The sequence below is a fragment of the Cimex lectularius genome, unplaced genomic scaffold (assembly GCF_000648675.2).
Source record: "Cimex lectularius strain Harlan isolate CLEC.00 unplaced genomic scaffold, Clec_2.1 scaffold79, whole genome shotgun sequence".
Lineage (NCBI taxonomy): Eukaryota > Metazoa > Arthropoda > Insecta > Hemiptera > Cimicidae > Cimex > Cimex lectularius.
The window spans coordinates 1,187,490-1,455,481 of NW_019392727.1; the positions used below are offsets into that span (position 1 = coordinate 1,187,490).

At 36.2% G+C, this 267,992-nt stretch overlaps 9 protein-coding genes and 1 long non-coding RNA gene across 22 annotated transcripts; 5 read left to right on the forward strand and 5 right to left on the reverse strand.

Annotated features, from left to right (window-relative positions):
• Positions 1–10,688: 10,688 nt before the first annotated feature.
• Positions 10,689–90,563, forward strand: LOC106663327 (ets DNA-binding protein pokkuri). 5 transcript variants are annotated; one of them, XM_014388084.2, is made up of 9 exons: positions 10,704–11,069; positions 46,601–46,765; positions 59,916–59,942; positions 83,192–83,361; positions 83,429–83,536; positions 84,444–84,734; positions 84,803–84,976; positions 87,098–87,347; positions 87,506–90,563. In XM_014388084.2, the coding sequence occupies exons 2-9, from the start codon at positions 46,746–46,748 to the stop codon at positions 87,927–87,929; spliced, it is 1,464 nt and encodes a 487-aa protein (XP_014243570.1). In that variant the 5' UTR covers positions 10,704–11,069; positions 46,601–46,745; the 3' UTR covers positions 87,930–90,563. The 5 variants fall into 5 exon arrangements, with proteins under 5 accessions (XP_014243571.1, XP_014243570.1, XP_024082519.1 ...); XM_014388085.2 differs by lacking the exon at positions 46,601–46,765 and having other exon boundaries at positions 10,689–11,069; XM_024226751.1 differs by lacking the exon at positions 59,916–59,942.
• LOC112126863 lies at positions 72,448–76,679 on the reverse strand. The gene is made up of 2 exons (XR_002910267.1): positions 75,860–76,679; positions 72,448–72,643 (listed from the first exon to the last, which is right to left on the reverse strand). It is a non-coding gene; the product is annotated as an uncharacterized LOC112126863 (long non-coding RNA).
• A 2,758-nt stretch (positions 90,564–93,321) lies between the features above and the next one.
• Positions 93,322–101,533, forward strand: LOC106663366 (tetraspanin-11). Of its 2 annotated transcripts, none has more exons than XM_024226750.1 (5): positions 93,322–93,437; positions 98,324–98,533; positions 98,594–98,776; positions 100,854–101,057; positions 101,115–101,533. In XM_024226750.1, the coding sequence occupies exons 1-5, from the start codon at positions 93,411–93,413 to the stop codon at positions 101,259–101,261; spliced, it is 771 nt and encodes a 256-aa protein (XP_024082518.1). In that variant the 5' UTR covers positions 93,322–93,410; the 3' UTR covers positions 101,262–101,533. The 2 variants fall into 2 exon arrangements, with proteins under 2 accessions (XP_024082518.1, XP_014243664.1); XM_014388178.2 differs by lacking the exon at positions 93,322–93,437 and adding an exon at positions 95,307–95,370.
• A 499-nt stretch (positions 101,534–102,032) lies between these two features.
• Positions 102,033–136,256, forward strand: LOC106663365 (putative methyltransferase NSUN7). 5 transcript variants are annotated; one of them, XM_014388175.2, is made up of 12 exons: positions 102,033–102,108; positions 123,822–123,995; positions 129,549–129,796; positions 129,860–129,918; positions 130,073–130,368; positions 130,428–130,602; positions 130,869–131,044; positions 131,167–131,464; positions 134,941–135,150; positions 135,252–135,365; positions 135,673–135,828; positions 135,884–136,256. In XM_014388175.2, the coding sequence occupies exons 2-12, from the start codon at positions 123,841–123,843 to the stop codon at positions 136,193–136,195; spliced, it is 2,199 nt and encodes a 732-aa protein (XP_014243661.1). In that variant the 5' UTR covers positions 102,033–102,108; positions 123,822–123,840; the 3' UTR covers positions 136,196–136,256. The 5 variants fall into 5 exon arrangements, with proteins under 5 accessions (XP_014243661.1, XP_014243660.1, XP_024082516.1 ...); XM_014388174.2 differs by lacking the exon at positions 102,033–102,108 and adding an exon at positions 108,284–108,346; XM_024226748.1 differs by lacking the exons at positions 102,033–102,108; positions 135,884–136,256 and adding an exon at positions 108,287–108,346 and having other exon boundaries at positions 135,649–135,750.
• A 4,393-nt stretch (positions 136,257–140,649) lies between these two features.
• LOC106663341 (calnexin-like) lies at positions 140,650–155,662 on the reverse strand. Its single transcript, XM_024226741.1, has 11 exons — positions 155,562–155,662; positions 151,239–151,304; positions 146,887–147,046; positions 146,456–146,748; positions 146,229–146,396; positions 145,904–146,163; positions 143,515–143,749; positions 143,225–143,365; positions 142,259–142,381; positions 141,640–141,988; positions 140,650–141,040 (listed from the first exon to the last, which is right to left on the reverse strand). The coding sequence occupies exons 2-10, from the start codon at positions 151,302–151,304 to the stop codon at positions 141,650–141,652; spliced, it is 1,785 nt and encodes a 594-aa protein (XP_024082509.1). The 5' UTR covers positions 155,562–155,662; the 3' UTR covers positions 140,650–141,040; positions 141,640–141,649.
• Positions 155,663–159,913: 4,251 nt separating this feature from the next.
• LOC106663293 lies at positions 159,914–166,408 on the reverse strand. Its single transcript, XM_014388001.2, has 3 exons — positions 166,361–166,408; positions 163,316–163,477; positions 159,914–160,262 (listed from the first exon to the last, which is right to left on the reverse strand). The coding sequence occupies exons 2-3, from the start codon at positions 163,475–163,477 to the stop codon at positions 159,996–159,998; spliced, it is 429 nt and encodes a 142-aa protein (XP_014243487.1). The 5' UTR covers positions 166,361–166,408; the 3' UTR covers positions 159,914–159,995.
• A 5,821-nt stretch (positions 166,409–172,229) lies between these two features.
• LOC106663289 (histidine-rich glycoprotein-like) lies at positions 172,230–175,603 on the reverse strand. The gene is made up of 2 exons (XM_014387996.2): positions 175,234–175,603; positions 172,230–172,931 (listed from the first exon to the last, which is right to left on the reverse strand). The coding sequence occupies exons 1-2, from the start codon at positions 175,310–175,312 to the stop codon at positions 172,273–172,275; spliced, it is 738 nt and encodes a 245-aa protein (XP_014243482.1). The 5' UTR covers positions 175,313–175,603; the 3' UTR covers positions 172,230–172,272.
• Positions 175,604–184,834: 9,231 nt separating this feature from the next.
• Positions 184,835–198,751, forward strand: LOC106663353 (protein O-linked-mannose beta-1,2-N-acetylglucosaminyltransferase 1-like). Of its 4 annotated transcripts, none has more exons than XM_014388146.2 (14): positions 184,835–185,115; positions 186,205–186,301; positions 186,388–186,518; positions 186,577–186,756; positions 187,109–187,325; positions 190,139–190,266; positions 190,345–190,415; positions 193,159–193,419; positions 195,377–195,578; positions 195,741–195,931; positions 196,584–196,695; positions 196,784–196,864; positions 198,073–198,182; positions 198,256–198,751. In XM_014388146.2, the coding sequence occupies exons 1-14, from the start codon at positions 184,987–184,989 to the stop codon at positions 198,323–198,325; spliced, it is 1,980 nt and encodes a 659-aa protein (XP_014243632.1). In that variant the 5' UTR covers positions 184,835–184,986; the 3' UTR covers positions 198,326–198,751. The 4 variants fall into 4 exon arrangements, with proteins under 4 accessions (XP_014243632.1, XP_014243634.1, XP_014243633.1 ...); XM_014388148.2 differs by having other exon boundaries at positions 187,109–187,223; XM_014388147.2 differs by having other exon boundaries at positions 186,205–186,283.
• A 1,804-nt stretch (positions 198,752–200,555) lies between these two features.
• Positions 200,556–201,379, reverse strand: LOC106663277 (dnaJ homolog subfamily C member 30-like). Its single transcript, XM_014387980.2, has one exon. It carries the CDS (start codon positions 201,214–201,216, stop codon positions 200,638–200,640), a length of 579 nt encoding a protein of 192 aa, XP_014243466.1. The 5' UTR covers positions 201,217–201,379; the 3' UTR covers positions 200,556–200,637.
• Positions 201,380–205,649: 4,270 nt separating this feature from the next.
• LOC106663329 (protein kibra) lies at positions 205,650–265,727 on the forward strand. The gene is made up of 18 exons (XM_014388088.2): positions 205,650–205,997; positions 223,171–223,280; positions 245,227–245,321; positions 256,712–256,820; positions 256,893–257,052; positions 257,135–257,417; positions 257,503–257,651; positions 257,734–257,898; positions 257,980–258,246; positions 258,333–258,584; positions 258,665–258,751; positions 260,251–260,443; positions 260,561–260,762; positions 260,862–261,022; positions 261,133–261,285; positions 261,370–261,711; positions 261,928–262,049; positions 264,507–265,727. The coding sequence occupies exons 1-18, from the start codon at positions 205,870–205,872 to the stop codon at positions 264,625–264,627; spliced, it is 3,099 nt and encodes a 1,032-aa protein (XP_014243574.1). The 5' UTR covers positions 205,650–205,869; the 3' UTR covers positions 264,628–265,727.
• The last annotated feature ends 2,265 nt before the right edge of the window (positions 265,728–267,992 follow it).

Sequence of the window (267,992 nt, forward strand, 5' to 3'; positions counted from 1 at the left end):
AATGCTCCACAATGTCTGCAATACTACCCTCCACAACGACCTTAAAATCCCATTTATCAAAAACAAAATTCCTCAAAAATTTACCTAGTTCCACAATAATCTGTCCTATCGCCCCAATAGTCTCGCCCAAGCGTTGTCCAGTACAGAACCCATCCCTACAATTCCAAAAGACGTCTCAAGAGGTCCTTTGCGAAGAGTAGACAGTGAAGTTTATTCATTTTGGATTTGGATTTATATAGACCTAAATTCGCACAAGGACATACATACAAACACGTGCCGAGTTGGCCTTATTCGCTTCTCGTAGTCCGCCGGCAATTCCAGCTTTTCCTATTTTCAGTAAATTGCCGGTAGACTCGAAAATCACCCACCCGAGGTGTTGGCAGTCCGGGGGTAGACCTCAGCCTTATCCGTCCAGTCTCCGAGGTTGGGCTCCAGGAGCTGTCAACAGCTAGGTCAATTCAGCACACAGCGCATGCAGTTCCAAACCCATTCAAAGAAGTTTATTCCGTGAAGTGAAGTGAGAGAATAATATTGATTATTTGCACCCCACAGTGTAAACATGTAACTAAATCTATGTTCATCAAATTACAGATTGTAACCACGAATTGTAATAAAATATTGGAAAAAATTGAATGATAAAATTTGATTATTATTATATTATTGGACATTTTGTGGTATAAATGAAAATATTCTGTTTAATGAACGAAAGTAAACAGTTCAGAAACAGCGATATTTCCTATTTACAAAACTCAGTTGTAAAATGGAATGAAAAAAAAAAACTGAATAAGTGCATTGTAGAGCTTTATTAACAATCAGGTCCTAAATCAAAGCTAATCTTTGCGAGTCACGACTTTGGGATCCACCGAAAATAATAAATATCCACATCGACTTTCTTCATCGACAAACAGGTCTGGATTGCACATTCTTCGCAAAACCTAAACTTTAATGAGCTCTCACTAACAAGGAACAAACGAGTGATAGACACTAATGACAAATGCAAAAAATCCAATTCGTGTTGTGCGAACTCAAGAGTATAAATTGTGTTAAAGCTCTAATCGAAAAAGGCAAGTATGGGCTTTGCCAGGATTCGAATTCCGGACATCTAGCTTGGCACATATGGGGGATGCCATAACCATTCGTTCACCGCTGTCCCCTGATGATGTTAATATGCCCTAAAAAAATTACTTAACGTTCAACAACCAGTTGGGTATCACGAAAAATGGATCAGATCCACTTTACAGTACTTCTTTAAAACAAATTTTAATTAAAAAACTATGGGCGTTGGCTGGTTCGACCACAGGATTTCTAGCTTGGCAAATATGACTTGGCTGCCCTAACCATTCGTCCAGTGCAGTCCCTCGATGATGTTATCTGTCATAACTAAACGCTTAACGTTCGATAACCCGTTGGGTATCGCAGAAAATGGATGGAGTGAACAGTTTTGATCCTTAAGAAAAGCGAATCATGTAGATGACGTCGACATGACACTTTTCAGCAAAGAACTTTAAAATGAAGTTCTGGGAAAGAAAGTTTGTCGTTGTGGAAGCCGTGTGGTGCGAATAATTTGGAGATGGAAGATGGTATGGTGATGATTGGACTATCGTTTTCAATATTGGATTTGTCACCATTTTTTTAACGTTGTATGGTAGCTCTGTTTAGCGCGAGCGGTGAGCCATGAAAAAGAGCTGATTGAGTGAGATGTTTTGATCCGAAGTCCTTGGTTTTTCCCATCCCCTGCCCCGACCTCGCTCCTTCGGATTACTACTTGACAAGTCCATGGGTTACTTTTATCGGAGCCAAACATTCGACACGGAAGAAGCCAGGAAAGTAGTGTAAAGTTTCAAAACACGTTTCTCCTAATATATTTCTATTAGCCAGTCACAGTTGTTTTTAAATACATCATGAAATAATGTCTTATTGATTTGGATTTTGTATAAACAACAGAGGTTTATAAAGTTATATCCATAAGTATTGATCAGTAATATTGCTTGTGTTTGAACTGTAATGTAAAAAATATAATAATGTAATCTCCTGCTCCGAACTGCTCCTTCGGATTACTACTTCTTCAAGTCCATGGGTTACTTTCATCGGAGCCTAACTAAGTAGCTAAGAAAGTAGTAGATTTTATAGCATTAAAAACATTTTTTTTGTAGATTTGAATTAAAATGTGTTAGCAGTCCTTATTCTCCGTTCTGTAGATTAACGAATGGAAGGTTTGAAGGGCGAAAGGAGGAAGAGGAAGTTAAGCAAAAGGCTGTAAAGACTCGGGATTTGTGATAAAATGAAGTGGGAGTATCAATGCTTTTTTTCCTTCTGATCTTAGCGTAGGATTGCATGCAACAGAATCGGCCACATATTTCCCCCCTTTTCCAGTTTGTATTTTTTCCTTTTTGAATAGATAAACATCGATTACAAAAGGCATTTAAGCGACACAAGTTTGTTATGCCGAAGGTTTCACGAAAACAGCATTACTCGTAATTTTCTATTTGCATAGGTTAATTAGCGGTTTTTCTGCTAGTCTGCTACTTAGAATATTTCTTCCATCTTTTATCTTTAAAAGTTTGGACAGTTTAAATAGAAATTAAGATTTTGGTTTTCTATGCCCGGTGATAGTTTAAATTATGGGGCTCTGACATCACTGACCCTTAACTTTCCCTTTAAATGTTTTTTAATAACAAAAATATAAAAATTGTAAAACCGTAAATTTTATTACATTAACGTAATAAAAAGTACAAAAAATGAACATACAAAAGAAACAATAAAAATAGTGAGCATTACGTTGAATTTTTCTTTTTTTGTGTGTTTTTAATTGGGTCAGTGTTGGGTTTTACAACTTTTACAATATTCTGTATTGTTGTCTTTCTGCTTTCTTTTGTCTGTGCTTTGTGTAATTATTTTGTCCAAATTTTCTGCATTGATTGTTCACCATTTTTATTCTCCCTTTTTTATGTGTTTTATTCCAATTTTCTTTCTGTTTGTGCTTTTTTTAAATTAAATTAGAGTTGGGAAATAAATTTTGCACAGAACAAAAAGTGAAATAACTAGTGTGTGGTAATTGGTGACCGTTTGTCGATGATTATTCAGAAATCGTGAGATGCGGTCTGGTGTGATGTAGGTTTCAGAAAAAAATTTTCTTTATCGTGCCAACGTTTCGATCTTTATTGAGATCATCTTCAGGGCCTGGGATTTACAAACATTGTTTAAATTTAACAAAAACATGTAGGATGTGGAAAAAAGTGAATTTATACAATGCAAATAAATATTTTTTTTATATATTCAATCAAAGTATTTCTAATCACTCAAAGTGTTTTCTGCGTAATTGTCCCCTGAAGATGATCTCAATAAAGATCGAAACGTTGCACGATAAAGAAAATGTTTTTTTGAAACCTACATCACACCAGACCTCAGCTCACGATTTCTGAATAATTAAATAACTACATTAATGCTATTCTCCTTTTTCAAACGGTGACAACAATTAGCATAAAATTCCTCCATTCTGGTTCGATGTAAGTAAAAAAAAGGGTTCACCGCTAAGAAAGCTTATTAAACGAAGTTGAGAAACTTACTAAGCTCCACTGTGAATTTTTCCAATGAATTTAATTCTTTTACTAATGCGATATTTAGCAGTTGTGAAAGATTTAGTGTTTGTTATTTTAAGAAAAATTAAATGGAAAGTTCTAAAGCGGTTCTTAAGGGAAATAGAACACTCTTTTTAATGATTATTTTTGGATTTCTCCAAAACTGAATAGTTCAAGAACTATGAGTAGATTTATGACGAAAACGTGACATAATTCAGAAAAAACATATAATTTCGAATATATGCGGGCTGAAAATCGGACCATGGATCATAAGAACTTTTTTGTTGCATTTAAGGTGTAAAAGCACCTGACGAACTTTATCGTACGAATCACCTTTGTATACAAGGAAACATCTTAAATAGGTGAAACGGTTATAAAGAAACATTCTTATCAATATTAAAAATTATTGCAGTAACAACTTTGAGCTAACGGAAACGTCTACGGTAGATATAATAAGGCAAAAAAAAATATGCTCAATTATAAGTTGTTCATTCAGGTAGGAAATGTATACCGTTTTGAATGAGCGATTCCAAGGTTCTTCCTTTTGACTTTTCTGAAGCTTCCAGGTAACCTTTCCTCCACTTAGGATTCACTTATTTAAAACGTCCACCTACCTATCTATTATACTTTTCTGGTTTCAAATAGATTATGTCGAAAAATTATGGAGGGAAGAGTCAGGACTAGGACGGCGTGTGAAGGGCGAGCTGAGATTTATTTCAGCCGGAGAATTTGTCCTCCCCTCGGAGGATTTCTTTTTGTACTCTCCTCTCACCGTGATTTATCGCTTTTCGCTCGTGTTTATTTTTCTTTTGGACGTTTTTTCACTTTATTCTTTCCTCGGCTTGAAGGCGTTCGAACGATTTTGGATTTTCTGGACGGCCGACGAGGCTCGTAAAACCAACTCTTACGGGGTGGAAATTTAATCGGTATCATTCTTATTATGGCAGGACATGGTCAAACTTTCAAATTCTATACCATGAAAATCGCCAGCAAGCAATCAAATAGCAGAAACCTTTAGTTCAGTATGTGTTAATTCCCATACCAGTAACAAGAAAACAGGTAGTGACGATTTGGTAAAAAGTACGCATAAGGTGGTCAACGAAAACAATAAGCCTTTGAAAAGTATAACAAATGTGTTAAAATACTCGACTTATCGGAATTAGAAAAAGTCCGGGCTCCCTAAACATACCGACGGACAAATGAAGAATGAATGGCCAACAATAAAATGGTCCATCTTAGAAGAATTCGAGTTGATATTGATCGACCTCCGTAGTTTAAATTGATGTATTGGATCTTCTTGAGGTCATTTTAACCGATGGAATTTTCGGACGTAGGCAGAGGAAAATGTGAGAATTTCCTACTCTTCTAATCATCAGGTGGTTCACAGTATCAACGTTTGGTGTGGATTTCTCGGCAATAAATCAATTGGACCTCATTTATACCAAAATCATTAATCACGGTTTTGGTATAAATGAGGTCCAATTGATTTATTGCCGAGAAGTCCACACCAAACGTTGATACTGTGAACCACCTGATGATGAGAAGAGTAGGAAATTCTCGCATTTTCCTCTGCCTACGTCCGAAAATTCCATCGGTTTAGTATGCCATTAGAGGTGAACTTGATTCATTAGTCCATCGGTTGTATGATGAAGAACGTTTTCTTCAGCTTCCCAAATCAAAATTTGTTAAATGTAGGTTAGACGCCTGTCATAATCAGTCTCGAAGTCCCTGGAGAAGGTAAGAGCGATACGGCTTAAAATTCCAAGTCCGGAGTACATCTCTAATTTTTGTTTTTGAAAAACCTAAGACCCTTCCAACATTTCGGAGAGAGGAATTATAAAATTACAATTAATTAAGAGGAATTTGAACATACTGTAAAATTACAATTAATTAAGGTTTTTAGTTGAGATAAAAAAGTTAATGGCACGAGCGGGATTCGAACCCACGATCTTCGGCTTGATACGCCGCTGCTCTACCACTCGAGCTATCGTGACTTAGACTCGGACATTANATCATTGAATTATATTTTCAATATAAATAAAAATGGATAATATTTGTTGAAAAATGGCAAAAAGGAGGAAAAATTCGAAAGATGAGGTTGAGATGGGAAGTTAGTGCCCGAGCGGATCGAAGTCACGATAGCTCAAGTGGTTGAGTAGCGGCGTATTTAGCCGAAGGTCGTGGGTTCGAATCCCGCTCGTGACACTGACTCCTTTATCTCAACGAAAACCTTAATTAAAGAATAATTAATTGAAAAGAGTTTATTTGGTCAATCGGACCACGAAACCTAATTAGTTACGAAAATTGATCAACGCTAATTTATTGATAACGTGATAAACATGCCAAAAGGTCTATTTACCCTGGGTCAGTCCACTTTACAACACTTCCTCAATTATAATTATCATAGAAAATTCAAGGACAACGATAGGAAAAGGAAATCAGGCTCGCATTCAAGACTCGATTACCCTCAAGATCTCGTCCATTGTTGAACATGACAGGAGAAATTTCGCCCATCAATCTATATGCCTTTCTTTGTGATGTTCATGCTGTACTGCAAGCACTATTTGACCCCTTTGCTTATATAAACTATATAATATATGTACACCGACTGTGTTTACATTTAACTTCTAATAGAAATTGCAAAGCGAATGCCCGAAGAAAAAATCACCTTGATTTTCGAGAGGATAAAACCTACAACTCTATTCTAGGATCCTGCACTCAAAGAAAAATTTGTTCAAACCTGCCAAACGCATCCTGGCTGTATGAGATCGTTTGGTACTTTTGATAAACCTCAGGAGAAACGGCCTCTGAACCAGCTCGATTTTTTTTCTATTTTTCTCTATTTTCAGAGAGGGTGCAAAACCGGCATTGGCATAAAGCAGCATTGGTGAAAATATGCTCTTATGCTCAAGATATTGGGCGTCTTATGACCAAAACCACAGTAAATTTTGGCAGCTCGGGAGAGACTTGTTGTGATTTTGTTCTTTCTACGGATCTTTTCAACATGTGAACGAAGATAACGCCGAGGTACTTCAAACTAGACATGGGGAAAACCGCTCTTTTTAAGCATCGGGTCAAAACCGCTCACTGAGTGAAATGAATAAGCTCTTTTTCGTGGTTCAACCCTTAAGCTCACCAAATTTACCTTACGTACAATTCCAAGGGTAAACTTCGACGCGTTAGGGCAAGGGCCAATCCTAAAGATTGATTGTCTGAATTACAGGGTTGTTTTATAATAAAACAAAGAAGAATGAAGGATGAAAAGGATGAAATCAATAAAAATGAAGAATTAAACGAAGAAGGTTAAAACGTTCGTTATTTCGTTCACATAATAATTAAGAACTCTGGAATTGTATGACGTTTTCTTGTGAACGAGTGAATAAAACAAAAATTAAAAATGTTAACAATCACAGTGCTCATCTGTGGACATTGTAATTTCTTGTAACTGCGTGTACCTGTAAATAAATAAATAAAAGCTAGAGTAATGCTGAAGCTGGGAAATGGGATCGCGGAGCGTTGCAACATGAACGGGCGAGAAGGCCGCAGAAAGGTGAACTCCGGGCCACCTGGGGAGATGAATCAGGAGAACGAAGAGCGTTTGGAAGTGGTTGGAGGGGCAAAGGGAGGTTCACTTGTCAAATTACTGTGTGGTTGTAAATATTAAATTCAAAACTGTGTGGTTCATCACAGTTTGTGATCAGCACGTGAGCCATCTCTAGCTGGTACTCAAGATTGTTATAGGAGTTAGTGGGGAGGACGTGGGCAGTAGGGTTAGGATTGGAGTGAAACTTGGGATGGGAGGAACGGATTCTTTGGCGAAGGGAATGTTAAGGTCATTGTGGATACTGAGTTTGGATAATTCTTCTGAAGAATTTTGATTGGAATGCTTGGATTCGTTGGATGTTAGATTGGTGAATATCTTACAAACCCAGTATGTCCAAATAGGTAGATTTTGTACAGAATTTGTTCTTTAATGTCATGCCAGATTTCGATCCTGTAAGTCTATAACGTTGTCCAAATTTAGTTCCTGTAGCTCGATTCCTGTGCAAGGATTCGCACGTCTGTCTACTGTCTAAGTACAGCCTAACATTATTTGTGTGGATGACGGTAGTTCTTTACTGTGTACGTAAAGACGTCGGCAAGGCTTTTATTTAACGTGAATGTAAGTTCGGCGCATTTGTTCTCGTTTACTTTCATCTTCCACGATTTGCACCATTCTTCAAGGAGCTCAAGATGATCCTGGATATTAGCAGTGGCTTGGGTAGGAGTTAGGAGAGCCGTAGAATTTCCGTAGCTTGAAGAATGATTTTGGGATGTGCCTAATGTTCAATTCTATCCTTTTAAATGATGTATGGAAATTTCGGATGAGTCGTTTGTCTTGATGCAGCTCTAGGTAAAGGAGGTTCGAGTATCTAAAAAAATTCATTTTATTAGATATTAACACCCTAGTGTAGAGTTTACATTGGAAATAAATAAATATAGTTGTTTAAACTTGTTACACGTAAAACTTTTATAACAAGCAACCTAAGGGAAATAGACATAAATAGAAAACTCACAACTACATGATGCTATGATTCTAGCAGATTCTTCTCACCCATGGACCCAAAAAACTGCTCGATTCATTTGGCTCATGGACCATATGTTGAAACTACTATTAACATCTGCTAATGACAAAAAAGAACTACAAACCATTAAAACCTCAGCTAAAAAACTGGAAATAAAGAAATATTTATCGAAAGGTTGCTAGTAAAAAGAATTTTAAAACATTAACATAAATGGAGCAACTATCGGACTCAGCCACCCCACCAAAAATGAATCATTAGGTTTTCGTTTCCTGCTATGTACTGGTGAATTATCAGAAAAAGTAGGTAAAATTCGTAAAACGATAAGGTTTCAGAGTAGCTTTTATCTTTTTCCTTTTAGCTTTCCTTTTAGCTTTTCCAACTTAATTGTAACGATTGTGTAATTAAATATATAAGACATAGCGGCAGAGAAATTAAAACGAGAGTTAAAGGACACTTGCCTAAATCGAACAAATTTTCTGAATTGAAGGACCGTTTAATTAAAACAAAACACAATTTCAATTTCAATTTAAAAATAAATGTTCCAGCAAAGGGAGGGAGCTAGATTGACTTGAAAAACTCGAAATAAAAAATGTACAATTAAACATGGTGATAAATGCATAAATAATAAAGATTTTGATTTATTTTAAAAATGTACATAAATTATATTTGACATACAAATTAATCTCTAATTTAAAATTATTTTCTTACAGTATTTATTAGTGGTGATTAGTGACAGTCAATCGATAATTATTCAGAAATCGTGAGATGCGGTCTGGTGTGATGTAGGTTTCAGAAAAACATTTCTGAAACCTACATCACACCAGACCGCATCTCACGATTTCTGAATAAGAATTTATTAGGATAATATTTAATTGTATTATGTATTTCTGTAGTATAGTTGTTGTTTGTAATTCACATTTTTCTCATGTTCAAAATCAGCATTAAAAATCAGCTTCCTATTGGAACTTCACGGGTTCACTATTACAGTTCATGTCGAGAGATCTGTTTGTAACTCCTACAACCTGATGATGAGCTATAATGGCTGAAATCCGGATCATTTTATCTCTTTTTTTTTTTAAATCCCAAGGTACAGGGCATATTGCAGATCCTCCTCTGACCAGTTTGCCTTTTCATTACCCAAAATTTCTCTGTTCCCCGGTACTACAGATAACAAAAGGCTGTTTCCCCAGGTTTTGGAAATTTTGGATACGCTCACTGACTAATTTTGATTTGATTTTTTTACATGCTAATGCTTTAAGCTGCTTAGCTATCCGATCTTATGAGGATTTTTTTGTAAGTTTTGGCACAAGCGTTGAAGTATTTCTCCTTGAAAGACCGAGTTGTATTTTCCTAAAGTTTGATTGCTCATATTTTGAGCTTGCACTGAAAATTATCGTTGGTTCATTTTCCTATAGTGTACGTGACGTTGTATATCAGCATACATGGACATAAAATGGTGAGGATCATTAGCTATAAAATAATTAATGAAGATTTTGTTAGGGTCTCGGTTGAAGTAACACCAGCAATTTTCACATCTGACATCTGTTCGATAAGATTTTGTGTTATTTATTATGATTTTTACAACTGCTATTTTTAGACTCAACAAGCAAATGAGATTACAGACATAGCGACAATTTAGCATGTTACCCATTATTTTTTAAAAAGTCGCCCAGCAGTGACACTCCCTCACATTGAGTCAATCTCTCAAGAGATCTCTCGGCCACAAACGGTTCAATGATATGTGGGATTTCCAGGAATGTCGGAACAAAAATTATTAGAACAAGTGGATTGGGGTGAATGTTCGAATTTTTGTGGAACTTTTTAAATCTGGATTTATAATGCCAATTACAAATGGGATTGGATACGATAACTCTTAAAGGGCATAGTATATTACACCCCGACTAATACAAATGGGATTTGGAGGTCATTGTGGATTGTTGGTTTGAAGCGTAGAACGACAGTTTATTTTTTTTAATATGTTTGATTGGGTAGCTGTATCTTTTTGTTGTTCATGTATTGATAGTGGAGGGCAAGACCGTTTTTACAATGTGAACGTACAGTGAGTACTTTTTCTTCATTCAGTCGTGCCATCCACTTTTTGCACAGTCTTCGATAAGCTCAAGGTATTCTTGGATGTTGGAGGTAGCATGGATAGGATTCGAGTTAGAGAATGATTCCGCAATTTTGTCTGGGGTTTTTAAAATGGTTTTCTATAATATAAAAAGGCCTTTTCAAACAGATCTGTTTGTTATCCCGCTGAGATAAAAGGAAAACTGGGCATCGAGATAAAAAGGCCGAAGAGGAAAAGGAAAATGAGCAAACTAGGTAAACAAAATCGTGTGGGAAGGCAGAGGAATCCGAGTGGGGGCGGTGAAATAATAAAGACGAGAAAAGTAGATAAGAGGATGATAGGGTGTAATGGGGAGGAGGAGAGCGGTTTTTGACGTTACTGTACCGCATGTACAGTGTAGAGTACACCCTGATTCCTATTTGGTAGCTTCCTGGTTAGCGGGAGTCCGTAGTGGGGGTGTACATCCGCTATTAGGAGCCGGGTCGACGCTAGCGCTCCGCCGAGAGGACCGCCGACCAGCTTATCTCTTCCCATTCGGCTGTTCGACTCACTTCAGCTGTTCCGCCTCTCATTCCATTCGTCCGTACGCTCCATCCAACATCCCGTCTCTTGTGCTTCCTCCGCCGGACCGACAATGTCTCGTCTCTGTGCTACCTCTGTGATATTGGAAAAACATAGTGGAACCCGAGGCTAGTGTTTAAGTGCAAGTGAATCCTATTCAACGATTCAACCTTTCACTCCCGGACTGGAGGATTTTTGAATTTTTTTATTTTATTTTGTTTATTTTTCGATAAATACTTGGATTAAATCGCCGGATGTATTTTCACCTCTTCAGTCTTCCCATCAGGAAAGCCGGTATGTGTGACTTTTTTTTATATTTTTATTGATAAAAGTTTTTTTTTCCTATTTATAATGTAAAACTTGTGTGATTTTTTGTTAAGTTGTCATTTTTAAAAGGCCATGAGCGTTTAGTGTGATTGGGTAGTTTTTCTTCGTGCCGAGGGGTGTTTACACGGAAGGGGGCGAAGGGTGCAGGTGCGCCAGTGGGCCTTACCTGTTACCCTCTACCTGTTGATCCTCGCCCTCGCCCGGGACTCCCTCGTTATTGGGGTTTTTCAGGTTTTACAACTCTCGTAATCTCCTCCTCTTGGAATTCGGGCCTGCTTTGAAAGTACAAATAATTGCGACTCTTAAGAATCGAATGTACTTCCGTTTGAGGTCGTCAAATGCGTGCTTCCGCCCGAGATTGTCCGCCCATTGTTCTCGGGGGAATAATCGGCTCTCTGGGCGGAGAAAAAGCGCCCGCTCGTCAAAAAAAAAAAATCCTGAGGAAATCGGGTGTATTTTATTTGGAATTTGGCTTCGCACAGTCTCGCTTCCGTCCATCCGAAAATCCGGGATATCCAATTTTGTCGGGGTTTAACGCCTTGAGGGAACAGGGAAGTGATGGGATCGTGCGCGCGCACTCTGGATACCTGTTGCTACTTCTGGTATGGCACCGAGGAAGAAACCAAAAAGCTGACTTTTGTAAATAATGGTTCTTCCCACAGATTTGTGAGTAGAACGGTTTTATTTACAAAAAGTGAAACGATATACTCAGCCTACCTTTATTATCTCTTCCAAAAATCTCTTCTGTTCGGGACAAAAAAAAACTTTTCAACACATTATTCTCTTAGTTGGACTCGAGCCGAACTTGTTCCGACAACTCCAGTTCATGGAAATCCAGTTTTTCCCAGAGACGGATAAGCGGAAGAGAACTGACTCGTCATTCTTGGTCTTGCTTGCAAGGAGTCAAAACTATTGCCTTTATGACATAAAGAAATGAAAAATAAAATTTTAACGTCTTTTTTTCTTTCGTCTCGAGTTTTCCATAGCCACCTTAACTAGTGTTGCTGTTCTAATGGAAATTGCAAAAGCTCATTTTGGCCCGGTTCATTTGTAAAGCCAGATGCATTTTTGAAGAATTACAAACAGAAAAAATGAACGTGTATTTATAAATTCAAAATAGAAGTTTTCTAGGATAGATTCTAGGCAAGTTCTCGAAAGATTTTTTTTCCAGATAGAATCTTGTGCCGACCGACATCGAGATTGGGTTTCTATAGGACCGTACAACAATCTGAACTATAGCAGGAAATCTTGAGTTTAATAGGAAATATATTTCATTAGTACATATTTTTGAAATCAGAGTTGATATAATTTTTTCTTTCTTTCAAAAGGTAGAAGACACTCGGTCAATGGGCCGATCGTCCTCTCAAGAGATTCAATTAAACAATGGTTGCATAAATGCGGAAGTAGTGATCCGTTACATGAGCCCTTCCCTCATCGGGCGCCCCTACTTATTTATTTCGAGGCGAAATGACCCATTTATCGGATTGGTGGGAGGGAATCGGGGACATGTTACATCTGGGCATTATTCAACTGGGAATTGTTTTAGCCTGTTCTATAACGATTATGTCACTCAGAAGTTACGAGCCGAGGGCGGGAGAAAGGCAGCCCTGTTGACGTTATGTAACGTTTTAGTGTTAACTCCGTGGCACAGTTACCTACACCTCGGGAGCACGGAGATGCATGAAACACACCTTGGACATGTACCCGATGCTCCTTTTCCCTTGATTTCTTCCGTTTCTCGATACACTCAACATGATATAAAACCATTTGGACATGTTTTCCTTATTAACTATCCTTCCGTTTTTAATTATAAATAGCCCCGTTTATCACACTCTCGACAAGTACTGACGTCTTTGTTATGTTTGTTTTTGAGCGAAAGGATCGAGTGAGACAAGAGTGTCCGGGGGCTGCGAATAACGGTATCGAATGATAGGAAGCGACAAGTGACTTCCGGCTCGTTATACCCGATCCAACCTTGATTCTCCCCGCCACCAGACTATATACATCTCAAGTCGACCAGGAAGAACCTCTCCTAATATATTCCCTCGAATAATAGGGGCGTCTATTTCCGGTAATCTGGGGATGTGCCAGGGTGTGAGCCGGCAACGCCGCATTCCTCCACTTGGGTATGTCCGGTCCCTGGGCCGTCACGACCACCTTTGTCTTCTTCCAATCCTCGTTATCGCACATTCCATAGCTGCGGCGGAAGTCGTTCCACCTACCCGGGCATAATCGGATGCGAGCCCTGGCATTTCGAGTCATCTCGTAGGCATTTTAATACGATACCTAATGTTACATCCATAATATTTACCGCTCTTCTAAGACTACATCATTAAAAAAATTTACTTTCAACTTTAACGAAACTTTTAATGAATGTTTACTAAAAAAAAAAAAAAAAAGCATTTCTCGTTAAAAGTATCGTAGGAATGGAATCACGCTGTAAGCGAACATTAATTTCAACAGATTTCTGCAGATACATCGGAAATCGGTCATTCATTCTGCAGGCTAATGTATCATTCGAATCTTAAGAAGATACCCGAGAGTTCGAATCGTGAGTTCGAATCGTAACCTTTGAATCGACTTCAGTATTATGATTTGTAGCAATTCTCATCCAATACCTACTTTTCCACTATAAATTCTTCTGATGTTGCGTCTATCAAATCGATCACTTTCAATGACTATGTAAGACATAGCCAAATCGAAAGTTTTATTCTGGAAGAAAAAGTAAAAAGGTAAAAAAGTAACATTTTAAATTGAAAGTATCACGTATAGAATCGCACTTTCTGTAGCGGCCCCTTGAATCAACAGATTTCTGCAGGGGAAGAGTACCCTTCGAAATGCCAATCGGAAGAGTTGGGTGTTGAAGAAAACAACGAAAGCTAACAACATTTATAAAATTGGTTCCAATATATCAAGTAAATTCCTTAGATATAATCGTCTTCTCACTGCAGGAAACGTTTTGAAAGGTTCATTTTTTTCAATCCGAACAAATGGTCTCTGGAAATAATGTACATAACGTGAATCTGTCGATGATTGGTAAGATAGGCTACAGTCCAGTTTTACCTATACAGTTAGTAGCTTCGAAAATGTCAAGTCATGTCGAGATCACCAATACCGTTAGAGAACAAATTTAACATTCAGCGCCATGAACAACCCAAATACATTAAAAAGTATCATTTCTTCTCCTAGGGAACATAGCGTTCAAATAAATTTCAACGTAAAATCTTAGGTTTTGCGTTAACAGTTTCTGACCCTCAAGTTTTTGTTCAAGTCACTTCCGTGAAGTATTCTCGGCCGTCATCTATTTTCGGTATGATAAATTCTGCCGGTCGGGTTGGACATCCTCCTCCGCCCTGCGTTGATTCCGGCCAGACTGCTTTTATCCAATTTAAAAAAAGGGGGTGATTAAACGAAAAGCCCAGCCCGGTGTCTCGTTTCCTTCTGTTAACGCCCAAGGGTAGTAAAATTTAAGTACAGGACGTTTCTATTGAAACTTTATTCAATTCTTTGAAACTTAACGTCGGTTCTGTACTATGTGTTATTTTCTTTATTACAAACCATATTATTTCATGATTTTTTATGTTCGGTGATTAACATCATGCTTCAAAAAGCATAAGGAAACTGCCAACGATCCATCAGTTAGATCATATCAAAACACACATGCGTTTTGAGATGCATTTGAGATTAATATTAAATTTAAACAGTTTAATCTTTTCCGCGATGCTCAACGGGTTGTTGGATATTAAGCTCTCCTGTACAACAGGAATTCACTCACATTACTTTTACTAATTATGTCTCTTTTACAATATAACTCAAAACTCAAAATAATTCAAACAGTATGGACTCCGTACTACATCATCGTCACCACATGTGGGATGATTTATAATTTAAGCCTTTGTCTTCAACTCAGTTTGTATATAAACAATACATGTTTTTTATTTAATTATTATATAATTCTTAATTATGTGTGGTCGATAATTATTCAGAAATCGTGAGATGCCGTCTGATGTGATGTAGGTTTCAGAAAAACATTTTCTTTATCGTGCCAACGTTTCGATCTTTATTGAGATCATCTTCAGGGCTCAAAGTGTTTGTCCTCTGTGCAATTGTCCTTCATTCTTGCGTGTCGTGTTGAGAGTGCCCATTCTCTCTTGAGCTTGGGCTCTCAGAGCGAGAGCTCCAACTTTGAGCTCTGAAGATGATCTCAATAAAGATCGAAACGTTGGCACGATAAAGAAAATGTTTTTCTGAAACCTACATCATACCAGACCGCATCTCACGATCTCCGAATAATTATTCTTAATTATTATAAACATATTCAGGTCAAAAGCAAACTTTTATACCAATGCCAAAAAATAATAAAAAGTGTAGTTAATGGTTTGATATAATTTGATTATTATTTAATTAAGGCGAAATAAGGCTTAAATCACCCACTTTTTGGTGTAAGGTAAAACAAGTACAAAATTTCTGTATGAAGGTATTTTATGATAAAACGATCCCCTTAAATAATAATTAACCTTAGTTTGTATTCATTCACTATACGAATGCCAACAATAAGGCTGAAAAAAACATACGGCATATCACACACCCACAAGAAAAGTGACACAACTCAACAAAAGATAATTTTACAGGAGAAACAAATGGAAATTTACTTTTTTTTTTACTCGTGTATTGAGTACACGCCATTACAGTTGTCGGCAATAAAAACTGTCATAGTCCATCAATATTGTCTTTCGTTTCTCAAACACTTAAGCGAAAACACAAAACTTTAAAAATACACTTGTACTACCACTAAAAAATTACCTCTTTTTGAGTTACGATATTTTTCTTGTATATATTGGCTCTCAGTATTTAAGTTAGTTTGTTTCCTCTAACGATAATCGTGGCCATTGAATGACTAGGGTATTATTATTTTTTTTTATAGTAACAGACAACATACAAATCTAACAAACGAGCATAAATATCTATGTAGTAAGTTTTAATAAGATTATTTTTTACCCAAATGTGCTTTCCTCCTGGACTCAGGGCTAATTAGTCATTTAAAATATAAAATTAATTATTGAAATAAAGGTTTTATTGATTATTAAGTATATTGTAATTAAAACATTAAATTTTTTGAATCTAAAAAATTTTCTAGCATTGTATAAATTCATTTTTTTTACATCCTACTTGTATTTGTAAAATTTAAACAATGTTTACAAATCCCAGGCCCTGAACATGATCTCAATAAATATCGAAACGTTGGCATGATAAAGAAAATGTTTTTCTAAAATCTACGTCACACCAGAACACACCTCACGATCTCCAAATAATCATCAAAAAAACTGTTGAAACTATAAAATAGTGTAAAAGTATAAAACAACAGTGTTAAAAAAATGATGAAAAAACAATATTATAATTAATAGTGTTATTAAAATAAAAGAAATGAACCTAAAATAAATAATTCACGAACTCTCTAGATCAATGTGTGGTTTTGAAGAAAAAATCAAATTACTTGTTACGGCCAAGCTTTCGACCTATTTTAAGGTCATCATCAGGCCTATATTAATTTCATATTATGAAAAAGATAATTGTACAATGGATTTTGACAATTGTTTTCTGTAGAAATGTGACTCGTGTGCAGCATAAAAACTTTCACTAAACAAGAAAAAAAAGACGTAACTCGAAATGTGCCACTTTTTCTGATAAATACTCACACCGATGCTTTAAAGCACGTCAGAACTAAGACATGCCACTTTTCGTGAATGGTGACAGTACGTTTTCCCCCCAATTCAAAAATGACTCCTACAGTTCTGTCATTTTTCTTGTAGAATACCCCCGAATACTTGGGGAAAAAAATAATCTGGCTTTTATAATTTTTTGACTTGTGGGTGTGTGATGTGAGGAGCCCTATTAGGAGGGCAATTAAATATTATTTGTACGTACGTTATTTCTTATGTTTTACATATTAGCCAGAGGACGGTACTTGTGCTGGTTGATTTTTATAGGCGAAGGGGAGCGTGATAGAAAATTTCAAAGGCGACGGTGGGAATCGAACCCACGGCCACGCGATCTACCAGCCTATAGTCTTTCACGCTAAACGCTCGGCTACCGCGGACCCCAGTTCATTATTAATACGGTCTTCATTAATTGTTGGGTTGGGCATGACATAATCTTTTAGGTCAGCTTTGCCCGTCGTTTCTTCAAAACGTTTTGGCTTTACCAAACTCCTTTATTTGAAATTTCCCTCTTGAAACAATGATTTCAAACGATTCTCACTTAAAAGTTTTTTCTCCGTGTTCCGAACGTTGCGACAATTTTTGAGCTAGTACAATTTTTAAATGTCCCGATTCTGACTTTTATGTACCGGTCCAAATCTCCCAAGCCAGGCCACTTGAACGGTTTAATTGTGTGAATCGTCGTCATTTCATATCTGTTAGCAGAACCGCCTTCTTTCTGATAAGTGAAACACAAGGAAATGACACACTCCAGGAATTAATTTGGGACATGGCTGGCTCCTGTTCCGAAAATATAACTCATATCGTTGTCAATGGTAATAACCAATTATAGAAAACAGATTTTTGTATACTTCCGCATCTAATTTTTACTTGTTAGCTGACAAAGAAGATATTCGTGAATTTTTACTGTTTTTCAAAATTTATCGTTTCACCGTTAGCATCCACGTTTTGAGTTCAAGGCTGCTGGATTTATCTAGTTATATCATTTGCCACTCAAAGCATGTCGTTCAATAGTAATTTAATTTGGCGGCAAGTTTGACTTATTGACTGTTTCCGGCCTCTTCGGCCTGTCTTCTTCGATCTCCAGCCGTCCAGCATCTCCTCCACATAAAGTGGAAAATTGTTAAAACAACTTCGTTGACTCATCGAACGAGGTTCCTGTGTTTTAAACGCATTTGGTGCACAATAAAAATGACAACCATGAAATCGATTCAAAAATTTAGCACATTTCCTAGACCCTATGGGGCTATTGAGACGTGTCCTATCCCACGCAAGGGACGTCAAGCATTGTTTCCATAAAGATATAATTAGATTAGTCTTGGTATATCATTTTCTAATTGGAAATAATTGATTTGTTTTCTGTATCCTGAAAGTAAGCGTAGGTCACTCAAACGGCACACAAATATAAATCAGTTTTATCTTAAATAATGCATTTATTACTCTAGTACAAAGAAAATGCAAAATGTATAATCTCATAATTATTTGATAATAAAGCAATTACAATGATAATTACCTTATAAAGGCTCCCTTTTCAGCCAATGCGATTAAAAGTATAACAACTATATTCTCTGTTTTAATAAGCAAACTGTTTAAAAAACTCATCTCAAATATTGTAATTTTTTTTCAAAAATTTTGTCATATGTATGTTTTGGTTCTAGTAAATCGTTAGAGGTGTATGATATAGTTGATGGATCGTTGGCAGTTTCTTTATGCTTTCTGAATATGATGTAGATGGCCAAACTTCAAAATGGATTATTGTGAGCTAGAAAATATTTTTAAAAAAATTTCGTACTTGGTGTGTTTTATTTACATGAATCTTGATGAATTAGTGAATATTTTTATATGTCGAAAATATACAGCGTGCACCGACATAGGCGGACCTGGATGACCTAGTTCGATCCAAACTAAGGCAAAAGACGTAAAAGTAAAATAATAACTGTCATACGGTTGATGTCCAACAACCCGGGTTGGGTATCGCGGAGGGTCAAACGACTTTACAATACTATCTCCAGGTTATTCAAAATTAAAACTCCATGGGCTATGCCGGGATTCGAACCCAGGACCGCTAGCTTGGCAAGTAGAAGTCGGACGCCGTAACCATTCGGCCATCGCGGACTCAAATAAAACCCAGTGCGTATACAGCGGATAATATATGATTTAGCTATGAAATAAAGACGTTTAGTATTATTACACTCGTTGGTGCTTATGTATTATATAATTGGAATTACGTTGAAACTTGGTTTCACTTCCTACATTTATTTTAAAACAGGTCGTTCTATCATTTTCATTAAAGGGCCCGGATTTAATTTCCAAATGTTTTCTTTTTGTAATGAAATCGAACAGGTTAAAAACACCTTCACAACCAGAAATATGTTGATGGAAAGATGGTTCTTCAAAGCTCAACCGTTTACATAACAATTTTCGGCTTTTCTCTGATGATAATCGGAATCATGCCCGAAGGAAGAGGCGCTACTTTTGTAGAAATCGTTAAAAAATATCGACGGCTTTAGACGTCAGAAATAAGGAAGAAGTAAAGGTTAGTTGGATATCAGTGGGCAATTTTCCCACCTTTACGTAAAACTGACTTTATGTGTAAAACGAAGAAAGAAACACGAATGTTGTGATGATCATTTAGGTTTTTGACATGCATCTATTAATTCAGGCAATTGGATCTGTCTGTCCAGCATAGTACTCCAAAAATGATGTTTCTATATATTATTAAGTTCAGTTATTGTTGTTGACGAAAACAAATTGTACTGTTGTTGTGATGTAATTGACAATATTTGTAAATCTTGTGTAAAAGAGAGAGAGAAATTAAGGAAATGAAAAAACACTCGTAGGGTCAGTCGGAGAGTCTTAAACCTTTTGTCCTCGAGCCGGCAGTAAGGTCTTCTGGAACAATGAGTTTATTTACAGTTTGTCAGCAAGTAAAGGCTGCGGCGAAAATAAAAACCACGATTAGATGTTTCCTCTAATTATTTACTGTAAAGCTCATTAAACTAAGATAACGCCGAATGATTTGTAATGAAGGCTTGTGAGCTGATTTACAACATCTAGTTACTATCCAGGTCTGTTATGGGATAATTTAACTTTTAATTATGTCATTTGCATATTGAAAGTCAGTTGAAGGATTAATGAAATTCGGAAATACCCGATTGTTTACAATACCTGCGGAAATGTCTGGTCAGTTGAACCATTTCCAGTTTATATAAGCCATATTCCAGGTGTAGGCAAGATTATTTTAAAGAGAATTAGTCATTTTTTTCAACATCAGTTCCTTAACACTCGTGCGTTCACTTATTTAAAAGAAAGAAAAACTTGACAATACTTCTTTCAAACTATTCTCAATTAAAAAGTCATTGGCTGTGCCGGGATTCGAACCCAGGACCGCTAGCCACTCTGCCACCGCGGTCCCGTACCTTAGAGCGTACATTTATGTGGTTTCATCAAAACTTTCAACAAGTTAAACCACGTTGGTTAGGGATGGTTAGTTGTTACCTGCCCTTGATGATAATGATGATGAATACGATAGTAGGATGTGGGGTTTGTACGTTGTTCAAGTACTGTAGCCTTCTAGTGTACTTTTCCTAGTTCCTAGTTCAGTGCAATCTACTAATTCTATTAAGAAGTACTAGGTCATTGACTGTCGACGTTATAATTCCTTTCCCTGAGCTTTCTTTGTAACCCAGGTTATGTCTAACTGCATAACTAACGCATAACTTACAAATGAGGTCATCATTGAATATACCCATGTTGTGTAGATGTTTTCTCAGATGCCAGTGACCGGTTTATAGTCCTATTATGACTCCTCTGAGTTCAGCTCTCTGTGCATATTTATATATTTTTTGTTGTTAGTTCCTAATACAACATATGAAGCAGAAGATTGGCATGTACAAATCGCATTCTATCCAGGTACTTACAAAACATTTTTTTTACTCTTCCACTTGTGTTTTACGTCTTGATTAATTTACCGAATGCCAGATTAGGAAAAGACCCACGTGGCTTTCACGCGGCTTGTTAAATGGGTGCAAAAGGAATTAGTTGAGAAGCAGAAACCGAAGCTGTTTAGCCCAATTACAGGGGCCAGGCATCCGGCGGAAGTCGCCTTAGCTTATTTTAAACGAAAAACCTTTCTTTTACTTACGTTTAAATGTCAAACCTTCGTTTGCACAATCTTGTCCGTTAATTAACCAGTTTATTTTAATTGCACTTTTCCTTTTCATGATTCGGAGTGGGAGAAAAGCCGTAATTTCTATGGTCGACGTCACCATTAAATATCGGTATCAAGCACATGGTAACTGACTCATTCCATGAAAGTTCTTGTTTAATTACTTTAAAATTACGATCACCTCTGCTCTAGAGGATAAGGAGTATTGCTTGGCTTCGCTCCTAGGTGCAGCACAGGCTTTTGGTGTGGCATGGCACCCTTGCATGCTTTATAAATTTAAACACTTCCGACCCCCTCCTTATTACCGTATCCTGAAATCCTATCTAATTGACCGCTGCTTCAGAATGAGGCAACGAGTTCTCTAAAGTCAGACAGGCCAGCGTCCCACAAGGTAGCCTTCTTGGTCAAATACTTAATAGCATTTGTACTGCTGACCTAATACCATCATTACGATCTACTAACCTTATATAAGATTTTAGTGCGACCACTTTGGGCAACTGTGAGATTCTGTCAAGCCAACTAACATCTTTAGCCTTCTAATGAAAAGTCCTTAGACGAATCGTCAAAGCTGCTTACTTACTACGTCACTAACCTCACCATCTACAACGACCTCAATATACCTTTTGTCAACGAACTGATCCGTACCGATTCAAAAGTTTCCCACCAACCTCGTGATCCATCCTAATCCTATTGCGCGAGCCGTCTTTACAGATTCCCATTCCGAGAACAAGCCACGTCGCCTTTATCGAGGATGGCATTGAGACCTTCTTGTCGCACAATCCCTGTACACCCTAATACCATCAACACGATCTTCGCGGACGATACCGCAATGTTATCCTCTAACTCCAAGCTACCTCCAACATCTAATAACACCTTGAGCATGTTAAAGGCTGGTGCAAAAAGTGGAGGACGAGACAGAATGTGAAAACATACTCAGTGTACGTTCACATAAACAATCTGGAGCTCCACTGTCCCATTTCCATTCAAGTCATATACTTCGGTCTATACCTAGACAGTAGACTGATATGGAATCTCCACCCAAGACTTAAGAGACAACAACTTAGCATAAAGACTTGGAAAATTACGAAGACTTTTAGGACCGACATCCGTCTTGACCGTCAACTCTTAAAAGACTTTACTGCGACCACATTAGATAGGAGTGGAATGGAACTGTGGGGTCGTGTCGTCATTCAACATCCATTGCATCCAATCCTTCCAATCAAAAGTCTCAAACATACCGTGAAGCTCCTTTCTAAGCATTAACCTCGGTATTCACAACGAAATCGACATTCGTTTTGTCAACTTCCCGATTCGAAAATTTTCACACCAACCTCCATCCTAATCCTACTGCTCGAGCCCTGTCTACACATTCCCATCCCGAGAACCCGCCATATCGCCTTAATCGACGATGGCCTCGAGACCACCTCCTTCCTCCGCTTACACTGAGTGTCAAGCGTTGGCTGGTTTCTAATGGCATGTGTCCCCGGATGCAGCGCTGGCATTAGTGTCGGTGCTGTGACCCCGTTAAAAAAACGTTTTGCGTTCACATTTGTAATATGTACTTATATGTATATGGTACAAATAAAATAATTTAAAAAATATTCTTAAATGAAGAATTTGCCTCTACCTGGCGTACAAAGATTAACATTAACGGATTGATGTTTCAATTTGATTTCACGAGAGTCCATCATAAGTCCGAATGATGTTTACATCCATCGTAGGATGTAAATGCAAAAACGACAGCAGTGTAAGAACACCCGATTTCTGTGGATAAAACAGCTGTAGTTGTTTTTTCCCCGTAATAAAATCTCAAATTGGAGTTTACGAACAATCTCGAGGGGACCCATCCGTCTGTTCTTTTACATAAGACGCCATAACCCTAATCCCTAAGCAAACATTGAGCCTAAATACCGTCCTAACATTAAATCTGTGCACATTGTAAACAGTGATTACGTTCCAGAAGAAATCCCCTTCGTTGAACGTTGAACGTTAGAAAATCCCGGCATGACGTATGATGCAAGGAAAACAAACAATACTATCAATAAAGATTAAGCGATTTTGAATCCCCGCTGTACATACGTTCAAATTCTTCTTCTTGAAGTATTGCATTTTCATCTTATTATTGCATTGTTTAAAATTTTGAAAAATAGTGCCGTTTGAAATGCAGATAAGTCCAATTTTCTTCGCAGTTTCCTTGTTTTTAATGTTCATAATATATCTTTTTGGGATTTTGCCACTGGTACTAGTACACCGGTACATTATCTCTAAGCAAAGAATTGTGTATGCCAACATTACTTCTTATGTTGCCTTTAGTTTTTTCTTTTCCGCGACATCCGATGGTAAGTTGTCAAGTTCACCTTGAACATGATGTAATTATCCCTTTTAACTAAAAAAGTCTAGATTTTTAGCTCTCAACAATAATTAAAACGCAGAGAAAAGAAAACGAACATACATTAAAGTAAATTAAGTAATTCCTGTTATACAGTAGGGCTTAACGTCCCCTCTGCAACAACCAACGACAAAACAATACCAAAAACCTTTTGGGTGTCGCGGACGAGGTCATCACATATATCATATCACTTGACATACATTTTTGATACTATAATAAATTAAAAAGCCATGGCCTCTGCGGGAATTCGAACCCAGGACCCAGAGTGGCAAATATGAGTTGGATGCCCTAACCACGTTACCGTTCACCGCAGTCCCCTTATGATAATCTGTCATTAAAAAAACGCCCAACAACCCGTTGGGCATCTTGGAATAGGGATTAGATTCACTTAACAATACTTCCTTCAAACAATTTTCAATTAAAAAGCCATGGGCTATGTCGAGATTCGAACCCAGGACCGCTAGCGTGACAAATACGAGTCGGACGCCCGAACCACTCGGCCATCGCGGTCCCTCGAACTTGCATTACCCATGCATTAAAGAATTAGGGAGAATTCTTTCTCATGTTTTCTAACATCTTTTATTTAAACAAAAACACTTGATTTACTAGTCTCTGGTATTATAAAATTTACAAAATAATTATAAACAGTTGTGTTCCTTAGATAATTTATGTAATCCCCCTTTTAATAAACCTCGAAAATCTCTTTAATAATGTGTTGAACCCAGTAAATCTAATTCATCGCTTGATGGTGCTCATATTTGAAAATTAAATTCATAATTAACTTTGTCCTTTAGTAAACAAATCACGTTTTCCTAACATCGCGTCAAGAAAAGGTCCTCGATCTGTGAACGTTTTCAATTATTTGTACGCTTTTTTTAAAACTGATGTGTGGGTAGGTTTCATGGCTTCGATATAGTCATTACGCCCCCGGCGTACTTTCATGGCCATCCAGAAACTAGGAATAAAGTCGAAAATTGGAAACGGAATCGGCAGAAAAGAGAAACAATGTGCAGAATCCTTGAACCCCGATGCCGACGTATGGCCTCAGACTAAAAACTAACTGGTTTCTATCCGAAGACAATTAGCATGTCCCCATTTGACTGGAACCAAGTTCAAGTTCTATGCTGTGTTTGTATCAACCTTCGACCGTCACCGTTTCCCAATAACGATCTTTGCGAACCTGACGAGAAGTCAATGGCATTTACTGTTTATTGCTGTCTATTTGAAGAAAATTATTTTCCAGTTAGCTTCTGCCTATTTTCCAGGCTACCTTCTTAGCTCGTCAGTTTACTTAAGAAAGTTAATTTAAAAAACTTAAATTTTTTCCTGTTGTGACTAAACGCTCTTTTATATTAGTGCCACACGTCTGCTTTTTCTTTGGCATATGGCTTACAGCTGGTTGCAATAGTTAATTCTGTTATCCCTGAAGGATGAATGTTTTTTTGACATACAACCACTTGTTCCGCGGGATACAAATATGTATTATATTGCGTGTGTTGCCGCTTACAATCATTTTAACAGAGAGCATAAGGAAGGGCATGGGTGTCCTGTATTCCGCCTTCTGGATACAATAAGCAGGAAGAAACAAGCTTCGTCTGTTCGACCGTTGTGCGAGAAAGAAACGAAAAGTAGGACATGACGTAACTTCCCCCCTGCTCTCTTTTAAAACGAGTCATCTGCAGTTATGCCTCTTTCTTACGTATAGCTTCTTACGAACCGCCATCGCGTATCCCATGTCCCATTTTGCACTATTCTTTATGTAAAATTGTTAATTTGGCACTTCGGTTTCAATCCTAGTTTGCCAAAGTTATGACAATCTAGATAACTGATATATAACTAATCAATTTTCGTTGAGTTCGCCACATTCACAACAATCACCATCTCACGATTTTGTCTCAAGTCAATTAACATACGAATTCGCTCTGTATTGATCGTTATGTAAGTGCATTGCCTTAGCCGATAGCATATACCGTATTAACCCTACTTCCAGACCACAACGGCTTAGGTGTTGACTCGGCGCTCATAACTGTTCGGTAAAGGTCCCAGGTTCGAATCCAGAACCCGGCACCTGATAGTTAAAATGCCCTCGTTTAATAACTTATTTAAAAATTAGTTTTTTCTTGTTCATGTCATGGATAGATTAAGATTAAAAAGGTACATATTGTGTGAACGTTTTGCACATTCCCTAACATTTAGTTTGCAGTGTCACATCCAAAAACCGTTTTTATTTTAGTGATATTCCTATTTCGTTTGATGCACCTGTACCTCCTTTTCTGTCGATTTTGACAATAATTTCTTTGATTGCGTGTCCGGCGAGAGATTTCCATAACTTATCGTACCCTCATCAATTTGGATTATGGCTGTGAGCTGTATTATGTACTGACGAACCACATAAATTCTCAGTTGATATGATTTGTCTTGTACGATTCGCCCATTTCCGAAGTCGGCAGTCTGTCAGCTTGTGTCGAGATGTATGAAAATCGGATAATGGGGCGTTTACATAAACCTTTATAAGTGCTTATCTGAAGTAAACGTATCGAAGCGTAAAATATTTTTTCATCGTCGGACCAAATTGAGTGTGAAGTCTCTCCGTAACACCGGTTCGGTAAACCGAGCCTGACTTTTCGGACAGAACCAAAGACAATGGCCATTCTCGGCTCTACGAAATCGCGTCCCAACTGTAAATTTCTGCCCCTGTGGGAGAAGAGGGTGCCATTATTTCTTGCTGCGTTCATTTAATCTGCCGGAACCGTGGAGGAGAATCAGCGGGTAAAACGAGGTTATCGGCGAAGCACAACGACGTTAAGGAAGATGAAAAACCGCGGACGTGATATAATCTTGTTATGTACTATTTTCAGGCAATTTTCTTCAGCCTCAAGTACGTAACCCCTTCGTCGAAAAGGAACTGGCCGCGCATAACTGATCCTTCGCCCGGAGGTGAGAGAACGTTATGGCGTTTATTGTTTTTTGCCTCTCCGTTTCGTCCCGCCGTCATTATACAACGGATGTCACGCCAATGTTACTCGACAAAGTTGTGAAAACTAAAATTTTCTCAATGTGGACCAACAAAAAAACGAAAAAATGTTATTCTTAAAGTAGTTTAATGGTCGCAATAGAAAACTGATTGCGCGAAATCACGTATAGACAAATTGTTTACAACTGTAGAATGAAACAACGAGAGATAATTTTAATATTCAGCATTCAACATTACATATGCTTTGTAACAGTTTTGAATGGTGTCTATTTTGCTTTTGGCAATTACTTTTGTACATTACCCCCTTAGTCCATCCTTAGTATCATGTTCACATTGGACCTGGCTCAATCGATGTATTTTATTAATACGCCTTAAACATTTCTGATGACTGCTGTCAACAGAACTAGGCTGATTTCACACTGGAACCATCTACCCCCGACGGAAGTCGGCATGTTTCCGTCTCTGCTCTGCCCTTCTTCTTTAAATGATAATTAAGATGGCAGTGACCGGTATACATGCTTAAAAATTTTCTCAAATCCTGTCTGCTGATAAGATGGCAGTGACCGGTATACATGCTTAAAAATTTTCTCAAATCCTGTCTGCTGATAAGATGGCAGTGACCGGTATACATGCTTAAAAATTTTCTCAAATCCTGTCTGCTGAGAGAGAGGAGTTCCTCCGACTTTATTTTTGAGAGATTTCTAAATCTCTTACATTGCCTCATTCCTGGTGCTTTTGTCCAATGTTTTAGTTTTTCTTTCTCGAGCCATTTTTATAATTACAACTTAAGGCACTCATTCCAGTTGCGCCCAGTATTGGTTCTGGTCCCATGAACGAGAGGGTTGCCCCTTTTTTAACTAGTTGGTCAGCCTGTTCCTTTTTTTCTGTTCCTTTTCCATTTCCTTCTACGCCTTCATATCTCAGAACACACTTCGTCATCTTGCTTTGTTTACCCACAGCCAGTAGGCAATTTAGCCACTCACAGAAAAGTTTGGAATTTAAAGCGAAAGCATTTTGTGCCTGACTGCCTGACAGTACGTCTATGCTCCTTGCATGTTTTTCTTTATTAACTCCTATGCACAGTTATATTCCATGGACACCTCAGCTTGTAAAATTGTTGGGGTTAGTCCAAGGTGCTTTGCTAGGGTATACTTCGTCCCTTCTGTTCCATCTGTGTACCATAATAGTGCCCTTAACTTGGGGCCACCTTTCTGCCAAAAGTCTCTATTTTGTATTTCCATTTGGAAGGGTATGTCAGAGTTGAGCTTTTCTCTCATTTAGTGTAATTCTTCCTAGAATTTCTGGCTCTTCCTTAGATCTGGCTGTATTCTTTGTTTTCCAGGAGTCTGTTGGCACTTGTACATAAATATGTAAGGATGGAAGATCGAGCGCGATTTCCAATGCTGTTGTGGGGCAGGTATGCATTGCCCCTGCTATATTGAGATCCAAGTGTTTGTACATTTGGTAGCTTGGTCTGTCTCCTTATTCAGTGTTTTTGGCCACCATGCTAGAGCTCCATGTGTGACCGTTGGTGTATAGCAAGTACGCCATCGTGGAGTTTATTTCACAGTTTTTACTATGTAGTCTCTGGCCAATGCTTAGAAGAGCCCTGACTTAATGCAGAATGTTGCTTGTGTTTTCTCTGTTTGAGCCTTTGGTCAAGGGGTATACCTAGGTACTTCGTCTCTTTGGAGAAAGTTAAGGCTTCATCCTTTACAGTTGGGAGCTTTTATTTTTTCTTAGGTATTTAAATATAAACCATTTTTTCATACCATTTTCTTACTATAATCAGGGTTTTTTGCATCTGGTTTGACAGTGTCATCGAATTTCCCTTTTATGAGTTACCAGATCATCTGCGTAACCTATAGTATGCTATCCTAATCTGTTAAACTCTTTAATTATATTATCAACTACTAGCAACCGAAGAAGTGGCGATAGTACTCCTCCTTGGTGCAAGAGCCCGACAACACAACATGCCGTTTGTCCGTCAGTAGTGGTGCCGTTTTGCTTAACATGCATTTGGAATGATTTTTTTTAGAATTTTTAGGTTTCTTTAGATATTTTCAAAACAAGAAAAATCCTAACAACCTAACATCAAAAAATGTACTAAGCCACTTCATCCTATGGGACCAAAAAGGGCAAAAAGTGCGAATTCGCATGAAAAAGGGGGGACCATCAATTAACATGTCCATGTGCCTGTCTCGTTCGTTAAAAATATTGTTGGAAGCGACCAGATCCAAAATAGTATTGATTTTTACTGCAAATGGTGCGAACGGGCCCTCTTAGCCCGCTATGGAGGCACGGAATTTAAAAAATTCTCAATATTTATAGGACCGACGGGAAAATTTTTGGCCACTTTCTCAAAAATGAATACATAAAAAATATAAATAATTTATATTGAGTTCTGCAATATTGTGAAAAGGTTATGCAAGCGACTATACATGCCTAGGCTGCGAGGGGTCGTTCAAAAATTGGATTTAGTCGGTTCCAGTGGGAGAGAAATTTTCCATGTTCAGTGTTGAGAAAAAATATCAACGAGGTTTAATAAAAAATCACATTTATATTTTTAACCCGAGTAATCTCTGTGCATAGGGTCATATTTTGGAGCGGTTATCTCTGAGAGACGGCAACATCATTTCCGGGTTTGTTTAATTAATCCCGCGATGGAAAAAGAAATAACCTCGAATAATTCTTCCCTCTTCTTGACAAATGCTGGCAAATATGTGGAAAGTATTCATATTTTCTTGTTTTTCTCTTTTCTTGGTACTATTTAATTGTAAACTTTTCACATGTCTGAATCGAACCAGGTCTTATCTCTTGACCTAAGATTTAAACATAGCTAGAACGAAAATAATTAGAAAAAGTTAATAAGGATATCTGACTACAATAGTTCATTATTATCGCGATATAGTATTATCAAGTAGATATATGATTTTCATGGATGGTTCTCTGGTGGTGGGTAAAGGTGGGCTTGCTTTTTACGACACAGTACGAACGACAAATAAAGCATTTCTATCCTTGCAAATAGCTCCATATTCTTGGCCGAATCCTTAACTATTTTAAAGAAAATAGAGTATGTTCAAAAAAAATTTAAAAAAAAAATGGCTATCTTGACAAACTCAACAAGGGGCTCAAATAAAGAAAAAGTAAACATCAATTCGAAACATGATCATCGTACAGCAAATATTATGCTTAAGTTCAGGGAACGGGTTAACAGTGGAAAAAATATAACCTTACGCTGGATTAGAGGGCATCCAGGGATCCGTGAGAATGACCTGGTAGATTCAAAAGCAATAAAACTCTCGATAAAGGGGAATTTTGCGAATATCAATACATAAAAAAGCGAGTGTACCGGTGTACTCAATGCGATGTCTGATTGGCAGGAACGTCGGAATGGTTCTACAGATGGATCATTGTATCGGTCCTATTTCCCTGTGGTACACTGGGTTTGTGGTTTCAAGGATGCATGGCATCTCGCGATTTCTCTACCATAATTACGCGTACGTGAAGTAACCATGGGTTATGGAGGGGGTGCTCATAAACAAAGAATTGGTCTGAGGGAGTATCCCTATTGTGTTACTTGTGACTGCACTGAGGAAATGAGGCAAAATCTTTTCAGTGGTATCGTACCCTTGGTCGGAGTGGTCAGACGTTTTTCTTTAAAAACGTGGTTTACATCTGGTTGAAATGACATGTACTGTTTAATTTATTGTTTTATTCGGGAATGTGGAATTGAGGTATGATTGAAATGTACATATGTGCTGTTATTTTTGAAAGTTATAAGTTCATAAAAAAAAGAGTTAGTAGGTTTAGTAAGATATAGAGACCTTCTCTCCATATTTATAATCATACATTCTCTGGGGTACGATTGTTTTTAGATAAAGGATACAAAAATCTTTGGCGATAAAAGTAACGCAATTTTTTTTTTTTTTTTTTTGGAAGTGGAATAAGTACATTCCTAATAATTATAATTAAAGCAACTTCCTTATTGCAATGGTTGTTACATTGATTTCACTTACCTTTAAAAGAGAGGATAACATGTCCATTTCGTCTAATAGGGATGTTGGTAAATGAGAGTAATAAAATTTGCCGCGGAAATATTGGAGTTTTTTTATTGTAGAAATAAGACCCATGAATTGTTAGAAAAAAAAAACGATTTTTTTTAAATTTCCTCACGAATCGGGTGAGGAAAGCAGTTAGAGCAATATTAATTCAAGACTGTTACAAACTAAGAAGAGGATTGGAATTTTGGAATTAACTGATTCAAAGACTAAGACGACGTTACTAATTGTCGATTGCATTATGTAAATAACGAACAGAATATTAGGAAAATCAAAACAAATAAAGGTGAAAAATATTATACAAAAACTGGAAATATTATTCCTGCAAAGAAATTTTATATGAAGAGTTTACCCTTATATACCGCCTATTTTCCATGAATATGCTAACTGTAAAGAAAAAATACGTTCAAAATTTTAATTGTTTTATGTTTAATTATCTTAATGAAGTAATTTACATTTTACGCTTGTTTACTCATATCACCTTTTTATAATAACTGAAATTAATTAAAAAATTCCATTTCGGGGAAGCTAATGTTTATAAAAATATGGTCTTAAATTTCCTCTCGTTGTTATTTCTTATAATGTTATTTTTGAATGTGGTATAAGTCAAATTGGAGTAAAAAAAGCTTATATTTTTTAAATAGTTTTAATAATTATTATTCCATAATAAACTTTAAAAGGTGCATACTGTTTAAAATATCGCTCGAATTGATTATGTTTGCTAATATTGTTAAATTAATACAAATGCAAACACTTAAATTTCTCGATACATGAAAAAACGGACTTATAACACTTTCAAATATAATAGCTCATATATAGCAATTTCCAGTCAAATGACCTTTTTTTAAACTAATGAATCTTTTTTCCAACCAAATGAAACTTTTTTTTCAAACAGATAAAAACCTTTAGCAAATGAAACCTTTTTTCACCCATGAAACTTTTTTTCAAGCAAATGAAAACTTTTTCCAAGCAAATAAAACCATTTTTCAAGCAAATGAAACCATTTTTCAAGCAAATGAAACCTTTCTTCAAACAAATGACACTTTTTTTCAAACAAATGAAACTTTTTCCCAAACAAATAAAACCTGTTTTCAAGCAGAACCTTACTTCAAGCAAATGAAATCCGAAAATTAGGGTGTTTCATAAAAAGGCAAAAGTAATTAAAATGTTGGTAATTTATACATTTTTATTGCCACAAAAATATATTTAAATGGTATAATTTCAAGTATGAAGATTAATGTAGAAATCTTCTTGCAGCAGCAGCCGGTAGTTTTAACATTATTAAAAATTAAATCAAGTGGAAAAAAGATGCTAACCGATTAGATAATCAGCTGCCGTGTCAAGTCAGTTACAAGAACTGACTGCACCAATTACGTTTTGATGTTAATGTTAAAATTAATTAATTAATATTTATGTAAGGTATTGGTTGAAAAGAAAAAGTTAGTGTAACGAGCGGGATTCGAACCCACGACCTCGGCTAAATACGCCACTACTCTATTACTTGAGCTAGGTAGAGCAGTGGCGTATTTAGCCGAAGGTCGTGGGTTGGAATCCCGCTCGTTACGCTAACTTTTTCATTTCAACAATACCTTATTTAAAGATTAATTAATTGAAAGAAGTCATTTAATGAATCGGACCACGAAATATAATGGGGTTAAAATTAATCTTCATATTTGAATTATAACATTTAAATACATTTTTGTGGCAATGAAAATGTATAAATTACCAGCATTTCAATTACTTTTGCCTTTTTATAAAACACCCTAATTTTTGGTTTTCATTTGCTTGGGAAAAGTTTTGCTTTGATAAAAGTTTCATTTGACTGGAAAATGTATATCATACATGGACTGGAAATATATATCATCGTTAGTTCAGTACGGGGCTGCTGGGCATCTTCGGCTCGGGAGTCTTGTCCTCTTTGGATTAAAAAAAGGAAGGGTAAGATAATACCATAACCCCCCCCCCAAAAAAAAAAAAGTATATATATATATATATATATATATATATACATACCAAGTTGTTTACATAATGCAGTGGAAAATAAAAAAATGATTTGTAGTTTGGTAGGTTCCGATCATATGCCCAGCTTTTCTGTTTGGCTCTTTCTGGCGCGGTTTGGCCATTAAAAGATCTGTACGTTATTTTTTCCGTCTTTTATTATACGTTTTTAGCTCAACTGACAGGCTAAACAGCTCAAATAGGAGGACAAGGATGATCAGAAACGACGAACTGGTACATCGCCTTATTGGCTTGACGTAACTTCAGAAGCTACGAATTGACAAAAAAAACCTATTTATGCACTTAAATAATAAAAATGTGTGTACAGTTGTTCAAATGTTTGTTCTGTTATGTTCAAACTCCATGAACGTAATTTCATTTGTTAAATTGTATGGTTACGTGTCACTTCCGTTGTGTCCTCGCGTGGATGGATTAACACTCCTCAGCCTGTTATTTTACAATCCAAAGAGTGATTAATCGATTTTCTGACGACCGAGCTTTATCACTTTTCACAAATTCCTGGTTGACACCATTGTGTAACATGTCTTTCGAGCATGTTTAATATCAGTAATCTGTTTTCCACGTATGTTATCGAAAAGATATAGAGCCGTAATAAGAATCCCTCTCGAACCCCAGGGCCGTGACAGTTATTAAGAAATTCCGAATTGCGACGGAGCGTTTTCTTTTTGCGGCGACCTGGGCTGCCGAGTGTTAAAAATTAGAGTGGTCGCACTCAGCTCACGGTCAGCGGCTAGAATTGGGGCAACCGCAAAATATTTTTTTGCCTTTTTTTACACAAGGGTGATCATAGTTTACTTCCTCTTACGGTACTCCGCTGCAAACCTCTTCGTTGACCTCGGATGTCTCAAAGGTGAATTAAAATTTGGCAAAGCAATCGAGCCCTACCCTTTTCTCTTTTACCCTATTGATAACAATAAGGTGCAATTATTATTCTCTGGATACTTCCAGCCATTGTTCTAGATAAAGAGGTGATCGATCCATTCAGGCTCAAATTCACGGTTCAACAACGGGACAGTCGGGACGGCAAACTGAGTTGGGAAACGGTCTTACAAGCTAGTACATACTTCCATAATTTGTGTTCTAATTACAAAATGTACATCGTGTGGGTCCCTTGGCACTGTGGAGTACGTGGAAATGAAAAGCTGACCTGGCTGCCAAAGAAGCGTCTAGTTCTCGAACTAGGTGCTGACCTGGCTACCAAAGGAGCATTTAGTTCTCGAACTGCATTAAAAGAAATCCATATAAATGATTACATATCTCTCTTGAAGAAGAAGAATTTCCGTTTTTGGCAATGTAAATGGGAGTCAAAGATCGACAATAAATTACAGAAAATAAAAGATACAACTCGGATATGGCTATCTCGTACCGTATGAATAGGAGATACGAAACGGCTCTCTCCAAACTCAGAATCGGACAATTAACACATGGGTTTCTCATGGCCAGGGAATCACCTCTTATTGCTCGGTATGTAATGAGGGACTGTCGGTAAAATATACTCATCACATGTTACTATGTTATTGCTATACCACAGAAAGATCACAGTTCAGAATCCAGAATTCCTGCATGAGATGCTGTTCGATGGTGGTCACCTTGTTTCCCTCTTTTAATTCTTAGAATTAACGGAGCTTATGAAAGAAATATAGCCATGGGGAATTAGGTTCGACGTGGGAGGAGCATGGGGTACTTATGTATAGGAGTGCCACCTCGAGCGGGTGGTTAGGTCAGGGATGCTTGCAGGGTCGTACAGGTGAGCACTTCGGGCAGGTTTAGCCCCAGGTCTGTTAGGAGAGGAGGATGGACTGTTGAATAACGCAATACATGCGATAATGGTTTTTATCCACATCCCACAAAAAACGCCCGTAATCGTAAAAGAGTACGTATATCCTCAAATAGACGAGTGCTTATCCGTCCTGGGAGCGGCGCTGGCCGGCTGTATCTTGGGATGGTGTTCCCCTGGCAAGCTCTTCCTTTCCTTCTCCATATTCAACCTAATTTTTATTAAAAATAAAAAGGACATTAAACTAACAAAAGTCCAAACTGGAAGTCGTTTTTACACTAACTTCTAATATATTCATTTGAGACAAAGGCAGTTCTGTTTTCTAACGAAGGCATCGCACAGAATTGTTTAAAGAATTTTTTGGATTTAAAATTATTGCAGAGTTATTTAACTCTTCATCCACGACAAAACCGTTATGTAATTAGAATTAAACTCCTCCTGTACGCATGACATTTCTTAACTCAGTGTAAAAAAGTAAAAAAGAGTAGGAAAAAAAGAAATGTTGAAAAGTAACACGTTTTGTAAATAAACTGGTATTAAACTGCTAAAAACGAAATGAAAAGTGGGGTAATTGTCGACCCTTATTCACACAAGACTATGAGAGCTGAGTACAATGCCTATTCCAACCATGAGAAGTACCCAATCATTCATTGTTCCTGTACCTGAAAAGACTAAGTACCTGCCATTATAAGTTGTAACTTAGAAAAATTCTAGGAAACACTTTAAAGCAAGCTTTGTATATATGAATATTTGTATGGTGTGCTCAAACGACGACCAGTTGAATAATATAAACTAATCAAATTCACTAATTTGGTGGTCCGCTGGACCAATTATTACATTACGATTAATTAAGGTTTTTAGTTGAGATGAAAAAAAGTTAATGGCACGAGCGGGATTCGAACCCACGATCTTCGGCTTGAAAAATGGCAAAAAGGAGGGAAAACTCATAAGGTGGGGTTGAGATAGGAAGTTGATGTCCGAGTGGATCGAGGTCACGATAGCTCAAGTGGTAGAGCAGCGGCGTATCTAGCCGAAGATCGTGGGTTCGAATCCCACTCGTGCCATTAACTTTTTTTCATCTCAACTAAAAACCTTAATTAATTGTAATGTAAACTAAGTTTATTTTGTATTTTAAATAATTAGAATTAGATTGTTGGATCTGTTGTTGAAAAACACGAACAAAATAGTAAATTTTTTACCCGTTCTATTCGCTTGGAATATAATATAATGAAGGAGAGAGCAACTGCTAGAGAGTGAATCTATAGATGATATATTGTATATAATACATAGATTCGGAGAATGTCTAGTGTAAATTATACAAATCACTATTAATCATAGAACATTTAAATTTAAAAAATCTAAAGGACTTTCTTATCGAAAAAAAATAAAGCTAATTGGTCCCGTGATAGTGTGAAACTGTCATTTCATTTTTAAGGGGCGACAAGCTTTCTTGAATCTGTGAATTCTTTCACCCCTCACTATTTCCGCAACATAAGAGGCCAAACAAAAACGATCCACGGTTGAGTTTTGACCAGCGGGGATGATTTTTTCTATGATCACGTTAAAGGTTCGACAATTGGCAAAATCTTGTTCATGAAAACTGTCGAAACGCAACTGACCCCTAGCGGCCATAGTCTGACCGGATATGGTCTGCTCTGATCAAATTAAACTACCTTCTATTTTAAGATTACATGTCGAGGTTAGTGGTGTGCTGAAACCGTCGTTTGGTCATTTTCGGTCATCCAGTTCAGCCTAACCTAGGTCGTTCGGTTTATCTGACGTATTCGTATCATTTTAGTGGCCGTCGGTGGTCACAACGATTTAGTCGTTGACACGGCGCCAATCACTGTAAGATAAAGGTCCCGGGTTCGAATCCAGCGGCCCTTCAAAAACACCAACTCCCCGAGGGTTCATATAACTTTGTAGTTGAAATACCCTCGTAAAATCAACCATCTTAAGTTAGTTTTGTGTGTATTCAATGCTGAAAATAGTCTAAAATTTGAAATCTTATGTATACGTCATATTTGTTCACGACATACCGTCGAAATTAAATTATTGTTTAACAAACATTTCAAGATCGGACATGATCATCATCAATCTAAACGAATTTTCCTTTTTGAAGGTTCCTGAAGTGAGCTTAAGTTCGAAGTAACAATAAGATCGAGTTGCGAAACGCTTCAAAGGGCAATTGATATTGATCTGTGTAACCAGTGCGAGAATAATCGGCGATTTGGCTGTTTTTTCTTTGACACGTAGGGGAAATATCTGATGAGATATCCATGTCATTTCCCGTTTTGCATATTGGGTAACTCAAGTGGGCATTATTTAACGTTTCCTGTTTTGAGTTCGTCCGACCTTTCGTCTTTCGTCAGGATATCAACGGCGGGGGCCAATCCCTCCAAAATGGATAAAGAAAAAGATGTATGGAGATATGCCGAAACTGGCAAGGGCGTTTCTGTGGAAAAAACGTTCCCAGTTTTTCTGAGAGAGCTGAGGTGGGGATCCCGTGGGTCAACAACACGGAAACCTTTCATCACTCTCTCTGGATCAAGGTCCCTAGATTTTTATCTCCACTATTCCAGACTCACCTTCCGCAGTCTCGCTACCCGTTTCCTTTCTTTCCATCTGTCTCAAAGTGAACACTTGACCACTTAAATGCCACCGAGGAAACTACGAACATCATAATTACGATCTATTAATTAAATTTAATGTTCTTTACAAGTTAAGAACATTTTTTCCATAGGTACATAAGAGATGAGTTGAAGACTATTGCGTAAAAACGTGAATTGAAAAATTTCAAATAAAAAAATTGAAATTTCCTGTCGAGATAATGGGGAACCTGCAGTTTGGTCGTTTCCGATCACCCAGCCTTTCCGCTCTGGTTTGGTCCGTCAAACGCATTTCGTCACCTCGTCATCTTCAGCAGTGGGTTTCCGTCCTAACGTTTTTGTAGTGTACGTATAATAACTTCAAACGTTCGACTTTACCCTCTTGTAAAGTCAAGATGGTGTCCTATCACGTCACATCACATAAAGCGAAACAGCACATTTTCATCGTGCGACCATTGAGCATTTACAAAATTATCCTGGTTCCGCCAGGAAAGAGTCCTTCCTGTAAACAAGTGTTGAAAAGAAGGAAGGGAAAAGAGACAAGAGGTTACCGTTAATCCGACGATTGTGGCCTTTAATGGTAGACGGAGGTTTTTCTAGCGTCGATTTAAATAACTGAAAGTAAGGTCGCCCACACGTAAACATAGGAGAATTGGAATTCGGAATTTCCAGTGGCCGGTTTATTTCCTCTAAACAGCGTTTCAAAAATAGCTTAAACTTTTGTTAATGCTGACAATTCGTAATAAAATAGTTGATAGAACAATAAATCGGTGAAATTCAACTGAACGTTGTCGTTACGACTTGAAATTCGGCTATTCTCCAGAGGCCACACGTTGTATCGCGGTCGAATTAAAACAGGGCTGCGTTTGTTTTCCGGGTTCGAATAGGAATCGATGTATTGTCGTATGTGGCGGGCGGGGGGCTTATGTTTACCGACCTACTTCCAAATGTTAAATTTGTAATTCAATTTACAACCAGGAGCGTTTCTGAATCGATTACAAATGTCATCATCCTGCTTATTTCAATGATATACCAGAGTCCATATTTGGTTCGATACTGCTTTTATAGAGTTTAATGACATGTCTTAAACATTTTTCCTTCCTGAATATTACTTCCCGGAGTTTAAGTCTCTGAAATGATCGTCGGAAAAGAATTTCACTCAAAAATTTGTCCACTCGATTATATATTTTATTAAATCCATTAGAGTTCGTGGTCCAATTGACCAAATAACTTTTTTCAATTAATTAATCTTTACGAGGGATTGGTTGAGATAAAAAAAGTCAGTGTCACGAGCGGGATTCGAACCCAGGACCTTCGGCGAAATACTCCGCTGCTCTACATCTTGATCTAGCGTGACTTCGATCCACTCGGACACCAACTTCCCATCTCTTGAAAAATGGCAAAAAGGAGGGAAAATTCGAAAGATGGGTTGAGGTGGAGATACGATATCATGATAGCTCAAGTGGTAAAGCAGCGGCGTATTTAGCCGAAGGTCGTGGGTTCGAATCCCGCTCGTGACACTTGACTTTTTTATCTCAACCAATCCCTTACATAAAGATTATATATTTTATTTTGTATAGTTTATTTCGAATTGAGAGAAGTGTCGTATTAGAAAATAAACAGTTGAGCCATTGGATAAAACACCATTTTGTTCAGACTAACCCCAACGAATTGAGTCATTTTTTAAATATGCCAAGTTTCTTTTCTCTTGTGATTATATTTAATTTCAAATATTTTTCTACCATCATGGTTTGTCCAATCAGACGTGGTGTTGGTTTTGCCTGACAGATGCATTTTCTTCATGGTCTGTGTGTTTTTGCGTCATGTCCGTCTCATAGGTCATTTTTGCTGATTACTCTGCCCGTTGACTTAGTTTAAGGTAGAAACCAGCCTACTTTTTATTAGAAGTCGTTGAGCCGAAACGCATCTACCTACAAGACGACAGCGGTGCTTGGGCGGACGATGACGGATGGTTCAACTTTTGATTCTCCGATTTATTTAAATCTATGCCGTACAACTCTCATCGGCATTATTTATTTTGCATATTATGTTCGACATATGGTCGATTCGTTTAGAAATCAGTTTCGTCCGTTAGCAATCGAGCTCGGGCCATATTGCAACGATAACCATGAAATCACTTCTGCCCAGTATATTTAAAAGTATTAATGAGTAAAAATGAATTTAAATTTCGAAGATTAATTTTCAAAAACTCCGTATTAGTGCTGTATCAAAAAAGAGAGAAGAATATATTTTAAGAAGTCGTAGTCCCTCACTCTGTGAACTCGGATTGACGTTACCTTGATAGGGGGCCAGAAAACTAAATGCACGAAGCATAGTTCCTCTTCCTAGCTTGTTACACCGTCGTTGGTTTTTTTTATGTTGGACCATCCGATCGTCGTTTTTCACGCCAGGACCTCCGTCGTAAGAATCGGCCAAGCTTATCGGCCTCTCGTCCAATTTCTGCCTCTTCCCATGTGGATTAGCATTTTACTATTTGCTAATTTAACCTCAAATTCTATGTGATTATTAATATTTGAAGGAAAGGACGGCGACAAAACGGGGATTTCTGACGTCAAGGTTTAAAGGTCATAACTTGCAGGGTCTTTGGTGGCCGCAACGGTTTAGGCGTTGACACGGCGTTCATCACTGTAAGGTAAAGGTCCCGGGTTCGAATCCAGCGGCCCTGCATTCGAATCCGACATACTTACAAATGGTTTTTTTTTCACCGGCACTCTGAGGTTTGATATGATTTCTGCTGTTGCAAACCCTCGTTTAAAAAGTCATAACAATCTGTCGTTAACACCTAAACTACATAAAATGATAGTATTATCCAAATAATGTCCATTTCGCCATTGTTTATTATGTAATAGGTATAAAGTGTTAATCAAATTGAGGCTTATTAATATAAGATACAAACCTAATCTTGAAAGAATGATTCAAGAACGATTTACCTGTTTCCTCCGATTGAAGTCCAGTCGTTGGAGAACTTGATAGATTGTGTTGGCATTGAATGTTACTGCATAGGTCCAAATTTAATTAGATTGCCGTCCCATTATCCATTCGATTTTTCTTCATGATAAATGGCGAGTTTGTTAACTTTTGAGATAAAATCTGTCGAACCGCACGAATCTGAAACATAAGCAAAACAAAAAAAAATCAGAATTAATCTCAGGAAATTATAAACTTCGTTGTTTGTTTAATGTTTATCAGATGGAATAGAAAGAAAATTAATTTAATTTTTCGAAAGCCTGATTCTAAAATCTCTAAAGATGACTAATCGTAATGAATGTAATTTGGAATCAATAAGTGATGTAAACTTAGTAACCTAGGACTTGTATAAGGAAAAGTTATAAGACTTGAGTTTTAATTTGTTCTTCTTATTTTCTTGTGCCGGTGCAAAAAAGAAAAAAAATGGAAATATAAAAGGCCATCTCTCCTACAACGGGACCGGTCTGTTGCTTTTGGCATTTCCTAGAGAGGGGTGCCTTTGTTGCCCAAGGACCTTGCCAGGAAGCCTTCCTCATTTCACTCAAGTCTCCTACAGTCATCTACAGATTACATGCTTTTAACTATTATCTCCGATCGCGAGTAAAATATTTTAACGTGGTATTTCCTAAATGTTCAGCCAAACCGCTTGTTTTTTGTTGTTTAATATACCTGTGAGATAGCTTTTTCCAGATTAGTAACCCAGACGTGACTAATCTTAAGGAAAGTGTGATGACACAGTTCCTACTTCCTATTCCCTTGTCTGACTTATTTTATCTCTTTCATTTTTAAATTTGTATTTTTCTATGTTAAATTATTAAGTCTTGTATGTTGACAATCGAATCGAATCAAAATCCCTGTCTTGTTAATTATGTAAGTATTTTGTAACAAAATGAGGATGTGATTTTTCTATACCGATAGCCGATGGATAGGTCGACAGCGAACTTGGTGCATCTGAAATATGTAATTAGTAATCAATCACCCAAGTCGGATGTTTAAATCCGAGAGATTTGAAATAAGTTTATTATGTATTATTTTTATCTATGGTTCGTTATTGAGTTTTTTCTGTTTCTTTCAACGATCGAAAATAGTCGAATTGGTGAACCATAGTACATCTTCCGTTACGTATTACTGCACTCGATTATACAGGTGTCAGGCTACTCGTGTCATACTTTGCAAATGAATTTGGCCTCTTCGGGATGACAAGAAGTTCCCCCTCGACAATAGTGATATCATCAACCCTTTTGCAGTTATTCAACATTTTATGTTTGTTTGTTTTGTTTTTTCAACTATTTACAGTTTTCGTAATAAACCTACTCGTAGCTGTGGAACTATTTATTTTTAGGTAAATAACTAAAAAGCATTAAAAAGAGCAGGTAGCAGTGTAGGTTGAGATGGGGAGTTGTGTCCGAGTGGATCGAAGTAGAACAGCGCCGTATTTGCCGAAGATCGTGGGTTCGAATCCCGCTCGTGGCACTAACTTCATTTCAACCAAAACCTTACAAAAAAATAATAATTAATTGAAAGAAGTAATTTAAACAATAGACCACTAAATATAATGGAATTATAAAGAGCATTAAATTTCCTTTAAGAAGGCACCCTTTTAAAACTTTCAATTACCTTATTAGTAAAAAAAAAAAAACCACTAAATTGTTCAAAAACTGCTAAATTTAAAAAAAAACTAAATCTGCAACCTGATCGGAAAAATTCACGGTAGAGCTTGACAAATTTCATAACAACTTCTTCGTTTGATAAGCATTCTAGTGGTATACACCCGTTTCTTACCTTACATCGAACCAGAATGCAAAAATTTTATGCAAATTGGGGAAAAAAGTGGTCACGGTGTGAAAAAGGAAAATAGGGTTAATCTTAAGAATCTGACTTAATAAAAAAGAACAAAAAAAGAAAAATTCAACTTAAACCTCAAACAAAACGCATAAAAAAAAGATAATACACATAGCGAACAACCAAATCATGTTAATTTTTCTTTTTTTGTGCTTTTTTTTATTAGGTTAGAGTCGGGTTTTACAACTTACGTATTGTTTTTCTTTTTTTTCTTTTATTTGTGTTTAGAGTAGATATTTTGTCTAATTTTTCTGTTTTGATTTTTCATTATGTTTATTGTCTCTGTTTTATGGGTTTTGTTCCATCGTTCTTTCTTTTTGTGCTTTTTTATCATATTGGAATTGGGTAATAAATTTTGCACAGAACGAAAAGTTAAATTACTAGATTAACTCCATTTTCCTTTTCCACAAGGACGTTTTTACCCATTTAGCATAAAATTCTGCATTATGGTTCGATATAATTAAAGAAGCGGGTACACGCTAGAAAGCTTATTAAACGAAGAAGTTATCAAATTTGTCAAGCTCTACCGTGAATTTTTCTGATGAGGTGGCAAATTTAAGTTTTTTTACAAATTTTAAGTTTAGCAGCTTTTCAAAGATTTTGTGGGGTCTTTTAAAGAATAACCTAATTGAAAGTTCTAGAACGGTGCCTTCTTAATGGGAATTTAACGCTCGTTTCAATTTTTTAAAATATTTTTTATGATTTACTCAAATATGAATAGTTTAAGAGCTACGAGTAGATTAATGACAAAAACCATAGATAGTTGAAAAAAGCATAAAATGTTGAATATTTGCGAAAGGGCTGATGATACCATTTAGGGGAAACCTTTTGTCTCTCTGGAGGTGTGAAAATCCACTGGCAAAGTTTGTGACCCGAATAGCCTGACAACCCTGTACTGTCACACGATGTCGGTTTCGGAAATGAACGAGCTATGGCCGAAATGTATATTGACCAGGAGGAAAGGAGCTCAGTATTTCATTTGTTACGCAACCGATTCGCTGATGACCAAAATAGTGCCAAAGTCAAGTCTGAAGACGGCGGGTATTACGTCATACAGGAGGAACGGCTGGGATAATGTATCTCTCCGACGATTCGATCGGAAGGCGAGACGAAACCCGTTTTTCTAAAAGTAAGACTCCGACCCGTTTTCAATAATATTGGTTATTATCTTTTTAATGCGTCTCCTGTTATATCATCAACACGGCGAGATGTGAAATGCATTACGCGGGCCCATTTCTTCCTCGCGCTATATTCTACACAGCGTGTGTCCGACAATCGGCGTTGGGTGAACAAGATTATGGCATAGTGTATTGTTGTTCGAGTCGTTTGGCAACAGGAAATTCGAGACCTACGATTATGGTCACTGTGGGAACGAGACGCGCTCCTGGACGGGAAAAAATATGACTTCCTAACGTAATTATTCTTTGACTACTAATTAACCTAGTGGTATTCAACTAGTCTAAATTCTTAGATATTATTTGTTTGTTAACAAAATGTTTTGAAAAACTGAAATCTTCAAAGCTAGTTCTGAGGGTATTCGGCAACTCGGACCAATATTGAATTGATTGATGGTAAATCTTATTTCATTTTTAACAACTAAAATATGTGATGTCAAATTTTCAAGCCTATCATAGGAAATTGTACGTTTTCCAAGCATTTCCACCCTGGAAGCATTTGTAAGTCGTATATATATGGTAGTTAAAACTGTAACCACGTACGACTTTTCATCTGCCTTCAGCACATTTTACATAATTTAAAAAAATATTTATTCCATTATATTTAGTGGTCTACTGACCAAATTAGTTCTTTCAATTAATTTTTTTTGTAAGGTTTTGGTTGAAATGAAAAAGCTAGTGCCACGAGCGGGATTCGAACCCACGACTTTCGGCTAAATACGCCGCTGCTCTACCACTTGAGTTATCGTGACTTCCATCCATTCAGACACCAACTCTCCCCATCTCCACTTACAACCTTTCGAATTTTGCCTTTTTGCCATTTTTCAAAATTCCGCTCGTGGCACTAGCTTTTTCATTTCAACCAAAACCTTACATAAAAAGATTAATTAATTGAATAAAGTATTTATGCCTATTCTGTACATGAATTATAAATACTACAAATTGTTCTTAATGCTATAAAATCCCGGGCAAGATACCAACACTACGGTCAATACTGCAACCGGAGGACACTTACTATGAGAAGCCATCCTATGCTGGTACTCAGTTTGTTATCTGGTTAATGGCGATGAGGTCTCGATGCCTTCGTCGTTTAAAGGTACATGGACGGTCTTGGGATGGGATGTTGTGGATCCATTATCCATACGTTACATGAGCAGTAGGAATAGGATGGGTTGAAAGATTGGAGTGAAACTTGAGGAAGAGCGAACGGATTCTTTGATAAAGGAAATGTTAATGTCATTGTTGATAGTGAGATTTGAAACATAGTTTAGAGAATTTTTCTGAGGTCTTTTGTTTGGAATGTTTGGATTCGTTGGGGGAGATGGCTTGGTTCCGCTCCGTGTCCAATCGAAGTAATGTTTTGTACAGAGTTTGTTCTTCAAGTCATGTCTGATTTCGGTCCTTCATGGTTGTCCAAATCGTCTATTTAGTTCTTGTCGCTTGATTCCTAAGTATATTACTTGTGGAGTTGTCGTTAGTTCTTTACTGTTAACGTATAGACGTGGGCAAGGCGGTTTGTTTAACGTGAACGTAATTTGGGTGCATAGGTCCTCGTGCGGTTTCATTTTCCACGTTTTACATCATTCTTCAACGAATTCGTGATTCTCCTGGATATTGGCGGTGTCTTGGGTAGGTGTTAGGAGGTAAAATTGTGTTATCGCCCGCGTAAATATGGTGGGATGTATCGGCAGGTCAATTATAGTATATAGGATGGGCCCAATCAGGCTCCTTGTGTGTAAAAATGGTTTGTAAGACGAAATGGGGCACTATTGACAAAACAACGTAAAGGCTTCCAGCACTAAATATAGCGAAAAGCCGTAGTGCGTCTGACATACCAAATGATCAGGAATTACGTTTTGAATTTGTTCCCTTTTCTCAGACCAATATTGATATTTCTTCAATTCCTTAGTTGAATATCAGGGGGCCAATTGATACATGATTTCATTGTTCATTCTAAATATTTTTACTACAATATATGGTTTAGTATCGTTACACAAGTAGGAGAATTTGTTCCTGTCCTGTTTTTTTCTGCAATCAGCCGTTCCATAATTGGCTGGTACCCAGGTCTCGTACATTTCCAGTTCGCCCTCTGCTTGAATAATGAGATTTTGATCGGATAAAAAGAAGGGAAAAAATGGTGGGAGATAGAAACAAAAGGTTCGGGTTTCGTCATGTAAGGTAGTCCCCGGTGATATCGAGGACTGCTGAACGGTCACTTCTTCAAAGGATCGACTCAGCTTTATTGACAATGCACAATTTCAGTACAACACCTAAAACTTCTGCGAATTCGCGGACCCTGCAATTTCTCGGTTTGTGTGATTATTGGGAATGTCTTGTTTTTCTTCTCACTCTCCCCTTCAGTGTTGGTCAAGATTCTCTCTTTTCAATCGATTTATCACATTTAAATGTCGTTTTTAACGACGTAAAACGTACAATCGTTTTATATACTCTTCTAATTATTATATAAGAACTAATCAATCTCTTTTAGCAAAGGATCATACATTGAGTTAGTGATAATGTTTTTTTAACACAGGCTATCCCACTCTTCGGTCGCTTAATTAACCTGATAAGACAACTACCGCCTTCTATACTACAATAATTCATTAAAATAAATTAATCGCGCATTAACAAGAGAAAACCGTCACAGACAAAATTGTCCCAACGTTTTTAGTAGTAAGGAACAGAGTTTTTTTATCCACTTTTAACTAGATCTACAAATATTTTCATCAAAATGGTGCCTAAACCGTCGTTTATTGTCTTGTTTAAAACCCTTAGAAATCCGAAACGGTTCACTTCTATTTATATGACAGTCATGTGCACCCTTCTCCAATCTCACCACTTTTAGAATGGTCATTATCCCTACATCATACCAGTTCTAAACTATATTCCTTCGTTAATAATTCACATTTCGAGTTTCGTTAATGTCAGCTAGAAATTGGTTTGATCTGGGAAGCAAGGGAAATAAGAACTCATACGCTTTTCTTTTTTTTACCCACATTGTTTTATTAATGTAATCCTGTATGTAAAAACGTTTTGTACAGGTTTATACCAATGAAAACATGTGGCAGTTGATTTTGTTTCATGCGGTAAAGGGGGGTTGGTCTAGACGAAAGAATCCGGCTTCTCTGTTGCACCTGGGACACCTGAACATCCCGAATTAATTTTTTTTCTACAAGGCTTTAATCTTTTCCAAACTCCGGTTTACTTCCGTGGCGTCTAAATAAAAAAAGGATTAGAAAACGTGAATAAAAACAAAAACGTTTTATTTAATTATAATGTCGGTTCTGTGTGTATACTCTCTTCCGTGGTACTCTAATGCAAAGAGTTATCGATTTGTATTATCCAATGAAATGAAAGCATAAAAATCAAGAAGAAGAATAAGTAGGAAACCGAACTAAATAGGTAACGAAGAAGAAAAATGGCGAAACATGGTTGGAGGATATCGCTGTGTCCTGTCTAGCTCTGCATAATGGGCAAACAGGTACGATTTTAGGATTAGGTATTGTAGTAGGTGTTGGGTAGGATGTCCTTCAGCTTCCACAGGATGCTAGGGTGCCAAAACCTGTCAATAGCTTCAGCAATGCCGAGGAACACGCGGACACTTCTGCTCTAGGGAGGATGAAATCACATTTTAAAAAAATATTTTCTCTGTAATCTTTTACGGGTGATACGGGTTGAAAAATGTGTGGATTGTTGCAAAACTGGATAAGAATGATAGACGTACGACCATTGTCTTTTATTCTTTTTCTCTTATTTTTTCTTTATTTTCTGTTTTCCAGTTGTCCTGCCAAACGCTCTGCACTAGAGGAACAGAAATCGAAAGAGTAAAATGATTGTCCCGTGAGAGAAAAATAGACAAATTCTTCTGAAGTTGACGCTGAAAGAGATGTTAAATTAATAGAAACCCTCGGCAGAGATAGAGTCATGATCACAGACAGCAAAAGGTCAGCCGTAGAAGTAGAAACATAGTTAGAATTTTAGAAAACAACAAACCGACGCCTCTTGGGGGGGCGTTAAACTCCTCCAATGTCGGGAGGTAGCGTTGTAAAAATGGAAAACCGAGAAAAGAATGGGCCTATTTAAAATTTTGAACCTGAGGTTATTCGACAAAAGGACTTATAAATTATTTAAGGGTCGGGACGAATTTTCGACGTTCTGATTTCAATTACAAATTCACCACATTGAGAAGGGTCCCAAGCGAAGAAAGAACCTAATGTCCCTTTTGTGATGGGTTATTGATATTCAATTTTACATTCAATGTGAATTTTTTTGTTTTCATTTTACTACTGCTATAATATTGGCTCAGAATTAACTAACACTTGGCAACATGTTGAATATACTCGCATTACCATATGGGGATTTTTAACAACACGTGTTTTCCATGTGCTCCTTTCCCCTATCCCAAAGCGTTCGTTTCTTTTGGACCACATTGTCTCTACACCAGCCCAGATTATAATTTCCTTTTGAAAACAGACAGTTCAACCCAGCCCTTGAATCGATCAGCGGTCTACGTTTTCCTTTAGTTTAGCCAATTGGCTTTCGACAATTTTTTTTATGAACTAAAGCACGTTGCTAAGTACAATCTTGTCTATAAAATCAGTGAGATTTTTAAAATATAAGCGATTTTTAATAAAAGTTTGTACTGTTGTACTCGTTTTGCCACCGAAAACCACATTTGATATATTTAACAAAACGTTCGCCAGGGATTTTATAGGTTAAAAACTTCACCTTTCAGCAGCCAGAGTTAAACAATAATGCCTAATTTTTGGTCAACTACAAAGTCTTTTAGGACCGAAATCCGTCTTGGCCGTTAAAACTGAACTAACCTTATACACGACTTTATGCGACTAATTTGGACATACAGAGCCGAATGTGGGGTTCTGCCAAGCCAGGCAACATCCGGCGTATCCAATCCTTCCAATCAAAAGTACTCAGACAAATCGTCAGTAACCTCACCATCCGCAACGATCTCCGTGCCCGATTCCAAAATTTTCACACCGAGACCTCCTTGTCCCTTAATTCCTTACACTGACCGCCAGCATTGGCTGGGTATGTGTCCTCAGAGGTCAACGCTGGATCACATTTGTAATATGTACTAACCAGTATGTATCGGGTACATATAAAATAATGTTAATTAACTGAAAACGTGATTTTCCAGAAAGACTGCGAGAAAGTTTCGTAAACACCATCGCGTAAATCAAATTTATCAGGCACAAACTGATTACAACAGTTCATTAATAATTGTATATTCAACTATAATTCATTGTGAAATTTTATTGTTTGGCCTGCTAGTTGATAATCGGATTGATCATTACAACCAACACTTTTTTTTATCATTTATCATTGGACAGTCTTTAAGTAGAAAAAAACAGCGAGGATATTATGGATTTTTGGGATTTTTTAATCTAGTCCGCCAAATGAGTCAAATTTTTAAATATTAGCAAATTTAAGAAATATTTGTATAGCTTTAATTGTTTTCCCGCTGATAATAATGTTCTCTAATATAGTGACGTAGTCCACATAATATTTCTTTTCTAATTGAGGTTTTTAGATTCCCGTTTTTCAGGTTGTCTTATTTTGAAAATCGTGCATAAAATAGTGCTTGAACTGTTACAAAATCTTTGCTTTTTTAACTCTGGTCTGTGTTGTATTTCGTAATAATCCGGAAGGGTTGAGTAGTATTTGTCGGCTATATGTGAGGTTTTTTCGCTTTCCGATTTATGATGTTATAAGTGATGTCCAATTTTGTATCAATTAGCTTAACCAGGTAACAAGAAAAGTTAGTGTGGTTTTTCAATTTACTGTAAATTTTTAAAAAATACTTGCATTTTCTTTCTCATGCTTTCAAAACCAATAATTCGTGTGCTTATTGTATGAATTTATGTTCGGTCCTAGGGTGGCCGAGGCAGTTCGTAAAATTTGTCACTGTGTTACGTGATGAAACAATAAATGAGCGCACTGCCTAAAAGTGGTTCAAACAGTTTGCGTCTGGGAATGAGAGGATTGAAGATGAATCTGATACACCTTACGTATTGAATGATGATGGATTGATGGAAGTTGTCGAACTCGATTAGTGCCAAACATGTCAAGAACATGCCAGAGTGTTCAACATAGGCGATGAAACCACTCGCTCCAGCTTTACATCGACTTGAGAAGAAGTGGAAGTTGATTAAAGGCTTCCTCATAAATAGACCGACGGTAACAAGCGTCTAAGCATTTACTTTCACGGCACAAAGTAGAGATGATTTTTGACTGGATTGTCACATGCGACGAAAATTGGATCCTATATAGTATCTTGAGGATGTTATATCATTCAGGATGTTATATACTGTATGTCATCAAATGATCCTATTCCAAACGTTTACCAAGAAAAGGTAATGTTTTGTGTTTGGTAGAGTACGGCAGGCATTGTGCACTACGATCTTCTCCCACGTGGACAGATTTTAGACAAATCTACTAAAGCAACTGCAACGGCTGGTATCTCTTGCCCTGGCCCAGAGACAAACTGCCCTCGTGTACAGAATAGTAATTTTTCACCAGAACAAAGCGAAACCCCATCCAGAACGACAAAGAGGCTGAATATGAAGTTTGGTTCGGAAGTACCACACATTCCATACTCTCCAAACCTGGCCCCATCTGACTTTCACCATTTCTTAGCAATGCAATATCATATGCTCAATCGGGCGGTTGATAATCGCCAACAGCTGGAAGATTAGTTTATTTTGTAAGTCCCGTGACCCAAATTTTATAAGAAGGGAATCGTTGGGAAAAGGTTATAGGCGTCAATGGAGACCATCCCCACCCAAAAAAATTCTAAACTAACTTTAATTGCAACAGTTTTTTTTTTACTCCTTTTTAAGGTTACCTGGTACTTTGACTCCGATGAATAATCAAAATTAGAAAAATGAAGAGGGCGCGAGAAGAGGTACGTTAAGTCACAAATGATCGGACGAGCCACTTCCTTATCGGTTTTTCCCAACAAGTTTCCTCTACAGTATTAATCACCCACAGGAATTGTGTACAGATAAAACATTGTTTATAGGACGACTATGCCCTTTCAGGAGGTTAAGTCGAAATAAGTTTTTGTTCTAGGAGAGACAAACAATCCAGTCACAATTGAGCTGGAGAGGCGGAAGTCACCTTTCCGCCACCCTTCCTTCCGCGAGGACAAATTGTTCAAGGAGTCCTCTTAATTTATTACGTTTCCACCGATTTATAAAATATCCTACTAAGACATTTTCCCTTTCATTTCCTTCTGGTTATTGAGCGATTCGTTCCGCTTCCATGATAAGTAGAAATAATACGAGTGTTCCGATTCAGGGTCATTGGTTGTGCGTTTCGTTGGAAGTATGTTATTGAAAATATTTCCATTCGAGGTTTTTTTTGGTGGTAGTTGTTTGCATCAAATTCTTTACTGAAGATGGGTGAAGCTGAAGCGCGTTTGAGTGAAATCCAAACCCGCCAGAGTGAGTAGATGGACCAATAAAATGATCAAGTGTCGATCAGTTTAACGAAATTTGTATAGCATTGTTGTTTCAGGCGGAATTCACAGTAAAATGGGATCCTTCTAACAAAACACCTACACATGTATAAATTTTTCATTTTTTTAAATTCTGTCGTCCTTCAAGCTATGTCCTTGTTTCCATATTTTTAAACTGTATATATCTTATAGTGTGCATTTCCTAAACGGTGGCTACATACATATACATGTCTTCGTAGCCAAAATAGCCTAACCCCTCTAGACATTTTATAAAACATACGCTGTATTATTTACAAAACTACAGTTGGGTAGCCGGCAGTGTGTTCAAACCTCAACGACCCCCATCATTTACACTAATAAATACATTCATACAAGCCATATGTACAAATAAAAGTTGGGTAGCCGCCGTGAATTTAATATCACTCGGTGACTCACCTGCCTCACACTGCATTCATTTGTACATAATACTAACCTACCTAATTCGACTGGTAAACTGGGTACTCTATATTCCGCCACAAACACGTCTAAACCCGCACACACACTCACCCTCACCCTCATTTGCGCCTATAAATACATTCACACATAGGCGTTGTCATCGGGGGGTTTTGTATTACTGCAGTGTTTTCATCCTGCAAACATATAACCTACACTACTTTGGCGGGTCTGTAAGGTCCGTCGCAGCCCCCCCCCCCACACACACACAACACTTAACCATTTGCGTCAATGAATAGTCACATACCAACGAAAGCCACGTATGAAGGGGTTCTTCTATGCAATGATAACCTTCTATTAACATCAGGTATGTAAATAATTTACCCCTGCAGACACTGTTAGGGCCTTGTTTTTCTGTCGTCTGATGATTTATTCCACTTTTTCCAGTATTTGCAGGATTTCACAGTCAGATATTATTTGTTTTGTGGAGACTCTTTCCCCACTAAGGGGCACCGCTTCGGTCTTTTGCCGATGAGGAGATGCCCATGGATAACCGGCTACGGCCAATCCTCATGCAGGTCGACTACTATTCTGTCTTTTTTTAATTCTCCGTGGCTCTCGGTTTTACTGTGCTTGATCATATAATGAACTATTGAATGGAAAATCGGCTTCCACATAAAATAATTATCCGTAAGAAAGTTAAAGTTCTTAAATAAACTTTAACGACATAACGTTGGAGAATTTGTTCAAGAGCCTATATTGGACGTTAAAGGTTCTATGAAATAGACCAACGGTACCATCAGGGACGATCAGTTTTCATGAATGGAAATTTGATGGTTCTGAGAACTCGTCAATAATGTTTTGCATACCTGTAGATATAATATTTGTTAGTTAGCTCGTCTACGATCGACCTAGCTCGTTTCTCCTCGCCGGTTGGCAGACCAGAGCAGAATTATTGATACCATCTACTTACAGTTTCAGCACCTCGTCTAAATCTTGTACTGTTTTGTTGACTGCTCGTACTAGTTGGCAAATCAATTGTTTATGTCTCGAACGTGAATCATACGCAGTAAACCAACCGAATTCTATACTGGAATAAATCATGTCGCGGATGACAAATGTGTGCTAAGGATTTCATTGGCGTATTGTATTAAGATATAGTTACTGATGTCCTGTAATTGGACCGCTAATTTACGAGCATCAGCGATTGTTTGAAACGAAATAGAAGTGGTAGAAAATGCTGTCAGATGACACGAATTAATTGTTGTGTTATTGACAGGCGACGTTTATCAATTAATAGCCCTCCGGGTCGGGTTCCGTCCGATAAAAATTCATCCCGGTACCATACTAGTTTAGGGTCAATGTAGGAAGAACGCGAAATTCATTCGTTTTACACGCATAGAAACAAGATATTACGAAGAAGGGATACAAGGAAATTCGTTTTCGCCTAGAGCTGATCCAAACAGACTTGATTGCCATTATTTGCGTTTGGATGTTTTTGGAGGGTATTTAGAGGTCTAAGGCTTGGCGAAGGATCAAGAACGGTTCGAAACTTCGGATAAAAGAATAACCAACGCCGTATTCGACCGAGGATTTGTCAGGGGAATTCGACCTTCTGAGCCCGAATGCGGAAGAGGCGCTCGTTTATGTTAATAGTAATTGCTTTCCGCCGTTTTTTTTCCGCATGTATTCGCCGTTCCCCGTTATATTATCGAAACATTCATTAACAAGCTGGAGCTACACCAATTTCGACTGGGACCCGGTATCGCCCCCTGACGTAACCCCGGACACGCGGAAGCGACTGGAAGATCTGTTTTTGAAAAACCGTCATGACCGCCTTGTTAAATCGGTAGTGAAACGCTTTTCACCATTGTTCCCACGAGGAACGAACTACTAATTGAATATGGAATCATTGGATGCTGTTGCGTAAATATACAGAAACAAAAGGGGATCCAGAGAGGAAAAGGTGACAAGATAGGAAATACCAGGAAATCGATGAGTCGTCATTGGAGCAGAACGGGTCAGGTAAATTTGTATGACCTTTGAAAGAAACAGAAAGCCATTTCCTTTCCAGCGCCTCTCCTACTGTTCGTATTCTCAGATACCGTTCTCTTGATTTCTTCCGTGTAATTACATAATAAATAATTCACGATAATTGTGCTGATCGTGTTTAGTTGAGAAGTTTTCTTATGCAAGTATGCTATTTCGTAAAGTATCTTAAGGTCGGGCATGACGGTTTGTCTTCACTGTTAGTTTCTTATCACAAATTGGTCTATCAGAAAGGAAGAAACAAGAAGATTGAGAAAAAGGTGGTCAAAGCGGGATAAAATTTAGGGATGGGCATCGATAAAAAAACATCGATGGTCACCATCGATTAAACATCGGAACCTCACCTTCGATGGTGGTACGACCATCGACTCTATAGTCTACACATCGATGGTTTTTTGAGTACTTATTACTCAAACCAAAAATTATTTTCATATACAAACATTATTTTTATGTGCCATTCAGAAACATAAGCTTATTTATCAAACTTCGCCATTTCTGAAACATTATTAGGAACTTGATTAATAAATTATGTTTATTTTTTAATAACATTTATTAGGAATTATTTTTGCCTTTGGTTTCATTTATAGTTGTACATAAATCTCTCAGTCCCTTTTAAATTGTTGAAGTATTTTGTGCCTGTGAATTTTATTCAAAATACCTCGCTGTTTTTCTTCGATACTTTGGAAAACATCCATAATCCACCCAATCCCAATTCCTGCCCCATGCTCAAAAAAAAGTTAAAGGTTTAACACGTACTTAACTAAAATCAACCATATATTAATTGCAGATCGTGAGATGGAGTCTGGTGTGACGTAGGTTTTCGAAAAACATTTTCTTTATCGTGCCAACGTTTCGATCTTTATTGAGATCATCTTCAGGGCTCGAAGTGTCATTCTTGTGTGTCGTGTTCAGAGTGCCATATCCTTAGTTTATTAGAATAAATGTGTCCAAATTTTACAATGGAACACTACCACCTCTTTTCCGGAACGCAATTTAAAAAAACGTAGCTTTAAAGGCAATTTATCCTCTAAGCGATTTCTGGTTTTCCAAATAATCTGTCCACGAAGGCAACAAATTGAACAACTCTTGACAGGTTCTGATAAGTCACTTTCATATCAGAAGAATACGGGTAATTCCCTATTCACAAAAGTAGAAATTAGGAAAACCTGTCAAAGTTAATAAAACATTGGCATCCCACCATAGAGGGTCAAAAAATATCGCACAGTAACATTGATGTTGAAAACATCGAACAGCGGTCGCCTACCATCGATGTTTTCTAAACATCGACCATCGATGCTCATCTCTAATAAAATTTCAATTCATTCCTACAATTTCCATTAAACATTTCAGAGATACTTAACTACCATCTTGGTTTGCTTGTTCTCGCTGATTTTTGTCGGTCAGTCGCTCGGGAGTTATCCATCTACAGTACCGAGTTAGAAATTCCGATACGTGTCTGACGTCTGAAAAATCAGCGAGGCAGGCCAAGATGATAGATAGATTTTTAATCAAACTAAAGGTTTGTCACCCCGCAGGCCTCAGGACGACATCTCACAACTTACCTATTTATCTTTGACACTTAAAAAAATCAATTAATCGTTAGTAATCACAACTGCAAATTATGGCTGAGTCGACAAGTTAGTGCCAAAACTGGGACTCGAACCCACGACACCCGGATCAGTATCCGTGATCCGGAGGTCGTAGGTTCGAGTCCCACTCGTGGCATTAATTTTTCAACAGCAATTACTTTTGTTAATAGGATCACATTATCAGATGAGAGAACACAGTACTCATTAATATCGACACTTTCATTAAATTTTTTTCGCTGTTCAGTTAGCCAAAAAAGCTCAGTCGACTTTTCGACTGCCTTCACCACATTTAATATCAATCTTAAAATAATGTACATCAATTGAAAATAAATGTTAAACACAGACGGTAAATATAATAACTGAAAAAGAGAAGAATGGTAAGAATGTGATAATGAGTTTTCTTCTTGAAGTGCGCCACTGGACCACCACTGCCGGTGCGTTATTGGTCTACTGAGGAAGGCGAAATACCGAAAAACGTCTGACAGACCAATACAGCGAGGTTGATCGAAAACGGCCCAACTAAAACTAACCTAAAACTATAACAAGACCTCGGAAATTATACGATCACAATAGGAATATGTGGAAAGTTAACAATTTGACTATCAGTACAAATTTTAACACGCAACGGTGGAAGATGAAATCCTTCCGAGACGAAAGATAATTAATTCCTCGTATATGTTTACATTGTGCGCGCATTTGACCAATTATAATGTCTTCGTATGTTAAATATTAACTTTTTGCCAAGCTCATCACCTTCATGGGCGTAAAATAATAAAAAGAAAAATAAGCGAATATTCATAAGCGATGATTGAAGTTGTTCGTCTTGGATTTTTAAAAAAATATATTTAATTAAAGGAAAATTTCTAGTTTCTAAGGGAAGCACCTACAAAGTGAATTAATTTTTAATTGGTTTTTAAAATCGAATCAAATATATTAGCGTTTGTCCTTGTTGAAGAAGCCACCCACACGTTGAGGTCAACACGTGTAAGTTTTCATGATTTTTTTTCCACCATGGAGCTATGATGTATAGAAGAATTCCAACAGATGACAGGAGGGGAGAAAAGGTCCGATAGGACGAAGGGGCTCCGAAACAACGAAACCGGCCACCCAGGTTCCGTCTCCCTTCCGCAGCAAGTAAATACTAAACGAAGAAGTGCTTAGTAAATACTACTCGAAAGAAAACGTTATTAATGATTATGGCGAGGAACAGCACAACGAGGGCGTCACTCGGTTTAGGCGTTGACATGTCGCTCATCACTGTAAGGTAAAGGTCCCGGGTTCGAATCCAGCGGCCTTACATTCGAACGTGACATATTTACAACGAACATTTTTTCCACACCGGCATCCCACGGAGAGTTGATATGACCTCATCTATTGCAAACCCTCGTAAAAAGCAAAAAACCGAAACATTTATTTAATATATTATAATCGTACCTAAAAACGCTTTTGTGTATCCGTTCTAAATGACTTTTCTCCAAAGAGGAATTCGAAATGCGTCGCAGATCCTCGAGTTATATCTTATCTTACATTTTTTGCACATTTTATTAGGATAAAAACACTCATTATATTGCAGTATTTCTCGATTGTAAAATATTGTTCAGAATACCGGAAAGGAAATATAATCACAGCGGAAGATAGTTGCTGAAAAACGGAGACAAACAAATTTAATACAGCAATAAGATAACCGGCTGATATGTAATCGCCATTCTAAATAATTGAAGCTGTTTATATTGTCGTAATAGATTTGTCGGCGGTGATATTGCGCAACTGAAACTTAAACATGTCGGAAGGAATGCTTTTATACTGGATGTATTGACGGTGAATACATTTTTATTTGCTTTTAAGCGAAGTGTCCACTAGAAATAAATCTTTCACAAGTTGACTTCCCAACCGACTTTTGACATGTAAACACACGCGCAAGTCAACTTGACTTCAGTGACTTTCCGCACTTCAACTTACTGCAAGTCGCACGTACACGCTTTGATTTCGACCTTGCAGCAAGCACTCGCTTGTTTATTATGCGAAATCAATAAACTTGGAAGTTTTTGCTGCAAGTTTTCGCTGTTTTCGATTTGAGTGAGAAAAAATTGTGGTGTAAAGAAATAATTAAGCTCATTTCGTTCTATGAACATTATCCTGAATTATGGGATACAAAATGAAAATATTTTAAAAGCAAAATTAAGAAAAACACTACATTGCAGACTCTAGCTGCTGAATTCCATTCAACAGTCATTCGTAAAAAGTTTTTAGTTCCAATGGGTCTTCAGTTATCAGATCACTTAATAACCAATTATGAAGACCAAGGTTTTCACGCCTTAAAATCCAGGCTAGTACCCACACTTTTCGATTTTTCATTTTTTCTATTAATGCTGAATAATGTACGTACTGCTTGTATTTTGCGACAACTCGGCATCTTGAACTGCAGAATATTGCAGCCAATATAATATTCGTGGAAACGGATCGTCCAGAAGTTTACTTGCGGAAGCGACTTCCTCTAGAAAAAATAGAAACAGTGTAAACATTAATGGAAGGTACTTGCGCAAGAAATATTGCTAGTGTACTGAGCTTAAACGGTGCAGAGAAAAACAAAATAAATGAACAGCGGCAATAGGGGTATTCACGATCTTTGTGTTCACCCTGTTAACTCTGACGTAGATTTGTAAGAATCGGCTAGTTCGATCTAACAGGTCAGGGCCAATGATAGATGTTAGGTCGAAAATTTAGTCACATTGCTATCCGTTAGGGCGTAGGTAACCAACATGGCAGCCATGATTTGTAAAGCTGTTTTTTTGTGTTTATACGTATTTTTATTATTAAATACACATTAATTAAATCAGACCAATACATTTCTTTTGTTAATTTCTGACCTGTCCTTATATTCTCATTCATAATAGTCACATCCCCTACCTATAAAGTTGTAGGCAGTTAGACGTTAGGATAGAAGTTAGGTATGCCGGCAAGAATTGAAGCGGATCTTTGTTAGTACTTTACGAGTACATAGATAGCAAGAGGTATTCACGATCTTTGTGTTAGCCCTGTTAAGTCTGTTAGGTCCTGTTAGATCGAGAAAAATGGTGACGTAGACTTGTAAGAATCGGCTAGTTAACATTGCTCGATTTAGCAGGCCAGGGCCATGTTAGATGTTAGGTCGAAAATTTAGTCACATTGCTATCCGTTAGGGCATAAGTAACCAACATGGCAGCCAAGAATTTAACAGCTGTTTTTTGTTTACACGTATTTTTATTCTTAAATATGCGTTAATTAAATCAGACCAATGCATTTCTTTTGTTAAATTCTGACCTGACGTTATACTCTTATTCATAGTAGACATTCCCTACCCTATGAAATTGTAGGCTGTTGTGCATAGATAGCATTTTGAATGAAAGAGTTGATTAATTTTCCTTTTTTATTAACTTCTGGCATTTTACAATTTAACACAAAAGAAAACCAAAACGCCACGCGCAGCATTGCGGAAAAATTAACATGCTAAGAAAAGAAGGAAGCCTTCATGATCTCAGTGTAACATTTTTCAATTCGAGTTAACATCTTACAAACATCGTGAATACCCTTAATATTGTCATATACGAAACGTTCGTGAAAAAAATTTCCCTTTGTTGTTATTACTAATGGACAAAGCGTTATCTTCCAAATCAACTGGAGAACGTGATGTTCTGAAGAAAAAGCTCGTGGAATTAGACCATCGAATTCATCTGCGATCCTTTTTAAATATCATCCACTCCCGACACTCAGATATTGCCCAACGGTACGATAACCGTTCTCCATAGATTTCTATGAGCTGTTAAAAATTGTAGGAGGGCGGTTAATGCAGGACGAACGGCAAAAAAAGAAAAGACCTTACCTGCCCCTTTTGTCCTAGAGTTCCGTTCACTACAGACAGAAGAGGGCCCTGAAAAGGAGTTGACCTGCAACCACTTCTTTCCATGTCACAAAATGAGATTATTTCCTTGGAAAAACCGCTCACCTGAGATGTGTTTTGATCAGATCGGTGGGAGAGGCCGAGTGCAGTCAGTCAAGCAAAAAGTCCTCCGTTAAAAGGTTTCGGGGCCTAAGAAAGAGCCTCGATTCGTTACCTATCACTGACCACTGTTGAACACCTTTTCAGGATGTGCGCCCTTTCTTTTTCTTCCGTTTACGATTTTTGGAAAGCATGCCGATTTATTATTATTATAATTCTCCATACGGACAAATCCATTATGCTGGTCTACGAGTTAATGAACCTTTATCGGATATTTTGAATCATATCCTTTCGGTCCGCATGTTCTCGCTGTTAGTATTCCGCTAGACGGCACTGCGCCATCTCCACTGGTGAATGTTACCGTTTTATGCAAATTATCATAAAAAGTTGGCCCTTTGTCGCTTGTAGTATTTAAACAGTCGACGAGAGTGTTAAATTAATTAACAACTATTTAACCTTGATTTTTGAAAAAAATCTTTTCCGATATCCTGGACTTAAATTGGTTTTGTAATTGAATACAAGCTATTTAACTTCACGACTGAATGTGGTTAATCAAAATTCATAAAAGGTATAAAGTTTAGTTTTTGTTACTTAGAGATAAAACACAAATTTAAAAAAATGTTTTAACCAAATATATTTTGTAATTCTTGTTGCATTCACGTGCTAATATTGTAGTTTCCGTTGAGATTTATATCAGTGTGAAACTAATTAGCATACCTAAACTTACTCCATACCGAACAAAGACGCCGTCATTTGTAATATTTAAAGCTTTTGGTTGGTAATAATTGTACCATTCTTTCCCTCAGCTTTTGCCGTATTTCTTTCGGTTATTCTAGGAGGAGTGAATAGACTAACGTCCTGTTTATTTATAGTCCGAATCTTTTTTAATAGAACTTGATACGTTCACAATTGCCACGTGCGATCTTTGCGGGAACTCGATTTACCATTTGGTCCAAAATAGAATTTCTCAAACTGCATCTTGTTTATTCTGGTTTTCGACAGATTTTTCATCCGAGAAATAAATCTTCCCGCCCTGGACAATCTTTCATCGCACAGTCATCCGAATAAAAGTGCAACTCGTGACAGGAAGCAGAAGAGTTTTTATCGTGCCAGTAAAGGACTGGTCCGAGTCCTCATTTGCTTCCATATGGCGACCAACAGTTAGCTGTACAAGACGGGTTGAAAGAACGGAAAATCTCCAAGCTATCGGTTGAAGGATTTAGTGGCACTTACAATCCAAATTGAATTTTATCGCTTCCTATTCACTTTTATCTTTCTTTCCTGGCCGCTTTATCCGAAATACGGAAGACGTTTTGACTATTCGCGTGGATGACTTATTTGTAATCTTTTCAACTACTATAATACCGGTTTTTTTGTCAAATAATCTTGCGAATAAACCGAATCGGCGATTTGTACGTCCTGTTCGTCCCATTCATAATGAAGTCCTTGTCGGATATACTTCTTTTAGGCTTACACTTACGCAATTTGCCCACCCCAAGCTGGTAGACATTGTTTTTTTTACTTGATGTTTCACCATTTTAATTGTTTGTTTTTTCTTTTTGTTACAGTCGTTCAAACGGATCCAGAAGCAAACAGTGAGTTGTTCTCTTCATTTTCCATGTTTGGTAGATATGAATTTGTCAAATTCGAAAGTGCACATACAGCAAAATGACACAACGCGACATACAGCCATTCGACACATTAACAGAACATCCATTTTTTCTTCATTTAAAAATCGCTTTCAAAATTTCTGGTTCTAATACAGTAAAAGTTCCTTTTGTTTGATCTGTTATTCAATAAAATTCTACCAGACATACATACTATATTACTTTGGAAAGCAATTTTGTTGATTATAATTCTGGATGTTGTTTTACAAACAAGCGAGACAAACAATCACTAGATACCAATTAATAACAGTTAGTAGAGTTGATTCCTGGTTCCTTATTTTGAAATAAAAATCAGGAAATGATGGATTTCTTCGTACGGTGTCAATTATTTATACTTGTTCTCTCCCCCGGAAGACAACAGTTCTGTGTTGACTGTATTGGGCACGTTTCTCACCTTCTGGAAAATCAGGTCATGATAGGAAAAACAGAAAATTGTACATGCAGGAACCGCCACTGTTTGGGAAAAAGATTAACTAACTAAACTACTAACTTGTCACGGTTTATGACGACGATTAACTGGTTACTACTCCTAAAATTAGGATTCCTTATTTCATCGGATTACGTGTTTTTAAAAAAACGAAATTAACAAGTTAAACGGGAAATAAAAAGAGAGGAATTCATCTTCTTCCTGTCATCAGAGGGCCAAATTTTCAACTACCCGTTGGGTATCGCGGACGAGGGTTCAAACCACGTTACAATACTTTATCGATATTATGCACAATTAAATATCCATGATGCCAGGATTCGAACCCAGGACCGCTAGTGTGGCAAATACTAGTCGGACGCCGTAAACGCTCGGCCGCCCCGGTCCCCTAAATCAATCAAACTACACTAGAGTTAATGATAAAAAATTATTTTTAAATTTACACAATTCAAACTCAAACAATTTCGTTCGGTTTAAATACGATTCTAGGTTTATATATTATTTCCCATAGGGCGAAAAATATAAGATATTTACGCAGGCTGTAGGAAGGAATTTACATTACTTTATACAGTTTTAATAATAATTTATAAAATATGGATTCCTGTTTTTATCCCTAACAATTTTAAAAGTCTACTTAAATTTTGTTCGGTAGCTAAACAAATCGAAGGGAAACAGTTAGTTCGAGGGCAAATATAGCAAAAAGAAATATTGTACAATAGATATTATTTATTTATTCGTTGTTTATTTTATTTTATTTTTTACTTTAAGGGGCATACAGCTTGGTAATTTCAGCCCCGGGCGCATGCGAAATATAACAACACACATTCAACACGCATTCACACAAATAAATACTTTCACACATTGCATTTATTCAATTTAGTAGATGGTGTACTCAATTCTCCTCCATCGACTGCATACAATAACAAACTAACCTAATTGGGAGTCGATGGAGTACTTTTATAAATATTCCTCCTTCTAGCCAAGTCACGTACACAGCTCGAGGAGGAATGAGGATGCTATTTCAGCATCAGGCCTTCTCCATTCACTCTAATAAATACACTCTAGTGGCAACAACACATCTACACAGAAAACAAACACTTTGAAGGATCCCCCCTTTTGAAACGTTGGCACGATAAAGAAAATGTTTTTCTAAAGCCTTCGTCACACCAGACCGCATCCCACGATCTCCAAATAATCTAATAATTACACTCACTCATACAAAACACAGAAACATAAAACACATATTTTGACGGGTATATACAATAGAAAATTTCCAATTCCCCTAAAACGCGGAACAGGGGACCCTGAAACTCGTTACCTTGTCCGAGAACCATTCTTAAATCCGGTGGCATGCCTACACACACTCTGTATGGAACCAAGGCGTTGGCACGCCTCTCTTATGTGGGTCACATCGAGCAACCATCCTCTGCATAAGGGGCTTTGGCTCAATGTTTTGTTATTATAACATCCATTTGCGGATTTTTTGGTATTTCGTTCGTTAGTTATTGATTTATTTATTTACTTCAATAATCATTCCTTTAAATAATTAATCAAACCATTTGAAATGAACATTGTAAAATGGATCTTTTTTTTTCTCCTCCAGACTGTAGTATAGAAGAAATATTCTCTCTTACACAGCCAATGTAATAAAAATATATGGCACAAGCTAATACTGTAAAATAATGTTCATATAATATTTTTTTGTTTAAACCAACTCCTATCTCCGTCGGTAATATCTCGTACGTGCAGTTTTCTTTTATTTAAGATTTTCCCTTATATAGGCATAAAAAATGATTTTAAAATCAATCTGACACGAAGGACCTCATTACGAGGTTGAATAACAGTTGGTTTTGACCCGAGTTTTTCTTTAATAGCTTCGTTATCGGCGGAACCAGGAACGAGCGAAGCATTGAGACGAGTTGGGCTTTCAAGAAACGTTTGTTATCCGTGTAGTATCGATGACAGGGAGATAAGTTTTGACCTCAATTATATCCAGTCCGAAGCTATCAGTTTTGAAATAAAAATGTGATCAAAAGGGGTTGGCAGGTCCATATATAAATGAAGTGTTGCCTAGCGATCTCTCTCTTTTCTCCTACATTTTTTTAAACAATTTATACATACGATACTGACAATTTCAATATATAAATAAATATAATTTAATCTGACAAACAAACCAAATCGTAAATCCCAATATAACTGGTAGTTTCAGAACAAACGTACAGCTTTTTTTATTGGTGCATCTTTGAAAATTGTATAATGGCCGAACTATATTAAATTCTAATCAGTATTTTAAATATAAGTTTAAATCTACAAAAATAAAGCTTGTCGTAGTAATTGACGGCCCAGACGTTTGTAACATATTACCGTGATGGGCCGTGGTCCTCAATAGAAATGGAAACAAATTTAGTCTAATAAATATTCTAAAGGATCTGTCCACGTAATGTTTTTATTTATTTTATTTGTACCATATACATATTAGTATCAAAAATGTGATGGCGTTTTTATACAGCGTCACAACACTAACGCCAGCGCTGCTCCCGGAGGACATGCCATGAGAACCAGCCAAAGCTGGTACTCAGTGTGAGGGATTAAGGGACAAGGAGGTCTCGAGGCCATCGTCGATTAGGACGAAGTGGCGGGTTCTCTGGATGGGTGTGTGTAGAAAGGGCTCGTGTAGGTAGGATTGATCGCGAGGTTGGTGTGAAACTTTTGGAATCTGGAACGGATCAGTTTGTTGACAAAAGAATGCTGAGGTCGTTGTGGATGGTGAGGTAATGACGTAGTAAGGAGCTTTGACGTTTCGTCTGAGGACTTTTGATTAGAAGGCTGAAGAATTTGGTTGGCTTGGCAGAACCACACGGTTCCGCTCTGGACGCCCAACGTGGTCGCAGTAAAGTCATGAATAAAGTTAGTTCAGTTTTCGGCCTTATAAAATCTCGTTGTTGTCTCTTAAGTCTTGTGTGAGGTTACACGTCAGTCTCCTGTCTAGTTATAGAGTTGGTATCTCTTTGTCCTTGTTGGACACGGGTGGGCAAGACAATTTTTTTCAATATGAACGTATAGTGAGTACAGTTTTCTTAATTCCGTCTTGTCCTCCACTTTTTGCACCAGTCTTCGATAAGCTAAAGGTATTCTTGAGAGTTGGAGGTAGTTTGGTGTTAAGAAACTGCGGTATCGTCCGCGTAGGTCGTGATATTGGTATTAAGGTATAGGTAGGTTAATAGAACAAAGCGTAACTATGAGAGAGTACAAAAACCTTCCTGAACCCTGGCAAAAAAAAAATTGCAAAACGCTAAAGGATGAGACAAAGAATGCTCCCTTGTGGGACGCCGGCCTGTCTGACTTCCGAGTTCCGAGAACCCGTTGTTGTGCCTCACTTTGAAGCAGCGGTCGGTCAGATAGGATTTCAAGATACTGTAATAATAAAAAGAGAGCAAGAAGCGTTAAAGTTTACAAAGCATACTTGGGTGACAGACCCTACCAATAGCGTGTTTTATATCTAGGATCGCACTGAAGCAATACTCTGTTTTCTCTACAGCAGAGGTGTCGACAACTCTGAAACCTTGTTGGATCGTGGAATGATGTTAACGGTAGCCGAAATGGTGAGAAGTAATGGCATGAGTATTAAGCTCTTCAGAAGGAGTCTTTCAAGGATTTGCACAACAATTCAATTCTTAAAATAGATTTACATGTATAGTTTCGTAAATTATGTACTCCAGAGTAAATCTTTCTGTTTATTGAATATTCCTTAGTGCAAGAATTTACAAAAAATCAGTATATCAGTAAATTGTTATACCCAAACCTGAGATGGTAAGGCAGACCAAGATGCTAAGAACTAGCGTAACTATGAGAGAGTACAAAAACCTTCCTGAACCCTGGCAAAAAAAATTGCAAAACGCTAATTTTTTATTTGCGTACAATCTTTGAACAGCCAGCTCATTCGTGTATAAACTAGATTTTGATTGACATTAAATGAGGATTGATGTTGAGAAAGTCGTAAAATGGAAGCTGTTACAACAAAAAATCTTGTTGATAGAACGCTTAACCTATGCTAACTGTAATTGCACTAATTTACAAGGTCTTATTCCATAGATACTTTATTACTTGTCGACTTTTTACATATTTTAATATAAGTAGAAGGTGAGAACGCCAACGTTTCCCCGTTTCTAATAACTCGTTATTTTCTTGATTAATTACAGATATGTTTGTACTAAGTATTCTCTTCCCTTTAAATTGTGCTTTTACTCTTAAAACACCTCTAGTTTTTGTTTTTTGAAAATGTTAAATCTTATGATACAAGTGCTGGTAGAGTAATGGTGCTACCAGTGGCGAAATGCTGGGGAACCCCTTCCTAGGGTCCCATTACCAAATGGCATTCAGTTGATATCTGATTTCTTTCAAATGTCTTTGGGTCAACGAACGTGAAATATAAAAACGTGGCAGAGCGTCGGCTTTCACTGTTGTAAATTAACTGACTTTGAACAGTATGGCCGTTAAATAATAGAAAACAAAACGTGCAAGTGACACCTTGTTTTAATAAAAAGTAAATCATGTATTCCGTCGGTTTAAGTAGAAAATATATTTATTGTTGCGTATTCAGGGATGCCAATAAAACAAATAGCCTTTTGAGAATTTTGACACGTGATTCTTTTGACCGTGTATACCACCCGAATCATCCTCCTCGTTCCACCTTCTCATGGAATGTGTGGGCAATTTATAGGCCGGAAAAAGATCCCAGCCTCCAGGAATGTTGTAGTCGGACAAAAAAAAAAGGTCTTTATCCCGCAGTTGGTCCTCACCTCCCCGATCATCCTGGCCCCATTCATTCTCCTTGCGGGCATCGTATAGTGAATTCGCGCATTTTTCAAGCCTGCTCTTTCCTTTACTGCATACTGGAGAAAGTGAAATACGGAAACCCAAAGAGAGAACGGGGAGGTGGACCAAAATGATAAGAAATTACGAGAGTTTTAACAATTCTCAGGCTAACCGACAAAAATTAATGGATTTACAAGAGAGCGCAATACTCAAAATAGGTTTAAAAGGTTCAAAACAGCGTTGTTGGTGAAGATTCGGTGTATATGGGACATGGCCTTTTGGTGACAACCAATGGGTACGACCTCCTGTACAGGATTTTTCGTCGCAAGTGCCAATCCGGCAAAAAAAGTCTCTACTTTATGCAGACAAAGCAACGAAAGACCAATGTTCAGAGTTTCTTACCATCGATCAGTTTATGAGATACCCATTTGCCCAGCTTCTTCCAAGTCTTCCATGATAGCTAGAGCGAATAGTTTCAACTTTAGACATTTTGGCGAGCTCCTGACACGTGTGACTCGAATCAAGTTCAACAGCTTCCTTCAATTCATCACTCAAGACCGAAGGTCTATCAGACCGTGGTTCGATCTTTAATTATCTCATTGCTAGAAGCTCACTTGTGGGTGTTGCGCTCACTTTTTGTTTTTGTGTCGGTTTTTGTAAACGCAGTGCCTTGGCCGCCAAAGTATCGAGCTAAAAAATTCATAAAATGCACGAATTATTATTATTAAATCCATTAGAAAGATAATATTTCTAAAATATAATGAAACTGCCCAAGATCTGAACTGACGCATTATCCTCTTGATATTACGTGATGTAAACAGCTAATCCTCCTGCGGATTATAGAAATGTTGATTAACGTATTAAAGCAATATCAAATGAAATAGCGCATGAACTTTTCTCGTTTCCTGGTATTTCGCTTATCCGACAAAATTTTCTATGCATTACATGCATACCGACCAAAAAACCATGTTACATTTTAAGGAACGACATTTTGACTTGAATCTTAAGACTCTAGGTTAATACTAATATCAAAGACATGTGAAGTTTTAATGACTGAAAGCAGTGTCACTTTAACGGGTTTCTTGGGCTTTAACAGTTTATTTCCGGCCGTGTTATATTTTTATATTCCAAACTCCAAAAGTATATTTAGATTGCTTCTCCACAATTTCCGAAAGGATTAGGCCGACCTAACCTGCGGGAGTTAAAATCTTAAGCCCTTTTTATAAAAAACTATATAAACTTGCAATTGTTTCGTAGGTGATTTCCTTCACCCTTCCTAGCCAGCGCAGACAGACAGTCAAAAACATTCTAATGATTGAATTGTCGCATAAACCATAAATTCTATAATTTTCTTCTTCTTTCTAAACTCAGTTCCCTTTCCTTCTCCTACAATATTCTTCGATGATTTCATTTCTTCTTTTCAGCCCGTTCGCAAATAGTCCTCATCCCAGCCAAGCCCCTTCCTCTCTCCCGTCCTTCACTTCTGGTGTTCCTTAAGGCTACAGTATATCTGTCTCGCTCTTTGGTTGTTATATTTAATAATCTTCCGAATATCCTAAAATATTGCTCTTATCACCTCTAAGCGGATGACCTCCAAATCTATAATTCCAAGAGGACCTAAACTCCATCAGCTCCTGGGCCGTTGAAAATGTACTCTCAATGTCAATAAGTCCCAGGTTATAGCGTTTGGTTCCCATCCCCGACTCCAATCCTAACCTCCTATTCCTCTTCTCTCTATGAACAACCAAGCGATCTCCATCTGTCAAAAACCTAGAGATCGTCCTTGTTCAAACCCTATCCTGGAACCCATTTCCCAAATTTCTCACCACTATTGCTAACCGCAAACTCCTGGTCTCTTTCCTAGTGCTTCTCCATTTCGATTATGGATGTTTGGTCTACGGTGGATTCACCTGCGAGCTTGTTAACAGACTCAAGAGAATCATGCTGCTTTCCTCGGTTCATATTTTGCCCCCCAAAGAGATTTATGTGTGTTTAATATGTATCTTGGTTTGAAATGGTACCCATTCTATCGCAGGCTATACTTTCTTGGCTCCTTCCTCTATCAAACAATTTCTTCCCATCCCCCATCGTTCCCACCCTTCTGATCTCAACCTCCAAATCCATCCTTTGAGCTCCTTCCTTATCCGTTCCTACAACCTCTGTCATTCCCTACCTAACCTCATTCGCTGAGCCTCTACCATTTTTACCTTAAGTCCCGTTTTTTGGCCACCTTCAGTCCCTACAATTTAACACCGAGGATGGTTAATGTTCTGTTAATTTGGAACGTATCATTTATTTTTACACTATTACATTTAAATGTTTATATATATATTCAATTTGGCACGAATTGTGCCAAAATTTTGTACTTTTTTATTATAACAGAGTGCCCATTGCCCCACAATAAAAAAATATTTACTTCTTCTTCTCACCTTTGCAAACTATAAGAAGTCAGTAATGAAAATATTTCTAAATATTATTACCAAATTTTACCGTTGGTTCTAAATTGCTAGATTGCTTCTTTCTAATGGATATTAATAAAGAACAGTTGAAGGCAGCCGTTTTTCTATGTGTTGTGCAATCGAACTTTTAAGTAACGTGACTCTGAATATCAAAAAGATCACGGATGTGTGCGGAGAATACATTTTTATTTGCCGATTACCTCAAACATTCATAGTTTTTCCTTTTTCTGAAGAAAATATTCGCCCAAAAACAAGAAACAAATCACACTTTCTAGTTACTCTCATCTTGTCACTTTTCAACTTTTAACCACGGATATGTTAACATAAACTTAGACAATGTTAATAAAAGTAAGCATTCTTTTGTGAAGTTCCCTCGTCTTTAATATCTAAATCGGAAGTCTTGTTTGCGTTCTAGAAACGTGGTCGCCCAATGAAGAAGACGTCGCTGGTAATGATCATAAGTGGGAAATCATTGATTATAATCGACACGACTGAAGTCTAATTGGGACTCTGGGCATGTAAACGGCTAGCTCCGGTCACGATGGTTTACACAAAAACTTTCCGTTTAACTGCCCATAAATTTTGTTTTAATTTATTTATTTACACAGCCGCCATTTGTTGCGCATAGGTAAATTAGATAACATCGTAGAACACAAAATAAAACAAAATGAACACGAAAATTATACATAAAGAAGAGAAAAGAGGAACCATGCCCACCCAAGTTACTGCATGACATAGTGAGGTATTCAAGGGCACAAAACATGAAACGAGTCATGCAAATGCTCACCTTATTACGTATACAAACATCACCACCCGAGGTGAGTCTTTATCAGATTACCTAACTGGTGAAGGGTTAAATATTGCGAACACTGAACCCACTTTCATCACCCGATGTAGGCAAGAAGTCTTAACCTGATATTATGTCCCAAGGGGCCGATGATACCATTTTAAAATGGAAGTATCCACAGGACCATCAAACTCTGATCATAGGCATATCAGATTTGATTTATATACTCCCTCTCCAATGGAAAAAACGATTAGAAACCCAGGAACACCAGTAGGACAGGGGGCGAAAGAACCTTCCAATAATCCTTACAGGTGGTGAACTAGGAGTAAAGAGATAGGGAGAGCTTAAAAATTTCTGTGCAGGAGGTGACCAGTGCCATAATGAACACCTACACCTAAAACTGCAGAAAAGAAAAGGCAAAATAAATACAAAACAGTCTGGTGAACCAAACGCCCAGAAAGACTGAGAGCTCGAGGACTCTATTCAACCGAGCCAAGGCCCCACAATGAGTGGGATACATACAAAGATGCCCTGAACCAGTACAACAAAGAAATCCGAAAAGCTAAACGAGATTCTGCGAGGAAAATACTGGGAGGCAGGTAGGCTTACACAAAGAAGCTTTACACAAACAGAAGGAGAAACACTCTCTTTATTGATCAAAAACTACTTCTCAGGATCGGAAATAATCCACGAAAGACTCCTCGAACACTCAAAACCAAAAAGGATTTCAGAAGTTACTAGTTACTTGAGAAGAATCAATGATCTGACCCTGGCATGGGTCTCTGGGCATTACGGACATAGAGGCAATGAGAGGGTGGACAAGGTGCCCAATAAAGGAACCAATATGAACATCGTGCCACAAAGAAAGATGCATCTAAAAATGTATCCTTAATGAGTGCAAAACCTGGTTGAGCAATACCCCAGGTATGAGGCGAGGCACGCGACGAGATCCATAGAAGGGGCCATCCGTAAGACTTACAAAATAATGGAGGGCAACAGCAACAGAACGAGGATTCTGGTTGGGCTCCTAACAGGGCGCAGCCGCCTAAGAAGGCACATGCACCGGATAGGAGGACAGACGGAAGGTACATACTGACAGGAAGAAGAGAGTGACCGCAGAACACGTTTTATGTTTTGGTGAAGGTCTATGCAGATGCAGATGCTTACAACTACAAGAGGAAAAGCCAGTGAGCTATAAAAATAGAGGAGCAAATAGATCTAGTTTGGTCAAGTTGCAAAAGGTCCTGCAGTTTCCTATCCCTATCCCCTATAAAAAAAATTTAATATAATTTATTTATTGTTATTTACACTTAAAACTTTCATTTAATAAGTAAATTCGATAATTCATTGTCTAACGTGATAATTAAACATGTGTGAGAAGACTGGTGACACACCTTCACACTGCACACACATACACATCATTGAAGCAATTCCCTAGGCCATCCCTCTTCAGTCGACGTGGAGGGTTTTCAGGTAGGGTTAGTGTGGAAAGTGGTTGGAAGAGGAGATTTGGGTGCATAGAAAGGGTATTGTGGAATTATGTGTTCTTGCAAGGTATTGAACAATTGGACTAGGAGATCAGTGTGAATGGTTTTACTGGAGATGTAGACAGAAGGATTTTGGATTGGAGAGATTGGATACAGGAGCCCCAAACTTCCATTCAGTAGGTACATATTTTATAAATAAATAAGAAAAGAAGAGGAACTATTTGTAGTCACTTCTATGTATTAGCGTTAATCACTTTCATTGTCACTTAAGAGGTCACTGTGACTAACGCTTCAGTCGTCGGGGAGGATTACTTGGAAGGGGTGCGGGATGAAAGGTTTCTGACATGAGGGTTTGTGTGACTGGATAATTGTTTGTGAAACTTTCGGTAGCGGTTCTTCGCTACTTCAAGGATATATTGGATTTTAAGTCATTGTGAATGGTAAGATTGTACGGATAAAAAGGAGCATTGACGATGGTTCGTATGATCTTGGATTGTAGGGATTGGATACATAAGAGGTTGGAACGTTTTGTTGAACCCTACAGTTTATGGAGCCGTATGTTCGTTTGGGTCTCAAAATAGAAATAGATATGAGTCGTTTGTTTTGAAGAGTCATTCGTTTGTCCAGCAATCTGTTAAGAAGTCTGTTTAGTTCTTGTCTTTTGAGTCGTGTGTGGCTTCCTTGTGAGTTGTTAGTCAATGAATAGCTCAACATAGCGGGGACTGCATAGCTGGCGGGAGAGGGATGCTATTGTCATCTTTCACCGGTTGAACCACTGCTCAAGGGTCGTAACATGGGTTTGCAAGTTTCTGGTTGAGATGACAGGATCTTCATGACAGCAAACGCGGTATCATCCCCATAGGTAAGGATAGTTTCAGAAAAGGTAGGAATGTCTCGTATACTGTGTAGAGGATGTGTTCTTCTGATACTCCTGCATCTGTGCGATAGCCGGCTGGTAGAGGGGCCACTGTCAGTGATTTCTTGAAACCCTCTTATCGTTTCAGGTAAAATGCTGAGCCATTAAGGAAAACAGGAAACCTCTAATAGCTAATTTGTAGGTACTAATAGTTTCCTGTTTTGTCTCGTTTGCGACTTAAAAATTGCGTCTCTTGCATTCGTGTTTCCAACAAATTCAATCAAATGAGATCCATTTTATAATTATTATTTATATGGTTGTTGCATTGATTTATTTTATTTGAGAATGTGAAACCTTTTTTAAATGTATGTAACAACAGTTTTAACTTTGGAGTTGGGTATTCCTTCGTGTTTTTTTTCTATTGATTAAGTGTGGTCCAAGAGAAAATAAATAAAAATAATAACTGTATTTATGATGATTAGATCTCTGATTCGGGTTAGGGACGCTTCATCGACAGATTAGAGTTGTATTTTTGGCGTTTTTTCTACAATGTACTTACTTATAGTATCCGTATTCAAATCTTTGAGAACACGTCGATTTATTTGCCTCATAACTTTGTTCTGGAAGATTATAAACTTTTTTGGGTTTAAGTGCTGATGCTTACCCCCTCGCTCACGCACCATAAGGTCAACAGTTGTACGATTGACTTTTGTATAGGATGAAAAACCTTATCTTTTTTTATTTGACCTCATTGAATCGCTGCTTAAGATTTTTTGGATCCTCATACAAACCGCGAACAAGGACTTTCAAAACGCAAAATCATTTTTTTAAAAGAACTGTTTCTTCATTGGTAGGATTTCGAAATTTTTTCTCACGACTAGGTCCGGATGTAATACAAAATTCTTTTTTCGTGAAGAAGGAATGAGTCATCCCAGATTGATTTCTTCCGTTTTTGGAAAGAACCTGGAACCGTGGCCTATTCCCTTTCGTAAACTTGAATTTTTCATGCATACGCACACGCAATTTTGAACCGGAGGCCAAAGTTCATACGTAAAACTTCGCTATAACGATTTCCTGGCTGTAACGCTCTTTTCCCTCGGTCAAAATCCCATAACGATTTTTCAACGACAATTTTATTCGTTTTAACGCTTACTAGCTATAACGCTCCAATTTGAGGTTTTAAAAAAATTGTTAAAAACGCACAAAATAGGCAAAAAAGGAATTTTTTTTTAAATCAATCATGTGGATGACGAGATCAGTTTTCACAATTGCTACACGAGTGGGCCCGTAGACAACTGTGCTGCACATCCAAAAAATGTTGAACTGCAGAACAAGCTCATTTTCTTGCCGTCAAACACTGCCAGTGAGTTATAACCTCTCGAGGAATAATAAAAGAACTGAAGCAAGGCTACAGAAGAAGGATCGAGTAAAAATACCTATTAATGATGGAAGACTTAGCCAAAAATTTCTATTTTAGACGCCATCCACTTTTTGCACGCTCCATGGATGGACGCAAAGAAAGAAACAATTCTGAATGAAAGAAAGCAGGATTGGGAATTCAGAACGCAAAAGAAATCGCAGAGTTGATGGTTTTCCTATTATAATTTTATTTTATTTTTTGTATTTTCATCAATGATTCATCGATGAATGACGAAACTTGGGAAGACCTTATAACTGCCTGTTGGTAGGTTTTGATGTTTTTATCGTAATCTTGTTTCCATCGAAACTTCAAGCCTGGTGACCATAATTGTAGATCATCTCAATTCATCGAAAAATGATGAAGAAGAGGATGATGATACACCTGTAACAAGCACACCGAATACAACCGACGTTTTAGATGCGATGAAAACGCTTCGCAGATTTTTTTCCTGTAATAAACCGCCGTAAATGAAGAAACCTTCAACAAAATGAACGAATTGGAAAATCGCATGTTGAAAAAAAGGTTTTTTTTATTTTTACGTTATGATCTATGCATATTAGCCATGGTGACAATTCTTATATGTGTGTTCAAATTGGGTGGGGGGGTTATCGTGAAAAAAGGGCCAGAGGCGACGTGGGAATCGAACCCACGACCGCGGCGTGAGAGTCTCTCATGCTAACCACTCGGCTACCGCGGTCCCCCATGTTAAATGTTACTGTTTTTACATCAGCCATATAATATTCACTAAAAACCTTCAAATATGCCATTTAATAAAATGACTAAAACTCGTCAAATGTATATTATTTGCACTACAAAACTTTCAAACATGCCATATAAAATGCTCTTAAAACTTTCAAATATGCAATATTACACGCATTACAAAACCCTCAAATATGCCATATAATATGCACTACAAAACTTACAAAATGCAGTATAACATGCACTACAAAACCTTCAAATATGCTATACAATAAGCACTAAAACATTACATTACATATCTTAGGCCAGGTCTAATACATAATGGACTAAGTACATAATGTGTTCAATTTTATTTTATGTAACCGCATACACATTTTTATACAATTTTTGTTTTAAAACAAATTTTAATAAATTAATTTTGATTTCCCGGTAATAGTGCTTTACAGGTTATAGCGCTGTTTTTCCTTGGATCTCAGAAGAGCGTTATAACGAAGTTTTATTATTTATCCTCTTTATACTCTTGCGAATGAATATCTTAACGGTCAACCGCGTCGTGGACTGACTTTTGTGTTGTTTTAATTTGGAAAACTGAAAACTTCGGCGTTTTCGAAAGGGTTTAATTAAAAAAAAAATGTCAGAAACGCCCGTACTATGATAAATTTTGAATGCGAAAAACCCCACCGCTATGTGGGTAAAGTAACTCCTAGGACTTGTCAAGCATCCGGAATTTCGACCGGATACGATATTCTATCTCGGAGCCGACACGTTATCAGTGATATTTACTTTCCGCTGCCGGAACCCGGACCTTCCAGGTTTGCTTTATCGCTTTACGCCGGTGTTATCTCGCGGTTTATGTTCCCGACACGACAAAATTTTTCCGTCGGCCTTAGAGGTTTGTAGTCCACCAGACGAAAAGTGGTATTCATTTTATTTGGAAAGAACAGCACCGAAACAAACATTAACATTCATATTTTTTATAAATAGAGCCCATATTTATGTGCAATAAAAAACCCATCCAATAGCCGTATAATGTGGACTAAAAACCCTTAAACATGCCATATAATATTCACTAAAAACCTTCAAATATGCCATTTAATAAAATGACTAAAACTCGTCAAATGTATAATATTATTTGCACTACAAAACTTTCAAACATGCCATATAAAATGCTCTTAAAACTTTCAAATATGCAATATTACACGCATTACAAAACCCTCAAACATGCCATGTAATATACACACGACAAAACCTTCAAATATGCCATACAATATGCACTACAAAACCTTCAAATATGCTATACAATAAGCACTAAAAACCCCTCAAATGTCTAATGTTATTTCACTATCTTCAAAAAATACTCAAATCTCCGATATAATATGCACTATAAACCTTTCAAATATGCAGTATAACATGCACTACAAAACCTTCAAATATGCTATACAATAAGCACTAAAAACCCCTCAAATGTCTAATATTATTTCACTACAAAATCTTCAAAAAATACTCATATGTCCGATATAATATGCACTACAAAACTTACAAAATGCAGTATAACATGCACTACAAAACCGTCAAATATGCTATACAACAAGCACTAAAAAACCCTCAAATATCTAATATTATTTCACTACAAAATCCTCAAAAAATACCCAAATCTCCGATATAATATGCACTACAAAACTTACAAAATGCAGTATAACATGCACTACAAAACCTTCAAATATGTTATACAATAAGCACTAAAAAACCCTCAAATATCTAATATTATTTCACTACAAAATCTTCAAAAAATACTCATATGTCCGATATAATATGCACCACAAAATTTTCAAATATTTCGTATAACATGCACTAAATGCCCGCAAATATGTCATATAAAATACACTCAAACCCTCACAAATATGCCATATAATATGCACTAAAAAAACCCTCAACTATACCGTAATATAAGCACTACAAAACCTTCAAATAGGCCATATATGATAACAATAGTAATAATAAATACATACACTAAAAAAACTCTCGTTTATGCAATAATATAATTTGTATTAAAAATACTAAAATACGCAGGATATGTTGGAGACATCACCGACTAATGATTGAATCATTTTATTTTAACCCAGTCTTTTATACATTTTTTTATATACATAATACACGTTCATTTTGACTGGAAAAATTTGAGTCACACGAAAAATCATAAAATTTAAAATATACAAAATAATTAAGTTTATGATCTGTATTAATGACGATGATACGCATTTCAAAGTTAGTTTTTGTAAAACTCCAGCGCATATCGCTTTAAAAAAATTTCTTTCAGCTTTTCAGCGTCAACAGAGGTGATGAAGTATGCACCAGTTGGAACTTTAAATAACTGGATCGTCGATTCTCTGTATAACAACATAATTTTTCCATTTAAGATTTCATTAATTTTCTCCATTGCAGCCATTTGGTATTTTTACAAGGATACTTTTTAATTTCATTTCTAATTTATCATTCCTGCATCGATGGTGATTTAACTCATTTCTGTATAACATTGAAAGGAAAACTCCAGGCTGCTACTTTAGCAGAAAAGGTCAGACTACCGTTCGGCATTTTTTTTTTTAGGTTTACTAGGTTGAAAATACGAAAGAGGACTGAAACTGACTATTTTTGTGTTTCAAATGGCGCCTATATATTTTATAACTACTACCTAAAATTAATTTTTCAGGAAAGGCAAAAAAAAAAACTACACCCACAAATTTTGGATATGGGAATGGAATGACATATTATTTCAAGAGAGTTCAGGTTTTGTCCTTTCATGCTCTTAGTTGCCTAGTTTATTATTAGTTTTCTAATCAAAATATTTCAAATTTGCAATATTCTTCAAATAGGTAAAAATATAAATTTGAAACACCTTACCAGATTAATATCTGATGACCATCTTCCGTGAGTGTTACTAAAAAGAATATGGAATTGCCTACAAATCCCTGCTGTACTTTTAAGTTATGAGCTTCATAACTTGTTACATGCCGAATTTTCACTAAGCCCCCGAAGTTTTATTGTTGTTTAAGTTTATTGTTTGTCCCACGTAAAGAGTTGTGAAATTTCTTTTGAGGCCTGCGAAACGCTGAAAGGCATCCGATGACAGGAACGCCTAGGAGTTAATAATTTCTGGTTTTACACTCCTTGACCTTCTTTCACTCAAATGCACTGAAATTTGTAAGTTATATTAATTGTTAAATGATCATCTTGAGAATCTGCGGATCTTATCTCATTTTCCCATCCCCCATGGCATTAGTCATACATCACGTGCAGCTTTATGGATTGCGTCTTTTTGTTTTTACGAGTTGTTATTCGCTCATTCGATAATCAGCCGACACATGTTAGCGTATTCATTGATTTTTTTTCATTGTTTTTTCCACCAGCCACTTCTGGTGCGATTACGAACCGATAACTATCCGAAGTGTTTGAGTGGGGTCGGCCATTTCCCAATCGAGATTTCGTGTGAGCCGAAATATGTTGATTTTTTCAAAACACCTCTGTGAAGATGGATCACGTTTTTTTCGCAATGGATTGTGGCATTTTCTTTTTTTTGTGTCTGGAATCAAGTTACAGTATGGTTTTCTTATCTGCAGTCCATATGAATCGATTTCCAGTCATTTCCATATCCAACTGTTTGCGCTTCACTTTGTGTGTGTGTGTGTGTGTGTGTGTGTGTGTGTGTGTGTGTGTGCGTGCGTGCGTGTGTGCGTGTGTGTNTTAAATATATCGCATACCCACAAGAAAAGTGGCATAATTAAAAAAAAAATTACAGGAGGGACAAGTAGAAGTTTTTTTGTTTTTTTTGAGTTATGTATTAAGTACACGCCATTACGGTTGTCGTCAATAAAAACTGTCCGTCCTGGTCTATCAATATTGTCTTTCGTTTTTCCAACACTTAAGCAAAAACAAAACTTTATAAATCCAACTATACTACCCCTAAAAAAACCACCACAGTTTTGACACATTACTTGCATATATTGGTCTCTCAGTATTTAAGTTAGCTTCTTTGTTGATAGTGGTGATCAATGAACGACTGTAAGGGAATTAATTTTTTTGTGATAGTAACAGACAACATACAAACCTAACATACGAATTTCCATGTACTATATAAAATGGGAAGTTTATGGGCCGACAAACAGCTGAGGTCATCGCCGGCCCTCTGCGTTTTTCCTTCCTTCGCTCATATTTTGTTTTAAACTGTAGCCATTTGAGCGTCTCGATCTGGTTACTGACTCTCTGATTTCAAATATATACTACGTTGATATCATAGAATGCTAGACTATCGATTTGTAAAACAGACTTCAGGTTGTCAAATACAGAATAGAAACAAAACATACAATACATCACCACAAACATAGATGTCTGGTCACATTCACTCCCCAAGAGTACTCTATATTCCTAGGGGTCGGGGTTACACGCAACCCCTTCCTTTCACGCTAATAAATTACTTTTACGCTCCAGACGTCATACACTCACCCCAGAGTATTCGATATTCCTCGGCCGGGGTTATAAGCAACCCCTTCCTTTCACGCTAATAAATTACTTTTACGCTCCAGACGTCATACACTCACCCCAGAGTATTCGATATTCCTCGGCCGGGGTTATAAGCAACCCCTTCCTTTCACGCTAATAAATTACTTTTACTCTCCAGACGTCATATACTCACCCCAGAGTACTCGATATTCCTCGGGGCGGGGTTTTTAAGCAACCCCTTCATTTCACGCTAATAAATTACATCCATTTCAATAAATTAACACAAACACAACACTCGATAGAAACATAGAAGTCTGATCACATTCACTCCCTCAGAATACTCGATATTCCTCGGGGCGGTTCCATGTAGTAAGTTTTAATAAGATTATGTTTGAACCAAATGTGCTTTTCTACTGGATTCAGGGCTAATTAGGTATTTAAAATACAAATTTAATTATTGAAATAAAGGTTTTATTGATTATTAAAAATAGTGTAATTAAAACATTTAAAAAAATCGTTGAAACTATGAAATAATTTAAAAGTTAAAAGACAACATTGTTAAGAAAATTATGAAAAACAACAATATTATAATTAAAAATGTTATTAAAATAAAAGAAATAAACCTACAACAATTTATGAACATTAGATCAAGGTATGGTTTTGAACAAAAAAGCAAATTCTCTTGTTACTGCCAAGCTTTCGACCTATTTTAAGGTCACCACCAGGCCTATATTAATTTCACATTATGAAAAAGATACTTGAAAAAGATTTAACATTAGTTTTTCATAACGTGAAAATGTTACCCCGGTACAGCATAAAATCCTTCACTAAACAAGAAAAAAATGACGTAACTCGAAATGTGCCACTTTTCCTGATAAATGCTCACACCGATGCTTTAAAGCTCGACACGGAACTAAGTTATGCCACTTTTCGTGAATGGTGACAGTGCGATTCTACCAATTCAAAAGGATATATAGTGTTGCCTAGCAGCTAAGGGTCCACGTACAGTTGTGCCGAACGATGTGCTTAACCCTCCAGTGTTTGCAGAGCATATCCATGTTGTAGGCACCTGTTGACCTGCATAGCGCATTCCTGCTGGCAGCACTTCTTCTGAAGAAGCTAGGCGTTCTGTGTTTCACCCCCAAGGCAATAGACTTCATGGTGTTCACTTCGTGGAAGGTCTCTATTCTTGTCCATTTTGGGCAAGACGTGACAAACCTCAACCTTATTTTGGCAGGCTTGCTGAGGTTTGTTCAACAGGTGGAACTCAATGAAGGACAAGCATAGAGGAGCATGGGCTTGACAACGCTGTTATATAGGAACTGTTTCTTGATGAGTTCATCGTGAAGGTCCGAGAAAACAGTGGGAACAGCAGACTTATTGCAGTTTTGCCACGATCAACTCTGACACTCACGTGTCTGGTGAACGTCAAACCCCGTCAAAAGCCGAGGAATTTAACAATAGGAGACGCGGGGAAATATCTCGTTTTTTTTTTTTTGTTTTTTTAAGAGGGTTGGCAACAGCAGAGGTCATATCAACCCTCAGGGTGCCGGTGTTTTTGAAAAAAAAGCCCATTTGTAAGTATGTCGGGTTCGAATGCAGGGCCGCTGGATTCGAACCCGGGACCTTTACCTTACAGTGATGCCGTGTCAAAGACTAAACCTTGCGGCCACCGACGCCCCTCTTGTTATTATAACATGCCAGTCACCTCGGGTCTTCTTCTCATGAAGAAGGCTTCTGTTTTAGATGTTTTAGATTAAATTGTACGATTCCATTGCAGAAACGGGCAATTCTGTCTATATCGGAGCTCAGCCTCTTGATTATGAGCACTTCTTGGATAGGGGTAAGGCATTGAAGAACAGATTAAACAAAATGGGGCTCAGGATTGATCCTTGGGAAGACTCCAGCCATGATTTTGTAAGGGGTAGAGAGAGCGATACACGAAATTTTCTCTTTTTCAGGTACGACTGTGCGAATGAATAACTTTTATTTGATAAGTAGAAAAGTTATATTTTATTATCCAGTATTTGGCTCCGTCGTGCCAAACAATGTCATTAGCCTTTTCAAGTTCTAATAGAGCCATCCCAGTGTGCATATTTTTTTTTTTTTTTTTTTTTTTAAATCCTCCGATATTCAATCCACTACAGGTCGCCATCTGTTATTATACCGCCTTCATCAGAACTTTACATTACGATAATTACATTAAATTTATCATTTCCTTCTAATTGGAAAATAAATTGGAGCCAATTAATCTTCTGTTCGGTTTTACATCAATTATCACCAAGACAACGAAAAATCCTTAAGACATTTATTTGCCTCCATTTTAGAAAGGAACATCGTCTAATTCTTTTAATGGTAACTTTAATGTATTGACGTTTGTAAAGTCTTGATTATTATTGTGATAATACCACGGAAAAAAGCTAGGCGATAAAAAGATTTTCTTTCTGTTAGGCAGACCACTCACTTGTAAACTATATTTCTTAGGACTTCCCATAGGTTTTTTTTTTCAAATTTTGTAAAGTATTTAGTATTGAAAAAAAAATTAAATTGTAATAATTCAAAATATAAATGAAACGTTTTTGTGGATGTATAGAGGATATAAGAGGGGTGAGGTCATTCTTTTAACGTACAAGCGTTTTTGCCAATTAACTCGTACGCTCTTTCTCATACGTTGAATATTATATTCCCTTTTAGAATTTATAACTTGTCAACCGATCACATATTAAATGTTAAATGAAGTGCTATTGATTTGTTAGTTTTGAGGCCGAACAACCAGGTATGCGTTGTAGAAGTCGCATCCAGGTCATTCCCTTTTGATTGTGCAAAAGAAGAACGCTGACAATAAGATCCAACACCTCGGCGAGGCTATGAGGATGAGGATTTTCGTGTTTCGAGACCCCTTTTGTCCCTGGCGAGGAATTTCTCAGGCGGCCGGTTGTCGGTGGGTCGCCCGACGGAAGAAAAAAAATCGGGTTTCAGTTCCTCTCTCCATCCTCTCGGGATCCCCCTACACAAGTCTTGGGTTAATCTATAACGATATTCGCCCGATGGCATTTTTCACGACGAGGCATCTTACGATAACCGGAAACGAAACTTACAAAATTGCCCAATTTCCTTTTAGAAAACGAACAGCCGGAAAATAATCTCTCTTGATTAAGTCATCATAAGCATCCAGATAACGACGAAAAGTAAGAAAGGAACGGTCAAACTGATTGAAGGGGGATTTACTCTTTTTCAACATAACAATGCAGTTTATTGAACATTCAGTACATTTAATAAATAAATAAATAAATAAAATAAACGATATGCCATGGAAATTCTTTCTGCTGGAAGATGGGCATTTACTAATGCCACAGTACGGTTTTGTCAAGGGGCACTACTTCAATCAACTTGCTTTTTTACAACGATATTATTAATAAAAATCTCGAATTGGGGCACAGAGTTCATGCTATTTACTGGCATGTCCAAAGCTTTAAATGGGGTTAACTTTGGGATTCTCCTCAGGAAGCTTAAGCCGTATTGTATAGGTGATCTTTCTTGGCTCGACTCCTTTTTGATTAGAAGTTCTTACAGGCTTTTGTATAATGGGTCCTTCACATTTTCTTCTCAAACTCTGTCCGGGGTCTCTCAGGGCTTACACCTTGGGCCAATACTTTTTTTAAAATTATTTTTCAACGGTGTTTCATCGATTATTAATTTTTCTTCGTACACTCTTTTAGCTGATGTCTTAAAATTATTTTTGCTTCAGATTTCTGTAACCCCTTTGCTATTAAAATGTCATATCAGTCATTGGTTTGCAGTCATCTTGAGTATGCTAGTGCAGCCTGGGATCTATTTCTTAAAACTGAGATTCACCTGGTTGAAAATGTCCAGCTTAGGGCTACTGGATATTTGTCTTTTAAATTTGGCACACTTAATTACTGTGCCTGCATTGATAGGCTTCTTTGTACTGGGCTTCAATCTTGGTCAGACAGTCTTACCTTCATACAGAAAGAACTCAAATCTCAGATCTCCATTCCACCGGAGATTCTCTCAAGTCTTGGCCTGAGAGTTCTTCAACATCTTTTGAGAGAGGTTAAACTTTTTTTGTAGAGCACCATGGTTACGCAAGACATTACACGCTTAGCCGTCTCGCTTCTTTGGGAAACTCAATTCCTGCAGACTGTGATTTTTTTCTCAGACACTTTATATACTTTTAAAAACTTCTGTCTTTAATGCTTAATTTTCTTCTTATCTGTTGTTTCTATAGATGAACTTTTAACATTCCAGCCTTTTGTTTTTATCATATTAATTTTTATTATATATCTTGTTACTTTTATGTTATTTATTCTAGCTTATTCTTTTGATTATGTTTTGTATGCTTATGATTGCCCCTTTTTTTGCCTGTAGAGCTTATATTATAAATGAATAACATATAATAGAACAAAAAAAAATTAAAATAGAAACAGATAAATGAATTAAGGTATACAATGAAGATTCAAAGAAAAAGTGTAAAAAATCCTTCTTTGCTTTTCTTAAAAATTAAATTCATGAAGCAGAGCTTTTCTGTAAATCCAATTTTTACTCCACCAATGCACCACAATTAGATCCATCCAGCAAATTACATCACAATATGTTCGCCTTCCAGTATGCTATCGACAATATTGACTCTGGGATTTGTTAAGAGAATTATTGCTGGATTTATTGATTCGGTCAGTTTTATTTCAATTGTTAGTTCAATTGCATTTGGAATATGCAGGGATTATATGGGCACCCTCTAATAAGGTGACATTAGAAGTCAGGAAAGGATTCAGGACCGAGCGAGCTCTTAAATTTTCCCCTAGGAGTATTGGTCATGAATCAGATGATGATTATTCTTTCCTCTGCACAAACTTCAAAGAAGACTTAATCGAGCTTCTGAGGTTAAATTAGTTTCCAATCCTTTTATCGGAAGGTGCTCAATAACTCGATCAACCACCTTTCCATGTTCTGGTTAAAGATCCCTCAGCCACCCTGAAGAATGTCCCACTTTTCCATATAAATTTTCACCAGACCTAAAGGCTTAGCAGTACAGGGCCCAAAATTGCTCGCCTTTTGAATGACACTACCACATTGACTGACTTTTCCACGATTGCCTCAGGTCGTTCATCAGGAAATGCAAATCAGTGCTCCTAGAACTACATTTTATTTTAACTTTTTCCTTTATATCTATTCGTTATATTTATTTATGTTTTTGACAGTTCTGACCTGGGTGCCTATGTCCTGTTTGAGCTGTAAGGAAAAAATAAAATTATATTTCTAAAGTCCTGCCTTGACAACACACAGAAGGCTAACCTTATGTAATTGGAAAGGATAGGGCAAATCGCAATTAAGTGACAAGTGTCTTCTTTTAGATTATAGAAAGAACACTCTTCCCATTCTGAAACCTAGTAGGGTTTAAAGTTCAGGGTTAGTAGTTCTTCCCCACTTTGCTTTACTAACCATCCAATAGAACTTGTTTTCAAACTTATTTTTACCTGCCTTGCACATTTCACATTTGGGTAGAGTTCTTTGTCTCTCGAGTGCATATAATGGTGGAAGTTTGCAACCCTGGGCAGTAAATCCTTTCTTATGGAATCGTTTACAGCTGCTATCAAGGAATCAATACTGACTTTGACTTTTTTCGGGTCATTAAAATCTAAACTAAAGTCACAATAGCGTTACCAGCATTGATGTATTTGTTTGCTAATTTATAATTTTTATTGTTTTTTTCCTCAGGGAGGCTATGAAGCTGGTGCTCCTAAGTGGCAACCGTGGTGGGTCAAATATGGAAAGAGTACCCATTTTTAATCATCCTGAGCTATTTTGGAGATACCCATTGGGATTCCAACCTTCAACTCATTCTTATCCCCAGTTTGATTTTAAAACACAACTTCCAACGTCTTTAGGTAATTTTATTTCAATTTTTTTTTTAATTTTGTTTCTTTTTAATATTAATGACAAAACATTTTACAGCGAGTGATCCAAGGCTGTGGTCAAGAGAAGATGTCGTCGCATTCCTACGTTGGTGTGAATATGAGTTTGATCTTCCTAGATTCGATATGGACTTCTTCCAAATGAATGGTAAATAATGTATGATAGTAACTGATATTTCCAAAGCCCATTCTGTTAACCCACAACATTATTTTCGGGTAAATTTATTTAGGAGAAGGATTTTACCATAAACTTATATGAAAGAACAAGTTTTCAAGATTTATATATGCTCAAATCCGCATACACTTGTAAATACATACACACGTGTACAGAGTTGAGCTGAACACTTCTCAAAGTCTACCGGCAACTCCAGCTTTTGTAATTTACAATAAATTACCAGTAGGCCTTGAGAAACACCCACCCCAGGTGTGGAAGTCCAGGGTTGGACCTCAGTCTTATCCATCCAGCCTCTACGGTTTGGCAGTCAACAGCTGTCAGTTCAGCTCCCAATGCAGTTGCTGTTCCTAAAGCCAAACCATTCACTCTCTCACTCTCTTAATACATTCTTTCTTATTACATACCATTCACTCAGTTAAGGTAGTGGAGAACTTGATATACCTCCATCACCCTTTACATCTATTATAACTTAGCCTTCGGCCCTCTTGACATTTACTATCAACATACGCTAGGTATACAAAACTGCCAGTCTATATACAATAAAAACAACCGTGTTTCCTCCAAAAATCGGAATAGGCAACCCAGATAGTCGCTGCCATCTCAAGCATGATTTTCATATCAGGTGGCATTCATACACCCTCTCGGGTTCCAAGGAATTTCACCCTTCAACTAGGTGTACACAAAGACTGTCAACCTTGCATGGCCTTTCCTTAATGGGGTGGGGATGACTTCTCTTCTATCAGTCATATCCTCTGAAGGCCACCTATTGCAGTGCTCTCGATACGTGAGAGCTTCTCTGCTGGCTAAATATTTGTTCATTCAATATCAATTTAGATGTTCTTAATTTCCCATTATATTAAGTCAAAAATGTTTATTTCAGGAAAAGCTCTCTGCTTGCTGACGAAGTCAGATTTGAACGAGAGGAGTCCTGGCTGTGGGGATGTTCTTCATAATGTTTTGCACTTGCTTATGAGAGAGAGGCTCCCTTCTTCCCCTATAACACCACATTTCCCCCTAACGCCTACATGGGCTATGCCACCTGCGATAGAATTCCCAGCTTCTCAGAATTCCGTCACACTTAGCCCAGCACCATCTTTGGATAGTCAGGGGTCGCCTAGACAGCCTGATCAGAACCCCAACTTGAACCTTGCATCATATCCTTCCGTAATAAGTGAGTATATCTTGAACTGGTCCTATTTATAAAAATATTTTATTATGTTTATATTTTTTTTTCTTTAGATTACCAGTCAGGTCATAGCGGTAGTTCAGGAAGTGCACCTTCCGATTCTGAAGGAGAAGAACCAAATAGTCCAAATGCTCAAGCAGCTGTTTCAAGCCCTCAGCCTCAGTCACCGTTGAATGTGAAACCACAAATTTTCTTCCCTTCTGATAATATATCAGAACCAAATACAAGTATATTTTCATTAATTTCATAAGTAGTATTAAAATAAAAGCTAGATAATAAAAAACATGTTTAGATATAATTTTAACAATAAATAGACTATTTTGCATATAAAAATAAAACCACATTCTAATACAATCAATTAGCCAAAAATATTAATTACATTCAATAATCAAGACAATCTTAAGCTGATGAATATATTTTAATTTTTAATCTAAAAAAAAAACTTTTTTTGTACCAGGTAACCTTTAATCAACATTTCTGTTTACATAGGAGGATTAAGTGTTTTACATCACTTAATAGAAGAAAAAGTGTATTGAATAATTCATTGTAAATTTTAATTTTTTTTTCTTATAGCTTCAAAAGTCATAATTTTTTGTGGTTCTTGTACGAATTTTAGCTCAGTGCTGAGGCAGCCAAGGCTGCTCATAAAATTTTCTTTGCATTCGATGATGAAACAATAAGTGAGCATACTGCCCAAAATTGGTTCTAAAAGTTTTTTCTGAGAACAAGGGAACTGAAAATGAACCACTGATGGAATTGTCGAATAATAATGAAGTGAGGGAAGCTACCGAACTTGATTCGAGTCAAAATGTCAGGAACTCACCAGAGTGTTCAATGTAAAAACAATGAAACCATTAGCTCTAGCTTACATCAACTTGGAAAGACATAGCAAATGGGTTCCTCATAAAGCGTCAAAACATTTATCTTTTATTGCTTTAAAGTAGTGACTTCTTTTGGTGGATTGTCAAAAAACGAAAAATGGGTTGTCAAAAAACGAAAAATGGGTCCTGTAAAAATAACACCAGGAGGTCATATGATTGGCTGTCTGGGAATATATTCTATTGCCCACTGCCATAGCTCAAGCCTGTATTTCGGTTTTGCCTGTTGCTGGTTGGCTTTGTTAGCCGTTGTTTCCGTCTCCTCCTCCTTCCACCGCCTGTGCCACCTAGGTCGCTTTCGCTACAGCCAAGGTCGAAGCGGTGAACAAGGTGGATTTCACCTGTCACACTGGTCTAGACAAGGGCTATATCAGACCACTCGCAGGCACTGTGCTCGACAAGGATAGCGCGCTTTACCTGCTCGATCCATGCCAACAATTTATTCACAGAGTAAGAAGCAGGCCTGTTAAATCCAGTCATTCTGTTTGGATCACCATTCTAATTTTGTTGAAAACCTCTGCTGAAGTTCCAACTGCCATAACTATCCAAAGCTCCTTGATTGCCACCACCACCTCCATTCCATCAACTTTGGTTGGAGCTTACCCAGGGCTGCCGGAACCACCCCAACTAAGAAGCAGGCCTGTTAAATCCAGTCATTCTGTTTGGATCACCATTCTAATTTTGTTGAAAACCTCTGCTGAAGTTCCAACTGCCATAACTATCCAAAGCTCCTTGATTGCCACCACCACCTCCATTCCATCCGCTTTGGTTGGAGCTTACCCAGGGCTGCCGGAACCACCCCAACTAAGAAGCAGGCCTGTTAAATCCAGTCATTCTGTTTGGATCACCATTCTAATTTTGTTGAAAACCTCTGCTGAAGTTCCAACTGCCATAACTATCCAAAGCTCCTTGATTGCCACCACCACCTCCATTCCATCAACTTTGGTTGGAGCTTACCCAGGGCTGCCGGAACCACCCCAAGGTTGGTTTCCATTAGCCCAGAGCCTCTGAATCCTCTTCTTGTCCTTTCAAAACCCCTGTCACCACAATCTCCTGAGCCCTTCCATATTGTCTTTTTCACATAATTCAATGATTAATGATTCTCCCATTGACATGAAAACTAATATTCATCAACAAAAAGTGATGCTAGAGTACGTCTTTAAACTTTTTGAACCACTTTTGGGCAGAGCAGTCAATTATTGTTTCATCATAGAACGCAATGCAAATTTTACGAGCTTCCCCCCTTTTTACCAAGTTAAAGTTCATGCAGTACACAATTTATGGGTTCTGAAGTCATAAAAAAGAAATTATTCACATAAAATCTCCCTCCTCAGCAACAGCAGCCCCTTTAGTAGTTCTTACATTAAATAATCTTACATTAAAACAAAAGATAGTCAACTTAAATTTTAATTTAGACACTTTTAAATTAGGTTATCAATTACTATTACCGTTAATTCTTTCTTATTGCAGATGGTAGATTGCTGTGGGACTTTTTGCAACAGTTGCTAAATGACTCATTACAACGGTACACGTCGTACATCGCCTGGAAAAATCGAGAAGCAGGTGTATTCAAAATTGTCGACCCTCCTGGACTAGCCAAGTTATGGGGCATACAGAAAAACCATTTGTCAATGAATTATGACAAGATGTCCAGAGCTCTGCGGTATTATTATAGAGTGAACATTCTGAGAAAAGTGCAAGGAGAGAGGCACTGTTATCAGTAAGTTAATTATATAGCTATTAGTTAATTGCATTTTTATTTAAAACAAATAATTTAATTGTGATTTTTTCAATTAAAAATAAGATCCACCACCATTGTTGGTTTATGATAATTTTTTTACTGAGATTATAATTATACATTATATCTTTTTTTTCTAGATTCCTAAGAAATCCAAGTGAGTTAAAGAGCATCAAGCACATTTCATTATTGAGAAATCAGATGAACAATCAGCAACCGCATCAACCAGTGCCTGTCCATCAGCTGCAGGCACCTCAAACACAACTTCTTCCTCCTCCTCAGCAACAACAGCAGCCCCAGCAACCTCCGCCTCCTCCACCCCAGCCTCCACAGACTCAGCCTCAGTCACAACAACAACAACAACCAGCGACGGGACAACCCAACAATGTCCACTTCAAGTCTGAATTTGAAGACGAACCTACAGATTTGAGCACGCATGCCCATAGCAATGGTAATATGAGTGCAGAATTACAGCTTAGCCTTCTCAGGGACAACTATCACTTGGCACAAGCCGAAGATCTAAGCCTCTCTCACACTCAAACTGTTAAAACTGAAGCATCATAATTGTTTCAAGACATAATTTGTTGTTGCATAAAAAAATTTAAAAAATATAAAAAAATTTAAAAAATTCTAGGAAGGAAGGATGCTTGTTTCATACATTGTCTTTTCTTTTTAAATATTACTTTAATTTCTTTTCAATTAATTATGTGGTGTTTCAGAATATTTTTCATACATTTATATATGTCATGCATTAAACGCATGCATATGTTTTGAATAAATGCTGTTTTGGCTTATTTAAAAACAAAAAAAAGACTAAAACTGTTTCCTTAAGCCCAAATATAGTCAGAACAATTGACAATATTACAATCTAGTTGCTTAGATATACGGTTTCGTTTTTCAAATGATTTGACCAAGAAAGGAAGAGTATTTTTATGGTTCATTATTATGCTCTTATTAATATTTTCATTAAGTTTATAAAAAGTTAGTTTAGTTTGTACATTAGTACATTGAATAATATAGCTGTATGTTGCTAATAGCGAGAAAAAAAAGTAAGTGATTGTCAAATTTGCAATTTAAGGCTTTGCGAGTTGTTTAGCCTTAAAAGTTACCACACTTTAAACGAGTAAGCTTTAAAAGATATTTTTCTTTCATACAGATTGTTTTAGTAGCTTTGTATGTTTAAAATTATCTAATCCCTAGTAGATATCATTATAAAACTTTTATCGAGTAAGGCATAAGAAAAATTTTGTTTTTAAGTTTATCTCTTTTAGTTATAAGTTAAAAGTTCCTTTTGATGAGAATTTACATTTAAAAAAAAGTGAAACTGGCGAATTTCTTACATATCATTATATGTTGTGTTTGTTGTAAGTTTGCAAAAGAAAAAAACTTACAATTAAGCACGTTATTTTGACATTGAACTGTGTTGTCAAAATAAAAGAAATTTAGTAATTGTAATTTTGAACTGCTTTACAACCATTTGACATGGTAAGGACCAAAACAAGTATTCAGTGTTAATTTGCTAATCTTGAATATATTTTACAACGAAAAAAAAAAAAAAAAAAAGATTTGTTGGATTCCGATCCTCAAATTAAGTTAATACGAATTTTATAGGTTTATTCAAGGCTAGAAGTTGTAAATAAATGTTGAAAATGATATTAAAAAAAAAAAAAAAGATGTTATATTATAGTTTATTGAGTGGGAACGTTTGTCATATTAAAAGTGAATTTGTGGACTATTTTAAAAAATGTGACATTGAATGAGACGGACTTTAAAATACAGGTTATAAATTATTACATTTGTATGAGATTATTAAACAAAGTATGTCATGCATATGTTTTTGAGCTGAACAACGAATCGAATGGGTGATCTCCTTTTATCTCATTCGAAGAGAGAAAATTATCTAAAGTATCAATAAGAAAAAAATTATTTAATTTTTGCCTCTCAATAAAAAAATTAATAAATTAAAAAATATATATAGCTGTTACCTCTTTACTCTTTGTTAGATTTATTTTAATAAAAATGGGAACATTGATGTACAGGGTGTTTTTTGTTCCGTTTGCCAAATTGTCAGGATGGTAAATAGCTTTATAATCATCATGATCGGTATCGCAAAATGATGAAGAAACGATGGCCGTTAAACTATCTACATTCTTGTACAATTTTGGAACTCGATTCATATATTGTTTAAAACATTCTCAATATATATTGTATATAAATATTTTTTAGAAAATCTGACAAGTGAGAATTTTGTAATACAATTTGTTTTCTGTTTTATGAATGTTATTTTAGTTTATTGATTAAAGTTTACTGTTTATCTTAGCGGAAAATATAAACATATATGTTTGAAGAACCATGATTTATGTTTCTTTATCCACCAGAAAAGTAAAATGGTAAAATAATATATCAGAATTAGATGCAATAGTAAAAAATTAATTGGAACGAAATTCATTAAAAATTTCTAAAGAATAGGTGCTACACAACAAATACGAAAGGTCTTTCAATTGACTAAAAGATTTATATTATTTTGTTATCTTATTTTCCCCGTCTATGGTGATTTTTTTTTTCAATTTTAAACCATATTCTGTGCCAATTAATTGTATGCTTTATGCAGCTTTGAACAAGCAGTGTGTTCATTATTTAGAGTAGTAAATAACTTTATTAACAATAATGCATTTTATTGTTTTTATTATAATAGTTCTTCAGTGGCCTTCACATACATAATTTGTGATTTGGTGTGGCCTTTTAAACATTTGTCTAATACCGTTAATAAGGAAAGTACGAAGACGTACCTTTCATAAAAGTGGCTTATTATTTACTTCTATAACAATACTATTTGAACAATAAATTTTGTGATAGATTCCACGTATGTTTTTTAGTCCATGTAATTTGTATATGTTATTGTTAGGCATTCTAAACATCTAGAGTGCATACTAGTTATTAAATAAAATTATATGTAAATTGCTGTACATTCCATGAGGAACATTTGCACCAAACATATTCTGGTTTTTGTTTTTCTTTTTATTTCAAAAAAAAAAGTTTCATGTAAGTTGCATTTTATTTCTGTTGTGATCTCTAATGAGTGGTAAATTAAGTTAAGGCCATGGTATATCTGGAAAACTGTCGGCTCATAAAATTACATATATTTTGAACTTTTGTAGATATACATATAAGCTTTAATAATAAATTTTTGTCTACCAATGAATGTGTTATTATGTACCATTCATTCCCAAATTTGCTTTATTTTTATTTTTTTTTTTTTTAAATTTTTAATTGTGACTTGATGTGTAGAATGATTATTTAACCAGTCAAGTTCTCAGTAATGGTTTCAAGATTCTATTAAACTTTTTTTTTCAACGAGAGTTTGCAACAGCAGAGGTTATATCAACCCTCGGGGTGCCGGTGTTTTTGAAAAAAAGCTAATTTGTAAGAATAACCCCTAAACCGTTGCGGCCACCGACGCCCCTATTAAACTGTTAAGATTGGGTTCATTTTTGTTGTTAAATCAGGCAATTTTAAAGTATGAAAATGTCAAAAACTGATCACAGAAATAGTTGCAGAAAAATCAAAAAGATTTAAAATAAAAGGTAGCAAGAGGAATATCTTTCACTATGCCAAGGGTATATACATGGAACAAGTGATAGTTTAGGGACTTGACTATTGTATATTTTAATAAAAGTTAAAATATGCAATAATTAAATTAAATTTGTTCCTTTATAATATTTTATATTGAATATAAACTGTCAATTTATTATTTACAGACAGGTTAATTTAGGTGAAATGTTTTTGTTTTTTAAAGCTAGTTTTGTTTTTGTCTCTCTTTCTTAGCTTTCCTTTTCTTGTCTTTCTCACGTTTTAAACCTAATTTCTTTTCCTGTGTCTCCAGCCAAATGATGTTATATCTATATAATAAAACGGTAACTCTTTTCTTTACCCTCCTACTAGCCTTTCTGTACATCAAGTGCCATCACAAAACATGGTAGCATTCACTCTACCCCAGAGTACTCAATATTCCTAGGAGTTGTTGGGGAGAAACCACTTTATTCGCGCTAATAAATTGCATTCAAACATTCATTCACACTATCCCAGAGTACTTGATATACCATGGAGTAATTGGGGATAAGCCCCATCATTCATGATAATAAATTTCATTCAAACATTCATTCACACTATCCCAGAGTACTTGATATACCATGCAGTAATTGGGGATAAGCCCCATCATTCATGATAATAAATTGCATTCATTCACTCTATCCGAGTACTCGGCATTCCACGAGATAATTAAAGATAAGCCCCTCTCTATTCACGCTAATAAATTAGATTCACACATTCATTCACTCTTCCCCAGAAAACTGGATATTCCTCGCAATAATATGGGGTAAACGTTTTCATTCAAGCTAATAAATTTCATTTATTCACACTAACCCAGAATACTCGGTATTCCTCGGAATAATATGGGATAAATGCTTTCTTTCGAGCTAATAAATTACATTGATTCATTCTATCCCAGATTAATCGATATTACGCGGAATAATATGGGATTAATGCTTTCTTTCCCGCTAATAAATTACATTAATTCACTCTATCCCAAAGTACTTGATATTCCTCGAGGTAATTAGGGATAACCCTCCATTCTCGCTAATGAATTTCATTCACTCTGACTCGATATTCCTCGACGTAATTGGGGAAAAGCCCCCCAATTCACCCAAATACTTACTTTCAATCACGTTCATTTACTCTACCTCAGAGTACCTGGAAATTCCTCGGAATAATATAGGTTAAGCCCTTTCATTCGCGCTAATAAGTTACATTCAATCACTCTATCTCAGAGTATTCGATATTACACGAGGTAATGTTTCTATCGAGTGTTGTGTTTGTGTTAATTTATCGGAATGAATGTAATTTATTAGCGTGAAAGGAAGGGGTTGTTTATAACCCCGCCCCGAGGAATATCAAGTACTCTGGGGTGAGTATATGACGTCTGGAGAGTAAAAGTAATTTATTAGCGTGAAAGGAAGGGGTTGCTAATAACCCCGCCCCGAGGAATATCGAGTACTCTGGGGGAATGAGTGTGACCAGACATCTATGTTTGTGGTGATGTATATATATGTATTGTATGTTTTGTTTTTATTCTGTATTTGACAACCTGAGGTACAAACGAGAGACTAGCATTCTAGAATATCAACGTAGTATATATCTGAAATCAGAGAGTCAGTAACCAGATCGAGATGCTCAAATGGCTGCAGTTTAAAACAAAATATGCGCGAAAGAAAAGAAAAAGATGGAAAACACGTAGAGGGCCGGCGATGACCTCAGCTGTTTGTTGGCCCATAAACTTCCCACTTATTATTTTACACGAGGTAATTGAATATAAGGCCCTCTCTATTCACGCTAATAAATTAGATTCACACACTCATTCACTCTATTCCAGTACTCGGAATAATATTGGATAAACGCTTTCACTCACGGTAATGAATTACACTCAATCTGAATTGATATTCCTCGGGGTAATTGGGGAAAAGCCCCTTTATTCACCCAGATAAATTACTTTCACACGTTCATTTACTCTGTCTCAGATAACCTGGATGTTCCTCGGAATAATGTAGGATAAGCCCTTTCATTCGCGCTAATAAGTTACATTCATTCACTCTATCCCAGAGTAATCGATGTTACACGAGGTAATTGAATATAAGGCCCTCTCTATTCACGCTAATAAATTAGACAATTGGGGACAAGTCCTTTTATTCACGTTAATAATTCACACTGAGGTAGTGTGATCCATTTTTGTTGATCTATTGGCCAAGGAAGGAAAATGACCAGTTTTTTATATTTGTCAAATTTTATATATTATCTTTTCTGGGTTTTTCGACCAACAATCATCAAAAATATTTTATAGCTATGTCGTTTAAAATTTTATAATTTGCTGCTAGCATTGGCAGGGTACAGATCGGCTCTGTTATTTACTTCTATTTTTGTGGTTTATAAGTTGCCGCTTACTTTGATTTTTTGAAGTTTTTTAATCTGAGTGTCAGCTTCCGGGTACAGTTGATGCATTCTTCGCTACGAGACTTTTTCGTAAGTTTCATTGAACTTTTTCAAAGCTAATTTGTACTCGGTAAGGGCAAGGTTCAGGCCCCTTTGTTGTGGCCCAACGGACGAGATATTCGGTGTTTTCGTTGAGGTCTCCGACTGCATTCTTGTTTGATAAACAGACCCAGTTTTTTTTTTCCGGACGTCTGATGTCCGGTTCCCATAAAAGAGATCGCACATCCCCTCAAAGCGACTCAGAGCGAATCATTAAAAAATCGTATCCGATTATGGATTCACAAACATCTTCGCCACATCTTCTGCCTGCAATAAAAGATGCTGTCGCTGATCTCCTGGACTCCAAACTTTCATCTCTTGCATCCAAAGATGGCATATCCGATATCAAAAATGATCTGAAGTCTCTCAAGGAGGGGAACGCCCGTTTACGCACTGAAAACAAAGCTTTGCGGGAAAAACTACGCGACTTGGATTCACGCCTCGAAGATCTGGAAGTAAAATCCCGACAAAATAATCTGATTTTTAAAGGATTGAAACACTCCACAGAGGATAACAAGTAATATCTTCCTTTTGTAAGTAAGTGTTCAATGTCGACATCTCTCCGGAAAAACTCCAGGTGCGTCATTTAGGAGCTAATGGATCGACAAATTCTCCGTTACTAGTTACGGTTTACAACCAAAAGATAAATTCAACATTATAAAATCTTCTCATATGCTCAAGGGCTCAGGCTTCGTCGTCTTTCAGGATCTTCCAGTCTCCGCAAGAAAGAAAAAAATGAAACTTCTTTTATTAAGGAAAGAAATTCAGAGACTGAACCCCCGTTTAAAAGTTAAAATTCGTCCAAACCATATACTAGTGGACGGAAAAAAATTCTTCTGGTCGTTGGATGACGGACTACGCTTCGGACATGAAGATGGTATCTCCCAGCTGAATTTACTCGTCGGATGCAACCTTTCGGACTTCCTGAAAGCCGTTCACACGGACTCACTCGCCAGCGATTACTTCAAAGTTCAACATAAACCATCGAACTCAGTCTCCCAACAAGAACAGACTTCTAAACATTCTAAATGAGATTTCGCAGCCGTCTGTTTGAATAATAGTTGTAACTCTTCATATATTTCTGTGTTAAGCTATAATATAGCAGGTTTAAATTCTAAAGTGAATGATTTTTCTTTCCTAGATTTTGTTAGAGGTTTTGATGTATTTGTTCTTATCAAAACTTTTGTTGTGTCAGGTGGCAATAATTAATGTTCACGGTTTAACAAAGTTTTTCCTGATCACAAGTTGCATTGGATTTCTGCGGCTAAGGTCTCACTTTTCGGGCATGCGAGAGGGGGTATTTTGCTTGGAATAAAATATTCTTTTTGCAACCTTTCTTATTCTGATGTTGGAGGCTACCTTTTTTGGGGTTCTTATTTTCTTTTTGTTTTCTTTTTTTTCTCATATTTCCATCTATTATGATTCTGCTATATGTTAATTTTCTCTTCGAATTTTTTTTGTTTTATTATTTCTGTATTTGTAAGCTTTTAAGCAGTAAAATCAGCAGACGGCTATTAGCCATGCTTATTATACTTGTAGTTTAAAATTTTAAAATAGACCTAAATACACTATCCTTTTTGGTAAAAAACGTTATTAATGCGTGGTACTTATTAAAAATTTTTATTGTAATTTCGTCCAACTGTTCAGCTTTAGTCGTCGTTCATCTAAAGCTTTCTTTCCTAACAGGTTGTTCAAAACGTAAGACTTTTTGCACAGCCTGCTTCTTGAAATTGCACTATACAGTTAGTTGGAACGACACCACAAAGCGACAATGGTCAACCGGATTGAAAAAGTTGAATAAGGAAGTGGATTCACTGATCCGTGGTTCCTAACTTCCTCACTTGCGTTCAACTTCCAGTCCGCTTCCTATTTCCAAATGTTACCCATCAAAATAGTTCTTTACTGTGCAAATTTTATTTTTCTCGTAAGTAGAACGGTTTTTTTATTTAGTTATATATATATTTTTTATTGATCTGTTAAAATGTGAGGTAAATGAAAACCCTGTGATTATCTTTCGTCACTAACAGCAAAACGTTCGTTGAACCTATTCACTCATCAAGAACTCTTCCTAGTCTTCGTTTTAAACTTCGTATGTTGCCATCTTAGATTTTTTTCAACGACGAAATATGTTTTATTTATGGTAGCCACAGAAGCGTGAAAATGATAACGACTGAAAGTAACAATTAAATTTCTTTAGTTTTTCTTGACATAAACAGGTTTGTGATTTTACATGTTCTATACAGCCCCAATAAACAGAATTCGCATAAAGTGTCAGGTAAAAGTCAAAAATTATTAAGAAAAAACTCAAAAGTTACACCGCAACGCCAGGCGTCTCAAGGCACTCAGCCCAGATAAAACTAAAAATTAAATAACAATGGTATCTAAAGACATACATAAATAAATAGGTTTAACTTAATAAAGTACAAGAAGACAATTAATTAATTTACAATATTAGAAAATGACTAAATGCTACCTCTGAGAAGAATTCTACCCAAAGACAGAACATATTCTATGCAACCGAAATGCAATAGCTAGGAAAAGGCTATGCTATATTAGAAAACCGTCCTTGAACTACCATAAAGGAAACGATTATCTTCCAGGAAATCCATTAGCAGAGATCGGTACACGAAACGAAAGTAGTGCTAAACGAACAAATACTTACGACTCCATATGGAAATGAAAAAAGGACAAAAACTTTTAGTTCTGTAGTTCAACGTAATTTGGTTTTGGGAGAAAAACGCTCTTTTTAAGGATCGGACCAAAACCGTTTACTCAATGAAATGAATTAGCTCTTTATCTCAGCTCACTAAATTTATTTTACCCATAATTCCATGCGTAAACTGAGGTGGGTTTTTCGAATTTTGATGTGCCTATAAAACTCTGCAAAGTTTTATTTTTTGCCAGAGTTCCCTTCAGGATAAGATGCTGAATGAACCTCGCTCTTACATCCTCCAGCACTGGGCGGTAGATCAAGAGATGATCTACATCCTGAACGGTACTACCGCATACGCAAGTCCATATCTGTGCATGTGTTTCATGTTAGGTCCATGTCCGGTGCGTGTTTCGGCTAGCTGCGGTGTGATCCTCGTACAGGTCAGACCGACGTTGTCTTCAACAGCTGGGAAAAATTCTTGTTTCTTCCACTTTCGTTGAACTACTTCATATAAGAGACCATTTTTTAACAGACTCCTCAAAGAGGTGTTTTCCAGGTCAAAAAGGTATTCGGGAGGGAGGAAGGGAGGAAGAGAGAGAGAGAGATTAATCAATCGCTCAGTAAAGTGAGTTAACTCTTTTAAGGCTCCTGACTTTGACCTCATCATGTCCCGAATCCTCAATGAATTCCTCACAAAGCCTCCTACTCGCATATATATTCCGCACCCCTCACTTCCCTTTGCTATGAAAATACTTCAATATCCTTTTCCCAAAACCCGGAAAACCCATCCATAAAGCATCTTCCTACCACCAGATCAGCTTACTTCCATCTTCTCAAAAACATTTGATAAGCTCGTTGTCTAAACTGCCCCAACCGTTTCCCAAACCACCAGTTCGGCTTTCGTCCTCAACTTCCCACAACCCAGCAGGTGCGTTGCGGACCACATATCCTCATCCATTGAGTGTGAACAATACAGCACGGGGGCCTTTCTTGACATGACACAAGCGTTTCATCGCGTGTGGCATGAAGGTCTCCTTTACAAATTAACTCGTGTACTTGCAGATACCTTGTGTCAAATCGTTCGCTCCTAGCTAATAGAACGATAATGGACGTCCTGCTGTTAATTGTTTGTAAAAGTGATGCTACACATTTGCATACACTCAGCCCGGGCTGGGAAGTCTGAAAGCACGTCGAGACTATACTCTCCACTCACCCAGCTTCTTTTGCTAACACAGCTGTGCGGCTGGTTCTGATGCTAATTGCTTTGGAGGGGCTACAGGCACACGTGTCGCAATAGCCGAATGGAGCAAATTCTGGCGTCTTAAGATAAATGAAAGCAAATGTATTCATATTGCCTTTACGAATTAATTATTCTCGTTATTTAAGGTTTTTGGTTGAGGTGAAAAATTAGTGGCACGAGCGGACCTCGAACCCAAAGCCTTGGACAAAAATAATAATTAATTGGAATAATTAATATGGTCAAATATGACAATTTACCCTTCGAAAATTACCTGAACAAAACACATCATACAATATTCCTCAAAATCTTATCCCAAAACTGACGTGTACGCTACCTTGGGTTCCACCTCGACTCATGTCTAACCTGGAACCATCATACACGAACTCAAAGTCAACAATTAAACAGGCGCTTCGAAGTACTTAACAAATATTATCAAGATCATCTACAAGTATTAACAAAAACAAAGTAACAGTTGATAAGACACTACCGAACGGATTTGGACATCCGACTTCCAAAGAATATAGTCCTTCCAATCCAAAGTCCTCAGAACCATGTCGACGCTTCCAACTACGTTTCCAACACTACCTTTCATAATGCCTTTCGTTAAAACCTAATCTCCAAGAAATTTTCCATATTCCACGAAAAACTATCCTCCCATCCTGATCATTAGCTCAATCCATGTCCGCTATTCCTACAAACCATAAAGGCGACTGAAGCGGAGATGGCCCCGGGGCCTCCTAACAAATATACGTAACGTGCTTCCCTCAGAATACATAAGCTAAATAAAATTGTATTGTGTCTCATTACATAATGAACATAATTTGTACCGATGGTAATTAATAAAAAAAGATGCCCTTGAGCTCCCCAGTCTCTATGCCCCTTCAAGTTAAGAATGCTTTACCAGACATATCCGTCAGATATTGCATCTGAAATGCAAACACTTCTCTTTTCTTAACCAATATAATTTTTCGTTCTATTGTTTAGGTCGGTGGAGGATGCCTCGTCGTGTTTGGCTTGAGCGTCACATTGAACGACCAGCTGGATAACATGCTACGGCTTGTACCTACGATCCTGCCGAACTCGCTCACCTATTATTTTTCAATCAGCAGCGCAATCATCGGACTGACTGTTGCCGGGCTGGCCCTTATTGCCTTCTTCGCACTTGCCACAGTCAACAAATACCTCCTGGCGGGAGTATGCCCTTCGAACGTTTATTTACGACAGAATTTCCTTCAGTAGTTTTTCTGTTGACAGTACATTTTCGGAATAGTCGTCATGCTGATTGTAGAATGCACCGCTGTCATTTTCCTCGCTGTCACGCCAAAATACATCGGCATCCACGTAGATTCAGAAACGCTCGTTGACAACTGGCAACGCAACTATGGAGTTCCGGGCAGGGAGCATTACACCGCTTCAGTGGATATGATTCAGACGATGGTAAGAGGCTCTATTTTAATATTTTCATTAATTTACCCAGACTGGTCCATACCCCGCACTGCACTGTAACATCGTGTTACTTTGCCGAAATATTGTAATGCACAATATACATTATGATTTTGATTGAGTTGTACGAAAGCATGTCTCTTTATTTAAGTCGTAACCGTTGGAATGAAATTCGGCAAAAGACAAATATTCGCATGTGAAAGGATTTTGAATAATCGATTGATATCAACTGTCTGCGATGGTTTGATCATGTTATTTCAGCTAATTAATTAATTTAAATGACGTTTCTATTATTTTCAGGAAATTTTAATACTAATCCTAAACGGTCAAAAACATTGCGCAATTCGTAATATTGTGCAATATAATTGATCGTCAAGGGCCCGTCTAGTGGACATTTATACACTGATAGGCAAATAATTCCGATTGATTTTTTTTTTTTTCATTTTCTCGATAAGAGAAAATTTTGCCCTTAATTTGTCTCATTGTTTTTATCAATAAATATTTGTTTGAGCGATGTTTTAAATTGGGAATATCAATTTGACGTAAACACACGTAATCCTTAATCCAAAACAAAGATAAAGGATTTTTCACTGTTTAATTTTTACGGAATTTAAAATGTTTATTCAGTCTCATTTAAATTCTGAAGCAAAAACTGTTTAGTTTTCATCTTAGTTTTCTTAATTTCAATTTTTAAACATAAAATGCCATTTAGTGCTGAGGATGTTGCGCGTGGTTTGGCTCTTATTGATGATGGACGTTTCATCAGGTTGCTGCTATTTCCATCGGAGTTACCTATGAAACACTGCGAGACGTCTTTAGACGTTTTTGAGAAACCGGGTCCTACCATAGAAGACCGGTTATGGACGCCCTAGGGTACAGAACCATAGAATGATCGTTTTTTGACTTAGAGAATTTTACGAAACCGACAGTTTATTGTTGTTCAAGCGATTCGAGGTGTCCAAATTTCTTAACGCGCTGCTCGATGAAGATTAAATCAGTATGGACTGATGGCCCTGTAAGAGGACCAGAATTGACCTGAACAGACAGAATTGCACGGCTCGCATTTGCTCGAGAACACAGCCATTGGTCTTTAGACGATTGGTCTGCTGCACATTTTACAGATGAGTGTAGATTTGTTCTACCATTTCCAGATGGGCTTGAAAGAGTGTGGAGAACGCGAAGTGAAAGGTACGAAGACTTTAATTTTTCCCAGAGTCAACCTTTTCAAGCAGCTCAGCGATTGTTTGGGCGGGAATTTCAATGGAGAGTCAGACAGATTTGGTAGTTGTTCGTGGAGGGTCTTTCACGGCCACTGGCTATGTGGACGAAATTTTGGAACATCATGCCCGTCCACATGTCGGTCGCACAGTACAAACGAACCTTTAATTAACATCAGGACATCAGGGTTTTAGCCTGGCCAGCCCGTTCTCCAGACTTGAACGAAGAGCAAATCCATCATTTCCTGATTCACTCCACGATATTAAAAGACTCTTCGTGCAGAATGGGCTAACCTCCAACAAAGAGACATTTCCATCCCTAGACAAAGACTCAATTCTTAAACGTTAAAAAAGGTGAAAATTTTATTAATATATGCGGACGCTTAGCTAATGCCCCTGTGAGCGAAGAAATGAAGCATCCAATACTACTGCCCAAGAAAACCCACCTCTCCACGCTGTTGATCGACCATCTCCATAGGGTCTACTCTCACGCTGGGCCTCAACTATTACTAGCGTTACTGCGGCAAAGATTCTGGGTTCCCAACGCGCGACGGCTTGTAAGAATTCGTGTTCACCGCTGCATTCGCTGCACCGTCTGAGAATTGAACCCAGTGCGCCTCTCATGGGGAATTTGCCCATCTCACGTTTTGAACAAGGTAGAGCATTTCTGAATACGGGAGTAGATTTCGCCGGTCCATTCCAGATACGGGAATCTCTACGACGCAAGGCTGATCTGGGCNAAAAAAAAAAAAAAAAAAAAAAAAAAAAAAAAAAAAAAAAAAAAAAAAAAAAAAAAAAAAAAAACAGGCCAGTATTGGGAGAAAATCTATTTTAAGTGTACATATTTATTCCAGTGGGACTGCTGTGGTGTAGAAAATGGCTTGGAATACAGCACGTCTTGGTGGTCCCTGAGGGAGTTGGCGTCGCCGGGGCTCGTCGTGCCTTTGTCCTGTTGCATTCAACATTCGAGCAAGTCCTATCTCGATCCTCAGCCAGTCAACGTGACCCTGTGTCAAGACAAAAACCCGGAGGCGCACACCTTCGGCCGGCACACCGAGGTATGCTGAAACAAAACGCGTTTCAAGGATGTAATGTTAAAGCGTATTTCTTTCCAGGGGTGTTTTATGCCTCTGAAGACTTGGCTTTCGCAAGAGGTGATGTTGATCCTGTACGCGGTGGCGATCATCATACTCTACCAGCTGTTGTTGCTCTTCCTTTCCATCATCGGTTGCTTAAAATTAAACAAAAAACTGTCAAAATGATTTGTCCCGAGACACAATATGAACAAAATTATGAAAATGCTCGTGCTTGAAAAATAACAAGTGTACTAAGTTTTCCTACGTTGATTTAAATAGTGATCTCATTTTAAATCTAGTTTACACAGTTTTTATGATCTCCGAATTTAATTTATATATTTATTTAATTAAACAATACAGTGAAAATGGTACCATGCAGAACAAAAAATACTGGACTGCCAAGTTGTATTGTGTCTGAAAAATATAGGAAATTAAGAAAACATTATAGGCTGTCTCTGGGTCATCTGTTTTGAATAAATTTCTTATTTACCCAAAATTAAAAGTTTAATTCTTTCACCATTTAAATCGAATATTTAAGCAAAGACTCAGTAATCCAAAAATAAGCCAATTTATTAATATAGCGAACTGCCCCACTGGTGCAAAGAAAACTCACTTGCTTTGGAACGAACGAAAGATGGCCACATACCGATAAAGATAGTCTGCACAACTTTCGGCTCCGGGATGGTTGACGTTCGCACGTCAATCAAAAATAAATGTATTCCGTGTTTTCAATAAAGTTTTATTTAGGTTCGTGGGAACTAGGTTGGGTATCGCGGAACCCTTATTGAACCCAGTGATTGTTTCTGAGGTATATTCAGCCCTGTGTGCGTGCTCTCCAACTTGTGCCGTCAGGCTCAGCTCACATCCTAGTTTTTGCTACACTCACCCCCTTTCTACCCTATTCTCTTCTGGCAACCCTCCCTCTTCTACGGACGAGCCGAGCCCCTAGACATGTATGCCCGACTAGGACGTCTCACTCTCTTGCGAACTAACTCGAGAAACGCCTCACACGACAAAGCGATAACGACAACAAGTGAGTACCAGTCGATGTTAATGATAATTTTCAAAATCGAGAAAGAATATCTAAATAAAAACTTTTTTCCTTAATTTCTGATAGATTTTTTCTTCTATTCTTCCACTTTGGCCTCTTATTTCTTTCATAAAGTAATCACAAAAGTTCAACAATTCATCTCAACTAATTAATAACAAATTAACTTAATTCGTTTTTAACATAAAAACAAAATTGAAAATATTTTCAATAAAAGCTCAAAATTTACAAATTGAAAGTGTGAAACATATTCCAAAAAGTACAGAAGAAAAATATGGGCATAGCCAGAAGCCTTCTCAATCCTTAACTTGAACCACAAAGTAAAAAAATTTTAAGGTACTTTAACATGAATTGAAATTAAAACATGTAATTTCTGTCTTATCTGTGATATAACTATTTAACGTATGCCCTTGAAGAATGTCCCGTTTTTCTCTCATATACGATTAAAGGATTTTTTCAGTCTGAAACCACTGTAAAGAAAGAGCTCATCGAGGCGGTTAAGGATTAAATTGATTGCCCTTACGGCCGAAAAGTGTCCAGTAATCCGACTGATTACGTTTTTCTGTATCATTATTTTACACGAAATTGTTTAACAATATATTTTTAATTTTATTAATATATAATTTCCTCTAATCTGTTATTGTTCTCCTGTTAATAGTAATAGCTATAAACAAAGAAACGTGTAACAATTGCTTTCAAAACTATTACTTTTTTGTATTTGAATTGAGTTGAAAAAAATTATTAATAACTTAAAGTAATAGCACTGAAGAAATAATTACAGAGAAAAGAATTTGCCGATAAAATACTGTTCCGAAATGCTGTAAATCCGTCAAACGCAATTTCACGTTTTTTGTTTATTTTAATTGTTAATATTTTTATAGATTAATTTCAAAATGAAAAGAACAACGCTTCAGTCTATAAATGCTGATCAGCTAAAAATAATTTATTAAAACATTTTATTTCTATTTTTCATTTATAATAACAAATTGTTACCCATTATTAATGCTTTAGTCCAGAGCTTCCAAAACTTTTTAGCTCCTCGTATTCAAATATTTAAAATTAGATACTTATAGTTATGTAGAAAATTAAAGTTTGATAAATTAGCCAGTCCAATCCGAATTAGGTGATGGAGACGGTTATCACTATCAAAAGCAAACATTAAATTGAATACTTAATTAACATTTACATTCATTAGATTTCGTGATGTGATTGATGAAATAACATCTTACAATTAATTAATCTTTATGTAAGGTATTGGTTGAGATAAAAACGTCAGTGTCATGAGCGGGATTCGAACCCACGACCTTCGGCTTGATACGCCGCTGCTCTACCACTTGAGCTATCTGACTTCGATACACTCGGACCCCAACTTCCCATCTCAGCCCAACCTTTTGAATTTTCCCTCGTTTTTGCCATTTTGCAAAAATTCGAAAATTTGAAAAATTCGAAAGGTTGGGTTGAGATGGGAAGTTGGTGTCCGAGTGTATCGAAGTCAGATAGCTCAAGTAGTAGAGCAGCGGCGTTGGAAACTACTTGAGGAAACTTTAGTAAAAACAATCAGTGAGCAAACGTGGTACAGATTATATTATATTTCGTAATATTACGAGAGATAGAGAGAAAGGGAGAGAGACCGAGAGACAGACGGAGTGAGAGGGAAAGAGGGAGAGTGACCTACAGACAGGCAGAGACAGAGTGAGAGAGTGCGAGGAGGGTGTATGTGTGATCATAGAGGTTGGGCGATATAGTACTTTATGCTTAATATATATTTTTGTTGGGGTCAGCGTGAGGTAACTATGAATATGAAATGAAATATGATTGGCTAAAAATGAACATAATCTTACGAATACATTTTGGAGAATTGTGTTGAATAAAAGATTATTTGTCATAAGATATTTTTATTTTTTATGTGCATAAAAATATAAAAATTAATGATAGATTGTTCATTTATTACCGAATATTGGTTTCTAGACGGGTTTTTCGTCATAATTGTCTTCGGTTCGTTTCAATGATACGAAACTTCCGTGTCAAGTTAACATTCGTTCCAAAGGTTTGGCTGTTATTGCGCCTGTTTTTGCGGGCGTGAATCTTATCTTCTATTGCAAATGTGGGTGAAAATATTTCCAACATCGTTCTTTCACGTAACACAGGGAAACGGAGAATAGGTCGAAAAATCACAAAAATTAACCTGTCTTAACGACACACGCAGGATTCTCAAGATCAAGACAGATCTGGGTGCGTTACAATTGCGGACTTTCGAGCTGATGGTGCGATTTATTTCGATATCATCTGCATGCCGAGAAAGCTGATGGCCTAGCCAGCGATAGCACTTAACATTAACACCACAGGTTACATATATATAATATGGTGGGTACGAAAATTGTAGTTTTGAGAATTAGAATTGAGCCTATTTTATATTGTACACAAATTTTATAATTATATAATATTGAGGCACAATTACCTCGTGGTAACCTTGGATTTTGACTGAAACAGCTCCGTTAGTTTATACTTATTCTTCTATGACACTACTGTGGAAGTGGGCCATTGGTCGTAGGGGCGGTAGTCTCAATGAACAAGGTCACGGTTCGCGTGGGTGCAGCTCGATTCCTTCCAGTTCGAAATGTTTTTCTTCCGTATGACATGAATTATGTGTGCGAGCGGGTCTCAAAAAAGCTCGCGTAAAATTTCCATTGTTAAGAATAAATTCACTAATTTCGTGGTCCGCTTGACCAATTAATTTATTACAATTAATTAAGGTTTTTAGTTGAGATAAAAAATTCAATGGCACGAGCGGGATTCGAACCCTCGACCTTCGGCTTGATACGCCGCTGCTCTACCACTTGAGCTATCGTGACCTCGATCCACTCGGACACCAACTTCCCATCTCAACCCCACCTTTTNCGGCGTATCAAGCTGAAGATCGTGGGTTCGAATCCCGCTCGTGCCATTGACTTTTTTATCTCAACTAAAAACCTTAATTAATTGTAATAAATTAATTGGTCAATCGGACCACGAAATTAGTGAATTTAATGAATTAAAAGGAAATATACTTCACTAGCCCCTGGAGCCCAACCTCGCTGGGTGGAAGATCTGATCCAGTACTTCCAAAACTAGCGTGATTGATTCTCGAGACCTGCGGTAATTGTAATTTTGTAAATTACAAAAGCTGGAATCGCCGATGGACTACGGAAAGTTGCAGGCTCAACTCTGTACACGTGTGTGTGTGTATTTTCGTGCATGTGCAGATGTGAGATTATAGAAATCAGTAATCAGTTTTATACTGTATGTTCTTTAATTATACTATAATTGTTTAATTTCAAACCAAGTGTTTTCGCAACTTTTTCTTAGACACAAAATTGGGTTTATGTATTTATACATAATTATCCTAAGGGGGTACATACCAATTTCTATAAGTTTTTAAATACGTTGTCTTTCACTTCTAGTCTTTCACTTCAAAACAATATCGGGGATGATTAAGTAATCATCAATCATCAATAATTTACATGTTGATCGATTCTTTAAAAACCTTCAGATCTTTTATGACAACTTCATATTTCTGCATAAAATTCAATAGAATAAGATAACCAATATTTGCCGTAAGATTGTAACTGCTACAAATGGTAGTTATGATCCTCTTATTTTAAAGAATCTTTGTTCTAAGTCAAAAGTCTATTTATTGAAAAAATATAAAAGAACGAAGTGAATGACAGTTTCTCTAGATGTAGATGTAGATGTAATTTTAGGGTATAGTATACTGCGCCCTTTAAGAGCTATTGTATCCCCTGTACTCTGCCTAAAGCACATCGGTGAGTCCTATTTCATTAAACAACTTGATTAATAGGCCCGGTTTCAGCGGTTGAAGCTCTTCTATGGTCACATAATACATCCCAAAACATTTCCTCCTGCGGGCTAGTGTAGCTCCGCAGTTTGTTAGTAGATGTGTTGGTGTCTCTTCTGCCTCTTTGCAGAATCTGTATGTGCCATCTTGGATTATTCCAATCTTCTTTAAGTGTCCACTTAACTTGCAGTCTCGTGTTAGGAATCCTATAAGGATTTGCAGTTTATTCCTGCTTCCCTTGACACATTCTGTAATTTCTTTCATTCCAAAATTGGTTAGAAGATTCTTGGATTGTCTGTGTCCAATGAATTCCATAGTTCCCTCATTTTCTTTTTGTCCTTCTGTCTGAGATACTCGTTAATAGTGTGGGTTCCTATGCCACAGGAGGGTTCATGTCCTGTCAGCGGGTAGGAAATCCTTGTCTTGCAAGGGTGTCTGCTTTCTCATTGCCTTCTACTCCCATGTGTCCTGGGACCCAGCGGAGGCTGACTTTGTTCTGCGTACCTAACATATTGAGTTTGGTTTTGCAGTTCAGCGCCATCCTTGAACTAATGATATCTGACATGATAGCTGTATTCTTGTTTTTGTACCCTTTACTTAGGTTGAGTTGGGTACATTTTTCGATTGCATGAATCTCAGCTTAGAAGATACTGGTGTATTTTCCCAAGGGTTCTGAGTATTTGGTTCCAGGCGCCTGTACCTTCTTGTGTTCTAGATCCAGCTGTGTACCAAAGGATGGTGCCATTCTTGAAAGAGGTGTTTCCCTCTCGTTCCCATTCTTTTTTGGTACCTACGTTTATTCGGAAGTTTTGATTTCTCTAAGTCAAAGGAAAACTCACGCCTCATTGTACGCTTCTAGAGTTTCAAGTACAAAACAAATTTACATTCTTGGACACCTACCAACACATCCTGACACTATTATCACCACCTACGCGGACGACACCGCAATCCTATCCTGTAACTCGAATTCTGTCCAAGCTACCTCCAACATCCAGGAACACCTTGAGCTTATCGAAGACTGGTGTAAAAAATGGAGGACAAGACTGAACGAAGAAAAATGCACTCAGTGTACTTTTACGCTGAAAAAGCAGTCTTGCCCTCCATTGTACATCAACAACAAAGAGATACCAGTTTCCACTCAAGTCAAATACCTGGGACTATATCTCGACAGCAGACTGACGTGGAATCCCCACACAAGACTTAAAAAACAGCAACTTAATACAAGATTCGGACTACTACGAAGACTTTTAAGCCGAAATCGACTTTGACAATTAAGACAAAACTAACACTATACAAGACTTTACTAAGACCAATATGGAGTAGAATTGTGGGGCACTGCCAAGCCTTCCAATATCCAGCGCATCCAGTCCTTCCAATCGAAAGTCCTTAGACAAATTGTTAAAGCACCCTTGTTGTTGTAGCATGTCACTAACCTCACTATCCACAAAGACCTCAACATTCCTTTTGCCAACGAACTAATCCAGTCCAGATTCCAAACCTTCCATACCAACCTTTCAAACCATCCTAACCATACGGCTCGAGCCCTATCCACTCATTCCCACCCTGACAACCCACCACGACGCCTCAACCGACGATGGCCTCGGGACCTCCTTGATCCCTAATCATATAAACTGAGTGCCAGCAATGGCCGGCTCCTCAAAGCATGTGTCCAACCGGTGCAGTGCTGGCATTAGTGCTAGTGTTGTGCTGTGTGATATTTCATGCATGTGTACATATTTGTATAGTATACAATTCTGTATAGGTAACAAATAAATAAAAAAATTAAAAAAAACATTCTTAGATTGACTACTCCCTGCTCCGATCTCATGGCAAGAAGTACGATATTTTTGTTTTGATTACTACTAACAGAAAGAACTGCAAATCTAGAATTAAGGAAAATAAAACTAAATTGTAAATGATTAGGAAGGGAAAACGTAAGGGTAGAGAACAATCATTCCCCCTCGCCATGGGGAAGAACGATTGTACGTCACCTCCATTACTTTCAGATGTCGATATTGACTAGGCCGTACTCTTTTTAGAATTAAAGATAAAAACGAATCTGGGCCGATCCCATTCCGAAAGCCCTGTTTGCCATTCGTATCATGCACAAGAGGTGGTGACAGTTTTTCTACGGACGGTGAATCGGTTAATCTTTATTTACTACTCCAATAAGACCCAATCAAAGGGGAAATTTTCTATAGGGAAATGGAAACGGAGATTTCGTGCGGGTCCTTGCATATTTTACTTTTCATACTATAAAAGATGAGTCACGCACAGTCGAGGGTAACCTTCGTTTGGTTTTAGTGGCACATTGATATACCCTTCTGACCTCATTATTACAACAGCAATAGGCGTTACTGCATCAACGAAGATGTTTTCCACACTGATGTAAGTAAAATTTTATTTCCTTTCTGTACAAAAAAATCGAGTTTGTCAGTTAAAATCCTACAAAAAAACACAGAGAAAAGTAAATACCCGTTCGACTAGACCTGCATACCTAGAAAAATATATTAAAAATACTTAAAATTTTCCCAAGGCACCTTTCATTAAAACAATCTCAATTTTTATATACATATCTGATCTCTGGGGGTTTGTAGGAATATTTAAAAAAATATCAATTCACTTTTATAAATAATAATATAAATTATAATGATATGTTTTTATTATAGCCAAAATCCATTTCATATATATTTTATTTATTCGGATCCATGGTATATAGATTTTGTTTTTGTTGCAATTAATATTTAATTAGTCGGATTGCCCTTCAAAATCTTAAGCCTTCATCCAAAAATTGTGTAAACAGTAAGCCAGAATGTTCGTGTATAATTCTACTTCTATACTAGAAATTTTCAAAGTAATTATACGATTTTTTTCAGCAGACCAACTAAATGTTCGTACTGTATTTTTCCTATTATCGTAAAGAGATTACTGATTACTGATTTATATAAAATAAAATAACGGTCGAACACCTTTCAATTGTAGAAGACTTGACAATGTTTTATTCTTTTTTATTGATTTTTACATCTGTAAAACAAGATCAACCGTAAAAATGTTATAAGAATAAAATTGACATGGAAACATGTAAGGAGAAATCACCCAGGGGTGAGCCTCCTTTAGTAAAAATAAATATGACCACTTTTCAATTTTGGCAAATCGTCAGTCACGGCGGTAGGCACAGACCGCTGTTCCAGTACCTCAGGGCTATAGAGATTTTCTGTTGAGTACAGTGTTTCTATTGAGTTAATTTATTAAAATGAATGTAATTTATTAGCGTGATAGGAAGGGGTTGTTCAACCCCGCCCCGAGGAATATCGAGTATTCTGGGGTGACTGTGTCACGTCTGGAGAGTCAAAGTAAGTTATTAGCGAGAATGGAGGGGGTACGACCACGCTCCGAAGAATACACTGGGCGAAAGAATATGACCAGACTTGTATGTTTATATGTGCGGTGATGATATGTATTGCATTGTTGCATGATAGTGTCAAACTCATATGGCCTATCCTTCATGGGGTGAGGATGACCTTTCTTCTACTAGATAGATCCTCCGAAGGACACCTAACAGATCCGAGTCCCTAACTTACAAAAATAATCAGTGACCAACAATGACATATACCATCCCAAAGACGGTCAAGGGATCTAAGGATAGGGAACGCAACAACATCCGCATTCTTGCAGAGGTGTTTCTCCAAAACGTTGAAGGGGACCACTTCCCAAAAATAATGACTGAGAACGGAATACTCCATCTATTTAGATACGTCGACGACATACTTGCTATAACACAGAAAACATACTGAAGGACCTTAACGCATTACACAAAATTATTACATTCACCACAGAAACTGAAAAAAAAAATATATATATATCAACTTCTTAGAATTAACACTCACCAGAACCAACAAGAAAATGGAATTCAAAATATACAGAAAACCCACTGCAATTGACAACATCATAAACGCACAATCCAACCACCCACACCAACGTAAAATTGCAGCACTATGACACATAATCCACAGGCTAAAATAATCCCGCTCAACTCCGAAAATTACAACAAAGAACTACGAATAACAACACTAGCAATAACAAACGGACACAAAACAAGCACCGTTCAGAAACTATAAAAAAGAACCGAAACAACAACAAATAGGCAATATTCACGTAAACAGAAAAAGAAACCTACAGAGTAATCCATTACGGTTCGTGGTCCGATTAACCAATTAACTTTTTTTCAATTAAATAATCTTTAAGAAAGGTATTGGTTGAGATAAAAAACCAGTGTGACGAGCGGATACAGGCTAATTTTGAAACTGGGAGGCTTACGGTGATGGGACAATTGATCGGGGTTGCAGTCTCGATTTAGAAATACACAGCCACTAGCCAAATTATTTAAGGCAATTTGGAATAATTTGATACCTTTTTTGCACATTTAAAATAATTCATTCCTAAAGAGACCAAGTGCACCAAGGTGAGGTCCTAGAAACGACAGTGTAAGAACATTAAGGAACCTCGTATTGTCTTTGAGTAACACAAGGTGGCTTCTGGATCGTGGTGTACGATCACCCCGGTCACTCGCCGAGTCAATTTGTTTAGGCGCGTTTCAAAACAAATCCATCAAAGACCAACTGGTGGCGAAATGACAGGACTTCATATACAAAACCGACGAGACTAGGCAGACCAGGAGCTAAAAACTACGTAGAAAATGATGAAAATAGGCAGATCAGAATGATTAAGGTTTAAGTCCATCACCTCGCGAAAATTATGATTAAATTATATTTTCTGATTTTCCTGAAAATGTGTATTCAGGGGGTTTTTCGGTGTGCGACAAACGAACATCAATTTTGTTTCTTGCACAAATAATATTTTAACATTTATTGCTACGTCGTTTGGTCACAGATTCTTATTTCAATATTTACCACATCCATGGTTAACTGCCAAATGAGATTACTGTTGGTTGATTTTAATAAAACTCACATCAATCACATTTACTTGGAATGTACTAAAAAAAACTAAAATGAGCGTTTTGAGGTTACAAGTTAACTTTCCAAACAATTGCCTCATAAATACAATAACAACGTAGTCTAAAGAAATGATAGTGAATAAATCATTCTTTACGATCAATTTTTCTCAATGGAAAAGTGGTCCTACTTATTCGCTAACGACCCTGAGTTGTTTGCACAATAAAAATCGATTTTTCTGACATCTTTTCTTCTGACTAATGTTCAATACTACATAACGTTACATTAGAGACATACTTTATTTGATAAATAGACGGGTATGTACGAATCGTTGGATATCGCATACACACAATTTAATTGCCCAAGAAATATTTATATTCTAACAAGAATCTATTTTTCTCATAGACTGGGAACTCTCTACGAATGTACGATCTCCGAAACGAGAAAATTCTCAAAAGTGCATAAGATTTATAGGTATTAGAAAGAGCCAAAGCTACTTTATAATTAGAGTCAGAAACTGGATCAATAAGAAATGATGTGCAGAACTGGGCTAGTGTAAATAAAAAAACATTTAATCCTTGAAAATCCAAGGTTTCGGTGATATGTAGAAGACTTAGAGAAGGGGGGGAATAAAGGGAATAATAACAAGTTAAGGTCATTTCAAAGACTAGGCTGTTTGATGATGACGGGAGCATTTTCCACTACACCCACCCTACCACTTGAGATTATAACCAACACTACACCTCTACACATAGAGGTTAAGGTTAGAGCACTAACCAGCTGCTATAGATTAATTAGTGAAGGCAGTTGGAACCATAAGGGAAACAACATAGGTCACTCGAAAATTCTACAATTATTGAGTAAGGTCAACAGCCAACTATTAAGCGTTAGCGATAAAAAGGTTAAAACCCCTTCGGGGAAAAAGTACTTTCAGGTAGTTACTCCATATGAATATAACTATAGTGCGGAAGATGACCATCGAAGCCTGAACTGTTTTACCGATGGCTCGCTCATTAAAGGCAAGGGAAGCGGTGCTGGAATACATATACCTAAATTAGGGATCAGCATCTCCTCCCCTCTTGGTAATAACACCTCCGTTTTTCAGGCGGAAATATGGGCCATTAATGTTTGCTGGAGAACACTTATGGATAACAAGATCAAGAGAAAAAACATTAGAATTTTTTCCGACAGTCAGGCCAGTCTTAAGTCATTACAAAAAGAGCTATCAACATCTAGGCTGTGGAGGAAACTGTTGAACTTATTAATGGGATTACTACCAGGTACGAGAATAGTGTAACCCTCATATCGATACCTCAAAAGGGACACTATAGCAATGAAGAGGCGGATAGCCTGGCCAAAGAAGGCTCAAATACTGCGTTTGTCGGGCCAGAACCGGTATTACCCCACTCTATAAGCACAGCGAAAGAGAGTATTAATTGCTGGGGCATGAAACAATTCCTTAAAGAATGGAATCTGTCCCCCGGACATAGGCAATCGAAGGAGTTTCTGAAGGAAATCAAACCAAAAGAATCGAAAGGGCTATTCTCTAACTCAAAGAGGGGAATTAGGAGATTGCCCCTTGAGAAGACACCTCTTCATAATGGGTATTCTACCAGATCCCTTTTGCCGCTTCTGTGAAATAAAAGAAGAAACGGCACGGCACTACCTCGCAGAATGTGATAGGTATGCCAGGCATAGATTTGAAACTTTTGAAGGAGAGGACATTGCCAAATCACTCCCCAAGATAAAATGGTCCAAAATCTTGGGATTTGTGAACAAGTCCAAGAGATTAATGCAGGACACGTGAGCCGACAAAGTCCCAGACCTTTTAGGGACGGAGTACGAGTCTACCCAGGCATTTAACCCCTCGGGTCTTGGTCGCCCACCCTGCGTAATATATATAGAGAAGGGGTCACGTTGGTGGTATTCATTGCCGTGCTCAAGCACAATTGTCATATCGGGTAGCATTGCCACGCGCTCTCTATGTGGAGCCAAGGAATTGCACCTTTCAATTAGGAGGGGCACATCGAGCAACCACCTTTCTCTGTATCCCTGACCCGTGCTATCGTCCGATCGTTTCTCAAATCACATACATAATTACTAAATATTAAAAGAAGTTTAAATAATAAATAAAAGTACATTACTAAGTAATTAGTAAATGAATTCGAAATAGGAATACAAGATATTGAATTTTGACGAAGAATGTATTACGTTTGGTTTGAAGTGTTACATCAACGTGGTTCCTGTAGTAAATTAGCGACTATCGTAGAAGAGTTTTTTGATTTCAATACTGCACAGATTTGTCATATAAACTGCTCAAAAATGGATATATTTATCGAGGAGCTTCGTAATTGGTTTGGGACCACAAACCTCCACACAAACCCACTGAGGCAGTCCGGCAGCGGGCATCCCGATCCCACTCTTCGCAACTTATTTGGATTAAGCGTTATAAACTTATATTATATGTATAATATAAGCATCCCAAGAAAAATGACCCGCCTAGTGCCAATGACACTAGAGCAGACGAAGTGTCGAGTAAAAGTGGAAAATGGGCTCTCGAGAGATTTCGAAGTAAGTCAGGGAATGCGCTGTCCACCACCCTCTGATTTGGCTCTCGAGACAGTGATGAACAACGTGGATCAGTGTAACCCAGGAGAGACTTTGATGAACCTAACCACTCAACACTGGCATATGCAGATGATACTGACATGGTTGCAATTTGAGAACCCTGAGGAGGGTATGTCAAGGTTCCAAAAGAGGTCAAGGGTAAGGCAATTACGCAACTTTTTTGAATTAGGGATGTATAATATAAGCATCCCCAGAAAAATGATCCACGTGGTGCGAATGACTCTAGGACAGACGAGGTGCCGAGTAAAAGTGGAAAAAGGACCCTCGAGAGACTTCGAAGTAAGTCAGGGTCTCAGGCAAGGTATACGCTGTCCACTACCTACTTGAAGTTTGAAGATGAACCGAACCACACAAAACCCGGCATATGCAGATTATATTGACATGGTTGTAAGGTCTTTGAGAGAGTTGAGGAAGGTTTGTCGAGGTTGAAGCAGGAACCAAGATGGTTTGGTCATTAACCGCACCAATACGATGTATGCCTTCCACAAGAGGTCAAGGCCAATGCAATTCCGCTTCCATTGCACTGAACGTCAATGGCTTATGAACGCTTTAAGACCTTTAAATATATTGGAGCCCTGCTTACGAGTATAACAGTGTGAAATAAAAAATACGAATTGCCGCAGGAAACAAGTGCTACTTTGCCTTGGGGAGGATTTTCAGTTCCCGATCTCTCTGCCGCAATTTGAGAGCCGATCGAACGATAGTAAGGCCATGGGTACTTCATGTCTCTGAAACGCGCTCTCCAAAGGCACCTTTTGTACATAAATATGTAAGGGTGGAATGTCGAGTGCTGTTTCCAGTACTGTAGTAGGGCAGGGATGCATTGGTACCCAGCTTTGGTAAACAGAAAAAATATGCCTGCTTCATGACGGCTCAAATTGCACCGTTCAATTTGGAGTGGTGCTTTGGTAAACAGCAAAAATTTTCCAGCGTCATGACTGTTCAAATTGCACCCTTCAATTAGGAGGGACACATCGAGCAACCATTTCTCTATATCCCGGACCTGTGCTATCGCCGGATCAGCTCTCAAATCACAGACATGGTTACTAAATATGAAAAGAAGTTTAAAATAATAAGTAAATGAATTCGAAATAGGATTACGAGATATTGGATGTTGACGAAGAAATTTCCACTTAATCGTATTTTGTAAAAGAGTCAAAATAATTTTAAGAAATAGAATTAGTTTATAAATTCACTTGCAAGAAAAGGAAAATGGATCAAATTCATGTTGTTTTAAAAACTAACATGGTGACGACTAGGTTGATGGGTCACGGATTTGTAGGAAACTTTTTTTACACTCCAAAATATCGGACACGTATACGCAACTTCTTGTGAATAGGTCCTGGTTTCGCCAAAAAATAGAAAGTTGAAATTTTCCGTTTTTTAATATTTTTATTTCGCCTTTCTAAACTAAAAGGTATGCTACCAAAGCAGTATGTCGATATTATCGGTTCCTACCTAACTGACAGACTGAGTCAAACAAGAAGATCAATATTCAAAATTAAAAACAATAAATGCAGGAGTGCCACAAGGTAGCATATTAGGTCCACTGCTTTACTTGTTATACACCAGTGATTATCCGAAAATACATGGAGTAAAAATTGCAACGTTTGCGATGATACAGCGGTGATATCACTAGGACCGACTATCACCCATTCAACCAAAATCCTCCAAAATGCATGTAATAAGATAAACGAATGGACAAAAAAAATGGAAAATCAAGCTAAATCAACATAAATCAGTTCATCTAATCTTTACAAACAAAAAGGTGGACCATGTTCCGTCGCTCACAATCGATGGAACTACTACTATACCATACAGCAATACAGCTAAATATCTGGGAATGACCTTAGATGCCAAGCTGAGATGGATAGAACACGTGAATAAAAAAAGGACAGAAATAGGTTTAAGGTATAGACAACTATACTGGTTGATAGGACGTGGCTCCAATCTTGCTATACAAAATAAACTATTATTATATAAACAAGTCATAAAGCCTATGTGGACATATGATATTCAACTATGGGGTTGTACCAAACTCTGCAATATCAAAATCATACAAACTCTCCAAAATAAAATCTTACGTAACATGATCAATGCACCTTGGTACATAAGGAATAAGGACTTACATAGGGATCTTAAAATCCCTGAAGTCACGGCGGAAATACAAAGATTTGCCGCCAAACACCAGGCTCGCCTCAGCCAGCACGAGAATGTGGAAGCGTCCAAACTCTTGCATAACCGAAACATGGTCAGAAGATTAAAAGAACAAAGCCATATGAACATGTGTAGTTAAAAGTGAATAGTGAATAGTGAAATGTAAATCTTATTGTACCAATGGGTTTATAAGAATGTAAACATTTATTTATTCCATAATATTATTGTAAAATTAACGGTTGGTCTAATAAGACCAGTTTTAATAAATAAATTTAATTTTAAAAAAAAATTCGCCTTTCTACTTGCTCAAATCAACTATGTTAATATATCATTTTACAGCATTTTTTTATGTAGATTGCAATAAAAATATATTAAAAGCTATCAAGTTTATCAATGACCAAAAAATTTCAAAAAGCCAACGTTTTTAAGTAAACTAGGTCTTAATTTTTTTCCGCTAAACTAATATGAAATTTCATTTTAACATCTACAGAGACCCCTAAATATAAATTTTTGTTTGAATTCAAGTTTATCGATTTTTTTGACCCCGGCGATTTTTTCGATTTTTGAGAAGTCATCTGATTAACTGATTGAAACGGCTATAATTCAAAAACGGCAAGAAGGATTTCAACGTCAAACAGACTATTTGAAAGAAGAGGAACGTAGCTTTTTAACGACATGTGTACCATAAAAATATATAAAATATTTATATTAGAAAATACCCAAAATAGCAAAATTATTTGTCAGAAATTAACCTCGTTTTTTTAATGGAAATAATAGTCCGATTTTAATGTTTAATACAGTTGTAAAATACATTTGACAATTTCTTTAAAACGAATAATCAACCATGATAATCGGTAGACTAGCTTTTGAAAAAAATTATGTTAGTTCATAGAATGTTTGTTAAAATATGCAAAAAAGCATTATTTTGTTCATTTGTCTTTTTAAGCCATACAAATTAAAATATTCCGCGTCATAGAATATTTTTGTTTTTATGCTGGCCAACAATGAAATCAATACACCAAAAATAATATTTTTTTAACATCTAAATAACGATTTATGTTCATTTAATTGTGACTAAAATTAGATTTAAAAAAAGCTTCATTTACCCGATTAAGTCGATTTATTAAAATTCCCTTAAGTCTATTTATAATGAAGATTTTGATATTGGAAAAATAGAGGTATTTATGGAATCACTTATTCTCATTTGTCAATCCTTAGGTTTGTTAGCAAGGAAAGACCAGAAGTTATGTTGACATTGCAGCTCAGTCATACATCCAAAAGTTAAAAAATATTCATGCGGAATTCTAGCCAGAGAAGAAAATTCAGTGAAGTAACCATATATTTTCATTGCATTTTTCATTTAAATATCTTCTCCTAATTAATCTACTGCTATCTATTCTTTTACTAGAGTTGACTTGATTAGTTATTTCTTTACCTTTAATTTTAATTTTTAATCTAAATTGTCAGACGGCCATGGACCTGAAACAAGCCTGCGAGGAATCAAAACGTACTTACTTCCCGAGGAAGCAAATTCCACTTGACCCTGCTATTCCGAAGTATAAGGTTAAAGATTTAGAGCCGAAGGTCGTGGGTTCGAATCCAGCTCTTGACGCTAACTTTTTCATTTCAACCAAGACCTTACGTAAAAAGATCAGTTAATTGAAAGAAGTAATTTGGTCAATCAGACCACTAAATGTAATGGATTTAGAAGAGTGTTGAAGGCTTGGGTTATGATTTGAGCGTTTGGAAATGGAATATGGGGAAAAATTGATATATATTGAGAACTATTTGATTTAATTTTAAATATGTACAATAAAACTCGAAGTTGGTAAATGGTTAGAATATTAAGATTGCTGAAGACGTTAATGTAGGAAGAAATATGATATTTTGGTTTAAGAACGTAACAGTGTCTAATGCAGGAATGATAATATGATGATAATAACGATGATGCAGGGCGATGAGCAGATTGAGAGTCTAAGGGGAGTGAAAAAATAACTCTACACTAAGAGAATAAAGAAATGCTTGTGGGATTTGATAACGAGAACTGTAGTTTTCTATAGACTGAAAAAGCTAAATCGTTGAAGAGAAAGGAGACTTGAATAGACCTTATTAATAATATTGGAGTTAAAAATAATCCATTAGGTTTCGTAGTCCGATTGACCATATAAATTCTTTTCAATTAATTACTCTTTAAGTAAGGTATTTGTTGAGATAAAAAAAAGTCAGTGTAGAGCAGCGGCGTATTTAGCCGAAGGTCGGGGTTCGAATCCCGCTCGCGACACTGGCTTTTTTATCTCAACCAATACCTTACTTAAAGATTAATTAGTTAAAAATAATGCCGAGATTTTTAACTTTAGGACAAAAATAAGGAAGGGATAGGCAATCTGTATCAATGGGTTTATTGGAAATGAATAAGGCAGGGTTTATTAGGATTTAAAAGAATGCCTCCCCCCCCCAATTGAGAAATGAAGATCACGCTTGAGCAAATAGATAGTTTCAGAAATGTTGCTTGTAGAACATTGAATGTGAGCGTCATCAGCATAAGATGAAATTGGGAAAAATTAAGAACGTTAAAGTCATTTAGAAACACGGAAAAGAGTAAAGGTCCAAGAATAGAGCCTTGGGGTACACAAGCTGAAATTGAGAATGAACAGGGGATATAATTTACAGTATATGAAAATCCAAAAACAAGTGCTCCTACAATAGTTGCTAATTTGCTACAAGAACAACGTTGACGTGTTAACCTCCAACCGTACTTAATACATTAAAAAATAATAATCTCAAATCGCGATCTGACCGCAAAAAGTCGCATATTAGCTATGTAAACATTGCTAATATGTTCCTGTTGTTAATATATATTTAACATTTAACAACATTTATGTTGACGGTCCGAGGTTATAACGAGGTCTTAAGCTTTTGGGTTTAGGTGATGGAGTAGCCTGCCAATAGACAAACTATCCGTTGAGGCACTTTTCACGGACCGAATAAAAACTAATTAAATAAAAACAAGTGAAATAATAAACAGAGAGACTGAGACTTGCCAGGAGTACTAAAGCCCCCACACCTTCTTCGGCAGCGCAAGAGACTCGTAGATGAGTCGCGCAGTACTTTCGGGCTCAAAATCCAAATAGATAAATAGATTCGGCGTTGCACATGACATTAGCATTACCCAATGGAAAAGATTTACACATTCAGCTGTTTCTGCTCACAAATATATCGTGTTGCCTCTACATACTCGCTCCCTAGGAAGAGCCATGGCATCCCCATTTCCATTATGTGGAACACAAACACGTCAACCTTGTTTTGCAAATTGTTTTACTTCATTAATGTAATATGCAACCACGCAATGACAGAAACATAAGGTAATTCTTTAGTTAACTATTATTTTTAAATCGTTCTTCCTTATTAAAGTACAGACATTTTAGAGTTTTCAGTATTTCATGTAATTGGTGTAAATAAGCGTTCGAGATCATGATAATAATGATGAATATGGATACTAGGATGTCGGGTTTTTTTGTTTCCTAACCACTGCAACCTTCTGGTTTATAATTTTCTAGTTCCTTAGTTTAGTACAATCGACTCGATCCTTCTCCTAAGGAGTATTAAATCATTGATTGTCGTTGCTGCAATTCCTTTCCCTAGATTTTCTTTGTATCCCAGGTTATGTTTTCATTGAGTGGTTGCTTCGGATTCGAATATTACTTAGGTGGCTGTTTTGCCCTCCTCATTGCATAACCTACAGATGGTAGTCATTATTGAATATATCCATATTAGGTAGATGTTTTTTCAAATGCCAGTGACTGTCCTTTTGTCTTTTTTGAATGCATTCTGTGATGGATGATTCCATGTTTGTTTTTTGTTAACGCAGGAATAGGTTCAGGGCCTATATGGTCTTGCAGATCCTCCTATGACCAGTGTGTCTGCCTTTTCGTTGCCCATAATTCCTTTGCTCCTTGTACCCAAGATATCAAGTTGTTTTCGCTAGGTTTTGTTGGTTGGCCTTTTCTAAGACACAAGCATTGATGGCATGATTTCAGCATGAAAGACCGAGGTGTACTTACACAACAAACCCGCTAACACGCACTCACTCACTGAACAAATCACGCTAATAAATACATTCATACAGGACGATAAAATAACTAATCTAGTTTGGTGGATTCCTCCACAAACACTCTCGCTAAAATATACATATTCATTCTATATAGGTCTTCCACATCCCACTCTGGCCAATGTATCTGCCTTTTCCTTACCCAAAATTCCTTTGTGTCCTGGTACCCGAGATATTATCAGGCTGTGTTTCCCCAGGTTTTGGAGATTTTGGATGAATTCATTGACTAATTTTGATGTGATTTTGTTACATGCTAATGCTTTATTATTAATAGCTGCTTCGCTATCCTTTCTTATGTGGATTTTTTGACAGTGTAACCTTCAGTATCACCGGTAATAGTCCTTACCGGTGTTTGACAGAGAGATTGTGTGCCTCGCGATAAGATAAAAACATACCTTTTACTACCTGAAACTCGATGCATACACGTAACGCCAGTTTAACTGTAAGAAGAGTCGCTGATTTGTCAAGAGGCTGTCGAGAGCTTTTGAAAAGGAATCGACGAAAGCGGCGCTGACACGAAAAAAATTGTAAGACAAACTTAGTTTGCAAGTGTCAAAAGCTCTCCGCTTAGACCAATTTCTTTGACACGCAACAAGGAAAACAATCACGTTTTTTCGTGTTTTTTTTTCTTTTTTAACAACGGCTAATTAGGTTTTGTGCCGTTTAGCAAAACTTCATCCTCATCCTTAATGAATGAATGAAAAAAGTACTTTATTAAGTAAAGAAATGAAAATAATCTTTTAGAACATAACTATGTTTAATATTTTATTTTTATATTTGTATAACCATGTATAATACAAAGCACATAACGCCAATGGATTTACGTATTTTTTGGCTTACGTAAATGGATGAACAGTCTGCCGGAGGTCGGACTATAAGTTTTAAAAGCTAACAGAACATAAAATTTGTTATTAAAAAATAATTTAAAAAAATATNCCAATTAGCAGCTGATTTTTTTAATGGCGCTCAATTTGAACGTGCGAAACGCGGAAATTGTAACACAAATAAATATTATACTAGTAAATACTTAATATTTTTAAATTACTATAAAGATAATAACAATTACAATAATTAGTTTAATTATTTGGATGTTTGATATTATTTATGTACATATTTAAAATGGGAGGTAGATTAAAATCTGTTATATTATTAATGGATTAAATTCACTAATTTCGTGGTCCGCTTGACCAACTAATACATTACAATTAATTAAGGTTTTTAGTTGAGATGAAAAAAAGTGAATGGCACGAGCGGGATTCGAACCCATGATCTTCGGCTAGATACGCCGCTGCTCTACCACTTGAGGGAAAACTCATAAGGTGGGGTGGAGATAGGAAGATGATGTCCGAGTGGTTCGAGGTCACCATAGCTCAAGTGGTAGAGCAGCGGCGTATCTAGCCGAAGATCGTGGGTTCGAATCCCGCTCGTGCCATTCACTTTTTTTCATCTCAACTAAAAACCTTAATTAATTGTAAATTATTAATGCATTTATCACCATGTTCAATTTTACATTTTTTAATTTCAAATTTCTCAAACCAATCTAATTCTTTCCCTTTGTTGAAACTATGTAACACTCTTGTATTTAGATTTGAATTGAAATTATGTTTTGTTTCTTTTAGATGGTCCTTAAATTCCGAAAATTTGCTCGATTTAGGCAAGTGTTCTTTTACTCTTGTTTTTATTTCTCTACCGCTTTGTCCTATATATTTAATGTCACAATCATTATAATTGAGTTGGTAAACCCCGCTTTTTGCCAAGTTGTCTACTTTATCTTTAAATTTTGAGAGGATGTTTTTAAGTGAACCCGTACTTCTAAAAACTATTCTAAAACCTTCTTGTTTAAAAATTTTACTAATTTTTTCCAATAAAATATGATACGATTGAAAAATATGCTCCTGGAATATTTTTTTTCTATTTTTTTGTGGTAAGGCAGCATATAAGTGTAGTAATTCCTATACAAGATAGCAAAATATTAGATCCTCCCTGAAGAGTTTTGTCTAGGGTTTATTCACCAGTTTTTGCTGCTTAATCTGCGCATAATGCTTAATAGAGCCTTGAATTTATGCAGAATTACTTATCTGTTTTCTCCATTTGAGCCATTTGGTCAAGGGTTATACTTAAGTACCTTATTCTTTGGAGAAAGTTAAGGTTTCATCTTTTATAGTGAGTGCTTTTAGAAGTAGCATCATTCTTCTAAAAAGTATTAGATATGTTTTCTTAGGGTTTATGTTTTAACCAATTTTCTCACACCATCTTCCTACAATATTTAGGGCGTTTTGCACCTGATTTGACATTGTCATCGAATTTCCCTTTTATAATTACTACCAGGTCATCTGCTTAACGTACGATAGGGTATCCTAACCTTTTCAATTAGATCAACTACTACTAGCAAGCCAAAAGTTGGCGATAGTACTTCTCCTTGTGGGCATCCTTGGGTAGGTGCTATTTGTATAGTCTGATGACCAAGTTCAGCGCTTATTAACCGACTTCTTGGAATTGGTAAGTTGGTAGTCGGAGGGTCGTTTCCTTTTCACAGCGGTTCCAATGGTTTATACGGAAGACAAAGACAACATCCTGCAAGAAACAATACAAATTGGACTACCTAGCTGGTGCTCGAACAACCAAGCTAAACTCGTTGCTATCCTGAAGGCTCTTCAATGGCTCGCACAGCAAGATGTTGAAGAAGTGAACAAAAACGCGATAGTGATGACAGACAGCCGCATATCCATTGATAAGTTTAAAAATTACAAAACACGAAGCCTGATGGTATCCGACATCAGACAAATTATAAAATCATTGCGTGATAATGGCTGGAAGATCAGTAGTGAAAAAGTACCGGCGGATCCAAAGTAATGAGGAAGCCGACTCAGCAACAAAGGAAGCCACAGAAACCGCTAAACTCGAAACAAGTCACAGTAGTGCCGAAAAGCTCTCCATGGCCTCGAAAATGACATTGGCCCAATGGGAAGGAAGAACGTTGGAGGCGTACTACTAAAGATCTTCAAACTAAAATGTTCTTCCCAACTAGATCGAGAATGCCAGTAGAACAGAAATACCACCATATGCTTACCGAACTTATAAGCGGCCATGGACGAACTCGAGAATATCTCTGTAGATTTCACATAACACAGGAATGCGGAATGCGACTGTCCAGGGAGTCCTCAACAAACATGGGACCACATCTTATTCGACTGCCCCATTCAAGAACCACGTCGAAAAGCTCTAATAGGGACGTGGTATGTAAAGATGGACAATGGCCACCAGACCATAACATTTTGATTAAAGACCACATTGAAGCCTTAATTAATTTTGTTAGTAAAATTGTATTAAACTAATTGTATATGGATAATACCTGAAATCACTATAGCATCAGGTACTAAATAAATTTTCGAACCTTAGGGGTCTAAGGTTAGAAAAAATGGTTTATACGAAGTGTTATTAAAAGCTCCCTCTACATTTCTAGGTTGAATTCGCCTATTAGTACATATTACTCGAATATGTATCATACCGTGTCCGTAATACTTACCTCATTTGAACCTAATGACAATATTACAATTAATTAAGGTTTTTAATTGAGATAAAAAAGTCAATGGAACGAACGGGATTCGAACCCACGACCTTCGGCTTGATACGCCGCTGCTCTACCACTTGAGCTATCGTGACCTCGATCCACTCGGACACCAGCTTCCCATGTTAACCGCACCTTTTGAATTTGAGATGATTTGAGGACCACGAAATTAGTGAATCTAATGACAATAATTAACTTGTAAATAGATGAGTGTTGCGTCAACTGAGTTTAATTTATTCCATTATTTTGAGAAAATAAATTTACTATATTTATATGTTTACACGCAGTGTGCAAATTTCTAACAGACAAGTCGCACGATATGGCCGACGAATTAAATGTAAATTTTCTATTTGACTTGTTTGCTTCATGGGCGATGAAAATTGTCCCAAACAGAATCGAGTGTTATTTACAAATATGTTTATCCGTTTTAATAAAACTTTGTGTGTTTAGGTGTAGGAGGTCGTTAGCGATGGAGAAGGAGGAGGTGTCGTTAACGGATCCGGGGGGGCTGACGGCCCATTTGGCCCACCTCGGTATCGTGCTACCCAGCAATTCAACTTGGCGAAATGACAACTACTTTCGATTAGTGGAGCTTCATCGTCGGGGTGGAATCAACTTACCCACGTAATTCTTACTCCATTTATACCTAGGCCCTCCTGGGGAAATGTCCGGGCCCGCGCCACATTTTAAGTTTGATTTACGACTCCCCAGTAGCAACAACTGGAAGTCGCTTGTTTACAGCACGGAGTTAGTTAGGTACAAACAGTTTCTCTACAAAAACGAGCGTTCAGCTTTTATACACACGTGAGTCTATTTACTTTTGTGTATAGTGACCGCTTCTAACCGCAGAGAAAACATCAACCCTGAGGATGTCTGCTAACATTTAAAACACAATTTTGTATAAGATTTGACACACTTTCATTGAAATTTTTCTTCTTTCTTTATTTTCAGCTCGTTCTATAAACATCGCATTCTTTAAAATATTTTATGAAAAAGGTTTTACAACTTAAAAATTCTAAATATACCAAGTAACTTAAGACTTAATCCATGAAACAATAAAGTATGTAAACATAAATTTTTCGCAAGTGCTATAAAAGTGTATAAAATATTTTGTTAATTTGTGTGGTGGTTAGTGACCGTTAGACAATGATTATTCGGAGATTGTGAGATGCGGTCTGGTGTGACGTAGGCTTTAGAAAAACATTTTTTTTATCGTGACAACGTTTCGATCTTTATTGAGATCATCTTCAGGGCTCAAAGTGTTTGTTTTTCGTGTATATGTATCATTCTTGTGTGTCGCACTCTCAACACGACACACAAGTATGACACACGGAAAACAAAAACTTTGAGCCCTGAAGACGATCTCAATAAAGATCGAAACGTTGGCACGATAAAGAAAATGTTTCTCTAAAACCTTCGACACACCAGACCGAATCTAGCTATCTCCGAATAATCATTTTGTTAATTGTTTCAGAAAATAATATTCATACTAATGTGCAAGAGAACTTACTGAAAACGATCAGCTTTAATCCAAATAAATTTTAAAAGAACGAAAGTCTTTAACATTACGATCATGAAATCACATCTGTATGTATATATAATTTTCATGAATAACCTAGGTAGATGTGTAGATGAATCATTCTTGGTGTAATTTACTGCGCCTTTTAAGAGTTATATCCCCCGTTCTGTGCTTATAGCACACCGGTGAGCCCAAGTTTATCAAGCAACTTGTTTAGTAGGCCAGATCCCAGTAGTAAAATTTCTTCTACAGTTAAGTTGTACATCCCACAACACTTCCTTTTACGGGGAAATGTGGTGCCACAGTTTGTGAGTATGTGTGTTCGTGTTTCCTCTGCTACTCTGCAGAACCCGCACTTGCCGTGTTGGATCACCGATCTACTTCGGATGCCCATTCAGTCTGCAGTGTCCTGTTAGAATCCTGTTAGGATTCGAAGCGTTTTCCTGTTTCTTTTGATTCATTCTGTTGTTTCTTTTCTTCCAAAACTTGTCGAAAGTTTCTTGGATAGTATATGTTCGATGACCCTTAAGGGCGTCTGCTTTCTCTTTGCCATCTACTCCTACACGTCCTGGGACCCAGCGGTGATCTTTTTTTGCATGCTTAATCTGTTTAGTTTAATTCTGCAATTAAGCACCATCTTTGAGCTAATGATGTTTGAACTTAGTGCTGTGATAGTTGCTTGGCTATATGGCACGATGTTTTTCTACCCTTTGTTCAAATTGAACTGGGCATATCGCTCATATCTATAATCTTGATAGAATGATGGTAATTTGAAGATTTTATCAGCCTAGCAATATTATTGTTGGAACTTGCACCTATTGCCCACAGAAAAACTGGGGGGATTCAAGAAAATTCTCTCCATGTTAGCTGAAAGAGAACAAGATCGATTAGCTGGCAATTTTCAATCAATATTGAACATTTTCGGCTTTGCTTTTGTAAAATGGCATCTCCCAAAGCGATATGTGCAGATAAAAACCGAGTATTTGTTCTCTCCTCAAAATAGGAGGAAAGGGTAAATCAAAAAACATAAATCCTTTTTAAAAAGATAGTTCCTATTCACAGTAAGTTGTTTTCCAACGATCGGATTTCGGGCTTTTACCTCATCATCAGATTGAAGGAGTTCTACAACCACGTCTCTCGACAATCCTTCAACCTGATGATGAGCTAAAATCCCGAAATCCGGATCGTTGGAAAACAACTTATTGTGAGTAGGAACTATCTTTTTAAAAAAGACTGAACACCCCACTCACTCCACCATTCATTTCTATAAAGATAAATCTGTCCTACGTATTTACCCAAGTTTCCCAGTCGCTCGCATTAAAATATATGTATAAATCCTACACTAATTTTCTTAATTTTTAAAAGAAACAATAGTCAAGTCGTTTTAACTCGATGCTCGCCGACTACCCGAGCCTGCACGATCTATATTGTTTACAACCTGAGACTCAAATGTGAATGTTATAGAGTTTGAATAATACTTTTTCCACTTGGCTTTTGCCTCAACCATGTATCGTGCATTTTTAAGGTAAAATCCTTTAATTTCATTAAGACAAACAATATAAATAAAACAAGCATTTTGTCTTAAGTGAATGCAATCGTTAAACCGTGATGTCTTACAGTTAGATTGATAGGAAAATATCCAGGCACTTTTCCCAACGTTCAACACCAATAAGCTCACCATTTTAATTAATCGACAATCATTATGTACTTGTTGATAATGATACCCAGTATTCGTTCAAATTCATACTGTAAGCAATTCGATAACTGCTTCTTGATATATTTTCTGAAAAAGAGCGTCTGTATAACGGGTAGAATAGCGGTCAATAGTAAACTGTCTATGATATGAAGAAATAATGGATTTATTACTTACCGTGCGGTATCCGAGTGGATAGATCCGGTCGTGGGTTCGATTCCGACCGTCGCCTCTGGAATTTCTATCACGCTCCCCTTCCCCCGTATAAAACAACCAGAGAACCGTTCTCTGGCTAATATGAAAAACATAAAGCCGTTTAGAAAAACTTACTGACCGTTTTCTAAAAATAACACTTCTAATAACGATTTCGAATGTCAACCGACTTACATTTAAATTTTTATATTTTATACATATTTGAAAATGAAATAAAATAATTCCTGTTTTACAGGAGGGGCTTAACGTCCAACTACCGGTTGGGTGGGTGTCGCTGACGAGGATCAAACCTAACATATTACTCACAATTAAAAATCCATGGGGCATGCCGGGATTCGAACGCAGAACCTTTAGTGTGGCAATACGAGTCGGACACCCAACCACTCGGCTACCGCGGCCCCCTACATATTTGTTAATATCATTTAAAAGTAGTACAGTACAACTAAATAAGGATTGATCCAGCTAATAAGTTGAATATCAGTGCTTTTGATTTACTTGTTATAATATTAAAAACTATGTAATGCCCATAACAGTCTAACAAACAAATAAAATTTGTGTGTATCGAATTTTAAATAATGTCTTTATTTAAGATGCCGTAATGACAAACATAAAACTAAAAAATAAGTTAATCTAATTAAAACAAGTTGAGGTTTCGATGTTCAATTGGACTTCCAAATGGAACTCACCATTCAACCGGACCGCGTTTTTCAAAAATCAACCTCGCCAAGAAAAAGAATGATCTTTGTAAATTTTACGGACACCTCCCAACTTAGGAAAATCGTACAACATTACCGCCATCGTCCCATAAAGCTTAAGCCGCACCAGACACGCGAAGTCTGAATAACGCACAGCCCGTAAAACCCCTCACCCTATCGGTGTATCTGGTGTTGGATTCACCCATTTTAATTTATATTTACAACTTCTCGTTTTCCTTATGGAATAACTAATTTTACATCCATGCCGAATAAAATGGAAACCACGCATTATGCAACGAAAGCATTATGCTTCGAAAACTTTGCGAAAGAAAGACTGCAATCATACACGAATAAAGAATAAAATGGAGTTAAAAAGAGTTTACAAATACGTGACAATGGCTCAGGAATAGATTTCTAAAGTATACGCTTGAATACTTAGATGAATTATATTGAAGTACTGCTTCAACCAATTAATTCGTTTATTGTTAACGATGATGATGATGCTTCCATTCTACGAAGTCGATTTTCCCCCGATTCTTCTCTTAAAAAGTTCTAGGTGATTACTGTCGTCGCTACAATTCCTTTCCCTGGGTTTTCTCTGTACCCCAGTTTATGTCTCTATTGTGTTGTTGCTTCATATTCGAAGATGTACAAAAAAAGCAGAGGTTTTGTATTCCCCACGTACTGTAGCTTTTTGGCTTATTATACTTTTCCTAATTTCAAGTTCAGTGCAATCGACTCAATTCTTCTCTTAAAAAGTACTAGGTCATTACTGTCGTTGCTACGATTCCTTTTCCTGGGTTTTCTTTGTACCCCAGGTTATGTCTCCATTGAGTGGTTGCTTCACACTCGAAGATGATGTGGGTGGTTGTTTCTTCCTCCTCATTGCATAGTCTACAATAGTACTGCATAGTTCGAACCTTACTTTGTGGGTTTGAAGTAAGGAATAAGGTTTGAACTCCAAAAAAGAAGCTGGCAGCTGAGCTCCGAAATGCAGAGCAAGAAATAAACGAATTAATTGGAGAATCAATAAATCACCAAACTATATTCAATAAAACAACCAAGTGAAACAAGAAACTGAATACCTAATTATTCACTTACAATGCTGTAATGCAGCCATTATAGTTGATCAGGTTATGTAGGCCAAAAATATATTAAAATCTTTGTGTTCTTAGTTGAACCTAGTAAACCAAAGTAATGATTGGTTTATAATTTTGATGAATAATTAGTGTTACAAGCAGTACTCGATACCATGACCTCTGGCTCTATACCACGGTGCTCTAACCACTTGATCTGTCGTGCCTTTGGTGACATCACCTTCCCATCGCAACCTACAACTTTTTCAAGTTTCCCTCTTTTTGGCTTATATTCAAATTTCGTGTAATCAGATTCCATTGTCGGTCACATTAAGTGGCCACAGGTAGCTGTTGGCAAAGTGCAGGTACTTCAGTAATTATTAAATTAATCCATACGTTTTTTAGTTGGTTAACCAAAGAAAAAATTAGATTGATTAATTTTTATGTAACTGATGAGTTGGTGTCCCGAGGGACCAAAGTCACAATAGATCAAGTGTTTAGAGCACTGTGGTATAGAGCCAGAGGTCATGGGTTCGAGCCCCACTCGTGACACTAATTTTTCATCTCAACCACTCCTTACATCAAAATTATAAACCATCATTACTTTGGTTTACTAGGACCAACTAAAAACATAAAGATTTTCATATATTTTTGGCCGACATAACCTGAAATCATCTGTAATAGGCTAATAAAGCATTGTAAGTGAATAATTTGGTATTCAGTTTCTCGTTTCACTTGGTCGTTTTATTGAATATAGTTAGGTGAATGTTCAGAACTCCGATCAAAATTAAGGCCAAACTGCTCCACAAATTTTCGTACTTTATGGTTATTTTATCATACTTTTTGTTAATTTTAAGTAGTAATGTGATGCTGTTTTTGTAATATCTTCTTTTATTCAATTTGATGATTGAAATTAATATATAATAAAATTGACCTTTAATTTACCTATGAACACACTTAATGTTAACAACTTTTTTTAAGGAAGTACAAACATATCACTTCATCTGGTGAACAAGATGAAGCACAACCAACGTGTGTCAAACAGCCCAAGTTGGAATCAGAGATTAATTCAGACACCGCACTTCCAATAACTTGGACCCGTGAAGATTTAATTTTCACCAGCCAATTACTCACTCTTTCTGAAAAGAACTTGGTGGCTCATGCTTTAATAGGGAAAAACCAAGAGCAGCTAAGGAGGGTTTACACATTAGCATTCGACATTTTGCGCTGTAAGAGAAACTGTGTAACTGTTTCACATGCACTTAAAAATAAAATTTAACATTTATTCATAGTTAAGCCTATACTGCAAGAAGCATTAGAGGATATTGAGTTCTTTAAAACTTACCCACAGGTATGTGAAGTACAATTAAAATAATTCCATTATAACTTCATATATTAGAGAGATTTAAAAGTTTATAAATATAGTTCATTTATAAAATAATCCCACACAGTTTTTTCATATGTGCGAACATTGTTTATTGTAATTTAAATATTTTTTCTTATAGTTTGGTCTGTATCCTTGGAAAGTATGGGTAATAGTTTTTGATTTATACAGAAGAGATTTTTTACTAAGAGACACTATGGAGTCTTCTTTGGAAGTGTTGTTTAATAAAGAAAACTTGAGTGAAATTGAATTTGCACTCTGGATCAATAAAGTTCAACTGGCAGCTGCTATATCCCGATTAAGAATAAAGAACAGAGCTCACATACTAGAAGACATGCTACCGCCTCACTTGCAGATCACGCACAAAATTTCAAATGGGCCGGTTATCGGAGGGTGGATAAATACTTTTAAAATTGAGTAAGTTAAAGCTTTAGTCGTTGGTCGTAAGAATTTGTCAATTTTTTTTTGTCCCCCAGGAAATCTGCTTTTTTCAAATGTTTGGAAACAGAACTGAAGGATGACAGTGACCAAGATCCAAATGACAATTTCATAAAAGACCATATCGTGCCAAGATACATTCACTGCTATAACAAAAACAGAGAAAATATTTTAAATCCCGACCTAGTTACAAAAAAACATTTCATAATTCAAGTGAGTGTATTACAAATATTGACTAAAATACAACAAACTGTTGTGTTCAAAAATTAAAAATAGCATGTTATAATTTTTTTCTTACTAACTTCCTACAAGAGCCATATAATCAAAATAATTAAATGACAATTGATTTGTATGGTAAAATGAAATATACAAAGTATTTAATGGTTTAATTTTATATGTTTAATGTAATAAAAATTTTCTGTCAATATTTTCCATTCCTTTTTAAATTGTCTACTCATCCAAACTTTAATAATTTTCAGGATAAATCTCTGTGCCTTGGAGCTGTGATGTTCTTAAAGGTAATGGAGAAATTAGAGCTATGTGGCTCTGTGGCTCAGACGCACATTATAACTCCACCTTCAACTGCCTTTTTTGCTTCCATGATCGCCAACAATCCAAATATCGATCAGCTATTAATCTTTAGCACCGGACAAAAGTGAGTTTACTAAAAATACTTTCATGTTTACTGTGCAGATTTTAACTTTCATATCGCATTTTCATTTTTAAGAATTAATGTTTTGCATATTTTGATTTGTAATCGTGTTGTTTTAATTTTAGGAAAACTGAATATGAGAAATATTTCCATGATATCGGGGCTTTCAATGTGTCAATTTTTTCAGAAGAATTTGCGAGTATATCTCCAGAAAATCGAGTATTGCACAATGTTATTGCTGTGATGGCATGCCCGCCTAGTTCGAACACCTCTATTACTAACCCGGTTGATGTGGCTATTTCAAGAGGGGGTGATTTTACTGTGATGTATGCCCTGACTGAACATTACAAGAATGAAAAGATCAATGAAAACATACTAAATGTTCAAAGAAATACGCTCCTTAAGGCAATGTCTATGCCACAAGTATGTGATACTATTGTACGATTATAAATAAACAAGACGAAATATATCACATCATGAATAATCATTTATTTTTGTGCAATAAATGTATTTATTGTATGTCGATTAAGTACTAGGGCAAGTTATAATCCCAGAGTTTTATTTGTTATACAACTTACTACTTAATGGTTTTTAAAGAAAAAAAAAATCATTAGATTTATCATTATTCAGAAATCGTGAGATGCGGTCTGGTGTGATGTAGGTTTCAGAAAAACGTTTTATCATGCCAACGTTTCGATCTTTATTGAGATCATCTTCAGGGGGTGGGATTGAATATAAAAAATATATTTTGCATTGTATAAATTCACTTTTCCACATCCTAAATGTATTTGTTAAATGTAAACAATGTTTGTAAATCCCAGGCCCTGAAGATGATCTCAATAAAGATCGAAACGTTGGCACGATAAAATGTTTTTCTGAAACCTACATCACACCAGACCGCATCTCATGATTTCTGAATAATTATCGATTAACGGTCACTAATCACCACACATTAGATTTATCATTGACCACCAAAACCATACAATAACATTTAAAAAAATCTCTTAACACAACCCACTGGTAGTGTATTTCTTAAAAGCTTTTTTATTACAATATTTATTTGTATCCTGGACATTATACACATTACAAATTGTTCTTAATGCTATAAAATCCCGGGCAAAATAGTAACACTACGGCTAGTACTGCACCCAGACATGCTATGAGAAGGCAGCCAGTGCTGGCACTCAGTTGGTTATCTGGTTAAGGGTGATGAGGTCTCGGGGTCATCGTCGTTTGAAGCAACATGGAATGTTCTTGGGATGGGAAGTAGAGGAGAGAGCTTGAGCAGTGGGTTAGGATGGGTTGAAAGAGAGGGGAGTGAAAGTTGATGTAGGAATGGCTCAATTCTTTAACAATGATAATGTTAAGGTCATTGTGGATAGTTAAGTTGGAGATATAGTAAGGAGTCTGGAGAATTCTTCTGAGGACTTGATTGGAATGTTTGGATTCTTTGGACATTAGATGGCTTGGTGGTACCCCACAGTACTGCTTTTTATGTCCAAATAAATCAATGTAATGTTTTGTACAGAGTTGGTTTTTTTAATGCCATATCTGATTTCGGCCCTATAAGTCTTGGTTGTCCCAGTCATTGAGTCCTGCGTAAAGATTCCACGTCAGTCTACTGTTTAATATAGCCCTAAGATTTTATTTGTGTAGACATCGGTAGTTCTTTACCATTTCTGTATAGACATGGGCAAGGCTATTTGATTAACGTGAACATATTAATTTTCTCATTCAGTTTCATCTTCAATGATTTGCCCCATCCTTCAATGAGCTCAAGATGCTCCTGGATATTAGATGTAGCTTGGGTAGGATTGGACTTAAGAGAAAAAATTGCAGTATCGTCCGTGTAGGCTGTAAGGTTGGTGATGGGATTATCGGCCAGTCAGCAGTATATATGGTAAATAAGATGGGACCAAGAACGCTCCCTTGTGGTATGCCAGCCTGGATTTGTCTCAGAGAAATCATTGTCGCACCTATCTTTTAGGATTTGGTAATAAGGAGTAACTTTGAATTCCACCTTTATTTATTAATTTTTTTACAGTATAATTACTGTTTGACTAGATAAAATGAAAAAAATTCAGCAACCCCTAAATCACTAATTTCTTCCACCTTGTACTAACTATGCAAGAGTGCAGTCCTTGTGTACTTCATACAATGCTTAGTACATTGAAGTAAAGTATGTCCACCATACCCTTATCCGTAGGGTTTTAAATAATTTTTAGAAGATTTAATTATTGCATTGTTGCAAGGTTCTGTCACAATCTAAGTGTTATTTTAGATATTTTTTATGTTCAGAAAAAATTCTAATAATTATTACATGCAAACTTATTAATGGTAATAGAACTTTATATTCAAAAGAGTGTTCTCTTCTCTTCAGTGATGTGCTTATTTTCATCCTCAATCGCTTCCACCTCATGAATTTCTTTAAGCTTCAGCGCTTTCTAGCTCTGCCAGCTTATTTACAGAACAGGAACTCCACTGGCACTAACCCAAAGTGTAAGCAAACTCAGGACGCTGGCACCATGATTATCAAAATATGTACAGAACTCAAGCCCTTGCTCATTTAAAACATTGAAAGATTTTATATGGACCAGTATTCAGTGACCCTGAACTTTTCGTTACTGGAGGCACACAAGGATGATTACTCTTGTCTTTTGAGGTTGTCCCATAAATGTTTGGTGGGGTTCAAGTCTAAAGAACGGGCTGGCCAGGCTAAGACCCTGATGTTATGCGGTTGAAGGTACATTGTACTAGCGAATTGGGGCATTATCGTGCATTAGAATAGGATTGTCACTGATTCATCGAGGATAGGCTACGCACGATGTTCCAAAATATCATCCACATAGCGAGTGACTATCAAAGACCCTCCACGATCAAAACCAACTCTGTGGGAATCTCCACTGAAATTCCCGCCAACCATCACAGAGCTATGTTGAAAAGGTTGGCTCTGGGAAAAATTACAAGCTTCGAACCTTTCATTTCGCATTCTCCACACTCTTTCACGCCCATCTGGAGATCGTAGAGCAAATCTAGACTCATCTGTAAAAAGTAAAGCAGACCAATTGTCCAACGACCGATGGCTGTGTTCTCAAGCAAATACGAGCCGTGCAATTCTGTGTTTTCTGGAACCATCCCTAACCAAACGCTGGTCAATTCTGTCCTCTTAAGCAAAAAGCTTTTTAAAAAGCCGTTTAATCTTCTTCGAGCATTGCGTTCAGAAATTTGGACACCTCGAACTTCCTGGAGCTGACACTAAGGTGCTGGTTTTGCAAAATTCTCAAAGTCAAATAAACAGTCATCCTGTGGTTCTGTTACACTAGGGTGTCCAGAACCGGGCCATTTAAACATTTAAATTAAGAAAATAAATATGAAAACTAAACAGTTTATTGCTTCAAAATTCAAATGAGACTGAATTATCATTTTAAATTCTATAAAAAGTAAACATAGAAAAATCCTTTATCCTTGATTTGGATTAAGGATTAAGTATGTTTACCTCTTACTGATATTCCCAATTTAAAACAGCATAAACAAATATTTATTGACAAAAACAATGAGACAAATTAAGGGTAGAATTTTCTTTTATCGAGAAAATGAAAAAAAAAATCAATTGGATGGAATTTTTTGCCTGTCCGTGCATTATCATAACTGTCTGTATGTTAATAAATGATACAAAATATCATTTACTTTGAAAGCTCATTTTTACAGTTTTGAAATGCTATAAATTCAGCTCTGTTTTTAGTATGTTTAAGTTGTTTAATGACTTTAAAACATAAACACATACTCCAAACACAATCCACGACTCTAAATTCATTAATTACCTTTTAAGGTTACTAACTTTCACCCCAGTGTACAAATAGCTCGTTTTTTCTTTCTTTTTTAAATATCTCTGTTTACAGATACAAGCTGTTTTGTATGAAACGCAGTCGAGATCACTCACTGAGAATAATGAAATGGTTAGTGATGCGGTGAATGAAATTAATCAATGGGCAGCTGACAAACACTACGAAGAAAATCAAGGCCAACACATTGAAAACGTCAACCCTCAAGAAGCACCAGAAACCGATGAATCGTCAGAACCCCAGATTTCCGAAGAAATCATTGTACAGGTGATTACTGTCAACTCATAAGTAATGAATTTCTTGTACTGAGAGCTATTATATTTGAATGAAACAGCAAGCTGCGTTATTACTAAAAATCTACATTCCAGGTACCACTTTGTGATCTTTATGAAGTATCATGCCTACCCGACATTTGTCCTGATGAGGGGGAGTGTCTTCAGCTCGGCAGTGAAGGCATCTACTTGGCCTTACTTAAAAGAAAGGTATGAAACAATAAGATTTTATATTTCTGTTCTCCATAATTTTTAGAGAATCTTCTCCTGACATGTTATTTATTATTCTATATTTTTTATTGATATAATGTGTAACATTCTCTTTAAACAACAAAGCTTACACGGATCTGCCTCTGAACCAAATTTATTTTGTTCAAAATGTTTTTATAAGTGTTAATCCAATTTAGACTAGGTGATATGTGGTTTTTAAGTCGTATAACACCGTTTTGAAAATAACGATCTAGTATGTCGGTAATGATACTAAATTTTCAAGTAATTTTGCCAAAATGTGCAAAAGGAAGTGACACGTTTGGACCCGACATATATGATTAATATGGCAGAGGCAAGAGGACTCTTTGGAAGGCAGGGAGATTCAACAAATGTCAAATTAACTAAGAAAAAGGCTGCCAGAGCGTTTTCATTTTCTCTAAAGGAAACCAAACTGAGGCCAAAGGTGAAAGCCTAATTTATCGATGTCAACATTTAAACTAAAACGTATTTCCTTTCAGGTGGAAATCGACAAATTAGCTGCTCCTACTTTTGAATCGAAACATAAGGATATAAAAGTTGATCAGAAGCTACTAATATGTGAAAGGCACTACAACCATTTTAACACAGAACCGTCGAGTCCTCCTCTAGCTAGAGTTTGGTGGAAAACTCTTCTCCTCCATATCAAAAAATATTTACATTGTAAAAATAAATTCCCAAAACTTCAATTAAATCGGCCAATAAAAGTGACAAAGCAGGTCCCAGTTAAATTAACTTTTCCTACTAGAATAACGACAATCGACTTTTGTACAGCTATGGAGTATATAGAATAATCAAAAATGTATATAGTTTATACTATATTTTTATGAAATGCATATTAGCTATTTTCTTAAAGTATTTTTTATTCCAAACCCCATTTCCCACCTCTATTTATTACATTTAATATCAACAATTAAAATCAAGCGGTCTACAGAGCATTTAGAACAAGCCCTTTGACTTGCGAGCTGGGAGCGCTGCTGCCCGAACTTCGGAAAGAGTGGCTTACTCTCAGCGAGGCGGCAGGGTTCCTTGACTGAGACATTTGCTTTTAGGTGTGATAATATACAAGCAACTTAAGACCCGGATGCGACTCCTGGAAATATGTTTCGTGGAGGGTAATGAAAAGGCAGACAGGCTAAGGCTGGGACGTCCCTATCTCCAGACTTAAACCACCACGATCCGGCCCTCTGATGCTATACTGCAATAAAACAAGATTAAACTATCAAGATTAAACAGGCCAAATGCCAGTGTCAGTGGGGCTAGATCGGCAGAGAAGCTCTCATATGTGAAGAATATGATTGACAGGTGGCCCTCAGAGGACCAAACTTGTAGAAGAGACATCCTCACTAGATTAACAATAGGCCATGCAAGGTTGACTCACAGACACTTACTCGTTGACCAAGTATGTGTCTGGCATGTAGAGAAGGGTTGCTCGATGTGTCCCATCTAATTAAAGGGTGGAATTCCTTGGCTCCATATAATGCCACCCAATGTGAGAATCATGCTTGCCCATGGAAGCAAGTATCCTGTTCTTATTCTTATAGCATTTTTTAGTCAAATGAAACTTTTTTCAAACAAATGAAACTTTTTTTCAATCAAATGAAACCTTTTTTCAGTCAAATGAAACTTTTTTTCAATCAAATGAAACCTTTTTTCAGTCAAATGAAACTTTTTTTCAATCAAATGAACCTTTTATTTAATCAAATGAAACCTTTTTTCAGTCAAATGAAACTTTTTTTCAATCAAATGAAACCTTTTTTCAATCAATGAACCTTTGTCTTAATCAAATGAAACCTTTTTTCAGTCAAATGAAATTTTTTTTCAATCAAATGAAACCTTTTCTCAATCAATGAACCTTTGTCTTAATCAAATGAAACCTTTTTTCAGTCAAATGAAACTTTTTTTCAATCAAATGAACCTTTTTTTTAATCAAATGAAACATTTTTTCAGTCAAATGAAACTTTTTTCAAGCAAATGAAACCTAAAACCTAATAATTATTATGTAGAGGAATAAATAAATGACATTATAGTACTAACAATAATTTTTATGATTGACTATTAAATATTACAATAATTGAATTGAATCGTAAGGCTTAGGTACAAGAACGTTTCTTGTGAAGACCCGTATTCATCAAACTTTTCTACATCCACCCCGTCGAAATTTAATTAAGTAGGATAGAAAAGTGTTTTTAAGCGAGCAACAACTTTCTGTGATAGAAATTATGAATGAGCAAATTGTGACCCTAGCATATATTGAGAATGAATGAATTTACTGGTATGAATGTGTAATGTGAGAGGGTTGATGGCTCATTTTATCGCACAGAAAAAGCTGATAAAAACATATTTTTTTACCTTGTTTCCACATTAGCCATAGAAAGAGACGAATTCGAGAGGATCGAGAGGGTGACCCGGCCGCAACCGATGTGTGGGGAGGTCACACTTACCTATTTATTTTCCTTTTAACAATACTATTTGATTTTTCATTCATTTCTGTATTAGTACCTTTATACTTTCACAATTCTGTGATTCTATTTGCCACCAAGGTTTCTGCCAGACTTAAAATTGAGGTTTTTTAGGATTTCCAAACTTCTTGAGTACTTCAATAAGATTGATTCACAACTTGCTTATTTTCATAGGCATACTGTTCAGATTTCAAAATTCCAACGAGCTCCACTGAGTAGACACTGATTTCAGATGGAAGCTTATACATCTTACTTCTACCTAATTAAGGGCCACCAGACACACCCCACTCTATCCACTGACTTTGAGCTGCCATTGAAAATTAAATAGGGAGATAAGCATTTCGATTTAACACCACTTAGAAAAATAGAATTAAAGGGGTATTTCTGAATAAGTAGAGTTTACCTGAATTCTGAAGCTAAAAGAGAAAAAATTTATATATAGACTGTTGGAAGAATATATTTTAAATAAGTAGTTTCAAGCCAATCTATCAATTCTAAGGGACAGACGTGGTTCGCAAATTTCGATATTTAAAACCTTGGGGTATTCAACAAGCAGCCTATCACAACATTTACAACAGCTTAAGCTATCCTCAAGTATTACTCACATAGTCCATATGTGGACTTGACTAAGTTGGTCTTTCCATGGAATGCTTGTATTTATTATCTGGAGAATCCGTTCTACTGATGCATGCAAATGGTTCGAAACAGTAAAAACACATTTGGTAATTTATGAGAAATACCATTTAAAATTTATTAGAAAATAAAATACATATTATACCAGTAGAGGTACTGTAATAACTTAATTGGTATAAAGTTGATTCAACATTAAAATAGTTTAACCAGAAATCATAAAAAAAACAATGAAACAGGAAAAAAGATAAAGTTAAAGAAATGTTGACTAGTTTTGATGAGTTTAATGGTGGTGGCAAATGGCAAATTGGAAATAATGTGTGACCCTAATTTAACCCAATACTATTTTGCCCACTTATCTGGTGAGAAAGCAGTACATTTTTTATGAGTGAACCAAACACATACATTTCAAATCAAAGCATACTTATATAATAAAATGTAATGTAAAAGTTACTATAAAAGTAAAAAATACAATGCATACTTCTTTTTTTTTACATCCGTACAAAAAGATCATTATATTTCACACATTTTCAAAAAATTCACAATACTAATCTAAAAAATTTTTTTAATAGCCTCTTTACAATTCAACATGGAAATTATAGAATTAAAAACTAAAAAAAAAATAAAATAATAATTTACTCAATTTTATAAATAAAATCAACAATAAATGCCACTTAAAAATGGCTAGATTATACTCACTGCTGTTGACTGATATTTTAATAAACTACCATTTTGCCGAACACTGAGATTGACTAATAATAACGCTAACAAAGCAAATCGAATATAATATTTAATTTTTCAAAATAAATTCTATTAAATGGCAATAAATTATCTATTACTAAAAAGCTATTGACACATGAATAAAAAAACTTAAAATTATATACACATTGAAAAAACTGCTGTGTGTCCCAAATGTCCATACTTTTGTCCCCTTCATCTGAGTGTTTTAAACATGCTTGCTGACTTTCTCATTGGATCTACCATCCATTAACATATACCAAAATAGACAACATTAACATTTTACATTACATTTACTTTTAGAATGTATAACATGAATAAATAAAACATATTTATAAGTTATTTGTGAAGATAAAAAGACTTGACTTCATTTAAGACTGATTTAACACACCACCATTTGAATTTGGTGCACATAATGGAATAATTGATTAATGTATTTTTTGTAAAGGAAAAATTCCCAACTTCAAAAATTTAGTCAAACAAAGTAATTTATTTGGAAATAAAAGGTTTGAACTAAACAGTAACTAAACAATAACGAATAGTTTGAAAGCATGAAAATGCTGTGATAGTTTTTATGTTTACATAAGAGAATATTCATGATTCATCAAGTGCACTGGGTGTTTGCAATTCTAAGAACGTTTTCACCAGTGTTAAAGAATTCTATATTTTAATATTGGTATCATTTCCCAAAACCATTCTAAACAAACTTGTAAGGACAGTAAATTATTCTGTAAGCCTTTTATTTTAAACAATTTTAATTGTTTTAGTGTTTTTTTAATATAATTTCCTTTCTCTATTGCTTAATTTAATGTTGTTTTTAAGAGAGATTGTTAATCCCATATTGTTTTATTAATATATATCTTAAAGGCAAAGTAACTTTGTTTTTTGTTTTTGGAAATTTAAATTAATAGGTTTTATCTCAGCAACTTATACACAATGTTCTAAATATTGTGAATACGGTTATTATCAGATCATTAAAAAAATCACTTTGTATGTTTTGGTAAAAATATTAATTTAAGACTAAGTAGCAGTTCTAAGTAGAATCTAAACCACAATTTTTTTATTAGTTATTATTATTAATTGTTTATAGTAATACACTTTCCTAAAGGTAGATCGGGGATGAGGCCAGGAAGACAAAAACAACATTTATTTCCTTGTCGAGCTTTCGGCAGAATATATCGCCTTCATCAGGACTTCGAAAAAAAATCGTTATATTATATGAACAGGTACATGTGTGTATCCGGCTATCCGTTTATAGTAATATTTTAATGATATAAACTAAAATCTCTGTTGGTATTTTTTCCATCAATACCCTGCAATTTGCGTTCAACTACATTCGAATAATTATTTCTGTTCCAAAACATAAAAATGACTGCTTGTTACTCCATCATATTTTGGGACACTAGTACGGTTACATATTTTAATTAATCGTTTCAAAACTGAACGCTTGACCTCAGTATTCATTATTCACGTTAAAAGCCCATATTTTATACTAACTCAGTCTTTTTTCTTACCTTCATAACTTTCATTCATAGTTGATATTTAACGCCATGTAAATTAACTAGCAGTTGCAGAAAAAACTCATTAGCATGTGCACAAATAATGAAAGAAATCTTAGGTAACTATAAACCCAATTCTACTCAATTAAAAAAAATGACATTAAAAGGAAATGCGAAATGCTAAAAATATCAATGGGAAAGAAAAATAAAATTCAAAATGCATGAAAAGAGGAAACCGCATCACATCAACAAAATTAGCTTCGTTTTTGCTATATATTATTATGAACAAGTTGGTTGAACATTGGCCAACCTGAAAAAAAAACAAAAAAAAAATCGAAATATGTAAGTATAATAAATATAATTTTAAGAAACATTCAAAACAAGCTTTTCATTATGTTCCAAATTTTATGTTATATAATATGTACTTTCGACAGAGATCAAAACAGATAATTCTGATAGTGACCATGAAGATATAAATTATACGAAAACAACTCTTCTTAAAGCATCTATTATATTGTCTTTGGAAATGTAGTAACCTAATTTATTATAATTATTACTGAACAAGTTTTGAGATATTTTTTTTAAACTTAAATCTGAAATGAAATAATATAAATACATTGTACCATGTTTCACATAATGATCTACTTTTATATAACAAATTATTGTTCTGCCGATTAAAAAGTTACTGTGATACACAATCAAATCATATTTTCGTTTTCATTTTCAGATTTCCACACTGACCCTAAAATAAGAAAAATTAAATCCCAAGTTCTTGATGTAAGCTCTAAACAAATCAAAAGTAATATGGTTAATGTGTGAGTATATTTCTCACAAAGTTTTGAAGTGAAAAGGCAACTGAAGATCTCTGCCTTATAACACACAATAAGTGTTAAATAAAACACACATTACCTTTGTGAATCTAATCATCGAGTTTCCTTGGTTTCCTTTTCTTCACTTCGCCTTCTTCCTTGCCATCTAATGAGCTTTCATCATCAGGAAGAGTAACGGGCTGATCCCCATCTACAGAGCCATTGTCCTCCTTATTCTCCTCTGCAGCCCCATCGAGAAAATCAAAAACCTCTTCTGAGCCCTCACGCTTTTCTCGTCTGTCATCTTCTTGAGGATTTTTGGCGGGCTCTGAAAACTCTTCATTGTCTTTCGAATCACCTGCGTTTTCCTCGACTAAATTTCCTTCTGGACTTTCATTTTCATCTTCTTCGTCAATACGTGGGCCACAAGGAAGGAAATCATGTTTATCCTAAAATTGTCATCCATCGAAATTTAGCAAGATCAAAAAAAATTTTTTTTAATCAAATGCAAATATCAGAAATATATAAATGCTTTTATATTATTTGATATTAAAATAAAATTAATTTATTGTACTGGTTTTACTTCATATGATGCTTCTACAATACTTCTCAAAAGCTGAAGGAATTTATTCCAAAAGTGTACATTTAAAAAATTACATTGGGTTAGTTATGTAATTGGTTATAGACTTTCGCAAGAGATATTTTTTGTTCATATTTACCTGCTTTGACCAAATGCAGAAGTATACAAACAGTGTTATGGGGAATAATAACACAAGGGTGTACACAGCCCAAAGCCACGGATACTGGTTTGTGAAATCCACTATTTCAGATAGAAATGAAGCCTAAAAAATACTTGAATACTGTACATGAACACAACAAGTGCAGCTATCACAATCTAATCTAATCAAAACTTACTGCATTATATTACAACGAGTGTCTCTAGTTTTATTAAGTGTCAACGATCACACCATTATTTAGGTTTACTCATACTTATACAATTTTACTGGGCTACAAGAAACTATTACAATACCTCTTGGACTCTCCACCACAAATACCACCCATATCCAACAATTGGTATGAGACAGTATATAATATATAATGCCCACCAACCTGGATTATAATTTAAATACTTCATTAATCTCCCCCGCAATGACTCCTATGAACATTTACCTCGCATAAATACTTAATCACTACATCAAATGGGATGGTTTATTGTGTGGATTTTGTTTTGTACATATGCACATATACAATTGATATTATAGATAATAGATTTTTTTTTAAGAACATTTTTTCATTTATTTTAATCAGGCATAATATATTCACCCAAAGCAAAAGTATAATTACACTTTTCAAACTAAACTAGAAATTTTGCATTTAACATAACATTTATTTACTTGCCTTTGTTTTATTACTCTTTTTTAAATTCCATCTCACGGTTTGGTTTCAAATTCTTAAAACATTCAAACTGTAGACGATATCCGAGCAAATCAAAAATAAAAAAGATAAAGGTTTTGAATGTTTGTAATTTCATTATAATTATACGGTTATTATGTTTATACAAATAAAAATTATTAAATTGTACATTTTGTGTGATTTTTAATGGAGGTCCTTTTATGAATAGTGGTCTGTATTTAATGCAGTAATGAATTGGAAATAAATGTGGTAGAATGAAAATAAGAACTTACCGACTCTTTAGTGATTCTCTTTATTTTTGTACGGAAAGTGATGTCGGACCAGGATTGGGCAAAATTCTCATCATCGGTAATTAGAATATTATCAAAAAATATATTGGGAGACATGGACCACAACTCGAAGCCTACAGCTGCCTAGAATACAAAAATTAATTAAAAATACATTCACTAGTTTAAATTCATTAATTCATTGCCACAATGCATTTATAGTTACAAAAAATAAAAAGTTATGTCATTAAAAAATCAAAACTGATGGCAATGATTGCATCACATTATAAACATACCAAAGGTACGAGTGACACGAAAGGATTTTCATCATGGAAATAATCAGGATTTGGAATTTTTCTCGGTTCCCATTTGCCTCGATATGCTGGGTTAGGTATTAACGGTGGGGACCATTTGCCTTTATACTTTGGATTTGGAATTTCAGGAGGTGTCCAAACACCACATCCTGCAGCATCCTCACACGCAGGGTTGGGAACTAGAGGAGCTTCCCATTCTCCGTCCATTTCTTCATCCCTAGATTTAAAAATAAAATTAAAAAACTGTTAACTTTTCTTGGTACTGCATGAATTATCCCTTAATTCAGTTACAGTTACAAAACACAATATGAACAAATATATTTTTAATGTCATATTTTTATTACTCCACTCACTCTCTCATCCAACGTTACCAACATTTGAATTCTAAAGGAGTTAATTCTAAGTTGTTTTCCTGGCAATAATCTTTCATTAAATGAACAAATAATTCTTCAATCCTATTCCTTATCTGTCATAATTTATCCTTTATGACAGGTATAAATGAAAACGGTTCCACCCCATTGTATGAACTACAGAACATGCTGGGGTAAAGGGAAAATAAAAGTTGATCACCTCGCAAAGGAGGCAGTCTTGATAGGTTTAAAGATGGATGTATTAACGACCTCGGATATCATAGCCCAAATCAAAACAGTAGTATTCCAACCATGGAAGGAATTTTACCTATACTCGGTATTACCTCATTGTAAGAAAAAGAAAAGTTCTGTGGAAGCCTACAACCATGGGATACAAAGGAAGGTTCAACAACCATAATTTAGGATATCACCTTTGCCTTATGGGGATCAACAATTCAGCCCTTTGTCAATGATGCCAAACAGGAGTGGGCGAGCACTCAAACCATATTTTTTTGGAGTGCTCCCAACTGGAAAATGGACATCAGGACATATGGAAAGCAGGGGAGGAAAATCCAACACCTCCCTACTTACTTTGCAAAACATATGCAGATATGCAGAAATAAATAAAATATAAATTTAAAACAAATATGTTAAAGTTAATGTATTATAATATACTATAAACTATCTAGCTAATTTACTAAATAAAAGGATCTTTTTCGTAAAATCCACGGTTAGTAGCAATTCTTATTCAAAGGTTGGATTCTGTGGTTGAAATATTTTATTCAATTTTTTCTATTACATGGACCTTTCGGATTTCCATCATCAGCACCTAGACATGGAAAACCTCATGGTATTGTTGAGAATTACGTTAATACTCCAATAACAGTGTCACCACCGTAGATTTTCCTTGATAGCACATTGCAGTATCGATTAGATTGTTAGTATCGAGAAGTGGAGTTGCCGGTGAAGCGGCACGAGTTAAGACAAGTCTTGTGTTTGCGATTGAGTTGTAACTGTGTACCGTAATCTTGTGTGAATAAAATAATTCAAAGTAATCTGTGTTGTTTCCTGAAGTTACCAAAACCTCCACATTTGATCACGTCGGGGTCACCAAATGTGGAGGTTTTGGTAACTTCGGGAAACAACACAGATTACTTTGAATTATTTTATTCACAAAAGATTACGGTACACAGTTACAACTCAATCGCAAACACAAGACTTGTCTTAACTCGTGCCGCTTCACCGCCAACTCCACTTCTCGATACTAACAATCTAATCGATACTGCAATGTGCTATCAAGGAAAATCTATGGTGGTGACGCTGTTATTGGGTATTAACGTAATTCTCAACAGTATAATTGCCATCTGAAGATACACACATAAGTAATTTACAATTTTTTTAATAAATAAATATACCTGGACTATGCCATAGATACATATACTACATTTCCACCCCATTTTAAGGGGGATGTCGCCAAAATGGTTTTAAAAATGTAACAATAACAAACAACTATTTGCTTCTTTGCCACTCCTCCTCCTTTGGCAGATATTCTAATCCCTTCTATTTTTAATTTTGTCTCTCTTGGGTTTAGTGTTTGTTTTATTTGGAGTAGCATTTGATCTGGTGTGGTTGAAGTATTATTATTTTGCTGTCTTCTTCAGCCCTTCATTTTATTTGATCACCTTCACTTTCTTTGTCTTGTTTGTTTTGTGTGTGTGCATGCACAGTCTAAACTGGCTTTTTGTTTTCTTCTTGAATTTACAAGTTAAAAAATTGATTTCATGCATATAAAATGGGAAGATTTTGTAAAGTAGCAAAAGAAACCAAAACACATTGAACTGAGAATTTTTTAAGGCCTATACGACAACCTTGAAAAAAAATTGTAATAAAATTACTGAAATTCATAGTTGAATTACCGACAAGTGAATAGTGCAGAACGGGGAATACAATAGCAATTGATAGTACAACACAATAGTAATAAAATTAGATTAATCAATTTCGAATGTGATTTTTTTTTTTACCAATTATCAGGTTTTTCAGCAGAAGGATCAAGAATGTCAATCGGCTCGTTATCCAACCAGTTGGCCGGCTTAACAGCATTAGCATCAGGAATTGTGCGTGGTTCACTCTCATCCCAGTCTTCAGGTTTTGTCGCTGTAGGATCTGGTATTTTCTCACGATCATCAAAATCTTCAGGTTTCTTATCGTTCGGATCATCTATTTCAGCTGGTGGATTCACAGGTGGTGTAAAATCTTCTAGAAGAGAACCTTCGACAGCGGTCTACAAATAATATTAAGGTAACTCATCATATGAATTCAAATAACCATTTCTTTTGCTATACCTACTTCCTGGTCAATGAGAATCTTATAATTGTTATTGGGATAAATAACCAAAGTGAACAAATGTGGTTTACTATCTGTGAAAACTTCCTCGAAACGATTAGCAGGCTGTTTTCCATGTTTTTCTTCAAATGATCCATTCTTAGGGTTTTTATGACGAAATATAAAGTGAATCTAAAATCACAAATAACAATTTAAATAATGTAACAAAGGGTTTATTTAGGATATAATACCTTTGAAACACTGCCACACTTATCTGGCCCAAACATTATAGTGTAAGGAGATTTATCGTTAATTAGGTTGAGATTTAAATTGTTGTCTTCAGAATATAACTTCATGTAACCACCACCACATTCCTGCCCATTTTGAAATGTCACCTCATATTGAATTATCAGAGGATTTGTTTTAAACGAGAACTTTTTGCTTAATTTTGCAGTTATAGCACGATGTTTAGCTTTATCTTTGAATGTAAGACCCATATCTCCTTTGACAACATTTTTAATTGGAATATCCAAAAGCCAATCACCTGAAGTGGAAAAGAATGTTCATTGGTTCAACCTTTTTAATAATTAAAAGATCAACAAAAAAATAAAATAACTAAGTTGATATATTCATTCAATTATATTATTATTATTATTGCACAATAAATATATAACACATTTACCATCATATTTTCCGATATTGTCTTCTACACCCTCTTTCTTTGACTGAGAAGGTATCCAATTATCAGCGTAAAGAGTCGGGTCATCAAATGTCTCTGCAAAATACGGCTCCTCTTTTGAAATGATGTCAAGCAAATACTGTGGGTTGAACTCATCCAGAGCCTATAAAAAATAAATAAAAGAATAATTAAAAATAAATAAACACATTTTGGGTTTTGGGTTTATACTTTACTAGAAACTAGAGGCAAATTTTACTCTACAAACTGACTAAATTTTATTTATGGCGTTGTTATTTTCTAATATTTGTATTCTATTTTTAATGTTTAGCTCTGTCAGGCACGTTTCAGCTTTTTGCAGAAATAATCCTAAATGTTCTTTGTATCTGCCTTTTACTTTACTTTCTGTCTGTCCAATGTGTTATGCTTCATATATACACATTACGGTATATTCACTAATTTCGTGGTCCGCTTGACCTATTAATACGTTACAATTAATTAAGGTTTTTAGTTGAGATGAAAAAAAGCTAATGGTACGAGCGGGATTCGAACCCACAATCTTCAGCTAGATACGCCGCTGCTCTACCACTTGAGCTATCATGACCTCGATCCACTCGGACATCAACTTCCTATCTCAACCGCACCTTTTGAATTTTCCCTCCTTTTTGCCATTTTTCAAATGTCGTGTAATCGGATTGGATTCTCAACGACAATGAAATGGTCACGGAGAGCTTTAGTGAAGTGTACTTCATTTTAATTCATTAAATTAACTAATTTCATGGTCCGCTTGACCAATTAATACGTTACAATTAATTAAGGTTTTTAGTTGAGATGAAAAAATCCGATTACACGACATTTGAAAAATGGCAAAAAGGAGGGAAAATTCATAAGGTGGGGTTGAGATAGGAAGTTGATGTCCGAGTGGATCGAGGTCACGATAGCTCAAGTGGTAGAGCAGCAGCATATCTAGCCGAAGATCATGGGTTCGAATCTCGCTCGTGCCATTAGCTTTTTTTATCTCAACTAAAAACCTCAATTAATTACGGTATATGTACATATATGGGGTTAACTCTTATCGATGTTTTGTCACAGGAGTTTTCTAATTGTGTTAGTTGTCTTTAATGGCTTTTATACCTAATTGTTAAATAGATTTGTTATATTGTATGAATGTGCCGTATTTTTTGTGTCTTTTGACTAGTTAATGATTGTGTTTATATTTATATAACAATTTGTATTGTTTATACTTCTCATTGGATAGTGGTGTTTGCCATGTATTTGAATGTTGCCATTTTATATCTACAAATACATTCCTATTAGTTTATTGGTCAATTCCTTTAAATCTCCGCTGCAAGCAAAAACTCGCAATCTTTCTTATAAAAATAACCTGGATATATCAACGTAAAGCATATTAGATGAAGAAGTTTTTGTGAAATTTGACAAGTTGTAGGTATTTTTTGTAACCTCAGTAGAACATGCAATCATGACCAAAATTTTAAATTTTGTAATTTTGACATGTTCCAACTGATATTGGTTAACATTTTATGTCATTCAGATTATTGCAAATAGAAGTATCTTACAGCAAATTTAGCATTCTTTCAAATGGTGTAATTTGATTTGTTGTAGTCTCAACATTTTGGAAGTTGTAAGCATTTTTATGTGGTAAGGAAGTGAAAAGTTGAAAAACCCTACATTGACGAATATCTTCAAAATAGAGAACTTTCCGAAAATTTTCTCCTGGGCATTTTTTGCTCCAAATGAAGAGTAGAATCAATTCCCTGAGTTTTGTCAGAAGGAACTGGGACACCCCGTATGAAGAGTCGGCTTCTTTGAGGTGAAAGGAGCCGACAATGGCAAAAATGTAGGTAATTGTCTGACCTGATTATTCTTTCAGGATTATATAGACGGGGATAATTAGGGAAAGGAAAGCCAAATTGTTGAAGAATTAGACTATGTAGAAATGTTTGATGTGTGGAATGTGATGATTGTTTTATATCTTATATTATATGTTTTGTGTGAAGTGATGATGATAAATGTATGTTATCGGTATTGAATTTGATTAATGATATTGGCATAGCTGCGACACGAGTCTGTTCTGTAATTGATGCTGTTTTTATCCCTGTTGATGTAAATCATTTCTAAAAAGTTATGTTTATTTTTGTTTTGTTCTGTGTGTAATATTTTTTATTGTTGAAGTCGAAATTGTGTTTATGTTCAAAATGGTGGGTAGCCAGTGCTATACGATTTTGCTTTGGTTTTTTGCAATCATAGATATGTTGCTTTACTCTCTTATCCAGATATTGGAATGTAATACCGATGTAGGTTGCCGAACAATTAAAACAATTGATTTTGTAAATTAAATCAGATTTATTTGTTACTGGTATGGGAGTGTTAATTTTGGAAAAAAGTGTGTGAGTTGTTTTATAGTTTTTGAAAGCTATTTTAAAGTTATCAGAAGAGAGAAATGTGTTTAATTTATGTGATAGGCCGTGAATCCCAGGGCCTGAAGATGATCTCAATAAAGATCGAAACGTTGGCACGATAAAGAAAATGTTTTTCTAAAACCTACTTCACACAAGACTGCATTTCACAATCTCCGAATAATTATTGTAGAACGTTGAAATGATTTTTATTAAACTATACACCCAAATTGAACAAACGCTCTGTGGTTGCCTACATTTACTTAGCACTGCGGAGAGGCAACTGTTGCATCATATAATTTATAACACTTAGATAAACGTAATAAAAAATATATCATTTACATTACTTTTTAAGTACCAGAGAGCTGTTACGTGATAAACTGGGTTCCACTGTGGGCAATCAAAGTGGCTAAGCATAGTTTTTTGTTTTTGTTGTTTTTTATGAGGGTTCGCAACAGCAGAGGTCATATAAACCCTCAGGGCGCCGTGTTTTTGAAAAAAAGCCCATTTGTAAGTATGTCGGGTTCGAATGCAGGGCCGCTGGATTCGAACCCAGAACTTTTACCTTACAGTGATGAGCACCGTGTCAAAGACTAAACCTTGCAGCCACCGACGCCCCCCCCCCATAGTTGTTAATATAGGGTGTTAATAGACTGCTAGACAGCAGGTCATAAATTTTTCTGTTCTTTCCCTCAACAACAAAATACTTATATACAAACTCAATACTGAAATCGATATGGATTTACCACACAGACTTTTAGGCCAAAGCCCAAGTATGTTCAATGGCATGTAGAGAGAGCATGGGAATGCCAGCCGATATGACAATTGTTCTTGAGCATGGCATCCAGTATCTGGGTCTCCTGTTCCAATCCTTAGAGGAAACAGGGTTGTTTTATTGTATTCAGTACTCATTTTCTTTCACTAATGTGTGTTGAGAGTGAATGTATTTATGTGTAGTGTGAGAGGGCCAATGGCAGAATACTGGGTACCCCCATCAACCCTCAATTAGATTAGTTACATAATAGGTGTGGAGGGTGATGGAAAAATTTTAAGTACCCCACCACCCTGAGGGAATGGTATGTAAATAGGAAAGAATGTATTTAAGAATAAGTGAGAGTGTGAATAGGTTTGGATTTAGAAACTGATTGTGTTTGGGGCTGAATTGACCAAGATGTTGATAACCCCTGGAGCCCAACCTCGCTGGCTAAAAGCCAGCCGGTAATTTATTGTAAATTACAAAATCTGGAATCACTGGTGGACTACAAAAAGTGATAGGCTAAACTCTGCGCACATGTGCATGTATGTACATGTGTGTGCAGATTTGAGCTTATACAAATCAATAATATAAGGCATAGAACCTTAAGGTTCAACCAAACCTTTTACTCTCCGCAGAATCCAGACCCTACAATTATTAATATTTAGATCCATTGTCAATGCCCCATTCTATGTTTTCAACCGTACCATCCATAACGACCTAAATGTTCTTTTCATAAAAGATGTTGCAGATCCAACTATGAAAAATTCTACATTAACCTCCAATCCCATTCTAATCCTCATATACAACTTTCCTCTCAGTCCTTCCCAATAAATAATCCTTCTCAACGTCTACAGAATCAGTGGTTCCATGGCCTGCTTTAAGAGAGTTGGAGTTTATAATTTATCTACATTTTAGGAGTGCAAAATCACCTGATAGCATTTCCACTTGATCCAATGCTATCAAGAGAAATCTTATGTCTCTCCAGGCAGACCTGATTATTTAACATTTAAATTAAAGAGTTGTAAAAATTAATCATTTTTATATCATTCAAGTGTGTGTACAAATGATTCTCTATAGTAAAACATTAAACTGATGGCATTCATATTGTTAGACTCCATGAGAGACAAAATTTAGAATAAAATTTATTTAGAAATAAACATTTAATATATAAAACAAAAACTTACAGATTCATCTCCGTCTGCCTTGATGAATAGCAGGCTTACGAAACAAAACACAACGTAGCTGAACATCTGCACACAAAAAATAACATGTATTACAAATATTGACTATTGGAAAGTAGTAGCATTAGTATTGGAAAAAAACATAAATTATATCAAAAAGCAAAATTCAAGGTTAAGAAACTACCCCCCCATTTTTGTCAGTGTGCAACAGAAGACTGAAGCTACGACAATGTGCTATCCAAGCAAGGGAACCAGACCTGATAAAGAATGTACAAGAAGTGAATCTTATTAAAATGAACAACATATGGCTAAAAAGGTGTTCAATGGTGTAATCCTACTAAGCAATTATTCAACATCAACAAACAAAACAACTTCTTAACAGATATCCAAATAATAATAAAATGTAATTTCATATCCCCCCAATTCTTGTTTCCTCTGCTGACGTCCCATGCTGATGATGTGAAAGGGCCCAGTTAAGGCGACACCTGTCCAACCCCTCCTCAATTAAAAAAGCCCTACCCACAATTTTGTTTAAAAGTATTAATCATGAGAGATCCATGGGGTTCCGTTTTTTTCCCTGTATGGGGCTGCAACTGCGCCGTGGTTTGCCAAGCTCTGATGGAGCCGGGTCATACCGCTGACTTGTACTGACTTAAGGCTTAATGGCCAATAAGTCGCGGTCTTCAAAAATTTTTTAACCTTGAAATGTCATATAGAAATAGGTAGAGGGCGACCTAACCAATATACTTTTTTATCCTTCACGGTCATTCAGGATTTACATATCAATTGTGTTGTGTTATGTTAATTTTAACACTTTATATATTCATAATCATTTTAAGGGTTCATATTTAGGTTTGGGTACGTTCAGAGTACCTCCACATAACACAGATCCAAAATAAGATTTGCTGTTATAAAAAAAATGTAAAAAGCTGCTGGTCAACTTCTATAGCTCAGTATTAACCATTTCTACACTAAAATGGGAAAAGGGTAATAATAGGGTATTAGAGAAGGTTAAAAAGGCACAAAAATGTTAGATCAACATCTGTCTGAATCTGTTATAAGAAGAAATATAAAGCAACATTAGAAGAGGAATAAACAGTCTGAACAATTACAATAAAGTTTCTCTGTCTGCTTGCTCTTTGATTATTTAGGACACAAGATTTGAGCGGTAACAGATCAGAGGGTAAAAAGATGGCATCCAAAAAAATTAATCGTCTTGTGGGAAATGATTTGTCATTGTTTAAGACTTTGCATACTTGAAATAGTTTGCTTAAACACTAAAGTAAAGTAATTCCTGCCTACAGGACGGCTTAACAATCAACTACCCGTTGGGTGTCTTGGACGAGTGGTCAAAACACTTAACAATAATTTCTACATATTATTCACAATTAAAAATTCATGAATTTGAACTCAGGACCGCTGGTGGGGATAAGTCGGACTCGGCAACTGTGGTCCTTGGCTTAAAAACATTTTGCCAGAATTTAAACCATCAGAATAATCAAACCACACCGTCAAGAATGGAGATTCAAGATGGCTTACCTTACAAATAGTAATTTTATAAATAGAACAATAAAAATAACCCCCTACATGACAATTGGAATTACGTCCTGACGATAAAGTAAGTTCTGTCAGACATGAACACCTAACTACAGTTTATAATGTAATAAAGTGGTTTTTGCAAAACGAAGTACGCTTTGGTCCAACAAGTAGTTTTCAGTTATTCTCAGATTAAAAAATTCGATCTTGAAGATCAGATAGATGGGCTTACTACTGGCATGGCTTAAAGAAAGACAAAAAGCTCTTATCCCAGCGCTAGTAACCCAGTTATAACTTGGGCAGGGTTTTCTTTAACAACCTGAACAGTATCACTTTTTGAATACCTGCGAGTATTTTTCATATTTCTCTTCAAAGACAAACTTTTGCCAGTTAATGAGTTTTGAAGGACTTAATTACATTTTCAAACAATAACGCCACAATTCACACTCCTGGTATGACAAAACAATACTGACTCTGGGGCTATGAATAGCTACATCATTTCAACCCTCAATGCTTAACATAAATCACCCTTCTCTCTAATTATTACTTTTTTATTTGTATGTACATACCATTCACTCCAATAGGATGACAGAGTACTAAACCAACCTCATCAACTGTAGACTAACCTAATAAGGCTCAATATTTTACCGTCAATAAGAGAACATTAAAGTTTAAAGAAACGACCTGCGGCTATTAAACTGCTAAACTACATATAACTACATGTATACTGAAAAAGCTGAAGGGCCGAATAAAGTGCTGCTGTTCTCAACAACTCTGAACAGGTAGGTTGCACCTTGAATTCTCTTTATGGAGCACAAGTGACCTTTCTCTGTAAACAAGACATAAGGTCTAATCTGAGTTAGGTACTAATGATCCTACCCCTTTTTCACCTCAGTTATCAATGTTTATTTATCAATTGTGCCCTCGATGCTAAAAAGCTTCTCCTTCAATCTGGCTTAATGATGAGTTCTTTCATCAAAGTACTTATTGCTGTTTTAGCATCGGTGAGATGAGATTGGGGTATTCAGGTCAGAAGGTTGGGATGTACTGGACTTTACCAGATTTTCTCCATACTATGTGTCTGGGAATTATTGCTAGCAAAAATATTTATTGTGAGATTTTTTTTAGGTCTGCAGAGTGATGAACCAGCAGCTTGGTCATTTCCAATCATTTCGCCTATTCTCACTAATTTTGTCTATCAGGCACATTTCACCTTTTCACTATATTCCACTATTACAGTGGTGGAGTAGTTCTTTACTAAGGCTAGGCGCACACATGCCATTTTTAGTTGCACCACAGTTTAGTCCTGGGAGTGACTGCAAAGGGTTTGCATGAAAGCCCGCACACTTGCAAGTGACATGCAACTGCAAATCTGAGCAACTAAACAGTTGCACAACTGTTGCAAGTAACTTGTATTACATAGAGTTAAAGGCAACCAAGCTCACTGCAACTAAACAAATTGCATGATTCCTTCGCCCCTCTAAACATGGGTCGATTTTTTAACTGGTCTAGAGGCTACACTGTAATGTACCTAGCTACTTGAAAAATAATATTATCATGCACCTCCTTACTTTATTATGGAAGCATATTTATATATTATGATTGTGTATATGTATATTATGTATTATGTATAATTATGTTATCATTCTGTATGAATGTAGCGTGAGTGAATGAATGGGGGGTATGACGGAATATGAGTACTCCATGGACCCACCAACCAAAGTGGTTGTGAGCGAGACACCTGCGTAAAACTGTGTTGCCTCCCAAAAAGTTTTAAATGTACATATAATATGAAAATTTCTAATCAGTGTGAATGTTTGTATTACATAGAATGTGTGGTGATTAGTGACCGTTAATCGATATTTATTTAGAAATCGTGAGATGCGGTCTGGTGTGATGTAGGTTTCAGAAAAACATTTTCTTTATTGTTATGTTTCGATCTTTATTGAGATCATCTTCAGGGCTCAAAGTGTTTGTCTTCTGTGTAATCTGAAACCTACATCACACCAGACCGCATCTCATGATTTCTAAATAAAAATTACATAGAATGTTTGTACAACGTTTATGCATGTGTAGGTAGGTCTGTGCCCCACAGACCCACCAAACTAGCTGTGCACATGAATTTATTAGCATGAGTGTGTGAGGAGGGGATTTATAGCAGAGAGCATGGACCCACCAACCTAGGTTAGTTTTATATATGTATATATTTTTAGAATGGTTATGGTCAAGACACGTGTGTAAAACCCCTCTGCTTCACAAAATTTTAATTTTACATATAGAAAGGTTCTAGCCAGTGTGAATAATGGCGGGTCCTCAACGGAACATCCAGTACCCTGAGACCAGCCAAACTGAGGCAACTAGGTTAGGCCACCATATATGTACATACATGTGTACATAAGTTGCAGGGCCTTCTATGTACAGAAAGGCCAATTAAGAATGATAATAATAGTCCTATAAGTTCCATCAAAAACGTAAGATTGCTATAGGCAAATTTTGTTATTCAAAAAACTTAAGGGGCCGGCAATTGCCAGTAATTTTTTTTAAAATTAACAATAAAGAACTTTAACCAGTGCATGTGCTTACATGCGATAGTAAGAATAAAATTAAATACAAATTTAGAAAGATCAGTTTAAAAAATCACAGTAAGAGGATCAATTAGATATTTAAAGTGTAGCAATAGTAGCATAATTCGACTACAAGTCCAACTGTGAAATAGACAGAAATAGGCTATTCTGTAACTATGAATTACAATAGTAATATGAATAATTTAAAATCAAATGTTTTGCATACGTGTACATTGAAGAGCAACAGGCTTTCTTTCTCAATGTCCCTTATAGAAAATCTCTGTCGCACATCCCCCAAAAGTTTCCGACAGAAGCAGGACCGTCGGCGTCAAGAATTTCGCAGACGTGTAAAATGTAAATCAAGTTAAAATTTTAAAACTGACGACTCACCATCTCTACAGGGGAAAAATACGCCTCAACTCGCCGGCACGAGTGGAAACTTTGGAGGGTTAAATTATGAGGGAAAAAAATCTATTTAATGAAACTATAAAGGTAGCAAAACAAGCCGGTTAACGGATTAAAAAATTTCGCCGTTACGACTCTCTTTTAATTAGATTACTATCGATTGAAACAGAACCTAAAAAAGCCGAAAATGGAATTACAACGCTGTATAAGATCATCGTCCACTTACCGTTCGATACACGGTTCAAGATCTTGACAAGAACTTAGGGCAATTTTAATTACGTAAGGCCATGGCGAAACAAGTGTAAACGAACGGAAAATATCTTCTATATAAACAGAGGCGATAAAAGTGAACGAAAATTAAGGTGTAAAACTAAAGAATTACAAATTCTGAGAAAAAAAAAGAATACCTCTTTAGGTGAAGTTGATAAGCCGGTATGTGAGAGAGGGGCTGCTAGTTTATCAACCGGACCCCTGCCGAGAATTGTCTATTAGAAAGGCCAACGCAACACCAGACGAACGTTCAATTGACTGAGCGTTGATTTAAAACCTGGCCAGTCGGAAATGCCTGCTGTCGTTTTCTAAAAACGCCCTTCACTGATCCATTACGAACGGATTTACGACTGGACGTTTAAGAGATAGCGAGATACTGGCACTCCTGACGCCTCTTTAGAGATACAGATTACAGAGACGGAGTAGGAGAACAGAGACGGACAGTTTTGTCGCTCTTTCGCACGGAGGAATAGGTAGGGATAGTATCGATGGTCGATGTTTAGATAACATCGATGGTAGGCATAAGGTGTTCGATCTTTTATACATCGATGTTACACGTTGACGTTTTTGATCATTGACGGTGGACTGTCGATGTTTTATGAACTAGGGAATGGGGGATTCTGCGTTATACCTGAGGCTACACATTTTCGACAGTAGCTCCCCAGGAAAAAGTGGCTGGTGTAACTCCTCGGCGTAAAAAGGAGCAAAGCGGGAAACACACTCAAGCCGGGAACATACTAACCCGATGCAACGCTATGCTACCCGACGCAAATCTAATTTTCCATAAGATTGTATTACCCCCGTGCACAATGCACATCTGCCCGATGCCATGCAACGCTACCCTACTCTACGTTCTGCGATCCCCACTGTCCAGATTTTCGTCGAGTAGCATCGAGTACAGTCAAAGACAAAAGAACCACCATATTTTTATTTCAAACTACATGTATTAATTACAACATACTTATTTTAATATAAACCAAATTAACCGAGATCAAAAAATCATATGTTTTATTTTAAAAAATTAATTTTAATGGTTTGGTAGAAAATTGATCAAAACACCAGAATACCATTTTTTGATATAATGAATTTAACTAACAATTTATTGCACGGTTTTGCTCATGAAATTACACCATTTTCGTTGAGTAGCGTCCGAACAGGACACTCATATTTTGTGTAGTTTATTTCAAACTATGTATATGTAATTTTGTCTTTATATTAATTACATCATTCTTATTTTAATATAAACCAAATTAAACGAGATCAAAAATTCACGAGTTTTTATAAAAATTATTTAATTGTGATGGTTAGGAAGAAAATTTATCAAAACACCGGAATAACTTTATTTAAAACAATTAAGTTTAACAAATAATTTATTACATGGTTGTGCTCATAAAATTTAACTAACAATTTATTACAAGTTCACTAATTTCGTGGTCCGCTTGACCAATTAATATATTACAATTAATCAAGATTTTTAGTTGAGATAAAAAAGTCAATGGCACGAGCGGGAATTCGAACCCACGTTCTTCGGCTTGATACGCCGCTGCTCTACCACTTGAGCTATCGCAACCTCGATCCACTCGGACATCAACTTCCCATCTCAACAGCACCTTTTGAATTTTCCCTCCTTTTTGCCATTTTTTTTTGGCAGAGCAGTGGCGTATCAAGTCGAAGATCGTGGGTTCGAATCCCACTCGTGCCATTGACTTTTTTTATCTCAACTAAAAACCTTGATTAATTGTAATTTATTACAAGGTTTTGCTCAAAATAGTGCATTAAGAACAAAAGAGGCGATGCGATTGTGATAGTGATTATTGTGATACACGCTGTGGACTGTACGCGACGTGTACTTGCGTCGGATAGATGTGCACACCCTACCAAAACGTGACAAGGCGTCGAGTAGCGTCGCATAGCATTGTATCGGATAAGTGTGTTCCCCGTATTACGCGACGCTACCCGACGCAAATCCAAAATCAAATTTTCCATAAGATTGTATTACCCCACCGTGCACATCTGTCCGTTGCCACGCAACGCTACCCTACTCTACGCTACACGATGAAATCAGTTCTCCTACTGTTTCAGATTTTCGTCGAGTGGCGTCGAGTACAGTCGAAAAAAAAAACGGACACTCATTTTTTTTATTCCAAGCTATATATATATTTTAATATAAACCAAATTAAGCGAGATCAAAAATTCATTAGTTTTGCTCATAAAATTAAACTAACAATTTATTACATGGTTTTGCTTATAAAATTACACCATTTTCGTCGAGTAGCGTCAGAACGGGGCACTCATATTTTTTGTAGTTTATTTCGAACTATGTATATGTAATTTTGTCGTTATATTAATTACAACGTGCTTATTTTAATGTAAACCAAATTAAACGCTATTAAAAATTCATTAGTTTTTATAAAAATCTTCGTCTGAAACTACTATAAGATTAAGCGATAAACATAATTGGTGGAAGGATTTCATAAGATGTAATGAAGAAAAGTGCTGTGCTCCATACATTTATCCATTACTGATTTTATGTGCGTATGGGATAATTGAAGTCTCGTGCAAGTAATTTAGCACTTTGCAAACTATCACTATCCTATATTTATATACTGTCACCCCGGTATTGATGCGGATTGGGGGTTGTCACGCGATATCGACGCGGTTTTCTTCTTTTGTTTTTCCTCTAGTTATGCCAACTGTAGGGGACATCCGAATTCACCCTATTGAAATCTGGTTAAGCTGCGTTGTTAGAGAAGTTTTCATTCATCTCGACGGATTTACGTGTGGCCTCCGCCACAATAACAATACGTTGCGAATGTTTTTCTTTCTAGTCAAAGTTCTGCTATTTTAAGCACTAAGAAATTTGGACACCCCCAGACAAGTTTGGCGTTGAAAGCATATTTAGTGCCTTTAAGCTGCCTGACTGTCTAAGAGTATGTAAATCTGCACCTTTCATATTTTTCTTTATTAACTTCTGTGCACAAAGTTTTGGATCTTGGACAGCATAGACCTCAGCTTGGAAAATTGTTAGGATTAGGCGAAGGGGCTTTGCTAGGGTATAGTTCTGTGTACCATATTAGGGTCCCTTCCTGAAACTTTGGGGTACTCCATAGGTTTTCTATTTTCTAAGGCCACTTGGAAGTGTCTGTCAAAGTTGTGCTTTTCTCTCATTTTGTCAGGTACCGTTATAGCTTTCTCGATTTTAATGCTCTACAAAATTTTATGGTAGATCCTCCTTAGATCTGACGTTTTCCTTGCATCTCAGGAGCCTGTTGGCACTCTCAAAATTTGTACATAAATATGTAAGGGTGGAAGGTCGAGTGCCATTGATGTAGTCGGCCAGGTATACACAGATTGCCCCTATCAACTGTTTTGGTTATGTAATAGTAAGAGTGATAACCTGAAGATCGTCGTAAAAATTGCTGCATTGCTCGAGTTCGTGTAGGGCCGAGGTTCAATGTAGTAATCAATAATTCATAAGGTGAACTACGCCGTCAGAAGTCAACTCGGAAATAACTCTTAAAACTCTGCAAGTAAAATCGCTGCAGTCGACAACTGAGAAATTTTTAGTGATTACTTTGGCATCTCACTTTAAGTCATTTAAACTAATTATTTGTGTACCATTACAAACGAAATTTCTTAATTCGTTAACCTTGAATGTCCGTCTGGTTTTCTTACTTGTTGTAACAACAAAGTCTTCTCAAAGATGTCTTGAGAACAAACAATCGCCAATGCTGGTACCCTCTAATTTACAAATTTTCGTAAATTGTAATTAATGCAAATCTTACTATTACATCTGTAAGAGGTAGTTGGTATCGCTTGGATAATAGCGATAATAACAGTTACGAGTTCGTCTCTCCGCTTTCGGATAGAATGAAGGATATTTTGGACATAAATAAGACTACAGAAAATTCCATTAATTTAATTTGAAATCATTTGAAATCATTAAGGTCACTGTATCAAATTAAACGATCACCTGACGGTCCTTTCATTCCACTAGCTGTGGAAACGAATTTGGAATCATCTTGGCGGAAAGGACCGTTTCTGAATCCATGACCTTCTTGCACACACAACCGACTGCCACAATATACCGTGTAAATTCGAAATAAGTGGTGTTGGTCATCACGTTGACAATCGCCCTGTTTTCTTCCAAACGATACCGCTCGTCGAACGAGCAAGGAGTTCCGATACATTCTCTTTTACATTTGACGTTAATCAAGACGTTCGGGATGTAGTTTCTAGGTAAGCAGATCACCTACAACATAAAATTAACGTTAATATTTCGCATTTACCTGCCTGTTATTTGTATTTCTGTCTCGCTGGTCTTGTGGTGACCATCTTTGGTTAACAAGTTATCCACTAGGTGTTACCACTGCTTCAACAAAGGTCTCGCCTTCCTCGCTACAGCCAATAAGCTTGCAGCAGCTCAACCTGTGTTGGACTAATGGAGCAAGCTGTCAGCTGTAGCAACAAGGGTACACAGCATCATCTCTCTTATCTTCAACAGCCGAAGGAGCTGCCTGATGCATCAACATCCGGCACATCGATATCTGACCATCGGCTCAACCCTTACACCGGTCCTACTCACAGACAAAAACTCTAAAGTCTGTTTTCATCTTTTTCACTGGTTGGACTGTGTGCTGTTATGTTAACCGTGTCCTTTTTATACGATTATAGACCAAACCAGAGGAAAAGGAACTCACCTCTTTACACTTTTCCAAAAGGGACATGACTGACAAATAAAACACAGGCCCTTGAAGCGTCTTGTAGTGTTTGTACTTTAATAGCGAGAGCTAATTGAAGCTAGAGGTTCACTGGGGATTATTGTTTGCGATGCAGAGTCTTTCTTACTGCGTCAGTTGATAATGAAGCTTCGACTGTAAAGTTGTTGGTATAACAAAACTGTGTATTTGAACTGTGCTTTTCTTGGCTACTTTAAGCAACAACTTCAAGTGGCGACGAAGATGTGATATGTGTTCTTTGTTCTGACGAACCATCTCAGCAACAGTCTTTAATTTCTGTTCTACAGCAGTTCGGACTTCCAGAATATGTGATCAAAAAGTTGCCTACTCTTCTCAACTTCTTCCAAGTGGTCATCGATTTTTGATGACAGTCAAATACGCTTCACTATTTTCCGTGTGGAGTTCCTTCTTTGTTCTAGAGCTTCTTTGGGCCTTCAGCTTTTCTTTAATTGATTTGCAGATGTTGCTCCACTCTTAGGGGGAGAAGGCTGCTTCGGAGGTGAGCCAGCTGAGTCGGCGATAATTACATCGAACTTCCTTACGCTTCCTTATTTCTAATTTGAATTGGATCAGAAAGTTCTGCAGTCGATATTGTAGGAGTGAAATGCCATATCAATTTTCCAAAAAAAGCTCTTATACTTCCGCAATGCAGAAACGCTCCAGGTCTAGAACTGATGCGGTTCATAAATTTAGTGAAAACTAGTTTACAGAAGGAATTAATGAGAAATGACAATTTAGTAGACTACTAACTGCACAATCATGTGCACATTAGTCCAAACCGGCTAAGATCGGTAGACCAATAAGATCGAAGATGATCATACTGCAGGTGGATAACATCACAGGCTTCAACAAAATACCTTACAAAAAGCATTTTTTCACTGTAGGTGGAAGAGGGTCGCAACATGATAATGATGATGAATATGGATATTGGAAATCGGGGTTTTTGTTCCACAAGCACTGCAGCCTTCTGGCTTATTTTACTTTATTAGTTCCTTAGTTCAGTGGAATCGGCTCAGTCCTTCTCCTAAGGAATACTAGATCATTATATGCCGTTGCCATAATTCTTTTCTCTGAATTTTCTTTGTATCCGAAGTTATGTCTCCATTGAGCGGTTGCTTCGAATTCAAAGATTACATGGTTAGATGTTTCGTCTTCCTCATTGCATGCATAATCTACAAATGGGATTATTATTGAATAAACCCACGTTATGCGGATGTTTTGTTAGATATCAATGACCGGTAGTCCTATCACTCCTCCGAGTTTACACCTCCCCAACAGTTTGCCAGTCTTGGTGAGCGTTGTTTTAACATAAGCTTTTTGTGTCTAGCACCTCTACTCTTTGTCCACTTCTCCTTTTGTCTTTTTTGTATCCATTCTGTGACGGAGGATTCTATGTTTATTTTTGTAATCCCAAGAATAGCTTCAAGGCCTTTGTATGGTTTTGTAGATCTTTCTCTGATCATTTTGTGTGCCTTATCGTTACCGAAAATTCCTTGTACCCTGGTACCCAACGTATCATCAGGTTGATGTGTTTCCCCAGTTTTTGGAGATTTGGATGCATTCACTGACTAGTTTTGAAGTGATGTTTTTAAAATACTAATGCTTTGGTAGCTGCTTGGTTGTCCGATCTAATGAGGAATTATTGTCAGTGTACCTCTTTTAAGATTCTCTAGGGCACAAGCATTGATGCCTTTATGTATTTCTACTTGAATGACGGTGGTATAATTCCTTAATGAGTTTGAATTCTCAAAAGGTTTGTACAGAAAACGCCTGATCCGGTTCCTTTATTTCTTTTGGAGCCATCTGTACACTATATCATTGTACCTGATCTCCTGAATTATTTTTCTTTCTTGTATTCGGTTGAGATTTTATAGGTTGTAAAGAGTGTTTCCGGGATCATCTGTCAGTCCCCGTTTCTAAATGTGGATGTAAATTTTATTTATTGGGGCGTCGGTGGCCGCAAGGTTTAGTCTTTGACACGGCGCTCATCACTGTAAGGTAGAGGTCCCGGGTTCGAATCCAGCAGCCCTGCATTCGAACCCGACATACTTACAAATGGGCTTTTTTTCAAAAACACCGGCACCCTGAGGGTTTATATGACCTCTGCTGTTGCGAACCCTCGTAAAAAAAATATATATATATATTTATTATTACTGTGTGCTCGAAGTGTAGTTCACATCCAATTTTCTTGTTTCTGGAGCCTAAATGAACTTTTCCCCTATTCTCCTTGTATCAATTTTTCCAGTGGAGTTTTGGAGTGTTTCTAGTGCAATTGGCGAGGCTGTTTTCATTGCCCCTGTAGTATAAAGGTTTGCCAATCTTTGTATGCTGTCTAATGTTTGGGTACTTTTTCTTTCTGAACTTTAGTCCACCAGATTAGAGAGCCATAAGATACTTCGGGTCTTATTACTGTTGTGTATAACCAATGGCCCATTTTCGGTTTTTGTCCCCAAGATTTACCTAGAGTTCGTCTTGTTGATATTTTGTTTTTTCAATTTATCGTTTATTTAATTAAATCAGTGATTAAACAGAATAAACAATGCAAACTATAAAATGAATCCCGTACCTCATAATTCTCAGTGCATGGCGATGAGTGGAACAAGCAATGCGATGCCAACCCATCAAATGTCTTATCCAGATGAAGAGAATAAGAGGCTTCACTCCTTACAATCGAAGAGAAAACGATGATGAAATGGAGGCATAAGACAGCAGTCGTGACAGACCTCATCTATAATACGAAAAACAAAATAATGCGAATTAAACATACGCAGAATATGGTTTAATTCTATTTTTCAAAAACACTTAATTAATAAAAAATTATGAGAGCTGTATAAAAGACAACCGCCCTGACGATTTAGCGTTATCTTTTCTTTACTTTCAATGATTCTTTTCTGGAAAGACCCCCGATTATCCTAGTATCATCATCATTCATATGGAAAATGATCACTTTACTTTCATAACCAACCTTCATGTCACAGCACTAACACTAATGCCGGCGCTTCACCCGGAGGACACATACCGTGAGAAACCAGACAATGCTGGCACTCAGTATGAGAGAGGCAAGGCCTCGAGGCGATCGTCGTTTAAGGCGACGTGGGCGGGTTCTCGGGACTTCAACTGAGGACATTGATTTTGATTGGAAAGATTGGATGCACTGGATGAGGTATGGCTTGGCAGAACCGCACAGTTCTGCTCCATAAATCTAAAGTGGTCGCAGTAAAGTCTTGTATAAAGCTAGTTTAGTTTTCGCTCCTAAAAGTCTTCTTAGTTGTCTATCCTTTGTTAAGTTCTTGTCCCTTAACTCTTGTGTGGGGATTCCACGTCAGTCTGCTACCTAGGTATAGTCCTAAGTATTTGACTTGAATGGAAATCAGTATCCCTTTGTTGTTGATGAACAATGGAAGAAAAGACTTATTTTATTTTATTTTTTAATGTGAACCTACACTGTGTACAATTTTTCTTCATTCAGTCTAGTCTTCCTCTTTTGCCACCGATCTTCGATTAGTTCAAGGTGTTCTTGGATATTGGAGGTAACTTGAATAGGATAGTTAGGGGACAAAATTGCGGTATCGTCCGCGTGGGTGGCGATGTTGGTATTGGGGATGCACCTACGTAGGTCAGCAGTATAAATGCTATAAGGATGAGACAAAAATGCTCCCGTGTGGGTCGCTGTCTTGTGTCTGTCAGACTTACGAGAACTTTTCGGTGAAATTGTTTAAATTCGGCCTGAAGCCCAGCCCATCTTGCCCGTGTGGATATCTGGAAACGGCTGACCATGTAGCCTTCTCGTGCGAAATGTACATCGTACTCGCACGAGATGGCTATATGAAACGAATTATAACGTAGTAAACATGGACTCATTTCGGGGTATGATTTGAAACGGTAGAGCCGGGTTTAAGGCCAACCAAAAATTTTGGAGGGCCGTGATGAAGTAAAAGGCTAGCCAGCCTAGCAAGCAGCGCCGCTCAAGCACCAAGACCATCGCTTAACACAGCTTAATAAGATAGCCATATCATTGCTCTTCTCCCATGTCCAAACCGGACCCCTCCGCGGGGCCCATCCTGGGGGCGCCATTTCGGCGCCGCTAAGTTTCTGAAGGCAAAGATCACCACAAGAAGCGACTACAAAGTTACTCAAGGATTACCACAACCAAACACAAGCAAGAATCAAGAAAGTAAAGGAAAGGTCATACCTCTCCCACCTGAATATTTAACATCCCTTCGAACCGCCTCCGCGAACATCCCGGACACAGTTGATTGTCTACTGTGACGAAGAGCTCGACAGGTGGGGTTGAGATGCGACCGTCAGTCAAACACAAAGAATTAAAAAGATAACAAATAAGAACAAGATTGGGGAGAGTGAGGAGCATGTATTATTCTTACTATTATTGTCATTTATTAATATTAATGTTAACTTTTATTATTTATCATCAGGTTTTTTTTTTTTCATGCCCTCTCATTTTGACTCCTAAGTTCTATCAGCTTCCGTCTATAATTAAAAAGCAACACAAAGCTGAAAGCCAATAAACTGTAAAGAGCCGGACACGGCTTTAGGAACAGTATAAAGAAAGAAGGCCAAGACTTACGAGAACTCGTTGCTGCACCTCACTCTGAAGCAGAGGTCTGTTAGAAAGGATTTCAGGATAGGGTAATAAGTAGTGGCTAAGAAGCGCTTAAGTTTGGTCCGGGTGTCAGACCCTATCAAAAGCCTGTGCTACATCTAGGAACGCACCTAAGCAATACTCTTTCTCTAGAGCAGAAGAGATAGTGTCTACAACTCTGAAACCTTGTCGAATCGTGGAATGATGAGGACGGGAAGCCGAATTGGTGATTAGGATTTTATGAATGTCTAGAATGGGTGTTAAATTAAAACGAGTCTTTCAAGGATTTTAGACGTTGAAGGATGAAGACAGATGGATCTGTAAGATGATATGTGCTTGAAGAGGTTTCTGAGCTGAACTTTCTGAATAAGAATAACGACTAAATATTTCCGTTTTATAACTTATATTGTTTGAAATATACTCAAAACAGATTTCCCGTTTGTACTCAAGACCTGATGATCTGGAGGAAATAGTATCAAGAAAGCACCAACCGGGTGGACCCAGTTTGTTTAATTTGAAATGAACTTGTTTCGTAATTTTCTTTTCGACAAATTAATAATCGTAAGTTTTCCTTGTATGATAGAGATATAACTATGAGGAAAGCTTTACGGGGATGGTGAGAAACAAGAAAAATCGGAAAAGTGCATAGTCATTTTTTTTAAGGAATAATGAATAACACAAAAACGCGCCAAACTCAAGCCAAACTTTACTTGCCAACCAGTAAAGCTTTTCTTAAATGACCTCTGGTTCTTTCAACCATTTTCGTAATCGCGTTAAGTTGCTGATAAACACCCCAAATTTGAATTGATGCTACAATTATACAAAATAGGATTTGACAAAGGATCCTTCTGCTTTCTTCCTTTATCAAATATTCGTAACATTTACAATATTCTCTTCTTAAATGACACGATAATGCCGTCAATATTTCAGCGTTTTCATCTCAACAACTAATTGACACAATCATCAACTAAAACACGCATAAATCATATACTGTATTAACAATTAACGTACCTTCAACTGGACAATGAGCTTTGCCAAAGGGGCTTTGCTGATTCCGTTGCTGGTTTTTTATATCAAAATTATTGCCACGATAAGATAGGAGTGGCAATCATTCCCTTTTTGGCGTTTATTGAAAAATTTTTTAATCCGGTCAATTGTTTGCACAAGGAGTAAAATAATTAAATTCTCTCCACATATCCCATTGTCCATAATTTAAGCTCGCTGATTTGGAAAATGTAAGCTTAGTACTAAAATAGGTGCACTGTTACGTCAAGACTTGCGAGCAAAGGTTGATTTGTTTTAATTTCGATTATTGCATTATTTTGTTTGAACGATCGTCAGACAAAATGACATTGGATTTTTTTGTTTTGAGTTTGTTTGTTGTAAACTTTCCTGTCTTGAAATTGGTAAACTGATTTATTGATGTTATTATTTATGTTATTTGTTCGCTACCAATTATCTGATCTGTCTATCCTCGTTTGGATCTAGGCAGATCGATGACGACCAAATTCCACTGTCAAAACACCACACCAAATTAAACACTACATCATATCCACCAATACTACATAAATTACATGGATAAAATATATGACGTAAGAGAGAGGTTCGAAAATAACCAATTAACCATTTAATTCCATCGATAATACGAATCTGCAGAAATGTTAATGGAAAATTTATTCTTTTTATCCATTTGTTTTTTTCGTAACGCATATTATAATATTACGCAGGGTGGGCGACAAAGACCCGAGGGGTTAAATGCCTAGGTAGACCGTACCCCATCCCTAAAAGGTCCGGGTCTTGGTCGGCTCACTAGTCCTGCATAAACCTCTTGGACCTGTTCACAAACCATGAACCTCTGAACAAACCATGGTACAAACCAGATTTTGGACCATTTTATCTTGGGGAGTGATTTGGCAATGTCCTCTCCTTCAAAAGTTTCAAATCTATCCCTGGCATACCTATCACATTCTGCGAGGTAGTGTCGAGCCGTTTCTTATTTTATTTCACAGAAGCGGCAAAAGGGGTCTGGTAGAATACCCATTATGAAGAGGTGTCTTCTCAAGGGGCAATGGCCCGTCAGGATACCTATCAGCTTCCTAATTCCCCTCCTTGAGTTAGAGAATAACCATTTCGCTTTTTGGTTTGATTTCCTTCAGAAACTCCTTCGATTGCCTATGTCCGGGGGACAGATTCCATTCTTTAAGGAATTGTTTCATGCCCCAGCAATTAATACTCTCTTTCGCTGTGCTTATAGAGTGGGGTAATACCGGTTGTGGCCCGACAAACGCAGTATTTGAGCCTTCTTTGGCCAGGCTATCCGCCTCTTCATTGCCATAGTGTCCCTTATGAGCTGGTATCCATATGAGAGTTACCCCATTCTCGTACCTGGTAGTAATCCTATTAATAAGTTCAACGGTTTCCTCTACCAGCCTAGATGTTGATAACTCTTTTTGTAATGACTTAAGACTGGCCTGACTGTCGGAAAAAATTCTAATATCTTTTCCCTTAATCTTGTTATCCATGAGTGTTCTGCAGCAAACGTTGATGGCCCAGACCTCCGCCTGAAAGACTGAGGTGTTATTACCAAGAGGGGTGGAGATGCTGATCCCTAATTTAGGTATATGTATTCCAGCACCGCTTCCCTTGTCCTTAATGAGTGAGCCATCGGTGAAGCAGTCCTAGGCTACGATGGTCATCATCCGCACTATAGTTATAATCACATGGAATAACTACCTGAAAGTACTTTTTCCCCGAAGGGGTTTTAACCTTTTTATCGCTAACGCTTAATAGTTGGTTGTTGACCTTACTCAATAAAGGTAGAATTTTCGAGTGGCCTACATTGTTTCCCTTATGGTTCCAGCTGCCTTCACTGATTAATCTATAGCAGCTGGTTAGTGCTCTAACCTTAACCTCTATGTGTAGAGGTGTAGTATTGGTTATAACGTAACGCATATTACAATGGAAATTTAGTGATGGTTGTCGGTCTGCGAGTCGATGAACAAATATTGATCACTTTACAGGGTCCGTCTAGTCTCGCGGATTTACATTTCACACAAACGCCATCTTCAGACTTATTAATTTTGAATTTAGGTTTTATGTTCCATGTGATACGAGGAAAGTCGATATCCTAAAATGCTAGTCTTTCATTTGTACCTCAGGTTGTCACACAAAACGTACAACACGTCATCACCCGATACAAACATAGAAATCTGGTCATATTCACTCTCCCATATTATATTAGGATAATCCTCGAGGCGAGGTTAAGCGAATCCGCCCTTTCGTGCTAATAAATTACTTTTACTCTCCAGACGTCACGATTCTCCCCGGAGTTCTAGATATGCCTCGGGGCGAGGTTAAACAACCCCTTCTTTTCACGCTAATAAATTACTTTACTCTCCAGACGTCACACTTAAACCCCAGGCTACTCGATTTTCTTCGGGGCGGGAGTTGATACATTTGAAATGGAAGACAAGTTTATAAAAAAACGAAAGTGAATTGTTAAAATCGTCTTTCACTTTTTAACCAAAAATTGAGTTTTATTAAACTAAAAAAACGGTACAATTGGGTTGGATAACGTGATACCATTTTACATGTTTTGGTAAGTGTGATCGGCGAGCACTTACAAAGAATTTAATCTGGATCTATTACTTATTTTATTTTAATTTTGTGTCGGTAGGTATACACTGATGTTTTTTGTTAACCATTTTCTATTTTATGTCAGTAAGTGCTGTTTAATGTATGAATCACGGTATATTTATGCTAAATTTACTACCTGCTTTACTTCTTCCAGGGGTCAGAAAATGTCAAGGGCTAAGCTGGGTTTAGAACTTAGTGACTAATGCCCTGATGCCCTTTACGCCTCTTTAAACAGCTGTTTTTATCAGACTCAAACATACGCGACAGAAAGAATGTAATAGCGATAAACCAAACAGAGCAAACAGCAGTGAAAGCTGTAGACCAGTTTATGAACGAACTTCACGGACAGGACATAATATTTTAAAACAGATAGTGACCGTAAAACCACTGTCAAAATTTAAAAACAATTCTACCTCCATATTGAATCTTTTAACTTTAACTCTGAGAGAAAAGAAAAATCTCGTAGTTTAACGTAAAGGCTTTCGGTATTGAGGGAAATGAGGAGATAGATAATAAGGATAAAACGCGTCAATGGATCGAAGTTTACCCTTAGCCTTGCTAAATATCCTTCACGTCATGTAAAAAAAATATAAACAATCAAACCATCGGTAGTTGATACAGGGAAGTTAGTAAAAAGGCAAGATAAGAGAGTATTTTCCATCAGTGATTACTAGACTACAGGCCATTATGAGCAAAACCACATAGTCACAGTACATCTATCTGGGTCATTACAAAGTATATCTTCATCGAAACTGATTGACCCACGGACATGCACGTGTGACAATACAATTCCGACCCCAGACCGTTCAATTTACGACTGTTAACTGTGGAAGATAGAAAGCGGTAAATTCCTTTCGGTATTGGTGCGGATTTGCCTTTAAACTTAAACTAATGTGTACCCAGAAACTATATAATTTAAGTGATTTCCAACCAAACGCTTAATTTGTGAAGCTTATTAAAATTAATATTAATATTTGTATTTAATTTTAATTTAATTCCTTGTAAGCTTTAAATGTTGTACTTTCATGAAGTTTTCTTTCATTGTTTAAATTCCTCTTTAAATTTTAAATTTACACTGTAATAAAAAAAAATTAATTTTCATTTAACAGATTGTGAAAAAGGGCGTCGGTGGCTGCAACGGATAGGCGTCGACACGGCATTCCAACACTGTATATTGTTATAAAGGTCCCGGGTTCTAAACTTACAAATATTTTTTTTTCAAAAACTTCAACTGTTTTTTATAATTAGTATACTTGTTAGAACCGATGTTATTTTTTTAATACAAGATGCCATTGGTGCTCCAATGAGTGTTTTGGCCAAAGATGTTTTTATTTATCTAAATTTCTTTTTAATGGCTTTGTTTTGCTTAAGTAAAAAAAGCCAGTTTTGACTAAATAGAAGTAATCAGAGGTTAGGAAAATGCCAACGGCAAAGCTGGGTTTCGAACTTAGTACTTATAATCCTAAGGGTTGTCATCGCAAGTTTTAATTTGCCTTGGTTAGAAGGTTGCCTGGTCTATGTCTTCCACGCGTAAAAAATGTGTCCAATACCAGTGGTGATCCTGGGTTTTGAGACCCTACAAGCCCGAGAATGGTAGTTATGTCCTTAGTGCCCAGAAGGTCAGGATCCGGGACCCACATAGCCACCCTTTGGTTTTTATTATATCTGCAATGAGGTCTATTCTAAGGTTTGCCTTCCCACGGTGGACAATTCCCTTTTGTATCCATTGTATGTATCCATTCCTGAACTGAGATCCTTTGGCGTTTTTACACCACCTTACCTCAGCCAGGATAGCCAGCTGAATGGGCCTGCCCTGATCTGCTGTTAGTTTCTGGACTGGAATCCTTCAAATAAGGCCATTATTAGCTCTTTAAGGGCTTTCTTGGGGTTGACGAGGGATGGTTTGCTTCACATCGCTTCCTCCTAGTTTGGTTTCTTTGCACATGTCCTGAGAACATTTCTACTTGATGATGACAGTGGGTAGGCTTGGTGCTTGAGTTTGGAAGTTTGCGCGTTCAGGGTTTTGTTCCCTTTTCAAGATTGGCTCCCCCTTTCTTGCGCACTCTATCGCCAATTCAGTCCTCTGAAGCCCCGAAATTTTCTTGCGTTTGAGTTGTAGTTTATTAATCTTCTTCGTTCATCTAAGCGGAGATATCTTTCTTCTCGACGACCCCCCTCCCACATCTGAAGATCATCCCTAGCTGTTCGTTTGGGGGCCGGTCTTCCTTTACAGATTTTCTCGCTTCTTTTTTTTTTTGGGTGGGGGGTTGTCCAAGCGGTTCCAACAAGCAAAAGGAATCCTCTTTCCAGTGTAAGGCCGGCCAGACACATTGCTGTTTGCCTACACAATAAACCTGAGGAGCAAAGTGCAGAGGTATACCTGCACGGGTAACGAGCTCATACACGGGTCGGTAAACCGGGTCATGCACCTGTGCAGGTGATCAATGAGCCACACACACAAAATCCGGTGTAGACATCTGTGCAGCTAATAAGAATCGAATTTCGATCGGACCTAGTTTACCTAAACAGGTCGCGATGCCTACGCAGTTTCTCCGGGAGTAGTTGGCATTCACGTTCCTGTTTATAACATGGCAGGTAAACCTCACCGGTAGGCCGCAAAGTATGGCCGGATTAAGGTTACCCAAAGGGGGTCACCTGGTCCCTTGAGGTTCCCTTACTGATATCGTACCACTGAACCTACCATTCATTCATCGGCACGGGTCGCATAACACCTTGGAATGGTACTGGACTGAGAGATTAGGATTAGGGTTATGGTTTTCACAAGCCATCCATCTTTATATATCCTTTATATCCATCCTTTAAAAAACGTTAATCGACATACTCACCCCAACTTAATTATTTCTACGCTTATATCCCTCTTTCCTTCAGAATATTTAGCTGGGTACCCACGCATAAGCTTCGAGATTGTGGAAAGTAGTAGTTAAGTACTGGAGGCTATTAAAGATGCAAAGTACCTCTTCGTACCACTACGTTGTATGACTAATACCCTAATGCCCTGTACATCTCTTTAGATGGCTTCTACATTTTTATATAAAATAAAATATATTATACAATAAAATAAAATCTTTATACTCTTAGGAGATTAGCCTTCCATCGAAAATCTTCTAAATGATACAATATTCCTGTTGGAAAAAGTTATAAGTGGTTGGGGATATAGATCAAGAGACGTAATAATATTCAATTCATAATTAAACGTTTATTCAATAATATTAAGAAAATCCGCAATAAATAACAACATTCAACGTTATAACCTCTTGTTCATTTGTTTAGTGGTGATGTCCTTTGGAGTATCCAAACTTCTTGCCTCCCTTGTGTCCGCTTTTCTTTCCATAATGTTCTTTGTGTGCGTGGTGCGATTCGTGGCCGTGATGTCCCTTGTGCCCTTTGTGTTCGTTTTCGTAATGCCCTTTATCGTGATGGCCCTTCTTGCCGTGGTGATCGTCGTGATAGGCGGATTTGTGGTGGTCTCCCTTCTTGTGGTGTCCTTCTTTCTTTCCGTGAGCACCGTGGAAATCTCCATGTTTGCTGTGATGTCCGCCCTTGTGGTAGTCGTCGTAAAACTTGTGCTCTTTGTGGTACTCGTCTTTGTGGAATTTGTTGTGATAGCCTTTCGTCTTATGCCCCTTTTTGTGTCCGCCTTTCTTTCCGTATTTGGCCGCTTTGTGGCCTTTCTCCCCTTTGTGGTGGGAATGGTATTCGTCTCCGGCGTCGTGGAACTTCTTGTGGTGCCCGGAATGGTCTTGGTAAAATCCACTGTCGTGGTCTTTGCCGTGCTTCCCCGCCTCGCCCTTGTCAAAGTGGTGTTTGCTCACGTAACCCTTATCCCCTTTTTCTCCTCCGCTTTCATAATGGTCCTTGTGGAATTTCTCTCCTCCACCTTTTTCAAAATGGTGATGTGACCCTGCCGCCTCCAGGTCCCTCTCGCCTGAAAAAAAAAAAACAATTACGAATGATTGTGAACTGAATCAAAGTAAAGAATAATATTATACAGTTGTTAAATAATAAAATTTTAGAAAGGAAATAGTTCAATTAACTTTCTAAACGACATATGCAAGTTAAAAAATAAATGTTTTGTTACGCTGTATGATTCATATACAAGGTGGTTAATTATTTTGTATTTTATTTTATTTTTTTTTTTTTAACGAGGGTATTTCAACTACGAGGTTATATGAACCCNATATTATCTATATTCATTATTCCTGCTGTTGTCCTTCTCTATTCATTTCGGCATGGCAAATTTCACTTTCTGTGATTTTTATCGTTCAAGATGACAAGTAAATCGGCTAAATAATTAGACCCGGTGGTGAATTTATATACAAAACAACAGCATAAACTAGTTGTGCCCGTACAAGTTGGGTCATAGTCAATTAATCGTGTTCCTAATTTAACTCGGTTGGTGCGACCCGTTGAGCCGTTCAAATGTTACAATGCAGTCATTTTTAGACACCGAACAGGAAAATTTATTCATGAGCCAACCCACGCAGGAGTCAGTTCGGGTAAACAAACTTGAAACGTATCACTGTTTTTCACAATTTCCCAATTTGCAATGGGTGAAAATCCAACAAGGGGTCAATTTAAATTGTTTGCGACAGCACACATGTCACGAATCTACCTAAATGTTGGAGTGTAAATTTAAAACAAATTTAAGGATGTGATATGGATTAATATGTTTTTAAAAAAACTTAAGAGAAAATTTTTGGATGAACGACTCATTCCATGAGCGGAGAAATTCATAACTTTAATTGTACACCCCCTTGAAATGTGTAAGATTAAGACATTTTTAATATAATGTTTCATTTAATTTTTTTTTAAATAAATAAATACACTGAAGAAAATATTGTATTTTAATAAGTATAACTTTAACTAATTAAGTATTTTCTTACATTTTTATTACCTCTGCGAGTGATTATAATAATCCATTATATTTAGTGGTCTATTGACCAAATTACGTCTTTCAGTTAATTAATCTTTTTATGTAAGGTTTTGGTTGAAATGAAAAATCTAGCGTCACGAGCGGGATTCGAACCCACGACCTTGGGAAATGAGTGAAAATTTGGGCCGAAGGTCGTGGGTTCGAATCCCACTCGTGACACTAGATTTTTCAACCAAAACCTTACATAAAAATATTATAATAATGTTATTAACCAATGGAAATATGCAAATACAAATCAGTGGTGCAATAATTCAAATACACTGTCATAAAAAAAACGAAACAACTACATTTTCTTGGTCTGATACGCCTTTGAAAATCAAAAATTGTCGTCTTTTACCCTTTTTCACGCACAAAAAAAAACGAAATCTAACAAAACACGATAAGAACTAAAGCCCAAAGGCACGGATAATAATATCGCTATTAACATCAATTGTGATCAACGTTGTCGAACCATATTGCATAGAACTACACTGAACGAGTTTTATCGCAGATAAGCATGAGATCAAAATCAATATGATTGGGCTTGTGACAAATATTTAATAGAGTTGGTTAAAGTACCAGCCCGGCAGAAAACGAAATGATGAATATTTGTATCAAAAAAGGTTCAGAAGAAGATAGAAATAGATTTGGCCATATGTACGCAATTATTTTATGTCTAACTATATTCTACTTTTGAAGAAAAATGTGCAACGTGAATAAATAAGAGAATTTTTTTTAAAGTATAAAACCTGTAATTGTTTGATGTAAGACAATAGAAACACATGTGCATAAAAGGAATTAAGACGTAAATCAATCAGCTTTACGAAAATATCAATGAAAAAATCAACTAAAAAGAAAATAATTTTGGCTATCCACTTAATAAAATGGTCAAGTTAAATATGAGTAAATATTTTGTATTAAGTCAGCACGAGGTAGTCACTCGTTTTTTATTTTGCTTTTGGCGACGAACAAGGAATTAAATTGAGTACTCACCTCAAAATTTAACAAAGTTTTATCCTTAATACTTAACTAGTACGTGATGTCACATTGTTATTGGCACTTTTACATTCAACGTAACATTTAAAGCAACTCATGTCTTTTGTGATCAATGACATTTTCACGTGTTTAAAAAGAAAGAGAAAAGCTTCTCAGAAAAAATATTGAATTTGATTGATAATACTATATTGAAAAGATTTTCAACACTTTACTGAATTACCATCGATGTACAATCACAAAACAATATACATCGCAGGTACAATATATACAATTTTATTTAATATCATCTATCCTTTTCATCAAAATTCCACAAACTTACCGCCTAACGACGTTGGGTATACACGGGAGGTGACAGAAGTCGCGATCACAAGAAGCCCTATCACTCTTAGACTCAACATGACTCTCGTCTCTTTCTTACAAGTCAGATATTTATAATGGAACTCCTCCTTTGACACAGCTGACTAGCTGTTCCGCTTTCCAGACAATGCGGTAATCCACGTTATGCATACACTCTCACTGATCCTAAACTTCTTGGAGGACGGGACGGATCCTCCTGGCTCAAACGAGACGACGGGATCAATCCAAAATATCTAGCAAATTTGTCGAATAGGAGAGGTCAAAAAGGTCATCTTAAGGAATAAATGATGATTTTCGTCTGAGCACTTACTCCGATAATAATTTCTTCATTTTACCACCTAAGAACAAAAGAAATAAGTATCCTCCATTAAACAAATCATTTTACCACGAAATGGAAGATGTCAAATCAATTTTAAAAAGAATACTGGAAAAAACTCTTATGCTCTCCTATTCAAAGAATATGCCAATCTGTCTGAAGAAGTGATGATGATTTTCGTCTGGGCATTTCCTCCTGATGTTTTCTTCATTTTACCACCTAAGAATAAAAGAAATAAGTATCCTCCATTAAACAAATCATTTTATCACGAAATAGATGTCAAATCAACTTTAAAAAGAATAATAATAATACTTAAGAACTCTCTTATGCTCTCCTGTTCAACGAATACGCTAATCGAAATGATGAATGATGGAGTGAGTGCGGTGTTCAACCCTTTTTTTTAAAAAGAATATGCCAATCTGTCTGAAAAATTAATGATGATTTTCGTCTGGGCACTTCCTCCTGATGATTTCTTCATTTTACCACCTAAGAATAAAAGAAATAAGTATCCTCCATTAAATTAAACAAATCATTTTATCACGAAATGGAAGCTGTCAAATCAATTTAAAAAAGAATACTTAAAAACACTCTTATGCTTTCCATAAGTAAGTAACCTGGAACTGATAAAAGACAGTTTATTGAGGAGAAATCAACTAAGACTATTTTCTTATTAACAAAATCGTTTTATATCGAAACGGAATTAAGATCAAGCCAACCAGAAAATAGTCACAATTTACAACTGGCTAGTCAGTTACGCATTCCTACACCGTCTTAACAAAATGCCCATCAAAAGAAACGTTTGAACGTTCTGTCTAGCAAATACACCGGTCCCATAAAATTTAAACAATTCGAAAAATGTCAAATAAAAATTATGCATAGATTATAATTCTCGGGAATATTGATGGAACATTCGTACACAATGCTACATACTATACTACATCTTTTTTTTACGACGGTTCGCAACATCAACCCTCGGGGTGCCGGTGTTTTCGAAAAAAAGCCCATTTGTAAGTATTAAGAATGTAAGATTCGAACCCGGGACCTTTACCTTACAGTGATGATCGCCGTGTCAACGCCTAAACGTTGCGGTGGTCCACGGCCCTTATACTACATCCTTATTCGTTACTTTTGTCTGTTTGTGTTTACTTTTAATGGAATTTAAAAATTTTCGTATCGATGATTTAATTTTCATTTTGAATTTAAAAATGCCTCTTTGTGCTGAGGATGTTGCACTTATCGATGTAGACATTCCATTACATATGCGGCTAATGCCATCGGAGTTCCCTGTGAAACTGGGTCTTACCATAGAAAGCTCTATTCTGGACTATCTGGAGTCACTACTACGGAAGATCGGTTTTTGGTTATGAGAATTTTACGAAAAAGGCATCTTACAGTTTTCAAGCGATTATCAGTACCTGGAATTACGAGGTGTGCAAATGTCTAAAAGAACTGCTCGAAGAAGATTAAATGAGTATGCGTTGATGGTGTTTTTCCCAGTCCAGGAGGACCAGAATTGACTGGATCGAACAAAGTATCACGGCTTCATTTTGCCCGAGAACATCCACATTGGTCTTGGAACGATTAGCCGGCTGTACTTTTTAAAGATGATTATGACGTCTAGATTCGCTCTGCGGTCTCCAGATGGACGTGAAAGAGTGTGCAGAAGATGAAATAAGAGGTATGCAGCCTGTAATTTCACCCAACTTTTTCAACGTGGCTCTGTGATGGTTTGGCGGGGATTTTAATGGAGAGTCGGACAGAGTTCGTTGTTGTACGTGGAGAGTGTTTTACGGATGCTCTCTATGTGGTGAAATTTTGGAACCTCGAACCAGCGAAAATGCCCGTCAACATATTACTCGTACAGTCCGAGTCGTTTCTTCAACAACACAACATCAGGGTTGCCTGATCAGCACGTCCTCCAGATCCCATAAAACTCATTGAACATGAATGGGATATCCTCGGGAGACAAGATCGCCCACAGCCCTTCCTGGTACACCTAAAGATGAATGAGCTAAACTCCAGCAAAGAGGATTTTCCCGACTGGGAGAAAGTATGCCGAGGCGTCTTCATGTCTTCAAGATGTAATTAAGTCCAGAGGAGGAAACACGTGTTAAAAATCTAATAAAACCTTTTTTACATTTTTCTTAGTAATTTATTATGTTTTTACTTGTTAAAACAAAATAACAGCATAAACAGTATAGAACACAGATTCATCAACAAGATTCTTTCTCCTTAGAAGTTGCCCCCGGGATGGTTTGATATAAACATGATTATGTTCCATAAAAATGGTTCTAAATTAATCCCTGAAACTACAGCACAATAGCCTAAATTGTGCCAAAATTTTCACCCAGGTCCTACAAGCTCGACTCTGTAACTGGATTGACATTGAATGTGCGAGGTTTAGCCCCGAGTAGGCAGGCTTTAGAAGGAGACGGAGCTGTATATTTGTATATACTCAATCCAGCACAATAAACTGCGGGCAAAAGTTTTTAATCTAGGCAGCAGTTCAAAACAAATTCCTGTAATGAATATTTACTTCACGGTTAGTTAGATGCAGGTTGATCTGAAGAATGGCCTGTTAACTGAAAATATGAAGGGGTTCTACAAGGTGAATCACTCAGTCCGCTGCTGTTTAACCTTTTTATTTCCGACAGTGAAGAATATTTCCGAAGCAAAGGAGTGAATCTGAGTGATTCACCTTATAGAACCCGTTAATATTTTCACTTAATAGGCCATTCTTCAGATCAACTTGCGTCTAACTTACCGTGAGGTAAATATCCATTACAGGATTGACCATCTTGATGGATTCACGTTGATTTTAATGCTATTATTCATTGACGACTTGGCCATTTTTTGTCATTCCCGTGTGGACATTCAAAGAAAGTTGACGATTTTGTACGACTACTGCGAAAAATACAAACTTTCTGCTAATATCTCAAAGAAAAAAATAATTCGGTTAGCAAAGTGCTCTTGTAAGAGTTGTTACTTTGTCTTCAACGGCAAACAGTGGAATCTGATAAGAATTATAAATACCTAGGCATCAAAATTGATAATTTAAGGTTTTTTGAGTACGCTGCAACTGAGATGACGAATACGGGAAGAACTGATTGGGGCAGTTCTGTAGCTGTTTTCAAGAACCAGGCTTGTTTCCTCTGATTAAAGATTAAAAATATATGACAGCTGTTCGTCAATTTGGGGACTGATGATACAGAAAACGTTCAAGTGGGGTTCTTCAAACGTATGCTGAAACTTCCGTCAAATACCTCAGACGCAGTCGAACTTCGAGAGGCTGTAAACTTAAGCCACCTACTGTTGGGGCAGGCTCCAAAATGGTTTCTAAAGATCCTGGGAATGGATGATTATCGCTATCCCAAAATTTGTTTAAAGAGACTTTTATTTCTGGATAGTATGGCTAGTAACAAGACTAAGTTCAATCTAGTTACAAATGAACCTACTCGTGTTAAAGAATTATTGACAGCAACTTAACCGAAGACTTTCTCCTTGCCGAAATCCAACCAATAATAGATTCCTACAAGGTGTATAACTAATAAATTAATTATTCAAGTATTTCCTTAGCGAGAATTCAATGCTGGGTGCTGACAGTAAACAATTACTAATTATAACTATGCAAATTTTACAAATGCTGAGCTTTCAATGATTGTGTTTTGCTATTTGCTTTTGCTCTCCAGGGCTTCAGCCTCGTTTATTGTTAGTTATATCGACGAATCCATCGTGTTTGAACTTCAAAAAATTACCGTCATTAAATATGTTTTAATGTTGTTTAATTGAACTCCTGACTGTCGACTTGTGCATTATAAACCAGTTCTCAAACGTTCAAACACCCAGAGGTGACCCCAGGTCAAATGTTGTCGAGCTTGCTATGATTTTTGCCGCTCATTATGTCAAAAACTTCCAGAATCTATTTGAACTACTGAAATTTTCTGTATTTACAGAACATCACGCAGTTTTCTCTTTTACAAAAATATCTGTACTGTCAGAAAAGTTTTGAGATACTCAAAGATCAACCAGGATTAATCATTAATGATAATTGATGACATTTCGTTCAATTTATAATTGTAATTTTCAATTGCGAATGTGTTATTAGTTATTGTGTTGCGAAAGAAAAGTGTGTTATTAGTCAAATTTAACTTGACGAAAAAGAAAGAGGATGTTCCGCTTTATGAGTCCGATCCGATCGATTGATTAAACAAATCCCAGCTTCGTGTTTTTATTCTTATGTCATCCTTGCTGGCAGGAAACTAAACATTTTACGGCGGGTAACATTCACGATTAGCTCCCTATAATTTTTTTAAATAATTGCAATACTCGTTGCGTTATTTCATGACTGGACTAATAAACATAATTCGTACACTAATTGGAGATTTCTTAGACGTAGAAACAAAAGAAAATGTTTACAGCCTGGAAAAACACATTAGAAAATAGTGAAGGTATAGTGACGGTCATGCCTTAGATCTGGTACCAAACCTGGTTATAATACTGTACTAACAATTACTCATTTTCCATTATAAAGATGATCCCAAAGCGCTATAAACCTAACTTATCTCAATTCTTTCGCCCGATCCTAGGAAAAATCCTCGAGATGCTTCTCATCCTGCAAGCAAACATTATCCCATCTCACCTGTTTACTTCTGCAAACACCACACCACATTCCATGTTCGCAGCATTCGAAAACTTGCTGAAGTAGAGTGCCTAGATTCAAAGGTATGAACCTATCTGCTTTAGACACAATCTTTTCCTCTCTTGAGCTGAAACAGTATTGCTCGGTTGCTTTCTTTGCCATGGCACCAGCCTTTGATAGGGTCTGGCATTCGGGTTTGCTGTGGAACCTATGAAATCCTTCGACTCCTCCCTGAAAAAAGCAGTCCTCTTTCATGCCTTTATAATGCTGCCTTAAGAACTTTCTCAGTTTCCCTTGCAATGGAAGTTGTCCATTGTAAAAACCCAAAGCGCCATAAACCTAACCATTTATGTCAATTCTATCACCAGATAAGCCTCATACCTATACTAGGAAAACTCCTCGAGAAGCTCATTCTGAATACAATCCTTCTCATCCTACAAGAAAACATCCCAACTCGTCAGTTTTACTTCCATAAACACCACTCCACAATCCAGTAATGCCACCGTACTGTAGACACAATCACCTTGAGTTAAAACACTACTGTTCGGGCGCCCTTGACCTGGCTCGAACCTTTGTTAGGATCTGGCATCCAGGTTTTCTGAGGAAGCTCAAGAGCATCCTTCCCATCACCTACTTCCTTATCCTCTGATCTTATCGGACTGACAACTTCTTTGAAGTCAGCCAGGGAATATCTCTCTCTGACTAGTAGTATCCTGTTAAGGCTGGAATCCCACAGGACTACCTTCTGCCTACCCCTCCGGACACGTACATCCTCACTTTTGCAGATGATACTTTTACCCTGTCTTCCAATAAAGATCACGTGCTCTCGCATCGCTCCCTACAGGCTCACCTTAACATAGAACCTTGCTGAAAACCACCAAAAAGGTTTATCATGGGAAAATCAAGGTTTTAAACGATGATTAATTCGTATACAAATGAAAAAAGATCGAGGATTTTGAACGGTTGTTTCTTTACGATGAAAACAGTTGACTTTTGGATGTCCTAGTACAATTAAAGTGTATAATGTGAATGCAGCCCAAAATTGTTAACTTTCGATGTGACAATGAAAGAGATGCGCTACACAATGCATGATGACTGATCACCGATCAATGATGAGTGATGGAGTGCATTCGAGAACTTGCTGAAGAAGAGTGCCGAGATTCAAAGGTCTACTTTAGTCAATTTGTATTTATTCATTTTAACTTCTGTTTTTCATTTTTCACATAATAAAAAATTCTGGTATCGATACGAAGGCATGCACATAAGAGTTGTACTTGAGCATGTCAGCTTTTTGTGGTTCCTCCGATTAAATTTCAGGAAGCAGGGGTGTTCTTCCGCATATATTCTGCACCCTCGGGGCATAATTGGATAAATCCAATTTTGGTCAAATGAGGTAAGTGCATTTTCCAGTATGTCTGCAGGCCTGACCGAATGTTGAATTGATTAAGTTTTGACAACTCGAAACATTTTGATACTTCTTACTTAAAAATCGCAATTCTGAAAGTTTTTTTTTTTTTTTTTTTACTTATCCAGTTTTACTGCAGTTGAAAAGTAATTCCAGCCGTGTTGAATATTCTATGAATACGAAAAGGATTTACGTCCAATCCTTTCGTTTGGTAATGTCACCGGAGTAGGTAATTCCAGAATACAAACAATACAACAAAGACAACATTTTTACATTTTTAATTAACGAAACTAAGTACATGTGAAATTATGGAGATCAAAACAATCTAGTTTAATGAAGAGATAAATGGTAAATATCACCAATTTTAGGTAAAGTGTTAATTCCGTTAATCTAGGTATGCAGGAGTACTTAGTGTAATTGGAAGAATGAGACTTTTTAGAGAAAGTAAACTGCTGTCTGGTGTTGCAAGGAGGTATGCGAAAGTTAAGAGAAAAAAGGATATCAGGACATCAATATGATTATGTATCTGTTTGTAGACAAAGAATATATTGTTTTTAGACTTAGATTTTTCTTCGACGCTTATTACCAAAATTAAAAGCTGTCTGCTAATTGACGAAACGTTTTTCAGTAAAGAGTTGGACTTTTTAATGGAAAAAACATATGGCTTAACTGATAAGGCCAACGATGGGCATCATCATTGACCTTTTTTATTAACTTGGTACTCCTAAAACTTCGAGATTTAAAATTGTTGTTTCCAATTTTTATATGTTAAATAGTTGCTAAAATAAAGCCACTTTAAAAATAAATCCTTGGATTTCGTTATTTTCCCAATCGCTTTCAATATTAGTTAATAAATACTCTGTAGTAGCTCGACTGCTTAATGCAATGCTATTATTGCATTTCCAAGGTCACGTGTAGGTATTGCTCGATTCTGGTTTGCCTTTCGCGGTTCTATTTAAAGCTCACTTCACAATTACACATCAGTTTCAGTAAACTATTGTTAAATATCTGTCTGAAGTTGATGGTCGGTTGGTCAGAGAGACGGCCGAGTTCAGTGGACCATCATCTCTTCACGCTTCAAAGATTCGCGGAGGAAGGAGCCGAATTTACGTATACACTTAAAGCTTTGTGTCAGAGAATTAAAAATTATTGAAATTAACACTTCCTTTGCCTCTTAACAAGCTTTTGTTTAGCCTGGAGAGTTTGCGCCTATCGTGCGCAAGTCATAGGTATTTGTATGTTTTCAGTACTTAGTCAATTAATTAATGGATACAAAAAGATGGGATGCAAGTAGTTGCTACTGATGAATGTTGTTTCGTTCTTTGGACCAGGGTACTGGCAGGAAAATGACATGTTTCGATGGTACGATGAAAAGGGCATCTCTTTTAACAACGTCCACTTGTAAGCTTTACTTGGTAATAAGATTCAAGGCTTTTTTATTTACACATTGTGTTGGAGCTGTTCCGTTCATAAATAGTTATACTGCTCTCTTACTTTAGGCCTGGTATTGTAATCCAGTGAGATCCTTTTCTCTTATCACTCGACGTGTGATCATTTCTACTTTCAGCATACTTTGCTGGGTGCCTAATACTTGGTTTAAATGGGTCAATTCTTTAGTAAATTCATCGACTAATTCAGTTACCTCCAGTCTCATGTACTGGTATTCACTTTAGGGTTATCTTATTGTTTTGAGGCATTGAAAACTAAAGACACTATAAGACTAGCTTGGGAATATAAACTTGTATCTGCGCACCTTCCAGATACTTATTGTGTATTTCCTGTGCACAGAGAGCGATCTCATAGAGGTCAGCTTGGAAGATTAAAGGCATGTGTTCAATGGTGCTCACTCCTTCTGTAATTTTGTCAGCTAGTTCGTTTCTTCCAATATCACATTCTGGCACCCATTTTAGGGTTATCTTACTGTTTTTTTTCCCAGGCATTGAAGACTAGAGACACTTCAAAACTTGCTTGGGGATATGAACTTGTATCGGTGCACCTTCCAGTAACTTATTGTGTATTTCCTGTGCACAGAATTCCATTTCGTAGTGGTCGACTTGGAATGAAAAGCATGTGTCCAGTGGTTCACTCCTGTAAGTTTTTTCGGCTAGTTCGTTTCTTCCAATCTCACATTCTGGCACCCATATTAGAGTTATTTTATTGTTTTCTTTCAGGCGTACTTATTTTGTATTTCATGTGCACAGAGTGCGATCTCATAGAGGTCAGCTTGGAAGATTAAAGACATTTGTGCAATGGTGCACTCCTTCAGTAAGTTTGTCAACTAGTTCATTTCTTCCAATATCACATTCTGGCACCCATTTTAGGGTTCTCTTATTGTTTTTTCCCCAGGCATTGAAGACTAGAGACACCTCAAAACTTGCTTGGGGCCATGAACTTGTATCGGTGCACCTTCCAGTTACTTATTGTGTATTTCCTATGCACAGAATTCTATTTCATAGAGGTCGACCTGGAAGATTAAAGGCATGTGTCCAGTGGTGCGCACTCCTTCTGTAAGTTTGTCGGCTAGTTTATTTCTTCCAATCTCACATTCTGCCACCCATATTAGGGTTATTTTATTGTTTTCCTTCAGGCATTGAAGAATAGAGACACTTCAAAACTAGCTTAGGGCTATTAACTATAATCCGACATTAAATCTGTGTACCTACCAGTTCTTTCTTGTGTATTTCCTGTGATTTTTTTATGGAAGATTAAAGACATTTGTCTCAGGGGGTTTGCCAGGGAGAAATTCGGTCCTTCTCCTATTTCTTCCAATTTGGATGTATTGGTAATTGGTATACCATAGAACCTAATTTTGAATTTTAGAGTCTTATTCTTTCAGAAATAACTCGTTGACAACTTATTACATACCAATTATTACTTCGTTTGAATTAAGTTTTCTTTTCAAATTTCTTTTAATAGATTTGTTGAAATAGGTGGTCAAAAATAACGATGGATTACTCTTAGAAATGAAAGAACTGCTTTTTTTAATGTTATACAGAAAAGAATCGATTTCCACTGCCTTTGCTGCGAATATATAGAGGTGTTGAACTGTCCAACGAATGAAATAATAATCATTGCCCCAGGTATTTTAGAATAAACATCAACAATGTCACGAAAATGTGATGGCTTTATTATTTTTTTTTAAATTTAAATAAACAATTGATCATAATCAAATTAAAACTATCGAGTTACGTTCCCAAGATGTAACCTTCCAGCTTCTGGGCAGAGAGCAGAGACGCAGAGTTAGAGAGACACTAGAGACACACCGACTGATTAATTTTGAAGGCTCGCCCTCCTGGAAAAATGCTTTTCTTTCTTGAAAATTCTATTCATGAGCCTTGTTTGAATAAAAATTAACATGGATTTTTGGCAGCCGAACCCTAGGGCTGAGCCATTTATCCCCAAAAGGGACGTCAATTTGTCCAGATTGAATAAATTCTCAAAAGAAATACTGACCAAAAACCACATTTTCAACAAGTTTTTTCAGGTGAGGAAATTCGTCTCCTTATACTGAATACATTTCGGAGAAAGCATCTATAAGGAAATTGTACTGGTATCTCCTCAAATAATTTGTTTCTACAGCTGTGTGCAACTGCTTTTCTAGCTTTGTGTGAAATTTATTTTCTCACATTAGTACGGCTTTCGAAATCCCACAAAGTACAGTTATGAGCAAATAGAAATTACATCAAAAATTTTGAGACCATTCTATGTTAATTCTTTAACTTAACTGTGGAGTTTATTAAAAACCCTTGTTTTTATAGTTATTATTAGTTAAAATCACTCAGTGAATTTTATTATTTACTCTAGTTGCAATGGTTGGTTAACTGTACCAATATAATTACTTCAGCATTGTTGCACAACGGCACATCCCACTTTAAAAGGATAGCCATGTAAATTTTCCATGTTTCACCTCGCTTACTCTTAAACATTCGGAAATTTCTTTCTTGCCCCTTGCAAGTAGATTCTAGCTTATATCCTGTGAATGATTTAAATTTTTTAGTATTTTCTCAAAATGTTTCTTATAGTGTGTTTCTATCTCAAGTTTGGTTCCTTCAAGATTTCATTTCCCTCAATGTGTCATGCATTATACTCTGAACGGATACATAAAAAATTAATAACTTAAAAATTAGTATGTCTCACGCAGTCATAGTTGGGTTCAAATGGGTTGTCAGATCGATTAGTAAATTTTAAGAGGTTACTGGTGTTAGTGTATTATTTTCTGTTTCGAACTTCTTTTGGACTTGTGGTTCAAGAATAACGCGGCATTTTTTTCTAGTTCCCAGCTGATTCTGCGGATAGGCTCATTCCTTTTTATCCTTAACGTGGATGTTGTTTACCATGTGAACCCAGTGGCCAAGTGGATAGAGCATCAGCCTTTCATCTTGTTACAGACCCTAGGTTGTGAGTTTGATTCCCACTGTCCCCCCTGGAATATCTGTTCCTTCTCCCTCCCCTAAAACACAATAATTTTACTGTAGTAGAAAAGACTACATTAAAAAAAAAAAACTATTTTTAGCTCTTTTTTTATGGAATCATAGTAATTCTTTTATTGTAGAGAAACTTTTTTATTTTTCAGACTTTGCTTGTTGTTATCTTGATATTTACAATCGGCATAAACATGATTTTCATTTTGGACACAAGTCAAAGGTTGAGAGGTGAACTTAATAATTTTGGTACACATTTTGCATTCCCTAATGCTTACCATTTTGCCAATTTAACAACTTATCATTAATTACCATCATTTTGTAAATATTTACAGGATCCAGTTTTGTAGTGCAAGATGAAAAGGAACACGGTGGTTTTGTGGTCCAAGATATAATGCCAGCATCTCTAACAATAGAAGTGCTTTCTAGTCAATCTCGAGTCACAGTGACAATTGATGGAGCTACAGTATGCATAAAATTTGTTTAAAAAAAGCAAACATTTTTTTTAATAAATAATTACTCAGATTTTAGAAGATGGAGAAAAGGGTGAGGGGAGAGGAATCCATGTAGTTGTATTAAACCAAGCAAGCGGAAGTGTTATGTCACAGCGACTCTTTGATACATATTCTTTACACGAAGATGAAGCAATGTCTTTATTTTTAAGTATGATTTCTGATGGAAGAATAATCATTTTTGCTATTAAAGTAAGTTTTCAGAAATATAATAATACTCATTTTTATTATCTGCTATACATACACACACACACCTTACAGCCTCACACATCTTCNTCTTTCTCTCTCTCTCTCCCTCCCTCCCTCCCTCTCCTCTGTGTGTGTGTGTGTGTGTGTGCGTTTGCGTGTGCACGTGTTTGCAAATATGGTCCGTCAGCCTGTCAAAATAAAGAATTGAAAAATGCTTATTGGCTTTAGCAACATTCATGAGAATTTCCACTCTTAATCAGTTCACAGAAAATTTAATTAATCATTATCCAATGAAGCTTATTCATTTGCTTTTTTCATATTTATTTATGTACAGTTCTTTTTAACCTTATTGCAGGATGAAGGAACTTTTCAGTTAAAAACAGCAGCTCGTAATCTTTTGGGAAGGTTAGGCTCGAGACATGCCCAAGGATTAAGTTGGCGTGATATGTGGGCGATGGTCACTCAGAAAGGTGGAAAGGTTTATGGGGAATCTTATAGCAAAAGTGCTGCTTTCAGCTCTTGGGGAACTTCAGTTATTCTCAGGGTTCAAGTTCCCCTAATCCCAGTTGAAAGTAAACCTAACATTTGTTCAGTGCATTTGTTATGATAAATAGCACTTGTTTTGTTTGTTTTCTGTTTCTTCCACATGATTTTAATGTGTTTTTAGTGAGTTTGAAATAGTGTAGGTTTTGAAGTCAAATCGTGTTACAATTTTACAAATGCATGGTTTTATTCTCAGTTTTGTATGCACCGTAATGTTAGTTGTATTCAAATTTGACTCACTTGTGCTTTCCCTAAAAAAAGAGGTGTGTTAGATATTTCAATGCACCATAAGAAAATTGCATTGGGTTTTTTTCTTTATGTCCACTATGTTTTTTCGGTTTGTAATTAAATTGTTTTTTAAAACAGTGATTGAGGACATTCTCATACCTACACAGTACTACTAATCAAAATTTTTTTACAACAAACTAAATTAAATCTTTAAAATATTAATACATAAGACAATGGAAATGAAATTTGCAAAAATTCCAAGTTTTGGGCACTGGGATTTAAATTTTCTCTAAGAATGTCTATATAAACAAACATATTGGTCCATGATCCCCTCAATAAATTTTTAATTCAACAACCCCTGATGATGCCATACACCCCCATACCATTATTATTCCTCCCCCCAACTTGCTTCACCGTCGTATTTTTTAATTTCATAGCTTTATTTATTTAATTTTTTTGCCACTCTCTACCATTCCCATCAGAACATAAAACATTAAATTTTGACTCATCACCACAAATTACACTGTCCCTACAGGTTGAAGGCTTTTTATGTATGATTTTCAACTCTCTTGTTTCTGTTAAATTTACTGATAAAGGACATGTTGTGAGCTAATACCATATTTTTCAACGGTATTAAGAACCATTTGAGGTGTTCATGAATGTCATTCCCTTTGAAGATCTCCATCTAGTGCTAGGGCACTTGTAGAAGGTGATTACGGTGTTGTACTATCAACTCCTAATTTCACCATTATAATAAAATATTTATAAGATTGTTGCCTCACACAATTCATTTTTAAGTATTGCTAACTAAATTTGAAAATAAAAGATCAGAATGTTTTGTTGTTGTTGTTGTTGTTGTTGTTGTTGTTGTTGTTGTTAAGGAATTAAACCAAAGGTGTATTCAAACTTATTTTGTTTAAAACAGAAATAATATTTTTTTTTAAATGTTAACTACTTATATATATTCCTCATCCAAAAATAATACAGGTTTCAACATTTCAAATATTGTTTTTCTTAGTTTTATAGTAAGTAATAAAACATTTATTTTTCTTTTAAAAAGAAATAATAAATTTTTGGGCGTGTATGCCGACTTGTTTTATTAACTGTACAATTGTAAACAATGGAAGAAACAGAGCTTTTATCAAAAGGAAAAAAATTAACATAAAAACTAATGCATTTTTTCCTATGTGCATCGAAATAATATGGCTTACCTCTATTTTTATTTAGGGAAAGGACAAATGAGTCGAATTTAAACGCAACTGACACTTTTTTTCCTATGGTGTGTCCAAAACTGACTCACCCTGTATGTGACCAAATAGAACTCTTTTTTTTCCTTCCTTGCATGTGTTTCAGTGATAATCAGTATACTACGTGAGATTGTATATTTTCACACACGAATTAATAGAATATTTATTTATTCTTGATAAACTCGGTTAAGGGTTTTTTTAACTCAGTTAAAACAGACCAAATATCACTAAACCGTTGAAGGAAAAAAAAATTACCGAAACACATCTCTTCTGGTACATACAGCAAAACAAAGTTGATCAGTTTAATCAGAAATCATCAACTTGTGGTCAAAAGTACGAATGCTAAAAGTCTGTGAATGCTAAAATTCCTTCAGTTGAAAAAACCCTTGTCTACTACCATAGTTTAAGTAGTTTATTAAAGAGCTGACAAAAAACATTTTATGGTTTTGAATTTTTTTAGTGTTAACATCGTATTAGCAACCCCATCAGTTAGCATGAAAGCTTAAAATGTTACCACATAATATATAACTTGCAAACTGCTTTATCATTAACACACCTTCAAAAATGTCTTTTTTTATCACGTGGCACGAGTTTTACAGAAATTTATTAGTAGGGTTGATTTAAATATCACCTTAGCAGCCTATTAGTAGCCCTTTATCCTTATAAATTTGGATGATTATGCAAGTATATACATATTTTTACTGTATTGATAACAATAATCATAAATTGACTTTTTGATTATGTCAATCCTGATTTTGTGGAACTCCATAAAATAATGATGGGTAGGAAATAAATTATCTTCATCACCATAGGCTACTGTGGAAAAGACAATTTATTTCCTTCCCATCATCTAATCACAAATTGGTCCAAATTATAATATAAACTGTAGTTTGTTCATTATCAATCATTTGGGCATGGTCATCATCATCTGCTTTTTCTTTCTGATTTGAGCTGTCAGATGCATTTCTCTCACCATCCTCAGAACATACCCAGTACTGAATATGGAGATAAGCTAAAAACAACAGATCAAAGGCTGAGGATTGACAGACCAACATGATCAGTAACAAACAAACTAAAGGTTTATCACCCCGCCGACCAATATCAGAGGGAAATATCAACAGTTTAAAAGATTTTTTTTTTAATAAAACATTGCCAAATAAATTAATGCGTTTTAATAGTACATTTTATGAAATTTTAGACTGTGTATTTCAAAGTCAGGTGTTCGCATTTAACATCCTTCATACAAAAATGTAAAAAAAAAATTTCCAGCAGATATCATTGAAATTTAATTCAGTTAGTTTGGATTCAGAACAAAAACATCATTATATTAGTTTAGCAATGAAAAGTAATTTAATATTTGTCATTAGGAAGTGTTTGTGCATGGCCTGATAATGAAGAAAACAAAAGAAGATTGCAATTCTGCAACAGAATTGAAGGCTACGGTAGCGTTTGCAGCTGTGAAGAACCGGCTTCACTCACTTTCAACCCCGAGCCAGTCAGTCAACAAGCACAAAATTGAATTTTTCCTTTTGTTAACGTTTCTTTTGAACATAATTTTATCTGTGGTTTCTAGGTAGAAGGTAACAATGTTATAAACGTGCCGGTCGTGGTAATAGCTAGCAATAGGCCACACTATTTATACCGGTAAGCTACGTTTTATTTTTATTTTGTTATGTTCAACCACCTCCTTGCTGTACCTAACACCGTGTCCTACTTCAGTAGTTTATGTATATAGAAATGACCATGTTTTATTTATTTATCTTATTATTTAGTATATTCCATAGACAGAAACAACCAAAAAACCCAATTTCATAAAAATATTTGTTATTTATTTACACATATCGATTTCAGGGTGCTGCCCGCTCCCTCTCTTCAGCTGTTTTAACTTAAAAACTGAACAAAAAACCATAAAATTTACTATATTGTTCAAATTCCTTAAATATAATAACATTTTCCTATTAAATTCAAAAATAATATATCACTTTACCTAATTTTTATTTTTTACTTTATAAATAAAACTATCCAAGATCTTCTGGGTTCTATATTAGGGGCTAGCATTTCCCTTATACTTATGTATGATATTTCTTCAGATTTTATATTTTGTTTATAATTTATATGCCTTACAATTTTTGTTTTGAGTTTTTTCAATTGCATAACTAATATTGCTATAATATGGAACCCAAATTAGGGAATTGTACATCAAAAACTGGTCTTGCAAACTCATATTTTTAATACTACATTCACTAAACACCACACATTTAGTTGAACTTCCCACAAACGGACACCATTCAGGAATGGGATTTTGTCCACTTGAAAGATCCACAAATGGCAAAAATTATTAGGTACAATAAGTGAAAACAATATAAAAAAATTTGAGATAGCGAAACTCTCGCTTTGCACTTACATATTTTCTCCGCTTCATGGAAAAACGTTAAACTAACTTACAATATACCAACCTGTTGTGATTTTTTCTTTATTTTTTGCTTGAGGCTGTTTTTACGGTATTGACCTCTTACAGATGTACAATATATTGGGTTGTCCGGAAAATAATGCAGGATTTTGGTATTAAACAAAAAAAAAGAAACTAGTTACTTTAAAGCAATGTTCTTTAATCAAAATAATTTCCCATACTCTCAATACATTTCTCCCAACGTGTTGGTAACTTATTAATTCCGTCTGAGTAGAATTCAGAATTTTTAGAATTGATAAAGTCAATAAATGCATTTTCCAGTTCCGTTTGATTTTTGAATATTATGTGTTGTAAGTAGTGGTCCAGGTGTCTAAAAAAATGGTAGTCAGTAGGCGAGAGGTCCGGAGAGTAGGGTGGGTGAGGCAAAGTTTCATAGCCAAGCTCCAATAATTTTTGTGACGTTACACGTGACACATGTGGTCGAGCGTTGTCATGCAACAAAATGGGCCCTTTCCGATTGACCAAAGAGGGCTTCATTACTGCCAATTTCTGATGCATGGTATTAATTTGGTTACAGTATGATTCAGCATTGATGGTTTCGCCAGGATTTAAGAAGCTGTAGTGTATTAAACCAAATGAAGCCCACCATACCGTAACCATTACCTTTTTTTGATGAGTTGGGGGCTTTGGAAAATGTATTGGAGCTTCTCCTTTGTCGAGCCACTGTCCAGAACGTCTAGTGTTATCGTAGAGAATCCACTTTTCGTCACATGTAACAATTCTGGCCAGAAATGGGTCATTTTTGTTTCGACAAAGAAGTGATGCACAAACATCAAAGCGCTGATTTTTTTGGCGATCGTTTAATGAGTGTGGAACCCAATTTTCGAGTTTTTTCACTTTTCCAATCGCCTTGAGGTGGTCAGCGACGGTCGTTTTACTGACTTTGAGTTGCTCTGCAAGTTCTCGAACAGTTGTTTTGGGGTTTTCTTCCACCACTGATCGCAGAACATCATCATTAAGAGAGGAAGGCCTTCCACGACCTTCTTCATCTTCAAGGCTGAAATCTCCCTCCCGAAATTTTTTAAACCACCTTTGCACAGTGCACTCATTAACACAACCCTCGCCCCAGACTTGGTTAATGTTTCTAGCCGTTTGGGCTCCGCTTCGGCCGAGTTTAAACTCGTGAAAGAAAATCGTACGAAATTCTCGCTTTGACATTATAAGGATGACTGAATTATTTCCAAGTAGCGGAATGCTACAGAGGTAAACAAACAATATCATTTGGAAGAGGATTAATAAGTGTTGACATTCATACAAATGAGTAATCCTGTAAACGTAAACAGAATATTTTATATAGATTTTTTTTAATGAAAACTTAAAATCCTGCATTATTTTCCGGACAACCCAATACAAACCTAACCCAATCCTAACTTTACCCAAAACACCCTACAACTAACTTAATTTTACCTAAACTAGACTAACCTAACCTGTCCCTAACACCCTTTAAAAGCTGCTTTGGCTGCCTTAGCACCAAGCTAAAATTCATACAATAAGCACTCATGATTTGTGGGTTTTGAAGCCATGAGAAAAAAAATAGTAAATAGAAATGAACTGACATATCATCCTCTTTGTATTATATATCCTAAATCTCCTATGTAAATTGATATATTGATTAACGGTATTAAAATAATAACAAATGTGAAACAGTATGAACTTTTCTGGGTTACCTGGTGCGTAAGTTCACAGACACTAATTATCTCTCTTTCATATACTTGTAAGACTTTGACCTTTGCTCTGATAAAGATTTTTTCACTCATCCCTAAATCAAATTGACACAATCACAATGAGTACTTACTTGTTTGTAACTTTTTGAAAACAGGGTTTCTTCTTATGTAAGATGGTTGAAAAATAATTGAGTGTGTCAAAATTTATAATCGCGTAATATTAAATAATAATGTATCATTTTCTTCTCTGCAGAACTTTGAGGTCTCTACTGTCAGCCAGAGGTGCACAAAAAGATATGATCACTGTTTTTATTGACGGCTATTTTGAGGAACCACTTGAGGTTACTAAACTACTCGGTCTCCGTGGTATACAGCACACTCCCATTGGGTACAAAAATTCAAGAATATCTCAACACTACAAAGCATCATTTTCTGCAATTTTTAATATGTTCCCCAAAGCTCAGTATGCTATAGTTGTGGAAGAAGATTTAGACGTTTCTGAAGATTTTTTCAGGTATTTTAATTTATTGCTTTCATCCATGCCTGTACTTTACTTTGTAATTAATCCTGTAGCTATTTTCATGATAATAACAAGCATTAAACAATTATTAAGTGTGGCCATTAATTTAAACATTTGATAGATAAATTATTGTATGAAATGTTTAATTCAGTCATAACTAACAAATTATTAACTACAGTAATATTTATTATTGTCATTATGATTAAGACTATCTATCCGTACTGTTTTACTTTCCCCGGCTTCTTGTGTATTCACACTAACTATGGACAAGTAGTCGACTGCTTTTTACAAAATTGGCCTCAATAAGGTCCATATTTTAAGCCTTCTGAGTTACCTATAGCCAACGAAAAATAGTCTTAATTTTCATTCGAAGAAGTTCAAATGTCAATTTCCCTTAGAAAATTTGCGGGGTATTTTAGATGGAACTGAGATTATCGAGATCGGCCATGTCTCAGAAGACTTGATTTCTACTTTACATTTCCTGTTGAATTCATACAGAACGCCGCTCCTCCCTGAGCAGATCAGGGATTCCAAGCTAGTGCCTATCAATGCCTTCCTACAAATAAATCATCTCCAAAAATTCTGAATTTATAGGTGCCCCACAGTCCCTCTCTTATCGGAATGCAAGCAGTCACTAAATAAAAATTTTGAGAGGCCCTATACCTTTGAAACCATGAAACCTCAGGTACTATAGGAAGCCTTGACCTATACAGTCGTCCCCCTTGGAATCTATCATGGATTTCGTGCCTGTCACGTAACCCTTCCTTTTTTAAAAGCCTCAATTTGTCATCTTGTATTGCCATTAACACCGTTTAATCCTATAATGAAACATGCTGAGCTGATATTAAAATAAGACCTTCGAAACTTTTCTTTTTAATTGGATCTTACCTTCTATTCAAAAAATATCTATTAAGGGGATTTATCTTGCTGGAGTTATATATTTTAATTTAAAAAAATATATATTTTCTTGTACTTGAAAGGTGATATAATGTATTCTATAATAATGACAAGATTCTTAATTTTTTTTTAACAAAACAAACAAACAAACAAACAAAAAACCTAACATACAAGGTACATGTGCAATGAGCAAATTTCAGAAAACTATGTACATACGTGCTTGCTATACTATAAATAGTATCCCTTTGAATTTCTTATATTAATTTTAATTAAGGAAGATTACAAATAAAGTCGATGGTTGATGATTGTATTGTATAATTGTATGTAAGTTGATAATTCTTGCCTCGCTATGCTGATCCTGTAGAGAGAAGAAAATTGGTTTCGCCTCAAGGAAACACCATTCCCGAATATTGGTCTCCAATGTTGAAATGAGTTCTCTTGAATGATCCTAGGCCAAGGATGTCTGATTTAGTGCAGATAATCAGCTCCCAAAAATAAATCCTAACTTCACCCAGAACCGTTCATAACTTCTCTTCGGGCCAGCGCCACACTGCATTTGTTATAATCCTTAGCATATGTATCGACCAATTCATTTCCACCTCTATTCCAGCACAGGATGACCTATTTTCCTCCCCTCACTAACCACTTGTATATAGATAGTATTTCGATGGTTATATGGTCGAATCTGGTGTTACTATTTGCATTTTCAAAATGGGATACCACCCTTTTAGAGTCAGTTAAGATTGCTACTTTTGAAATGTATTCAAGCATGTGATGTACGTATTCCATAGCCTTGAGTATTGCCATAGATTCCATGTTGAACATCGAGGTAGAATCAGGTAGAGTAAATTTTTCATTCACATTATATACTGGGTCGTAGAGGGCAAAATCTACCTTTCCATAGAGGTTCGGAAGCTAATAAAAACCTGGGTAGTGAGCTATAATCCATACTTATAGGAACATAATGGTCCTATTTTGACGGATGCAAAATCTCACACATACCTACCTATGTACCTATCATTATTGTATGAGTTCATTTTCCATTTAATTGTAGCTTCTTCAGCCAGACAGTCAAATTGTTGGAGATGGATCCTACAATATATTGCATATCAGCATGGAATGATTTAGGTTATGAAGAAACCAGCAGCAATGTTTCTACCCTTTTGAGAGTTGAAACTATGCCTGGCCTTGGTTGGATACTCAGCAGAGTGTTATACAAGAACGAATTAGAATCTAAATGGCCAACTCCAGAAAAGGTTAATATTAACAGATGGAAAATATTTATGTTTATAATAAAGGGCAAAAAGAACCTTTTTACTGTAGTATATTTGAGTTTCAACTAGCCAAACTTTAAGTTAGCATTAGTTAGTGAATTGTTTTTGCTTTTTGTTTTGTTTTTCATTTTTAATTTATTATAGATGTGGGACTGGGATATGTGGATGAGGCTGTCAGATATTCGAAAGGGGAGAGAATGTGTTATACCTGAAGTGTCAAGAACATTTCATTTTGGATCCTCAGGAATAAATATGAATTCGTATTTTCAAGATCGCTACTTCAAGAGTCATTCCTTTAACACACAACCACATGCCAAATTGCAAAATATTGAAACGTAAGTTTTTTATTTTTAATAATTAATTTCCTCATTAGCCTAAGCACTGTCTTTGATGGACTGATGGTGATAGTCTGGCCACGTGGGAGGAGGTGGTAGTTCACAATGCCTGCTCCACCAAACAGAAAGCATCACCGTTTGTTGGTGAATATTTGGTTTTTGCGAAAATGGGACAGGGTGGTGACAGACAATGTTACTGCATAAAATCCAATTTTCATCATATGTGACAATCCAGTCAAAACTCATCTCTAATTTGTGCCTTGAAAGCAAATGCTTAGACGCTGAAGCATGTTACCATCGGTTGAATTATGAGGAATCCATTTGATCAACTTCCACATCTTCCCAAGACAATGAAAGCTAGAGCGAATGGTTTCATTGCTTCACCATTTGCCAAGCTGACATGTTTGACTCAAATCAAGTTCAATAGCTTCCCCGAATTCATTTCTCAAAGGTTCTCTGCCAGACTGTGGTTCATCTTTAATTCCCAGAATTTGTCTTTTTAACCACTTTTGGGCAGAGCGCTCACTTGTTTCATTACTGAATGCAGTGCAAATTTTACGAGTTTGGTTTTGAAGCTATGAGAAAGAAAATATTTTATTATTTACATTGAACAGTTTTTATTGTGTGTTATAATTATGTGGTTTTTTTCCAGTATCTTGAAAAATAAATATGAAGAACTGATAAATAACATTATAAGAAATGGAACATTTCTCAACTACACCAAATCACCATGTGATGATAATTTTATTCCCTCTCAACCTAAGGTTTGTTTTGACAGGGTTTATATGTATTGAATTTTATTATATTAAATATACATAATGTATACAACATACATGATAATTTTTTTTTTAGGGAAGTTCTAATAAGATTTATATATTTTTTATCAAAATGGTTGATTCCAAAGATTTTGAAACTTGGCTTCAAGTAGCAAAGGTATGCAAAGCAAAAATTAATTATTTTGTCATTGATTTCTATTGATTTGTGTATAATAAATAAGTATTTAAATAACTGTTTAAGAGTTAGAATTAATTAATTGGATTGGCCCAATATGGTAAAGAAAGGGACCATTGTGTGGATTGGCCAATCCCAAAAAATGGGACAAAATAAATAAAAAGAAAGATAAAATCCCTAAAATTTTCAAAACTGACATCATTAAAATTTGTAAACTATCCTAAAATGGTAAATTTTAATTAAAATCAAAAGGTCATAGGAAAAATTATCTATTTAAACTTGAAAGAAGCACATAAAAAATCCATCAATTTTAGAACTGTTTTATAACAGAGAATCATGACTGTCATGAAAAGGCTCGGTCATGGGGGTCATCAGTTTCATTGAAACTTTTTTTTTAGTGATACAAGGTCGAAAATTATTAGGCATGTGTATACTGTCCTGCTAAGTAGAAATGCAATATCTTCAAATTTTTCTACCTTAGTTTTTGTTATCATTGCATTCTTAGGTACAAGGTGTGTTTTTTAGGGACTGGCTTTTATAATTTGTTGAACTCATTAGGTGCAGCCAGGAATAAAGTATTTTAGGAAAACATCTTTTGCATTTTTTTTTTTTTTTTTTTTTGCCGACGTTTCGACCTTTATTCGGGTCATATTCAAGGCCCAGTTGAATTGCAAAACATATGTTGATTGGAAAAACCATTTTGTGCCAAGTATTTCATCATACTCACATACAGTGTGGTGCTATTCTTGTGGTGTCATAGTGGCTTTGTGTAAAATTGTTGTAAATCATGTATGCTTGTTCTGATCCAATTGCAAAACATATGTTGATTGGAAAAATCATTTTGAGCCAAGTATTTCATCATACTCACATAAAGTATGGTGCTATTCTTGTGGTGTCATAGTGGTTTTGTGTAAAATTGTTCTAAATCATGTATGCATGTTCCGGTCCAATTGCAAAACATATGTTGGTTGGAATAATTCAATTTTGAGCCAAGTATTTCATAGTCACATAAAATGTGGTGGTATTCTTGTGGTGTCGTAATGGTTTTGTGTAAAATTGTTCTAAATCATGTATGCATGTATATATCTCTCTTTACAGTCGAAATTCAAAGTGACATTTTAACATCATACATGTATGTTCTATTTAATGTTTAATTTCAACTTTTGTAAAATAATGTAATAATTTTTTAGTGCTTTAAAATATGGGATTTGGATGCAAGGGGATATCACAAAGGAATGTGGAGGCTGAGAATTAAACAGCACCAGTTGTTGGTAATTGGCTATCCATTTTCTCCATACTCGTAAGTATGATGTCTTCGAAATTTTCGCTAAAGCTAAACATTAATAAATATTACTTTTCATCTCTTGTTTCAGTGTTTATAAACCTGATTACTACATACCGTTAAACCTTCAACCAGTGAACAAAGATGCCACAGTACATTAAATGTCCCGTAGAAATATCAATTTCATTACATTTCTAAAAAGTTTACAAAAATCGATTTTCAATCATGAGTAATTTATAAGAAATGTGTCAAACCATTTAGCTTTTAGTTCAAATTGCCTACCTACTAAGATTAACGCTAAATGTTTATCATGACCATTTAAAAATAGCAGATGTAAGATGTTGCACTTAACATTTTGTTTGAGTGATTTTTTTTTTTTAGATATCACACAAATATCAAAGTAAATCAAGGTACTGCACATGATGAACTAATTCTCAATTAAATTTCAGAAATCAACATATTTTATTACAGTTAGATCTGAGACATAAAATCAAGTTTTCTACGCGGGAGTTTTAACATTAAATATTAGGAGTGAATACTGAATTGTATTATATTGTAAAAATAATATTTTGTATTTGTTTTTTAAATGTAGTTTTTATTTTAATTTAGAATGTCCATTTAAATCTACTTTGATATAATTTTAACCAGTCTACACATCATTTCTGAAAATAGAAGTTGAAAAACAGATCTTCATTATAGAAGGTCTACCTTTGTTCAATAATGACAAAAAGAATAAAAATAATTTCTGTGGAACAGGAGGGTTTTACATCAGCGTGTTGGCTTGAAAGATCACGTTCAACACTGACTGGAATTTCAGTTTTAAACCTCCTGGGCGACAATTTTTTGTTTAAATTAATTTTCTTATGCATTACTGTGTTTGTTTAGAACAACACTTTATCGTAAATGCATTGAATTTGTTTAAATCTTTGGTCGATTTGAATGATTATTCTAGGATCCAGACCAAAATGATCAGAAATTGCAGAGCTGCAGGTTCATCACTTTGTAGACCTCTAGTAAAAATCGAACAACATAGTCTAAATTAGGCGTAATAAAACAGCTGACAAAATCGTCAGTTTTTTTTTTACAGTTTCAAATCTAGTGACATAACACAACATAGAAACAGATGTATAGTTCAACCTTTTAATCAACAAATTACGATTTTTTTAAGTTGATTATAGATACCAGGAACTGGAGGACTTCCCCTTAACACTACAGCTCTACAGCTTGTTTTACTCCTTCCTGATTCCACTTTGGAAGCTCGCAACAACATCTGTGTAAATTGAGACACCACAATTTGTGTTCTTCCATCAAAGAAATGCATTTTTGAAAGGAGTCTGGATTGAATTCAGGGTCTGTGAGACTCGATCCCGCCGGACCATCTATTAATTCGTGCCGGGTCAACTTTCATTGCAGCCTCCACTCCCCTTATGCATCAGAAAATTCTAGAGGCAACAGTGGGAATCGATCCAATGACCGTAGGAGCTGAGATTCTGATTCCTTAACCACTCAGCTACCGCGATCCCCAATTAAGTTATTAATTATAAGTTATTTAATTAGTTTATTACTAAAAGTTTTGCATTATAATATGTCGGAAAAAACAGATTTTTTTAACTACTGTCATGAATGTAAAATTAAGATTATTTTCCCATTTAAGTCAATCATTTTAAAGAGAAAGTTATTGGTTTAAATGGAAAAATAGTCTTAATTTTACATTTGACCAATAGATTTATTTTTAAAATTATTGGTTTAAATGGGAAAATAGATTTAAAGAAAAATAAGTCTTAAAAATAAAAATAGACTTATAGAGAAAAATAAAAAAAAGTAAATATGCGACTTCGGGATTTACTAGCTGAGATCTTCTGCAGTTCCTAATTATGTTATTACTATTATTAATTATAAGTAATTATAATTAGTTTATTACTAATAGTTTTGCATTGTAATATCTTAGCAAAAACAGATGTTTTTTAACAACTGTCATGAATGTAAAATTAAGACTATTTTCCTGTGTAAATCAATCATTTTAAAGAGAAAGTTAAAAGGAAAAATAGTTGCAATTTTACGTTTATCCAATAACTTTCTCTTTAAAATTATTGGTTTAAATGGGAACTTAAGACTTAAAGAAAAATAGTCTTACAGAGAAAGATGGGAATTCTTTTCTCTAGGTTGTTTTATAATTTTAAGGAGCTGAGTCGTTAGAACGACTGATTCTTATATTTGTCAGATTAGTTTTTGGTTCGTATCCCAGCATTTCCCTTGAAATATTATATAAGACATAAAAAAGAGTGTTGTGAAGCGGACATCCACAACACACCAATTAAGCCTTCAGAAATTTACTTACACTTGTTTTTACTCCTTTAAACAATTATACACTAGGAAATATAAAACTATGAATTAAACTTAACAAATCAGAAACATTTTTATTATATATCACAGTCTTCTAAATGTTATAAGAAGAACAATTTTGTCAGTGATGTCACGGTTTTGAGGATTTATCTGAATCTTGTGTTTTGATTGGAACATCTAAATTTTCTCGATATTGACTGGCAAAAGTGATCAAAATGAAAAATGTTACAAAGACGAAAACTACGTTTTGGATCTTTTTGAATTCCGTGTGCTTAGCTTTACTTTTGTGTATCCATTCATAGCGTTCCTTGGCAGCGTTCCTTCTAGCAAAATTGTGACCATAGTGCGCACGGGTCCACTCGTCATAATCGTAAACTACAGTACGCCCAGATGCTGTCGGCATTCGATACTTGTCCTTGAATGGCTCGGATTTAGCACTGGCATCAGCCGTCCCTTCGTATATCGTGGTCAGCCCTCTGTCGTAAAGCTTTCTCGAGTTATAGTTACCAAGAACCTCGTAGGCAGCCGTTATGGCATGGAATTTGGCGGAGTTGCCCTCGTTTCTATCCGGATGGTATATAAGGCTCAGCCTGTAATAGGCGGCCTTTATTTGGGCCTGGGTCGCCTGGGTTGACACTTCCAACACTTCATAATGGTTCTTCCAAATTTTTGAGGTAGTGCCAATACATCTTACCAGACTGAGCCGCATCGTCCCGAGAATCGCGAAGGAATATAGAATGGGTTGGTCAAAACTGTGAAATGAACATCCGGAATTCGATGTACGGGACCGTCACGAAAGAATTATTTCACCCTATTCAGGGTTAAAATTTAAACCTTAAAAAGATAACAGTAGATGGAGACTAAAGATGTAAACAGCCCATTGTTCAGCTGATTTCACGGCTTCAATTTAGACAACTGACGAGTTAGTCTCAATTCCCTTTTGACATCACATGGCGGGACATCAAAATATAAACATTTATCCTTGTAAAATAAGAAAACTCGCGTGTGTGATCTACATCAATTATTTCTCGACTCTTATTTTTTCCGATGATATTTAGTGTTTTTAATTTACTGATATATACAGTGACAGGCAAAAAATTCCACTCACTTGTAATATAACTTGATTTGTATATATTCTTATATATTAATCAAAGTTTCACGTTTTTTATCGTTCAATCATTGAGTCTTTGTCTAAAAAAGTTAAAAAATGTATATTGCTAAGGGAAATAAAAAATATAAAAAAAGACGGACAGATAAATTTTGTTTTAGATTTTCAATTAACATTTCAATATCACGTATGTTGTTCTCTTACCTTAATTACATCTCGAAGACGCCTCGGCATACTTTCTACCAGACTGGAAATGTCTCTTTGCTGGTGGTTAGCCCATTCAAGATCGTGGAGTGTATCAAGTGATGGACGTATGGTATGGTATGGTATGGTGGAAAAAGTTACTAGGAAGCGGGGTTTGTATTCCCCAGGCACTGCAGCCTTCCGGCTTATTGTACCTTCCTAGTTCCTTACTTCAGTCAATAGACTCAATCCTTCTTCTTATAAGTATCAGGTCATTGACTGCTGCTGCAATTTGATTCCCTAAGTCTTTTCCGTACGTTAGGTTAAATTGAGCTCTTGCTTCGCATCGAAGATGATATGAGTGGCTGTTTCCTCCTCATTACATAATCTGCAAATGGGATCATCGCTGTATATACCCATGTTGTGTAGATGTTTTCTCAGATACCAGTGACCGGTTAGTAGTCCTACCGCTCCTCGGAGTTTGGCCCTCTCCAATTGCAGCAGTGTCTCAGTGAGGGTTGTTTCATCATAAGTTTACTATGTCTAGCACCGCCAGTCTGTCTGCTTTCTCGTTACCCAAAATTTCCCTGTGCCCTGGCACCCAAGATATCATCAGGTTGTTGTGTTTCCCCAGGTTTTGGAGATTTTGGATGTATTCACTGACTAATTTTGATGTGATTCTTTTACATGCTAATGCTTTAATAGCTGCTTGGCTGTCTGATCTTATGAGGATTTTTTGTCAGTGTAACCTCTTTAAGATTTTCCAGGGCACAAGCATTGATGGCATGTATTTCCGCTTAAAAGACCGAAATGTACTTCCCTAATGAGTTGATTGCTCATGTTTTGGGCTTGTACAGAAAACGCCTGATCCGATTCCTTCTTTTGTTTTGGAGCCATCTGTGTACCATATCATTGTATCTGATGCTCTCCTGTAAGTGATGGACGTGCTCTTATTTGTCTTTTGAGGTTATCCCATAAATGTTCGATGGGGTTCAAGTCTGGAAAACGGGCTGGCTCGGCTAAGACCATGATGGTATGTTGTTGAAGGTACGTTTGTACTATGCCAGCGACATGTGGACGGGCATTATCGTGCATTAGAATATGATTGTTGCTGATTTCCTGGAGGATAGGCAACGCTTGATGTTCCAAAATTTCATCCACATGGCGAATGGCCGTCAAAGACCCTCCACGAACGACAACCAACTCTGCGCGACTCTCCGTTGAAATTCCCGCTCACACCATTACTGATCTACGTCGAAAAGGTTGACTCTGGGAAAAATTAAAGTCTTCGTACCTTTCATTTTGCCTTCTCCGCACTCTTTCACGCCCATCTGGAGATTGTAGTGCAAACCTACACTCATCTGTAAAACGTACAGCAGGCCAATCATCCAAAGATCAATGGCTGTGTTTGAGAGCCGTGCAACCTTGTGTGTTCTGTTCAGTTCTGGTCGTTTTACGGGACAAAAAGCCATCAGACCATACTAATTTAATTTTCTTCGAGCAGTGCGTTTAGAAATTTGGACACCTCGAACTTGCTGGAGCTGATGAATCGCTTGAACAACAGTAAGGTGCCGGTTTCGCAAAATTCTCAAAGTCAAAAAATGGTCATCCTGTGGTTCTTTTACCCTAAATGGGTCCAGAACCGGGCCTTCTATGCTGGGACCCAGTTTCTCGAAAACGTCTAACGGCGTCTCGCAGCGTTTCGTAGGCAACTCCGATGGCAATACCTGATGGAACGTCCATCGTCAATAAGTGCCACACCACGCGAACATCCTCAGCACAAAGTGGCATTTTTATGTTTAAAAATTGAAATTAATAAAAGAAAGATGAAAACGAAACAGTGTATTGCTTCAGAATTCAAATGAGACTGAATAAACAATTTAAATTCCGTAAAAAGTAAACATTGAAAAATCCTTTATCCTTGTTTTGGAGGATTAAGCGTGTTTACCTCTAATTGATCTTCCAAATTTAAAACATAGCATAAACAAATATTTATTGATAAAAATGATAAGGCAAAGGCAGAATTTTCTTTTATCGAGGAAATGAAAAAAAATCAATCGCGTGGAATTTTTTGCCTGTCAGTGTATAAGCTCAAATCTTCAAATTGTTCTTGCACGTACACGAGTACTCAGTTGAGCCTATCTCTTCGCGCAGTCCACGTGCAATTCGAGCTTTTTTAACTTACAATACATTACTGGCAGACCTCGAGAATCACCCATCCCGGGTGTTGGCAGTCCAAGATCACTCGGCCTTATCCGTCCAGCCGCAGAGGTTGGGCTTCGGGGACATCAACAGCTTAGGTCATTCACACACTCTTCAATACATTCTTTCCTATTTACGTGCCATTGACTCAGTTAGGGGGTGGAGTACTCGATATTGAACTATCACTATGTACACCTATTATATACCTAACCTAATTTAGAAGCGATGGAGTTATATTCCGCCATTGACCCTCTCACACTACCCACTCACGCTAATTAATACATTCACTTTCGACACACGCTAGAGAGATAAAACTGTCAGTACTATGTATAATAAAACAATCCTGTTTCCTTCAAAAATGGGAACAGCTGACACAGATACTCGTTGTCATGCTGAAACAAGCAATTCTACTTTAAGAAAAAGGATGTTATTTTTTTAGATTACTTAATAAATAAATAATTAGTTTAATAATAGTTAAAAGTAGAAAGTGTACAGATGGAATAAAAAGAGAAATTTTAGACAGACACGCATTTTTACTTTAACGAAAAGTATATTATTTTTTCTAATTCCATTTCTTTTTAAATTACTTAACAAATAATTATTTTAGTAATGGTTAAAAGTGGAAACTGCAGAAACGGACGAGAAGAGAGGGAAAAAATTCATTCAGAAACTATGCATTTTTAATTTAAGAAAAACGATATTATCTTTTCGAATTCTTTCTTCTTTAAATTTCTTAATAAATAATAACTTATTTTAATTATAGTTAAATGTGGAACATGTAGAGATGGAATAAAGTGACAATTTTATTAAGAAACTACGCATTTGGACTTTAAGAAAAAGAATATTATTTTTTCAAATTCCAATTTTTAATTGACTTAATAAATAAATAATTATTTTCATAGTGGTTAAAAGTGCTAAGTGTACTGATGGAATAAAGAGACAATTTAATTCGGAATCTGCATTTTTACTTAAAGAAAAAGTATATTATTTTTCTAATTCTATTTATTTTTAAATTATTTACCAAATAATTAATTATTTTAATAATAGTTGAAAGTGGAAAATTTAGAGACGGATGAGAAGAAAGAGAACAATTCCGTTTAGAAAATGTGCATGTTTACTTTAAGAAAAACTATATTATTTTTTCATATTCCATTTTTTTAGATTATTTAATAAATACATAATTATTTTAATAATTGTTAAAAATGGAAAGTGTACGGATGGAATAAAGAGAGGCAATTTTAGTCAGAAATAAGCATTTAAAGTTTAAGAAAAAAGGATATTCTTTTTTCTAATTCTATTTCTTTTTAAATTACTTAATATATAATTGATTATTTTAATAGTGGTTAAAAGTGGGCAATGTACAGAAAGAGAATTTTTCCTTCGGCAAGATACGATGAAAATTATCGCGCGGTGGGTCGCGCCCGGCATCGAGCCGGTCTGACTTCATCTGCTCACGGATCGTGCCGGCGATAAGGAAGGATTGGCGGGATGCTCGGATGAGGATAAATCGGAAATTCGGAAGTGCGGCTGAGGAGTGAGGATGTTTTGGTGGAAGGGGAGTTGTTGTTTGGTGGGGCGAGGGGGGCGTAACGGCGCGGCGACCCGGAATGGTGCGGATGTTTGCGGATAGAGGGCGGCCGTTGGGCCTAGAGCGAGGGCCGTTTTCTTTCTCCGTCGGCGCGTCTTCCCCTCTCGCTCCCCCCTACGCTTGCACGTCAGTTGATAAAACGGCATTCGAGATCCGACCACAATCCAGGTTGAACATGGCAGGTAACCAGCCGTCCTGACTCTCAAGTGTCTGTGTGTGTATGTGTGTGTGCGTGTTCTGTAAGTTTCTTCTAGTTTTTGGATGGGTTTACTGTGCGTAATATGCCGAGAAGACGTAACGGTGAAATCCCTCTGCCCGAGGGATGGGATTTCGCGAGGGACTACGACGGCAAAGTGTATTTCATAGACCACAACAGCAAGAAAACAACTTGGATAGATCCAAGAGACAGGTGAGACACTTTTTGTATTGTTTTGGAAATGTTCCGTGAAAACGTTCGGATCGGGGGTCGAGGCGAGGATTTTCCGGGACTTTGGCCCCGCCGATTGTCCGGGGGCGTCCCGAAGTCGGAACGCTTCTCGTTCTCGGCCCCTTCGCCTTTCCTCATTTCACACAGTTTTCCACAGAATTCGAAACGTTTCGAAAGGGGGCTTTTCTTCGATTTCCTGCTCCAAATATTTTAACGATCGTGCTGCCTCCTGTTATAAAACACGCGCGTTATAAATGTTTGTTCTTATTATTAGTTGGGACTACTCGGCGTTTTAATGGTTTTGAGCCGTTTTCTAAGGCATTTCTCTCTTCTTCGATTCCCCCTCGGAGCGGCCCTACCGTTATAAATTGTCGCCGGTCCGGGGGCCGACCCTTTTTCGGCTCTGGATTTTTTCTCCCGCCTCCGCCGCCTTTCCTCGATCTCATCCTCATCCGCCCCCTCCAAGGTAGAGACGATTGGTTACAGCCCGTCGGAGAAGAGAACGTTCTGTAAATAGCAAAAAACGAAGAACAGGACGTCATAACGATCTCGAATTGTCTGAGGCGCTGGAAATAAATGCAATAGACGAGCGCCTCAACCTCTTTTTCCACGCTGAACCTTCGAATCTCTTTTATCGAAAGGGGCTCGGATTTCTTGCGATCCCGCCTCGCCTCTCCTGCGCGTTCAAGTCTTCACCCACGGGGTGTCGCAACCCTTCCTCGCTCGTTTCGTCCTCTCGAAGAAAATGCGGAAAAAACCCTACACGGCCTCTAATCAGTTCAGTTCATGCGGCGTGTCAATATTGGATTATTTACATTTTCTCGAAATGACAGCCGGCACTTCCACGATTTACAATTCGCGAGATTCGGCCGGTTTCATTCTACACCGCACACAGATTCTTTTTGCGTTTAAAGGAAAAAATCAAGCCAACGAATAAAGGAAAATCCTATTTCTATTCGTCAGTCCTGTTCATTTATTGCTAAGATTTATTTTTCAAAGACAACAGTTTCAATGAGATATTTCCCCTTTTCTGAAAAACGGTGTCATTTGCATATACATTTTTCAATCCTTTACGTCGATAAGAATTTATGATATGAGTTTTTTCTTCTCTCCATCCGATTATAATTAATTATTTAAAAACGAGAAGCATTGTGTTAAAACTACCCCCTCCACCGATAAGATAATTTACATTTTGCAATCAAAAATTTCACAAACCATCTTAATTTTGTAAATATTTAATTATAAACTTTGAACGACTGATCCGTTGGCTATTAGTTCATGAATTTATTCATCAATTTTGGGAGAGTATTAAAACTGCCCCCCCCCCCAATCATGTATGTTTTACAATCAAAAATCTGCATTAAACATTTCAATTTTTTAAAATACTTAATTCTAAACTAGGAACGACTGATTCTTTGACTTTATTAGTTCATAAATTTATACATCAATTCAATTTGAAAATTTAAATTGTGGGAGAGTATTAAACCTGTCCCTGCAGGACCGATGAAATAATATGTACAGTTTGCAATAAAAAATTTACATTAAACACTTTCATTTTTTAAAATGCTTAATTCTAAACGACTGATTTGTTGACTTTATTAGTTCATGAATTTATTCATCAATTCAATTTGAAAAGTACAATTTTGGTAGAGTATTAAAACAGCCCCCATCCACCGATAAAATAATTTATATTTTGCAATCAAAAATCTGCATTAAACATTTTAATTTTTTTAAATACTTAATTCTAACTACGAACTACTGATTCGTGGACTTTATTAGTTCATAAATTTATTCATCATTTCAAATTGAAAATTCAAATTTTGGAAGAGTATTAAAACTCCCCCCAACCATGAAATAATGTTCATTTTGCAATCAAAATTTACATTAATCATTTTCATTTTTTTATAATATTTAATTCTAAACTACGAACGACTGATTCGTTGACTTTATTGGTTCATAAATTTATTCATCGTTTCAATTCGAAAATTCAAATTTTGGGAGAGTATTAAAACTGCCCCCCTACCATGAAATAATGTAAATTTTGCAATCAAAAATTAACATTATTCATTTTCATTTTTTAAATATTTAATTCTAAACTACGAGCGACTGATTCGTTGACTTTATTAGTTCATAAATTTATTCATCGATTCAATTTGAAGATTCAAATGTTGGGGAGAGTATTAAAATTGCCCTTCCCATACCGATGAAATAATTTACATTTTTCAATCAAAAATTTATAATAAACATTTTAATTTTTTTAAATATTTAATTCTAAACTAGGAACGACTGATTCGTTGACTTTATTAGTTCATAAATTTATTCATAGATTCACTTTGAAAATTCAAATTTTGGAAAAGTATTAAAACTGCCCTCCCCCCAACCGATGAAATAATGTAAATTTTGCAATCAAAAATTTACAATAAACATTTTAATTTGGTAAATACTTAATTCTATATTCCAAACGTCTAGTTCATTGACTTCATTAGCTCATGAATTTAGTCATCAATTAAATTTGAAAATTCAAATTTTGGGAGAGTATTATAACTGCCCCGCCCCACCGATGAGATAATTTACATTTTGCAGTAAAAAATTTACGTTAAACATATTATGTTTTTTTAAATAGTTAATTTTAAACTCTGAAGACTGATTCTTTGTACATAAATTCCTTCATTGATTGATTTAATTGGTGTGTGGGGAATTGTATGATAAACATTTTTCTTTTCTTAAGGGTTTGAATGATTTATGAACAAAAAGAGTGAAACAAAATCCCGTATCCTTTTCAAAAGAGATTTTGTCGCTTTTGCCTAATTTCTAGCCCGAATATCATTCGGAACATTTATTATATCCGAAAGCCTGAGTAAAAGTAAATTTTTGTTCGACTTGCACATGGATTCCAGCTCAAAATTGTTTACGATTTCTCTGGGCGAGTAATTTTACCTATTGCCCGAAAAGCCCTTTGCTAATTTAAATTAGAACTTGCTTTTGAAATCATTTGTAACTCTTGTTTTCATTTACAAATAATTTATAGATGTTCGACCCACTCCTATTTTGCAACATGAGCCGCCACCGATCTTATAACCAATGCAAAATATATTTATTACAGCGTGCCCACCTCATGATATTCCGAAAATGCTTTTTTGAATAGTTTACTCCGGCCGAGGATCAATTGGTTTCGAAATCTTTTAACTCGAAGGAATTTTAATTTCTGGACGGGTTAAAAATGCGATATGAAACATTTTATCTATAGATGCATAAAAAAAATATATATATAAAAAATTGATTGATCTTATCATATATTTATGTTACAAGAATGAACAATGATTTCTTTTTATAAATAATGGCGATCTTAATAGCATTAGAGAATCTTTTTATTTATTTATTTTTCTTTCTTTTAAAAACGACCTGAAAAATATAAATCGAATTCTTTGTTAAAATTGATTTTTTTTAAAACTATTAGAGCGTCTGTCTAATTTTTGACGAATCGGGATCCAGGATTTAGGCGGCTATGACATTTTAAGATAGGCTCAAATGTGCTGATTAATTTTTTTTTAAATTTAGCTTAGGAAAGCACATAGTTGAGTATCAAGATAATTTTGTACAAAAAGAAGAAGAAACTTTATCTTAATATTTATCTTCTCGTCACACAAAGATAACATCCAATCTGCCTGACGAGATCCGGACACTGGATCTTTTGGTGATGGCGATCCTAAAAGGAGACACGAAAAATATCAACTTGATAAAGTCCAACCTAATAAATTTAATATGGTAGTCTTCGGTAGAATATTTGTTTCAAGTTTGATTAGATTTGGGTGGGTGGTTTTTTTCAAGAAATACAATCGTAAATATTCCGTCGTTATTCCCATTTCTAAAGCTCACTAACCTCCCGACCACATATCCTCTTTTACAGTCCCATCTGGCTTCTTCCTTCAACGTCTAAAATCCTTGATAGACTCTTTTTAAAACGCTTAATATCCATCCTAGATATTCGTAAAATCATTCCTAACCCACCAATTCCCGTCCTCATCATTCCAACATTCAACAATGTTTCAGAGTTGTCGACACTATCTCTTCTGCTCTAGAGAATAAAGAGTATTGATTGGTTGCGTTCTTAGATGTAGCCAGGCTTTTGCTAGGGTCAGACACCCGGGCCAAATTTTAACCCTTCCCACTCCTTATTACCTTATCCTAAACTACTTTCTAACAACTGTTGTTTCATGGTGAAGTGGCACCGAGTTCTCGGAAGTCAGACAGATTCAAGCAGACGTCCCACAAGGGAGCATTCTTGGCCCCATTCTTTATATGATTAATTTGTCCTCTAACTCGAATCCTATCCCAAACTACCTTCAACATCTAAAAACACCTTGATTTTTTCGAAGACTGGTGAAAAACATGACATGTCTCAACGAAGAAAAATGTACTCTTTGTTAGTGTACATTCTAATTGAAAAAAACAAAACAAAAAAACTGTCTTATCTACTGCACATCTACAAAGAGATATCGACTTCCATTCAAGTCACATACTTAGGACTTAACTAGACAGCAGACTGACATCGAGCCCCGAGACAACGGCTTGAGACTGGGACATCTACGAAGACTTCTAGGACCGAAATCCGTTCTAAGCATCAACACAAAACTAACGTTATACGAGGCATTACTACAACCACATTGGACATACCTAGTCGAACTGTGAGGTTGTGCCAGGCCATCCAGCATCCAATCCTTCCAATCAAATTCAAAGCTCCTTACTACGTCACTACCACAACGACCTCAACATTCCCATTCCGAGAACCTAACAAGTCGCTTTAATCTACTATGGCCTCGAGACCTTCTTGTCCTTTAATTCCTCACATGATTGCCAGCTGGTTGGTTTCTCATGGCATGCGTCCTCCTGGCAGCACTGGCTTTAGTGTTAGTGCTGTGACCTGTGAAAAAAAGCTTTGTAACCACATTTGTTGTATGTATAAGCTACAGATAAAATCATTTACAAAAAATTTCCACTATTTTATTTGTGGCGGTCTTGAATATGTTGTTAGTCCAAACGACGTGAAGAACTAGAGAAGAGTACCTTCTTTGTTGGCCTTTTTAAATATTTATTCATGGCCTATGGCTTAAAGGTTAATGTCAAAAAATTTTTCGTTTCAGATTTAGATTTGATTGTAACATAAGTAGGTATTCAACCTTGAATTGTAATAATCAAGGATAATCCACAGAAAGTCACATTCCAAGGGAATTTTACGTGTTCTACTCTTCTCTTTCGTTATTTAGCTCGGGCCTTTTTGTTTTTTTCAAAAACGGACTTACGCTATTGCACAATTTTCTTTCGTCGATCTTTTCCGACGGCTGTCAACTTGAAATATTATAAAAATCGAATTTAGAATAGAAAGTAAGAAACGAATAAATGCCATAGGAAATAGGATTTTGAAACCTGTTTACACGTATGAACTGGAAGGTGCATTCTCTTGGAAATGGAAATGTATTAGGCAAATGAAAGAATGCCTTTGGGTTTTGTCAGCCTACTGTAAACATTAGAAAGCCTGATTAGAATAGAAACGGCAAATCACCCGAATTCCAACAATTGTTTGGAAATTGTTTGTCTTTCAAGACGTAAATATAATTTTTTTTTTAATTGTATGAAAGATGCTTGGAATCATACCCACAACTTCGTCACCTTACCGATGTTGTGCCTGCAGTTAGGTCCTCCTGATCATTTTCATCGCTTTCATGATGACATAATGACGACGTTTAATTAGTTAGATAAGTTACATAGGGATTACTTCTCCATCCAGTCGTTTCAAACCAATTTTGGAGATTGGCATTACTGATTGAATTCCATTTGGATTAATAATTACATTTTTCTTGGTTTAGCAATTAAATTAGTTAATTACGGTTGATTTATTAGATAAGAAAATTCATTTTATGCTGCTAATTAACAGGTTTCTTTACCCTAGCTAAATTTCTCCCCAAAGTAAAATTACGCTCTATCTGAAATGTGTCACGTTCTTCCCACTCGATAATTCTTATCTCTCGGCTGAAGAAAATTTCCGCAATATTTTCGTGGAATAGCAGCGTTTAAGCGTAATAATTGATGATTCATGTTTTTTTCTGTTTTCAAAATGAATTTCTTAAATGTTTGTATATTTTCTGTCAGTGACAGCTGTCTACTTTGTGAGATGACCTCCTGTGGTCTGCGGGGTGATGAATCTATAGTTTGATAGTTACCCGTCATCTTGCCCTCCCTTCCCTGATTTTGTTTCAGACGTGTTTCGGCATTTCGCCGTTTTCATGGTTCATTTTGGGTGACTTCTTGTAATACCTTAGCCTGATTAACTATGTTAAATTTTAAGATTTCCTCCTGCGGTCTGCGGGTTGATGAACTTATAGTTCGATAGAGAGTTACCTATCATCTTAGTCTCCCTATCCTCACTGATTTTGTCATTCAGACGCGTTTCGGTATTTCGCCGTCTTCAGTGTTCAGTTTAGGTGATTTCTTGTTAATTAATATCTTAGTCTGATTAGCTATGATAAACTTTGAGCTCTTGTGGTCTGCGGGGTGATGGACCTATAGTTTGATAGTTACCTATCATCTTGGCTTCCCTGTCCTCGCTGATTTTGTCATTCAAACCCGTTTCAGCCTTTCGCCGTCTTCAGTGTTCAGTTTGGGTGATTTCTTGTTAATATTTATCTTAGCCTATGTTAAACTTTGAGATTCCTCGCGGGGTGATGCCCTTTTGTTGGATAATTATCTAGGTATCCTCGCTGATTTTTTCAGGCAAACACATTTCGGTTTTTCGCCATTTTCAGCGTTCAGTTTGGATGATTTCTCGTTCATAAGTTAGCCTGATTAGCTATGTTCAATTTTGAGATTTCCTCTTGTGGTCTGCGGGTTGATGAACCTATAGTTTGATAGTTACCTATCGTCTAGGTATCCCCGCCGATTTGTTCAGGCAAACACGCTTCGGTATTTCGCCATATTCAGCGTTCGGTTTGGGCGATTTGTTTGTTAATAACTTAGCTTGATTACCTATGTTAAGTTGTGAGATTCCCTTTTGTGGTCTGCGGAATGATGAACTATAGAGTTTGATAGTTACCTATCATCTTGGCCTCCCTATCCTCGCTGATTTTGTCATTCAGATGCGTTTCAGCATTTCGCCGTCCTCAGTGTTCCTGATTAGTTAATCTTTGAGATTTCCTCGAGGAGTGATGAACCTATAGTTTGATATTTACCTGTCATCTAGGTATCCTCGCTGATTTTTTCAGGCAATCACGTTTCGGTATTTCGCCGTCTTCAGTGTTAGTTTGGGTGATTCTTGTTAATACCTTAGCCTGATTACCTATGTTAAATTGTGAGATTTCCTCCTGTGTTGGTGAACCTGTAGTTTGATAGTTACCTTTCCTCTCAGTCTGCCTATCATGTGAAATAACTGCGTTTTCTTCTCGTTTCGTTTTTGTTCTTTTTCCTCCATTTACGAATTATTGGGTTGTCCGGAAAATAATGCAGGATTTTGGTATTAAACAAAAAAAAAGAAACTAGTTACTTTAAAGCAATGTTCTTTAATCAAAATAATTTCCCANTGAGTAATCCTGTAAACGTAAACAGAATATTTTATATAGATTTTTTTTAATGAAAACTTAAAATCCTGCATTATTTTCCGGACAACCCAATAATAAAAGCTGGATATAATTTCATGGAAATATAATTTACATCGAACAGAAAGTTTTACACAGTTCTCACCCTGGGAAAATTAAAATGAACACCTACTTTCAGCACTTTTTTTACTCTCTATTTCACATTAAAATTGTATATTTATACAAACAAAACCGTACAAAAGGGCAAAAGAATAGTTATTAGTACCTGTTCTTTGCCAGGTTCGTTCGAACAACTCGATTGACCAGGTTCATATTTTAAAGTTTTACGATTTATGTTTTATTTCAACCTTTCTTCAAGTAATAACTATTATACGAGGAGGATATTTTTCCTTATTTCTCCTGGTGTATATTCTTGGCGAAACTGGAATATCTGGTTTCCAACTACTTGAAAACTTTGAAGGCGTGTTTAGGAATTAATTGCTATTAGCGCAAATTTAGAATTCGCTTTATCGAATAGTTTGTCTCCTGTTGACGTCTTTTGGACACGTTCGATCGATTTCTCCTCATTCCGACTTAAGAGGGGCCGGTGGAATTAATATGACGAGATTATTAAACGTATAAAAATCGTCCTTGCTCATTTACGATGCCATAACAATCAAACGGTTGTTCAATTAATAAAAGAGGTCGAGCCAAACAATCTTCTCGTTTTCTGCAATCTTAGCGGTCATGGCGAACTGATTTTCGAGGGGGGGGGGGTTCGTACTTCCATTTTCACAGAAAGGAATGATAGGTCGAGAGGCGGTTGAAAGTTTATTGGCGTCTATTTGGGAGAAACTGTCCAGCGAAGAAAAATAGAGCGAAAAAAAGAGACAGATTATCTTTAAATCGTGATTTTCTGTCATTTCGGCCTTTTCTCCAGGCCGCTGTGCTATCTAAACTTGCTGGATCGACCCTCCGATCGGGATAACCCTTGCTGCATGTTCACGACGTTCGTATTATGTCTAACATTCAAATTTTTCGGTCTTTGGTTAAAATTAAGAACTTGTAACGCGGTCTGCCACTGCATTCAAGGACGTTTATTTTGATGTCGAATCAAATGCCGTGTTATCGTTTCTTTTTTTGTGTTTTTAAGATAATGAAACTATGCCTCATAATAGAAGCTGTTTTTACTTTTCAAGATAAATTTAATTCGCCACGGCTCAATTGTGATATATTGTTTGTTGTAGTCATAAACAATAAGGTGACGACGTTTGTTGATTGTGTTGATCTCGATAATGACTTAGAATCCCTGATATCTAGCATTTATTTGTGAATTTGATAATTTGCCATATCGGGGAAAGGTAAATTGCCAGAAGTGATAGGAGATTAATTTGAAATGGAAAAAGAATCCATTTAGAAAAAATAAAGTAATCGATCGTAAAAAAAATCCATCAGTGAAAATTAAAAAGAAGTGAATTGTCTTAGTTGACTCTGCCAATTTGGCTTGTAATAAAACGACTTTTTTTATTGAACAAATCCCAATTAGAAGTTAAAACTTACATAAAATGATGAACAAGATGGAGAATATCGTGTGGCTGCGATGTTGATAAGATAAAACGTTTTCAAGAGAAAATTTAAAGAATCTAAATTAAATATTTAATCTTGAAATTCCACAGATAGTCAATTCTTAAAAACATTGTCGATGAATTCAATCGTGCTGTGTACATTAGAGTTTTTGTTAAAGGCCGAGGTTGGACCTCAGGGGTATCGGAGCTAGGTCATTTCATTCCCCAATGCAATCAGTTCATAAAACCAATCACACTCTCGCTCATTCTTACATTCTTTCCTATTTACCAATTCAGGGTTGTCGAGTACTTGATACTCCTCCATCACTCTTTACACACATTATATAAATAATTTGATTTAAGGTCGATGGGGTAATATTCCGCCATTGGCCCTTTCACACTGCACATTCACGCTAATAAATACATGCTATATACAGTAAAACAGTCCTGACGGATCAGATCCTCCGAGGTTCATCTATCTACTGTGCTGTTGATACGTGAGAGGTTCTCTGCCATTATTTATTTTAAAAACGTGTGGAATTTAAGAAAACACTTCTCTCAGGGGTAATGGCATTAAACCAGTGTTACTGGAGGATCACAGGAGAGGTCGTTTTATCAACCCCCAACACTGACACTCAAACCAGACCAAATTATAGTTGCAAAGTACTATGTTTTATCGAAATGCATAAAATTAATCGAAAAAACAAGAATATTTGTTACGGGCATCTCGAGGTGACAAACATCAGTATTGAAAGGTTATAAATAATTCAACTGCAATGACAGCCGTGCCGTTGAAAAATGACGTACGCCCAGGAATAGACTTGACAGGCTCAGGATCAACTGAAAGTCGTTGTTTAGCTAAATAGACTTATTAATAAATTTGTAAGGCAGATTTGGTGAATCGTCTCAATTCCATCACAAATTTAGACACGTTTGATTTATCTGCACATCGGACTAGAAACTGAAATTTATCGAACCGCTGGTTGTATTTACTTTTTTTTTCAAAGTCAATTCAATTTATGATGGGTTCGGTGAAATGAAACGGCAGTATTAACTATTAGTCGTTTCATTCCATTGCTGAATAGCTTCATAATTGAATTGTTTCGTACACATTCTCGCCCTGCTCCATTCACGCTAATAAATACATTCCTATATAAGTACATACATACATGCTAATAAATACATACATACATTCTCAGTATAAATACAAAGAAACACAAGACGAGATATCTATAAAGCACTGGGTGGCATTCTTACACGCTCTCTTTACGGAGCCAAAGAGTGGCACCCTTCAATTGGGACACGTCGAACAACCTTTCTCTACATGCCAGACATCTACGCTGGCTCTGGTCCAAAAGTAATTGTCTGGCTTTTAATTTAACAATTGATTTATAATTTATTTATGCGTTGATTATTGGGTCTTTTGTTGTCTGTTGCGTTTCTACATCAAACAATTTTTCAGTACGCTCAACGTATTACCAAGAAATGATTCTGGTTTGAGTGTGTGTGTGTTTTTGGTTGGTTGTACGGTTGGTTGGCTGGTGTCTATTATTTCGGAGGCATTGCACATAATAATGATCATCAATACTTCGTCTGTCAGTAACTGCGTCATTGTATTATTAAGAATTAATGCTTTTTTTTTTTTTTTTTAATTTTTCCAAAATAGTAAGCTGAATTGTTTTGTGCATTGTTCGTAAGGGAAGACAAATTCTTAATAAATTGTTAACGGTAATGTCGGCTGTTTACAATTGTTACAGCCGTCTATTTTATTGAAAAATCGATTTCGGGTCACCTACATATTATATGCGCATTTTTATTTTAAAAAATACGTATGCATTCAAAAAGAAAACGAGACTGAAGAGAGTGGGCTTGACGAGAAAATTATCAAACAAGAAAAGCAAAACAAAAACACCTAATTTTCCTCTAATCGTATCCATATTGTATTCTTACTTTTTCATATTCATTATACATAGTATATAGCTCGTCAAAGCATGATTGGAAACCTTGACCAGCTATTTTACATATTACATTTTCAAGGGAATTATTTACCAGCAGAGAGCACAGGATTTTGCATAATTATCCAATAATTTGTTCACCTAAAATACAAAACGCATTCTCGAGAATTTCATCTAGGCTTGTTGTAAAATAATTGAATGGAATATAAAAATTTACCAGTTTTCTAGTTCAAACAGTAGCAGTGTCAAAATTGTAATTCTGGATGTTGTATGACTTTTAGTGGATCATTCAATTGTTTTAGATACAAATCTCGATGGGTATTTCTTTTGAATTTGTATCCTTTGGAAAAAGAGATAGTATTTGTAGCCTATACATATTGTACAATATGTCGGGAGGATGTGCCTTCCAGCTCGTACGTGTAAAAAGGTTTGAAAATCCTATTTACAATTACATTTATTCGTTTCGTACTTTCTATTCTAAATTCGATTTTTATAATATTTCAAGTTGACAACCGTCTGAAAAGGTCGACGAAAGAAAATTGCGCAATAGCATAAGTCTGTTTTCGAAAAGGCCCGAGCTGAAGAACGAAAAAGAAGAGTAGTACATGTAAAATCCCTGTGACTGACATTCTGTGGATTAAACTTGATTTTTACAATTCAAGGTTCCTTATGTTTCTACAGTCAAATCAAAATCTGAAAAAAAAGGTTTTCCTGTTCTTCACGTCGTTTGGACTAAGAACAACTTACTTATCAAAGACGGCCACCAATAAAACATTTGAAAAGATTTTTCTTTATTACTTTATTTGTACACTATAAATATTAGTACATATTAAAAATGTGGTCGCAAAACGCATGCCATGAGAAACCAACCAATGCTGGCACTCAGTGTGGGATTAAGGGGGGGTCTCGAGGTCATCGTTGATTAAGACATTCGGGATGTGAAAGATGGCTCGAGCAGTAGGGTGAGGATGGATCGAGAGGTTGGTGTGAAACTGTTGGAATCGGGGACGGATCAATTCGTTGACAAAAGAAGTGTTGAGGTCGTTGTGGATAGTGAGGTTAATGACGTAGTAAAGAGCTTTGACGATTTGTCTAAGGACTTTTGAATGGGAGGATTGGATACGCTGGATGGTAAATGGCTTGGCAGAACCCCGCAGTTCCACTCCGTATGTCCAAATTGGTCTATAAGGTAGTTTAGAATTGACGGTCAAGATGGATTAACAAATCGTAGTTGCCCAAGTCTTGTGTGGGTATTCCACGTCAGTCTGCTGCCTAGGCATAGTCTTAAGTATTTACCTTAAGTCTGTCTCTTTGTTATTGATGTACAGTGTAGGGCAAGTACTTGTGTAGTCTTCGTTCAGTGAAAACCAAAGCTTATTGATTAATTGATATTGTAATGCGTCTGGGATTAATTGGGTTGTATGAACGAACTGTTATACATTGAAAGACTTCTCCTCGTCTTATTGACCTCTAATACATTTTAATGTCCCTGAACGATGAACAGTAACGATTAAATTTTACTTTAACGTTCCATTTTTTTTAACTGGCTTTTTTTCTAATAGTTTTTTCTTATTTCGAGTGGTTTTAGAGGTTCCTCATTACGCTACACAGTTTTAACCACTCTTGTATCCAATTGGGATAAAGTAGGGAAAAGTAACCCTACATCGATATTTTTTCAATCAGTGAAAGTTTTATAATTAGAAAAAGGTTGATGATAAAATAAAAAATTACTGCGTCGATCATCGATCGTTGAATATGCTCATCGTGATCTTGGTTTGGTTCAGCATATAATTATAACGAATCCATTATATTTCGTGGTCCTATTGACTAAACAACTTCTTTCAATTAATTAATCTTTACGTAAGGCATTGGTTGCAATGAAAAAGTTAGTGTCACGAGCGGGATTCGAACCCGCGACCTTCGGCTCAATACGCCGCTGCTGTAACCACTTGAACTATCGTGACTTCGATCCACTCAGACACCGACCCCCCATCTCATGTTCATGTTCGATTCTCGTCGACAAATGAAATGGCCACGGAGAGCTCTCAGTGAAGATACACTTCGTTTTACTTGTTAAATCCATTATATTTCGTGGTCCGTTTGACCAAATACTTCTTCCAATTAATTAATCTTTATGTAAGGCATTGGTTGCAATGAAAAAGTTAGTGAGTGTCACGAGCGGGATTCGAACCCACGACATTCGGCTCAATACGCCGCTGCTCTAACCACTTGAGCTATCATGACTTCGATCCACTCCATTATAACGAATACGGAAGCTTTCTACATCTAGGTTATGATATATCTAAAAAAAATTAAACTGGCGATCCAAAACGATTTTTGGTAACATTCCAAAATGTTGAAATATTCAAAATACAATTGATTGCATCCTGAAAAAAGGAACTGAAGAGGGGAGGTAAGAGCTCTCGAAATAAATTTGTCAATAAAATAAAAGGATAATACAATTCATTAAGTATATTATAAAAAATTAAAGAAGAGTACAATGTATTTCAATGTTGATTCGTAGGTTACGAACGCGAATTGTATCTAACCTTTTGAAGAAAAATCTTTTTTGCATTAACCGTCAAGCTAAAACTACTGTTTGGCTTCTGGCTAATGTAATTATCAAGAAATAATGAGGAAATAATATAATATATTAAAAAATCCACACAGTTTTTTCGCTTTTTGAATGCATTGTTGTGACATAATGGATGCCCTGCGAGGTCAACGAATTGTCGAAATTGATCTTCTCTGGTGCGCGCCTCTATTCTCGATCTCTGTTGATGTAGTCGGACGGGTTTCGGCTCAACGCCTTCTTCGGTGGATTTCAGGACGATAGGCCCGCCGTCTACAGACGCGAGAATAGGCCATACCAGAGATATCCAAATTTGATCAGACCATTGTCAACATTTATATACAGAGTTTATTATTTCCACCTGCGAATATATTCGCCGTGAGATTTTAAGTGTCGGCCCACTCGAATCGCCTGTGAAGCGTGAGATTTTTTTTAGCGACGGACGAGGATATGACAAAACGTTATCTTAAAAATGTTAAATATTGCTTGTACGAAAGGTTCACGGTTATGAGACTATGTTCCTTTATTTTATATTTTTGACCTCTTTGCCTCGTCGTTTTAGGGGGGGGGGGGACTTCCATGGATCTTGTCGCGAAGTCTCGTTCCTCCCGATCCACCTTTGTGGATAAAAACATGCCGCTTTCTTTCCAAAATGGAGAGATTTCGTCATGTTGTCTGCAGGTTGTCAGACCTGTTGGTGTTTCCGATCATCCTGATCAGTGTATCGTCGCTGTTTCGGCCTGTCAGACGTGTGGCAAAGTTAAGCCTGATTTACACGTTGCCAGTTAATCTTGCCAGTCACATAAACACCTTGTTGCCAGTGACTGGCAATGCCAGTGAAACAAAAATGTTTGATTTACTGGCAACTCCTTCTCCCTGCTTGCACTGTGTAAACGCTGAGGTCCAGATCCAGTCTTGTTGAAGTTTGTCGATTGCCTCATTGATCAACAAATCGTCTGTTTTTCGCTCTGTGAAGTAACAAAATCATTTTTTTTCTGTTCGTCTGTAATTTTTATTCTGTGATTTTTTTTAAAATGGGTGAAGAAAATCGTGAAAATGACAAACGAAGTTGTAAAAGACCTTCACATACGAGTAAAGAAGCGAAACGGATTGATTTTTGAGTCGCTTGTCTGTCTAGTGCTGACATTCCAGTACCTCAACTGGCACGCTAATAGCTAAGTCAGGGGGGCGTCGGTGGCGCAACGGTTTAGGCGTTGACACGGCGCTCATCATTGTAAGGTACAAGTCCCGGGTTCGAATCCAGCGGCCCTGCATTCGGACCCGACATACTTACAAATGGGCTTTTTTCAAAAACACCGGGACCTCGAGGGTTGGATACAATCTCTGCTGTTCCAAACCCTCGGTAAAAAAAAAGAAATTAAATCAGGTATCAGGTTGCTAAATGCTGCAACACACCATTCCCCATAGATTTTCCAATTTATCATTAACGCCTACTGCAACTATTTCTGCTTACTAGGGTTGTACCAGCCAAGGTCTTTTCGTGATTAAAAAGTGCTCTTCTTAGAAAACAGCCTCCTGTTACAAATTAATGACAATCTATTTGAAAATTACCCTTAACCCTTGATGCATGGAAACGTGATACGGAATGAAACTTTCCTAATTTAGGAATTCGGGGAATTACGACGCGATAGGCTCCAGTGATCTCGGCCAGTACCGGATGCTGTTATTCGAGTAATTTTGACTGCATCTTAGAACTAGGCGTGACACTACGGACCGGCGACGTTCGCCTTTTCCTCGAATCGGCTCCTTCGATTAAAATCTTAATTTGTTAAGTTTTAAAAACACAACGATTATCTCGTGCCGAAAAAACAAAAACCAATCTAAGAATATCGATATAATTATACAATGAGTGGCCCAATTTTCAATTATTGGGTTGTCCGGAAAATAATGCAGGATTTTAAGTTTTCATTAAAAAAAATCTATATAAAATATTCTGTTTACGTTTACAGGATTACTCATTTGTATGAATGTCAACACTTATTAATCCTCTTCCAAATGATATTGTTTGTTTACCTCTGTAGCATTCCGCTACTTGGAAATAATTCAGTCATCCTTATAATGTCAAAGCGAGAATTTCGTACGATTTTCTTTTACGAGTTTAAACTCGGCCGAAGCGGAGCCCAAACGGCTAGAAACATTAACCAAGTCTGGGGCGAGGGTTGTGTTAATGAGTGCACTGTGCAAAGGTGGTTTAAAAAATTTCGGGAGGGAGATTTCAGCCTTGAAGATGAAGAAGGTCGTGGAAGGCCTTCCTCTCTTAATGATGATGTTCTGCGATCAGTGGTGGGTGCAGAGCAACTCAAAGTCAGTAAAACGACCGTCGCTGACCACCTCAAGGCGATTGGAAAAGTGAAAAAACTCGAAAATTGGGTTCCACACTCATTAAACGATCGCCAAAAAAATCAGCGCTTTGATGTTTGTGCATCACTTCTTTGTCGAAACAAAAATGACCCATTTCTGGCCAGAATTGTTACATGTGACGAAAAGTGGATTCTCTACGATAACACTAGACGTTCTGGACAGTGGCTCGACAAAGGAGAAGCTCCAATACATTTTCCAAAGCCCCCAACTCATCAAAAAAAGGTAATGGTTACGGTATGGTGGGCTTCATTTGGTTTAATACACTACAGCTTCTTAAATCCTGGCGAAACCATCAATGCTGAATCATACTGTAACCAAATTAATACCATGCATCAGAAATTGGCAGTAATGAAGCCCTCTTTGGTCAATGGGAAAGGGCCCATTTTGTTGCATGACAACGCTCGACCACATGTGTCACGTGTAACGTCACAAAAATTATTGGAGCTTGGCTATGAAACTTTGCCTCACCCACCCTACTCTCCGGACCTCTCGCCTACTGACTACCATTTTTTTAGACACCTGGACCACTACTTAGAACACATAATATTCAAAAATCAAACGGAACTGGAAAATGCATTTATTGACTTTATCAATTCTAAAAATTCTGAATTCTACTCAGACGGAATTAATAAGTTACCAACACGTTGGGAGAAATGTATTGAGAGTCTGGGAAATTATTTTGATTAAAGAACATTGCTTTAAAGTAACTAGTTTCTTTTTTTTTGTTTAATACCAAAATCCTGCATTATTTTCCGGACAACCCAATAGATAGCTTGCCTTTTTAAGAATTTTGGGCTGGGTGTCAGGTCGGTGAAATATCCCATCCGTGTTGTCTTATTTATATTTTTTTTTTCAACTTCTTGAGTTTACTGAGCTCGAGGGATTTATATTAAAATTGTAAATTTTGAAAATCCGAAAAGAGAACCTGCTCAAAATATGTTTGGCTATGCCTACACATGGAATTATATGTTCCATGTTAATTTTATAACCGCAGTGTTTCTCGGTGTACCAATGTACAAATTCATGTAATTTGTTTGAATTTAAATCATGTTTTTTAAATATTGACTTCGTCTTTGTCAAATTGTTCAATGAAATTTGTTTTTCTCCCGTTTTTAGGTACACGAAGCCGCAGACGTTCGCCGATTGCATCGGTACCGAACTACCGTTGGGTTGGGAAGAAGGATACGACCCAAATATCGGCGTTTATTACATCGATCACGTGAACCGTAAGTAACCAAAAAAAAAATGTACATGCCTTATAATGAAATAGCACACCTCTTGTGGCGACCGGCGTCCACAACCACAGCACTTAAACCAGATGCCAATTGGCAGCCTATTATCGATTTTAGCGTGCTAGTATTTAATCTAGGTTCTGTACAAATGTGAATCGCGACCCCTTCCTACGAGCCTTCTGTTAAATTCCATAGCATCAGAATGCGTCAAAACGTTTCGAGGTCAATGTTTTCGTCAGGAATTCTTTCATTGTCCGTGCGTTCTCCAAGGCACGGTTTCTTTTCCAGGTCATTTTGACCTTGCCTATTATAAATTTTAAGATTTAATAATTCTCATCGGCTCCTTTATCTAATCACTTGGGGTGTTTCTGTGTTTTTCTTTCAAATTAGTAAAAAAAGTTTTTGTGTTTCTAATTACTATCAACACTATTAGCAAACTATAGATTGGTTGATTAAATTTCATTACCTTTTCATACGTAAGGTTCATTCAAATCATTTGCCTTAAAAAAAGCATAATAAAATAAATTAAACACTGGTAAAATAAAATATCTATAGAAAAAAGGAATAACAAATTACATTAGGTTGAGATATGATAAATTATCTAAATGTTCTAAATAGTATGGCTATAATTTGTACGTAAGAACGACAGGAATTTATGAAAACGTGTGACTCATTGTTTAAATAGGCTGTTAGTCAGAAAAACTGAGTTCATCTCGTTTGGCAGATGAATTATTGGCTGAAATAACAAGCTGAGGAATTCGTCGTGAGACATAGGGTTTTTGTTTGCAAAGTTTATAGAAAGAGATATTATCATTTAGGGCATTCGAAATTGACAAACCGAAGAGATTATATCTCAAAATGTTGACTGTATTGAACGTGTCGGACACTTTAAACAGAGCCCGGTGTGTCTGAGGCCTATGACTCGATGGATCGTGAAGTACGGCTCATTCTGAAAAGATATGGCATTCCCAAAAATCATTAACTTGATGAAATGTACGTATCATGGATAGAACTCAAGTGTTGCTTGAAAGGAAGCTATCAGAACAGTTCAACACACGGGAGTTAAGGAAGGATGCAACCTGTCACCTACTCTCTTCATCTTGGTACTGGATGCAGTCATACGCGCATTCCTGGAAAGAAAAGAGGCATTCAATAGGGGAAAGATTGGAAGATGTTGATTTTGCCGTCGACACGTGTCCCTTGGAGCCAAGGATAAGCGATCTACAAGCCAAAATAACGGCCTTGAACATCACAGCCACAGGGGTAGGCTTAAAAATAAATGCCAACAATCAAAGGAAATGAGAATAAATCCTAGAACGGTAGCTCGCTGAAGCAGTTGATTCTTTTACCTGCCTAGAAAGCCTGGTGTCAAAATTCGGAGGTACTGAGAACCATGTGAAGAGTAGAATTTGGAATGCTAATTGTGTATTTATACAATCATATCCGATATGGAGAAACAAAAACATCTCCAGGCGAATCAAACTTCGCCTCTATAACTCGAATGTCAAGTCCGCCCCATTATATAGATCTGAGACTTGGAAAGTCACCAAAACTAGGACGAGTGCTCTCCAGGTTTTTCCGGCTAGCTTCCCATACGGGCTGAAGTACGTAAGCTGAGAAAAAATGAGGCGCCGTCGAGAAAAGTGCCATAGAGTGGAACCCGCAAGATGGACGACCGAGGCAAACATGGAGATCATTGGGAAAGGAACTGAGGACAGTCAGGAAGTCGGGGAGAGAGGAGGACAAGAGCTGTTCAGATGACAGAGAGGGATGGAAGAACTTCGTTCTCGCCCTATGCTCTGTAAGCGACAGGAATTAAGTAAAGTTAAGTAAGTCAAGTCAAACACGTTGAATAGGAGGAATACCACCTGTTACTAGAACCTAGCACCTGGACGACTTTGCTGAAGTTTTGACTAGCCTACCTTCCTCGAAAGAATGAATGATTTTATATTGACTTTATGATCAAGACTATTCGAATTTCAGGGCGATTATTAATCAGATATCTGGTTTTTTAATAACAATAACGACGTGCATTGTTATAGTTTATTTTTTCTGAAAATTGCGGAGATCGAGTGTACAATGAACAAAGGATTAATTACAAAAGGAACCGTCAACCATGAAAAAATATGACCGGATTAATCATCGATTTATCATACCAGTCTCCTTTTTACAAGAGTCCATCGGTCAAATTACAACCATTAACTGGCTGAACAATCGAGGCTATTTTTCTTCATCTTTAAAGTCTGCATCGAGAGCAATTTGTTCTTTAATCAAAATTGCTGAGACGGAAGCATTTCGCCAAGTTTTAACTTTAAAAAATTATACTTGTAAAGTTTATATTGGGATTTTTTTTTAAACGGGCGGAAAAACACGGATCATATTTATTGTGTGAACATTGGGAATGTATTATAATTTATTACTTGCTCGGCATGTTTTATATTTATCGGCACGTTCCGTTTAAAGTATTGGGTTGTCCGGAAAATAATGCAGGATTTTGGTATTAAACAAAAAAAAAGAAACTAGTTACTTTAAAGCAATGTTCTTTAATCAAAATAATTTCCCATACTCTCAATACATTTCTCCCAACGTGTTGGTAACTTATTAATTCCGTCTGAGTAGAATTCAGAATTTTTAGAATTGATAAAGTCAATAAATGCATTTTCCAGTTCCGTTTGATTTTTGAATATTATGTGTTGCAAGTAGTGGTCCAGGTGTCTAAAAAAATGGTAGTCAGTAGGCGAGAGGTCCGGAGAGTAGGGTGGGTGAGGCAAAGTTTCATAGCCAAGCTCCAATAATTTTTGTGACGTTACACGTGACACATGTGGTCGAGCGTTGTCATGCAACAAAATGGGCCCTTTCCGATTGACCAAAGAGGGCTTCATTACTGCCAATTTCTGATGCATGGTATTAATTTGGTTACAGTATGATTCAGCATTGATGGTTTCGCCAGGATTTAAGAAGCTGTAGTGTATTAAACCAAATGAAGCCCACCATACCGTAACCATTACCTTTTTTTGATGAGTTGGGGGCTTTGGAGCTTCTCCTTTGTCGAGCCACTGTCCAGAACGTCTAGTGTTATCGTAGAGAATCCACTTTTCGTCACATGTAACAATTCTGGCCAGAAATGGGTCATTTTTGTTTCGACAAAGAAGTGATGCACAAACATCAAAGCGCTGATTTTTTTGGCGATCGTTTAATGAGTGTGGAACCCAATTTTCGAGTTTTTTCACTTTTCCAATCGCCTTGAGGTGGTCAGCGACGGTCGTTTTACTGACTTTGAGTTGCTCTGCAAGTTCTCGAACAGTTGTTTTGGGGTTTTCTTCCACCACTGATCGCAGAACATCATCATTAAGAGAGGAAGGCCTTCCACGACCTTCTTCATCTTCAAGGCTGAAATCTCCCTCCCGAAATTTTTTAAACCACCTTTGCACAGTGCACTCATTAACACAACCCTCGCCCCAGACTTGGTTAATGTTTCTAGCCGTTTGGGCTCCGCTTCGGCCGAGTTTAAACTCGTAAAAGAAAATCGTACGAAATTCTCGCTTTGACATTATAAGGATGACTGAATTATTTCCAAGTAGCGGAATGCTACAGAGGTAAACAAACAATATCATTTGGAAGAGGATTAATAAGTGTTGACATTCATACAAATGAGTAATCCTGTAAACGTAAACAGAATATTTTATATAGATTTTTTTTAATGAAAACTTAAAATCCTGCATTATTTTCCGGACAACCCGATAGTTGACGATGGTAAATGACCTCTATGCTTTGGCTGGCGGTTGTTACACGAGACCAAACAGACCAGGCGACCCATTGATGAACTTTCGACTGGAGTCGATTACATTTGAATATTAAATAAACATATCAACAAGTTGATTTTCCAATCAGACCTTTTCTACTTGGCTTCTCATTTCAAATACTTTACTATTAAATACTTTATATGTACTGTTTTATCTCGAATCGGCTGGAAACAGTTTGTTGGATTCCAAAGAGGTGATCGGCGTTTCCGAGTAGGTATCGAGAATGTGCTGTGCCAATTCCAAAGCGAAGTGGCACTAAAAAACGGACATCGCCCGGGTGATGACCTTGCATCTCGGAGACCTTCCTGAAGTATGACTCAGAAGATACAAACCTCTTGAACGGTTGTTTTGTGACTTTGTCGACGGCTTTAGAACTGAATTAATTGTGATAATATATTCAGCTCCTTAATTTTTTTTTGTTTTATTAAAAACCCAAATGTGGATTTATGGTATCTCGTTCTCTTCTGTACTTACTCATCTGTGTTGCTACAATTAATTGATCTATAACAAGGCCAAAAATGACTTTAACCTATAAAATTTACATTTTCAGAGATACACTTGTTTTGATCATTTTCTTCTGAATTCGATTCAATCGCTAATGTAATCCCAATTTGAACTGTTCAAGTGGTTATATTTCTACAAACGTTCAAATATGCTAGTGTTGAATTCGGGATGTAGTTATTTGAAGAAAACCGCATGTTAAAATCCTAAAATATGTTAGATTGAGGAGAAAATAACAGTTGAAGTTTGAAGGTTTTCTCACAAATTCATTTCATGTTACTCATATTCTATGCATATTACTTTGGCAAATTGCACTATCTTGTTAATCTACTTCCCCTTCTTTTCTTTTTATTATTACTAGAAAATTATTCCTTCCAACAAAGAAACACTTCAAGAATGCCAAGGATTCAATTACGTTTTTATTTATTTTTTTTTAATTTAGTACTTAACGAATATGAATTTTTTATTTTTATAATAAAAGATACTATTGAAAATAATTTTTTATTTTATTTGTTTATTTCCATTTGGTAGAATTAAATTTGATGTGTGCGTGTGTGCAAGCAACTCAATTGGGGTGAGAGTAGAGTTTATTGTGGAAAGTGGAAAATGTTTTGGGGATTATTTTTTGCATTTTGTCATTGTGGATTCTATTGACTATGTTTCTAAGAATTTTGGATTGGAAGGACTGTATTATTTGGATGTTTTGGAAGGTTTAGCTGTGACCCACAGTTCTCGTCGGTATCCAGATTGTTTTGAGTATTGTCTTGTGGAGTGTCAGTTTGTTTTTTGTTGACGTTAGATTTGCGTGTTGGTAGTATGTAGAACAGTCCGAAACGTTTAATTCCTGCTGTTTGAGTAGTATTTGTTGGTTCCAGGTTTCTATAGGTGTAGAACCCAAGGTAGAGGATGTAGTCTGTTTTTGGGATGGGAGTATTATTGAGGAATATTGCATGAGAGGTTTTGCTTCGTAGGGTGAATGATACATGGCTACCTTTGCTTTCGTTAAGTTCGCCAGTGTTTTTGCTCCATTCGGCTTTTGCAGTACATGTGCTTTCTCCTCTGGCAAAGGATGGTGGAAAGTGAAGTCGGGATATCTGCGGTGTTGAGGAGGTAAAGGATTGGTTAAAGTACGCTGCCCTGTGCTGGGTAATTCCCCGTAAGATGTTTGGAAGGATGCACTTCAGTTTGCACAGGGGTCCTTCACGCCACACGACGTCGAATCCTTGTGACACGTCAAGAAAGGACACGGTATTCTATGCGCTCGAGGGAGGATATGCGGTCTACGACGCAAAGCACATGCCTGGTAGTGGAGTGTTGACGGCGGAAGCTAAACTGGTGGTCTGAAGAAGGTTGGAGGAGTTTACATTTACAAAATACTTTCGGTCAAGACAATTAATTTCAGATATCAACCTCACCAAAAGTTTTTGAAGTAGTTATTACTCAAGGTGACTAAATGATTCCTATTGGGAATCAAATGTATTTGAGTGGGAAAACTTATTTGTCCTTAATTTTTTTTCAACCAACGGGGACATATTTATAATTACTTTAGGTTTAAGTGGGTAGAGGTTGAAGGTTTTTTTGATGGGGGGAGGGGTGTTGATGCAGAATACAGTTCTTTCCTCCACTGAGACCTAAACAGATCTATTGTGGAACCTCTGTAGCTTAAAACCATACATTGGACAGTGTGCTATTCGTTAAAACACTAAGCACTTTCCTTGGTGTCTCTTCGTGGATCTCATTGGATATGAGAAATGCCCTACCGAAGTGGCTGCATCGTAAACGGGCTAACGCTTTACATTGACAAAGGATGTGTGCCGACGTCTCTCCTGGCAGAACCGGTATGTTTCCGTCTCAGTCTTGCCCATCTTCTTAAAAGGTGATAGTTAAGAAGGCAGTGGTCGGTGTAGAGACCTATAATATTTCTCAAATCCTGTCTGCTGAGAGAGAGTTCTTTCGCCTTCCGTTTTTAGTTATTTGTAAATCTTTTTGCTTGCTTCATACCTGGAGTATTTGTATAGTGTTAGGGTTTTTCTTTCCCAATCTATTTTTCCAGTTCCAATTATGAGACAACATGTCTAATAATGGCATATATCACGTTGGATTATTGCCCTGTCCTTAGCACATTCTCTGGATTACTTAGTTTGGCTCTGGTCCCAAGGGTAAGAGGGTTGCCTCTTTTTTGGCTAGTTGGTCAGCCAGTTCATTTCCTTCTATGGTGTCATGTCAGGGAACTCACTTTAAGGGTAATCTTGTTTTGCTTTCCCAGCAAGTTGTTCACTTTATGCCCTCCCAGACAAGTTTGGAGTTGGATGCGTACGCATGCCTGTTTAATGCCTTTATGGCTGCCGTCTGAGGGTATGTGTATCTTTGCACATTTAATATTTTTCTGTATTAACTCATGTGCACTACTTGTACTGATGGGATTTCAGCTTGGATAATCGTTGGTGTTTGTCCAAGGGGCTTCGCTAGGGTATAGTTCTTCCCTTTTCTCCCTGTTTCATCTTCGATCTATCTGTGTATCATATGACGGCCGCTTCATGAAATTTGGGCTCTGTCCTTAATGTTGGGTACCAAATGTTGTGCGAGTAGGAAATTTTATTTTTCCATAGATTTTTTTTTTCTTCGGATAGATATTTATATTTATTGAGGTTTAAGGAGGTAGTGGTTATTTATTTATATTTATTGCACGACTATATTCACTGAGACAGGAAGCAAAGGGAAAAAAACGATCCTTTCGGAGTTCAAGTTTTCAAAAATTAATATTTTTTCTTAATTATTGTAAATTTAAGGTCCCTTTGTTCTCTTTGTTATTGCAATCCTTTGAAAACTAAATTGAAAAAAAAGAAAACATTGGTGTAATAGATAATTTAGTATACTTTTTTTCCAACTTTTGCTATTAAAAGATTGTTATGACTGAAAAAACGTCAGTATAAAATATAATTGACAGGTGCGATAGAGCATTTTTGATATTTTTTATCATCAGTTAAAATGATTGAATTTAGACAAATAGAATGGATTTATGCATAATTTGCCCTTTTCCTGTGTTTGCAATCAACCGTTAAAAACTTTTCTGAAAATTTTCCTAAAATGTTTGATAATTTTTTAATTTTTTTAAAGATTGAATTTAGACAAATTGAATTGATTTATGCAGTATTTGCCCTTTCCCCGTTTTTCTAGTCTACCGTTGAAAAGTTTTTCTGAAAGTTTTACTAAAATGTTGCATTTTTCAAACTGATAATTTTTTGATGATTTGTGAGAATTTTAGTTTGTTTATTTATGTTTTTTGTCGAATGATCTCAAACATCAACAATGTAATAGGTATTTTGACACATGTGTGAATTCTGCTCTTGAAATTGCAACGTGTGTGAAATATTAACTAAAGTTTAAACTTAGAAAGATAAATAAACTCGTTGTTTGGAAACCTTTACCAAACACATCCGAGAAACAACACATTCTTTCTCTTGAGAATGTGATTCCAATGTCGCGCGATAACGTGATCTAAAAGGGGTTTCGCCGCAAACAAAAACCCCAAATGCAATTGCGAGAATAAAAAGGAAAAACACATGATAGTGGGGATAGAAGTAAACAGCCCATTTGCCAGGGATTTATTAATAACTTTAGGAAGGGCTTAAACAAGGTCAAGTTTTTTCCTTTGCTAACAAAATCATTGTATCAACCACTTCACCAAACAGCAGTATAACGAATATTAAATAGCCAGTAAAATTTTTGGAAAAGTGAATCGCCATACTCGCCTCACCTCAATTCATTTCTATATCAGTAAGTTCTGTCGAAATTTTTGCAAAAGCAGAAAATCAAGCTGCTCTGTAATACATTGATTTCACTGTTTTCGTTAAGCAGAGAATTTGTTCTCTACAAATACACGTATTTTAATAAACTACAAAATTAAATTATAATGTGTGTTTCTTAGTGACCTGTTGTTTCATACACAAAACTTTATGCCCTGAAGATGACCCGAATAAAGGTCGAAACGCCGTAAAAAAAAAATGAAAAAGGTGTTTTTCCAACCTACCTCATTCTTGACCACTCCTCATGACTTCCACAGATTAAATTATAATATAATAAATAATAATAATTATAGTACTTTATAAAATAACACAATAAACACAGAACGGCATGGAAAATTCCGTCTGCCGGAGGAGAATGAAAACATAAATAAAGCAACAAAAGAACAGAACAATACAAACAAGTGAAAAAAGGAGAAACAATAAAAGAACATGAAAGTAAAGGCAAAAAATAAATTAAGGAAATAATAAAATTAGTTCTTTAACATAAATATCTTGTCATGCACATGTATGTCTGCAATATTTTACAAGAGGGGTCGGTTCAGAACCCAGCAATTAGTTCATCTCTAGATGGGGAAGCCTAGGAAGCGCCCTAGGCGAGGCATAATAATTTCTTTTAAAATTGTGCATTCTGCTAAGAAATGTCCTCTCTGATCTGAAGAGTTTCATAGAGAGCACAAGGCAGAAGGCCCCTCCATCCAGGGGGTGTAATTTAACCAAAGTAGCTCACACCTCATTTTAAAACCCATCGCAAATCCCCAGATTCAGGTGCTGATTAGAATCAGACAATAAATGGAGTGGGGAACTTTATGGTCGAGATCCCCATAAAGCAAAAACTGATGTCGGAGCAAGGCTCACAGACTTCTCCCGAAACACTGGTCATTGCAAGTAGAGAACCAAGGTTAGGGTTCCATTCGCATATATTATTAACATTTAAGTTATGTAAGGTGGAATATTTAGAGAATAGAGTATGCCACTAGGAGAACCAGAGTCAGTGAAGCCTCAGTGTAGATACCATCAATAGGTCCGTGGATATCTCTAAATACACATAGCTAGGAGTTAAGGAGAGGAGGGCAAAAAGCTTTTGGATGAAAAAATTCCTCAAACTTGACATGCTTAGAACAGCATAGATCTAAAGACAGAATGATGTTGAGTTTAGCTTTCAGTGGGGTGTTGTAATTTAACATTAACCCAGCCCAATTCTGTTCACACACCTACTTCAATTGATATTGTAAGGAGAGGCGAGGTGTGAAGGTAGCGACTATACCTATAAAAAAATGTATGCGGCGCAAATCCTTTGATGTTTGTCAAAAAACTGACTAGGTCCCGGAGCGTGTGCGTTGAACGAGGGATAAGTTCTTGCGTGCGTTGTCAGGTATTGCCGCACATCCACAAAAAATTGCGCTGCGTGTCGCAAATTTTTATAGATTTGGACCCACGTTTATAGTAACTCCAAGATATTTGTAACAATTTACAATTTTTACAGATAATCCTTTGTAAGAAAAACTGTCGTGCGGACAAGTTTGCCACCTTTTTTAAAATTGTACACCTTAGATTTGGCAAGGTTAACAGTCAATTAAATTATATTGATGTATAGTAAAGCCAGAACTTGGGCGTCGCTGACGAGGGGGTGATTTCACTTTACGATGCTTTCTCCATATTATTTGCAATTAAAAATTCTCGGGCTATGCCGGGATTCGAACCCAGGCAATACACGCCCTAACCACTCAGCCACCGCGGGTCCTCGGCATTAAGACTGTTTTAAAGAATTTAAACCATCAGAATAATCAAACCACACCGTCAAGAATGGAGATTCAAGATGGCTTACCTTACAAATAGTAATTTTATAAATAGAACAATAAAAATAACCCCCTACATGACAATTGGAATTACGTCCTGACGATAAAGTAAGTTCTGTCAGACATGAACACCTAACTACAGTTTATAATGTAATAAAGTGGTTTTTGCAAAACGAAGTACGCTTTGGTCCAACGAGTAGGTTTCAGTCATTATCGAATTAAAAAATTCAATCTTGAAGATCAGATAAGTGAGCTTAGTTCAAGGATCTGTCTCTTCAAAAACAACTTTTGCCAGTTAATGAGTTTTTCATGACTTAATTACATTTTCAAACAATAACGCCCCAATTCACACTCCTCGTATGGCAAAACAATACTGACTCTGGTGCTATGAACAGGTAGGTCATTTGAACCCTCAATGCTTAACGTAAATCAACCATTCTCTCTAATTATTAACGACTTTTTTCATTCCTGTGTATATACCATTCACTCCAATAGGATGACAGAGTACTAAATCAACCTCCATCAACTTTCATTTCCTATTACATTTCCTTGAAAAAGCGTAAAGTGCCAAGGAAAATGCTGCTGTTCTCAAGACCTCTCATCTGGTAGGCGCACCTACTGGACATTGATTGACTTGGTTTGCCCCCCTAGAAATCATTTGCACCTCATACTGTAATTATTGTGGATGGCAATGGTTACGGATTATTTTTTATTTCTAAATAGGCCGTTATTTTCATTTAATTATACGCGAATATGTGCTCGCGTGCTCTTGGGCAGAGATTTGGCCGAATTTTTCCAATTTGTGATAATAATTGATCAAATCCCCCCCCCACTTTGGAGAGCTCGATTTTATCTTGATGTCTTGCATTTTTTAATTAATTATCGTCTTATTGTATGAGCGATGTTGAGAATTCCCGTTATCGTTGAGGCAGAAATGTCCTCCGGATTGTTATGCGACCAATTTCCATTATCGGTTTTAATTAAAGAAACTGTTCAAGATATACATATTTACATTTTCAAATAGCATAACAAAAATCTCTGGATATGTTTTAGAAAAACATCTTTTTTTCGCCGTCTCTCTTCTAATAAATGAATTGGCAATTGAAAAGAGAAAGGGTAGCACGTATGTAGGAGGTGGTTGTTAGTAGGTGATCATCTAAAGTTAAAGTGCTTAACAGCTTAGGGTATCATATCATAGATGCAAAACGCCCTAAATATTGTAGGAAAATTGTGTGAGAAAAGTTTAACTATGAGCCCAAAGAAAACATATCTCACGATCTTTACAAAAAGAAGGAAGCTCAATCTGAAAGATCCCACTATAAAGGATGAAGCCTTAACTTCCTCCAAACAAACAATACATTGAGAAAACACTTAGGCAATATTCACATAAAGACAATGCTCTACTAAGCATTTGCCAGAGGCTATGGCAGTAAAAACTAGAGAATAAACCCCAGTATCGCGTACTGATTATATGCCACAACGGCCAGACCCGGTAACAAATATGAAGCGCTAGCAAAACTACAACCAAACTACAAAGTCAACAAAGACTAGCGTGCTCAATATAGCAGGGGCAATGCATACATGCCCAACCACAGTAATGGAAACAGCACACGACCTTCCACCCTTACATATTTATGTAAAAAAAGTGGGTTTTGAGAGTATCAACGGACAACTGAGATACTAGGAAAAGAACTACCATAATGATTTGGCTATGACTCTTCCTGGCAAAATGAGAGAAAAACTCAACTTTGACAAACCCTTTCAAGTGGACATACATAATAGAGACCTTCGGAAGAAAGGTGGCCCCAAGTTTCAGGAAGGGGCCCTAATATGGCACACAGATGCACCAAAGATGGAACACAAGGAGTAAGGTGTAGGCATAAAAGGACCGCACTATACCCTAGAAAAACCCCTTGGACTAACCCCAGCAGTTTTTCAAGTTGAGGTCCATGCAATACAACTATGTGCACATGAGTTAATACAGAAATATATTAAAAGTGCAAAGATATACCCTCAGACAGCCAGGCAGTCATAAAGGCAAAACTGCCTAATGACTCTGGGAAAGCAAAACAAGATTACCTTAAAGTGGGTTCCCGGATATGAAGGCATAGAAGGAAATGAACTGGCTGAAACCAACTAGCAGCCTCTCACCTACACGACCAGAAGCAATGCTGTCTGCACAGGAATGTGTGGTTAAGTTGTAACTGGAAAAATTGGTTGAGAAAGAAAAACCCAAACACTGGAGAAAAGCACCAGTTATGAGGCAAGCTTTTTGTCAATTTATAAATCTCTCAAAAAGGCAGGCGAAGAAAATGCTCTCTCTCGGCAGGCAGGATTTGAGAAAAATTATAGGCCTCTATACCCCTCACTGCCCTCTTAACTATCATCCAAAGAAGATGGGCAAGTATAGACGTGAACATGACAACTCCGTCAGGAGTATCGGAGTCATCAGCACATAACCTTTGTAGCCAAAACCTGGTAACAGCCACTTCGGTAACACACAAAAAGAAGTGCGCGAAGAGGCACTGAGGAAAGTGCTTCTTATAGGAAATAGTGCACTTTTCAAGGTATGACTATAAATTATATGGGTTCCATAATAGCACGGAGGAAAGGATTTTTATAATTCTTCATCAGCCCCCCCCACCTATAAAAAATGGGTGTAGGGAGTAGAAGGATAAAACACTGCTTAAAAGGAAAAATATTGCCTCAGTATTTTGACTTTCTTGGCTCTTTCTGTAATTTCTTTAACAATATCATGACGACCTAGGCTTAGGATGTCAATGTTACTTTTGAACCGCCCCTATAAGAATTTATTTGTACTATTTTTAATTCTAAAAACTTGTATTCATCTAAGCCCTTAGTTCTCGATTTTGATTCCATAATATACCAACACATAGTTAAGTGTGTGTTTATTTACACGATTTATTTAAAGACGCGATAAGACTGATGTAATGGCACAATCATTTCATTATATCGACCTTGTTTGATAGTTCACATGCCAATTTTCTTACAACTATATGGGCATCCGATGCAATTCTGAAATCAGAGTATGACATAGTTTTTACCTGGATCGGAAAAGGCGTTCCAACTTGAATCCTAGGTCAAAAGTCTATTCAGATAACCATCTCCATCGGTGCTTTTCATGTACAAATTATCCGACGGCATTAAAACCCAGAGTTTAGTTTCACTTTCGATGAGAACTCGTGACTGTGCTGTCAACTGATGTACTTAAATCCCCTTAAATTGAGGGTTTTATACGGTACCAGAAATAATGTAAGACAATTATAACAATTCATAAGAGTACATGATTAAATTTCATATTTAAAATTGATTCCTTGTAGTTTCTGATCCGCCATAGGATAACAGTGAGAGTAGGCAGATCATGATGATTAACGACAAAAGTACAAGTTAACCAACCCTCAAGATTTTGTTTGACATTCCCATTAGACTTTTCTGAACAGTGATGTGACTCCTACCCCTTGACGGAAGAAAGGCATGTCAAGAAGACTCCTGTGCCATCCTTAAAGGATTGACGGTTGGAATTTAATGCGTAACATATGCGTTATAGAATTAATTCTAGCGGAAAAAATGTGCAACAAAGGAGTTCAAATTTAGAACGTGACTTTAACCATACGATAAGGACTTTTTGTTGTGCAGATTCCAGAAATCTTCCCGCCAAAGTAAACATACGAACGATTTTTGGAATCGTATCAACATTTTTACACAGTCTAAAAAGAGTTTTCATAGAACGAGTCTCTTATTTTAAGCCTTTTTTTCGTAAATTAAATTAAGCAATTATATGGTAGATTAGGCAAAGTTAATGTAATGATTCGGTTTTTTTTGCAAAAACCCCCTTGTGAAATCGTTGCTTCCTGATTACCGATTTAAATAAGCTCAAATTTGCTCATGTATGTACATACATGGACAGAGTTGAGACTATCACTTCTCGCAGTCCACCCGCAATTCAGGGTCTTGTAATTTACAATAAATTACAGACAGCCTCGAGAATGACCCACAAGGGTGTTGGCAGTCCTGGATGACAGACGTCGACTCAAGTGCTGGTAAGAACTAGGTCATTTCAGCACCCAACGCAAGCAGTTCCTTAAACGAAACCCATTTACTCTTAAATGTATTCTTTCTAATACATACCATTCACTATTATTATTTACGATTATTTGGAGATCACTATTATTTAACGGTCACTAAATACCACACATTATTTACACACCATTCGATATTCGTCCATCACCCTATACTGTACTAACATAACCGGGGAACGATGGGGCATTCAATATTCCGCCATCGACCCTCTCACACCACGCACACGTTCACGCTAATAAATACATTAACTTCAAAAAACGCAAGGGACATAAAACTATCACTATTACATATAATCGAAAAACCTTGTTTGTAACATTGTCATTGTAATGTCATAGTAGCTTTCCTAGCAATCTGAAATCACAGCCGTGCCTAATTAAACCCTAAACTAAAACGTACCCGACGTGCCAATTTCATATTCTCATAAACCTCCGAATAATTCTATATCCCGATAACTATAATTTTGTAGGACACATCGAGCAACATGTCTGCAAGCCGGACTCATAAGCGGGCTTTTGCCCGAAATAAGTGTCCTTGTATCATAAATCGTGGATTGATTTTTAGTATTAAGTATAATACAAAGAATTATATTCACACAAAAAAGGATGAGTTTAACTTCTGTTCCCAATAAACCCCGAGACATGTAAACTTTTATTTTTTGTCTAGTCTCTCATGAGCCAAAGATTTTTGATATAATTCTCCAGGATTGCTGGAATACGAATAAGGGCTTAACTATTTCAAATGGCAGATTCATCAATGTACATTTTTTAAAGGTTTTTCGATGCTGAATTAAACGGTGCAAACGGTTTGTAAATTGGAGTAACCGTTTTCAAGTTATTCGCAACAAAAAAAGACATTTCCGAAATGTTTTTTAATGACCTTATGATATTACATACTAGTCAGAGAGGCGTAAGATGCTGTGTATGGTTTTTTTTTTTTTTTTTTTTTTTTTGGTGGGGGGAAGGGGTGCAAGGTACCAGGGGCGACGGACGGTGGGAATCGAACCCACGACCGAAGGTTCTCCACGAGGATAAATGAAATCTCCAATTTCTTCAACGAAGAACCAATTTATTTATTAATAATTCTAATTGAATTAATTGCTCATGGTACTGAAAGGAAAATTTCGCAACAATTTCCTCAAATAACATCTAACAGGACGCTCTGGATGTTCATTAAAGCGCGTTTCAGCCTGGTGCAAATTTGTAGTGACACACGATTTCAAGAGCATTTTCCAATTGCCAATTTAAAAAAAATCTATGATTTATTTTGTCAAGACATACGACCTTTTATTGCCGAATTAACACAATAATTAAATTCTACAGCTAGATTCTAGATAACTTTTGATACTTAACTTATAACCAGTGTGAATTAGAAAATTGTTACTCGCCGTCTTCTATAAGAGATTGATGTAAGATTTCCGGCTACTTCCTTTGTCGCTTCGAATCATCAATTGACACTATGATTTGCTGTACAGATTTAGAAAGGGACATTTTATTTGCAAGCATTTTAAAATTGGCTCGTATCTCATCAAAAGCCGTTTGGTTTCAAACAATCTTACATTAGTTAAAGGCAATAATATATCCATTCTGCCAAAAAATAGCTGCATAACATTCACCTCAATTGGTGTGGTGTTAACTCCTCTTGCGGGCACCTTGATCAAATAAAACCGGGAGGGTAAAAACCGTAAAGTGCCAAGATTCTCATTAACTCCGGTGATAAAACTATTTAAAAAAGTAATTGCAATTATATTTTTACTCATGATACAAATGTTTGGAAGAGTTATTAAAAAATAAAAAAGGGGAGAGTTTGTATCCACCTTTCTCTTTGGGTTTTTTTCTCTTTCTAAGTTAGGTAGAGGTACAATAGCCTTAGATATGATTGGTCTGATTATGAAAAATTAAAAATAAATAAACACAAACATTTAAGTAAACGTTAACCATTTAGTTGCTTGATCTCAAAGATCTTAATTGTTTTATAATATTAAGGAATAGTTTACAGGAGAATAAAATCGGCCTAGCATAGAATCTGCATCAGCTTTTTGAAAGCAGCAGGGAAATATTAAGGGAAAGTAGTAGGGCTTGGATAGTTATTTATGTGGATATACCTGACCTTTTCATATTGCGTATTGGTGATTTAAATCAGAATTTCAGTAATTATACTTTCGGCAGCATAAAAATAAACTAATTATTCAGAAATCGTGAGATGCGGTCTGGTGTGATGTAGGTTTCAGAAAAACATTTTCTTTATCGTGCCAACGTTTCGATCTTTATTGAGATCATCTTCAGGGCTCAAAGTGTTTGTCTTCTGTGTCACTTTGAGCCCTGAAGATGATCTCAATAAAGATCGAAACGTTGGTACGATAAAGAAAATGTTTTTTTGAAACCTACATCACACCAGACCGCATCTCACGATTTCTGAGTAATTATCGATTAACGGTCACTAATCACCACACAGTAAAAATAAACGTTCTATAAATTGCAAAAGTATGCGGAGAATTTGCTTATTAAGCCATTGGGAAAACAAATATCCAAAGAATTATTCGACGACAACAAAATAGCATCAATTGCTGTGGGATCGGAATATTATTTATTGGAAGCGACATAGACAAATGAAAAATTCTCCCAATAACGTCTCACGGCGAATATAGCATAAAATAAATAAATAAAATCACGCTGGAATTAACGTTGAAATCGCGTTTTCGCCTGCTACGTAATTTATTATTATTATTGGTTTTTCTATATTTTTTAAATATTTTTTGGCTTTGTTTCTTTAATAACTTGCCATTACACAAGATGTAGCGCACCACTAACTAACTACGCTATGGTTGGTTACTGATATCACTTTATATATTTAAATTACGTTTCTTTATGAATTTAGACATCAATTAGTAAATCAATACGTTTTGTGAAACTATCATTGTTTTAGCTGAAGGGATTGTCAATGATGTTACGTTCAAAATTTCTTCTAGGAAAGTTTCTCTGATTTCGTGATAGTCTTCGCAATCGTAAGTAAATGCTTTAAATCTTCGGGTACATCGCAAGTTATTTTTATCGTAGGTTTTCGGTTGAGATGAAAAATTAGTGTCACGAGCGGGATTCGAACCCACGACCTTCGGCTGAATACGCCGCTGCTCTAACCACTTGAGCTACCATGACTTCGATCCCCTCGGACACCAACTCAGTCTCTACTTCATCTCAACCAAAAACATTAGATAAAAAGAATAATTGGAATAATTATTATGGTCAATTATGTTCACTAAGCAAATATGGGTTAATTTAATAGTTCACTAATAGCTCCCCGTGGCCACTTCTTAAGTCGCTGAAAATCGAATCCTGATTACACGACTTGAAAATAAGGCAAAAAGAGGGACAATTCGAACGGTTGTAGGTTGGGATGAGGAGTTGGTATCCGAGGGGATTGAAGTCAAGTGGTTAGAGCAGCGGTGTATTTATCCATGGCCGTGGGTTCGAATCTCGCTCGTGGCACTAATTTTTCATCTCAACCAAAAACCTCAGATAAAAAGAATAATTAATCGGAATCAATATGACACTAAGCAAATATAGATTATTATTGTGTTCCATTTTGGCAACGTTTGCAATTCCAGTTCCATAACCGGAAAGGTCTCAGCCGCCGCCTTTCCGTTCTATTATTACGGTATTTCGTAGGACAGGGTCACGTGTGTCGTCGTGGGCCAATTGTTTCTTTGCGAATTGCACATTTTCAAGAGACCAAGTGTATATGTACGAAAGTGGCATTTGTTTGTGTTTCAAAATCTTTAAAACATGGTCTGTATCAAATATTATAATAGTTTTACCAACGTTGTTTCCAGATGACAATGCCATATGCCAATGCGCTAAAAATTAAATACAAGCAGTTTTTGATGCTTAAAAAACTTTATATTAAATATACTTCATGAGCTTTGATTGCTATTTTAGACGCTTCCTTAAAGTTATACGTCAATATCCTGTCCTAGTTTCATTATCTCGACTTATCATTGCCAGTTATCAATCCTGGTTCACCCAAAACAAAATCTCGAACGCTAAACCAATTGTTCCAGCAATTGTTAGTAATTTTATAGCAAATTTAATTATCTTCACATTGAGCCACTTCTCGGTATATAAACAACCATGCTTTTACCATTTATCGTAATGCGTTCAAATGGGGTTTATTAATTTTACAATGGTATTTTTATAGCCAATGTTTTCAAAGGTAACGCGTGAAGTTACGACGTGACTTCGAACCTATTGTACTTCGCCCACTGTGAAATGACAGTTTTAAAATCAAACAAAAAAAGTCTGTTAATCGGGGAAGATAAATTAAGCGAGATAAAACGTCGAAAATTCAGATAGAAGCAGAATTAACAATCTGTCTTTGTACGATATTTCCTAATTTCTCAAAAGACTTTAGATGGTTCAGAAGCTGTGTATGTTTGATAAACCCTTGCAAAGTTTTTCTATTTGTCAAGCGTACGGCGTACGCTATTTTTCGTAAACTGCTCTTTAATCATAATTTACGGGTTCACACATAGAGAAAGCTCTGGAATATAAAAATGTTCAGCTTTATTCTTAGACGTATCGCAAGATGTGTTAGCACGAAGGTTTAATTCATAAGCTTAAAAAAATATTACCAAATAAGTGTTGAACATTTGGCCTCGCACCTTCCGAAATGTTCCAAGTTATGCAAGACAACTCCGGTTTGTTTGAAATCAAGACTGAGGTACCGCAAGGTAGCATCCTAGGCCCCATGCTATACTTGCTGTATGCAAGTGACCTACCACAGATAAAAACACAAGCGTCGCAACATTTGCCAATGACACAGACTACTCAGTAGAACCACATATCTATTCGTCCACGAACCGACTGCAAAAGTCAGTCGACAGCATGATTGGCCTTGGAAGGTCAACATAAACAACCAACAGAGATATCCGTAATCATACATTAAAACCTATATAGATGTATAGTATACATTTGAGAGTGTGCCAAAAGAAGCAACACAAAAAAATATAAAGGTTCCAAAATAAAGTTCTATGAATCAAGGTAGATGCTCATTGGTATGTTCGCAATAGCGACATACACAGAGATCTGAACATCCCTCACCTCGACACAAAGATGTATGCATAGAAGCACTATCAACCTCTTCAAAACCAACCAGCCGCTTGCCACATGGTCAGCACATTGTAAGACATGGACTCATTTGATCAGTTTTAATAAACAAAATTTATGATAGTTAGTTATACGACGTGGTAGTTGAGTGGTTAGCGTGATATACTCTCAGCTCGTAGACGCCGCGGTGTGGGTTCGATTCCCACCGTCGCCACTGCCCTTTTTCACGCACTCTTCCCCCCCCAAAAAAAAAATACGCATACGCATATTGTCTACGACGCTCATATGCAAGATCACAAGGCCATTACACAAATTGGTCACACTGCTTTTTAAGGAAGGTACTTTTCGTTTGATATACCTATCAAAATTTCTCTTTGACAAAACGCTTTTGTAAAGAAACATTCGTCCACAACTAAAGATACTCTTGGTTAAAAAACCATTAATGGCAGTCTTACTATGTCTTTCTTCTTGTGTAAAGTATTATTTAACACTTTTTTTTTGGAAACTATCACTTTTGAACAATAATTTACGGACTGATAGCATGTATTCCATTGTATTGTGGTCTAGTACATCCACAACTAATAGATTATGATCTTCATATCGTAATGTAAATATAGTAGGTGGGGGGAATGTACATTTATTGTTATCACTATAATTCTGTACATGTAACTAATAAATAAATATTATACATTGTATATGTTCGCGGTTGCTTCGTTTGTCTGATAGTTTAATTCATAAATTGAACTGAAACTAATGCAACTGGTTTTCTTCTGGGTCGACGAACATACCCGTCTGGAGGAAATTGCTGTATGCAATGGAGCATACAGGGATATCGTTCAACGTACATCGGTTCCGCTTCATGTACGACAATCCATGTCAACATTATATTCTTCATCCTTCTAAAGTGGAATAACCTATTAAACACCTAGGTGCCATTAGCCAATCGTAACTAATCACTACTCATTAACCAGTAGTCCAGATTAAAAGACTTCTTGTCTGAAAGTGTCTTAACGACATGGATTAAGCATAATTCCTATTGTAATTCCAAAGCCAGCAGGGGATTTCGATTTGTTTTTCTCAAAAACAACTCATTAATGAAATTTGTAGTGTTCAGTTCATTCTTATTTTGAAAGAACGCCCGTTTTACTGCGGCCTTTTGAGAAATACACCTCAAGGATGAACTCTGTAAGACAAGTTGTTAAACATTGTTATAATCTTAGCATAAATTTCTTGTAAGCGTAATAAAAGATTTATGACGCTATTAAAAGGGGGTTAAAAGTAGTAAAGAAGGACATTTAGCATAAGACTTAAGAGAGGTCGAGCAGCTGAGTTCAAAATGTAAAATATTTATTTCCTGTGAGTATAATTATTTTCATTTAGTGATATTAAAACGTATATATGTTTAAATATTACTATATTATTATATCTTATTTGATTTATTTTTCGTTTAAGTTCTGAGAGGCAAAAGGATGAAATAATCATTTCCCTTAGAAAAATTTGTTATCAGGCGTTTTTATCTTTATTTCTAGTAGTTGTATTCAATTTTGATTTTAAAAATTATAAAATTTATACTGTTTAGAGTTGTTGTTTGACAATTTATCTTAAGTGTTTTGTAGTGAATATAACACTTTTGAATTTCGTCGATATCAATGACAGATAGAGGGGTAGACGACCAGCGAGAACAGGCGGACCCCAGATAGGCGAACCGTGACTTTCACTCATTCCACACGAGTTTCCGTACCACAAGACTTTCATTTCCAAATGTATTTCGCGCACTTGTTTATTTATACTGTTTTCAATTAAACGAGCCTAGATTGTTTTGTGGTTTTATTGCACTGTAATCAATGTTTTTTCTTTATTGGTGTAAAAAATTTTTTTTGATCGTATCAATGTAGGAATAAGAAATATTTCATTTGAATTTACTCAGTTTGTACGTTTGATCAATCTTGTTTTGACAATAACTTTTTCAACACTGAAAAATAATTTAAATACATAGAATATTTATCTTGTATCTTAGATGACCATAATTGAAACAATCCCATATTTATAATGAGCTTGATTTTTGACACTCCGTCAAATTTACAAATGTAAGGAAAAAAGCGTAAAATTAACAGCTGTCAGGGGTATATTTAGAAATTCTTCCAGTTTTGTAAAACAGCAGAATCTGTTGTAGTTTCGTCATATTTTATACCTGATTTGACATTAAATTCTATCAATAGGCCTATTTTTTTTTTCAAAAATAAACGACCGATTCTACGAAAAAGGATTGATAAAGGAAAATCAAATACTTTTGAACCCAGATAGTTTACATATGGGAGTTTATAAACAAACAAAATTTCTGCTGTCAGCAGTTGGTCGAACTGATCATATCTGTATATTTTCACTTTATCCTATTTGTTTGTTGAACTAATCTCAGTTACATTTTATTAGTTCTATAAATAATTATATAGATGATATATACTTTAGTTTAAATTGCATATTTGGTTTTTAATGGAAAAGTGCGTTCCTGTTTATGTAATGAATTTCAATGCTAAATCATGCAAATCAAAAGAATCTCCCCTCACCAAAAAAAAAAAAAAAAAAAAACGGAGACAACTCGGATAATTTTTTTGACTTCTTTCCGATATAGTATATGATTGTACGACCGTGCACAATTTTATTCAGTTCAATTTTACAACATTCTTACATATACTCCAACCCTTGACGTTTTTAAGTATGTAAGTCCTTTGTTTTCTTCGTTCTTCAATTGAAATCTTGAATGCTCAACACACTTATTTTTTAATAATTTTATTACGTAGCTGTACTATATCTTGTTTTTTTTCTTTCGTTTTTAGAATGCACTCAATTAGAGGATCCAAGGTTGGAATGGAGAGCTATCCAAGAAGATATGCTGCGGGATTATCTTCATACTGCTCAAGATGTCCTGGAGGTAATATATTTTAACGTCTGCCTTTGTACCGCGAATAAATTTGAGTGGAAAGATTCTAATCGAGGCTTAAAATGACACAAAGAAATGCTTTTTTTTAATTAAATCAATTTGTTTTTCAAAATAATTTATTGATATAAAAAAGGTGATCGAAATTTGTGAAGACCTCGTTTGAAATTAATTCTAGAATCGATTTTTGGTTGAGTTTAAAATCGTTCCTAAGCGTTTTATACAAATATTGTCTATTTGCCACAAAATGAATAAAATGTATCAATTTTAATTTAAATATTTCTGGTTTTTTAATTTAAGAGAGGAAGGTGTAATTATCAAAATCAATAGCTTGTTTTGCCCCGAATGTCTGTTAGTCATACAGGCGAAGTCGCTATTTTTGTTCACAGAGTTTATTGATTTTACTGATAAAATATTTCTATGCCATTTTTTATTTGCTGAGAGTGTAACACATTTCGTCCTTCACATTTTATAAATTTCAAAGCGCAAACAGTACAAAATCAACATCAAATATCGACGAATTGTTACAGATATTATAGAATTTCCTGGATAATCTGATGTCTGTTGTCTATTGCTCCAAATGGCAAATCCGTGCCAACCAGCGAAACCTGAGTGGCTCACAGTTTTCTCAACGATTAAATATCAAATTGTAATAAGGATTTGTTTTTCTTTGTTCAAATTTAGACTAAAGGCCAACATATGTGCCAACTGTATGAGGAAATGCTGAACTTGTTGACTTGCCATGCGCTAGTTGTTTAATTTTGAAATTATTGTACAATATTTTCACGAATTCCTTGATGAGGGTTCGCAATAGCAGAGGTCATATAAACCCTCAGGGTGCCGGTGTTTTTGAAAAAAAAAAAAAAAAACCATTTGTAAATATGTCGGATTCTAATGCAGGGGACGCTGGATTCGAACCCGGGACCTTTACCTCACAGTGATGAGCGCCGTGTAATGCCTAAACCGTTGCGGCCACCGGCGCCCCCTTCTTCCTTATTCAATTATTTATCAATATACATATACTGCCGATGAATTGTCTCTCAAATTTTTTTTTTAATTTAAGAAAAAGCAGAGAAAAAAGGCTTTATCATTAAAAGTAATAATAACTTAAATGTTTGAGTAAATTTTAGTCATTCCCCAAGAACGTACTGTTTTGGGGGAAAACCGTTCTCAGTAGAAAATCTGTTCTTCAGTGAAGTGGTTTTTTAAAGCGTTTTTCTCCATCTTAATTTTTTTTCCTTTTAACTTATTGAATAAGAATTTTAATCATTCCTCAAGAATGTATTGTTAAAAAAAAAAAGTCGATAACTTTGTTGTTGTTTCACCAGACCGGCTATTCCGAGGACGATAAATTTCCGATTTTATGGACCTTTTTTCCAGTCCTGTTGAGTAGGAATTAATTAGGATAGGGACAGGGACAGAAGCTTGACCAAAAGAGGGCGGTACGCCAAACTGAATTTTTGCTTTTTTATGGTACCATAACATCGTTTTTAAAAAATCGGGTCAAAACCAAGTCTATCCGAGGGAATGCGGGTTGGCAAAACAACCCAAATTCTTTTGTCTATATTTCCTGGCTTGAGAGCCGAAACAAGTACGTCTTTTAAACTATTTTTATTTTTTAAATTTTATTCGGCCTCAAAGGCTAAAATATTTCACTTCTTTCCATTTAGATTGAGGGACGTTGATTTTTCAGGCTATAAAAATTCCCCCGAGAAGGAGAACTGTTGTTAACATTAAAAGCAGACGGATGTTAATCTTTTTGGGAAATGTATAAGAGAATGCAAGGAAAATATCCTTTCGGGCAGGTATTAGCTCGATATCACTGTGTGTGATTAGCTCGAACTTGATTAAGCACAAAAAATTGAATTGACTTAATTGTGGCTCTTCTTGTGGCAACAAACAATCAAGTTCCTAATTCTATACAGTAGGAGACAATTGTATTTTATTATTTGTCGAAAAGTAAATGACACAAAACAAATAGTTAACTTTAACAAAATGTTATCTCCGCTGCCTACTGTCCTAACAGTAAAAATAAATAAAAGTCAGATACGATTTATTCGGAGGTTTATGGGATTACAAAATGGAATTAAATGGATGTTTTAGTTTAGGTTTTAATTGGGCACGGCTGTGATTTAAAATTGCTATGAAAGCCACTACCATTACAACGACTCAAAATGTCTCTACAGTTATCTAGAATAATATGACTCAGGCCTGTATAACCCTCATAAGCTGACTATTCGTTAAAGAAAACAAATCCATTGTACATAATCAACATATTTAAAAATATTTTTAACCCTCCCATTGTCGTATCTGAAATAAACTACGGATTTTCTCTTCCTATACGATTTCAAGGGTGCCACTCCTTGGGTCCATATAGAGAACGTGTAGTAATGCCACCCATATGCGAAATGTGCTTGAGCACGGCAGTTAGTATTTAGGCCTCCTGTTTCGATTTTTTTAGAAAACGGGACTTTTTTACTATATGTAGTACTTTATTGATATCTCGTATTGTGTTTCTTTCAGTATATTGAGGCTGAATGTATGTAGTGCCGTGAATGTGGTCGATGGCGGAATATTGAGTTCCCATCGACCCTCAGTTAGATTAGTTATATAATATTAGTAGTGGGCGAAGGAGGAAATCAAATACTCGACCACCCTGCAGGTAGGTAAGGAAAGAATGTGATTAACAGTGAGTGAAAGTGGGAATGGGTTTAGTTTTAGGACTGATTGCATTGAGGGCTGAAATGACCTATTGATTGCCCAGTCTTGGTGGATGGACGGATGAAACCGAGGTCTGACCCCCGGACTGCCTACACCCGGGGTGGGTGATTCTCGAGGCCTACTCTATTTCGACGAAATTAAGTGCAATAGGCCTTTAATGTAGTTTAAAATGTAATTGAGGTTTCCGACATCGTACCTTTTTGTCCAGAATGGAGAAACCCTATTTAAACCCTTTTGCCATGTTTATTTCACAAAGTGATTAGAATCATAAGATCGACAAAGGGAAGGATTTTAAAATTGCAAACTGGTTCCTGCCTGAATTAAAAATCACTATGTCAGACAAGTGAATAATTATAACGCCTAAATAGTAAGGAGTACAATGCCGAGGATATTCAAACGTCATAAATACACCTTTTAGGTCTCTGTAATCATCGTCTACCCATCATTATCATTGGAATGTTCCATTCACAAATACTTTTTGACAATAGAAAACTGTTACATTCAGTATTATTATTGCATAGTTGGCCAAAACGGGTTTCGATCAGAAAACACGTTCTCTTTTGTACAGTTCATGTGTACATTTGTTTATCATGTTCCATCCACAGTTACATCCAGTTTACCACTCAGACTATGTCCCTCGGGTGATATTCTGTTAAATACAGAACGATTTTTTTTCTTCTCTTTGGGTGTTGCAGTTGTCGATTGACATTCATGTTCATTTTGAATTCAAAACTGTCCCGTACCTTCCCACCAGATTGCTGTCAGCCTGTCCAGATTCCTTCCGATTTCAATGTCAATTCAATTGGTTTCGTACAAGACGATGTCCCCCATTAAAGAAACATACATTTCGAGTAAAATCATGTTTATTCATTTATTCAGATTCATGTCCATGTGGATATGTATGTAATAATTTTACGTTGTAATACGTCAGTACAAACTGATGGTACAAAATTAGGACAACGAGTAATTAGAAGTGTATTTTTTATTTGATACACCTAAAATCAGATTAGTTAAAATTTACTCAAAACGTTTCTGTATACATTCAATACCAGGCTGATTAGGTCAAAAACATAATTGATATGACAAATTTAGAAGATACTTGAAGTCTTATGTAGAATATACTATATTCAGTATATATTTTTCTTATTGTTTTTTTCATCAGTAAGTTTAGACTAGTTGGTGGCTTGTCCATCCATATGGTTAGGTTTCTTGCACTGCCTTTGTTTACAGATTGTGATACGACATCACTTGCTTCTTATTGATCAATGTGATCAGATTAATACCCTCATTTTAATTTGTTGTATCTATACAAGTCATGGGGCCCAAAACAGACCGAGTTTTATACTGTTTCCTTTTCTCCTTAGGTGATAATTGTGCCACACAATATACATTTTTCACCGAATCAATGCCAAGTTGGATGTTGAAACCTTGAGCAATGTATTCATAATAAAGATAGGCCAAAGTTGATTTTTATCGGACAAGAATTTCGACGATGCTTTCATGTAACATATATTTAACAGTAACCTCGATTTCTTTTGTTTTTGCTTCCATTCCAGATGTTGAACTCGCATTATATCAAATTTACATATAGGGCAAATTTAATTTGTATTATACAAAGAGTTTGTGACTGTGTGTAGGAGTTTCTCGTATAAGATCAGAAATTACAATTAACTCTTCCTATCTTAAATTGTGTAGACAAACTATTTGGCATTATTCACTTTGGCATTCAAGTGTCCACTGCGTAAACCCAGTTTCCCCCTTCCGTATGAGCGAGTATGATCAGATTAATTAAAATCAATCCCAAGTGGGTTGTAGGATCTTGCGAGTTTTTTCCTAAACAGAGATAAACCTAAAAGAGTCAAATTATTTTATTTTTATGGTGTAGTATAGAAGGCAAGTGACACGTCTCATAAATACGTAGATCATCACTTTTATGTTTTTGTTCCTTCCCTACTACAAGGCAAGTGACACTTTTTTCCCCTTCTGTATGAGCAAGTATGATCAGATTAATTAAAATCAATCCCAAGTGGGTTGTAGGATCTTGCGAGTTCTTTCCTAAACAGAGATCCTAAAAGAGGTCAAATTATTTTATTTTTATTTGTATCCTTATGTTTATGGTGAATAGAAGGCAAGTTCCGCATCTTACATGCATATGTAGATCATTACTTTTATGTTTATGTTCCTTCCCTACTAGAAATTGTGCCCTGCAGAATATACTTTTAATAAACCCAGTTTTTTCCACTTCCGTACGAGCAAGTATGATCTAAAATCCATCCCGAGTTGAGTGTAGGATCTTGCGAGTTTTTTCCTAAACAGAGATAAACCTAAAAGAGTCAAATTATTTTATTTTTATTTGTAACCTTATTTTTATGGTGTAGTATAGAAGGCAAGTGACACGTCTCATAAATACGTAGATCATCACTTTTATGTTTTTGTTCCTTCCCTACTACAAGGCAAGTGACACTTTTTTCCCATTCTGTATGAGCAAGTATGAACAGATTAATTAAAATCCATCCCAAGTAGGGGGGTGTTGGATCTTGCGAGTTTTTTCCAAAACAGAGATAAACCTAAAAGAGGGCAAATTCTTTTATTTTGTATCCTTATTTTTACGTTGTATAAAAGCCAAGTGACATTTTACATACATATGTTGATCATTGCTCTTATGTTTTTGATCCTTCTCTACTACAAATTGTTCCCTGCAGAATAAATTTTTAATAAACCCAGTTTTTTCCACTTCCGTATGAGCAAGTAGAGTGTAGGACTCTTGCGAGTTCTTTTCTAAGCAGAGCTAGGCTTAAAAAAGCCCAAATCTTTATTTGTATCCAAATTTGTAAAATATGTAGAAAATCCCATATACAGTCAGTTCTCTTTTCTTCAGTTTCCTTTCTGGAAGAGGAGGAAAGGAGAATTCTCAATGTGTATTTTTGAAGTTGAAATCTTGGGTATTTAACTCCAAGTAGAGACGATAATTCAAAGTTAATTTTTTTTACTGCATCCAAATTTTGACGATGTCGAAAAGATATTTTTTGATACACCTTAAGTACATATTTTCCCCTTTCTGTACTTGTTACTTCCCTAATTAATTAAAATTATCTTCCTCCCATCTTAATTGTTGGACTCTCGTGCATACCTATGATAAGTATAGACAAGCCGTAAATGGCCAAAAATTCAATTTTTACATTATCCAAAATTGGAAGATGTGGAAGAATGTGCATTCGATACGTCCAATAGGGTTGGTGGAAATTCTTCCGATCCGTTCAACACCTGGTGAAAATTATTTGCGGCCGTGTGTGCGAGAGAGAGAGAGAGAGAGAGAGAGAGAGTGTGTGTGTGTGTGTGTGTGTGTGTGTGTGTGTGTGTGTGTGTGTGTGTGTGTGTGAGAGAGAGAGAGAGAGATAGAGAGTTCTCTCAAGAAGGCGAGTACGATGTAAGAGATATATTGTCGGATGAGGGAGGGATATAATTGATTGAGTCGGATGGATAGGTATAGAGGGCGAGCCAGTCTCAGATATGAATGGTATGCAGTGGATTGCGACGTTGCCACTTCCTTCTCTTGTGGAATGTGAAAAGCCAACAACACCGCTTCATCAGTCCCCAATGTACAGTCTGCTCCCTTCACAAACGGACTCCGACCGACCTTACGTGTCAACTCCCGATTTTCTTCTTCAGTTCTTCTCCTTTTTTTAGGTTTGTTTGCCGAATTCCTTTGCTCTTTTGCCATGCAAATAAATCTCAATGTTTTGAACGCCGTTTACAAAAGTCCCGACTTCCAGGCCGAGATTTCTATTTTTGTTGGAAGTATTTTAATTGTTCTACGCTGAATTTTTAATATTGTTCCCCCAACCTGGTTTTTTTTCTATTTCTATTGGTATTTTTCCCATATGACGGAGAAGAGTATCAGCTTATAATTGAGCTTATAATAAGAGAAAAAAAACATACCCTAGTACAAACATTGACAAGCACCCGATATAAGTAATTAAAACAACATGACATTGTAAAACATATTTATGTAAAAAACGTAAAGACAGTTTCAAAGCATCGACGTGAGAATAGTGCCTAGTAACTTTATGCCCAGCGATACTTTATCCCTGAACTTTTTTTTTTTTTTAAATAAAAAATATAAGTAATTATTGATACAACAACCAATTTATTATTTCACTTTTGAAACATAAACAACTGATACAAATTAGTTGCAATATTGTGCAGTTCAATGGCCCACCGTACCAAACTTCCATGGAATGCACTTTCAGCTCTGCTTCGTTTTTTCAGGCTTCCTGTTTCCCTGTGAAATTGTTTATTACACTTTGAAGTATACTGGGTGGTCATCTCTTCGAGTTAAAAAAAATTTAAAAAATCTGGATTAGAATGCAGTAAACCTCATGGTTTTATCTCAATCCGTTTAAAAGTTACGATTTTTTTAGTGTTTCTTTACATAAATCCAGAATTTTCTCCACAATAACATAACTTTTCGTAACTTTTGATTCCATTTTTAGATTTACCACCGGATTTCCTTTAAGATCAGTCCATTTTCGTTCAAAAAATTGTCACCCTACTTGCAAAATAACTGCAACAAACAACATGAAATTTTGGAAAACGGTTATTTTGGATCAACTTTTTTTAAACCTTAGCACCCATAAATTAAATAAGAAATTATTTCAGATATGTATTTGCCAATTATTAATTTACATGCCCGATCAACTTCTTAGGACAAGCGTTTAATTCCCAGGATACGTCCTGGACCACGTTTTCCCAACTTCCAACTGAAATTGCCCATCATAAAATCAAAATAATCTAGGTTTCGAATAGACCGTTAGAAAGCTCATAAAATTTTGAGGCTTTTAGCTGGTTCGACATTATTGAAACTGTAATGTAAGGGGGTCTACGGTTTAAAGAAGTTGATCCAAAATTACCATTTCGCAAATTTCATGTTTGTAAGTTGGCACTGGTACTGGCAGTTTTTAGAACAAATTTGGTGGAAATTTGGTGCTAAATCTAAAAATGGGGTCAAAAGTTGAGAAAAGTTACGATAGTGTGAAGAAAATTCAGGTTTTATTGTAAAGAAACGCGTTTTTCTTAAATAAACACTAAAAAAATCGTAACTTTTGAACGGATTGAGGAAAAAGCATGAGATTTACAGCATTTTACTCCAGTTTAGATGTACCGGAAAAAAAAGAGGAGCTGACCACCCTGTAATAATGCTTGTTTTTCTATGTGGTGTAAAATTTACAAAACAATCTTCAAAAGTCGACCTTTGACTGCCTCATAAATTTGACAGCTGTCAAATACTATATGACGAAGGATGTATGTTCAAAATATGCACGCCCTGGTTACGATAAATAACAATTTTCCATACAATAAACCGTCGAACGATTGAGTTTTTTTAAACTGTTCTTCTACTAGGGGCAAAAACTTCAATTTAACCCCCTTGCAGGCTTGAATATTTCTGTTTGAAACGTTCCTATTAATAAAACCATAAACGTGATTGCTTCCGATTTCAACCTCGGCATCAAAATAGAGATCTTACTTGTCATCATGTCTGACAAAATAATCTAACTGGCATTTTCAAACAAAACACACTCATTCCAAGCAATGGGTTGTCCCATCGATGTGAAAGGTTGATCTTGTCTTCATCTCTCGATGGTATTAGATACAATCATGGTAATCGTACAATCTTACGTTGTATCTATAGTTTTCTTGAAAATAAATAAAGTAAAAATTTTCTATTGCCTTGTTTTGCCTCAATGTTCAGTTGCTATCAGTGAAAGGATTAAACTTCTATGGCATGAAGTGGGTTTTTTTAAATGAATTGTGTTTCACACGACCAAATTACGAAGGTTTTTTTTTCAACTCTACTCGTTTTGCTTCTCGTTTCCACGTGACCGAGGATATAAGGACGTCATTCGTCAAAATATTCTAGAACACGTGGAAGCCTAGCTTTCCCCTAAATCCCCTGGTATTGAAATCGACACCAGTTCATTAATTTGTTTTAGGATTGATTGGAAAAAGAAAACCCACTCACTTTTTTTTTTAGAATTATACCCTAAGGAAGCATTGTGTAATACAATTTCTTTACCATAATTATAGAACAGCACAAAAATTTTCTTTCACGATGGCAACTTCGTTTATGTACTTGCACATGTTCCAAATGGAAAATATAGAACTCTCTTTCTCTGGACTTACATAAATTTGCATGTACACGCAGCTCTAACCCCGATTTTGTTAAAACGGAAATATCGCAAATAGCTAAATTTTCCCCCTGTCGTATTCAGACTTTTTAATGTCAGATTCTGTGATAGTCGTAAGCCCATAAACTGTAGTAAATTTGCGCGTGCAGACAATTGCGTAATGCGGTGTGAGTCGTAAAATAGAGAATTGATCGTAAAAAAAAATTATTCGCCTCGACAAATGACTTTTCGACCATTTTAACACAATCGTTTGTATATTTTTTTTTCACCCAACATTCCAATCAATTCATCTCTTTGGAATGTTCCAAAACTGTACATCCCCAGGGCCGATCGGCCGATGGGATATACACGTTTGTAAATAATATTCGGGTACGTCGTTCCTTGCAAGTTGCACGGGATGAGCTTTAAAAGAAGAAAAGAAAAATAAAGGGAATGGAGGTAAAAGGAGGTAATGAAAAGAAAAAAAAGGGTCTCTGTCCTTCAGAGTACTATGGAATGTCCCCCCGTCCCCCCTTCTGATCCATTGGACCATTATACATTCCTGAGCCCCCACTATAGTTCCAATACATTCTCTACCTACCTATCTTCTCCCACTTCATCCACTCCCTCACCTCTTGCACTCATTCTTTCTCCTTCTAGCTTCATCTTCCCCTCTCACTCTTCCCATCCCCACTCGGATGCTCTCTTTCTCGCACTTCTTCATAACATCCGTTCTTTTTTTATTTATCTACATTATATATTTAAATAATATGTATATACATTTTTTTCTTCGCTTCTTTCATTTTCATTATTATTATTATTATTTTTATATATCAGATGAAGAAAAGAAATACTTTATTTACATAATTTATTTTGCATTAATGTACTTATGTATGTAGTGAATGAATGAAATAAGAACTTTATTTACAAAAAGAAAACATACAAAAATAATAAAAAAATTAGTAAACTAAAGTTAAATTAAAACTGTTAGCGCTTCTCAATATAAAATTAAACTGATCCACTAGCTGTCTGCGGTACTACAGTAGACTCTTAAGCAAAACCGACAAGGTCTGAACGATCCGATGAATTAAGTTTTGGGATCAAACACGCTCTCAAACTCTAGTAGTTTGGAAAAAGAGAACAAGAAATTCTGAAAGAATGGGCCACTCAGGAAAAAGTCCGCCCTTGTGCATGAGTTACACGGTGAGCAGAATTCAACAGAATCATCTCTCAATGGGGAGTAATTAAGTTAGATAATTTTGAACCAAAATTTGAAGAACAGGCTTAAATCGACAGAGGACAACTTTAGATTGTTATTGCTTAAGTCGGAAAATGCCTGTAGGGCAGAAATCTGTTGGATCTAAGAGCTGATTCGGTACAACATTCAAAAATCCTTAGATTGAAGAGCCTATAACATAGAGAACTAATTCATGTTCATTGAAGGAGAACACAAGTTAATATTAAAATCATAGGGCTAGTGAATTGAGCATCTTAAACCAGGATACATTACCATTAATTATTTCGATCTCTGTAATTTTGGAAAGTCTGTAGTCAGGCGGTGTGAGTCTCCTGGTTTAGGTGGAGTTTGATGGTATATACAAATAAAAGGTCAGTTGATGTATCTAAGTATATCATGTAGTTGGACATAAAATTTGTAGAGATAATTTACGAGAAAAAAAAACGCAGAAAAGATTCGACTAGATCGAACTGCTAATACCCCTCAAACCTGGGAAGCATAGCATACCATCAAACTTGCAACTATCTTAAAAACCTTGAACTTAATATTAGGTGGAATAGAAGAGTTTGCGAGAAGGTTGGACCAGACTGAATTGATTGCAAATTTCACTATATAAATTTTCTTTTTGAGCTGAGATGTTAGAGAGTTTGAGCCTGAAAAGCACCCCCAGAATACTTCCTCATAACGTGAATTTGTCTGCCGCCAATGAACCATAATAATATATGGTCAATGTCGAAAAACAAATGCAACTAGATTTTATTATTTGCAATTAAATTCCTGAATCAGTTTGTATCGGATTGTCATGCTTGTCACGGATCCTGAGCCAGAATCCCCACAATCACTTATGTTGTTAAGAAAAAAGTAAGGTGCGCTCTTGAAAATCACTATCAAATCTCAGATTGAATAGAGCATTTGGTCATAAAATGGAAAGCATCTTCACCCCCTAGTTTTAAAAATTGACTCCCTAAGTGTTCAACATAAATGATGAAACCATTCACTCCAGTTTACATCGACTTAGGAATACATGGAAGCTGAGCAAATGGCTTCCTCTTAAATTTACCGATGGCAAAAGCTTCAGGCTATAAACATTTGCCTTTCATTTCTTTAACAGTAAAAAAATAAAATAAATAATAATAATAATAAATGCAAAAAATTTAACATGTACCTTTATTGTGATTTTATGGCTGTGCAATCAAATTGTTGTTCATGTTAAACAGATTAATATTAGTAAGATGCAATATTACTGAACTTTTTTTTTCCAGGCCAAGAAAGAAATCTATGATATCAAACAGCAAAGGCTATACTTGGCCCAGGATGAGTACAACCATTTAAATAATGCTTTAAGTACTCTAAATACTTCTAGGACGAGTTGTAAGTTTAAAGAACTCTTTCGAGTGAAGTAGCAAGTTTGCAGTTCTGTGAATAATTTATTGTTTGCAACAGTGTGTTCGAGTTCGAGTTCCCTTAGTACAAAATACGATCCCGATCTGCTCAAATCTGATGTTGCTCTTGCCAAAAGTAGGGTCTCGAGGCTTAAGAGAGAGTTAGAACAAATTAGGGCAGAAATGTCTTGTACTCAGCGAGGGGTTGAAACGCTTACTTCGTAAGTTACTTTGCTTTTTTTGAAGTACACATTAATATATTTGTTTATACGCCGTATTCTAATGTTATTTATTCACATTCAGTGTGGAACAAAAACTCAACGGAGGGTGTTATAACATAAATGAAGCCCAAGCGATGGTAGCGGAACTGCGGGAAATTCAAAGATCTCTTACATCTGGGGAGCAAGAAAAGTCAGAACTTATGAGGTCATTAGCTAAATTAAAGGACGATTTGACGAGGCTTCAATTGGGTGAAAGTTCCCCAGAAGTCAGCACATTATCCTTACCCAATACTCCGAATCCAGTTAATCAAATAACACCTTCAGAAAAATCTTCTACAGCCTCACAGACTGATTTGTCAGGAGAAGTAAGCTGATTAATTTAATCTGTTGTTTTCTTAAAATATTAATCTCGTCTATATTCTTATAATAATAATTTTTGTTTTTTATTAGCTGGTCCCAATGGGTACTAGATTAGCAGCGATGGCTCGCATGAGGTTAGAATATGATGAGGCTAGGAAAAAGATACAATTTATTCAACAACAACTAGCTGATTTGGAAGAAAAAGTAACTCCTGGTCAAGCAGAAAGTGATAAAGACAGGTATGAGAGATTATAACACAACATCTAGTAAAATAATGTTTTTTCATTACCATTATTGCGAATTTTTATTTTCTTTATACAGATTGCTTCTCTTCCAAGAGAAAGAACAATTATTGCGAGAACTGAGGAGTATTACACCCCATACTAGGAGTCACCAAGAAATGACTGATATTCAAAATGAGATTCGACGATTGGAACAAGATCTTAATACAGCACTTGAAATGTCTAATAGAGCGATTGCTGATAGGTAATTTTATTGAGATTATTGATAATGGCTACTATAAATTGAACTATAATTTATAATTATTCTTATTGAATATTATTTTAGACTTCGACTGCATGAGGAGAAGCAAGTTTTGTTATCAGGGTTACGCGATGCTTTGAAAACAATGACTTCCTTAGAATCTCAATTGCGAACATTATCAGCATCAACTCTTTCTGTCAGTTCGAGTTCAAGTCTTGGCTCCTTGTCAACAACAAGCAGTAAGGGTTCGTTGTCGTCTGCACTCAGTTTTACTGATATTTACGGTGGACCTCAATGCCTTCTTAGTTCATCAAGTGACAGACCTATTGACATGATTGATTTGCATAAAAGGTACAATATTTTACTTGTATTTCCAATTATAAACTTTTCTATTTGTAGTTGACATTAATATTATGTATTGATTGAAATTTGATCAGGGTCGAACGTCTTTTAAGGGGAGATTCATGCCCGCCACCTCCAGCCTATGAAGCATCTTGTGATCATAGACCTCCTCCTGGTCGATCTCCACCGTTATCCCCCATTTCTGAAACCTCACCTACCCCACCAACTGCTTCTGTGTCGGCAGCTGTAAGTGATGAAAGTGTTGCTGGTGACTCAGGCGTTTTTGAAGCATCACAAAGAACGTTGGATATGTCCCTTGATACTGCACAAGTGCAAATTAAATTAAGGTAAATTACAACAGCGTACACATGGGCTGCATAGTGATTTGTTTTAATAACTAATTATTTATAATTGTATTTTAATTTAGATATTCGATTCGAGATTGTATACTTCACATTGGAATTGAAAAAGCAAGAAATTTGGCAGCTCTTTTCATTCCCGATCGGTGCCAAGTGTGAGTAATTAAAAATACCAAATAGTTTATATAATAAACTGAAAAAAGTGATTGCCTTTGCATTTTTTGTATACAGTCATATCCTGTTTAGCACAACCCCTCATAATGCTTTTTTTTTTAATTGTAAAGAAAATATTAACCAGAAAATTTTTTGCGGTTTTTCACTTATTGTTGTAATACACTTAATAAAAAATTTCTATTTACAAAGGAGGATTAGATATTCACATCACGTAATACCAAGAGGATAATGCATCTGTTTGTAAAGAAAAAGTGTCTTGTACAGTCCACTGTAAATTATAAAATATTTTCTTTCTCATGACTTCCAAACACATAATCCATGCTTATTGCATGAATTTAATCTCCAGTACTAGGGTAGCTGTGGCAGCTCGTAAAATTTGCACTGCATTCGGTGGTGAAACAATCCATGAGTGCACTGCCCAAAAGTGGCCCAAAAAGGTTACTTCTAGAAATGAGGGGACCACGGTCTGGTATACCTTCTGTCCTGAATGGTGAAGAATTGAGGGAAGTTGCGGAACTTGATCGAAGTCAAACTTGTCAGGAGTTTGCCAAAGTGTTCAGCGTAAGTGATGAAACCATTCACTGTCCACTACGGACTCCTACCATGTGGCCAGACCATCGCCACAGAAATCTACTCAAGCCAAATGCAACACGTATCTCTTTCTGTGGCCCAGAAACAACCTGCTTTTGTGAACAGAAAAGGTGTAATTTTTAATAGAACTATGCGAGACCCCTTGTCCAACACACCCTCAGTATTCTCCAGACCTGGCCCCATCTAAATTTCACCTTTCCTTAGCAATGGACATATGAACTTTTCTGATCCCCTGGTATGTTAACAATTACATATATGTATCATTGTAAATGTTATGAGTACATTTTGAATTTAGCAACTAAAGCACATTCGGCCAATTAATTCTTGAAACAAATTCAGACAATCTGTCAAAGAAGGAATGGTGTAAATTGTGTTAACACAATAAAAGCCATTGGTTGATCTTTCATGGAAAGAAGTTATGCCACATTTTGTTATGGATGTTGGGAGGGGGAATTGTCCAGAAATAGCCCAAAATGAAGAAAATATTTTTTCCAACTAAGTAAACACTAGGAACTAGAACACAGCTAGTCAATATGGACAGACTTAAGTGAAGAATGCATGGAAAGACAAGACATCGGATTTTTTGAATTAGGCATGCTGCAGCCTTTAGCAAAGGAAGAATTTATGGGACTACAGTTCCAAGTAAAAGCTGAAAAAGAACTGATCCCTCAGATAACACTACAAATTTTGGTCAGTAAAAAAATTTTTTTTAGCATTTTCGATTTCATTTTATGTGAATTGCCGAGGTTTTACACATTAAACAGAGTATGACTGTATAGTAAAGGTATTGATGGGAAGATTTTATAGTTATGCTAGAGAAAACAATGAAATTTTATAGTATGTATTTGTTTTTAATTATGTAATATAAAATACTTTTATTTTCTTTCAGGTATATAAAAGCCACCCTTCTTCCAAATAGTCTACAGAACACTCAATCCTGCTGTACAAAGCCTATCGCTGAGCTTGATAAGGCCAGGTTTAGTGAAACTTTCCCTTTTCAAGTGCCTCTGAAAAAATTGTATACAAAAACCCTTCAAATCAATGTTTGGTCTTTAGCGATAGAAGGACAAACAGAATGCCTGGTATGTTTCACCCAACTTTTAAATATTCGTTTTAACTAAATTGTTCAGTCAAAGTTAATATAATTTGTGAAAGTAAACATGAATATAGGTATTATGTAAACTGTAATTTCTGTACAGGGCTCTGTGCAAGTTAGTTTGGCTGACTTTACACCAGATTGTACTTTGCTAAAATGGTACAACATTCTAAGCTATAGATTTATGGTTGGTGATTCACCTTTGACCAATCAGACAATACCCACTGAAAAACAGCAAAAAGAAGAAAGCAGTGATGAATCAACTATTATTTCATCTCAGACATCCACTTTAACAAGAAATCAAGGTATTACTTGTTATTAATTTGTCAATACTTTTCATATTACGTTAGCAATTTTCCATTTTAACAGTTTGTTTGTATCTACATAATATTATTCTGTAATAGGTTGTGAAGGTGTTCCTCCACAAGGCATTAGTTCAAGGCTAGAGGAGCTTGAAAGTGAAGATGATGAAAACGATCTTGATGAAGAAGAGGAGGAATATCAGGATGAAGATGAAGAAGGCATTGAAATATCATGCACTGATGAACTTAGTCAAGTTCCTGAGGTATTGTTGAATTCTAACACTTAGAGTCAGGCTGTTATTTTACTTTTAAAATTTGTCTCCAATGTGCAAATCTAATTACATTTTCATATTATTTGTGTTGTTTTAATTAGGAATCTGAAGATGAAAGTTGTGAGAAAGAAGACAAAGAAACTAATACTGAATGCGTATTTGTTCCTGAAAAAGGTTGTAAATCTGGAATCCAACATATCATTAAGAGGTCACAAACATTTTCACCGACTGCAACCAATCAATACATTTGTAGGGTATGTTTCCTTTTATATAAAATCAGAACAAATAATATTTAACTTATTTATTTACTAAATATCACAATTTTTTTATGGTTACAGTTAAACAGAAGTGATAGTGATAGTTCCATGCCTCTTTATCGCCGAAATCAGTGTGCATTCCAAAGAGGTTCTGTGGAAAGGCGATCTCTAAGGTGGCGTGGAGGTAAGACGAAAGGTCGAACCCCTCCGACACATCATGCCCCTCATTCTGGAGCACCTCGGACATCACTTGACCTAGAATTAGATTTAAGAGCTCAACATACAAGACTTACAGCGTTGCAAGATGACCTTCAAAGGTTAAGGGAATTGAAATCGCGGCTTGAAACTGCAAGGGAAAAAGGTGATGTTGAAGTTGCTGCCTGGGTAATGGAGGATGTTCAGTTCCAAAACTTTGTTGCTCAGGTAATTAATTAGACTTTTATTTAATTATTTATTTTTATGTTGTCAATGGTTTGATCAAAACTTACTTCTTGTCAATGGCACAAACAAAAATCTGAACATCAGAGTACAACATACTTCCCAACAAAATCCTATTGAAGTAGTTTTGTTTAAATCATGTCAACTTTTCATTTGTCTCATCGATAAAGTGATTTATTCATTTTTATTTACTCCATACAGGCTGATGGGAAAAGTGCGGATGAAAAGAAGGTTGAAAAACTTCTCAAGAAAACTTCTAAGGAAATTTATAAACTTAGGAAAAGTAAGGCCGGGAAAGGAAAACCTGATCTGATATCTTTTAAGTAAGTGTTTTTTAATTAAATTTATGTTAAGCCTAAATTCAGAACTGTAATGGTGTATCTGTGCAGAATCATACATAATAAGACAGCCAATCAGCCCCTAAAAGAGCGTTATAACTAGAGCCCGGATTTATACAGAATTGTATATTCTTTTTTGCTAACATTTACGACCTTGGTGTAGTAATAAGACCCAGAATAACCTATGGATCACTAATCTGGTGGAACAAAGCTCAACAAAAACTAGCTACCCAAACATTAGGCAGCATACAAAGACTAGCAAACCTATGTATCACAGGGGTGATGAGAACAACCCCTACAAACGCATTAGAAACTTTGCTAAACCTACCTCCACTGGAAATATTCATACAAGGAGAGGCTAGGAAAAGCTCATTTAGGCTCGGGCATACAACCATAATCAACAAACTCAGACACCCATTATAGAAATGGGGACTGACTACATGATCCCGGAAACAATCTTCACAACTTCCTATAAAGTCTCAACGGACTATAAAGGAGAGGAAGAACACAGGAGAGCATCAGATACAATGATATGGTACACAGATGGCTCCAAAACAAACGAAGGAACCGGATCAGGCGTTTTCTGTACAAGCCCAAAACATGAGCAATCAAACTCATTAGGGAAGTACATTTCGGTCTTTCAAGCGGAAATACATGCCATCAATGCTTGTGCCCTGGAGAATCTTAAAAGAGGTTACACTTACAAAAAAATCCTCATAAGATCAGATAGCCAAGCAGCTATTAAAGCATTAGCATGTAAAATAATCACATCAAAACTAGGCAGTCAATGCATCCAAAATCTCCAAAACCTGGGGAAACACAACAACCTGATGATATCTTGCCAGGGCACAGGGGAATTTTGGGTAACGAGAAAGCAGACAGACTGGCCAGAGGAGGATCTGCACGGCCATACATAGGCCCCGAACCTATTATTGGGATAACAAAAACAAATATAGAATCCTCCATCACAGAATGGATCCAAGCAAAACAAAAGGAGAAGTGGATAAACTCTAGCGGTGCTAGACATAGTAAACGTATGATGAAACAACCCTCACCGAAACTGGCAAAAACACTGCTGCAATTGGAGAGGGCCAAACTCCGAGGAGTGGTAGGACTACTAACCTCTCACTGGTATCTGAGAAAACATCTACACAACATGGGTATATACAGCGATGATCCCATTTGCAGATTATGTAATGAGGAGGAAACAGCCTCTCATATCATCTTCGATGCGAAGCAACAGCTCAATGGAGGTTTAACCTAACGAACGGAAAAGACTTAGGGAATCAAATTGCAGCAGCAACAGTCAATGACCTGATACTTATACGAAGAAGGATTGAGTCTATTGGCTGAAGAAAGGAACTAGGAAGGTACAATAAGCCGGAAGGCTGCAGTGCCTAGGGAATACAAACCCCGCTTCCTAGTATCCTTTTCCACCATACCATACAACCCTAGTGATCAGATATTTATCCAGTTCATATCGATGGTGTTTCAAATTTCATTCTGCATATTTGAAGGATATTGCAAAATTGAAACATTTTTGATTACTTAGAAAACTAAAAATAATATAGGCAACTAATTAAGCTCTTTTTTGTGTTAAGAGAAAGACAAGAGCCTAAAATTGTACTAGGCAAATTTTACTAGTACATAAACTAACCGACACAGTTGAGTTCTTTTGACATAACCAGCATCTTATTTGACCCCCCATTTTTTTTAAACTACTGGGTGCAGTTTTTTTGCCTTTAATGAAAAAATTAATTTTTCTGATGTACTCATATTGTGGAAGGACATAGGGGCCTTATTTGAAACACAAAAATAGACACTGCCATATTTCCAACCTCGTAATCCTAAAAAATGCCGAATGTATGATCTTCAACTTCTTCTAAAACTTATAAAATAACAGGCTGGGTTTTTTCTTTCAACACAAAACATAAATCTAAATAAATCTAATTCAGATCATGAACCTTATTAAGCTTAATTATTTATTTTGTATAATATTTTAAATTATATGATTTTTTGTGATTGAAAATTTTCAATTCTATTTACTTTCAAAATGAAAATGTGACCAAAAAACAGGCCTAAATTTAAAAAAGTTAATTATTAGTCTGGTGATGCTCTGTCCTCTGACAGTCATCCTGCGTATTTTAATATTTTTAGTATAAATTATACGGCTTATTTGAGGGTTTTTAGTGCATATAAATCCGGGCTCTAGTTGTAACAAAGTTGTACTGTAGATAGAAAAGATTGATATGAAAATTCCACATTTTGAAAAATGTTCTATCATTAAACAGAATTTCAACTTTTCCCCCTAAAACAACTTCCTGAAAGTCCGGTGTAAATTATAAAAGAAACTGCTTTATTAGAGTTTTCATGAGCATTTCAATGAATATTTACATATCTTTTTTTTATGTATTTATTAATTTTATTTTTTTTTTTTTCTAGAGAAAAAATGGCCTTTTTTACACGAGCCAATGTTAGTGTCCCTCTACTACCAAACGATGATGACAGTGAAACTCAGAGGTATGAATACACTGTTGACCGAGCATTGGGGGTAGAAGTTTAACATAATTTTGTAAAATTAGGTTGAAGCATTTGGAACGTCAGTTTTTTCCAGGTTAAAAAAAATACATTGTTCAACAAAGATTGATTTTCTTTTAATAATTTTCTACCTAATGTAAAGCATGGAAAATTGCCATAACTCATTTATAGTTTATTAGTCACTTCAGAAGCAAATATTCATGAATGCAAATAAAATTTGTGTTCTGGTAAATATCAGTATCACAAAAAGTACTCAGAAGTATAACTAAGTGGTTTGATTTTTGTTCCAGTTAAAATTTAACAAATAGTTACATATCATCACTGCATTTTTAGATAATTAAGTATCGAGCTAGTTATTATAACAAATTTCTCTTTCTGAATTTAAAGTATTTATATCAAAATTTAAAACTGACATTTCATTTGTTTACTACTCAATACCTTGGAAGCACCAAAGTGATAGTTAGGAATGGAAAGATTGTGATATTTTTGGATAAAGCTCCTTTTAATAATATATTTTTCTAATAATATGCTATGCTTAGTTCTCTCAATAAAAGCATTTAGGAAACTATTGTATGAATTCAATGTTTTATTTTAGTTTGTTATGATTTATGTATTCGATATGACTTTCATTATTATTATTAATCATTATAATTATTATAAAACACTGTCACTATCCAAATTTTTGTTACAGTGTTTGTTCTTTATTATTAACTCATTTTAAAAGCTGTGTTTTTAATTTCAGTCGAAAATAAGTGGATAAAATTAACACTCTAATGAATAGTTAAGTAGTTATTAGCATTAGAATATATTGCCCAATTAGACAAATTAATGACTTTATGTTCGATACATAGAGAAATGAAGGGCATGTTGTCATGGATATACAGAGTTTGATATATTTAGAAAGAGCATTGTTTTAGTCGGTGGACATGTGCTAGTCAGCATAATGGATTTAGTGATGCCTAAGATAGTAATTAATCTGTTGTATACTTGTAAAATCTGATAATTTTTGTTATTGATAAATAAAACAAACCACCGTTAGTTCATTAATATTATTCATTTTTATTTATCCTTAAGAACAAAGAATGATGTGTTCAGACTAAGAATAAAATAAAATTAAAATGTAGATTATTGGAACAAATTAGTATAATAACTTTTAAAATTCTGTATTTATAATACAATTTGTAAATATATTTTTAAATAATACGCTTTGTTTATTGTGTTGTATTTGTTAATTAAACTAATTTCAGATGTGTTTTAGTTGGCCATACTTCTTGATTATCATTCTAAGAAGCAGTCAAAATTGTAGCTATTGTTTTACGTACTTTACGTAAGAATATATTTATATAAAATTGTCCAACTGTTAAATCATTCAGAGTTTATTGTATAGAACAAAAAAACAAAAAAAAAATTTAAAAAAATATTAAAAAACACCGTTGTAATGGACTTGTTAATACATTACTAAGTTCATCTACAATGATGTGTTTTAAGAGTAGATATAATTTACATGTTGCCTTCGCCAATTTTCTGGTACGCTTAATATGTTATACATTAGTTTTGTAAGAAATTTCCGCCCATTTTATATTATTGCTTTTTGTTTGTATTAGCTACTACAATAATTTATTCTATATGAGTATGTGTGAATACAAAATGGATAAATATATTTATTCTGATTTGATTTGTAATTTTAATGGGTACACACATGCACACACAACACACAAAGTGGATGTAAATTATTTTCTTTTAATATTTAAAAAGCTATGTTCAATGTTTTTGATTATTTTGTAATATATGTACAGATCTTCAATTGCTTATATATGCATTTTTATTTATTTATTTTCCCTTTTAATCAAGAAAAGTTTGAACTCAGTGTTTCCGCTGGGGTGGTATATAACATTTTATTAATTTATTTTTTCAATTGTTGGGGTTGGGTAGGTACGCATTTACTGAGGGAGTCAACACACCAGCTTTTGAATGAAATTTTGTCAGTCGTACATCACTCTTATTCACTATTTACTAAACTGACAATTTAATTAAATCTCCTGTACTGGATGGAGACTGTTTAATTGATCCTGCCAAAACTCCTATAATTATCTACAAAAGTCAATAAATTGAAGTAAGATGAAAGAATAAAAAGTGTCACTACACATTAATTTATTGATGGTCTAGATTACAGTTCCTGTGTTAAAAAAGTGTTATCATTTTTTAAATATATCTTTTTTTGGCTTCAGTGATTTCTTTTTTTTTTATTAGTGTGATTGTAGTGACAATCACACCTGTTAGTGGGTAGAAGTCAAAAACACTGCCCACTCTGTGAAAATCCGGTAACGGTGAGACACCTATTAGAGGAATGTAATAAGTTAAGAGAGTACCGAGAACAGTGTGACCTACTATCTAATCTGGAAATAGTTCTTAAGCATAACAGTGACCTCAAAGATAATCTTATTAGGTACTTAAATGGTATATGGTATACATATAACCAACCACACGTGGCATATCTCCATTTTGAAGTGTGAATGTATTTATTAGCATGGGTGATGTATGTCTGGTTGTGGCTGTGACTGAATATCGAGTAGCTCACAGGCCCGCCAAATTAGTTTAGGTAATTATATATTTGTTGTATGATGTGAGGGACAGGTCGCCGCTAACAAGGTTGTAGTAATACTGCTGAGATGCTGCGACTGCTCCATTATGAACGTATTTATTAGCGTGAATGTTTTGTGTGGATGTCGAAGAATATCGAGTACTCTACAAGCCCGTAAAAAGGAAATTGGTCTAATGGATGAATGAAATTCTGTATATACTGTATGAATGTATTTATTAGCATGAATGGAAGGAAGTCGGTAGGATTATGACTATTTCTTTATTTAGTTGTAGGGGCAGGACCTCAGTCGTGCACGTGTACTCTGAGCCTTGCCAACTGTATATTAGGTAATCATTTTCTTAGCGTGAATGGGTATTGTTAGTGAGCCTGTAAATATTGAAGTATTTTTAACAAACCACGTGTGGGATGGTAGTAATGAGCAACAAAACACTCCTCTGTTTGTTCGGTAGGAAACAAATTTAAAAGAAAAAAATAATGTGAATGAGATAGAGATAAAGTTGAAAAGAAACAAAGAAAAATGCGAGAAGCTTATACATGTGAGGTGCCGGCAATGACCCTAGTAGTTAGCAGCCCCTAGTGCAGACAATACACTACTTACAAGTTAATTAATTGTTCAAAAATGATTAAAACATCAAGGAAATTAATTTGGTGTCATTGTCACCACCTAGGTGGGGCAACTATGCTAAGGTTAAGTGGTAACATTGCTACCACCTAAGGTGGGCAACTATGCTGAGATGTAAATTAGTAATATTGCTACGTCATCAGGTAGGCAACTATGCTGAGTTGTA

Coding starts and splice junctions, on each gene's coding strand:
- LOC106663327 (XM_014388082.2), top strand. CDS start 79,328: ATGGGGCTCAGGATTGATCCTTGGGAAGACTCCAGCCATGATTTTGTA. Junction 83,537..84,443: donor GGACTTCTTCCAAATGAATG/GTAAATAATGTA, acceptor TGTTTATTTCAG/GAAAAGCTCTCTGCTTGCTG. Junction 84,735..84,802: donor ATCATATCCTTCCGTAATAA/GTGAGTATATCT, acceptor TTTTTTCTTTAG/ATTACCAGTCAGGTCATAGC.
- LOC106663366 (XM_014388178.2), top strand. CDS start 95,323: ATGTTACCCATCAAAATAGTTCTTTACTGTGCAAATTTTATTTTTCTC. Junction 95,371..98,323: donor GTGCAAATTTTATTTTTCTC/GTAAGTAGAACG, acceptor TCTATTGTTTAG/GTCGGTGGAGGATGCCTCGT. Junction 98,534..98,593: donor ACAAATACCTCCTGGCGGGA/GTATGCCCTTCG, acceptor TTCTGTTGACAG/TACATTTTCGGAATAGTCGT.
- LOC106663365 (XM_014388174.2), top strand. Junction 123,996..129,548: donor GGTGGAATCAACTTACCCAC/GTAATTCTTACT, acceptor ACTTTTTTTAAG/GAAGTACAAACATATCACTT. Junction 129,797..129,859: donor AGCATTCGACATTTTGCGCT/GTAAGAGAAACT, acceptor ATTTATTCATAG/TTAAGCCTATACTGCAAGAA.
- LOC106663341 (XM_024226741.1), bottom strand. CDS start 151,304: ATGTTCAGCTACGTTGTGTTTTGTTTCGTAAGCCTGCTATTCATCAAG. Junction 146,164..146,228: donor AGATTCTCATTGACCAGGAA/GTAGGTATAGCA, acceptor TATTATTTGTAG/ACCGCTGTCGAAGGTTCTCT. Junction 141,989..142,258: donor TCTGCATTTGGTCAAAGCAG/GTAAATATGAAC, acceptor TGACAATTTTAG/GATAAACATGATTTCCTTCC.
- LOC106663293 (XM_014388001.2), bottom strand. CDS start 163,477: ATGAGGTCTGTCACGACTGCTGTCTTATGCCTCCATTTCATCATCGTT. Junction 160,263..163,315: donor CATGCACTGAGAATTATGAG/GTACGGGATTCA, acceptor TTTATGTTGTAG/GTGATCTGCTTACCTAGAAA.
- LOC106663289 (XM_014387996.2), bottom strand. CDS start 175,312: ATGTTGAGTCTAAGAGTGATAGGGCTTCTTGTGATCGCGACTTCTGTC. Junction 172,932..175,233: donor ATACCCAACGTCGTTAGGCG/GTAAGTTTGTGG, acceptor TTTTTTTTTCAG/GCGAGAGGGACCTGGAGGCG.
- LOC106663353 (XM_014388146.2), top strand. CDS start 184,987: ATGGATTTTTGGCAGCCGAACCCTAGGGCTGAGCCATTTATCCCCAAA. Junction 186,302..186,387: donor AGGTGAACTTAATAATTTTG/GTACACATTTTG, acceptor AAATATTTACAG/GATCCAGTTTTGTAGTGCAA. Junction 195,579..195,740: donor AATGGCCAACTCCAGAAAAG/GTTAATATTAAC, acceptor AATTTATTATAG/ATGTGGGACTGGGATATGTG.
- LOC106663277 (XM_014387980.2), bottom strand. CDS start 201,216: ATGCGGCTCAGTCTGGTAAGATGTATTGGCACTACCTCAAAAATTTGG.
- LOC106663329 (XM_014388088.2), top strand. CDS start 205,870: ATGCCGAGAAGACGTAACGGTGAAATCCCTCTGCCCGAGGGATGGGAT. Junction 257,652..257,733: donor GCAGAAAGTGATAAAGACAG/GTATGAGAGATT, acceptor TTCTTTATACAG/ATTGCTTCTCTTCCAAGAGA. Junction 261,023..261,132: donor AACTTAGTCAAGTTCCTGAG/GTATTGTTGAAT, acceptor TGTTTTAATTAG/GAATCTGAAGATGAAAGTTG.